The following is a 261558-nucleotide window of genomic DNA, read 5'->3' on the forward strand; positions in this document are numbered from 1 at the left end:
CAGGACACAGTGACCCAGGGATGGGACAGAAACAGTAGTTTTACAGATGCTCTGAGGTGGCTGTGTTGGCACTCTGTCACAGCAAATCCAGCTGGCTCCCCGTCTCTCCAGCAAGGAGATAGAATCTAGTAGGAAAACCTCAAGTTTAATTTCACATTTTAAACCAGTGCCAAAGAGTTTCCAGGACCAATGGGTGTAAGGTGAGGAGAGATAAACATTCGATTACGGAGCTGCGACAGTGCGCAGGCTACACAGGAGCCAGTTGAGGTGAATTCCAAGCTGAGAGGTTGGAAAGTAAAGGCGTGTTTCTGCTGTGGAATCTCTTCTGTAATATCAAGTCAAATTAAAATAATTGAACGTACATGATGTATGGATCCCCACCCCAGACATTTATAGAGGTATGTGCAGAGGAATTTGATAGCGCCGGAGCCTTGCCTAGCATTCACATACCTGCAGGTTTGCACAGCTGCGCGGCTGGCCTGCAGTCCCTGAGGGGCCGCTGACCGCAGACACAGCTGGGCTGCAGCCACCAGCTCTGATGAGTGGAGAGAGGGGAGGGAGGTGTCATTCCTGCCTGCACTGACATAAGCAAATAAGAAAATAAAACCTCATCCCGCTGTGAACTAACAGGCCATTATGTTCCCATCAAGGCTGCCCTAGAGGTGTGACACCTGCAACAAAAGAGAAACAGGACCCGGCTTCCCCCCCCCAGAAAATCTCCCTGGTGACAACCCCCCAGCAGGGCTCCACAGGAAGTGTGTGCTCTCCTGCTGCCCCCCCATGGGGAGCTGCTGCAGGGGGCTCTGGACACAGGGGCAGCGAGCTTCAAAGGGATGCAGAGAAGCAAAGGAGAGGGAGAAGTTTCTATTTGTGTTGCTCATTGTGTTTTGGATCTGCAGCACTACAAGCGTTTTCCATATCAATGCAGCACCTTTGAATCCAAATTTGAATTTGACGGAGAGCGGGAACATACTGATGTAAATGCTTCGGAGGCTTGTGCATACTTGTCATGCCAGGGAGCAAGCTGAACTCAGATGTACTGAGAAATCCAGCCTAAAGAAGCCCGAATGTGGAGTGTCTGTGAGACACCAAAGTTTCATCACTACTCTACTGCGCCCCCTGCTGGGGCCCTGGACTCTAGTGTTTAAAGTGCATGAAAGTCCATGGAAAGACATGAGATGAAGTATTATTTGCCAGCTGATCCTGATCTTTTTTTTTCTAACATCCCAGTGTGCAGTCTTTTGGAAACCTGGCTAGGGAATATGGTGGTGTTCATATTCCTGTGATGTTCTTATGGTCTAACTTTGGAGGTGCAGTTCTTTGCACCAGAAAGAGACTCATGTTTCCCTCTCTGCTATATACGCTTTGCATTTAAAACAACGATATCTGGGACTTTGACTTCATCGCCCTGTGGTGCAAGTCTTGAGAAATAGGTAAACAGGACAGCTGAGTCAGAGATGTTTCTGGAGAGAGAATGCCAAACACTAAAACTCCCGGCTGCAAACAGACACCTTTATTGTGGTCTTATCTGCTAACATATTCCAGCTAAAATTCTGAAAAGTATGAAAAACTGAATAAAATGTGAATATTTTCTGTTTCAGTATTGTATCTTTGAAGTTTCATAATGAGCGATTGTTGAGAAACCCTGCAGCACACTTCTCTCTGCTGGAATCACTCTGCACCTGCAGATTCTGACATGGAGAAGGAGGTCCTCACAGCCGTCATTCCTGTGGTGGGGGGAGGAGTGACAATGTGACGTGTCCTTCCAGGCACGAGAACCAGACACCTGCAGCCCAGCTCAGGTGCTGATTGGGCCCTTCCTGTCGTTGTTTCTGTAGCTTAATTCCCCTAATTGCAGTAACGGGGATAGCTGGCTGTGGCCTAATCCCTCGCTCCCTGTGTTGTGGTTGAGCACCAGCGATGCATGAGGATGCCTGCTGGATTGAGCACCGACCCCGGTGTCTAAACACAGAGTGACTCCTTCCACCCTGCAGCTGCTCTCCAGGGGAGACACACACCCAGCTGAAGCCGCCCTTGTTTCTGCATGACACCTGAAGCACTGATCACCGCCTTGCTGGAGACCATCCACTCCTCTGGCCCCCTTGTCTTCTCTTATCCTGCTTGCGAGAACCAGCGAACCTTAGAGTGACACCAGCCAGATGTCATGGGAGAAGCCAGATGTCATGGTCATGGTAGGGTGGTGCAGTGGGTGGCATTGCTGCCTGCTTGGAGTTTGTAGTCTCTCTGTGTTCTTGTGGGTTTCCTCCAGGTGCTCCAGTTTTCTCCTAGTCTAAAGAGATACTGGTAGGTTAAATGGCTTCTGGGAAAACTGGCCCTGGTGTGAGTGTGTGTGTCTGTGTGCTCTGTGATGGACAGGTGTCCTGTCCAGGGTCTACCTGGCCTTGCACCCCTTGCTTGCTCGGATGGGCTTCGGTTGCCCCGTGACCCTGAATTGGAAGAAGCTGTTAGAAAATGGATAAAAAGATAAAAATAAAAGTGACATAACACCTGTCAGGACAAATAGGTGTTCAGTAACCTCCAGGAGGAATCACTGTCAAATAAACATGCTTGTTTAAGCAATGATTCTCATTACATTTCTTATGCTGTGCTGCCAGTCAAGACTTCATTCATTCATAAATATATGAACACGAGCTCCAGACATCACTGTGCTCCAGGACACAAGTGTGCAAGAAGTGATTTTGATGCATCGTTTACTTCTTGCAGACAAAGCACAGAAGCAATGAAAAAGTGAAAAAGTCAAAAGAATGTTAGGATGTGTAGAATATTCCAAAGCACAGCCAGACAGAGCACTGTCTGCCGTATTGGTCATCTTGCTACAAAGAACATACTGCTGCTCAGGACTCATTTCAGAGAAAATCAACAAGACATATTCATGATCTTAAAGGACAGTCCTCTCTGACTTGCTAAAAGATCTAAATCACTTAAGTCTTCATCTGAGAAGATTACGAGGGGACCGGATTCAAGGATTAAAAATCCTCAAAGGTGGTGAAAAATTCAATGCTTCTTCAGAATCAGCAGTGAAACATCAACCACAGGACAAAAACTGGAAACTACAGAGACGTGCATTTAAAACTCAGGGCACAAAGGCTTGTGGGAGTCTGGATCAGTCTGTCCAGCCAGGTTGCTGAAGCTGATATTGCATCCTCTTTCCAGGATGAAAGAGATCCTTGCCTCCAGAATCAAATAAGTATTCTTCTGTCCTCAATAAGGAACCATTAAAGGTTAATTCCTCACTGAAAAGTAGAATGAAGAAACAACATTTTGGTTGTTGAGCCTTCTTGACACTGATAGAGGCTCAACAGCTTATCGTTGGTTCTTCTTCTAAAGTTAAACTCTACTCGTTCCTCTGCAGCCGACACGCTGACTGCAGTCTGAGGGCCAGGGCGGAGCCTGCGTCAGTGCAGCACATTCCCCTCTCTCACCTCGGGCAGGGGTCAAGGGCCAAAGGTCACAGTATAATCCTGAGCCCTCCCATCACTAAACACAGCATCCCTCTGCAGCATCAGCTTGACGTCTGGAATCTCGGGAGACGATTGCAGTGCCCTGTTCCAGGGTTTGTAACAATTCAAAATTCATCATCTGCTTTAAATATATATAACTACACAGAGAAAGGGTCTCACTTTTTTCTCCATTGCAAAAGTTGTTCCTTTTTCTAAAGTTTTCAAATCCATAATGTGAAAGAAATATAAATTTCTCTGTTCCAAACAAGTTCAAAACTTTGGGATACACCTTCAAACCTTCACAATTAATCTTCTGAAAAGAAGGAATAAACTGTAACTCAATTAACTTTGAAAATCCCCTCTCAAATCTAAACAGTAATTATCAGCAGCTTTAATGTGGTGGAATCCCGTTTTTGTTCCCATATTTAGGAAGGAAAGATGCATTTCAGCTGAGCTGGTGCTGGAGGGTGTAGAGGTGGAGCAGAGAGCCCCAGGTGAGAGGGCAGCCTGATGCAGAAGGGACGAGCACACTCACCCCAAATAACACACACCACCGGTTTATGGACCTGAGTGGAGTCTTTTGTTGAATTTCCTTTTTTCTCTCTGCAAGCATAAACAATATGGAGAAAGAGGCCTTTTAGTTTTTGTGTACATGGATGTTATAATAAAGGATAAAATTTCAATAATCTTTCCCTAAAAAAGTTTGCATTTAGAGGGAAATTGAAATTCAAATTGCTTAAGAATAGATGTGATGTGATTAACAATAGAACATTTTGCTTTCTGTCAATCAATTGTGTTCATAATTCCTCAGACAAGACAAGAGGAGTCTTTTACTGTGACTCACAAGCTGTGGTGAAATTATAAAAAAGAAAAACGTAGGAAGGAGAGAAAAAGAAGAAAAAAACAGATTTTGCCCATTGCCTCCAGTAGCGAAAGTTACAGTATGGCCTGAAGAGAAATGATAACTCTCAAAATGAAATGGTGCAAATGCAGACTGGCCCTCCTCAAAAACACAGGCAGCAGCACAGCCCTCTTCCTCTGGGCAGCCCAGCCAGTGCCAGCACACTGCAGAGAGCTGTCTGGCTTTGATCCTTCCTTAATGAAAGAATGTGCATAGAAAAGTTTTATCCATGCCGGGGTTCTTTCCTGCTAGGATAAATAAATAAGCCTGATGTACTTGTACTACAATTCAGTGTGTTTGAGAGCGATGTGAGACCGTTTATTCTGGGAAAGGCTGTTAAATACATGCGATGCACGGCCTGGCCATCAATCATTTCCTGCTCTGCTCTGTGTGATCAGGGCTACAGGACAGGACACTGCCCTCCCTGTCCCTTTGAATGGAGGCCCTGTAGAGACCAAGCCTTTCGCCCAGCTATTCTAAATCATAGTCATTCTTAATGTCGTTAGCTGTTCCGCATTTCCACCTGTGCCACTGCATCTGGGTTCACTCCTCTCTCTGAACGGGGGTCTCTGACTCCCCATCCTGTGGCCAGTGGGGTTCCCCTTAACCAAGCTGGTTAAGCCAAATGTCTCCATACTTCAATTTCACAGTAAACATCAGCTAACACATCTAATCGTTGTGTCGTTACTTCCTGGAAAATAAGCTGTGCAGCAGGAGAGATGGTCAGAGTGTCAGAAGACAGCTCTGCAAGCATGTTTCCCTGCCTCCTGCTGTGTGTCTCTCCATATTGGCTGCTCAGTTGTCCGGGGCTGCACAGGCAACACAAACTCCACTTCCCACTTCAGACATAAGCCATCTGCCAGGGTCTGTGGAGTTAGTAAAACTGGCTCTGATTATTTCCAGATAAACCCTTCAGGGCTCCATGCAGACAGTTCTCCCACCTTTACTGACTCAGTAAACACAGATCTCCAGGGCTTCAGATCAACAAAGGCCTCTCTGTATTTACCACTCCGCTGATATCACTGGATATACTTTCTCTGTTAAGAGGGTTATTGAGCAAACGTTTGTGTTCACAGTGGATCTGTACAAGACATATCTAACCCACTCTTTGCTATTGCTATCATGTTACATTCAGTGCATAATTTCTGGCTGCATGACTGATGAAAGTGCTTTTGCTTCATGGCTCCAATCTCCTGGCTCAAGAAAAACCAGGATATGTTGTGACAATGGCTTTTCTGGAGTGCTCTGTGATCAAAGCCTTTCTTTTCTGAATCAATGCAAGATTCCCAGCCACAGCTTTAAACAGTGTGATAGTGTGTCTTCCAAGCTAAAGGTCACGAACTGATGTGACTTATTAATTATTATTGCTCAGATATTTCTGTAATTATTCTGTTTACTTTGGGCAGGGATAAACAGCAAGCTACTGAAGATCTCCGTGTTAACCTCCCTCTCTTCTTACTACTGGGCCATGCTAGGCTCTAAACCTGCACAGAATGCAGTGGTGTATAATGCTTAGTGAGGCTGAGATGGACCTAACTAGGCCTGCTTTCAGCAGCAGAGTTGTCCCGGTGAATCACGTATAGTACAAATATTCAGGAATACCACACAGGTGATGTAACGTATGAAATAAGGAACACGCCTCCAACCCTGAAAACAATGATCCTTTCTGAGAATCCCTCTGCAGAATTCCCCCGGTGAGGAATGCATACTGACCTCAGTCCTGAGGAACGCTTCTCCAAGCCCTCTCCCCACCCTCTCCCCACCTCTCCTGGAACAGTCACCAGCCGTGTGGAGACACGCCGATAACAACCTGCCTCTTTGCTGCGGGGGAGCTTAATTAGTGTTTACTGACCGGCTGCAGCGAAAACCACTCTGCACCCACTATTCCACATTTTCATGGGAAAGATCTCATCAGAGACGTGGACCCTAATCCCGCTGTTTGTGTTTGAGTGCTGAGGGATGCGTTAGAACCTGGTTCTTTCTGACCCACGCCCGAGCCAGAAGGAGGGGTAGCAGATCTCACGTCTCGCTACGCAGGGGAATAAGAACACATGGAGCTCAGCTTTGCAGGAGAAATACACTGACCCCCAGCTGTCTGCAGGAGGCGAGGGGGCTGTTTCATTCCATTCCTCCCCTTCCAGTCAGGAACAGAGCACTGCTCCTGCGAGGGAGGCTGGGCTGTTTCACCTGGGGGGTCTCTATAGCACTCTCTCAGCCCAGAATCCTGCCACCTGCATATTTACACATGCTAAAGCAAATCCGAAGACAAAAAGACTCCAATTTGAAGGTAATTTTAAGTCAGTCTCCTCAAAATTATTGAACAAGGCTAACAATTTTTTTTTTATATTTAGCAGATTCCAGGACTGAGGAAATGAGCAAGACTGAAGGTAAAACTAGAGAGTCTCTCAGTTACACAGCTCTCCCACAGGATGAAACACACGTTTTATAAAAGCTCAAGGTCTCCTGCTGTTGGACACACCTGTTTGAGAAAAGACAGGTCGCTGTAAACTGTCATCATTAATAAATCTCCAAGGTTAACATGGAGCCTTCAATGTTAAAAGAATTCAGAGCAGGGCTGCAGGGGCAGTAGATTCAGAATGAATCAGTAATGGCCGTCCCACTGAATCACTTCCATTAAGGACAGCAGCGCTGATTGCTGGCTGCAAGCGTGGGATTTTGCTCACTGCAGGATAAATTCCTCCTTTTCTGGGCATCCCCTCCCATCTCTGTGGTACTCCTGCAGGCACACTGGGAGCTGCACAGGGAGATCAGGCATGCTGGATGCCGTACCTGCTGCCCAGCCTTGTCTCCGGTGAGCTCGCGGCCACACCCAGAGTCTCAGCCTGCCTGCTGATGAGCCCAGACAGAGGCACGCCGCAGAGCGCTGAAACTCCCCGAAACCCCGCAATCTGACGGGTTCCCAGTAAAAAACAACCTGCTCACCTTTCAGATCACGTTTCAGAAGCAGCCCAGGAGTGATGTCATGGAATTGTCTTTGACACTGGTCCCTCTGTTTTATGCTGCATGTGAAATTAAACCACTTTAATCTTTTAACCGCCTCACCACACTCACCCAGAACTGTCTTGGATGCATTTGACTTTCTGCCCATAAATATTAAATGAAATTCCATCTCTCCTGAAAACATGAAGGACATTCTTTCCAAATGATATGGGTGTGTACATGACTACTGTCATTTAAGACATTTATGACCAGTTCTGGTTACCTGGTTTCTATGAAATGAGCTTCCACTTCCCTAGTTAAACCATTCATGAAAAACATTTGACAAATTGTAGCATTTTAATACATTTCAAGTTACTTCTTTAAATGTTCGGTGAATTGACATTATTGGTGATCGTTAGGTGAGCTAAAACCCACATAAAGGAGAAGCAATTGAATAGTGATCCGGGACGGTTAATGAATAAGGAATGCAGAATAAGGAGCAGTAACCGGGACGTGGGAAGAATGGGGAGAAATAAAGACAATGAAGAGGCGATAAGGTAAGGGAGCAGGCCTGTGCACAGGGCTGAGGAATAAGCAATCAGCACATGGGTTCAGGATAACCAGCCTTTCTGAATCTGGCCCCAGTGAACTGTTGTGAACATCTTTGTTCTTCCAATGACACACATCTCAGACACATCTAAGACATGCCTGCTGCACAGATCTCCCCTTTACATTACACACGGTACAGTCTATACACTGTGCACACACTGTACACTACACACTGCGCACACACTACACACTGTACACTACACACCACACACACACTACACACTGTACACTACACACCACACACACACCACACACTGTACAGCACTGTAACACCGTACGCACTGTACTCTACACATTGAACACACACTACACACTGTGTACACACTACGCACTGAGCACACTACATACTGAACACACACTACACACTGAGCACTGTAACACCATACACTACACACCGTGCACACATTATGCACTGAGTACACACTACACACTGAGCACACAATACACACTGAGCACAAACTACACACTGAGCACACACTACACACTGTTAGGGGTCTGGCAGAGTCCCACTCAAGGCTGGGTTTTCGTGACTGTGAATGCTGCTGGCTGACAGAATGAGCACCTCAGCCACACACTGACAAGCCCGGCGGGCCTGCATGTGATCAGCCAGGCTTTACCTGTCACAGGTGTCTGATTCATACAGCCTCAGTGCAGAGGAAGCTGGCACACTCACCTCCTTCCAGCATCACCAGCTCCAGAGGGTCTCATGTTTCAGCGCCTAGTTGCAGACCCACACAGCTTCCGTTTCGCATTGACACAGGAGAAGATGCACACAGTGCCTGGAGCTCGTTTTTGCACCCCATTTTTTTTTCTTTCAGAAAGCAACTTGTTAAGACTCTGGATCACATAAGAACAAAAGAAAGGTTAGAAATGACAGGAGGCCATTGGGCCCACCTGGGTGTTTTGGTAGTTAGTAGTTAATAGATCTAAAGATCTCTGGTTTGACAGTTTAACTCGCAACACATGACTTTGTCAGGCTTTTGAGGATTTTAAATACTTTTATCGGGTCTTATTCAAGTTTCAACTTTGAATTGTTAGCTTCTGGGAGACTGGGGAGACTGGGGAGATTGGGGTGACTGAGGAGACTGGGAGACTGGGGAGACTAGGGGGACTGAAGAAACTGGAGGACTGGGGAGACTTGGGGCTGCATGTGGGGCAGGAGAATCTGGAGCAGGGCTGTCTGCGCTGGAGGATAGAGCTGCTCCTGTTTGGCGTCTGACACAGTGGCTCTGTCACTGATCCCGCTGAGCTCAGCTGCTGTGCGCAGGGATTCATCTCTGACCTTTGCGCTTCCTGTTTGTGTTGCTAAGGTGCCGTCTCCACCAGCCAGCTCAGTGAGGCGTTTCCACTACTATGATTCCCAATGGCTGTGTTTTCTGAGAGGCCAGGGCCCGAGCTGTTGGAGCCATTGTCAAGGAGCAGAGGCCTCTGTGCGCAGCCAGGCCTGCCAGCCGCCTGCGGGCCTCACTGACAGGCCTGTAAGCCTGGGATTAAGCGCTTTGCAAAACTCCACAATTACTGTTTTCATTTCTCTCCGGTTTCTCTGCTTTAGGCTTCATTACAGCAAAAGACATAATTCTCTAATGAGGCTCCTCTCTTCCACCCCCTCTGTCTGTCTCTCTCTCTCATCTCTGCCTTTCTGATTGTTCCTCTGCCTCTTCCTGCCCCTCTGTATCTTTGTCTCTGTGTATCTCTGTCCCTCTGTCTCCTTGTCTCTCTGTCTCTGTGATCTCTGTCCCTCTGTCTCCTTGTCTCTCTGTCTCTGTGATCTCTGTCCCTCTGTCTCCTTGTTTCTCTGTCTCTGTGATCTCTGTCCCTCTGTCTCTTGCCCTGTACCTCTCTTGCAGGAAGAGGTCTGTGCCTGAGGGGACTGAGGGGAGCTGTGGGCTCGTGGCTGCAGGCAGGCAAGGGTACACCTCAGCAGCTGGGCGTACCTCATCTGGCAGCACAACAGATAGTTCTGCAGCACCTGCCTAGGGCTGGAAATAGAGAAAATAATTACACTCCGGTGTCGAGGTGTTGGCAAGGTGTCAGCGCCAAGGTGTGAGTGCTCATTTTGGCACAGCGCATGTGAGAGATAACAGTTTTCTCTGTTACACTGGTTTCACTTGAAATGTGTTTGTGAAAACGCAGGGCCCTAACATTGAGTGTGCCTCTAAATATAACTGATTTGGTTACAGTGCAAGTGGAAAAACACATTGAATACAGTTAATATTAGGTTTGTATTGAAGAAACCAAATTTGGTACCGATGACCACCTGGAGAAGCTCCTCTTCATGAGTGGTGTGATCTGCTGGAAGGAACATGTCAGTATTCCTTCCTTTCTATTCTGGAGGCTGTAGAGGCTTGTTGTGCCGGTGCAGAGGGACAGCGGAGGGAAGTGAGCCGGGAGAGCACAGTGTGGAGCCATATCCCACAGGCTGGTCCTGCATTCCCAGCAGGATGCTGGGGCAACAGCTGGGAGAGGAGAGCCCTCCTGCTGGAGAGGAGCCCGGAAGCCACACATGACACGCACAGACATTCATGCTCAAACACTGACAGAAACACGCAGGACCGAGCAGGTCTTTCCATCGATTTCTCATGGGAAAGGGCATATGAATTAGCCCTGGCCATTTCACAACGCTAGAGAGCAGAACTGTCTGACTTCTAAGACACAGTTCGCAGCCCCAGGCCAAGTGATGCAGTAACTGACAAGTGACAAGGGGGTATATTTGCACCTTTCAGTGCACAATTCCTATTCCCATGATTCTGAGTGACTTGTATGCTTTTAAATCACTTTAATCTTGATGCTGCATGTGGTATGTGACTTGGTATTTCATTAATTTCTTTCTCTGTGTACATATTTTCTAGTATTAGAGTGAAATGAGCTTTTAACCAGTTTCTAGTTATGTACCTGCTTTCTGGTCATTGAATCTTAACTTAAAATATTTACTAGGATCTACCATATTGATTCCCTGTAAAATGTTGAATATCTTAATCAAATCCTCTCTCAGGTGTATTGTATTGAAATGAAAAGTTGAGGTTCCTTCATCTTCTCCTTGCAACATATTTCCTTAATACCTGGAGAGACCTTTGTTCTCCTGGAGTCAAAATCCTAAATCAGCTGTGGAGACATATCCATGGTGAAAAAAACAAAAGATGCCACTGTCAGCGATCCCCCCTTATTTTAAATTTGAACATAGAATAATGATTCACTGGGTGATTTAGATACGATCTTAACTATGAGCAGATGGCATCTTTGTAGATCTACAGAAATCAGTCATTTAAAGCAGGGATGCAGCTTTTAAATACTGAATATCTACACAACTTGCAAAAAGGTTTTGAAGAAAAGATGTGTTGTCACAAGGACCATCCTTCAGGGCTAAGGCTTGTTGAGAGCAAGAGGTCTCTATGAATTGTAGGAATTAATATTAATTAGCCCTTCCTTTTTCGCTACACAGGCAGACCAACAGACAAGACACACCGGGTGGCTTTGCTTCCTGATTGCAGGGTCTGACAGTGTTTAACTCACACACTTCTCCTGCTGTCATATCCTCTGCAGTCTGCCCTCTAATCGGCCCCATTGCAGCCCCTCATTTGGGGCTCAATGGAAGAGGAGAGCCTGGGCTGTAATTAGAGAGCGTAGTGGATTCCTGGGAGCTCCGGCTGTGAGCCAGGCAGCACAGAACGGTCGCAGCCTAGAGGCCAACCCATCATTTCAGAGGCATTTGCTCCGAGAGATAATGGACACCATGAACACAGGGCCTCTTTTTTTGGGTGTGGAGCATCAATTAACATTCCTGGCTGTGCTGTGTCATGGCACTATAAATCAGACGTGGAGAGTGTGCGGCTGCCCGGGATCAGACAGCAGCGAGTCATACGGCCTGGACTCTCTGACACGGAAGCCTGAACAGTCTCTCCTGGGACTGAACGTCACCCCTCAATCCAGGCCTGCGGGCGTCGCATGTCTCTTTAATCCGCCACCTGTTAACACTCAAAAGGGTTGTTAAATGCAACCAACTAAGAAACTAATGACTTAAAGTGAGAATTCACCTGGAACACACACCTGAACCTTCATGCCCTTCCATGACCAGTTCTCAGCAGGACATGCTGTAGAAGGCTTTGAACCTGCTACTTTAAACCATACAGGGCTTTCCTGTGAAATTTCAGTCTGCTGATGGATCGAGAAGAGGCCTGGAGGATTGGGAATGTGAAGAGCACAGTTACACTGAGCCGCACGGCTGCTGTATGATTCATAAAGGCACAGCCCTTTCCCCAGAACTAACAACAGTTGGCCAGTTGCTCAGCTCAACGGTGGCTTGGCTGCATCTGGGCTGACTCTGTGCCCCCTGGGACCTGCCAGGCAGCATTTGCGCTCTGCACCGGGCACTTCAGAAAACATTCAAGTGACTCCTGGGCACGACACCATCCACTGAACTCACAATCTCTCAGATCTAGCTAGAGTTATAGAGGACTGAATACTCCCGCTCCCATATGAGAGTTTATTAAAAAGAGTAGAATAGTCCTGCTACAACAGGGGCCACAGACACATCCATCTCAGAAGCACGCAGTCTGTGCAGATGTATTCGCAATACGCAGACTATGTCAGACTTAGACGCCTCTAAAATGAAATTATGTGAAAGTCAACGTCACGGTCAGAACTGCTAAATCGTGCATTTCATCCTCTCGCTGGAACTACGTTCATCATGTGGATTTAGCGGCACCGTGTGATCAAATCTAGTATTGCGTTTCTCACAGATTCTGTAATAATTCCCTCCTTTTTTATGCACATCATTCATCAGTAAAATTGCATCATAAATATTACGGCAAATCGCACCCTTCAGGTCGTGAGGGTAAAACGATGGTGAAGACTCAGTCCTGCTGACTGAAACAGCTCCAGCCAGCGCGCTTACTTCCGCCCAGAGGAGCTGTCAACTTGTGATTGGACGGTACCACGCAGCATCGTTTTAAATAAAACCGTGAAATGGACAGCCCGACAACAAAGTGATAACGTATCGGTACACGAATACCAAGTCATTTTCGACATGTTGTTTTATTATTTTCGGACCTAAATGATACTATTCTTGACATATTTTCCGACATTGTTGTTTCAGTTTACGGCACAGCCTTGGCCACGGTGGGGTTGTCCTGGCAACAGGCCCTGCTCACCGAATGGTCCCAGGCCTCTGGTTGGCTGAGACGGTGAAGGTGAAAGGTCGCCGTGTTAGCGCTGACGTCGTTCTCTCTGGGAAGATGGCTACTGTGGGAGTGTGTGGATGTGTTCGGGCTGTTGTGCCGCGGTGCAGCGGGCGAAACCGAGCCCAGAAGCTCGGTGGAGGTTTGCTGCTCTTCCTGTGCGTGGTGCTGGCCTCGCTGCAGGGGGCTGTGGCTGGCGGTAGGACGCTGGTGCTGCTGGACAACATCAATATGAGGGAGACTCATTCAGTCTTCTTCCGCAGCTTGGCCGGTAAGATCCGCGGTGTTCTGAACGAAGACCTGAGGTGCAAACGTGAACCGCACAGCTCATGTATTCTGATTTTTAAAAAGTTACAGTTTGCCCAGACTTAGGCTTCGGAGCGCTGAGCTTTCAGCACCCACAGACCACCCGTGTGATCGTCACCGGGATCGCGGAACAGTACAATGAGGTGCCGTGAAGTCGCAAGCTGACCTGAAACACCTGCGTGCTGGTCGTGGCGGAGCGAAGTGCTTCAGTATAGCTTAAAGAGAGACGAGTGTTCGGATGAACTTCGCCATGTGAAGGATTTCCAGACCTCCCTGCTGCTTGCTCGGCTCTGCTCTCTGGATGAATCCGATGCGTGACTGTTTTCATGCGCTGTGCCAGTACTTGGGATGGTCGCTTTTAAATTACGACTTGGTTTTGTTTTTTTGCAGATACCTGTTTTCGTATTGCTATTCAGTGGTTTTTTTATTTATGTTTTGAAGGAATACGTAGATTATTCTCCAGAAATACCATGGCTCATGAGGAGAAGCTACCGTTTCTGGGTCCAGTCATTAAATATGCCAGTGCTGATGCATCTTAGCCACTTTTATATATAGAAATATTTTGCCTTTTATGATTTTGTGCAGTAAGCTTTAAATCGGTTGTACTTATTGGTAATGTAGTGATGTGTCTCTTATCCAGGTTGTCATTATAACTGAGAATTTTTGCTTAATCCACTCATATCGTTAAAGAATAAAACAAGTTAAATTGAATTTTGGGACTGTACTGGGCACTAACAGTTAAATATGGACCAGGGGACACACTTGGAAACTATGTGAAAGTGCATTTTAAGATGAGAACAAGAGGCATTTATTTACACAAAGGGTTGTGGGTGTCTGGAACAAGCTGTCTAGCCATGTTGTTGAATCTGATAACGTGATTTTTTTCAGGAAATGGCAGGACCAATTAACTGTCATCTACCATGCGGGCTGGTGGGGTTGAAGGTCTTCGTGTTTGTAGTGTTCTTACCGTGACTATGTTACAGACCGAGGGTTTGACCTGGCCTTCAAGACTGCGGACGACCCCGGCCTGTCCCTCATCAAGTACGGCCAGTTCTTGTACGATCACCTCATCATTTTCTCCCCCTCAGTGGAAGGTAAGTGTGGCGCCTCAGTGTCGCAGTGCCGGCGCAGTCTGCCAGGCTCTCGGGGAGCACTGCAGACCCCTCAAAATAAGAAAGTTCATAGTTTTTCTGCTTGGTATGACTGTTGTCGAAACAGTCTGCACAACAGAAAGCGAACACTCCACTTCTGCCCGCGTAGAGACATGCGGCCTCTTCTCCAGGTTTATCCTGTGTAACAATGTGCGTCCTCGAGCTGCTCGGGTAGCAGGCTTTCTCGCGAGATGAGCCCGTGAGCTCTGCTGTGGGGGCCCTACGTGTCAGATGTGAGCCCCACTGAACAGCGGTGGGATGAGCTGGGGCAACGTGGCGTCTGGGGCCCAGGGAGACCGAGTCCAACAAGACATCATCTACAACTTTCGGGCTGTGTTGTTTCCATTGGTGGCCCCTGTTGTCAATCTGGGAAGGCGACTGTCATGTCTGTTGTATAAAATGTATATGTTAGTCCTAAAAAATGATTTTCCCAATGTTAACTTTATGGATTTGTTGGGGTTAAATGTGACAGTTTTCTTTTGGTATTCATTACATTTTTCACAGTAGCCATTCTCTTATTCTGTTCGGTGAAGACGGGTGTTACACGCTCCCTTTTTGTCATCATTCAGCCTTTGCCGAGAGTACGAAGCTCAGCAGTTCATTGTCCTGCAGGAGGCGGGATAATCTGCTAATGGCTATTTTTCCAAATCCTTCGATTCCTTAGATTTTGGAGGCAGTATCAATGTGGAAACGATCACCGCGTTCATCGACGGGGGAGGAAATGTCCTCGTTGCAGCCAGTTCTGACATTGGTAAGACTGGACTGGGTGTTTAAATGTCTCTCCTCCAATGTCCGATTCTACCTGCCTCTCTGCTGGAGCTCTGCTCTCTCCCTCCTCTCTGCCAGGTGACCCCCTGAGAGAGCTGGGGAGTGAGTGTGGCATCGAGTTTGACGAGGAGAAGACAGCCGTCATCGATCACCACAACTACGATGTTTCGGACCCAGGAGAGGTGAGGCAGCTGCGAGCCAGGCTGGTGACGGTTGTGACAGTTTCTGGCAAAGGGCAATCGAGGACCCTTTACGAATCTGTAACTCTGCTTACATCTCCTGTGAAGATGCCAGTAGGTGGAAAACATGTATCCATTTTCCCTGGTGAAAACAAAAATCCTGCTTGAGAAATGGAAAGTCCAGGGCTCGACACCAAAACATTATGTCTCTGTGCGTTTAACCACATTAGCTGTTTCTGAGGCGTGAGGTGGCTTAAAGGGTTAACAAGAGGAGTTTGTGAAGCACTTGTCTGTCGCCCTTGTGCAGCACACCCTGATAGTGGCTGACCCAGAGAACCTGCTGAAGGCTCCAACCATTGTCGGCAGGCCCACTGGAAAGCCCATCCTGTTCAAGGGCGTCGGGTGAGTCCCCTCCTTTAGAAGCACACATGGTGCGAAAATGCACATAATTACACCTCCGTTTTGCATAGTCTGCTAAAGCAAAATGCTTGAAAAGTCCAGAGGCTTGATAATTTACGTGCAGGAGCCCTCAGCTGGTGCAGTCTGACACCTGCCTTTCTGTGCAGTGCCAGTTTGATGTTGCAGGAGTGAGGGTGTAACTGAAACTAACACCTGTGGTGGTGTATTTGTCCAGGATGGTGGCTGACCCAGACAACCCCCTGGTCCTGGACATCCTGACTGGATCCTCCACATCCTACTCCTTCTTCCCAGACCGGCCCATCACTCAGGTCAGCCAGGGATGCTGTGGAGTTCTGCACTGTTGGCAGCCTTGAGTTTGACTGCTGCCTGTTTCCATGATCCCATAGAAATCTAGGACCTTGAAGTGTCCAGTGGTTTTCAGTTGGTTGTCATGCAGATCAGGTTATATCCAGTATCTTGAATACAAAAATTCAGGGTTCAGGTTTGTAATGCTTCACTCTGAAAATTAAGTCATACGAAAAGGTAGTTCAGAAGAAGGGTTTGTTTTCACAGTTTTGTAAAAGAATATTTGACATTGTGCTGTAGCTGCAGATGTATTGATGGCAGACCGATGCTTTATCTGCTCCTGTGTCTCAGTACCCCCACGCGGTGGGGAAGAACACGCTGCTGATCGCTGGCCTGCAGGCTCGGAACAACGCTCGAGTGGTTTTCAGCGGTTCCCTAGACTTCTTTAGCGATGCCTTCTTCAACTCTGCGGTGCAGAAGGCGGCACCAGGCTCTGAAAGGTGACCCTCTCTCCCTGCCCCGAGCATGACTGCACTTCTGTGCAAACACCTCCGCCCCCCCCCCCCCCCCCCCAATGATTAAAGTTGTCGTTTTGATATAAAATAGGTTTTGTGCTTGTGTAAATACTCCAGATGTGTTTGTAGCCATTCCGAGGAGCATTGTGCTGTTCGGGGTGCTGTAGGGCTCTAAGGGGGCTGTCCCGTCCGTCTGCAGGCATGCCCAGACTGGGAACCAGGAGCTGGCGCTGGCGCTGTCCCGCTGGGTGTTCAAGGAGGAGGGCGTGCTGAGGGTGGGCGCCGTCTCACACCACCGAGCTGGGGAGACTGCCCCCCCCAGTGCCTACACGATCACAGACCTCGTGGTGAGTGCGGCAGGGCCCGGGCAGTTACCGTGAAGCCATGTTTTCTTTTTCTTTTAAAAAAAAAGATCTAAAAATCTTATTTCTTGGGGAAAGGTGTATTTCTGAAGATGTCTGCCTTACTGTTATTGTATACTCATGGACTGATAATCTTAAAAGTCTTTAGTAGGTGTTTGAAAATGAACTTCTACCTGTTCTACAACATTCTTCTGGCCCGTCACCTAAAGCAAGCCTGTGTCACTGTTGCACAGCCACAGCCCAGAGCTCTGGGTCTGTGCTGCTGGCGACTCATTGAGTCTGAAAGGGCCTGTGCCGCTGTGTGTCTGCAGGAGTACAGCATCGTGCTGGAGAAGCTGTCTGATGGAAAATGGGTTCCCTTTGATGGAGATGATATCCAGCTCGAGTTTGTCAGGATCGACCCCTTTGTCAGGACATACCTGAAGAAAAACGGTAGGACTGACCAGAGAACTTCATTTCTAGCCTGTGCTCACAGGCCCTGTGTCCTGCTGTGTACTGTCCTACAGGGCAGCAGCTATTAAAAATGAATAATGAACATACCATTTCTAGGTTTGAGTTTTGTAGTGTTCTTTGGGTGTTGTAAAAACAGTTTGTTAAAATCTTTGCAGGTGGAAAGTACAGCGTGCAGTTCAAGCTTCCTGACGTCTACGGTGTTTTCCAGTTTAAAGTAGATTACAACCGGCTGGGATACACCCACCTGTACTCCTCCACCCAGGTGAGCCCACAGCACTGCTGCCACTGGCTGGGATGTGTGCCGGACTGGCGAGCTCTCAACTCCTGCCCATCCTGCTTCCATGGGTAAAGCACTGCTGCTGTGCTTGTGCAGGGAATGCGAGATTGGCAGCACAATGAAGCCATCTTGTACAAGCCTCTGCTTTTATTGCCCTGTGTGTCTTTTTAAATTGCACATTTTAAAAGTCAAACTATTCTTATTTAATATAAATTTAAAATAAGTATTTTGACCTGAATTAGATTGGAAATGAAATATGTTGGTTTGTAGTTGTGAGTGATTGACTGATTTGAGTACTTTAAATAAACCTTTTTATTTACTTGAAGCACAAACAGTCTGAACAAGGTTATGGTGCAGAAACCAGTGGATACATTGAGTAAGACATGAAGTTCTGTCTGGATATAAAAGAGAAAGTTATGGCTGTAAGTTGGTGATCTAAAAACAAATAAAGTACAGTCACCACAATATAATTACTATCTCTCATATATATATATGTGGTTTAAATTCACCATTTGCAACACAATTTGATGTCTTTTAAATTCCAATAACTCAGACGTGTGCCTAAAAAATATTAGATGGTCTCCAATCAATCACCCAAAACATAGTCAAAGGCATGTCCACAACTAGTCCAGATCCTGAAAATTGTTTTACAGATTAATAGATATTTTGCTGCCTGGGTGTATTAACCATGAAAGTTCATACAGTATTAATAAATGACTCGTTTGTCTGTTTTTTTTAATGTGTAACTATCTCTTACAACAGACTTGATTGCTGGTCACGTACGGTTCACTTAGCCTCCACCTGACCAAAAGCTGAATGAGTATCTGTCTTAATTTACATGGGTTCTTATTCTTTGGAGTGTTTTTGGAAATTGTGATGAACAGCTGTAGTTTTCTTGTGCTGAGATGAATTGTCTGTAAAGGTTAAGAAGTTTTACAGAGTGTCTCCACCTCGCTCTGTCATAGCTGTGTGTCTTCTGGTATAAAGGTAGTTGAATAATATGAAATGCAGAGGGCTTGTGCGTTGCTGCACGAGCAGCTGGATACAGGTGTGTTCAGGCTCAAATGCATCTTTCTCTCTCGACAGGTGTCAGTGCGCCCCCTGCAGCACACGCAGTACGAGCGCTTCATCCCCTCTGCCTTCCCCTACTACGCCAGCGCCTTCTCCATGATGGGCGGCCTCTTCATCTTCAGCATCGTCTTCCTGCACATGAAGGAGAAGGAGAAGGCGGAGTAGAGTGGCGTCTTGGCAGCAGGTCCGGAGTTCTGCAGCTGCTGCTACAGCTGGGCAGCTGGCAGTAGCCCCTGGCACATCTGGCAGGGCCACAGCACGTGGGCCTGGAGGGGCAGCAGCGGGGTTGGGGGTGCTGTCTGGTTTTGTTGTGCAGTTCTCTCCATCTCACTGATTACTGGGGTTAAAGCACTGTTGTTCTGGATTATTTTCTGTGTTTTGTGTTTTGCATTGTTTTCCTGCAGTGTTCTGAAGAACGATGCATTAATTCAAGAGAGATTTAAATTAAATCTCTTTATATACAAATTTTCAGTTTTTGAGGCTCTCACCTGACAGGTTTTGTTGCCATTTGAACCAGAACAAATAAAACAACATTCCACCCTCACAACTGTGCTGTTTTGCATTTGACTTGTATTTTCATTTAAGGTACCAGCCTGAATTGTTGCACAAATTATTCATTCCTAAAACTGTGAGAATGTACTGGAGCCTCAACAACACATGGAATTGTCTCTAGAAACAGTTCATTTAGGATCTGTTGATTCCAAGACAAATCCAGAATGAGACCTGAGGAGCTGGGAGTTATATAGGTGTGCTCAAATCTGAAATTGTACCAGATTGATAGGGAATGCCCTGCCATTAACATACTCCCCAATGGTGGGTTTAGAGACCTGAAAACTGCTGTAGACGGACACGTCTGTCAATCATCCTCACTATAGCAACTGCTCTGTGTAGTTCACGCTGGTTTGCTTAATGTTCAAGACCAAAGCGCGCCGGGGTCTGCAAAACTGCATGGAGTTTGACTTGTCTCAAAATAACTTGGCCCCTGTACACTGAGCAGGTCTCGGTACAGTACATTTGGCAAGGCTTTAACAGGTTGAGATTTTTTTTCTGTCTCGGATAACTTTAAGCGGAAGTACCGTACGGCGTAGGGATAAAGATAGTTATGGTTCGGTGTTTTTACTGTAATACACAAGAAGCTCCTACAGCGCCGGCGCAGCGGCCCTGCCGGCATCGCGACAGTGCGGCCGCTTGACGGCAGTGTGGCGGCGGCAGGCGCAGAGGCGCCGCCGCTTCCGGCTGCCGTCCAGGACTTCCGACACAGTGCGTGAGAGTGTGCGAGTGTGGCGGCGGGTGCTACTGCGTCGAGTGGTGAAAACAGGGCTAGCAGCCGCGGCGGCAGAGATTATTCACCGGCCCTAGGAGAGGACGCGCCCGTGTAGGCTGCGGCGAGTTTGCTTGCGAGCGACCGGCCGGGTGTGGATAGCTGCCTGTGCCGCAGGCGCGATGATGCTGACGGTGTACTGCGTGCGGAGGGACCGCTCGGAGATCACCTTCTCCCTGCAGGTCTCCGCCGAGCTGGAGCTGCGGGACTTCGTGGCTCTGTGCGAGCTGGAGTCGGGAATCCCCGCCGCGGAGATACAGGTGACGCGGACCGGCGTGGCTGTCCTCTGCTCTCACTTCTTCTTTTGTTGACGGAGAGTTTCAAGATTGTTTTGCGCTTTTTGTTTGTCCTCTGGTTAAATATATACCTACAAAGTAAAGGCTCTCGCTAAAGGGCGTTGTTGCTTTGAGCTACACCCGGTTTTCTTCTCCGTCGAAGTTTAGCGTGGTGGCTTCACTCCAGCGAGACAAAGCGAAACAAGTCGGTCCCCTGCGCGTCGCCGGCTGTGTTAAAGCCGGGATGCACAGAGTCGGGGCGGAATGCAAATGTGCATTTACAGCATCGTGAAGAGAAACGAGCCGGACAGGGATCAGAAACCGCAAGTACCCATCCCTTGGAGTCACGGGCGGTCGTTTGTCGTGGTGATCGCTGAGCTCCGTGCCCTCAGGCGGTCGCTCTAGCGTGTCTTCAGAAACCGCGGACACGCGTGGCGGTGTTGGCCAGGGCCACCGCCTGAGGCAAATTAACACCGCTGTGCGAGACTCGGGAATCAAGCTGCCGTCGCACAGCTGTATAGTTCTTGGGGTTTTTTCCCCAATTGCAGGCTTTTTAGAAGGCAGTCGATCTAGAAATATAACGTTAGCCAACGACAGGAGGGCATTCACCCCATGAAACTCGTTTGTTGAGGCTTTGGCGAACTCGCCCCTCCTTTTCTTGAATGAAGGCAGGGTGTCAGTGTCAACAGATTGGCTGGATAACTTGTTCCACTCTCCCACCACCCTTTGTGTGGCGATTACTGTATGTTCTCGGTTTTAAACACACTTCCCTAAACTATGATTGTAGTTTCTCAGGTTTCCCTGGTTTCTGTTTCGCTGCTCTGAAGAAGTCCGCTGGGTTTTCTTTGTCAATGTTTTACGATTTTGAAAACTTGAATTTGGTCTCCTTGTTCTCTTCTCTGTTGAAGATTAAAGAAGTTCAGTTATTTTATCCTGTCATAGTAGGACACTCAGTTGAGCTTGGAAACCTACCTGGCTGTTCTTCTCCAAACTGCTGCCAGAGCAGCAGTGTCTTTTCTTACACTATTAACTCAATTTTGTTTGCCTTTTTATTGCTTCTGCACATTGTACAGATGTTAACAAAACACCTCATATGAAGAGTGTGATTTGCCTACATAAGCCAGAGTTTGAATTCTGTGGAAACCCTTTTGACTTTAAAACTTCTTCAGTGTTTGCTAATGTTCTTAATGTGGCATAATTTGAAAGCCTGTGTGGTTTACTTGCCATACCAGATTTTACACTGTTCTGAGTCAGGAAGAGTGTCTAAAAGCAGATCTATATAGCCTTTGATGTGGGTTTGGGGTGACCAGCATTCTGGCAGATCCCTTTAAACTGCTACCATCCTCCCCAAATCCCTGTCTCTTCTGTCCCTTTCCACTGCTTTCCAGCTCCCTCTCGTTCCTTCATTGGAAAATAGTCTTCCTGAAATTGTAAGCCTTTGTTTTGGACTACATGTACGGTACAAATCAAGTGATCACAGTAGTTTTCTCACCTCTTCATGCTTTGAAAACGTGTCCAGTAACACCCCCTGTCATCAGGAATGTGAACTGACCTAAACAACAGACCTAAAATGTGTTTCCTATATATTACTAAACGCAGACACATGCTCACGTCTGTTCAGGGATTATTTACAGCAGCGATGAGTCCCTGAGCCCAGGCCTGATACAGTCCAGCCCCGCTGTCACTCGCCGTCTGAGAGAGTGACAGACGTACTGCATGTGACAGAGACAGCAGTGTAGGGAGGGACTGCTGATTTCCCAAACACAAACAACCCTCCACAGAGCCATCTGCTCTCTGGCTGAAGTCTGAGAGCTGTTCCTCTAAACCAATAACACACACCGGAGTAACAAGCCCTGCCCAGCAGGTGCTAAAAAGGACACAGATCTTACCTCAACTATAAAAAGAAGCTGAGCCCTTTTTCTGACCCTAAATTTAGTGTCTCTCCCGTGGTCGGGAGTACTTGCAGGCCGGAATGCTGGACTCTGGGTCTTTGCAGCCCCTGGGCTTTCGCCAGGGTGACACCCATGTGGCTCCGGAGGATGGGACTGGGTTGTCCTTGACCTCGTGTACCAAGCCGGTCGTCACACGACTGGCCACTTGCTCGTCTCGTTGCCTTCGGCGCAGGCCTGCCCTAGCAACAGCCCTCCTATTAATGGATGGTGGAAAAGACACTCTCTCCCACATGTATAACATTGTGTGTGCAAAGTTTCATACTTTCTTAATAGAGGCGGTAGAGAACACTGGGTGTCTGCTCGTCATCTTTTGTGCTTGTACGTTTTGAGGGCACTGGGTGGAAAGGGGCCTTGCCCTGGGCCGATGTCACTGCCGAGTTTCTGCCTGTGTTTATGGAGATTTGCTGGGAGGGTCTAGAGCCTTTAAGGAGGTTGGGGGTGTCTGCCTGCATGTGGCTCAGGTGGCTTCAGGACCCGTCGTTCAGCGCCCTTCTTTTCCGCCCCATGTAGATCACTCACGCGGAGCAGCCGCTGGGAGACTTGGCGCGGACGCTGGGCTCGTACGGGCTGAAGGATGGGGATGTGGTGGTTCTCCGGCAGGCAGAGAGACGGCCTCCTGTCCAGCCAGCCTTCCCAGGTAAGACTTAGCACTGCACACAAACATCTATTATTGTTATCGCTTTCAATTCTTTTTCCTTGCTTGTTTTCTTTCAAGTCTGTGTTGGAGATTTTCAGTGTTGTGTGTTCTCTGTCTCCACCTGTCCGGCTGGCTCTCTCAGGCCTGCCCAGGATCGACTTCAGCTCTATCGCGGTTCCTGGGACCTCCTCCACTCGTCAGCTCCCTGCACAGCAGCTGCGCTCTCCGCCTCCTCCCGCGCCCCCCTCCCTGCATCCTGGCGCGTCCCCGCAGGGACTGGACGACCCTGCCTTGCTGCGGGACATGTTGCTGGCCAACCCCCACGAGCTGTCGCTGCTCAAGGAGCGCAACCCGCCTCTGGCTGAGGCCCTGCTGAGTGGGGACCTGGGTGAGTGGGGTGGTCGTGTCACTGCGTCACTCTGAGCTTGCTGCAACTCCAGTCTCACTCCTGTGCATGCGGCGCTGATCCCTGTCTGTCTGCTCTCAGAGCGCTTCACTAAGGTGTTGTTGGAGCAGCAGCAGGAGAGGGCAAGGCGGGAGCAGGAGAGGATCCGGCTGCTGACTGCCGACCCCTTTGACCTGGAGGCCCAGGCCAAGATCGAGGAGGACATCAGGTGTGGTCCCGCCGGGCGCCGGAGGAACTACTCCGATCACAACAACAGGCCTGGGTGTCTTCTATGCCCCGCTGCGTGGCAGCGTTCAGGCAGTGACGTGTGCCTCTTTGCTCCCCTCAGACAGCACAACATCGAGGAGAACATGACCATCGCCATGGAGGAGGCTCCCGAGAGTTTCGGCCAGGTGGTGATGCTCTACATTAACTGCAAGGTCAACGGACACCCTGTCAAAGCCTTCGTGGATTCAGGTGAGGTTCCCTCTCCCTGCCCAACACTTTCGATAGCACTGAAGACACAGCACAGCCAGGGAAGCCCCAGCGCTGCCTGCGGTCTGCACAGTGAAGATGAAGTTTACTCTGACTCGTTGGAATATCTGCTCCAGCCAGTTGTGTCCTGTGGTTTGTGTCTCATGATGAGTGTAGGACATTCCCTGAAGCCCCAGGTTTATTAGTAATAATCCTGATGCTTGTATCCATGATGATAGACAAAGGTTGTAATGTCTCGCATGATTTATACAGTCTGGGTAAAATACCTTGATTGAGGACAGCACAGTGGTCAGCCAGTCTGGATCCCTAGAGCCAAGGCACCGTTTCAAGCTTCTGCCTGCACTTCACTGGCCACGGTGTCTGACTGATAACCTGGCGGGCAGCACCTCGCTGGCTTGGCGGTGGAGCTGCAGGACTGCAGGCTGAAAGCTGTGCCCCTGTCTCGCCCTGGCAGGAGCCCAGATGACCATCATGAGCCAGGCGTGCGCTGAGCGCTGCAACATCATGCGGCTGGTGGACAGGAGGTGGGCGGGCATCGCCAAGGGAGTGGGCACACAGAAGATCATCGGCAGGGTCCATCTAGGTAGGGGCTTGCAGTCCAGCGCGGTCCAGATTTGTTCTTCGGAGTCAGTTCGTTTCCCTGTGCTGACCATCAAAGGAAATGCCTTGTTTAATTTATACACGTACACTTACAATGAATTAACATTTTTAATTAATAGTAAGTAATAATTTCTTATATAGAACTTTTATGGACACTCCACCGAAAGCATGTGTGGAAACTCTAGATTCGACCACACTCCTGCATCCATCCATCTCTTACCCTGAGCCTGTAGAGGGCAGCATAGAAGCAGAGTCCAGGCAGGTGGGGGGCAGTGGGGTCCGGCGCAGGCTGTCCATTCGCAGCAGGCAGGAGCGGTGCCCTGGACTCTGAACCGGAAGGGTGTGGCATCGAATCCAAAGGGAGCCACAGCTGTTGTACCCCAGAGTCCCCTGGACTGCTCTGGTAAAACACCCAGCTGTGGAAAAGGGTGCAAGTGTCAGTTATTTTGCGTAAAAACATTAGACAAATAAACCATTAAGTAATAATAATTCCTTACACTTATGTAGCGCTCTTCTGGAAACTCCACTCAAAGCACTTTACAGGTAATGGGGATCTCCTCCACTACCACCAGTGTGCAGCCCCATCTAGGTGGTGTGACAGCAGCCAGAGTGCTCCAGTCCTCTCCCCACACACCAGCTCTCAGTGGGGAGGAGAGTAGAGTGATGAAGCCAGTTCAGAGATGGGGATTATTAGGAGGCCATGATTGGTAAAGACCAAGGAAATTTGGCCAGTAATGCTGGGGTAACACCCCTACTCTTTTTGAGAAACCATGGTATTTTTAATTACCACAGAGTCAGGACCTTGGTTTTAAGTCTCATCCAAAGGACAATGGCTTTTTACAGTATAGTGTCCCCATCACTATACTGGGGCATTAGAACCCACGCAGATTGCAGGATGAGCGTCCCGTACTGGTCTCACTCACACCTCTTTCAGCAGTAACCTTAGCTTTTACCAGGAGGTCTCCAATCTAGGTACTGACTAGGCTCACACCTGACTCACTGGGTTGTGGGAGTTGATGGGGCTCAGGTAAAGAGATGATTCAACCTGTTGAAAATCAAGCCTGGTGAAAATCACAAAGAAAAACACAGAAAGGAACCAATACACTCCACACATCAAGAGAGCAGCACACTTAGGGCATTTCTAGTGGTTATAGTAAGAGATTTGTTTTTGCTGATGCTCTGCATATTATTATTCCGTGTCTAGTTCAATCAGATCAATCAAAAGTTCCAGTTTTGTTGCATTTTGACAGAATTTCAGTTGGGTTGAATGGCATGGGATGATGATGATGGTGGTGTTCTGGTTCAGCTCAGGTTCAGATTGAAGGCGACTTTCTGCCCTGCTCCTTCTCCATCCTGGAGGACCAGCCCATGGACATGCTGCTGGGCCTGGACATGCTGAAACGCCACCAGGTCAGTCCTTGGCATCGCTGCTAGTTCTTGCTTTCTTCTTTTTTCTGTTGATTGTTTATTTAGTGCTTTGTGTTTCCGTACTTTCTTTGCATTTTGACATCCGAAGCACGTGTTTTGCTGACATGGTGTAAAATTAAAGGGGAAAGTATAAAAATCAACAAGTAAGCAAGATCACAAGGGCAGTGGCTACAAAGAAAAGAGCCGTTCACAAAACTTGGGCTGTGTGAATGTGCTTGCGTGTTTATTTTTACCCTTTGTTGACCAAAATGTCAGGATTATTCTCAAGAGTACAGATTTTCATACTGTACAATAATCACAGCTAATTAAGGAACAAGTAATAGGTTTATTCCATGCTGAAAAAAAGAAGAAAGAGAACACAACGTTTCGGCCGTGGAGCCTTCTTCAGGTGTGAGAGAGACAGGGCAGTAGGCAAAGGTAAAGTAGCGGGAGAACAAAGGTTGAGAGGGAGGAGGAGTGAGAGGCGGGAGCAGGGGACAGAAAGAGAGGCCAATCAAGAGGTGTGAAGTCAGAATGGGTGCAGAGAGGTGTGAAATGAAACTTCCAATGAATGGAGAAATTTAAAAAAACAGTAGTCTGTCGTTAAGAGAAGGGAGAATGTGTGATCCTAGCTGCAGAATAATTTTGGTTTCGGTGGTCTTTCTGATGTATGAGTTTGGAAAACCGTCTTTGAGAACACAGACGGAGAGATTAGAGTGGTCGTGGCCGTCAGAGGTGAAATGAGAAACAATGGGCTTGGAGAGATCTTTAAGATCTCTAAGAATCCTATACTTTCTCAAAACCTCAGGATTGCTGACCGATTGAATATTAACATTGGTGCATCGATCTCAGGTTTGATCATGTTCATGTGCTCCAAATAATCTCCAATAGTCTTCCTTTAGAACAGCACGGAGTCTGGGAACAGGTGTACAAACACTTCCACTGAAGAAGGCTCCATGGCCGAAACATTCTGTTCTCTTTCTTCTTTTTTTCAGCATGGAATAAACCTATTACTTGTTCCTTTGCAGCCTACGCATGCTGACGCAGCTACCCACCTGAACTACTACAGCTAATTAAGTAATTGTTCATAAAGCTGCCAAAATTAAAAAAACATTCGACAATAAGATGGATGATCGAGTTAGTAAGGAGTAAGTTTTCTAACTAGCCATCGGTGAAGATACAAATGACTGCTTATTGTAGTTTAAAGGGAGTGTGTTGTTGTAAAATACACACCAAAAATGCAAAATTCTGCAAATAATATTATGTATTGGTTGTATCTATCGTTTTGATCAATTCTGGTATGTGTGTCCTGCTTGCAGAGTATTTAAATGAAATCTGTCCTCTAAAGGGTTAGACACCTCTTGGCTAGAACGCAGTCATGCTGCCAATTTGTCTCGCTAGTATAAAAGCAGTTAAAGTAAACCTGAGGACTCCAGTGTCCATTGCTGTGAAATTGGTTAACAAACCCTTCAGCTGTCAAAGAGATGGGAATCTGAGATGAGCTGCAGAGGCCGGAGTGTGCACAGGCTGTGGGAGTGAAGCTGTGGTGTGTTCCTGTGTTCCAGTGCTCCATCGACCTGAAGAAGAACGTGCTGCTGATCGGGACCACGGGCTCGGAAACCCGCTTCCTGCCGGAGGCAGAGCTGCCAGAATGCGCGCGGCTGGCATACGGAGCGGGCCGGGAGGAGGTCCAGCCCCAGGAGATCGCTGACCGCGAGCTGGCCGAGGCGCTGCAGAGATCTGTGCAGGAGTCAGGTAGGAGAGGGAGCAGGCTGGGAGTGGGTGGGGCAGGACGAGGAGCTGGGACAGGCTGGAGAGACGGGTGGGGCAGGACGAGGAGGTGGGGCAGGCTGGGAGCGGGTGGGGCAGGACGAGGAGCTGGGACAGGCTGGAGAGACGGGTGGGGCAGGACGAGGAGCTGGGACAGGCTGGAGAGACGGGTGGGGCAGGACGAGGAGCTGGGACAGGCTGGAGAGATGGGTGGGGCAGGACGAGGAGCTGGGACAGGCTGGAGAGACGGGTGGGGCAGGACGAGGAGGTGGGGCAGGCTGGGAGCGGGTGGGGCAGGACGAGGAGGTGGGACAGGCTGGAGAGACGGGTGGGGCAGGACGAGGAGCTGGGACAGGCTGGAGAGACGGGTGGGGCAGGACGAGGAGCTGGGACAGGCTGGAGAGACGGGTGGGGCAGGACGAGGAGCTGGGACAGGCTGGAGAGACGGGTGGGGCAGGACAAGGAGCTGGGACAGGCTGGAGAGACGGGTGGGGCAGGACGAGGAGCTGGGACAGGCTGGGAGCGGGTGGGGCAGGACGAAGAGCTGGGACAGGCTGGAGAGATGGGTGGGGCAGGACGAGGAGCTGGGACAGGCTGGAGAGACGGGTGGGGCAGGACGAGGAGCTGGGACAGGCTGGAGAGACGGGTGGGGCAGGACGAGGAGCTGGGACAGGCTGGAGAGACGGGTGGGGCAGGACGAGGAGCTGGGACAGGCTGGAGAGATGGGTGGGGCAGGACGAGGAGCTGGGACAGGCTGGAGAGACGGGTGGGGCAGGACGAGGAGCTGGGACAGGCTGGAGAGACGAGTAACTGCAGAGGGCAGAGAAGCTGAGGGCTGGCTGGAGCTGGGGGAGACAAGTCAGGGAGTGTTGGACTGACAATAGCAAAGACAGCTGAGTGAGGAATGTGGCTAAAAAAGTTGTCAGACAAATGGAGAGACGCATGGAGAAAGTCCTAGTTTTAGTAGTATGCATGATGTGTGTATTAGCATGACACTTGCGTAACAATGTGCACGGTGTGTCTGTCCATTGCAGAGCACTTACCACTAAACCTCCAAGACAAGACCTGACAGAAACTTGGCATGAATGAGTTTTTATGTGCTGTGGAGAGTGACGCAAGGATTTGTTCTGAGGTTTTGCTCGCAGTCTTACCACTAGCTGTGTGTCTGAACACTGAAAGGACAGCTAACTGTTAACTAAACCTTATCCCGAAAGGCAGTATGTGTTGCAGTAAGTGATTTAAGAGGTGAGACATCACATGATTAACAAACCATGGGCTGAGCCTGTTGCACCTGTGTACAGCAGGCATGGGGTCAGAGCCCCTTAGCTGCAGCCAGGTGACTCCAGGGGCTGCACATTGCCAAGCTCAGTGTGATGTGCTTTGTTACATTCATGGGGGCAGTTGATTCATTCTGTGTGTGTTGCCATTCATCCTACACTGGAACCTCAGACAGCTACTGAGTGGTTTCACCAGTGAATCTTTCCCCTGAGTGGAAGTAGAGGCGTTTATTGCCATATATACATGTACACTGGAATTCTTATTCATGCCGATCTCTCAGGACATACACAGTACAGCAGACAACACCACACAATGTAGGCAGTACATTACAAACATAATATATAATTAATAACAACCAGTGTGCAAGTACCACTGAGCTCGCAGGTCCAAAGCTCTGGTCCACAATTACAACGATAATTCAGCCAGAGCTCAAGGTTACGAAAGAGTGGGTCCGTTCACACCTCTTCAACAGTTAACGCACGCCCTGTCCAGCAAGTGAATTCATAATAGTAACTAAAGACACATTGGACTGCATTGTAATAAGATTGTTAGTATCAAATTGTGAGAAGTATTGGGACTCCAGTGTCTGTAAACTGTGTTTGTCAGGTAAACAATATTCATATTTCTCTTTCCACAAACATTTTCACTTTTAGACTTGTGTGGCTGTTTTCAGAAAACAGTTGAAAAGTGAGACCCCTAGTGGCCACCTGGGGTTCCTGCAGCATGCTGTGTGAGTGCTAACATTGCCCTTGTGTGTTGTGTTGTTTTCCTGTGTCCTCTAATCCAAGCAGAGAACCAGAAACAATGATGCATGTTGTGCTGCAGCTGGAGAGGCCCACCAAGCAGGTACTTGTTTGCTTTTTGCTCTTTATATAACCAAGTGCAGGTGTGCACTACGTTTATCGAAGAAGTACCTTCTTAACAGTACAGTGCTTTAATGCCAGGTAAGAGAGGACTGTGCTGTTATGAGGGTAGGGGGGGAAATTATACTTGCCCAGGGTTTGAACTGTGCTGATCTTTTTTTGTGACACAAACTGTAGTTTCTAAAGGCAGTGCTCTATTGCAAAGTGTAGGCACAGGTATTTACTGGATACCATTCTCGCAAAATGTGCAACGAATGCCACGTTTTCAAACAGGGTCGCTTGTGTCATTGGCAGTAATCTGTCAGTCATGTTACAGCACCTTCAGGTCTCTGAGTTATATGTTGCCGTGTTTTTAGATACTGAAGATGGACGAACTACCTCACCGAAGCCCCCTCTGTACCCTGCGCCCGCTGCTAGCTGTCCCCCACATGGTCAGACCCTGGACCAGTCTGTGTCAACCCCTGACCTACTGATTCCCCTCCAGCCTGCTCAGAGGCTCAGCCCCAGTGCAGCAGAACGAAGCCAAAGTGAGCCGCAGTTTCAGGGTCTTCCTGCGCCGACCGCTGGTTTACCTGCAGACCCCCCAGTGACCGCCGTGGGCCAGGATGCATCAGGGGAGCCGATTGACACACCAAGTCCTCCAGCCCTTCAACTCGGAACTCCCGCTGCTTTGGAGGTCATACCGGGGTGGGATGCCGGTACAGGCAGCATTAATCTTGAAGAGTCGCTGTCCTCCTTCTCTGACAAATCTCCTCAGACCTCTGAAGAGATCAGTTTAGCTGATGGGGAACTTGTTCCAAATCTTCAGCCCAGCAGACGTGTTACCAGGGAGCCTGTTGACCTAGAAAGTCTACAGACAGGGTCTGTCCCAGCCACCTCTGTCACTTTAGACCCCCAATGCCAAAGTAAAATACAGCATAAAGAGGACGTTTTGTCAGAAAGACAGTCAGAAGTGGGCACTAGTGAGGACATGGTTGGTAAACTAAGACTCCTCTCCCAGAATTTAGGAAGCAGAAGCTTCACAGAGAAACCTGATTTGAAGTCAGGAGGTCCCAGTAATATACTAGAGGTAGGATTAAGGAAGGATTTTGGTGGAACACAGGGCGAGAGCATGGCATTAGAAGGCTTAAGTGATTGTAAAACACAAAGTGATAGTCTTGACATGGACTTGCAGGGCTCGAGAGGCCCTGACTTGCCAGAGGAGAGCTTGGACATGGAGCTGCAGGCTTTGAGTGGTCCTGACACTCAGAGGGAAAGTCTGGGCATGGAGCCGCAGGCCTTGAGTGGTCCTGACACTCAGCAGGAGAGTGTGGGCATGGAGCTGCAGGCCTTGAGTGGTCCTGACACTCGGAGGGAAAGTGTGGGCATGGAGCCGCAGGCCTTGAGTGGTCCTGACACTCAGCAGGAGAGTGTGGGCATGGAGCCGCAGGCCTTGAGTGGTCCTGACACTCAGCAGGAGAGTGTGGGCATGGAGCCGCAGGCCTTGAGTGGTCCTGACACTCAGAGGGAAAGTGTGGGCATGGAGCTGCAGGGCTTGAGTGGTCCTGACACTCAGCAGGAGAGTATGGGCATGGAGCCGCAGGCCTTTAGTGGTCCTGATACTCAGCAGGAGAATGTGGGTATGGAGCTGCAGGCCTTCAGTGGTCCTGACACTCAGCAGGAGAATGTGGGCATGGAGCTGCAGGCCTTCAGTGGTCCTGACACTCGGCAGGAGAGTGTGGGCATGGAGCTGCAGGCCTTTAGTGGTCCTGATACTCAGCAGGAGAATGTGGGTATGGAGCTGCAGGCCTTCAGTGGTCCTGACACTCAGCAGGAGAATGTGGGCATGGAGCTGCAGGCCTTCAGTGGTCCTGACACTCGGCAGGAGAGTGTGGGCATGGAGCTGCAGGCCTTCAGTGGTCCTGACACTCAGAGGGAAAGTGTGGGCATGGAGCTGCAGGGCTCGAGTGGTCCAGGCCCACAGGAGGACAGCATGGGCATGGAGTTGGAGGTGGCTGATGTTAAACTTGAGAGTAACAACAGGCCCACAGAAGATCCTGAGCTGATTTCCTCACAGGTGTGTCTTTCTCCTCCTGTCTTGGGAATTCCCAGGCCAGAAGACCTTACCCATGAGAATTATGATGAGACATCTGTAGGCAAGATGCAGGAGCTTTGTGGGGAAAGTCCACCAGACCCCAGCATGGTGAGCCTCTGCCCTCCACCTTTGGCGAAAAACCAGCCTCAGGGTGAGAAGCAGGGGGCAGACAACACCCACTCTCTGGCCGCAGCTCTGTTGGAGCTCCATGAGCTTCTAGTGGCTAGCAGTCGTGGTACCTCTCAGGATCTCACACCTGGAGACAGCCCAGTGTGTCAGAGACAAGATGCTGACAGCTCTGATGTTCCTGTTTCTTGGGGTCAGACATGCATGCAGGGTGGGTTTCTGGTGAATACCGAAACAAAGGCAAGTATTGCCAAACCTGAAACTGCTGCTGCTGAATGTCCTTCCCCTTCCCCCTCACCTAACCTTCTATCTGTAAAAGAACAAGATGACAGAGCCCAGCCTGCGTGGGTTCCAGAGATAGAGCAGGGTTCTTCCGAAATGCAGACAGGTCAAGGATCATCCGGAGGAGAGTCTGATGTCTTGGAGGAGAAGCAGCTTGTCTCCAAGGCCCAGGAGTGCCAGGTGCCTGGTAGTGGCCAGCTGGGGAGAGGGGTAGCTTCCAGGAGAGCCAGTGTCCCTGATGCCCTGGACTCAGAGATGGAGGTGCCATTAAACTCCAGTGCTGGTCCACTTGTTTCAGGGGTTCCCGATGGCCAAAGCTTCCCCCAGGTTCTGTTTCCTTCCTCTGGTGGAGCTCCTCTTGTATCTCCTGCTCCGCAGGGTGTGGCTGCCACTCGGCCGCTGCACTTTCCCGATGCCCACATCCAGAGGATCACCAGCGCTGGGTTCACTGACACAGAAGCTGTGGAGACTCTGGAGCAGTTCCAGGGAAACCCGGAGTTGGCTCTGTTAGTTCTGTTGGCCAGAAAGATCAAGGTCCCCACTTAACTGCTGCTGAACTCTCTGCAGCAATGTGTGGCAGGAACCTGGCTCCCTGACTGCACTGGAGGAAGGACTGGAAAGTTGTGAAAGTGTTCTGCAAGGCCGTCCTGTGCTGATTGCTGTGCTTGCTAATGTTATGCTTGACGAGCGCTTGTTGGGCAGCCAGTCCGCTGGAGGAGAGGTGTTGACCTAAGCCAGTCAGATCATCGCGGGATTGTGAGGTGCTGACAGTTCCTCTCCAAGACTCTGCAATTTATCGACTTTTATGTTTTTATCCTGGGATGTAACTGGCTTCTTCGGGGGTGGTGTTTACTTTAGGTAATAACAGTAGAGGTCCGTCCGACACAGGTATTGAAAAGGGTGTTTGATGATGGAGATTATTAATACTAATATTTTTTAAGTAAAGTCCATACAGACAGTGTGCCAGATTTCTGAAACGCCACCTCATGTCTGCACTGAGCCGAAACCCTCCCAGGAGCACGGACAGCCTTTTCTGCATGAGAAACTAAAAGATTGCATTGAAGTCTACTCTGTTATACAGAGTGCTGCCATATTTGGGCTTGTTTCAAGGAGTGGGGCATTTTAGTATGTCCCAGCTTTGTTAATTCTTGATCAGGGGCAATAAGCAGCATATTAAGCCACCACACACACAAACTGGGAGGTTCTGTGCTCTGTCAGCTGGCAGATGTGTGGCCTCAATTGTCTTGGAGATGGGCAATGTTTCGCCTCCCATGGATCTCTCTTCATTAGTAATGAGGAAAACAATTGCTTTATTGCCTGTAATCTGCAATAAAACACCCCCCCCCCCCCCCCACCCCCCACCAAAACATGACTGGGTACTCATGACATGCTCCTCAAGAGAATTAGTTTGAAATTGGAGGTGGGGAAATGAAGTACTGCTGTACCTGAGAAGAGGTCGGTTGATTGTTTTGCCAAATAGCCATGTTCTGATCCTCAGGAGTTAGAGCACTGATTTCAGGGTGAGGATGGGAGCAGATGTGCCAAGTCTGCCTGCCCCTATGGAGCTTCTCATGGTGCAGAAAAGGCCAGTGACTTCCTAAAGCCTTCTTTGTCTCTGCATTGGTCTCTGATTCTCAGTCACGGCGATTCCATCCTGTATTCTGTGTAATTATGTCCTGCTGAACCCCCAAGGGATAAAGTACATCAAGACTGTGGGTGTTGCCCGTGCCTGGGGGCCATGTGCCGGTCACAGGCAGGTTTATAAGTTTACTTTCTTTTTTAGTTTATTCACTTATGTCACATCCAGTTTTGTGTGCTGGATTCCCTGGCAGTTCCTGAGAGTGTTTCTGATGAGGTTAGCTGTTTTTGTGCTGAATGACTTTTCCTGCATTAGAACATCTCCAGAAACAAAATTTAGGAGTTTGTTTCGAAAGCTTCAAAACGCAGTGTTCAACATTCTGCAGATAATTGTATCTGCATCATAGTTTAGCAGTTCCTTCAGGGCGCTGTTGGTTTTAGTAAGTGCACCAGGGTGGGCGCAGCTGGGGGCGTGTGTGGCCTAACAGGCAGCACGATGCTCCCTCAGCGCTTGTCTTCCTCCAGGGCTCACTGTCGGTAGAGGGAAGCCAGCAGGAGAACACGCAACAGGTACTCCTGTCCTTCTCTTCCGAAGTGATGGTGAAAGATCTTAAACTTTAAAACTGGTCTTAATCTTGAAATCTTGGTTAAGGGATTATGAAACACAAATCCAGACCTTTTAATGTAGTCTAATGAAATAGTTTTTTAAGTTGCCCAGGTTCATCTTCAGTTTTGGTATGGTCTTGAAGTTAGCAGAGCTGAGGCAGAAGCCAGACGATCGAGTGAACAGCGCACAGGGCAGGGCTCCCCTGAGAGAAGAGGTGATAATCCACCACTGTCAGTGTTGATGTGGGGATGATCTCCAGGGTTGAAGACAGGATTGCGAAACATCTGCCCGGGTTCAGGACAACAGCTGTTGTTCAGCCGGAATTATACCTCAAATCAGCTCCTTGTACTTCAGCTCCCCCGTCTCACTGTCAGCAGCCCGATCCAGCTGTCCACAGATTCATCTGATTAGTTATTTTTTGATTTTTTTAGATTGGTTCTGTACCTACAGCATTCAGACCATTTTAAAATTCTCTGTTCTTGTATACATAATGAAAAATAAAATTGGTTCTTTATATTTTATTTTTTGTGTTATACTTCATTAAAGAATTTTGAAATAGTATGACCTGTTTAGAAGCACAGTATCAGTGGTGACTTCCGACTGGAAGATAACTTAAATTACAGTCTTTTAAAATGATGATTCAACAAAATTAGCTTTAGGTTAATAGATATTTAAAACAAACTGTTTTGACGTTGCTTTTCCAGGGTAAAAGTGAGTAAACCTATTCTGGAATCAAAAGGTAAAATTAGTTGACAAGCCTTTACTCTAAAACAGTTTAAAATACAAGCCTTTGACACAGTGCTTCATATTTTATACTTAATTGACAAATTGGTAAAACAAAGTGACCGGTACCAAGTCAAGCAAATACCATCAAAGCCTCCAGTAAGTAACTGAACATTCTTGCATAATAAAAAATGGTGACGAAACAAAATTGATAAACACCCAGAGGATCAGATGGGCTTCAGAGTTGTATCCTTTTGAACCGTTCTTGTAAAAGGCAGAACAAAGAGGATGCTGCTGTTAGACATGCCCGTTGCAGTTACCTTTTGTGCCAAGTTTGAGTTGAGGCAGTTTTGTGGAACAGCATCACTCTGTGTTGGGCTCATGTGTTTAGTCTTACAGAGCAGCACCTCCAGTGGCCCTGGTGAGCCTACCAGGATGGGAGAGATGTGCTGACCATTTTGTGCACTCAAGTCTTCCCCTAATACCATCCATGTATTTTCTAACTGCTTCATCTGACACAGGGTGGTGTGGCTGCAGGTGCAAGGCAGAGTACACCCTGGATAGGACACCAGTCCATTGCCAGGCAAACAAATACACTTACAGCAGGGCCAGTTTTCCCAGAAGCCAATCAACCTACCAGTATGCCTTTGGTCTGTGGGGGGGAACCACAACACTCAGAGGAAACCCACATGAATATGAGAACAACATACAAACTCCACACAAATAGCACCCCAGGAATTGAATTGAACAAATGCCAACTACTGTGCCACCCTGCCACCCAAACAGTAATACCTACACAAGAAAATTGACACCTACGTTTACTTATCAGAGTTTTGTATTTAAGAATTAAAATGTTATCTTGGCACAGTAGTGGGTGCAGACTTGGAAATACTGATGTGCGTGTTATACGTGAAATTGTCTCGGATAAGGATAATAACACGAACATTAGCGATGCTGCATGTTACCCAATCGATCTGCACATGTTTTCGTCGATTTCACAACAAGCAGGTCGAATGTCAGAGGTCAAGTCCCCCTCCGGGTGACGTTACATCCTGTCACGAGTGCGCAGCGCTGCCTGCAGTCTTGTCAACAGAGCGGCGGAGAGTTGTGTTGGTAGCGCTGTGAACAGGTGGCTGTAAGGAAAAAAATAATACATTGCCGCCCTGTCTGGCAACAGCTGCATGGGTCAGGAGCGAGAGACTGTTCTGCAAACCGTGGTATGTCTGAAATGCGTCTTCGGGACGAGTGGTACTAGAATGGAGCCGCGCAGGTACGAGGTGGAACCGGCGACAAGACGGGACCAGTTCTGAGACAAGGTTTGGCTTTGAGCTCAGTTCCCCAGCCGCAGGGTCTAAAGAAACTGTAGGAGGGAAGGGAGCTGTGATGTGCCCGGACAGTCGTGCATTGAGGAGGATAGTGATCTCTCACAGCCCTGCGCGCATCTTCCACCGATGACCAGCGTGGGGCTGACTGACGCCCGGACTCCGCGGAGGGTCACTGCTCGCCCGAAACATCCAGCTCCCCGGCGCCAGGCTCGGCTGGACCGGGCAGGTCCCGAGCAACAGCAATAACAGCTCATCGCGGTTTTCTCCCAGGCTGCAATGGTGACTGACCAGGCTGAGGTACCGGCCATTTCGTTACTGATCTGATATCGGCGCAGCTCCCTGTCCGGGAGTTGGATACAGAGCGTCCTGCGTGGTGCTCGTCTTGCCGGCGGCCATATAGACGCACAAGGGGAGAGAAAGTAAGGCGCTCCGGGGGCTGCCCGGGCTCTGGGGACAAGCTGCCCCGAGGAGAGGGACAGTCTTCAGTTCGCAGGCGGACCGAGCGAGTCCGAGTCATGGATCAGCTCAAAGTCAAAGACCGCATCCTGGAAAATATTTCCTTGTCCGTGAAGAAGGTAAGCCGGGAGCGGGGCGGGGAGAGACTGGATTCCGGGGATTCGGGGAGGGCCTGGGCTCGGGACTGTCGAGCTGTCCCGAGAGGGATCAGATCAAAGGCCGCTGGTGTGGAGACTCTACAGACAGTAACATCTACAGGAAGGTTCTAATTATTTAAATGATCATTATTTTCGTACCACATGTGTGATGGTAACCTTAAAATGACCGCGCTGAAAACAAAGCCTGTTTGACACATTAAGCCGAGCAGAGGTAGAGAGCCTCTCTGCTCGTCAAGTTTTCTGTGTCCAGGCGTAAGCAGTCGCTGCTGCTGAAGCTGTTGGTTTTGGCCGGACAGCATCGTGAATAAAATTCAATGTTCATCGAGCTGTGTTTTCTGTGGCTAAGATCTCCAGAAGGCCATTCTACCGATCTGTTGTGGGTACGAAGATGTTGTGACCCTGTTCTCTTTCAGTTTAAAGGTTCCTCAGAGTCGGTGTCGTCAGTGGCCCTTAAACCTGCTGCTGGAAGTTATTACCCTCCCGCAGAAACAGCAGTTTAACTTGTTTCATGTTTTCATGCTCAGGGGCTGTTGTGCATACCGCTGGGACAGAAAAATGGGCGCTGAGATCATGCTTAAACCATTGTTCTGTGCGGTCTGCACGCATGGGAGAAGAACGATATTGTAAACAGAAGTATCCTATGCTTGTCAGTTGCTACAGAAGAGCCTGTAGCTGCTTAATCCTAAAAGGACCCAACTGTTGTCCCAGAAATGTCCCATTTCTTTGTGCTGCATGGGATCTTTTAGATGTATAGTCTGAGATCTGTCTCTGGTCCTGGTCTTCAGCTCTCAGCGGAGGAGTGCATGTGACAGAGAGGGTGTCTCTGTCTCCCTATCTGGCAGTCTCACTGTGTGATTCAGCATGCCTCCTCCCTCTCTTCTTTCTCCATCTGTTTCCATTTTTGTTTATTTGGTATTTCCGAGCCCTGCCTGCCAGGTCACATGACTGTCAGGAGGCTGGAAGAAAGGTTGGGTCACTTGTTCACATCCAGACAGCAGTGCCCTGCACAGTGAAAGATTCCCATTGTATTGCAGTCTGATCCACTCCGGGCTTTACAGTCTGCTCACTCCAGCAGGCTCTGAACTTGTTCTTCAGACATCATCAGCAGAAAATATCTCTCCCAACGGTGCACCACAGAGTTTAAGAAACCCCTTTGATTCTTCAAATTGGCGAGTATCAGGAAGGAGCCCTGTGCTGTGTTGTTTTTCGGTGCGCCGGTGTGAGTTCATGTGCTCAAGGCTGACAGAAATCGGGAACGATTGCTCGTTAGTCAAGGCACAAGGCCACTGAGTGCTCCCTGGATTCAGCAACTAAAGACAGCAAGGATGGCTCACGTTACCTATCCAAGTGACGTTTCATTGTGATTTTCTTAAATGGGAAAGGGGTGTGCTGCAGCTGTAATTAATTTAAGTGGACATGCTTTTTGGTGGAAGTAGTAGTACTATAATGTAGATCTGCAGAAGTAGGCGTTGACCCCCTGCAGCTTAAATAATTGATCACTAGTATGTAGCTATATGTGGTATGTTTAAGTAAAATAGGTAGAATGGGTATTATTAACAAGCAAGGACAATTTAACAATGTTTTTATTCAAATGTATTTGTGAAATAACCTTGTTTCGGAGGTAGTAACACAGGGGCAACTTTTGTATTTGAAGCTGTAACAGTCAAACAAGCTCTCTTTAGGGAAGCCCTGGTGAAAGATTTGTGTATATTTGCTATAATTAATAATGAAAATGGGTGAAAAAAACATCATTTTTGCAGAAGCAATCTGCAAGGAGATGTTCTTTACCGCACAGCTGCTCAGTAATGAGGATGTGGGTTTTGAGAAGGCAACTCATTTTTTTCATGGGGTAGGAATGCAGTGTGCACAGTTTTTGTGTGGGAGCCCACAAAACGACATTCCTCCTGACCTAACGCATAAGGAAACAGTGATACATATGAAAATTCCTCTAACATTTAACTTCTTCTGGGAGGAGGATTGTAAGAATCCTTCTGGTAGGTTCTTCTTTTACCTCAAGTTTCATAAAAGACATAAAAGAGTGAAATCACTGTAGTGTCTGTTTGTGTTCTTGAAGAAAAGGCTTGTTCAGAATGAGAGCCAGCAAGTGGTTGTTCAGATCAGAACAGCCACAGTTGAGAGCAGAGGGTCTCACAGCCTCTTCAGCACCTCAGAGCGTGTCCAAGCCGCTGGTTTTCGGAAACATTTCCTCCCAAGGTGCTCTGCTTCAGTCTTGACTCTCCAGGAGCTAATATCTGCACAGCCACGGCAGTGCCTTCCCCCGTCTGACAGCTGGGTTTCTTGCCAGCTGCAGAGCTACTTCGCTGCCTGTGAGGAAGAGGCGCCTGCGATCCGGAACCATGACCGCGTCCTGCAGCGGCTGTGCGAGCACCTGGACCACGCACTGCTGTACGGGTAAGGGGAGACAGGAGGGGGCGCTGCTGAGCCCTGCTGACTCAGAGGCTGGAATGGCTGTGTCTGGTCCTGGAGAGCAGCCCCGCTGCAGGGCAGTACCCCTGTTGACGCATGCCTTGTATTTCATATTTGTTCACACCTGAGCACCTGCAGCCTGACGTGGACTCTGTTGTAACCCGACGTTGTTTCCTGTCCCTCTGTGTGCCGGTGCCAGGCTGCAGGACATCTCCTCGGGGTACTGGGTTCTGGTTTTGCACTTCACTCGGCGGGAGGCGGTCCGGCAGATCGAGGAGCTACAACATATTGCCACCAACCTGGGCCGCAGTGAGTCCCCCTTTCTAATAGTTTATTTGTTGTGGAGAGCTGACAGATTTTCACCCTTGGTAGACATTCAGGTCTTGGACCAAAGCTCATCTCCTCTGGCCCTGATGCAGCCCTCACTCGCAATGCACACAAACCCCTGCCAGGGGCTGTCAGCACAGCTGGGCTTTCTCATGCTTTCTGATATAATGCACAGGCTTCCACTATCAGGTTATTTTAATTTAGTTTCTTATAAATAGATATCTTTTGTACTTGGTTTTGGTTTATTTTCCATCTTTGCAGTAGCTTTACAGATTTGCATTGTTTTGTAAACCCTCCTTGAAGTGATGTTCCCGCTCTGCCACTCAGGTCGGGCCTGGCTCTACCTGGCCATGAGCGAGAGCTCGCTGGAGAGCTACCTGCGGCTGTTCCAGGAGAACCAGGGTCTGCTGCAGAAATACTACTTCAAGTGAGTCTTTGCCCACATCACTCTGTCTCCCCTCCTCACAAACTCAGGATCTGAGATCCTGTCTTTCAGTCATTTCTAGATGAGTGGACTGCTGCACTTTGAGCTAATATATGATTAATGTACTCATAAATGACTTGGTTGCTGTTTGTGTGTGTTACAGGAACGCTCTGGTGTGCAGCCATGACCATCTCGCACTCTTCCTCACTCTAGTTTCCGGGCTGGAGTTCATTCGCTTTGATTTGGAGCTGGTAGGTATAAGCTGATCAAGATTTATTCTGTCATCAATTGTTTCACTCTGGGAAAAAAATAAGGAAATAAGCTAAAAGAGACTAGAGCCCTGTGACCTAGCTGCGTCAGTGTACTGTGCACTGTGGGACGTGCACAGACGGTGGTCTTTCTGTGGGTCTGTTATTCATAGTTCCGAGAGGTTCCATGCTGTTGTCATCCTGGAATTTGAGGATTTGGAGTTTTAGAATACTATAGCAGAAGCGTATTTTAGAGTTGTGCTCTGGAATGGAACTTTCTATCCTATTGTAAAAGGCAAAATGCCAGGTTGCTGAACGTGAACTTGTGCTCAGTCTTGATGGGCATTGCTGAGGTTCAGCCTGTGGTGTTTCTTTCTTCCTCTTTCTCCTCTGTCGCTCTCTAAATTGTTCTTCTCCTTATATGTCAGTACTCATTGATGTTCTATCCCTTTTCTCTTTTCTCCGCATCCCTTATTGTTAATGTTGCTTATTGCTCCCCTGTGTTTTTATCCTGGTGCAGGACGTCCCGTATCTGGATGTTGCACCCTACATGCCAGATTACTACAAGCCTCAGAACCTGCTGGACTTTGAGGAGCGGCTGCCCAGCTCAGACAGCCTTTCCTTGCATTCCTTCACCTCGCTGACATCCACCAACCTGGAGTGGGACGACAGCGCCATTGCTCCCTCCAGCGAAGGTGTGCGAGTGAGGGGGGCCAGGGGGCGCGGGTGATGACACAGTGTTCCAGGGTGAGAGAAGGTGGCACCAGAGCTGCCACCTGTCCAGCCTGAAGGATTTGCCGCATCCTTTGTGCTAGTTTTGATTTGCTCTTTTCCTTTTTTTACAGGTGGTTTGTCAGAAATGCTGAAAATGTTTATTTTATTTGATTAGATCAATTTGGTGATCAATATCAAAGTTTTGGTATTGATTTGTGGTATTGATTGCCACAAATAGTTTTCTCCTTGTCTGTTTTCACTGCAAGATGTTTTGTGAAATGTCATTTTGTTTGTTTGTTTTTTTATCCCCAAATTAAGGTCAATGTCAGGACGTGAAGGGAGAGCTGGAGAGAGGCGGAGGGGGGGGCTGGAGGGGGTTACGTCAGGGTGGGGGTTGAAAGCAGCACTAGCATGTACAGCCCATTGCAATCATGGTTACGAACGTCACCATCTGGGCTCAATTCCCCTGACAGCTTCTGCAGGAGCTGTGCTGGCAGAGCTATTCATTGACCTACAGCAGTGCTCTCCCCACGGCTCCTCGGCCATCTTCATGGAGGTCGGCACTCTCCTTCATGATGCTCTGGCTGGGTGGGCCAGGATGGGCTGAGGGAGGCAGCTCTGTTGCTTGTTGCCAAATTGCCTTTTATGTAAACCCAGGCCTTATCTTGATTTGACTGTAATTGACATGATCAGAGAAAGTGCTGGGAAGCAATTCAAATTGTACAATAAGAGCACTTAGTGGTTCCCAGCTAGAAAGTGCCCCGTCTATTCTGGTTTCGGTTTCTGTTGACCTCTGAAGTGTCACGCCCTTTGTTGCTGTTTTCTGCTGCTGAGCAGGAGACGTTGTAATACAATCCAGAGGGTCAGAACCAGTGACGTAAGGAACTGCTTAGTGGGATAAATTAATAAATAATAAATTAATGGAAAATTTAAAATTGTGACCCGGTGCCCTGCCTGCCTTCAAACATTATTTTGTTTTTTTTAATACGTTTCTGCTGTCATTTTTCCATGCCTCCATTTTAATGTAGTCATGCCTGCCTTGGATGCTAACGTCGCGTTTTATCCCTCCTTTTTTTAGATTATGATTTTGGTGAGGTATTCCCTGTGATGCAGTCAATGCCCAGTGCAGACTGGGAAGGTGGGACATGGCTCTTTTTTACCTAACCCCCCCCTCCCCCCCAGTGGTTGTCAAACTAAGGGGTGCAACAGTGTAGCATGTCCTGGGGTGTAAGGAAATCAAGGGAAACAGAAATGTTTTTAGCAGCACTGCAGTTAAAACACAGCAATGAAGAGCTTCAGGTATATCTTATTACTACTGCAGGATCCCACCGAGCAGTGGTCTGCACATTTGAAAGATTCTTCTTGGTGAAGGCTATGGTGACACAAGTTCTAACCATCTATTCTTGGTGTGCATGCTGATGTGTTAAAGCCCGATATGCATGGCACTAAACTAAGCCTGTCGTTTCAAACTATATGTCAACACTGGTGAATATTATCTGTTTTCTCACCTCTGTTAACTTTCTTAGTGAACCTTGAATTTCTAGTGTAAGCTGATAACCTCTTAGTTTATTAGAATTTGTGCTGGCTTCTGACAGGGTTTTCTTGAAAATTACTATGGAGGAAAGGGCAGTTATACTGGTGATGTAAAATTTTAATGACTATTACATAGGGGGAAAAGCTATTTGACCAAACCAAATAGCAGCTCCAAAGTTTGTTACTTCAGTTACAGTGAAATGAAAGGTTCTAATTCTCATTCTTAGCTCCTTCCACAAAGGCCTTCAGTTCTCTCTTCACTATACCTGGAAGTTTACTGACTTAATGGAAACTAGTTCCCTTTATTGTGTTTGGGAACTCCCACATTTATCCCACCTGTGTTTGACTGACTCCAAGAAACTCCAGCTTTAATAACACAGGGAGTGTATGGTGGTAGCTGGGCTAGTTCTCAGTTCAGCTGTCACTGGTGTGTCACTGGTGTGTCACTGGTGTGTCACTGGTGTGTCACTGGTGTGTCACTGGTGTGTCACTGGTGTGAGTTGGAACAATCACTCAGGTATTCTGTAAGGATGTTACTGCAATTAATAATGGATATTAAAACATCTTTGATAACCTGAGTTTGCAGCAATCAGAAAGAGTTGTTCTTAATTCTAGAACCTGTTAATGGGTGTGGTGTCTTAAGTACTGTTTGTGGTTTGCACATTGTTCTTGTATTTCTGGATATGATTAGTTTTTAAAATGTTTATTGCAGTAAGTATGTTGTCAATTTGCAGTTTGAGCACGTGCTGTGAATATAGTCTAACAACTGGAAGAACTTCATTTTATAATGCACACAACACCCTGCGTAATTAGAAAAAATGATCCAGTGCCTGGTACAGAAGCACTTGAAAATTACACTCTCTGACTCTGGTGGCTCTCTGTTAAGACATCGTCACAGGTGCTGGGGAGAGGGACCTTATCAGACTAGTGGAAAATGGAAGGGTGGAGATATCCATAAAGTTTGACAACCACTGCCCAACCTCGTCCACTGGCTCTCTGCTTCCTGCATGCTCATGCTGTAGCACCATGCCTGTGGCAATGCCCTGTGCCAGAGCTTTGTCATAGGGGTGCCAGAGGACCTGTAGAGCCTTCAAGCTATTGGAGCTCTGCAGTCTCATGGCGTGTCAGGCAGCAGGGCCTCAAAGCTGGGGAATAAGAAGTAAGGAGCTGGTGACAGTGCAGCTCTAATCAAGGACTGCTGATTGATTTTCTACATTTGTGGGTGCAGAGACAGAAGCCCTCCCCATCCTGCCGCCCCTGTCTGGGGTCCTGACTGCCATCCCTGACCCTGCAGTGGACACAGCCTGGTTGTGTTAAAGATAATTGTCAGTTCAGTATGGCTTCTGTTTTATTATTTTTAGATGACAGTTGTGCGTAGAATAAAAGATAAAATTTGCTTCTATAAAGAGAAATATAATTCCATGCAGGCATACTGGGACTGTAGCCAGGTTAACTCAGGGGGCTGCTGGGGTGCAGGCTGCAGCCACTCTGGGCTTCTTTTCTGTGGGTTTCCTGTGTTTCGGAGGTATTATTTTGAGTGCACCTGTAGTGTTGCAGGTAGGCTTGATCAGGGCTGTTCCTTCTGCTGTCTTCTGTTTCCTTTTACTGCAACTCCTCTACTGCTGGTCTGGGTCTCTTCACTTTCAGACACCAACAGGCTCTGGCACCTGTCTGGAGTTACTTCAGGGTTCTGTCCTTTCCTATGTTGATATGTCACCAGCTACTGGTGTTATGCTCCAGCAGATGTGATTTGTGCTGTTCATTTCAGCATTTCTATAAGGTGAAGGTGGAGCTGAACACAAGCTTGCGATACTGTATGTGGCTGCCCTTCCTGCTTTCCAAAGCTGTTACTGTCACTCAAACTTGCTCTCCAGTTCACAAGTTCATGTGGGCTGACAGGGCTCTTGCTCTTGGGTGTTTTCTGATGTGGTCCTGGCAATTTCTCTGTGCTGTCCACTAGGTGCAGGGATGTGTATGATGTTTAGACAGTTAATCTGAACTGGACAGTATTTCTACCTCTAAATTCTTTTTTTATTCAATAATGAAATAGTTGACCTAGATACTTACTTATGACTTTTTCATTTCATTTGTAACATTTGGAATTTGACATAGATCCTGGAATGTTTTGTAGTGCCTCATACCCTCATTTCTAGAAGATTAATGCATTCCATTGTGTTTCTGAACCGTAATTAACTACAGTCATCACTCTAATGAGGTGAGATGGCATTTCCTCGTTTGTAATCACTCTAAGGAAAGCCTTATTCCTTACTCTAAGTGCAGATTTACCTCCTGGAGATCTGGATGTATTATAGATGCTACAGAGTTAAGACCTGTAGCATGCACGTTCATTTTCCTGTTCTTGTAAGCACCTGTGCAGTTACATTGAGTGGTTATTTTTCCTGCAAACGACCACACTGTAAGTAGTCTGTGACTGTGCAGAATTTCAGTTAAATTGAGTCACTTGCAAGTGTAAAGTCGACGGATGTGTTTCTCATGGCTGCAAGCTGGGAAAAGAGGACCTGCAGGCCGACTCCTTCCACCTGCCCTCTTCGGGCAGCAGGATCGCGGTCCTCCCTGACTGCTCCGCAAACCTGCGTGAGCCTGGGAGACTGCAGGGGGCGCTGTGCTGCTGGGAGCCAAGAGAGCCCTGCCTGATCAATCCCACGCCTCCCTCGATGGAGCTCAGCCTGTGGTGCCGTCCCTGGAGTAACACAATCGCAGTGGGATTGTGACGGACCCAGGCTCGAACCCTTGCATTTGAGCAAGCACCTCTGCTGCTTGAGCCACTCATGTAAAGTGCTCTAAGGGGTCTCTTTAAAACTCCTTAGAAATTTCAAGCCCTGGTTTCCCTGCCTCAAGTGAAGTAGTATTTCCTACTTCTCTGTCTGAGAAGATCGATTATTCTGTCCTGTATTTAATTTTCACATTTCTGCACTAAACATGGGCTGGCGCTAACACTGTCAGTCAGTGCGTCTGTTACTAACCCTGCTTTCATAACGTGTGATATCTGTCCCCATAACGCCCGCTGAAATGTTAAAAGAAAATTTTATTCCAGTTCTGGGACTGGGCTCTGATAAATACACAGGCAGAGTTAAAATGAAGTCAAAGTTCAGATACTTGTGATGTTATTTTTGCTATTTCTCTGATGCTTTCAAGAAGAATTACAATTAATATTATTAAAAATAAAATATTTTCTATAAGACGAGCAGTCTGTATTTTAGTTGAGGCTTCATTAGTGCAGTTTACACTTGGGATGTCAGACAGGGATGCAGCTGCAGTGCCCTCCTGTATCTGACCAGAGGCTGTCTGCTACTCCTGTCTCCACACAGAGGGAGACCTGACAGACCCAGCCAGCTGCCGGTCAGTGGCCTGTGAGCCGCTGGTCAACAGGGCGGCGACACGCAGCCCCACTCTGCGGATCAACCCTTTCAATGAGGACTCCGACACCAACCCTTCCACCGACACTACACCTGTGCACAGCGCACGCTGTGAGGCTTTCGAGGACGACGCAGAGAACACTGGCACCGATCTGGAAGTCATCAGGTAAGGAACAGTGCCCCCTATGGATACTGAGCCACACTGCACTCTGGCACAGCTAAGTGGACCTGTCAGAGGCTAGTGCCATTAAATGCTGACACTGCATAGATGAGCTTTACGTGTATTGTTTACAAATCCTAAGCTCAGTCTACCTTTTCTGTTTTTTTAAATCCTGCCTTTTCAGAGATTGGTTCCTTCTGTTTTATCTTTATAGAAAGTATTTTGTGGCTTACTGTAACATGAATGACTGAAAATATGAGTCATTCCTTTGTCCACTACATCGCTCTGAGCACACTGGAAACCTAGAAACCAAATGAAAAAACTTGCTGTTTCTGATAAAGGAGTTAAACGTCAGCTGGTAGAGAAGGTGGGGATTTGTGTATTTTCATTGCTGGTGCCTATAAATGCATTGAAATTCATCTGATGCTTCATTGAAATGAATAAGGGTTGGTGTTTAAAATGGCTGCCTTATGCTCAAGCCAAGAAATGGGGAAAGTAGTAGACCTCTCTATACCTACATCCAATCCTGCACTTGCCTCCTGTTCCTGTGAATGACGGCGCAGGGAGGCTGACAGTAACTCTCCCTGCAGGCTTGCCAAGAGGAGAAAGCCGGGCAGGAAGCGCCAAGGGAAGGGGAGGTTGTCCTCTGCGAGCACCAGCCACCTGCCTGTCGGACACAGGCCCCCAGAGCACGAAGGCCGGGGCAGTGGCGGGCCTGTGGCCGGGGCAGGTGGGCCCCAGGATGGCCCTCTGGGCTCAGGGCAGGACGGGGCCAGGGCAGAGGAGGGGCAGGAGGGAGAAGAGGAGGAAGGGGAAGATGAGGGAGAGGGCCTTCTGCGGCTTCCTGAGATGACGGACACCTCTATGGAGAGCGTAGGGCAGCCCCTGCGGGAGGTCATGGAGCAGCTGGAAGGGACTCTGGACTGCAAGACTTGGGAGCCCAGAGCGGGGGCCCAACCACCCCCGCAGCAGCCCTTTCGGAGCGACTCCGAGGGTGAGCCTCCAGACCCGCCCCCTGCCTCCTCTTTATCCTTGGCCCAGGAGCCCCACGCCCTGCAGGCCTCTCCGCCTCGCGACTTCTACCGCTTTACCCCAGAGAGTCCAGGCCCTGCTGCCACAGGTGGTGGCCACGATGACCCTGCAGGGCCTGGCCAGCCGGCGCATGTTCATGGTGGCCATGAAGCTGAGGGAGCGGGAGAGGCGCCGACAGGAAAGACACTCGGACTCCTAGGGGAGCGAGGGGAGCGAGGGGAGGAGGAGGGACGGGCGATGCCTTTGCAGAACGGCTCGGCCCTGACGCCAGAGCTGCCCCTGTCTGGCCGGGAGGAGGAGGAACAGCCACCTAGCCCCTCGGAGACCAGCCATGCCGCTGAGTTCAGGTGCAAATTCAAAGTGTTTTCACACGGCTTGATGTTAATTTGTACTTTACTTCCAGTTTTCTCTTTATTTTAGTATTTTTATGTGATTTTTTTTCCCCTTTGAAATGTTGTATGTCGACATCTTAAGATTCAAATGGACACAATGATTTTAAATGTGTTAATTGCAGTTAAGTGATGGGATAACCACGTCAATTAAATTGTTAGACCCATTTGATCCTGTATTTGACAAAATGTTGTTCTCTGTTGAACTTTGTGAAGATCTAAAGTCAAAAGCAGAACGAGTTATGTGGAAGTTACTAAAATTAGCTGCATGTTCTCCTGTCTTTCGGCCTGTGATGGGGATCATATAGTAGTTTGTCAAGTTCTTTCCCTTTCTTTTTCCCTTTCTTCCTTTTCACCTAAAAAGGTCCTGCATTCCAAGGTTGTATGTACGCATTATGATCTGTAATGTAAATACAATTTTGCTGTCTTCACATAAGGCACCATGTCTATAACAAACAACCCTACACCCTTTGGCCTCCCCTTAAATATTCTGATTCTCAGAGTGAGTATCTGCCCTCGATTGTATATGCGTTTGAGAACTGCAGGTTCGCTCGTACAAAGAGTTTAGAATTGTCTCTTACAATAGACAGAACCATATCTAACCTCACAAATAATCTTTTTAATTTTTTTTTGTTTTAAAATGCTATCTGTTGGCAACTGACATTTGAAAAGAGAGTCCCAGGCATAGTGATATGAAGATAGTTTTAAAAGGAAAATCACCCTTTTTCAGGTCCTGTTTTTAAGAGCATTTGATCCTCATGAAATTATTTTAAATTGTTCTTGATGGTATTTGCAGATAAGTCTGCCTCAGCTTGCAGTGTTGTGCATTAGCTTGATGTTTCTGATGTTCCAGAGTAAAAAAGCTGCTCTTGTTCTGTTCAGTTCTTTCAGACTCTGCAGTGAAAACGGCACTTGCCAAGGTCCCTCTCACTTTGACATGAGATTTTTACCACTTTTTAATTTGTTTTTGAACCAAGGGGTCTCCTCAGTAACAGGAGGCACTATGGTCCTGAGGGTCACTGCTAGAGAAGTCGGCTCGTGCCAGTCAAACTCGAGCATTCGCTCGGATTGCAAAAGATTATTCTAACATCTTTGGCTTACTTTGTTAAATATGGCTCATGCTAATTATATCTTAAAAATTTTGTCCTGATTAAAGAAATGGTAATGAAATATCCAGCTCATAGTGTTGAATTTTTAGACAAGAGGCTGGCTACCCTAATTCAGAGTGTAATCAATTACAGTTGGAATGTATTGGCAAGCGTGATGACGATCAGTGGTCACTGTATTAACGGACTGTTGTCTTGCAGGGTGGACAATAATCACCTGCTGCTGCTGATGATCCATGTGTTCAGAGAGAATGAGGAACAGCTCTTTAAGGTAAAGGGAAGAGATTTCGTTTAAGTGAACAGAGGCGCCTTTTACAGATCTGTAGAAACATACGGTATGAGCAATGTTTTCATTAGGAAAGTTCTCATTACTAGGGTGAATTAGGCTTAAATGTGTTTTTCTTTCATTCTGATGAATTGGGCTTTGGTAGGAAAAAAAAAAAGTCTTTCTAACCCTGGGCTTGAGTTACTGTGTTAACACGTGGAAGACAAGATAAGATCACTTTATTATATACAATTTCTTGCATTTGGAATTCATCTTTTCACATACCCCAGCTTGCTCTCCATGAGATACAGACACACAAACATGTAGAGAGAAGCTTGGGGTCAGAGCGCAGGGTCAGCCATTGTACAGCGCCCCTGGAGCAGATGGGGTTAAGGGCCTTCCTCAGGGGCTCAATGGAGTAGGATTCCTCTGCCGGCCGTGGGATTTGATATGATTTGATAGATAGTACTTGAATTTGGAGTTACAGATCTTAACGGCAATGTCAGTGCTTAGCACATGTAAAGTTCATGTGTTTCTTTGCAGATGATTCGGATGAGCACAGGGCACATGGAGGGAAATCTACAGCCACTGTACCTCCTGCTTACAGACTGCTACATCTACTTGCTGCGGAAGGGTAATGGGAACTCTCTGCACTGGCACTGACTATTGACTAAAGTATCACTTTAATGTGATGGGACCTTCACTAAGGTGGGGGTTCTTCTCCACAGTTCTCGTTAAATTCATAGACTTTGGTCAATAGAAGGGTATAGTCACATAGCTCGTTTCCTGTTGACAGGAGGTGATAGCAGGACTGGTATGATGGATTTGTGTCATACTAGTCATAAAGAAATCAGTAGTATCCCCGCAGTCAAGAGACAGCCAAGGACATCTACAATCCAATTGAAATAACCAAGAAGAAATGCTCTGAAAACTTTGGTGTTGATTAAGGAAGACAATAAACTAGAACTACCAGCATAGGCTGCGATCCCTATGTGTTAAAAAACAAACTTTTTAATGATCATATGTGGACAGAATTCTATGTTGTTTTACCAGCATTGAAGTGATGAGTGACTGCTAAACCACCACTCTGATTTGAGTTATGAGATTCTTCGGCATAGCCATTCCCAGTGGAAGTATAGTTCGGAAAATATAGGCCTTTGGTAGATCCCTTATTTTAGGTAGACAAAAGAATTTCACCTTTGGTCAATAATAGTGAATCATTCATCCAGCATTTCCTCGTGGGGGTAGCCTAAGCCTAACCTGGCAAACAGAGGGCGAGAGGTGGGAAACATCTTGAACCGGATGCCTGTCCATAGTAGGTAAAATAGAGAATCTGAGGCTTCCAATTAATGATTGAGCATGAAAGACTGGGGGTTTTTCAAGGATCCTTACCAAAGGGAGCTAGATCTAGAGACGACATATGGCAGCCTCGGGAGGATGGTGTAGACAGCTCTGATCATCATTGTGACCCTCAGGTGAATACAGATGCTGAATTCTGAGGAGACGAGATGTAATTTATATTGTATTATTGTTACTACTATTATTAATATGCTGCAGCTCTGGACTGCAACCAGAGCCCCACTACTTCTACAAAACAATTGTGTAGAATTCCAGAACTGCAGCAGTGATCATGCAACACAATAACTGAAACAAAAACAGATCACATTACAAGTTTGCATAAAAATACCACTGGTGGAATGAAGGTGTACTGCCAGTCCAAAGCACATACGGTATTCTCCACTGGCAACAGGCAGTCTCCTGCGGGGCCAGAGGTTTAAGTAAAGAGGCCTGTAGCAGCACAACTGGGCCAGGATCAGGTGACAGTGGTCACAGTCCTCCTGGGCCCAAGAGGCGAACAGTGAACCAGGAACTGTAGCAGTATCCACAAATTCCACAGTGGTGGTCCCTGTTAGCCAGGGAGCTGGTGCTGGATGCAGGACACCGTGTGGGGGCACAGTGAACCAGGGCTGCCCTCTCTGAGCCGGACAGTGAGGGAGCTCTGGAGTCGCACAGGAGGAGCAGTGAAAGGGGAGAGGCGAAGGGACCCAATTGCTGGGGAAAAGAACTGAAAACCACTGATGGAAAAAAAATGAGTAAACCACGGCAGAGAAATGGCAGCCAAGCTCTGCCAGCACCTGGCACCCTCACACCTGGCAGGATTCTTGCTCTCTGTACATCACTGTCCTCAGTGCTCACCCCTCTCCCCAGTTAGGCTCCTGCCCCAGAACCTTTTGCTTTTCAGATTTCTTTTTGTCAGCACTTGTCAGTTAATGGTTGCAAAACATAACTACAAACAGCCTGACCTTGCTGGACAGCAGCAGGGCAGCATGGTGCAATACTGATTGCTGACCGATGTTCTTACTTTCTTCGCTGGAGAACACACTTCTTATAGCCATGCCAGACATCCCATGCACTTCCTTAGGAAATAACTCTTTGTCCTGGCTGGCAAACTTCATCTGCTGAGTGACTGTCATGCTAACTCTTTGAACACATATCCCCAGTATCAGAAGGGCTAGGGGTATCCCACACTGGGTTAATAAGTGATTTTCATTTCAGGAGCAGCAGAGAAGCCTTACACAGTGGAGGAGGCTGTGTCTTACAACGAACTGGACTATATCTCTGTGAGTGGTGGGCAGAATGCACAAAGCACTTAGAAATGTTCTATGATGGGAGAGTGCCAAGACAGTCAGGGTAGCTTCTCTCTAGAAGTGACTGAGTGATCAGTATTCCCAGCTTTAATGCTGAGACTTAACCTGTGTGTTTGTGATGTGTTCATGGTTTCTCTTTTCTACAAGATCCTACCAACAACAGTTTTATATTTTTTGCATTTAGATTTGAAGCACATTTTAGCAGTGGGTCGGTTTCTGCTTGAGAGGTGCTGTCAGCCAGAAGATTTTGAAATGCCTATGTACATGATCCTTTCTGCAGTCTGCTGGCTCAAAGATCAAGGCATGTGCTCTGTGTGGTACATGACGATGTCTTTTCAAAGACTATGGCATCTCCGTCTTCTCTTCCAGGTGGGAATGGACCAGCAGACTGTCACCTTGGTTTGCACTAACAGACGCAGGCAGTTCCTCCTGGACACGGCAGACAAGTCCTTGACAGAGTGAGTCCTGCACTCCTGACTCTTATAAACTCTTCTTTCATTTGCTTCAGTGTGTGGCTTCTTGCTTTTTGTTTTTTATGCTCATTGTTCGACTGCTTTACTGGTTTCTTCCTGGAATTTGTACTTACATTTGGTTCAGTTTAACCGCGTCTAGGTTTCCTAACCCTAACGGGGTTTCTCTTTGCCGATCTCTCAGGTGGTTCCTGGCCTCCCTGAAGTCGGCCATGATCAAGGGCTGTCGGGAGCCCCCGTACCCCTCTGTGCTCACAGATGCTACTATGGAGAAGCTGGCCCTGACCAAGTTTGTGGTACAGGAGTCGCACTGTGAGGTAGGTTGGTTACTGGTACTCTCAGGTCAGTCGGACTCCTAATAGACACTGTCACACAGATTAGAAGACTCTCGTGAAATCCCCTGGAAACAGTCTGTGCTTGCTTTTTTCTTGGGATTTTCAGTTGTTTTTTCTGTGTTTGAGCACTGTAGGCATCAGAGGTGTGCATCAAGCTGTACTCGCTGGTACACTGGGAGGATCCTCTTGATACATCCGGGGATCACGATGCTGGACTGCACAACCACCCTGACAGTTCTGTGGTCAAAGAAGGGCCTCTTCTATACCGTGCTGGAACCTCCTATCTTGGCAAGGAGGTGTGGAAGAGCTGCTACCTGGTTCTGAGGTAAATATAGTAAAGCCAGCTGGTCCTCAGGTGACTCTGAGGTAAAAAATGCTCTGACTTGTTTTCATACAAATATGTGTTGTCCTTACCCAGTTGCCCATGGTGTGGAGTGCGTGTGATATCATGGCTCCCAGTGCACAGTAGTCTGATACAGGTTTTTCAGGCTCTTCAATCTGACTCCCTGTACACAGCTGTTGTCTTAGTTTGTGCAGCTTGTACATGAACCTGCAACTCAAAAACATGAAGTGGATTAAACTAATGGGCACCTTCCCTGAGCTCTGCTTACTTTGCTGTCTTGCCTTGCCAGCAATGGGATATTGTTCCAGTACCCTGAAAGGACAGACGTGACACCTCTGCTCTCTATTAATATGGGGTAAGACTGCAATGAGGCCCTCAACTACAAGCAATGTCCTCGCATAGGTCCTCCATCTTTGTGTTATGTCTCTCTCTGCATAGTCTTTTATTTCTTACTTTTTTAGGTATTGATATTCCATATTTTTGTATTGACACAGAAAATGAATTACTAAAGTAATTCTTATTGTAGAAAAGGGTAACAAACAAATACAAGTTAACTTTAATCCCAGTACTCCTCTTTCCCCCCAGTAAAATAGGAAATTTCCCACATGAAGCTTACACATCCAGACCATACCCCTACTACGTCATACAGCTGTGTTCAAGCTCCTTGTCTCAGTGTGAAACATCTGTCTTTCTGATTCTCTCTGTCTTCTCTGGCTCCAGGGGGCAGCAGTGTGGGGGGTGTCGGCGTTCCAACACCACAGAACAACTCCACTCGTTCCAGGTCATCCTGACGGAGCGCCCCCCTCTGGAGCTCAGTGCAGAGAATGAGCAGGACATGGCTGACTGGATGCTGTACCTGTGCCAGTCGGTGTCTAAAGGGGTAAGAGCTGTGGGCAGAGTGGTCGTCCAGCAGTATCCCAGGCAAAGCCCAAATCTGGCCCTGCTCCTGCCTGTCATTGTTCATGGGTGTTCCCAGATGCTTCAGGTCGAACAAGAACATTAGAATCATATTCAACATAATGTTCAGTAATTAACCATTGAAATGTTACTTTTCACACAAAAATCTTTTTTCTGAATGTATCTTCTCTGATTTTAAGCACATGTTGAAACTGTTGATCTGGAGAGGTGGTGTAGGATTGTGGGTTATGCTTGATGCCCAGAGAGGTTTTTCCATGAATAGTCTAGCAGTATGGGTGTGGAGCATTATTGACACTTTTTAATTAATCTAGATTTATTAAAGAGTATATTCAAAGTTTAAAATATTGGCAGTTCTCAGTTTAAACAACAGATCTGTTCCTGAAAGATGCGGCATAGCTCACACATGTAACTTTAAACAGAGTTTTGCTTAGTAATACATGTAAACAGTTAATCAATTTCAAAATTGTATTTTAAAATGTGAAGGGAATACTGTTGTTATGGGTGGTAATGAATGATGTGGGAAACACTGAAGTTGTGTCCACAGCACAGCTATTTTCATATCTTTTACTCCCAGTGAGCATTTTAAATGCTATTTATTTTGATGTCTTGTAACATTTTTAATTTTAAATTAGTGAATGTTAAAGTTGACTTAAAAAAATACTTTATTTTATTTTCAAATTTCTTACACTGAATTTTGTTATGTTTTTTTAATGCAGTACCTTTGATTTACGCTCTTACCGAGTTTATTTTAAATAACAATAAAAAGACAAGATGCAGACTAAGACCGTAAAGAGGTGCTGAGTAAGAGCGAGGCCATGGGAGAGCTGTGAGACGGGCTGTGCCCAGCTGTCTGTCAGCCGAGCTGCTCCTTATCTCTGTGTGCAGCTCGGTCGCTCTGCCACGTGGCTGGCTGTGCCAACGTGTGTTTAATTGAGAACTCATTTCTTCTAAATTAAGATTTATTGTATATTCTTCAGGCTTGTTGAACCAGAAAAGAGCAAATTAAGAGCTTGTAAATTGATACCTACCTGTACCTTTCTAAATTCTTTCCTTGAAAGTAATTAAAACATTTTTTTCTAAGTATCCTGCACCCTGATATGCTGATGGTCAGTTCTACTCTCTTCCTGTCAGGTTGTCCCCCAGGATGCAGCACCCACCCCATGTATCCCCTGCTGCCTTGTGCTGACAGACCGGAAGATGTTTGTGTGTCATGAGGACTGCCAGACAAGCTTCTTTCGCTCCCTGGGCAGTGCGGAGCTGGCTGATGTCAGGGCAGTGAGAGTGGAGAGTGATCGCGAGTACTGTGTCATAGTGAGTCTGTCTGGCTCTAACCTAATGCTAACCTACAGCATTTTACTCTTTGCTTTCTATAGTGATACAAAGCTCATTTTGGCAATTCTTTAGTATTGTAAAAAGGAATCCTGCTTTTGTTTGACTATATTTCTGTATATTTAAAACATTTCTGTGATGTCACTGTTACTGAGTCCCTTACCACAACAAACTACCAAATGCTCAAGAGAGAGTATTATCTGTTTAATACATTTATGATTGTATGTAAAATAAAAGTTCAATCCATTAGGATGTACATTTTCTGGCCTATGCTTTAGTTTTCCAGAAGGTGTCTGTAAAGTTCCTCATGAAAGACTTATTAATATATAGGCAGCAGGCATTCAAGAAAATGTGTGTACTTCGATAAAGAACTAGCTAATAGTCAGAAATCACACAGATCTGCAATAGGACATTGTTCTTAATCCTCCGTTCTGACACACTGGCATACACTCTGGTGTAATAATTAAACCAAAGTTTGCAAAATTTGCAGATGCAAATCGGGGATTATTACACACTGTTGAAGCTGCAAAGGAACTTCATTTAGACAGAATGCAAAAGATGTGCAGAGTAACATACAGGTGGCAGAACAAACTATAAATGCAAGATGGTGTGATGTGCTTAGGGCTGTACTAGTTCTTTTGCAATAGAGATCATATCTAGCAATGAATTATGTCATTGCCATTGAACATGGTACCATTAGCCTGTACAGGCCAAAGCCAGGGTTAAACAAATGGTTCAAGCTGACTGTTCCTGTATGTCCTAAAGTGAAAGCCTCACGCTTTGTTTTCTACCTCTCCTCCCCTTGCACTCTGTCTGGATGCAGGAGTTTGCTGAGGACAAGAAACAGTTCCTGCCACCCTGGGTACTGTACTTCAGCTGCAGTGTGGAGAGGGACCGGGTGCTGGGGGCGCTGGAGACCACCTGGAGAGAAATCTTCCAGGTGAGTGTGCTGAACAGACAGAGAAGCAATCGGTTATCGATTGATGCTTTTGTAAATAAAATTAAATTATTCAATCTGCCTTCATTTGCATATAGAATCCATTTTAAGGTCTTTATTATCCTATTTCTGATGCTCTTTGTGTTCTCTCTCTTGGCTTGTATGCTTTTCGTTCGGTTCTTTCTTGTGGCTGCATCTCGGATCCGCCTTCTGGCTCAGGTGGTGCTGCCCCGGCAGGAAGTGTTGGACCCTGCCGTGCAACAGAAGTGCGGTGATGCTCTTTCTCTGATCAGGAGCGCCTGGCAGCGCAGTGATAGCCTGAGGAGAGGACGCTCGGAGAGAGAGCCCTGGTGCTGAGAGGCACAGGAGCTGCAGGTGGAGATATCCGGCTGCCGTTTTAATGAAGAAAGAATTCAGACTTGGCAACTGAACAGCCTGTGAGAAAGGTGTCATGTTCTGGAGGAGTGAACTCTTCCAGCCCTGTGACTGAGCAGACCTCTGAGATGCAGACTTGCGGAAGCTCTTTGGACACAATGCCTGAATTCACTAATTCTGTTGACCTTTTCTGTTTGTGCCTCACCTGAAAGGCCTGGAGCAGGACACCTGACCGTTGGAGGGGCAGACCCTTCCCGAGCAAAGTCTCTGGAACATGGACACAGACTCTGCAGCTTTTAACTCCTGCTTTTATTTTGTAACTTTTACTTCATGGCAAGTGTGTTCCAGACGAATGTCTTGTTTAAGCTATTGTCTCGCGTCTCTCTCAGTTAATTTTATCTGAAGAGACCATGGGTTTGATGTCTGGTCAGTGTTTCATGTTTTTTTAAAAGTAATTCAGCTTTTATTTTAAGGTACTCTTTTGAGTTAACTCAGGCTGCATTTTTTACATATCACTGCATTGCGAGGGGAATGTCGCTGGTGGACGCAAAATATTTTGGTGTCATTCTGAAAGTGAGGCTCATTTGCAGATGGGGTCCAGCAGGAAATCTACAATATTTGTTAGACTTGCCAGCGGTGGGGTTAGGGTTAAAAAAGATAATTTGATCTGTTTGATAAATGATGTGTTGAATGTTTGATCTCAAGTGGTAGCTGCTTAATTCTAGAAACTCATCCTAGGCTTTTTTCCTTTAATAATCTCAAAAGTTATCTTTAGCATCTTTAGCCAATGGATGGATAATTGCACCAGACCTCTGTACTGTAAGTACTGATTATTAATTGGAAGATATTCAATGATTAAACCAATAGTTATTAATGTTACACACAAGATGTGACTGTCGGGCCTCAGACTGCATTGGGGTTGAAGAACTGGATGAGTTTCTTAACTAATGAAAGACTAAATGATTAAAGTTGCTCAGGATCAGGACTGACCTTCCTTTGATTATATTTTTATGGTAGTTTTAATCCCTATTTGTGCCTGAAATTTAAGAGATGTTAAAGCCAACTTCTATTTTTTTTTTCTTTTGGCTGTATGTGAAGTGCCTAAAAAGTCATCACTGTTTTTGGGCCAATTGTCTGGGGTGTACATATTTATAATGTATGTTCTGATGCTAATTTCACAGCACTTTTTTTTAAACCGAAGAACATTTTGAAGCATTTAAGCAACATCGCCCAGCTTTATCGTTCTGCTTTCCTATTATGAAAACCTGCTGAGATGTGAGATATCATGCTCTGGTGCTTGGAGTGGGGGCAGTGCAGGACAGTTGCCTGAAGCTCACACTCCAATGTCCTGGCACCCACTTGCTTGAGGGTTTATAAAACTCACTGAAACTGCATATTTATCTCGGACCTGCTCTGTTAAGAGGCATTGACAGTGGAATCACAGGTGTACATGGTAAATGATGTTGGTAATAAGATCTCTTGTTTATTGAAATCTCATGCAGCCTAGACAGCAGTGGTTAAGACTTGCAGTGAATGAAGACATGGGGTATGAAGACTTATTTCTGCGACACAATAATTGGGGGAATTAAGTTACAGTACTTATATATATTTTTTAACTTTACTGTTACTCTAAGGAGATGAAGAACCATACGTGTTTATGATTTAACTTGAAAAAAGCAGACTTATTTGTGCTGCTATGGGATACTTTCTTCATCTTACATGTTTACAATACTTAAATAAAAATGATAGGCCTAATGTAAAGAACTAGACATCAGAGTTTGACGTTTTTAATTGAAGCGTGTACTGAGGGTTCCTGGGACAGCCTTGCCACTTGGCCTTTTCTGTTCTGCTGAAGTTGTCCAAGTTGCAGTTCTGTGTTCTGGTATTTTACATGCCACTTGTCTTTGTCCTAGTGCAGAGCTGCGATTAAGCAGCTGCTGTATGTAATGTTTGAACCCCACCTAAACATGTTCACGGACAGGTAATGAAGAATTGTAAATGTTTTTGGCTTGAAATTTTGTGAACCTTTTAGCAGTCTCCTGCATTCAGACTGCTATCGCCTACGGAGTAGCAGCTTTGGCTGTTCATCGCACGGCTTTAATGTACCGACCCATGGTTAGTTGTGTGATCTTCAGATGCAGGGTCTGTGAAGTATTATCTGGTGCCAGTGGAAACTGGTGCAGGCTGGCAGACTCAGGGTCCCCCCTTGCGCCTCAGCGCGCATGTGGTCCAGGCCAGCACTGCAGGAAGCAGAGCCTCTGGGGAGCCAGGAAACTGCGGGTCCAGTACTTGGAAAGGTCATTCTGTGTGTGAGAGTATTTATCCTGGAAAGGCATTTGAAAGAAATAAAAACTGATGTGAAACAAGCTGTGGACTACTTTTGATATTTGAAACTTTTCTCACTCAATAGCCTATAAATATATATTCTTGCACATAAAATTACAGTTGCTTACATTACAGTCATGGATTCATGTTTGACTAATGTGTGTAGTTTTATAAAAAACGTTGTATTTAATGATGAAAGGGTTTACAGTACAAACAACATAACCAAAACAGGAATAAAAATTCCCTTCATCCTTTCCTTCATATGTGGCTGCTTTCTCCAGCTATTTATATAATGTCTAATTTATATCTATAAAAATCTTTTTCCAGGTTATATTGTTGTGATAGATCTTCAAAGATTTTCAGATGGTCTTTTCTCATCATAGTGCATGTTGCCGTGTTCCCTTTCGTAGCCCAAATCTTAAACTGTGTCAGATTTCCCAGAGGGGAAATCTGAATTAGAAACTATCCATTTTAATAGTTTTACCTCTCTCTCCAAGTCACAAGTTTTTATGATCTTAAACCAGATAACAGAAATTACAGCTTTATTCCAAGAGGATGGTAAATGCCCTCCACCTCTTATCCAGTGGCAAGTGGATAGGAGCAGGGGAGCCAACATGACTTTGAATGTCTTGTAAAATTCACTTGGAAAGCCATCTGTCCCTGGTTCTTTATTAGATTTAAGAAATAATATTAATTTCCATCTCATTTATTACTCTAGTTGCACCAGTGATGTAGTGGTATCATGCAAGATTCCCATTCTTGTGACCTGGGTTTGATTCCCGGCTGGTGCATAAAAAATAATGTTGTTTGGGGCGGAGCAGTGGCTCTGTGGCTATGGATCTGTGCCTGTGGCTAGAAGGTTGCCGGTTCAAATCCTGCAGCCGGCAGAGGAATCCTACTCCACTGGGCCCCTGAGCAAGGCCCTTAACCCCAACTGCTCCAGGGGCACTGTACAATGGCAGACCCTGCTCTCTCCCTGTCTGTGTGTCTCATGGAGAGCAAGCTGGGGTATGTGAAAAGATAATTCGTACTGCAAGAAATTTTAAAGGGTTAATAAAGTGATGTTAAAGTTTAAAGTTAGTTAAAACAGATGTAAAGGCGTATCGACAATTTCTACATGCAAGAACATTGAAGCATGTATGGACCTTATCAGCATCTAACTTGTTTAATCTATTTTCATAAAATGTACATGTATTATTGCATGTACCCCTGACAATACTCTTAATATGTTATATATAATCGTGTTTTTTGTTATAATTAAATATAAAAAAGACGCGAGTCGATAATGTCAAAAGGAAGTCGCCCGCAGGGGATATACATCCAAATCAAAACAAAATTTTCTCCCCTCACCAATATTTTGGAAGAAAAAGACCCCAACTTCTTCAGCACTTAAAAACACATGCGATCTGGTCGCCATTTTGCCGACCCCCCCAGGAAATCTAGTCTCTATAGTTCTCTGGGCTGCACTGTTTTGCAGATTTGATTGAACATCAGATTTTTTTTATTACAATCGCAGCGTATTTATCGTGTCATGGATTTATGTCTCTCTTACAAGACGGACTCGGCAGGAGCTTTTTCTTGCATTCGGGAGTGAAGCTGGTCTGGAAAGAGACCCGCGTTTGAACAGTTTTACAGACGGAAGAGCAGATCTTCAGACTCTTTCTAAATGGGACAATATGACAGCGGTGACGACCTGATCTTTCTTTACCCGTTGAACCTGTTTGTGTAAAGAACATAGTATTATGCACTCCTGATTGTATTTTTTTCCTTGGTAGAAGTAATGCGCTTCCAAATGGAAGAGAGTCAAATCTTAAACACATGAGGGCACGTCTCCAAACTATTACTAAATGTCACAACATGAAAGCTGTACGTACCTTATCTTTATTTGCCTGTATAATGTACCCCGGTGATCTGTAATGTACTCTTGTGTGCATTGAATGGCATTTTTATTATTGCAATATAAATGTTAAAGAAGAGAAAACACAATAAGGTCGAATTAATCAACAACGTGAGCTGACTAGCCATTAAACAAACTCTCCAGCGGCGTCTAGAGTTCGGTAATAACTACCTGCCCTGAAATACGGTTTTCCAGGAGACCGCAGTGCTTTTTAAAAAAATATGCATAACAGAATAACAAAAATTACAATACAAACAAGAGTACACATAACAGTTCAAGACAAAAAAATCGTCAGGGGTACATATTACAACATAAATTCAAGTTATTAAAAAAGATTAAACATTAAATAAAAAATTGTCCGCACCGCTTTCATATTTTTGCACTTCGAAATAGTCTGCAAATACCCCCTTACATCCATTTTAAAATGCTCAAACAAAAGGTTCTTCCCAGACCACTTCATTTTATGTATATAATAACTTTCCATTATAATAATTAAATTCATTACAAACGATATTTTAGGAGCCCACAATGCTTGACAAGCAGAGAGCGGAACCACATCGACCTCAGCGACGGACCGGCTGTGCGCCGTCGCGCTAATTATGCGTCAGATCCAGTTCCGGCGCAGCTATGAAACGTACAATAAAGGCGTGAGCAAACGGGCTGTATCCAATCAACGCAGGAGTCGCGGTGTTTATGTTTAGGCCGCGGCTTTCGCCCAATGAGCGCAAAGATCCCAGAAGTCAAGAGAGTGACGCAGGGCCTGTCCAATCACCGCCGTTGGCTGGGGGTAGGCGTGACTGTCTTGTACATTGGGTGAGTGACACGGCTTTTAACCAATCACCGTGGACTTCCGTGTTCTTCCACGGAAATACCGCCCTCAATTTGAGTGACTCGGCTCTAAACCAATCACCACGGATTTCCTTGTTCGCAGCGAAGTTACCGCCCTCATCGTGAGTGAAGCGACACTAGGCCAATCACCACGGATTTACCGGTCTCAGCTGAGCGTCGAAGCTTTTGTCCAATCGGCGCCGAGATTTCGGCAGGAGGCGGGAGAGATACGGCTCTCGTCCAATCACAATTTTAATTCCAAGACTTTACTGAATTACGGCGGGAGGTGACACTTCCGAGAAATGTCCACTGGGCGGCGACAGAGATACACGAGTCTATGGAGGTGAGTCTTAAAGCGCTCTTGTGCAGAGATTGGAAATCAATACAGATGATAACTATGACTTTTGTGACAGCAACTCTGAAAGCTAATTTAAAGAAGGAAACTAATATTAACATTACTATTAAAGAAGTTAAATAATGCTACATTTAAACGAATTGAAAGTAATATGAAAATATCGTTTGTATTTTTTTAAATATGATATTTGCACGATATAATAATTAATGAAATGGTGTGGGAGGAGAACCATGTTTGAACAGTTTCAAACAAATGTAAATGCGTCTGTACAGACAATTTGAAACATGTACGGACCTTATCTGCTTTTGTTTACTATTAAACAAGATTACGTTTAATCTGTTTTCATAATATGTACATGTATTATTGTATGTACCACTGACAATACTCTACGTTATATGTATTCTTGTTTTTATTGCATGTATTGTTGTTATAATTAAAAATAAAAAAAGACGCGAATCGATTACATCAAAAGGAAGTGGCCCAAAGGGCTTATGGGAAATGTAGTCTCTATAGTACTCTGGACTGTGCTTCCCACGTGTTTCGGGGATTTGATTGAACATCAGATATAATTATACAATTTCAGAGTATTTATCGTGTCACGGATTTCTTTGTCTTTCTTACAAGACGGACTCGGCAGGAGCTGTTTCTCTCTGGAGTGAAGCTCTCTTGGGAAGAAACGAGCAAAGTCTTCAGACTCTTTCTAATTGAGACATCATGACAGCTGTGCCAACATGATCTTCATTGACCCGTTGAACCTGTTTGTGTAAAGAGCAGGAGTACTGTGTACCCCTATTGTGTTATGTGTACTCTAATGTGTTTTTTTCTGTTTTCTATTTTTATTTCACAAGTCGGACCCGGGCAGTAGCCTGTGTCTTCAGCGCTCGTCCTGCCTAGGTGATAGACTTGGCACAGAAACAGAACCCACTGCCGTCGTGTCTGTGGGTTTCTTTGCTCCCCTGTCTTGTTTGCAAACTTTTTTCCTGTGTTTATTTTACTTTGTTAAATAATATGTTGTTGCCAGAGCAACCGTACTACAGAAATTGTTGCAGGAGCGGGTCTGACCTCCAGCACGTAAACAGCCGACGTTTTAAATCTAATCGGCGAGGAAAACAGGAGCTGTAGCTCAAAACTCGTTGTCAGGACCATCTTTGTGGATATTACATGAGTGAGGAAGAAACGTTGAGAAGCGGAGCCGGTCGTGTGTCGCAGGCTATGGGACAGGACTGTTAGGGAAACACGCAGCAGGCGGAGAAATATCAGTGCTGGACACCAGACTCACACCGCTGGGCTCACCGGAGTCTCCGGTCACAACATTATCTGCAAGTGGATGTGAAAAGGTGAGAGACGGCAGCGCAGTGCGTGGTCTGTGTGGAGTTTGCATGCTCTGCCCGTGTTCCTATGGGTCCAGTTTCCTGGGGTCTGTCTGTGTGGAGTTTGCATGCTCTGCCCGTGTTCCTATGGGTCCAGTTTCCTGGGGTCTGTCTGTGTGGAGTTTGCATGCTCTGCCCGTGTTCCTATGGGTCCAGTTTCCTGGGGTGCTATCTGTGTGGAGCCGACTAAAGCAGTGACCTCCTTTCTCTACAGATTTTTTTCTTATTTGGATGGGATCATCTACAAACTTAATTCCTTTCACACAGTCAGCAGTAGATACACAGTTGTTAGCATAGGAGGAGTACAGAAGAGGTGACAGTGCCTCCATTCTTTGTAAAATTACAGGTTTCTCTGGACTGCAGTCCTCTTGCACTCTGCTTAGGATGTGCTGTGCTGTTCTCTACAACATAAGACCCTTTGTTGGAAGGAATGGGAAGCTATAGGCAGAATCCCAATCTCTGATACATCTAATCAAAACAGTAAGTTCTTTAAAACAACTAAAAACATTGTCATCAAATTAAAACTAATTTGCAAGTCATGGTGCACCACTTAAAACTGCCAGAAAAAAAATCCCTGAGCGTATCCCAGTCGAGGAGAAAGCCAGGGCTGCAATGCCAACCACTCCGTCACTCCAGGTGTCCCGACACACGAGTAAAAACCTTTCCTGTTCATCACCTGTCAGGTTTCAAGTCAGAAGGACGGGCGTCTCCAGGCCGGTCTCTGCAGCTGAGGCTCTGAGGACCTCCTGACAGACATGAGTGGAGCTTCGCTTTCAACACCACTGTGGTCAGTAAAGGTTTAATATTCTTAAACACGAGAGCTGGAGTTTCTCTGAACGTTATCTGCATCACAGCAGCTATGTTTCATTCACACTGGATCTCACAACACACACAAACAGTGCAAGTTAACATGACCTTAAAAATACATATCGTATTGCATAATATATTTGTAAAGCAACCCGAAGGCACTGGTTTTACATGTGTCGCCGTGATGTGCTGTAGAGTGGGACTGCTAGATGATGGATGGACGAGTCATCCCTTCCTGCAGATGCAGTACTTTGACACCAGAGGGAGTCTTAATTATCCCCAAGGTGGACGTGTTTCACGCCAGCAGGCAATATGTAGAAAAGCACAGAAACTGACAATACACAGGAACGTGCCCTAGACAGTCTTCTGTTGAGACAGGGTTATGGCCGCAGGTCTAAATGAGAACTTGACCCTGTTTGTTTTCAGAGGGGGAAAGCAATTTCTGTGTTCGGAGGTCAGGGATTGGAAATCGTTAAACAAAGGGTGCAGATGGTCCTCTGGGATGGAACAGGCTTTGCTCAAACATGTGATGATAAGATGTGGGGAAGGGTTGGAAGAATAGCACCAGTGACCTTCTGACACTGTCTGGCAGCACTCCCTAACTCCTTCCCTCCTCCGATTTAGAGTCACACACTGGCAGAAGTTGCAACAGTGTCAATAAGACTGATCAAACAGAATTCACACAGGACATTTACATCCACCATCCATATCATAGAACATTATTGAGAGACAGGCTCACTGTGTGTTCCTGTCTGTTCCAGGTACTGACAGGAGATCACACACTTTGCTGCAGCTTTATTGAGTTTTCTTTCCCAGTAATAATTGCTTACAATAATAGCACTTTTCTGGACCCTCCACTCAAAGCACTTTACAGGTAATGGGGTCTCCCCTCCACCACCACCAATGTGCAGCCCCACCTGGATGATGCGACGGCAGCCATAGTGCGCCAGAACGCTCACCCCACATCAGCTATTAGTGGGGAGGAGAGCAGAGAGTAATGAAGCCAATTCATAGATGGGGATTATTAGGAGGTTAGGGCCAATGGGAAATTTGGCCAGGACGCCAGGGTTACACCCCTACTCTTTTCGAGAAACACCCTGGGATTTTTAATGGCCACAGGACCTCGGTTTTACGTCTTATCCGAAGGACGGCACCTGTTTACAGTATAGTGTTCCCATCACTATACTGGGGCATTAGGACCCACGTGGACCGCAGGGTGAGCGCCCCCTGCTGGCCCCACTAATACCTCTTCCAGCAGCAACCTTAGTTTTTCCCAGGAGGTCTCCCATCCAGGTACTGACCAGGCTCACACCTGCTTAGCTTCAGTGGGTTGCCAGTTGTGAGTTGCAGGGTGATATGGCTGCTGGCTAGGACTAGACATTGTTCTGATTCTGGTAGGTGTGGGATACATTTGGGTCTTTGTCACCTAGTTGCTATAGCCTGATTGTGGTCTCTGAACCTGTGCTTGTCAGAGTCTGTATCTCTTTGCTGTTTCTTAGCCTGGTCAAATATCCACCTAGATAAGATAAGATTTCATTGTCCACTGAGATATTTTTTTTATGGACACCCAGCAGTCCTGTACATTTAAATAGAATGCAAACAAAAAAAAGAAGAAAAGAAAAACATTGCACCTTATTCTATTACAAAAAATAAGATAAATATTGCACATCACTCTCTTGCACTTGTACAGCAACATGTAACTTTTATAACACATCAGGAAACATATCGCGCTCAAGTGGGTTGTAACAGTCATAAGTGTGTTGGATAGTGGAACAAAGAAATGTTTGTATCTGTTTGACTTATGTTTGACAACCCTAAAACGTTAACAGGAGGAAGAAGTTGATATTCAGAGTTGAGAATGTGGGAGGGATCTGATATAATTTTTCCTGCCTGTTTGATAAGGGATTTTTCCAAGATTGTCTGCAGGGAGGGATGCCGTTTCATGACATTCAAAGCTGTCTGGAAGAGGCAGGTTATTTGCGATTTTAAATGAACTGATAGATGACCAAACCACACTGTAATCCCACATCTAATAATGTTCTCAATTACAGCACGGTAAAAGAGTTTCATTAATTCCTGTCGAACCTCAAGCACTCTTAGTCTTCGCAGGAAATATAAGCGCTGCTGAACTTTGGAGCAAACACTCTCAACAGGTAGTCCAGCAACAGGTTACTGCCTATGTGTACACCTACACATTGAGGCGGAGCGGTGGCTCTGTGGCTAAGGATCTGCGCCTGTGACTGGAAGGTTGCCGGTTCAAATCCCGCGGCCGGCAGAGGAATCCTACTCCGTTGGGCCCCTGAGCAAGGCCCTTAACCCTAACTGCTCCAGGGGCGCTGTACAATGGCTGACCCTGTGCTCTGACCCCAAGCTTCTCTCCCTGTCTGTGTCTGTGTCTCCATGGAGAAAAGCTGGGGTATGTGAAAAGATGAATTCCTAATGCAAGAAATTGTATAGGGCTAATAAAGAAACATTATTATTACCTAAGTACTTATATGAATTCACCTGAGTGTTGTTTGTTGTGGATTACTACATGCTAGTGATCACCAACTGCTCTGGGATTAAAAATTATTTCTTTTGTTTTTTTAACTTTGAGAATTAGGCTATTGTTGTCACACCATTGCACAAACCTTTGGATTTCTGACATGTATACAGTTGAGCTGCTACCTCTTTGCATTAAGCCAAGAACAGCTGTATCGTCTGATAATTTGAAAATGAAGTTGGTTTGACTACTGCTTGTACAATCATTTGTATAAAGTGTGAACAGAACTCGAGAGCTCACACAGCCCTGAGGGGCACCTGTGCTCATAGACCGTGACTCGGAAAGAGCTTTGTTGCGCTTGACATACTGTGTACGATTTGTTAAAAATGAATGGTACAATCGCATAATGTTATGATTAACAGAGTTAGTGTGTATTGTGTGTATTGCCTGTTTAGGATTCTGTAGCATTTCAGTTGGGAGGATGTTTTTATAGAACTCTGTGCATGGAGTATCTACAGGCTGTTTGTCCCATTTAGTGTAATCTTGCTCAGTGAAGGGATCCCACACTTCACTGCCGTATAGGGCAAAGGGTTCGATTGCACTTTTAAATATTTAGAGCCAATTTTATTGGGGGATTGATGTTGTAGAGCCTCCTTTTACTGGCATGGAAAGCCCTGTGTGCCTTCTCTTTCAGTGACTTCACTGCAAAGAAAACTCCTAGATGAACTGATTGTCAGTCAGAGGTAGTTGGTTGTGTTCCAAATTGTTGTTGTTCAGTGTGAAGTTGTAACCGTTTTCCTGAGATCTAGATCGCTTCTGGAAAACCAAGACTCTGGTGTCTCTGGTCGCGTCATTATCTGCAGGTCTGACAGTCCTGCTCCAGCAGTGCCAGGCTCTGCTATTCTTTGTCCAGATGGGCTGGCAGTGCCCAGGTCTGACAGTGCTGCTCCAGCAGTGCCAGGCTCTGCTGTTCTTGGTCCAGATGGGCTGGCAGTGCCCAGGTCTGACAGTAATGCTCTAGCAGTTGCCAGGCTTTACTATTCTTGGTCCGGATGGGCTGGCAGTGCCCAGGTCTGACAGTGCTGCTCCAGCAGTGCCAGGCTCTGCTGTTCTGGGTCCAGATGAGCTGGAACTGCAGGGCTGCAGGCTCTGCTGCAGCCCCAGTTCTGGGTCCAGATGGGCTGTCAGTGCCCAGGTGTAAATGTGATGGGATGTGTGGTGGTTTGGTAGGAAGCCAGTCTGATTCTTATTCAGGACAATGTGCTCAGTAAGGAGAGCCGGTAATCAGATATTCAAGATACGACAGAGTTCCTTTCCCAGGTTACTGTTCACACGGAAGCCCCGGTACCTGTTGGGGTCGAGTCTGTCTCCATTCTTACAGACGGGCGTGATCAGTCCTTGATTCCAGGCCCCAGGGAAACATCGAACTGTCAAGACAAGGTTGAGGAGTTTGAGCAGGCTTTGCTGTAGGTCTGAGCTGCAGCTAAGTCAAGCGTTGTTGACTGTGTCTTGGCCACAGACCTTTTGTGGTCTGAGAGTTGTCTGTGTATGTATATTGTAACCTTCTGCTGAAACAGCCCCTGAAACGCGCTCGTTTTGTGCCGTGAACACGCTAGGATTGTAAATAACACTGAAGTTTAGCTCAACTTATCGTTTTGTCTGGTTTAAACCGTAAAACAGTTAGAAAAGAGATGGTTTAGCATGTTGAAAGTGTGTTTTGAAAATTTAGATTTTTGACCATTTATCGACAGGCGCGCGACTTATGAAAAAAGCAAAATTGGGCCAAATTTCGTTTGCGAGGAAACGGGCACAGAACACTTTTCCTGCATTTCACATGCATCCTAGAGCACGGCAAATGTATCACAAATTGTCTAGGTGGTGTTAAAACCCCAACCCTAACCCTAGCTTTGAGCCCTTGCGGAACATATCGAAAACGACACGTGCAATAAGTGTGCCCCGTGAGATGCGCCAATGACTTCCAGATGCCTAAGAAACACTGTTTTACACCTATTGTATCCATAGTGGTACGAGCCAAATCCTATTTAAAGGGTGTTGCGAGCACTGGGGTTTGTTGGGAGTGGTAAGTTAGGAGTCTCGAAATGAGAGCAAGGTGCGAGTGGATATGATAAAAAGATTGTTCCTTTATTTTGTTTCTGATACCTGGTGAAGAGACGCAGTGAGTGTTTGTGTGGCCAGCTGCGTCAACTTCAATAAAACTGGCCTTTTGGTTTGTTTGAGTGCTGACTTGCTATGGTGTATTTTTTCTCTCTGTGAACAACATGTCCTACGGCCAACACTACCCACACAGGAGGTGTGTGCGTGACAGCTCCTCAGCTGCAGCAGGAGTCCAAGTGTGCACAGATTTCTTGTTGGGGTTTGTTGTTTGAAGTTTCTGTTTGTATGAACAAACATGCAGACTCCACACAGACAGCACCCCTGGAATCAAACCCAGGGCCCCGGTGCTATGAGGCAGCGATGCTAACCACTGTGCCGCAGTGTTGCCCCCTTTGAAAATGTCTGACTTCCGTTTTAATTTGAGGTCACAAGCTTATAAATGGTCTCACAACGTTTGTCTCATCTCAGGTTTCTCTGACCAGTCCCAAGGACCTGTAGTCACTGACAGCTTCTGCAGTCTGACGGTTCATTTCAGTAGGCTGGAGGGATGGCGCAATTATCCTCAAATCAGTGAGTATTGTTTTGCTCTTGTAACATGAAACATCAAAGAGAAGTCAACAGACCATTCCGTGAAACTGTTCAGACTGGCCCATGGTGATTTTCTGGGTCCTTTAGTAAGCTGACCGGGACTGTGTCATCGACACACTTTGTGAGAAGCCAGTCTATGTGTTTGCTCTTGTGATCATTCGTGAACGAATGTAAGAGAGTGTAAGAGAGGGAGAAGATTCGGCCCTGGAGTGATCCAGTTTTCTATTTAACAACCTCAAACTGCAGGAGAGAAATGCTTCAGTTCTAAGATGGAAATATAATCAGAAAGTATAATTAGCCATTTGTGTATATCATGCCAAAAAATGTTTTATATATAAAAAGAATTTAGTAGAGACATTTGCTTAATAAGGCAGTAGAATAAATATTGTGATGCTGGTGTGATGGTGCTCTCCAACAAACTGATACAAATGGACAGAGAGACAAAGTGAGAAAGAAAATGTATACATAACAGACATATATGCAGAATACAATACAGTGCTGTAAAGTACAGTACCCTAGAGTGAAGATGGAAATCATTCATTCTGGCGCAGGAGAAGTGAATCTGCTCGCAATGGTTTTCCTGTACAAATGGAACACGTTGTGAATTCTACATAATTCACAGGAAACAAAATAAACAACTCATTCACTCCCCTGCTGTCCGTGACCCAGAGCTCAGTAATCATTTCACTACTGAAGATCATGCAGTTTTTAATGCTTTTCATTTTAACATCCTACTTGTTAATATTTCCTCTTAGATGAGAATATTCTCTTCGGCGTGTCTTTACAACTCTTCTCTTATTGCTCCTCTTGTCAGTAATCCGGTGTGAAAGCTCTCTCTGTCGGAATCAATGTCTTACCTCTCCGTCTTGTGTTTCAGGTCTCCTCTGGCTGCTGACCCTGCCGTCAGGACAGAACACATCCCGCACTGACCACACTGCTGGGTTTACTGTACGTGACAATAAAGAGCTTGAGCAACACATCTAATGTGATCTCTGCACGCTTCCCGAGGAGCAGAGATGATTAGGTCTGTGTCCGTACCCGAGTCTTTGCGAGAGGCCTGTTTAGTCCGTCACTGAGATGATTTTCGTGCCCACTGAAAAATGAAATAGTGCAGCACAATGAGACTTCAAGCAAAGATCTCATTAGCCCCTTCTGTGAATTGGTGTCTCGCAAGAGATCTTCCATCTCTTTGAAAGTTTCACAGCTTTGACCTCTAGATTAGAAATGACACCAATTGCACATGGGTCCAGCAACGTTCTATATAGTGCACATCACCATCGGGATGAAAAACAAAAATCCCCAGTGGGAGTCCACTCTTTCCCTGCTACGCAAATTGCTTTTCGTTAGGTGAGGTCGCAAGTTCTGATTGGAGAATGTTGTACAGTTTCTTAATGCAATAGGGCGAGTAAGACTGAAGTTCCCCCCGTGTTGGCCGATCAGTGGAACGAAACTGAAAAAAGCTCCTTGAAACTGTGATTCATACACTTATACACTGGCTCAGCATGGTGCTCACCTGCTGTCCTTGGGTGTCTGCTGAAATTTGATTTTTTTTCAGGAGCACTGTGACCCAGAGCTCAATAATCATTTCAGCTACTGAAGATCATTCACTTTTTAATGCTTTTCATTTTAGCATCCTACTTGTTAGTATTTCCTCTTAGGTGAGAATACTCTGGTACTTTTCTGGGTCTTAGTTGAGTGAGCTTTATTAGAATAATTGAACAATACTTTCACCTCCACATAACACTCATAGATTTTTCAAGGGTTAAATATGGGAGCCACGTTTCTTACATGTTTCCTTTTGTAAGTTGATTCACAAAGCTTTCACCGCCTCCACTCCAGTGAATCACTTTGTTTAGCAAGTGATCAGGTGGAACAGTTTAATTTCTTCCTGCAAATAATGCCTTTTCCTTTTTCATCCCATCCAAGTCTCCGTCCTAGTTAAAGTCATTGTGATGTAGAACGGCAGTGGTCCAGTTGAAAGGTTCAAGGTTTCACTGTGTTTTAGAGTGCAGATAAAGAAGGTAATAGGAGAGGAAACTGGAAAAGCTGTGACTCTGTCATTCCATTCAATTCAATTTATTTTCATATAGCGCCTTTCACAACAAGGTTGCCCCAAGGCGCTTAACAATGCAGGTAAATATACATTTTGTGAATACAGAACTGAAGACAATGGAGGAAAGGAACCAAAGACTCCTCAGTAAGGAGAATAAAATCCTCTAGGGGTCCAAGGTCAACTGGCTGCCCAACCCCTTTGGGCATGCTAACATTATATCATTAAAAAAAAAGTAAGAAATGAATGCGGGTATTAATCCATCCATCCATCACGTCGTCTGTATGTCAGTACCCCATGCAGGTCTCTGCAGACCAGCAGAATCCTCCTAAACGACAGTTGTATCCATGATGCCCCTCTTGGATCCATGGCACTGATGCAGCATTCAACTCACATGGTGCCCAGCCCAGGACAGACAGGCCTCTGAAACTATGCTGTGTACAGTATTTCTCCTCTGCAGCATCCCTGCGAGGCAGGACAGGTGCCTGACCTCTGAGAGCCTTGTAAGTAAGTAGAAGGAGTTTGAAGTCCGCCCTGTACCTGAGAGGAAGCCAATGAAGAGAGAGAAGTATGGGAGTTATGTGGTCATTCTTTCTGCTCCAAGTAACAATTCTAGCTGCTGCATTCTGTAAGTATTCAAACTCTTTGCTGTGACAAATCTAACGTACTTTAGGCAGACAAAACGACCTTAAGAAGCCACATGATTTTTAAGTAGTCTGTCTGTGTGTAGTAACAGTGGTTCACATTATTTCAGAACGTATACTCCCGTCTCTGTAACTTTCCTCAGTCAGCTAGTGAACATTCTGTATTTACACCACGAATGCACTACTTTGTCTCGCGCGCGGTCACACTGGCCGTCCACAGGCACGGGCAGGAGCAGGGAACACGAGGCCGCTCTGTAGTGCCCCTGTGGCTCTCCAGGAGAGGGGAGCACTTTGCTCAACAGCCCTGAGCCGAAGGACCCAGTGATAAAGCTGAAAATCTGGCAAGTCCCCCAGTCTCCCTGGGGCGCTGAAGAGGATTTCATCTGATGCTGAGGTTCCTGTAACTCAACACAAAATTGAACACGGCGAGTTATGAGTTTGTGAAGAAGTGACAGCGGAACAATGTCAAACAGGAAGTTAACCTACAGGAAAGAATGAACTGAATCTCTGATATTCAAGCACGCAGTGTGACGTCCACTGTCTATTCAAATCTACTCTGCAAGTCGTACAATACTTTTTCATACACCGTCTCCTGGTTATTGTTTTGTGAGTGCTTGAACTGTTTCTCAGTAGAAATAAGACCGATAACACACTGCTTCAGGATGCACACTACCGTCGATGAAACCTGTGGTGTAAGCAAGCGAAAAGAGACAGATCCTTCTAAAACACAGAGGCCATCGGGAGGGCAGAAACACTCTGCAACAGGTAGGAGCTGTGGAGCCGTGATTCCCCCGAGCCAGAGCCCTCGTCCTCCCTCGACAGCGAACTGAGCTCCAGCGACTGGAGCAGCTACCTGCCGTCGTGGGACCTCCTGCAGATTGGGAACGGGTAGGGCAATTCGACACGAGCCCACTCCTCTTCCCACTGCTTACACCCCTATAACAAATAGTTTCAGGGTATTCAAGTACAGGATAAAGAGATTACAGGTGTTCCCAATTGGCTGAGGATACAACTCTCTCTCTGAGAAAGCACACAGAGGTGGACAAAGCAATTAAATGCGTTTACAAGTCATTTCCTCTGTATCTGGTCTTTCTTTACATATCAGAAAAGTGAACTGGTGGCTGTTGGAAAGTGTCTGCTCCGTACGTAATATACATGTAAAAGATGTGATTAAATATCTTGGTATTAAGATTTTCAAAAAGGTGATTTTGTGATTTGTGATTTGATGTTCTCTACCTTAGTAAAATAAAAAAAAACTTTATTCATGGTTGTTATTTGTCAAACACGGGCAGAAGGAGGCCTAAATGCTACAGAGTTTAGAGCATCTAATACCAATACCGACAGAGTATTATTTACAAAATTAAGCAAAGTAGGTGGTGTATGTTTCCCTAATTTAATCATTCAGGAACTAGCGGGTATAGACTTTTTACTTGAATGTCATTTGGATGCTGGAAACCCCCCTGAAACTTGCCAGCTTCCATGAAGAACTTCTCCTCACGTGGTCTCTTATAGATAAACATACCTCCCATAGATACATCATCTAGAATACAGAGAAAAAATAAACCCGTGCTTTGAAAACTGGGTTTAAAATAGTATAAGCGGGGTCAACAAATTAACTGGTGTGGATGATGAAATGTAGAATCAAGCAGATTTTATGAATAGATATAATGTTTGTGATACGTCTGATAACAATCCGTCGTAACCAGAGCTACTCCTAGAGAGGTATTGATATTTTTAAGAAACTAACAGTATACCATCAGAAACTATGGAAGAATTTACAACCTTTATTAGACTACAAGGAAAACAATTTAGTTATACTTGTACTAATAAATACTTCAGATCCCTCTCGCAATCTCACAATATCTTGTCAAACTATTTTGGAGCACCTCTTTGGGGAAAGTGAGTGGAATCAAACATGACTATTGTCAAACAGATTTTGTATGAATAATAAGGTTAAGGCGTCAGTACAAAATTGTACATTGAATCGACCCGGTAAAGATACACAGTGTGCATAGATTTAAAAGTAATATAATTGATAATTGTCTTTCTCAAAGCAGCCCAGAAACCTTACGTTTGTTTTTGTTTTGTTCTGTTGTTAAAACACTCTGAACAGATCGGCAAAATGGTGTAAAGAAGGCTTCTAATTCTGACATTTCCTGTAGACAAATTGATGTTATTTTACTGCTCAATACTGCTGAACCGAATCTAAAATATAATGTATCATTGGCTTAATCATTATACTTGCTCGTTATTAGATGTATAAATAGCCTAAAGATGAGAAATAATCGAAAATTGAATAATTAGACCGTATGTCGTAGTAGCAGATTGTACTTCTCGCCTACTTGATGTGGTCGAGCAACACCACAATCGCCATACAATCCGTCCGTTCTCATGCTCTGACTTTCAGGTTGGGCAGTGGAATGGATTCCAGGGCAAACTCGTTCTTGTTTGATTATCCGTGTGAAATCTCGCCCAATATAACAGGTAAGCTCATGCACTGAAATTATGCGCTTCCAAATTGAAGCGACACGTATTTGAATAATTTAAAATACACACGAAGGAACGTCTCCAAACCATGTCTAAGTATCACAACATGAAAGCTGTGCGTACCTTATCTTTATTTGCCTGTATAATGTACTCCGGTGATCGGTAATGTAGTCTTGCGTGCATCGTAAAGGATTTATATTATTGCACGATAAAGGAAGAAGAAAACACAAGGAGGTCGAACTGATCAGCAGCGTGAGCTACGGAAAACCCGGAGTGGATCTGCCTTTCCACCGGATCCGGACTTCCGGCTACGGAAAACCCGGAGTGGATCTGCCCTTCCACCGGATCCGGACTTCCGGCTACGGAAAACCCGGAGTGGATCTGCCCTTCCACCGGATCCGGACTTCCGGCTACAGAAAACCCGGAGTGGATCTGCCCTTCAACCGGATCCGGACTTCCGGCTACGGAAAACCCGGAGTGGATCACCCTTCCACTGGATCCGGACTGCCGGCTACGGAAAACCCGGAGTGGATCGGCCCTTCACTGGATCCGGACTGCCGGCTACGGAAAACCCGGAGTGGATCGGCCTTTCACTGGATCCGGACTGCCGGCTACGGAAAACCCGGAGTGGATCGGCCTTTCACTGGATCCGGACTGCCGGCTACGGAAAACCCGGAGTGGATCGGCCCTTCACTGGATCCGGACTGCCGGCTACGGAAAACCCGGAGTGGATCGGCCTTTCACTGGATCCGGACTGCCGGCTACGGAAAACCCGGAGTGGATCGGCCTTTCACTGGATCCGGACTGCCGGCTACGGAAAACCCGGAGTGGATCGGCCTTCCACTGGATCCGGACTGTGAGCAGCTTTTGTCCAATCGGCGCTGAGATTTCAGCAGGAGGCGGGAGACAGGCTCTTGTCCAGTCACACAGCTTCAGTCCCGGGACTTTTCCGAATTCCGGCGGGCGGTGACACTTCCGAGAAATGTCCACTGGGTGGCGACAGAGATCCACGAGTCCACGGAGCTGAGTCTCAAAGCGCTATCGGAAAGACTTGAAATCGGAAAGAAATACATTTGTTACATTTTAATCCCATTGAAAGGAAGATGAAAATATCGTTTGTTTTTTAAAACATTATTATACTTGCGCAACATAATTATTAAGGGAATGGTGTGAGAGGAGACCGTGTTTGAACAGTTTAAGACGGATGTAAAGACATTTTATTTCAGAATGTCTTTCTGAAATGTGTCTGTTTCTGTGTTGTAAGAACGTTGAAGCATGGACGGGCCTTATCTGCATTTACCTTGTTGAAACTTTTTTTTTCCATAAAATGTACATGAATTATTGCATGTACCCTGACAATACGACTGCTACGTTACGTTTTCTTGTAGTTTTTGGTCTCATAAAAATACAAAAGACGCGAGTCGATGACGTCAAAATGTTGTCGCCCACAGGGCTTATGGGTAATGTAGTCTCTGTAGTTCACTGGGCTGCCCTGCCCATGTGTTTCGCTGATTTGATTGAACATTAGAATTAATTATATTAATACAATTTCAGCGTATTTATCGTGTCTTGTATTTCTTTGTCTCTCTTATGTGTTCCCTTGTGTGTATGTTTTCTTGTATTTCACGTGTCTGCATCGCTGGTTTATCGACCCGGCACATAAAGCAAACCCACTGTCCTCGTGTTTCTTAGCTCCCGTCTTGTTTGCAAACTTTTCTCCTGTGTTTATTTTACTTTGTCAATAAAACGTGGTTGCCGGGGAAACGGTGCTGCAGAAGTTGTTGCGATCTGACCTCTAGGAGGTAAACAGGCGGCTTTTGTAATCTAATCAGCAAGCAAAGCAGAAACATTAGTCTAAAAAGCGCTGGCTGGAGTATTTTGTGGACATTATGCAGAAGAAAAGGAAGAAACGGTGAGTCGCAGGCTGTCGGTAAATATCAGCGCTGGACACCAGCCTCACACCGCTGGGCTCACTGCACCATGAGCGAGTCCGTCGGCGCCTCCTCCTGCTGGGGTGTGTTACTGCAGGAGTGAGGAGTCTCCGGTCTCCGGTCGCGTCCTGATCTGCATGTGGAGGTGAAAGGCTGAGAGACGGCGCACATGCTCTGCACATGTTCTCATGTGTCTGGTTTCCTGGAGTGCTGTCTGTGTGGAGTTTGCATGCTCTGCTCATGTTCTCAAGGGTTTCCTGCCGCTTCTGCAGTCCAGTGTTGGTGAGTCTGTCAGGTCGATTGTGTTGTGGTGTGAGTGTGCCCTAAAGGGGGTTTTAATAGTATGGGGTTTGTGTGTTCACTTGTATGCAGACCACTGGAGAGACCGGTTGTTTTTTGCCAGGCAGACTAATGGCTGCATATTCAATTCCAGCTACTGATGTTGCCAAACCAGCAAGTGGGACAGTGTTTGAAAACCTTTCAATGAAAGGTTTGTAGAACAGTGTTGCTATTGTTCTTTTTAATTCGAGGTCACCAAGCTTATAAATGGTCTCACAACGTTTGTCTCTTTTCAGGTTTCTCCGACCCGGAGAGTGAACAAAGAAGTGATAAGGGCCCATAACACCTAAGCTCGGCACTCTCACACTCTTCAGCCACACAAGCTTCCTCCTGGTAAAATACTGGGCAAGCCCCTTTCTGACAGGGACAGTGGAAAACCCCCTGAGGGAGATGGGCTGAGGGGAGGAATAAAACCATCTGAGCCGGAACGGAGCGCGCTCCCGATTCCCACTAGACCCGGGAGACGACACAGGCAGCACAAGGGAAGCTGCGGAGCGCGAGTTCACAGACGCAAGGACCGATTGACGACCACGGGAGACAGTGGCATCGGAACAGAGGTACTGTACAGAGACTTTTAATACCTGAAGGCAAGGAGCGAGAAACCGGCCCGGCTAACCGCTCCAAACTGAGGGGAATGGAATACAGTTCGCGGGAGGATTTCTAGTGGAACCTGAACGGAGTCTGGGGAAATGGGACCGGCCTCTCGTTCACTGGGGCCATCAAAGACTTTACAGGTACGAAGAAGAATCGTTCGAGTGGCCACTCTTCGGTACTTGACAGAAAAGACTGCCGTCCCTCTGGATTCATTATGACCCTTTTTGTCATAATGAATCATTATGTCTATTTGTTCTGAGGGGTCCTCAGAAAGGTCAAAAGGTTGCAAACAAATAGGAGACTGGTTATATGCCTGAAGCTTAGCTAGAGGAACATAACATTGCTGGAATGCTGAGAGGGGAGGTTATCAGAGCCTAATGTTATTGCGAAAAATGGCAACTAGCTATAGAAGATCTGATGAATGTCTGTCCTGTGAATTGTTAAGGGTTTCATGTTATTGTGTGTCCAAGTAGTCCGGACTGCTGTGCTATGTGTTGTTTGTCTTGTGAATTTTCTGTTTTACACCTATTGTATCCATAGTGGTACGAGCCAAATCCTATTTAAAGGGTGTTGCGAGCACTGGGGTTTGTTGGGAGTGGTAAGTTAGGAGTCTCGAAATGAGAGCAAGGTGCGAGTGGATATGATAAAAAGATTGTTCCTTTATTTTGTTTCTGATACCTGGTGAAGAGACGCAGTGAGTGTTTGTGTGGCCAGCTGCGTCAACTTCAATAAAACTGGCCTTTTGGTTTGTTTGAGTGCTGACTTGCTATGGTGTATTTTTTCTCTCTGTGAACAACATGTCCTACGGCCAACACTACCCACACAGGAGGTGTGTGCGTGACAGCTCCTCAGCTGCAGCAGGAGTCCAAGTGTGCACAGATTTCTTGTTGGGGTTTGTTGTTTGAAGTTTCTGTTTGTATGTAGGAAGCAATTGTGCCATTGCGTGGTTCCAGTTATAGCACGGGACGAGAGCTCCCGAAGAGCGCCTGCCTCCTGCCCGATTCGACGTCTAAAATCATCACAGAATGAGAGGAGCCAACAGGAATGCAAGTCTCTTCTGGTGAGGAGCCTCCGACACGGCCCCCAGTACTGGGTGTGCAGAAAGAATCCTGTTCTACAGTTGTGGTGCGAAATGGCCTCCAGTCCTTGTCAAATGCTGGGTTTCTCTGGACTGCAGTCCCCTCCGCATTTGGATGATTGTGATTGGTGTTGCTGTAGCTGTGCTGTCCTGAGACTGACTGGTGTCAAGACCAGCTGTACTCTGGGATCAGCAGGGCCTAGTGGTGGCCTAGTGGTTAGCTGTTTTTCTCTGCGCAAGGAGGAGTTTCTACAGAGTGTACTCCTGGTCTGTGAGGGGACCCCACACTTCACTGCCGTATAGGGCAATGGGTTGGATTACACTTTCAGATATTTGGAGCCAAATTCTTGTTGGTGGGTTGACATTGAAGAGCCTCCTTCTTATTGCGTAGAAAGCCCTGAGTGCCTTCTCCCTCAGTGCCTTCACTGCCAGGTCAAAACTCCCAGAAGAGCTGATGGTGAGACCGAGATATGTGTAGCTGGATGTGTGCTCCAATGTGTTGTTGTTCAGTGTGAATTTGTACCTGTTTCCCTGCGGTCTGGCTTTCTCCTGGAAAACCATAACTCTGGTCTTGTCCAGATTGACTGGCAGTGCCCAGGTGTGACAGTCCTGCTCCAGCAGTGCCAGGCTCTGCTGTTCTGGGTCCAGATGGGCTGGCAGTGCCCAGGTCTGACAGTCCTGCTCCAGCAGTGCCAGGCTCTGCTGTTCTGGGTCCAGATGGGCTGGCAGTGTCCAGGTCTAACACTCCTGCTCCAGCGGTGCCAGGCTCTTCTGTTCTGGGTCCAGATGGGCTGGCTGTGCCCAAGTCTGACAGTCCTGCTCCAGCAGTGCCAGGCTCTGCTGTTCTGGGTCCAGATGGGCTGGCAGTGCCCAAGTCTGACAGTCCTGCCCCAGTAGTGCCAGGCTCTGCTGTTCTGGGTCCAGATGGGCTGGCAGTGCCCAGGTGTGACAGTACTACCCCAGCAGTGCCAGGCTCTGCTGTTCTGGGTCCAGATGGGCTGGCAGTGTCCAGGTCTAACACTCCTGCTCCAGCGGTGCCAGGCTCTTCTGTTCTGGGTCCAGTTTGGCTGGCAGTGCCCAGATGTGACAGTCCTGCTCCAGCAGTGCCAGGCTCTGCTGTTCTGGGTCCAGATGGGCTGGCAGTGACCAGGTGTGACAGTGCTGCTCCAGTAGTGCCAGGCTCTGCTGTTCTGGGTCCAGATGGGCTGGCAGTGCCCAAGTCTGACAGTCCTGCCCCAGTAGTGCCAGGCTCTGCTGTTCTGGGTCCAGATGGGCTGGCAGTGACCAGGTGTGACAGTGCTGCTCCAGCAGTGCCAGGCTCTGCTGTTCTGGGTCCAGATGGGCTGGCAGTGTCCAGGTCTAACACTCCTGCTCCAGCGGTGCCAGGCTCTTCTGTTCTGGGTCCAGATGGGCTGGCAGTGTCCAGGTCTAACACTCCTGCTCCAGCGGTGCCAGGCTCTTCTGTTCTGGGTCCAGATGGGCTGGCTGTGCCCAAGTCTGACAGTCCTGCTCCAGCAGTGCCAGGCTCTGCTGTTCTGGGTCCAGATGGGCTGGCAGTGTCCAGGTCTAACACTCCTGCTCCAGCGGTGCCAGGCTCTTCTGTTCTGGGTCCAGTTTGGCTGGCAGTGCCCAGATGTGACAGTCCTGCTCCAGCAGTGCCAGGCTCTGCTGTTCTGGGTCCAGATGGGCTGGCAGTGACCAGGTGTGACAGTGCTGCTCCAGTAGTGCCAGGCTCTGCTGTTCTGGGTCCAGATGGGCTGGCAGTGCCCAAGTCTGACAGTCCTGCCCCAGTAGTGCCAGGCTCTGCTGTTCTGGGTCCAGATGGGCTGGCAGTGACCAGGTGTGACAGTGCTGCTCCAGCAGTGCCAGGCTCTGCTGTTCTGGGTCCAGATGGGCTGGCAGTGTCCAGGTCTAACACTCCTGCTCCAGCGGTGCCAGGCTCTTCTGTTCTGGGTCCAGATGGGCTGGCAGTGTCCAGGTCTAACACTCCTGCTCCAGCGGTGCCAGGCTCTTCTGTTCTGGGTCCAGATGGGCTGGCTGTGCCCAAGTCTGACAGTCCTGCTCCAGCAGTGCCAGGCTCTGCTGTTCTGGGTCCAGATGGGCTGGCAGTGCCCAAGTCTGACAGTCCTGCCCCAGTAGTGCCAGGCTCTGCTGTTCTGGGTCCAGTTTGGCTGGCAGTGCCCAGATGTGACAGTCCTGCTCCAGCAGTGCCAGGCTCTGCTGTTCTGGGTCCAGATGGGCTGGCAGTGACCAGGTCTGACAGTGCTGCTCCAGTAGTGCCAGGCTCTGCTGTTCTGGGTCCAGATGGGCTGGCAGTGACCAGGTGTGACAGTGCTGCTCCAGTAGTGCCAGGCTCTGCTGTTCTGGGTCCAGATGGGCTGGCAGTGCCCAGGTGTGACAGTCCTGCTCCAGCAGTGCCAGGCTCTGCTGTTCTGGGTCCAGATGGGCTGGCAGTGTCCAGGTCTAACACTCCTGCTCCAGCGGTGCCAGGCTCTTCTGTTCTGGGTCCAGATGGGCTGGCAGTGCCCAAGTCTGACAGTGCTGCTCCAGTAGTGCCAGGCTCTGCTGTTCTGGGTCCAGATGGGCTGGCAGTGACCAGGTCTGACAGTGCTGCTCCAGCAGTGCCAGGCTCTGCTGTTCTTGGTCCAGATGGGCCATCAGAGCCCAGGTGTGAATGTGATGGGATGTGTGGCGGTTTGGTAGGAAGCCAGTCTGACTCTAATGCAGGACATTGTGCTCAGTAAGGAGGGCCGGTTATCAGATATTCAAGATACGACAGAGTTCCTTCCCCAGGTTACTGTTCACACGGAAGCCCCGGTACCTGTTGGGGTCGAGTCTGTCTCCATTCTTACAGACGGGAGTGATCAGTCCTTGATTCCAGGCCTCAGGGAAACAGCCGGCCGTCAGGTCGAGGTTGAGGAGTTTGAGCAGGCTTTGCTGCAGGTCTGAGCTGCAGTTGGGTCAAGCGTTGTTGACTGTGTCTTGGCTACAGGCCTTTTGTGGTCTGAGAGTTGTCTGTTTGTGTATGTGCTTATCTTCTTTAGGGTGTGCATGTAGTGTCTAACCATCTCACAGTATCTGAGGCGCAGGTCAGAGTGGTGTGGTGTTGTTTTAGTTCTGGTAGTTCTCTTCAGTTGTTTCTGCACTCTGTATCAAACCATTTGATATTGTTTCTGAGTGTGTTTCATATGAATGTAGTCATTTTGATTTTAAGGCTAGTTTCTCAAAAACATGGTTTAAATTTATGAACGATTTGTTGGTTTGATACAGAGCGTTTTGAAATGTAAGGGATCAAGTAATGGGTTTATTTGCTGCTGAAAAGAGAAGAAAGAAAAAAAAAGAAATGAGACAATTAGCTTGTAATGAGTTTATAACAACAGTAATTAGATTCCTGCAAGCACTCTTTTCATTGTCCAACAACTGAAAGCTTTTAGGTATAAAGGAAGGGTCCTCTAATATTTGATGTGTGAGATTGTCGTTCTATTGGAGATGTTAGTGAGTCTGAGGATTTGTGTTAATATGACAATACTGCTACTACTATTAATAATACAGCATGGCAAGACTTCTTTCAGTCATTTCCCACCCCTCCACCTCAGTGAATCACACATGTTAAACTTCCATCTCGTGTTCCAGATCAGACATGAGCAATCCTATATTACAAATACTTACCACCAGACAATTTAACCAGACAATAATTTAAGCAATTATTAATTCAACAGAAGCAGCAGGACGAGTAAAGTGCCCCTCTGATGGCCGGTCAGTGGAATTAAACTGGAAAATTTCTTAGAAATGATTATTCTTACAATAATGTGCCAATGGCGCCGCTTGGTGGTCATTCAGCAAAATTTCACCGAAAGTTTTTTTAAATTAAAATACCGTTAGTAATGTTGGTATTAATAAGTTATTTTAATTTTAAAAATATTTACGCATTTTCAACAGCAAAGAATACATTGCATTGCAAACAAGAGTAATGAATGAATGTATTGTACATGGATACAAAATACAAAATAAATGCAATAAACCAAAAATTAAAATAACATTCAAAAGGCGCGAGTCGATGACGTCAGAAGGAAGTCGCCCACAGGGCGTATGGGTAATGTAGTTTCTGTAGTTCTCTGGCCCGCACTGCCCACGTGTTTCGGTGATTTGATTGAACATCAGAATTAATTCTATTGTACCATTTCAGCGTGTTTATCGTGTCATGGATTTCTATGACTGTCTTATGGGTTCTCTTGTGTGTCATGTTTATTTTAGTGGGTGGCAGTGCTGGGGCCCTGAACTGTAATCATTCGTGTTACTCATCATCATTGTTACTGTGACCCTCCTGGGAGGAGGGGACCTTTGTAAGATTCCTGTCCTGGCAAGCAGCAGGTGAGAGTTTGCTGTCCGACTCAATTACACCTCCGCTACCTCATTTCACCTCTTTCACCAGCCTGTAAAGGGGGTTGTGATAACATGGGGTCTTTCTCTTTAACAACCTCAAACCGCAGGAAAGAAATGCTTCATTTATAAGATTGAAATATAACCAGAAAGTATAAAAATAGCTATTTGTGTGTATCATGTCAGACATATTTGTTTTTATTTTAAAAGAATTTATAAGAGAAATATGATTAATAAGGCAGTAGAATCCATTTAAACTGTCATTTTCCTGTTTAGGTTGGAAAGTTTAATTTGATCGAGTCCACTTGAGTGCCTAAGCAACTGTTTGGGTAGTTTGGCTGGTGTGGTGGTGCTCTCCAAATACCTGATCCAAACGGACAGGGAGACAAAGTGAGAAAGAAAAGGTGTAAGTAACAGACATATCATATGCAGAATACAGTAATGTGCTGTTCAGCACAGTGACCTAGAGTGAAGATGGAAATCAGTCATTCTAGTGCTCTCAACGGCTTTCCATTACAAACGGACCAGGGCTTCCTGAGACACAGGCAGTTGGAGTTATATAGAGTTAGAGGTTGTTTTCACGGCACCAGCCGACTAAAGCAGAGACCTCCTTCCACTCCAGAATTTTTTTTTATTTGGGTGGGATCATCTGGAGTCTTGATTCCTTTCACGGAGTCAGCAGTAGATACACAGCTGTTAGCATAGGAGGAGTACAGAAGAGGTGACAGCAGTGCTGGGGACCCTCTGGCACAACCAGAGGTGTGAAATTGAAAATGTTTGGAAGGAATGGGAAGCTAAAGGCAGAGTCACAATCTCTGATTCATGTCAACAAAACAGTAAGTTCTTTCCTCAGGCAGCTTCGTTAGAACATTTTAAATAGATGTAAAAGTGTATTTACAGACTATATCAGCCCTTATCTTTATTCACCTGGTTTAATCTTTTTTTCAGAAGTGTAAATATATTATACTATGTACCCCTGATGGTATTATTGATGTGCTATAAATATACTCTTGTTTGTATTGTATCTGTTTTTATTGCTACAATAAAAAGTTAAAAAGAACTGCACTTTCGAAAAATGTCCACTTGGCGGCGACAGAGATACACGAGTCTATGGCGGCGAGTCCAATAGCGCCTCCGTACAGATCCTCGTTGTGCAGAGATTGAAAATCAATACAGATGATAACTGTGACGTTTGTGACAGCAACTCTGAAAGATAACGTAAAGAAGGAAACTAATATTGACATTACTTTTAAAGAAGTTTAATAATACTACATTTTAAACCTATTGAAAGTAATATGAAAATATCTTTGTATTTAAACAAATATGATACTTCCACGATATAATAATTAACGAAATGCTGTGAGAGGAGACCCATGTTTAAACACTTTAAAACGGATGTAAATGCGTCTGTACAGACAATTTGAAACATGTACGGACCTTATCTGCTTTTGTTTACTATTAAACAAGATTACTTGTTTAATCTTTTTCCATAACATGTACACGTATTATCGTATGTGCCCCTGACTATACTCTGTGTTATATGTATTCTTGTTTTTATAGCATGTATTGTTGTTATAATTAAAAATAAAAAGACGCGACTCGATTACGTCAAAGGGAAGTCGCCACAGGCCTTGTGGGAAATGTAGTCTTTATAGTGCTCTGGACTGCGCTCCACACGTGTTCCGCAGATTTGATTGAGCATCAGAATTAATTATACAATGTCAGTGTATTTACCGTGTCGCGGATTTCTATGTCTGTCTTACAAGACGGACTCGGCAGGAGCTGTTTCTTGCTCTCCGGAGTGAAGCTGCTCTGGGAAGAGACGAGCAAATCTTCAGACTCTTTGTAAATGAGACATCATGACAGCTGTGCCGACCTGCTCTTTATTGACCTGTTGAACCTGTTTGTGTAAAAAGCGGGAGTCTTGTGTACCCCTGATTGTGTTATGTGTACTCTAGTGTGTTTGCAGCGCTCGTCCTGCCTGGTTTATCAACTCGACACAGAAACAAAACCCACTGCCGTCGTGTCTGTGGGTTTCTGAGCTCTCTTGTCTTGTTTGCAAACTTTTCTCCTGTGTTTATTTTACTTTGTTAAATAAAACGTGGTTGCCGGGGCAACGGAGCTGCAGTAGTTGTTGCCGGAGCGGGTCTGACCTCCAGCAGGTCAACAGGCGGCTTTTTTAATCTAATCTGCGAGAGAAACAGAAATTTAAGAAACTTTAGTCTAAAAAGCGCTGGCTGGAGTATTTTGTGGAAGAAACGGTGACTCGCAGGCTGTGGGACAGGACTATCAGGGACACATCAGCGCTGGACACCAGCCTCACACCGCTGGGCTCACTGCACCATGAGCGAGTCCGTCGGCGCCTCCTCCTGCTTGGGTGTGTGTTACTGCAGGAGTGAGGAGTCTCCGGTCTCCGGTCGCGTCATGATCTGCAAGTGGAGGTGAGAGACGGCGGCGCAGTGGGTGGCAGCGCTGGGAGCCTGGATTTAGTTCCTGGGCTGCTGTCTGTGTGGAGTTTGCATGCTCTGCCTGTGTTCTCATGGGTCTGGTTTCCTGGGCTGCTGTCTGTGTGGAGTCTGCATGCTCTGCCTGTGTTCTCATGGGTCCTGTTCATGGGGTGCTGTCTGTGTGGAGTCTGCATGCTCTGCCCCTGTTCTCATGGGTCTGGTTTCCTGGGGTGCTGTCTGTGTGGATACCTGGTGATGAGACCCAGTGAGTGTTTGTGTGGCCAGCTGCGTCAACTTCAATAAAACTGGCCTTTTGGTTTGTTTGAGTGCTGACTTGCTATGGTGTATTTTTTCTCCCTGTGAACAACACGTCCTACGGCCAACACTACCCACACAGGAGGTGTGTGCGTGACAGCTCCTCAGCTGCAGCAGGAGTCCAAGTGTGCACAGATTTCTTGTTGGGGTTTGTTGTTTGAAGTTTCTGTTTGTATGAACAAACATGCAGACTCCACACAGACAGCACCCCTGGAATCAAACCCAGGGCCCCGGTGCTATGAGGCAGCGATGCTAACCACTGTGCCGCAGTGTTGCCCCCTTTGAAAATGTCTGACTTCCGTTTTAATTTGAGGTCACAAGCTTATAAATGGTCTCACAACGTTTGTCTCATCTCAGGTTTCTCTGACCAGTCCCAAGGACCTGTAGTCACTGACAGCTTCTGCAGTCTGACGGTTCATTTCAGTAGGCTGGAGGGATGGCGCAATTATCCTCAAATCAGTGAGTATTGTTTTGCTCTTGTAACATGAAACATCAAAGAGAAGTCAACAGACTATTCCGTGAAACTGTTCAGACTGGCCCGTGGTGATTTTCTGGGTCCTTTAGTAAGCTGACCGGGACTGTGTCATCGACACACTTTGTGAGAAGCCAGTCTATGTGTTTGCTCTTGTGATCATTCGTGAACGAATGTAAGAGAGTGTAAGAGAGGGAGAAGATTCGGCCCTGGACTGATCCAGTTTTCTATTTAACAACCTCAAACTGCAGGAGAGAAATGCTTCAGTTCTAAGATGGAAATATAATCAGAAAGTATAATTAGCCATTTGTGTATATCATGCCAAAAAATGTTTTATATATAAAAAGAATTTAGTAGAGACATTTGCTTAATAAGGCAGTAGAATAAATGTTGTGATGCTGGTGTGATGGTGCTCTCCAACAAACTGATACAAATGGACAGAGAGACAAAGTGAGAAAGAAAATGTATACATAACAGACATATATGCAGAATACAATACAGTGCTATAAAGTACAGTACCCTAGAGTGAAGATGGAAATCATTCATTCCGGCGCAGGAGAAGTGAATCTGCTCGTATGGTTTTCCTGTACAAATGGAACACGTTGTGAATTCTACATAATTCACAGGAAACAAAATAAACAACTCATTCACTCCCCTGCTGTCCGTGACCCAGAGCTCAGTAATCATTTCACTACTGAAGATCATGCAGTTTTTAATGCTTTTCATTTTAACATCCTACTTGTTAATATTTCCTCTTAGATGAGAATATTCTCTTCGGCGTGTCTTTACAACTCTTCTCTTATTGCTCCTCTTGTCAGTAATCCGGTGTGAAAGCTCTCTCTGTCGGAATCAATGTCTTACCTCTCCGTCTTGTGTTTCAGGTCTCCTCTGGCTGCTGACCCTGCCGTCAGGACAGAACACATCCCGCACTGACCACACTGCTGGGTTTACTGTACGTGACAATAAAGAGCTTGAGCAACACATCTAATGTGATCTCTGCACGCTTCCCGAGGAGCAGAGATGATAAGGTCTATGTCCGTTCCCGAGTCTTTGCGAGAGGCCTGTTTAGTCCGTCACTGAGATGATTTTCGTGCCCACTGAAAAATGAAATAGTGCAGCACAATGAGACTTTAAGCAAAGATCTCATTAGCCCCTTCTGTGAATTGGTGTCTCGCAAGAGATCTTCCATCTCTTTGAAAGTTTCACAGCTTTGACCTCTAGATTAGAAATGACACCAATTGCACATGGGTCCAGCAACGTTCTATATAGTGCACATCACCATCGGGATGAAAAACAAAAATCCCCAGTGGGAGTCCACTCTTTCCCTGCTACGCAAATTGCTTTTCGTTAGGTGAGGTCGCAAGTTCTGATTGGAGAATGTTGTACAGTTTCTTAATGCAATAGGGCGAGTAAGACTGAAGTTCCCCCCGTGTTGGCCGATCAGTGGAACGAAACTGAAAAAAGCTCCTTGAAACTGTGATTCATACACTTATACACTGGCTCAGCATGGTGCTCACCTGCTGTCCTTGGGTGTCTGCTGAAATTTGATTTTTTTTCAGGAGCACTGTGACCCAGAGCTCAATAATCATTTCAGCTACTGAAGATCATTCACTTTTTAATGCTTTTCATTTTAGCATCCTACTTGTTAGTATTTCCTCTTAGGTGAGAATACTCTGGTACTTTTCTGGGTCTTAGTTGAGTGAGCTTTATTAGAATAATTGAACAATACTTTCACCTCCACATAACACTCATAGATTTTTCAAGGGTTAAATATGGGAGCCACGTTTCTTACATGTTTCCTTTTGTAAGTTGATTCACAAAGCTTTCACCGCCTCCACTCCAGTGAATCACTTTGTTTAGCAAGTGATCAGGTGGAACAGTTTAATTTCTTCCTGCAAATAATGCCTTTTCCTTTTTCATCCCATCCGAGTCTCCGTCCTAGTTAAAGTCATTTTGATGTAGAACGGCAGTGGTCCAGTTGAAAGGTTCAAGGTTTCACTGTGTTTTAGAGTGCAGATAAAGAAGATAATAGGAGAGGAAACTGGAAAAGCCGTGACTGTCATTCCATTCAATTCAATTTATTTTCATATAGCGCCTTTCACAACAAGGTTGCCCCAAGGCGCTTAACAATGCAGGTAAATATACATTTTGTGAATACAGAACTGAAGACAATGGAGAAAAGGAACCAAAGACTCCTCAGTAAGGAGAATAAAATCCTCTAGGGGTCCAAGGTCAACTGGCTGCCCAACCCCTTTGGGCATGCTAACATTATATCATTAAAAAAAAAGAAAGAAATGAATGCGGGTATTAATCCATCCATCCATCACGTCGTCTGTATGTCAGTACCCCATGCAGGTCTCTGCAGACCAGCAGAATCCTCCTAAACGACAGCTGTATCCATGATGCCCCTCTTGGATCCATGGCACTGATGCCGCATTCAACTCACATGGTGCCCAGCCGAGGACAGACAGGCCTCTGAAACTATGCTGTGTACAGTATTTCTCCTCTGCAGCATCCCTGCGAGGCAGGACAGGTGCCTGACCTCTGAGAGCCTTGTAAGTAAGTAGAAGGAGTTTGAAGTCCGCCCTGTACCTGAGAGGAAGCCAATGAAGAGAGAGAAGTATGGGAGTTATGTGGTCATTCTTTCTGCTCCAAGTAACAATTCTAGCTGCTGCATTCTGTAAGTATTCAAACTCTTTGCTGTGACAAACCTAACGTACTTTAGGCAGACAAAACGACCTTAAAAAGCCACATGATTTTTAAGTAGTCTGTCTGTGTGTAGTAACAGTGGTTCACATTATTTCAGAACGTATACTCCCGTCTCTGTAACTTTCCTCAGTCAGCTAGTGAACATTCTGTATTTACACCACGAATGCACTACTTTGTCTCGCGCGCGGTCACACTGGCCGTCCACAGGCACGGGCAGGAGCAGGGAACACGAGGCCGCTCTGTAGTGCCCCTGTGGCTCTCCAGCAGAGGGGAGCACTTTGCTCAACAGCCCTGAGCCAAAGGACCCAGTGATAAAGCTGAAAATCTGGCAAGTCCCCCAGTCTCCCTGGGGCGCTGAAGAGGATTTCATCTGATGCTGAGGTTCCTGTAACTCAACACAAAATTGAACACGGCGAGTTATGAGTTTGTGAAGAAGTGACAGCGGAACAATGTCAAACAGGAAGTTAACCTACAGGAAAGAATGAACTGAATCTCTGATATTCAAGCACGCAGTGTGACGTCCACTGTCTATTCAAATCTACTCTGCAAGTCGTACAATTCTTTTTCATACACCGTCTCCTGGTTATTGTTTTGTGAGTGCTTGAACTGTTTCTCAGTAGAAATAAGACCGATAACACACTGCTTCAGGATGCACACTACCGTCGATGAAACCTGTGGTGTAAGCAAGCGAAAAGAGACAGATCCTTCTAAAACACAGAGGCCATCGGGAGGGCAGAAACACTCTGCAACAGGTAGGAGCTGTGGAGCCGTGATTCCCCCGAGCCAGAGCCCTCGTCCTCCCTCGACAGCGAACTGAGCTCCAGCGACTGGAGCAGCTACCTGCCGTCGTGGGACCTCCTGCAGATTGGGAACGGGTAAGGCAATTCGACACAAGCCCACTCCTCTTCCCACTGCTTACACCCCTATAACAAATAGTTTCAGGGTATTCAAGTACAGGATAAAGAGATTACAGGTGTTCCCAATTGGCTGAGGATACAACTCTCTCTCTGAGAAAGCACACAGAGGTGGACAAAGCAATTAAATGCGTTTACAAGTCATTTCCTCTGTATCTGGTCTTTCTTTACATATCAGAAAAGTGAACTGGTGGCTGTTGGAAAGTGTCTGCTCCGTACGTAATATACATGTAAAAGATGTGATTAAATATCTTGGTATTAAGATTTTCAAAAAGGTGATTTTGTGATTTGTGATTTGATGTTCTCTACCTTAGTAAAATAAAATAAAAACTTTATTCATGGTTGTTATTTGTCAAACACGGGCAGAAGGAGGCCTAAATGCTACAGAGTTTAGAGCATCTAATACCGATACCGACAGAGTATTATTTACAAAATTAAGCAAAGTAGGTGGTGTATGTTTCCCTAATTTAATCATTCAGGAACTAGCGGGTATAGACTTTTTACTTGAATGTCATTTGGATGCTGGAAACCCCCCTGAAACTTGCCAGCTTCCATGAAGAAGTTCTCCTCACGTGGTCTCTTATAGATAAACATACCTCCCATAGATACATCATCTAGAATACAGAGAAAAAATAAACCCGTGCTTTGAAAACTGGGTTTAAAATAGTATAAGCTGGGGTCAACAAATTAACTGGTGTGGATGATGAAATGTAGAATCAAGCAGATTTTATGAATAGATATAATGTTTGTGATACGTCTGATAACAATCCGTCGTAACCAGAGCTACTCCTAGAGAGGTATTGATATTTTTAAGAAACTAACAGTATACCATCAGAAACTATGGAAGAATTTACAACCTTTATTAGACTACAAGGAAAACAATTTAGTTATACTTGTACTAATAAATACTTCAGATCCCTCTCGCAATCTCACAATATCTTGTCAAACTATTTTGGAGCACCTCTTTGGGGAAAGTGAGTGGAATCAAACATGACTATTGTCAAACAGATTTTGTATGAATAATAAGGTTAAGGCGTCAGTACAAAATTGTACATTGAATCGACCCGGTAAAGATACACAGTGTGCATAGATTTAAAAGTAATATAGATGATTATTGTCTTTCTCAAAGCAGCCCAGAAACCTTACGTTTGTTTTTGTTTTGTTCTGTTGTTAAAACACTCTGAACAGATCGGCAAAATGGTGTAAAGAAGGCTTCTAATTCTGACATTTCCTGTAGACAAATTGATGTTATTTTACTGCTCAATACTGCTGAACCGAATCTAAAATATAATGTATCATTGGCTTAATCATTATACTTGCTCGTTATTAGATGTATAAATAGCCTAAAGATGAGAAATAATCGAAAATTGAATAATTAGACCGTATGTCGTAGTAGCAGATTGTACTTCTCGCCTACTTGATGTGGTCGAGCAACACCACAATCGCCATACAATCCGTCCGTTCTCATGCTCTGACTTTCAGGTTGGGCAGTGGAATGGATTCCAGGGCAAACTCGTTCTTGTTTGATTATCCGTGTGAAATCTCGCCCAATATAACAGGTAAGCTCATGCACTGAAATTATGCGCTTCCAAATTGAAGCGACACGTATTTGAATAATTTAAAATACACACGAGGGAACGTCTCCAAACCATGTCTAAGTATCACAACATGAAAGCTGTGCGTACCTTATCTTTATTTGCCTGTATAATGTACTCCGGTGATCGGTAATGTAGTCTTGCGTGCATCGTAAAGGATTTATATTATTGCATGATAAAGGAAGAAGAAAACACAAGGAGGTCGAACTGATCAGCAGCGTGAGCTACGGAAAACCCGGAGTGGATCTGCCTTTCCACCGGATCCGGACTTCCGGCTACGGAAAACCCGGAGTGGATCTGCCCTTCCACCGGATCCGGACTTCCGGTTACGGAAAACCCGGAGTGGATCTGCCCTTCCACCGGATCCGGACTTCCGGCTACGGAAAACCCGGAGTGGATCACCCTTCCACCGGATCTGGACTTCCGGCTACGGAAAACCCGGAGTGGATCACCCTTCCACTGGATCTGGACTGCTGGCTACGGAAAACCCGGAGTGGATCGGCCTTCCACTGGATCCGGACTGCCGGCAACGGAAAACCCGGAGTGGATCGGTATTTCACTGGATCCGGACTGCCGGCTACGGAAAACCCGGAGTGGATCGGCCTTCCACTGGATCCGGACTGCCGGCTACGGAAAACCCGGAGTGGATCGGCCCTCCACTGGATCCGGACTGCCGGCAACGGAGAACCCGGAGTGGATCGGTCTTTCACTGGATCCGGACTGCCGGCTACGGAAAACCCGGAGTGGATCGGCCTTTCACTGGATCCGGACTGCCGGCTACGGAAAACCCGGAGTGGATCGGCCTTCCACTGGATCCGGACTGTGAGCAGCTTTTGTCCAATCGGCGCTGAGATTTCAGCAGGAGGCGGGAGACAGGCTCTTGTCCAGTCACACAGCTTCAGTCCCGGGACTTTTCCGAATTCCGGCGGGCGGTGACACTTCCGAGAAATGTCCACTGGGTGGCGACAGAGATCCACGAGTCCACGGAGCTGAGTCTCAAAGCGCTATCGGAAAGACTTGAAATCGGAAAGAAATACATTTGTTACATTTTAATCCCATTGAAAGGAAGATGAAAATATCGTTTGTATTTTAAAACATTATTATACTTGCGCAACATAATTATTAAGGGAATGGTGTGAGAGGAGACCGTGTTTGAACAGTTTAAGACGGATGTAAAGACATTTTATTTCAGAATGTCTTTCTGAAATGTGTCTGTTTCTGTGTTGTAAGAACGTTGAAGCATGGACGGGCCTTATCTGCATTTGCCATGTTGAACCTTTTTTTTTCCATAAAATGTACATGAATTATTGCATGTACCCTGACAATACGACTGCTACGTTACGTTTTCTTGTAGTTTTTGGTCTCATAAAAATACAAAAGACGCGAGTCGATGACGTCAAAATGTTGTCGCCCACAGGGCTTATGGGTAATGTAGTCTCTGTAGTTCACTGGGCTGCCCTGCCCATGTGTTTCGCTGATTTGATTGAACATTAGAATTAATTATATTAATACAATTTCAGCGTATTTATCGTGTCTTGTATTTCTTTGTCTCTCTTATGTGTTCCCTTGTGTGTATGTTTTCTTGTATTTCACGTGTCTGCATCGCTGGTTTATCGACCCGGCACATAAAGCAAACCCACTGTCCTCGTGTTTCTTAGCTCCCGTCTTGTTTGCAAACTTTTCTCCTGTGTTTATTTTACTTTGTCAATAAAACGTGGTTGCCGGGGAAACGGTGCTGCAGAAGTTGTTGCGATCTGACCTCTAGGAGGTAAACAGGCGGCTTTTGTAATCTAATCAGCAAGCAAAGCAGAAACATTAGTCTAAAAAGCGCTGGCTGGAGTATTTTGTGGACATTATGCAGAAGAAAAGGAAGAAACGGTGAGTCGCAGGCTGTCGGTAAATATCAGCGCTGGGCTCACTGCACCATGAGCGAGTCCGTCGGCGCCTCCGCCTGCTGGGGTGTGTTACTGCAGGAGTGAGGAGTCTCCGGTCTCCGGTCGCGTCCTGATCTGCATGTGGAGGTGAAAGGCTGAGAGACGGCGCACATGCTCTGCACATGTTCTCATGTGTCTGGTTTCCTGGAGTGCTGTCTGTGTGGAGTTTGCATGCTCTGCTCATGTTCTCAAGGGTTTCCTGCCGCTTCTGCAGTCCAGTGTTGGTGAGTCTGTCAGGTCGATTGTGTTGTGGTGTGAGTGTGCCCTAAAGGAGGTTTTAATAGTATGGGGTTTGTGTGTTCACTTGTATGCAGACCACTGGAGAGACCGGTTGTTTTTTGCCAGGCAGACTAATGGCTGCATATTCAATTCCAGCTACTGATGTTGCCAAACCAGCAAGTGGGACAGTGTTTGAAAACCCTTTCAATGAAAGGTTTGTAGAACAGTGTTGCTATTGTTCTTTTTAATTCGAGGTCACCAAGCTTATAAATGGTCTCACAACGTTTGTCTCTTTTCAGGTTTCTCCGACCCGGAGAGTGAACAAAGAAGTGATAAGGGCCCATAACACCTAAGCTCGGCACTCTCACACTCTTCAGCCACACAAGCTTCCTCCTGGTAAAATACTGGGCAAGCCCCTTTCTGACAGGGACAGTGGAAAACCCCCTGAGGGAGATGGGCTGAGGGGAGGAATAAAACCATCTGAGCCGGAACGGAGCGCGCTCCCGATTCCCACTAGACCCGGGAGGCAGCACAAGGGAAGCTGCGGAGCGCGAGTTCACAGACGCAAGGACCGATTGACGACCACGGGAGACAGTGGCATCGGAACAGAGGTACTGTACAGAGACTTTTAATACCTGAAGGCAAGGAGCGAGAAACCGGCCCGGCTAACCGCTCCAAACTGAGGGGAATGGAATACAGTTCGCGGGAGGATTTCTAGTGGAACCTGAACGGAGTCTGGGGAAATGGGACCGGCCTCTCGTTCACTGGGGCCATCAAAGACTTTACAGGTACGAAGAAGAATCGTTCGAGTGGCCACTCTTCGGTACTTGACAGAAAAGACTGCCGTCCCTCTGGATTCATTATGACCCTTGGAAGGACCTTTTGTTGCTGCTGTTTTCGTTGTGTCTTTGGCTGATGGTGAATGTGGATAGAAAATAAAAAGGTCACTTATACGATACACATGCTTGTCGCTGGTCTGTGTGGGCATTGGTGGATCTGGGAGATCAACAGAACCTGTGGTAATGGAGAGGGGCCCTGGCACCCTGTTTGCATTGCTAGGTGCCGTAGTCATATATGAGGCAGGAAATAATTCTTGTTTGAGGGGTCACCTCACTGTGACAGGAACGTGTTGGGAAGATGCGCCAGTTCTGACGTTAGTGCGACGGGTCTGTAGGCATTAAGGCAGGTTCTTGTGTCCTTTTTTGGAACAGGAACAATAACAGAAGATTTGAAGCAGTCTGGCACTGTGCACTGGGACAATGATTGCTTAAAAACGTCTGTAAAGATTGGAGCGAGTTGGCCAGCACAGGGCTGTAGTGTGGCTGGAGATACACAGTCAGGTCCTGCTGCCTTTTTACAGTTTTGCTTTTTGAATAGCCTTAACACATCCTGTTCTTTGCTTCACAGGGCATTCTCAAGACTTGTAAACGGCATCAAGTCTTTGGGAGAGATTGAGTGTGAGTGGGTGTGGCACTCCAGTTGAGTGGGGGACAATAGCTCATCCCCAGGATGTGAATTATTTGGACGAGTTGCGAGACTGCCATGGACAAGGTCGTTGGAGATCCTTTGTGTTTCAGACCTGCTGTAAAATGTGTTATCTGGTAGAGAGTGATCAAGATGTATCTGAGGGGATTTTCTTTTGTAATTGGTAACAGTTTGGAGACCTTTCCAGACAGATAAACAGTCTTTGTTAGCAAACAGTTGTTCCAGCTGTGGACAGGAGGGGAAACAAAAGGTAGAGAACACTATTTTTAGAGAAATGGCCCTAAAGGAACAAAGCATAGTGTAGGATGCCACTAGCTTAAGTCTTAACAGCACTGCATGAGAGGAGACGCCAGTGTCTATTTGTTCTGAGGGGTCCTCAGAAAGGTCAAAAGGTTGCAAACAGATAGGAGACTGGTTATATGCCTGAAGCTTAGCTAGAGGAACATAACATTGCTGGAATGCTGAGAGGGGAGGTTATCAGAGCCTAATGTTATTGCGAAAAATGGCAACTAGCTATAGAAGATCTGATGAATGTCTGTCCTGTGAATTGTTAAGGGTTTCATGTTATTGTGTGTCCAAGTAGTCCGGACTGCTGTGCTACTGTATGTGTTGTTTGTCTTGTGAATTTTCTGTTTTACACCTATTGTATCCATAGTGGTACGGGCCAAATCCTATTTAAAGGGTGTTGCGAGCACTGGGGTTTGTTGGGAGTGGTAAGTTAGGAGTCTCGAAATGAGAGCAAGGTGCGAGTGGATATGATAAAAAGATTGTTCCTTTATTTTGTTTCTGATACCTGGTGAAGAGACGCAGTGAGTGTTTGTGTGGCCAGCTGCGTCAACTTCAATAAAACTGGCCTTTTGGTTTGTTTGAGTGCTGACTTGCTATGGTGTATTTTTTCTCTCTGTGAACAACATGTCCTACGGCCAACACTACCCACACAGGAGGTGTGTGCGTGACAGCTCCTCAGCTGCAGCAGGAGTCCAAGTGTGCACAGATTTCTTGTTGGGGTTTGTTGTTTGAAGTTTCTGTTTGTATGTAGGAAGCAATTGTGCCATTGCGTGGTTCCAGTTATAGCATGGGACGAGAGCTCCCGAAGAGCGCCTGCCTCCTGCCCGATTCGACGTCTAAAATCATCACAGAATGAGAGGAGCCAACAGGAATGCAAGTCTCTTCTGGTGAGGAGCCTCCGACACAGCCCCCAGTACTGGGTGTGCAGAAAGAATCCTGTTCTACAGTTGTGGTGCGAAATGGCCTCCAGTCCTTGTCAAATGCTGGGTTTCTCTGGACTGCAGTCCCCTCCGCATTTGGATGATTGTGATTGGTGTTGCTGTAGCTGTGCTGTCCTGAGACTGACTGGTGTCAAGACCAGCTGTACTCTGGGATCAGCAGGGCCTAGTGGTGGCCTAGTGGTTAGCTGTTTTTCTCTGCGCAAGGAGGAGTTTCTACAGAGTGTACTCCTGGTCTGTGAGGGGACCCCACACTTCACTGCCGTATAGGGCAATGGGTTGGATTACACTTTCAGATATTTGGAGCCAAATTCTTGTTGGTGGGTTGACATTGAAGAGCCTCCTTCTTATTGCGTAGAAAGCCCTGAGTGCCTTCTCCCTCAGTGCCTTCACTGCCAGGTCAAAACTCCCAGAAGAGCTGATGGTGAGACCGAGATATGTGTAGCTGGATGTGTGCTCCAATGTGTTGTTGTTCAGTGTGAATTTGTACCTGTTTCCCTGCGGTCTGGCTTTCTCCTGGAAAACCATAACTCTGGTCTTGTCCAGATTGACTGGCAGTGCCCAGGTGTGACAGTCCTGCTCCAGCAGTGCCAGGCTCTGCTGTTCTGGGTCCAGATGGGCTGGCAGTGCCCAGGTCTGACAGTCCTGCTCCAGCAGTGCCAGGCTCTGCTGTTCTGGGTCCAGATGGGCTGGCAGTGTCCAGGTCTAACACTCCTGCTCCAGCGGTGCCAGGCTCTTCTGGGTCCAGATGGGCTGGCAGTGCCCAAGTCTGACAGTCCTGCCCCAGTAGTGCCAGGCTCTGCTGTTCTGGGTCCAGATGGGCTGGCAGTGCCCAGGTGTGACAGTACTACCCCAGCAGTGCCAGGCTCTGCTGTTCTGGGTCCAGATGGGCTGGCAGTGTCCAGGTCTAACACTCCTGCTCCAGCGGTGCCAGGCTCTTCTGTTCTGGGTCCAGATGGGCTGGCTGTGCCCAAGTCTGACAGTCCTGCTCCAGCAGTGCCAGGCTCTGCTGTTCTGGGTCCAGATGGGCTGGCAGTGCCCAAGTCTGACAGTCCTGCCCCAGTAGTGCCAGGCTCTGCTGTTCTGGGTCCAGTTTGGCTGGCAGTGCCCAGATGTGACAGTCCTGCTCCAGCAGTGCCAGGCTCTGCTGTTCTGGGTCCAGATGGGCTGGCAGTGACCAGGTCTGACAGTGCTGCTCCAGTAGTGCCAGGCTCTGCTGTTCTGGGTCCAGATGGGCTGGCAGTGACCAGGTGTGACAGTGCTGCTCCAGTAGTGCCAGGCTCTGCTGTTCTGGGTCCAGATGGGCTGGCAGTGCCCAGGTGTGACAGTCCTGCTCCAGCAGTGCCAGGCTCTGCTGTTCTGGGTCCAGATGGGCTGGCAGTGTCCAGGTCTAACACTCCTGCTCCAGCGGTGCCAGGCTCTTCTGTTCTGGGTCCAGATGGGCTGGCAGTGCCCAAGTCTGACAGTGCTGCTCCAGTAGTGCCAGGCTCTGCTGTTCTGGGTCCAGATGGGCTGGCAGTGACCAGGTCTGACAGTGCTGCTCCAGCAGTGCCAGGCTCTGCTGTTCTTGGTCCAGATGGGCCATCAGAGCCCAGGTGTGAATGTGATGGGATGTGTGGCGGTTTGGTAGGAAGCCAGTCTGACTCTAATGCAGGACATTGTGCTCAGTAAGGAGGGCCGGTTATCAGATATTCAAGATACGACAGAGTTCCTTCCCCAGGTTACTGTTCACACGGAAGCCCCGGTACCTGTTGGGGTCGAGTCTGTCTCCATTCTTACAGACGGGCGTGATCAGTCCTTGATTCCAGGCCTCAGGGAAACAGCCGGCCGTCAGGTCGAGGTTGAGGAGTTTGAGCAGGCTTTGCTGCAGGTCTGAGCTGCAGTTGGGTCAAGCGTTGTTGACTGTGTCTTGGCTACAGGCCTTTTGTGGTCTGAGAGTTGTCTGTTTGTGTATGTGCTTATCTTCTTTAGGGTGTGCATGTAGTGTCTAACCATCTCACAGTATCTGAGGCGCAGCTCAGAGTGGTGTGGTGTTGTTTTAGTTCTGGTAGTTCTCTTCAGTTGTTTCTGCACTCTGTATCAAACCATTTGATATTGTTTCTGAGTGTGTTTCATATGAATGTAGTCATTTTGATTTTAAGGCTAGTTTCTCAAAAACATGGTTTAAATTTATGAACGATTTGTTGGTTTGATACAGAGCGTTTTGAAATGTAAGGGATCAAGTAATGGGTTTATTTGCTGCTGAAAAGAGAAGAAAGAAAAAAAAAGAAATGAGACAATTAGCTTGTAATGAGTTTATAACAACAGTAATTAGATTCCTGCAAGCACTCTTTTCATTGTCCAACAACTGAAAGCTTTTAGGTATAAAGGAAGGGTCCTCTAATATTTGATGTGTGAGATTGTCGTTCTATTGGAGATGTTAGTGAGTCTGAGGATTTGTGTTAATATGACAATACTGCTACTACTATTAATAATACAGCATGGCAAGACTTCTTTCAGTCATTTCCCACCCCTCCACCTCAGTGAATCACACATGTTAAACTTCCATCTCGTGTTCCAGATCAGACATGAGCAATCCTATATTACAAATACTTACCACCAGACAATTTAACCAGACAATAATTTATGCAATTATTAATTCAACAGAAGCAGCAGGACGAGGAAAGTGCCCCTCTGATGGCCGGTCAGTGGAATTAAACTGGAAAATTTCTTAGAAATGATTATTCTTACAATAATGTGCCAATGGCGCCGCTTGGTGGTCATTCATCAAAATTTCACCGAAAGTTTTTTTTAATTAAAATACCGTTAGTAATGTTGGTATTAATAAGTTATTTTAATTTTAAAAATATTTACGCATTTTCAACAGCAAAGAATACATTGCATTGCAAACAAGAGTAATGAATGAATGTATTGTACATGGATACAAAATACAAAATAAATGCAATAAACCAAAAATTAAAATAACATTCAAAAGGCGCGAGTCGATGACGTCAGAAGGAAGTCGCCCACAGGGCGTATGGGTAATGTAGTTTCTGTAGTTCTCTGGCCCGCACTGCCCACGTGTTTCGGTGATTTGATTGAACATCAGAATTAATTCTATTGTACCATTTCAGCGTGTTTATCGTGTCATGGATTTCTATGACTGTCTTATGGGTTCTCTTGTGTGTCATGTTTATTTTAGTGGGTGGCAGTGCTGGGGCCCTGAACTGTAATCATTCGTGTTACTCATCATCATTGTTACTGTGACCCTCCTGGGAGGAGGGGACCTTTGTAAGATTCCTGTCCTGGCAAGCAGCAGGTGAGAGTTTGCTGTCCGACTCAATTACACCTCCGCTACCTCATTTCACCTCTTTCACCAGCCTGTAAAGGGGGTTGTGATAACATGGGGTCTTTCTCTTTAACAACCTCAAACCGCAGGAAAGAAATGCTTCATTTATAAGATTGAAATATAACCAGAAAGTATAAAAATAGCTATTTGTGTGTATCATGTCAGACATATTTGTTTTTATTTTAAAAGAATTTATAAGAGAAATATGATTAATAAGGCAGTAGAATCCATTTAAACTGTCATTTTCCTGTTTAGGTTGGAAAGTTTAATTTGATCGAGTCCACTTGAGTGCCTAAGCAACTGTTTGGGTAGTTTGGCTGGTGTGGTGGTGCTCTCCAAATACCTGATCCAAACGGACAGGGAGACAAAGTGAGAAAGAAAAGGTGTAAGTAACAGACATATCATATGCAGAATACAGTAATGTGCTGTTCAGCACAGTGACCTAGAGTGAAGATGGAAATCAGTCATTCTAGTGCTCTCAACGGCTTTCCATTACAAACGGACCAGGGCTTCCTGAGACACAGGCAGTTGGAGTTATATAGAGTTAGAGGTTGTTTTCACGGCACCAGCCGACTAAAGCAGAGACCTCCTTCCACTCCAGAATTTTTTTTTTATTTGGGTGGGATCATCTGGAGTCTTGATTCCTTTCACGGAGTCAGCAGTAGATACACAGCTGTTAGCATAGGAGGAGTACAGAAGAGGTGACAGCAGTGCTGGGGACCCTCTGGCACAACCAGAGGTGTGAAATTGAAAATGTTTGGAAGGAATGGGAAGCTAAAGGCAGAGTCACAATCTCTGATTCATGTCAACAAAACAGTAAGTTCTTTCCTCAGGCAGCTTCGTTAGAACATTTTAAATAGATGTAAAAGTGTATTTACAGACTATATCAGCCCTTATCTTTATTCACCTGGTTTAATCTTTTTTTCAGAAGTGTAAATATATTATACTATGTACCCCTGATGGTATTATTGATGTGCTATAAATATACTCTTGTTTGTATTGTATCTATTTTTATTGCTACAATAAAAAGTTAAAAAGAACTGCACTTTCGAAAAATGTCCACTTGGCGGCGACAGAGATACACGAGTCTATGGCGGCGAGTCCAATAGCGCCTCCGTACAGATCCTCGTTGTGCAGAGATTGAAAATCAATACAGATGATAACTGTGACGTTTGTGACAGCAACTCTGAAAGATAACGTAAAGAAGGAAACTAATATTGACATTACTTTTAAAGAAGTTTAATAATACTACATTTTAAACCTATTGAAAGTAATATGAAAATATCTTTGTATTTAAACAAATATGATACTTCCACGATATAATAATTAACGAAATGCTGTGAGAGGAGACCCATGTTTAAACACTTTAAAACGGATGTAAATGCGTCTGTACAGACAATTTGAAACATGTACGGACCTTATCTGCTTTTGTTTACTATTAAACAAGATTACTTGTTTAATCTTTTTCCATAACATGTACACGTATTATCGTATGTGCCCCTGACTATACTCTGTGTTATATGTATTCTTGTTTTTATAGCATGTATTGTTGTTATAATTAAAAATAAAAAGACGCGACTCGATTACGTCAAAGGGAAGTCGCCACAGGCCTTGTGGGAAATGTAGTCTTTATAGTGCTCTGGACTGCGCTCCACACGTGTTCCGCAGATTTGATTGAGCATCAGAATTAATTATACAATGTCAGTGTATTTACCGTGTCGCGGATTTCTATGTCTGTCTTACAAGACGGACTCGGCAGGAGCTGTTTCTTGCTCTCCGGAGTGAAGCTGCTCTGGGAAGAGACGAGCAAATCTTCAGACTCTTTGTAAATGAGACATCATGACAGCTGTGCCGACCTGCTCTTTATTGACCTGTTGAACCTGTTTGTGTAAAAAGCGGGAGTCTTGTGTACCCCTGATTGGGTTATGTGTACTCTAGTGTGTTTGCAGCGCTCGTCCTGCCTGGTTTATCAACTCGACACAGAAACAAAACCCACTGCCGTCGTGTCTGTGGGTTTCTGAGCTCTCTTGTCTTGTTTGCAAACTTTTCTCCTGTGTTTATTTTACTTTGTTAAATAAAACGTGGTTACCGGGGCAACGGAGCTGCAGTAGTTGTTGCCGGAGCTGGTCTGACCTCCAGCAGGTCAACAAGCGGCTTTTGTAATCTAATCTGCGAGAGAAACAGAAATTTAAGAAACTTTAGTCTAAAAAGCGCTGGCTGGAGTATTTTGTGGAAGAAACGGTGACTCGCAGGCTGTGGGACAGGACTATCAGGGACACATCAGCGCTGGACACCAGCCTCACACCGCTGGGCTCACTGCACCATGAGCGAGTCCGTCGGCGCCTCCTCCTGCTTGGGTGTGTGTTACTGCAGGAGTGAGGAGTCTCCGGTCTCCGGTCGCGTCATGATCTGCAAGTGGAGGTGAGAGACGGCGGCGCAGTGGGTGGCAGCGCTGGGAGCCTGGATTTAGTTCCTGGGCTGCTGTCTGTGTGGAGTTTGCATGCTCTGCCTGTGTTCTCATGGGTCTGGTTTCCTGGGCTGCTGTCTGTGTGGAGTCTGCATGCTCTGCCTGTGTTCTCATGGGTCCTGTTCATGGGGTGCTGTCTGTGTGGAGTCTGCATGCTCTGCCCCTGTTCTCATGGGTCTGGTTTCCTGGGGTGCTGTCTGTGTGGATACCTGGTGATGAGACCCAGTGAGTGTTTGTGTGGCCAGCTGCGTCAACTTCAATAAAACTGGCCTTTTGGTTTGTTTGAGTGCTGACTTGCTATGGTGTATTTTTTCTCCCTGTGAACAACACGTCCTACGGCCAACACTACCCACACAGGAGGTGTGTGCGTGACAGCTCCTCAGCTGCAGCAGGAGTCCAAGTGTGCACAGATTTCTTGTTGGGGTTTGTTGTTTGAAGTTTCTGTTTGTATGAACAAACATGCAGACTCCACACAGACAGCACCCCTGGAATCAAACCCAGGGCCCCGGTGCTATGAGGCAGCGATGCTAACCACTGTGCCGCAGTGTTGCCCCCTTTGAAAATGTCTGACTTCCGTTTTAATTTGAGGTCACAAGCTTATAAATGGTCTCACAACGTTTGTCTCATCTCAGGTTTCTCTGACCAGTCCCAAGGACCTGTAGTCACTGACAGCTTCTGCAGTCTGACGGTTCATTTCAGTAGGCTGGAGGGATGGCGCAATTATCCTCAAATCAGTGAGTATTGTTTTGCTCTTGTAACATGAAACATCAAAGAGAAGTCAACAGACTATTCCGTGAAACTGTTCAGACTGGCCCGTGGTGATTTTCTGGGTCCTTTAGTAAGCTGACCGGGACTGTGTCATCGACACACTTTGTGAGAAGCCAGTCTATGTGTTTGCTCTTGTGATCATTCGTGAACGAATGTAAGAGAGTGTAAGAGAGGGAGAAGATTCGGCCCTGGAGTGATCCAGTTTTCTATTTAACAACCTCAAACTGCAGGAGAGAAATGCTTCAGTTCTAAGATGGAAATATAATCAGAAAGTATAATTAGCCATTTGTGTATATCATGCCAAAAAATGTTTTATATATAAAAAGAATTTAGTAGAGACATTTGCTTAATAAGGCAGTAGAATAAATGTTGTGATGCTGGTGTGATGGTGCTCTCCAACAAACTGATACAAATGGACAGAGAGACAAAGTGAGAAAGAAAATGTATACATAACAGACATATATGCAGAATACAATACAGTGCTATAAAGTACAGTACCCTAGAGTGAAGATGGAAATCATTCATTCCGGCGCAGGAGAAGTGAATCTGCTCGTATGGTTTTCCTGTACAAATGGAACACGTTGTGAATTCTACATAATTCACAGGAAACAAAATAAACAACTCATTCACTCCCCTGCTGTCCGTGACCCAGAGCTCAGTAATCATTTCACTACTGAAGATCATGCAGTTTTTAATGCTTTTCATTTTAACATCCTACTTGTTAATATTTCCTCTTAGATGAGAATATTCTCTTCGGCGTGTCTTTACAACTCTTCTCTTATTGCTCCTCTTGTCAGTAATCCGGTGTGAAAGCTCTCTCTGTCGGAATCAATGTCTTACCTCTCCGTCTTGTGTTTCAGGTCTCCTCTGGCTGCTGACCCTGCCGTCAGGACAGAACACATCCCGCACTGACCACACTGCTGGGTTTACTGTACGTGACAATAAAGAGCTTGAGCAACACATCTAATGTGATCTCTGCACGCTTCCCGAGGAGCAGAGATGATAAGGTCTATGTCCGTTCCCGAGTCTTTGCGAGAGGCCTGTTTAGTCCGTCACTGAGATGATTTTCGTGCCCACTGAAAAATGAAATAGTGCAGCACAATGAGACTTTAAGCAAAGATCTCATTAGCCCCTTCTGTGAATTGGTGTCTCGCAAGAGATCTTCCATCTCTTTGAAAGTTTCACAGCTTTGACCTCTAGATTAGAAATGACACCAATTGCACATGGGTCCAGCAACGTTCTATATAGTGCACATCACCATCGGGATGAAAAACAAAAATCCCCAGTGGGAGTCCACTCTTTCCCTGCTACGCAAATTGCTTTTCGTTAGGTGAGGTCGCAAGTTCTGATTGGAGAATGTTGTACAGTTTCTTAATGCAATAGGGCGAGTAAGACTGAAGTTCCCCCCGTGTTGGCCGATCAGTGGAACGAAACTGAAAAAAGCTCCTTGAAACTGTGATTCATACACTTATACACTGGCTCAGCATGGTGCTCACCTGCTGTCCTTGGGTGTCTGCTGAAATTTGATTTTTTTTCAGGAGCACTGTGACCCAGAGCTCAATAATCATTTCAGCTACTGAAGATCATTCACTTTTTAATGCTTTTCATTTTAGCATCCTACTTGTTAGTATTTCCTCTTAGGTGAGAATACTCTGGTACTTTTCTGGGTCTTAGTTGAGTGAGCTTTATTAGAATAATTGAACAATACTTTCACCTCCACATAACACTCATAGATTTTTCAAGGGTTAAATATGGGAGCCACGTTTCTTACATGTTTCCTTTTGTAAGTTGATTCACAAAGCTTTCACCGCCTCCACTCCAGTGAATCACTTTGTTTAGCAAGTGATCAGGTGGAACAGTTTAATTTCTTCCTGCAAATAATGCCTTTTCCTTTTTCATCCCATCCGAGTCTCCATCCTAGTTAAAGTCATTTTGATGTAGAACGGCAGTGGTCCAGTTGAAAGGTTCAAGGTTTCACTGTGTTTTAGAGTGCAGATAAAGAAGATAATAGGAGAGGAAACTGGAAAAGCCGTGACTGTCATTCCATTCAATTCAATTTATTTTCATATAGCGCCTTTCACAACAAGGTTGCCCCAAGGCGCTTAACAATGCAGGTAAATATACATTTTGTGAATACAGAACTGAAGACAATGGAGAAAAGGAACCAAAGACTCCTCAGTAAGGAGAATAAAATCCTCTAGGGGTCCAAGGTCAACTGGCTGCCCAACCCCTTTGGGCATGCTAACATTATATCATTAAAAAAAAAGAAAGAAATGAATGCGGGTATTAATCCATCCATCCATCACGTCGTCTGTATGTCAGTACCCCATGCAGGTCTCTGCAGACCAGCAGAATCCTCCTAAACGACAGCTGTATCCATGATGCCCCTCTTGGATCCATGGCACTGATGCCGCATTCAACTCACATGGTGCCCAGCCCATGACAGACAGTATTTCTCCTCTGCAGCATCCCTGCGAGGCAGGACAGGTGCCTGACCTCTGAGAGCCTTGTAAGTAAGTAGAGTTTGAAGTCCGCCCTGTACCTGAGAGGAAGCCAATGAAGAGAGGGAAGTATGGGGGTTATGTGGTCATTCTTTCTGCTCCAAGTAACAATTCTAGCTGCTGCATTCTGTAAGTATTCAAACTCTTTGCTGTGACAAACCTAACGTACTTTAGGCAGACAAAACGACCTTAAAAAGCCACATGATTTTTAAGTAGTCTGTCTGTGTGTAGTAACAGTGGTTCACATTATTTCAGAACGTATACTCCCGTCTCTGTAACTTTCCTCAGTCAGCTAGTGAACATTCTGTATTTACACCACGAATGCACTACTTTGTCTCGCGCGCGGTCACACTGGCCGTCCACAGGCACGGGCAGGAGCAGGGAACACGAGGCCGCTCTGTAGTGCCCCTGTGGCTCTCCAGCAGAGGGGAGCACTTTGCTCAACAGCCCTGAGCCGAAGGACCCAGTGATAAAGCTGAAAATCTGGCAAGTCCCCCAGTCTCCCTGGGGCGCTGAAGAGGATTTCATCTGATGCTGAGGTTCCTGTAACTCAACACAAAATTGAACACGGCGAGTTATGAGTTTGTGAAGAAGTGACAGCGGAACAATGTCAAACAGGAAGTTAACCTACAGGAAAGAATGAACTGAATCTCTGATATTCAAGCACGCAGTGTGACGTCCACTGTCTATTCAAATCTACTCTGCAAGTCGTACAATTCTTTTTCATACACCGTCTCCTGGTTATTGTTTTGTGAGTGCTTGAACTGTTTCTCAGTAGAAATAAGACCGATAACACACTGCTTCAGGATGCACACTACCGTCGATGAAACCTGTGGTGTAAGCAAGCGAAAAGAGACAGATCCTTCTAAAACACAGAGGCCATCGGGAGGGCAGAAACACTCTGCAACAGGTAGGAGCTGTGGAGCCGTGATTCCCCCGAGCCAGAGCCCTCGTCCTCCCTCGACAGCGAACTGAGCTCCAGCGACTGGAGCAGCTACCTGCCGTCGTGGGACCTCCTGCAGATTGGGAACGGGTAAGGCAATTCGACACAAGCCCACTCCTCTTCCCACTGCTTACACCCCTATAACAAATAGTTTCAGGGTATTCAAGTACAGGATAAAGAGATTACAGGTGTTCCCAATTGGCTGAGGATACAACTCTCTCTCTGAGAAAGCACACAGAGGTGGACAAAGCAATTAAATGCGTTTACAAGTCATTTCCTCTGTATCTGGTCTTTCTTTACATATCAGAAAAGTGAACTGGTGGCTGTTGGAAAGTGTCTGCTCCGTACGTAATATACATGTAAAAGATGTGATTAAATATCTTGGTATTAAGATTTTCAAAAAGGTGATTTTGTGATTTGTGATTTGATGTTCTCTACCTTAGTAAAATAAAATAAAAACTTTATTCATGGTTGTTATTTGTCAAACACGGGCAGAAGGAGGCCTAAATGCTACAGAGTTTAGAGCATCTAATACCGATACCGACAGAGTATTATTTACAAAATTAAGCAAAGTAGGTGGTGTATGTTTCCCTAATTTAATCATTCAGGAACTAGCGGGTATAGACTTTTTACTTGAATGTCATTTGGATGCTGGAAACCCCCCTGAAACTTGCCAGCTTCCATGAAGAAGTTCTCCTCACGTGGTCTCTTATAGATAAACATACCTCCCATAGATACATCATCTAGAATACAGAGAAAAAATAAACCCGTGCTTTGAAAACTGGGTTTAAAATAGTATAAGCGGGGTCAACAAATTAACTGGTGTGGATGATGAAATGTAGAATCAAGCAGATTTTATGAATAGATATAATGTTTGTGATACGTCTGATAACAATCCGTCGTAACCAGAGCTACTCCTAGAGAGGTATTGATATTTTTAAGAAACTAACAGTATACCATCAGAAACTATGGAAGAATTTACAACCTTTATTAGACTACAAGGAAAACAATTTAGTTATACTTGTACTAATAAATACTTCAGATCCCTCTCGCAATCTCACAATATCTTGTCAAACTATTTTGGAGCACCTCTTTGGGGAAAGTGAGTGGAATCAAACATGACTATTGTCAAACAGATTTTGTATGAATAATAAGGTTAAGGCGTCAGTACAAAATTGTACATTGAATCGACCCGGTAAAGATACACAGTGTGCATAGATTTAAAAGTAATATAGATGATTATTGTCTTTCTCAAAGCAGCCCAGAAACCTTACGTTTGTTTTTGTTTTGTTCTGTTGTTAAAACACTCTGAACAGATCGGCAAAATGGTGTAAAGAAGGCTTCTAATTCTGACATTTCCTGTAGACAAATTGATGTTATTTTACTGCTCAATACTGCTGAACCGAATCTAAAATATAATGTATCATTGGCTTAATCATTATACTTGCTCGTTATTAGATGTATAAATAGCCTAAAGATGAGAAATAATCGAAAATTGAATAATTAGACCGTATGTCGTAGTAGCAGATTGTACTTCTCGCCTACTTGATGTGGTCGAGCAACACCACAATCGCCATACAATCCGTCCGTTCTCATGCTCTGACTTTCAGGTTGGGCAGTGGAATGGATTCCAGGGCAAACTCGTTCTTGTTTGATTATCCGTGTGAAATCTCGCCCAATATAACAGGTAAGCTCATGCACTGAAATGTTTCGCTTCCAAATTGAAGCGACACGTATTTGAATAATTTAAAATACACACGAGGGAACGTCTCCAAACCATGTCTAAGTATCACAACATGAAAGCTGTGCGTACCTTATCTTTATTTGCCTGTATAATGTACTCCGGTGATCGGTAATGTAGTCTTGCGTGCATCGTAAAGGATTTATATTATTGCATGATAAAGGAAGAAGAAAACACAAGGAGGTCGAACTGATCAGCAGCGTGAGCTACGGAAAACCCGGAGTGGATCTGCCTTTCCACCGGATCCGGACTTCCGGCTACGGAGAACCCGGAGTGGATCTGCCCTTCACCGGATCCGGACTTCCGGCTACGGAAAACCCGGAGTGGATCTGCCCTTCCACCGGATCTGGACTTCCGGCTACGGAAAACCCGGAGTGGATCACCCTTCCACTGGATCCGGACTGCCGGCTACGGAAAACCCGGAGTGGATCGGCCTTCCACTGGATCCGGACTGCCGGCAACGGAAAACCCGGAGTGGATCGGTCTTTCACTGGATCCGGACTGCCGGCTACGGAAAACCCGGAGTGGATCGGCCTTCCACTGGATCCGGACTGTGAGCAGCTTTTGTCCAATCGGCGCTGAGATTTCAGCAGGAGGCGGGAGACAGGCTCTTGTCCAGTCACACAGCTTCAGTCCCGGGACTTTTCCGAATTCCGGCGGGCGGTGACACTTCCGATAAATGTCCACTGGGTGGCGACAGAGATCCACGAGTCCACGGAGCTGAGTCTCAAAGCGCTATCGGAAAGACTTGAAATCGGAAAGAAATACATTTGTTACATTTTAATCCCATTGAAAGGAAGATGAAAATATCGTTTGTATTTTAAAACATTATTATACTTGCGCAACATAATTATTAAGGGAATGGTGTGAGAGGAGACCGTGTTTGAACAGTTTAAGACGGATGTAAAGACATTTTATTTCAGAATGTCTTTCTGAAATGTGTCTGTTTCTGTGTTGTAAGAACGTTGAAGCATGGACGGGCCTTATCTGCATTTACCATGTTGAAACTTTTTTTTTCCATAAAATGTACATGAATTATTGCATGTACCCTGACAATACGACTGCTACGTTACGTTTTCTTGTAGTTTTTGGTCTCATAAAAATACAAAAGACGCGAGTCGATGACGTCAAAATGTTGTCGCCCACAGGGCTTATGGGTAATGTAGTCTCTGTAGTTCACTGGGCTGCCCTGCCCATGTGTTTCGCTGATTTGATTGAACATTAGAATTAATTATATTAATACAATTTCAGCGTATTTATCGTGTCTTGTATTTCTTTGTCTCTCTTATGTGTTCCCTTGTGTGTATGTTTTCTTGTATTTCACGTGTCTGCATCGCTGGTTTATCGACCCGGCACATAAAGCAAACCCACTGTCCTCGTGTTTCTTAGCTCCCGTCTTGTTTGCAAACTTTTCTCCTGTGTTTATTTTACTTTGTCAATAAAACGTGGTTGCCGGGGAAACGGTGCTGCAGAAGTTGTTGCGATCTGACCTCTAGGAGGTAAACAGGCGGCTTTTGTAATCTAATCAGCAAGCAAAGCAGAAACATTAGTCTAAAAAGCGCTGGCTGGAGTATTTTGTGGACATTATGCAGAAGAAAAGGAAAAAACGGTGAGTCGCAGGCTGTCGGTAAATATCAGCGCTGGACACCAGCCTCACACCGCTGGGCTCACTGCACCATGAGCGAGTCCGTCGGCGCCTCCTCCTGCTGGGGTGTGTTACTGCAGGAGTGAGGAGTCTCCGGTCTCCGGTCGCGTCCTGATCTGCATGTGGAGGTGAAAGGCTGAGAGACGGCGCACATGCTCTGCACATGTTCTCATGTGTCTGGTTTCCTGGAGTGCTGTCTGTGTGGAGTTTGCATGCTCTGCTCATGTTCTCAAGGGTTTCCTGCCGCTTCTGCAGTCCAGTGTTGGTGAGTCTGTCAGGTCGATTGTGTTGTGGTGTGAGTGTGCCCTAAAGGGGGTTTTAATAGTATGGGGTTTGTGTGTTCACTTGTATGCAGACCACTGGAGAGACCGGTTGTTTTTTGCCAGGCAGACTAATGGCTGCATATTCAATTCCAGCTACTGATGTTGCCAAACCAGCAAGTGGGACAGTGTTTGAAAACCCTTTCAATGAAAGGTTTGTAGAACAGTGTTGCTATTGTTCTTTTTAATTCGAGGTCACCAAGCTTATAAATGGTCTCACAACGTTTGTCTCTTTTCAGGTTTCTCCGACCCGGAGAGTGAACAAAGAAGTGATAAGGGCCCATAACACCTAAACTCGGCACTCTCACACTCTTCAGCCACACAAGCTTCCTCCTGGTAAAATACTGGGCAAGCCCCTTTCTGACAGGGACAGTGGAAAACCCCCTGAGGGAGATGGGCTGAGGGGAGGAATAAAACCATCTGAGCCGGAACGGAGCGCGCTCCCGATTCCCACTAGACCCGGGAGACGACACAGGCAGCACAAGGGAAGCTGCGGAGCGCGAGTTCACAGACGCAAGGACCGATTGACGACCACGGGAGACAGTGGCATCGGAACAGAGGTACTGTACAGAGACTTTTAATACCTGAAGGCAAGGAGCGAGAAACCGGCCCGGCTAACCGCTCCAAACTGAGGGGAATGGAATACAGTTCGCGGGAGGATTTCTAGTGGAACCTGAACGGAGTCTGGGGAAATGGGACCGGCCTCTCGTTCACTGGGGCCATCAAAGACTTTACAGGTACGAAGAAGAATCGTTCGAGTGGCCACTCTTCGGTACTTGACAGAAAAGACTGCCGTCCCTCTGGATTCATTATGACCCTTGGAAGGACCTTTTGTTGCTGCTGTTTTCGTTGTGTCTTTGGCTGATGGTGAATGTGGATAGAAAATAAAAAGGTCACTTATACGATACACATGCTTGTCGCTGGTCTGTGTGGGCATTGGTGGATCTGGGAGATCAACAGAACCTGTGGTAATGGAGAGGGGCCCTGGCACCCTGTTTGCATTGCTAGGTGCCGTAGTCATATATGAGGCAGGAAATAATTCTTGTTTGAGGGGTCACCTCACTGTGACAGGAACGTGTTGGGAAGATGCGCCAGTTCTGACGTTAGTGCGACGGGTCTGTAGGCATTAAGGCAGGTTCTTGTGTCCTTTTTTGGAACAGGAACAATAACAGAAGATTTGAAGCAGTCTGGCACTGTGCACTGGGACAATGATTGCTTAAAAACGTCTGTAAAGATTGGAGCGAGTTGGCCAGCACAGGGCTGTAGTGTGGCTGGAGATACACAGTCAGGTCCTGCTGCCTTTTTACAGTTTTGCTTTTTGAATAGCCTTAACACATCCTGTTCTTTGCTTCACAGGGCATTCTCAAGACTTGTAAACGGCATCAAGTCTTTGGGAGAGATTGAGTGTGAGTGGGTGTGGCACTCCAGTTGAGTGGGGGACAATAGCTCATCCCCAGGATGTGAATTATTTGGACGAGTTGCGAGACTGCCATGGACAAGGTCGTTGGAGATCCTTTGTGTTTCAGACCTGCTGTAAAATGTGTTATCTGGTAGAGAGTGATCAAGATGTATCTGAGGGGATTTTCTTTTGTAATTGGTAACAGTTTGGAGACCTTTCCAGACAGATAAACAGTCTTTGTTAGCAAACAGTTGTTCCAGCTGTGGACAGGAGGGGAAACAAAAGGTAGAGAACACTATTTTTAGAGAAATGGCCCTAAAGGAACAAAGCATAGTGTAGGATGCCACTAGCTTAAGTCTTAACAGCACTGCATGAGAGGAGACGCCAGTGTCTATTTGTTCTGAGGGGTCCTCAGAAAGGTCAAAAGGTTGCAAACAGATAGGAGACTGGTTATATGCCTGAAGCTTAGCTAGAGGAACATAACATTGCTGGAATGCTGAGAGGGGAGGTTATCAGAGCCTAATGTTATTGCGAAAAATGGCAACTAGCTATAGAAGATCTGATGAATGTCTGTCCTGTGAATTGTTAAGGGTTTCATGTTATTGTGTGTCCAAGTAGTCCGGACTGCTGTGCTATGTGTTGTTTGTCTTGTGAATTTTCTGTTTTACACCTATTGTATCCATAGTGGTACGGGCCAAATCCTATTTAAAGGGTGTTGCGAGCACTGGGGTTTGTTGGGAGTGGTAAGTTAGGAGTCTCGAAATGAGAGCAAGGTGCGAGTGGATATGATAAAAAGATTGTTCCTTTATTTTGTTTCTGATACCTGGTGAAGAGACGCAGTGAGTGTTTGTGTGGCCAGCTGCGTCAACTTCAATAAAACTGGCCTTTTGGTTTGTTTGAGTGCTGACTTGCTATGGTGTATTTTTTCTCTCTGTGAACAACATGTCCTACGGCCAACACTACCCACACAGGAGGTGTGTGCGTGACAGCTCCTCAGCTGCAGCAGGAGTCCAAGTGTGCACAGATTTCTTGTTGGGGTTTGTTGTTTGAAGTTTCTGTTTGTATGTAGGAAGCAATTGTGCCATTGCGTGGTTCCAGTTATAGCACGGGACGAGAGCTCCCGAAGAGCGCCTGCCTCCTGCCCGATTCGACGTCTAAAATCATCACAGAATGAGAGGAGCCAACAGGAATGCAAGTCTCTTCTGGTGAGGAGCCTCCGACACGGCCCCCAGTACTGGGTGTGCAGAAAGAATCCTGTTCTACAGTTGTGGTGCGAAATGGCCTCCAGTCCTTGTCAAATGCTGGGTTTCTCTGGACTGCAGTCCCCTCCGCATTTGGATGATTGTGATTGGTGTTGCTGTAGCTGTGCTGTCCTGAGACTGACTGGTGTCAAGACCAGCTGTACTCTGGGATCAGCAGGGCCTAGTGGTGGCCTAGTGGTTAGCTGTTTTTCTCTGCGCAAGGAGGAGTTTCTACAGAGTGTACTCCTGGTCTGTGAGGGGACCCCACACTTCACTGCCGTATAGGGCAATGGGTTGGATTACACTTTCAGATATTTGGAGCGAAATTCTTGTTGGTGGGTTGACATTGAAGAGCCTCCTTCTTATTGCGTAGAAAGCCCTGAGTGCCTTCTCCCTCAGTGCCTTTAGTGCCAGGTCAAAACTCCCAGAAGAGCTGATGGTGAGACCGAGATATGTGTAGCTGGATGTGTGCTCCAATGTGTTGTTGTTCAGTGTGAATTTGTACCTGTTTCCCTGAGGTCTGGCTTTCTCCTGGAAAACCATAACTCTGGTCTTGTCCAGATTGACTGGCAGTGCCCAGGTGTGACAGTCCTGCTCCAGCAGTGCCAGGCTCTGCTGTTCTGGGTCCAGATGGGCTGGCAGTGCCCAGGTCTGACAGTCCTGCTCCAGCAGTGCCAGGCTCTGCTGTTCTGGGTCCAGATGGGCTGGCAGTGTCCAGGTCTAACACTCCTGCTCCAGCGGTGCCAGGCTCTTCTGTTCTGGGTCCAGATGGGCTGGCAGTGCCCACGTCTGACAGTCCTGCCCCAGTAGTGCCAGGCTCTGCTGTTCTAGGTCCAGATGGGCTGGCAGTGCCCAGGTGTGACAGTACTACCCCAGCAGTGCCAGGCTCTGCTGTTCTGGGTCCAGATGGGCTGGCAGTGTCCAGGTCTAACACTCCTGCTCCAGCGGTGCCAGGCTCTTCTGTTCTGGGTCCAGATGGGCTGGCAGTGTCCAGGTCTGACAGTCCTGCTCCAGCAGTGCCAGGCTCTTCTGTTCTGGGTCCAGATGGGCTGGCAGTGCCCAAGTCTGACAGTCCTGCTCCAGCAGTGTCAGGCTCTGCTGTTCTGGGTCCAGATGGGCTGGCAGTGTCCAGGTCTAACACTCCTGCTCCAGCGGTGCCAGGCTCTTCTGTTCTGGGTCCAGATGGGCTGGCTGTGCCCAAGTCTGACAGTCCTGCCCCAGAAGTGCCAGGCTCTGCTGTTCTGGGTCCAGATGGGCTGGCAGTGTCCAGGTCTAACACTCCTGCTCCAGCGGTGCCAGGCTCTTCTGTTCTGGGTCCAGATGGGCTGGCAGTGCCCAAGTCTGACAGTCCTGCCCCAGTAGTGCCAGGCTCTGCTGTTCTGGGTCCAGATGGACTGGCAGTGTCCAGGTCTAACAGTCCTGCCCCAGTAGTGCCAGGCTCTGCTGTTCTGGGTCCAGTTTGGCTGGCAGTGCCCAGATGTGACAGTCCTGCTCCAGCAGTGCCAGGCTCTGCTGTTCTGGGTCCAGATGGGCTGGCAGTGACCAGGTCTGACAGTGCTGCCCCAGTAGTGCCAGGCTCTGCTGTTCTGGGTCCAGATGGGCTGGCAGTGCCCAGGTCTGACAGTGCTGCTCCAGCAGTGCCAGGCTCTGCTGTTCTTGGTCCAGATGGGCCATCAGAGCCCAGGTGTGAATGTGATGGGATGTGTGGCGGTTTGGTAGGAAGCCAGTCTGACTCTAATGCAGGACATTGTGCTCAGTAAGGAGGGCCGGTTATCAGATATTCAAGATACGACAGAGTTCCTTCCCCAGGTTACTGTTCACACGGAAGCCCCGGTACCTGTTGGGGTCGAGTCTGTCTCCATTCTTACAGACGGGCGTGATCAGTCCTTGATTCCAGGCCTCAGGGAAACAGCCGGCCGTCAGGACGAGGTTGAGGAGTTTGAGCAGGCTTTGCTGCAGGTCTGAGCTGCAGTTGGGTCAAGCGTTGTTGACTGTGTCTTGGCTACAGGCCTTTTGTGGTCTGAGAGTTGTCTGTTTGTGTATGTGCTTATCTTCTTTAGGGTGTGCATGTAGTGTCTAACCATCTCACAGTATCTGAGGCGCAGCTCAGAGTGGTGTGGTGTTGTTTTAGTTCTGGTAGTTCTCTTCAGTTGTTTCTGCACTCTGTATCAAACCATTTGATATTGTTTCTGAGTGTGTTTCATATGAATGTAGTCATTTTGATTTTAAGGCTAGTTTCTCAAAAACATGGTTTAAATTTATGAACGATTTGTTGGTTTGATACAGAGCGTTTTGAAATGTAAGGGATCAAGTAATGGGTTTATTTGCTGCTGAAAAGAGAAGAAAGAAAAAAAAGAAATGAGACAATTAGCTTGTAATGAGTTTATAACAATAGTAATTAGATTCCTGCAAGCACTCTTTTCATTGTCCAACAACTGAAAGCTTTTAGGTATAAAGGAAGGGTCCTCTAATATTTGATGTGTGAGATTGTCGTTCTATTGGAGATGTTAGTGAGTCTGAGGATTCGTGTTAATATGACAATACTGCTACTACTATTAATAATACAGCATGGCAAGACTTCTTTCAGTCATTTCCCACCCCTCCACCTCAGTGAATCACACATGTTAAACTTCCATCTCGTGTTCCAGATCAGACATGAGCAATCCTATATTACAAATACTTACCACCAGACAATTTAACCAGACAATAATTTATGCAATTATTAATTCAACAGAAGCAGCAGGACGAGTAAAGTGCCCCTCTGATGGCCGGTCAGTGGAATTAAACTGGAAAATTTCTTAGAAATGATTATTCTTACAATAATGTGCCAATGGCGCCGCTTGGTGGTCATTCATCAAAATTTCACCGAAAGTTTTTTTTAATTAAAATACCGTTAGTAATGTTGGTATTAATAAGTTATTTTAATTTTAAAAATATTTACGCATTTTCAACAGCAAAGAATACATTGCATTGCAAACAAGAGTAATGAATGAATGTATTGTACATGGATACAAAATACAAAATAAATGCAATAAACCAAAAATTAAAATAACATTCAAAAGGCGCGAGTCGATGACGTCAGAAGGAAGTCGCCCACAGGGCGTATGGGTAATGTAGTTTCTGTAGTTCTCTGGCCCGCACTGCCCACGTGTTTCGGTGATTTGATTGAACATCAGAATTGATTATATTGTACCATTTCAGCGTGTTTGTCGTGTCATGGATTTCTATGACTGTCTTATGGGTTCTCTTGTGTGTCATGTTTATTTTAGTGGGTGGCAGTGCTGGGGCCCTGAACTGTAATCATTCGTGTTTAGTATTTGTTACTGTGACCCTCCTGGGAGGAGGGGACCTTTGTAAGATTCCTGTCCTGGCAAGCAGCAGGTGAGAGTTTGCTGTCCGACTCAATTACACCTCCGCTACCTCATTTCACCTCTTTCACCAGCCTGTAAAGGGGGTTGTGATAGTATGGGGTCTTTCTCTTTAACAACCTCAAACCGCAGGAAAGAAATGCTTCATTTATAAGATTGAAATATAACCAGAAAGTATAAAAATAGCTATTTGTGTGTATCATGTCAGAAATATTTGTTTTTATTTTAAAATAATTTAGAAGAGAAATATGATTAATAAGGCAGTAGAATCCATTTAAAATGTCATTTTCCTGTTTAGGTTGGAAAGTTTAATTTGATCAAGTCCACTTGAGTGCCTAAGCAACTGTTTGGGTAGTTTGGCTGGTGTGGTGGTGCTCTCCAAATACCTGATCCAAACGGACAGAGAGACAAAGTGAGAAAGAAAAGGTGTAAATAACAGACATATCATATGCAGAATACAGTAATGTGCTGTTCAGCACAGTGACCTAGAGTGAAGATGGAAATCAGTCATTCTAGTTCTCTCAATGGTTTTCCATTACAAACGGACCAGGGCTTCCTGAGACACAGGCAGTTGGAGTTATATAGAGTTAGAGGTTGTTTTCACGGCACCAGCCGACTAAAGCAGAGACCTCCTTCCACTCCAGAATTTTTTTTTTATTTGGGTGGGATCATCTGGAGTCTTGATTCCTTTCACGGAGTCAGCAGTAGATACACAGCTGTTAGCATAGGAGGAGTACAGAAGAGGTGACAGCAGTGCTGGGGACCCTCTGGCACAACCAGAGGTGTGAAATTGAAATTGTTTGGAAGGAATGGGAAGCTAAAGGCAGAGTCACAATCTCTGATTCATGTAATCAAAACAGTACGTTCTTTCCTCGGGCAGCTTCGTTAGAACATTTTAAATAGATGTAAAAGTGTATTTACAGACTATATCAGCCCTTATCTTTATTTACCTGGTTTAATCTTTTTTTCAGAAGTGTAAATATATTATACTATGTACCCCTGATGGAATTATTGATGTGCTATAAATATACTCTTGTTTGTATTGTATCTATTTTTATTGCTATAATAAAAAGTTAAAAAGAACTGCACTTTCGAGAAATGACCACCGGGCGGCGACAGAGATACACGAGTCTATGGCGGCGAGTCCAATAGCGCCTCCGTACAGATCCTCGTTGTGCAGAGATTGAAAATCAATACAGATGATAACTGTGACGTTTGTGACAGCAACTCTGAAAGATAACGTAAAGAAGGAAACTAATACTGACATTACTTTTAAAGAAGTTAAATAATACTACATTTTAAACCTATTGAAAGTAATATGAAAATATCGTTTGTATTTAAAAAAATATGATACTTCCACGATATAATAATTAACGAAATGCTGTGAGAGGAGACCCATGTTTAAACACTTTAAAACGGATGTAAATGCGTCTGTACAGACAATTTGAAACATGTACGGACCTCATCTGCTTTTGTTTACTATTAAACAAGATTACTTGTTTAATCTTTTTCCATAACATGTACATGTTTTATCGTATGTACCCCTGACTATACTCTGTGTTATATGTATTCTTGTTTTTATGGCATGTATTGTTGTTATAATTAAAAATAAAAAGACGCGACTCGATTACGTCAAAAGGAAGTCGCCACAGGGCTTGTGGGAAATGTAGTCTCTATAGTGCTCTGGACTGCGCTCCACACGTGTTCCGCAGATTTGATTGAGCATCAGAATTAATTATACAATGTCAGTGTATTTACCGTGTCGCGGATTTCTATGTCTGTCTTACAAGACGGACTCGGCAGGAGCTGTTTCTTGCTCTCCGGAGTGAAGCTGCTCTGGGAAGAGACGAGCAAATCTTTAGACTCTTTGTAAATGAGACATCATGACAGCTGTGCCGACCTGCTCTTTATTGACCTGTTGAACCTGTTTGTGTAAAGAGCAGGAGTCTTGTGTACCCCTGATTGTGTTATGTGTACTCTAGTGTGTTTGCAGCGCTCGTCCTGCCTGGTTTATCAACTCGACACAGAAACAAAACCCACTGCCGTCGTGTCTGTGGGTTTCTGAGCTCTCTTGTCTTGTTTGTCTCCTGTGTTTATTTTACTTTGTTAAATAAAACGTGGTTGCCGGGGCAACGGAGCTGCAGTAGTTGTTGCCGGAGCGGGTCTGACCTCCAGCAGGTCAACAGGCGGCTTTTTTAATCTAATCTGCGAGAAAAATAGAAACTTAAGAAACCTGAGTCTAAAAAGCGCTGGCTGGAGTATTTTGTGGAAGAAACGGTGACTCGCAGGCTGTGGGACAGGACTATCAGGGACACATCAGCGCTGGACACCAGCCTCACACCGCTGGGCTCACTGCACCATGAGCGAGTCCGTCGGCGCCTCCTCCTGCTGGGGTGTGTTACTGCAGGAGTGAGGAGTCTCCGGTCTCCGGTCGCGTCATGATCTGCAAGTGGAGGTGAGAGACGGCGGCGCAGTGGGTGGCAGCGCTGGGAGCCTGGATTTAGTTCCTGGGGTGCTGTCTGTGTGGAGTTTGCATGCTCTGCCTGTGTTCTCATGGGTCCTGTTCATGGGCTGCTGTCTGTGTGGAGTCTGCATGCTCTGCCCCGTTCTCATGGGTCCTGTTCCTGGGGTGCTGTCTGTGTGGAGTCTGCATGCTCTTCCCCTGTTCTCATGGGTTCGGTTTCCTGGGGTACCGTCTGTGTGGAGTCTGCATGCTCTGCCCCTGTTCTCATGGGTCTGGTGTCCTGGGGTGCTGTCTGTGTGGAGTCTGCATGCTCTGCCCCTGTTCTCACGGGTCTGGTGTCCTGGGGTGCTGTCTGTGTGGAGTCTGCATGCTCTGCCCCGTTCTCATGGGTTCAGTTTCCTGGGGTGCTGTCTGTGTGGAGTCTGCATTCTCTGCCTGTGTTCTCATGGGTCCTGTTCATGGGGTGCTGTCTGTGTGGAGTCTGCATGCTCTGCCCCTGTTCTCATGGGTCCTGTTCATGGGGTGCTGTCTGTGTGGAGTCTGCATGCTCTGCCCCTGTTCTCATGGGTCTGGTTTCCTGGGGTGCTGTCTGTGTGGATACCTGGTGAAGAGACCCAGTGAGTGTTTGTGTGGCCAGCTGCGTCAACTTCAATAAAACTGGCCTTTTGGTTTGTTTGAGTGCTGACTTGCTATGGTGTATTTTTTCTCTCTGTGAACAACACGTCCTACGGCCAACACTACCCACACAGGAGGTGTGTGCGTGACAGCTCCTCAGCTGCAGCAGGAGTCCAAGTGTGCACAGATTTCTTGTTGGGTTTTGTTGTTTGAAGTTTCTGTTTGTATGTAGGAAGCAATTGTGCCATCGCGTGGTCCGAGTTATAGCACGCGACCAGAGCTCCCGAAGAGCGCCTGCCTCCTGCCCGATTCGACTTCTAAAATCATCACAGAACGGTGAGGAGCCTCTGACACAGCCCCCAGTACTGGGTGTGCAGAAAGAATCCTATTGTACAGTTTTGGTGTGAAATGGCCTCCAGTTCTTGTAACATGATGGGTTTCTCTGGACTGCAGTCCCAGTGCACTCCGCTTTGGATTTGCAGTGGTGTTTTCTACAATAGAAAACCCTTTGTTTGTACAGAATGGAAATGGCAGTCTGCATATTTTAATAATCTAATGTGATCATGTACTACAGCTTAAACACTGAGCCAGGTGACGTTTGATTCTAAAAGATTTCTCTATCATTTCAGCGGCGCCTTGTCTGCGGGAGCCCGGCAGCTCCTCCTCCCTTCCAGCTGAGACTCTTCCCTCTCCAGAGGTGGGTTAGTGCTCTCAGGTCATCTTCTCTCACACAGCTGTGGGGCAGAAACGCTACTTCCACTGGGCAGAGAGCAGACGGGCAGTGGGAAGGGCAGCCCTGTGTTTGGGGATCAGGGCTGTCCCTGCTGAGGGATGCTTTCAGAGCCAAAGCAACTGGCTGGGTTATGAACTTTATGGTGTGATCCAAATAAGACATACAAAGACAGAGAATGAGAAAGAAATAGTATTGCATGTATCTGATCAAAACAGTCTCTTTCAGACAAAACAAATTTTGAACAAAAACTTAGTTGCAACACACTGCACTACACTTTCTTCTAGGCTGACATTACTGATAGTTTGTGCTGTCTTCCTTTCAGTCTGCAGGGTGTGCATCTTTTTCCTCAGCTTCCTACACGAGGAATCAGTTTCTCCTGCCCTGGTTTCACTCCTTTATATCTCACAGTCTTCTGCAGCTCCTGGAGGCTGACGACATGTTTGCTGTTTCTGAAAAATTGCTGACTGGCTCATCAGCACAATTGCTGATTCAAAATCCTTTACTCACATGTTGCCTTAGCCTCTGTATCACAGAGATGTGTGCTTTTCTGGGTTGGGTAGATCGATAGTGTGCTTTTGCTCAGTTGCTCTGCTCAATGCGTGGTCTTTTTACTCCGGCTGGGTACGAGTACCTCACTCTCCACACGGCTTTCCAAGGCTCTGTCATCGTGTGTGAGGATGTTGTGTAGCTCGTGAAACAGTTCCCCCATTTGAGCCCTGGATTTACTGGGTACTTGAATACCTGAATCTTGCCGTCAGTCCTGATCACCTTGTTTTTGTTCTGCAAGGACAAGGCACCTCCCCAGCACTGAACACAAACTGATACTGGCGGGTTGATTGTGTTGTGGTGTGAGTTTGTGTCTGTGGGGGTGAGGTGTCCCCTGCAGCGCGAACAAACATGCAGACTCCACACAGACAGCACCCCTGGAATCAAACCCAGGGCCCCGGTGCTATGAGGCAGCGATGCTAACCACTGTGCCGCAGTGTTGCCCCCTTTGAAAATGTCTGACTTCCGTTTAATTTGAGGTCACAAGCTTATAAATGGTCTCACAACGTTTGTCTCATCTCAGGTTTCTCTGACCAGGCCCAAGGACCTGTAGTCACTGACAGCTTCTGCAGTCTGACGGTTCATTTCAGTAGGCTGGAGGGATGGCACAATTATCCTCAAATCAGTGAGTATTGTTTTGCTCTTGTAACATGAAACATCAAAGAGAAGTCAACAGACCATTCCGTGAAACTGTTCAGACTGGCCCGTGGTGATTTTCTGGGTCCTTTAGTAAGCTGACCGGGACTGTGTCATTGACACACTTTGTGAGAAGCCAGTCTATGTGTTTGCTCTTGTGATCATTCGTGAACGAATGTAAGAGAGTGTAAGAGAGGGAGAAGATTCGGCCCTGGAGTGATCCAGTTTTCTATTTAACAACCTCAAACTGCAGGAGAGAAATGCTTCATTTCTAAGATGGAAATATAATCAGAAAGTATAATTAGCCATTTGTGTATATCATGTCAAAAAATGTTTTATATATAAAAAGAATTTAGTAGAGACATTTGCTTAATAAGGCAGTAGAATAAATGTTGTGATGCTGGTGTGATGGTGCTCTCCAACAAACTGATACAAATGGACAGAGAGACAAAGTGAGAAAGAAAATGTGTACATAACAGACATATATGCAGAATACAATACAGTGCTGTAAAGTACAGTACCCTAGAGTGAAGATGGAAATCATTCATTCTGGTGCAGAAGAAGTGAATCTGCTCTCAATGGTTTTCCTGTACAATTGGAACACGTTGTGAATTCTACATAATTCACAGGAAACACAATAAACAACTCATTCACTCCCCTGCTGTCCGTGACCCAGAGCTCAGTAATCATTTCACTACTGAAGATCATGCAGTTTTTAATGCTTTTCATTTTAACATCCTACTTGTTAATATTTCCTCTTAGATGAGAATATTCTCTTCGGCGTGTCTTTACAACTCTTCTCTTATTGCTCCTCTTGTCAGTAATCCGGTGTGAAAGCTCTCTCTGTCGGAATCAATGTCTTACCTCTCCGTCTTGTGTTTCAGGTCTCCTCTGGCTGCTGACCCTGCCGTCAGGACAGAACACATCCCGCACTGACCACACTGCTGGGTTTACTGTACGTGACAATAAAGAGCTTGAGCAACACATCTAATGTGATCTCTGCACGCTTCCCGAGGAGGGTCCAGCAACGTTCTATATAGTGCACATCACCATCGGGATGAAAAACAAAAATCCCCAGTGGGAGTCCAGTCTTTCCCTGCTACGCAAATTGCTTTTCGTTAGGTGAGGTCGCAAGTTCTTATTGGAGAATGTTGTACAGTTTCTTAATGCAATAGGGCGAGTAAGACTGAAGTTCCCCCCGTGTTGGCCCATCAGTGGAACGAAACTGAAAAAAGCTCCTTGAAACTGTGATTCATACACTTATACACTGGCTCAGCATGGTGCTCACCTGCTGTCCTTGGGTGTCTGCTGAAATTTGATTTTTTTTCAGGAGCACTGTGACCCAGAGCTCAATAATCATTTCAGCTACTGAAGATCATTCAGTTTTTAATGCTTTTCATTTTAACATCCTACTTGTTAGTATTTCCTCTTAGGTGAGAATACTCTGGTACTTTTCTGGGTCTTAGTTGAGTGAGCTTTATTAGAATAATTGAACAATACTTTCACCTCCACATAACACTCATAGATTTTTCAAGGGTTAAATATGGGAGCCACGTTTCTTACATGTTTCCTTTTGTAAGTTGATTCACAAAGCTTTCACCGCCTCCACTCCAGTGAATCACTTTGTTTAGCAAGTGCTCAGGTGGAACAGTTTAATTTCTTCCTGCAAATAATGCCTTTTCCTTTTTCATCCCATTCAAGTCTCCGTCCTAGTTAAAGTCATTTTGATGTAGAACGGCAGTGGTCCAGTTGAAAGGTTCAAGGATTCACTGTGTTTTAGAGTGCAGATAAAGAAGATAATAGGAGAGGAAACTGGAAAAGCCGTGACTCTGTCATTCCATTCAATTCAATTTATTTTCATATAGCACCTTTCACAACAAGGTTGCCCCAAGGCGCTTAACAATGCAGGTAAATATACATTTTGTGAATACAGAACTGAAGACAATGGAGGAAAGGAACCAAAGACTCAGTAAGGAGAATAAAATCCTCTAGGGGTCCAAGGTCAACTGGCTGCCCAACCCCTTTGGGCATGCTAACATTATATCATTAAAAAAAAAGAAAGAAATGAATGCGGGTATTAATCCATCCATCCATCACGTCGTCTGTATGTCAGTACCCCATGCAGGTCTCTGCAGACCAGCAGAATCCTCCTAAACGACAGCTGTATCCATGATGCCCCTCTTGGATCCATGGCACTGATGCCGCATTCAACTCACATGGTGCCCAGCCCATGACAGACAGTATTTCTCCTCTGCAGCATCCCTGCGAGGCAGGACAGGTGCCTGACCTCTGAGAGCCTTGTAAGTAAGTAGAGTTTGAAGTCCGCCCTGTACCTGAGAGGAAGCCAATGAAGAGAGAGAAGTATGGGGGTTATGTGGTCATTCTTTCTGCTCCAAGTAACAATTCTAGCTGCTGCATTCTGTAAGTATTCAAACTCTTTGCTGTGACAAATCTAACGTACTTTAGGCAGACAAAACGACCTTAAAAAGCCACATGATTTTTAAGTAGTCTGTCTGTGTGTAGTAACAGTGGTTCACATTATTTCAGAACGTATACTCCCGTCTCTGTAACTTTCCTCAGTCAGCTAGTGAACATTCTGTATTTACACCACGAATGCACTACTTTGTCTCGCGCGCAGTCACACTGGCTGTCCACAGGCACGGGCAGGAGCAGGGAACACGAGGCCGCTCTGTAGTGCCCCTGTGGCTCTCCAGCAGAGGGGAGCACTTTGCTCAACAGCCCTGAGCCAAAGGACCCAGTGATAAAGCTGAAAATCTGGCAAGTCCCCCAGTCTCCCTGGGGCGCTGAAGAGGATTTCATCTGATGCTGAGGTTCCTGTAACTCAACACAAAATTGAACACGGCGAGTTATGAGTTTGTGAAGAAGTGACAGCGGAACAATGTCAAACAGGAAGTTAACCTACAGGAAAGAATGAATTGAATCTCTGATATTCAAGCACGCAGTGTGACGTCCACTGTCTATTCAAATCTACTCTGCAAGTCTTACAATTCTTTTTCATACACCGTCTCCTGGTTATTGTTTTGTGAGTGCTTGAACTGTTTCTCAGTAGAAATAAGACCGATAACTCACTGCTTCAGGATGCACACTATCGTCGATGAAACCTGTGGTGTAAGCAAAAGAAAAGAGACAGATCCTTCTAAAACACAGAGGCCATCGGGAGGGCAGAAACACTCTGCAACAGGTAGGAGCTGTGGAGCCGTGATTCCCCCGAGCCAGAGCCCTCGTCCTCCCTCGACAGCGAACTGAGCTCCAGCGACTGGAGCAGCTACCTGCCGTCGTGGGACCTCCTGCAGATTGGGAACGGGTAAGGCAATTCGACACGAGCCCACTCCTCTTCCCACTGCTTACACCCCTATAACAAATAGTTTCAGGGTATTCAAGTACAGGATAAAGAGATTACAGGTGTTCCCAATTGGCTGAGGATACAACTCTCTCTCTGAGAAAGCACACAGAGGTGGACAAAGCAATTAAATGCGTTTACAAGTCATTTCCTCTGTTTCTGGTCTTTCTTTACATATCAGAAAAGTGAACTGGTGGCTGTTGGAAAGTGTCTGCTCCGTACGTAATATACATGTAAAAGATGTGATTAAATATCTTGGTATTAAGATTTTCAAAAAGGTGATTTTGTGATTTTATGTTCTCTACCTTAGTAAAATAAAAAAAAAAACTTTATTCATGGTTGCTATTTGTCAAACACGGGCAGAAGGAGGCCTAAATGCTACAGGGTTTAGAGCATCTAATACCGATACCGACAGCATTATTTACAAAATTAAGCAAAGTAGGTGATGTATGTTTCCCTAATTTAATCATTCAGGAACTAGGTATTGATGCTTTTAAGAAACTAACAGTAGCCCATCAGAAACTATGGAAGAATTTACAACCTTTATTAGACTACAAGGAAAACAATTTAGTTATACTTGTACTAATAAATACTTCAGATCCCTCTCGCAATCTCACAATATCTTGTCAAACTATTTTGGAGCACCTCTTTGGGGAAAGTGAGTGGAATCAAACATGACTATTGTCAAACAGATTTTGTATGAATAATAAGGTTAAGGCGTCAGTACAAAATTGTACATTGAATCGACCCGGTAAAGATACACAGTGTGCATAGATTTAAAAGTAATATAGATGATAATTGTCTATCTCAAAGCAGCCCAGAAACCTTACGTTTGTTTTTGTTTTGTTCTGTTGTTAAAACACTCTGAACAGATCGGCAAAATGGTGTAAAGAAGGCTTCTAATTCTGACATTTCCTGTAGACAAATTGATGTTATTTTACTGCTCAATACTGCTGAACCGAATCTAAAATATAATGTATCATTGGCTTAATCATTATACTCGCTCGTTATTAGATGTAGAAATAGCCTAAAATGAGAAATAATCGAAAATTGAATAATTAGACCGTATGTCGTAGTAGCAGAGTGTACTTTTCGCCTACTTGATGTGGTCGAGCAACTCCACAATCGCCATACAATCCGTCCGTTCTCATGCTCTGACTTTCAGGTTGGGCAGTGGAATGGATTCCAGGGCAAACTCGTTCTTGTTTGATTATCCGTGTGAAATCTCGCCCAATATAACAGGTAAGCTCATGCACTGAAATGTTTCGCTTCCAAATTAAAGCGACACGCATTTGAATAATTCAAAATACACACGAGGGAACGTCTCCAAACCATGAAAGCTGTGCGTACCTTATCTTTGTTTGACTGTATAATGTACTCCGGTGATCTGTAACGTAGTCTTGCGTGCATCGTAAAGGATCCGGACTTCCGGCTACGGAAAACCCGGAGTGGATCAGCCTTTGCACCGGACCCGGACTTCCGGCTACGGAAAACCCGGAGTGGATCGGCCTTTGCACCGGACCCGGACTTCCGGCTACGGAAAACCCGGAGTGGATCGGCCTTTCCACCGGACCCGGACTTCCGGCTACGGAAAACCCGGAGTGGATTGGCCTTTCCACCGGATCCGGACTTCCGGCTACGGAAAACCCGGAGTGGATCGGCCTTCCACTGGATCCGGACTGCCGGCTACGGAAAACCCGGAGTGGATCGGCCTTCAACTGGATCCGGACTGCCGGCTACGGAAAACCCGGAGTGGATCGGCCTTCCACTGGATCCGGACTGCCGGCTACGGAAAACCCGGAGTGGATCGGCCTTCCACTGGATCCGGACTGCCGGCTACGGAAAACCCGGAGTGGATCGGCCTTCCACTGGATCCGGACTGCCGGCTAAGGAAAACCCGGAGTGGATCAGCCTTCTACTGGATCCGGACTGTGAGCAGCTTTTGTCCAATCGGCGCTGAGATTTCAGCAGGAGGCGGGAGACAGGCTCTTGTCCAGTCACACAGCTTCAGTCCCGGGACTTTTCCGAATTCCGGCGGGCGGTGACACTTCCGAGAAACGTCCACTGGGTGGCGACAGAGATACACGGAGCTGAGTCTCAAAGCGCTATCGGAAAGACTTGAAATCGGAAAGAAATACATTTGTTACGTTTTAATCCCATTGAAAAGGAAGATGAAAATATCGTTTGTATTTTAAAACATTATTATACTTGCGCAACATAATTATTAAGGGAATGGTGTAAGAGGAGACCGTGTTTGAACAGTTTAAGACGGATGTAAAGACATTTTATTTCAGAATGTCTTTCTGAAATGTGTCTGTTTCTGTGTTGTAAGAACGTTGAAGCATGGACGGGCCTTATCTGCATTTACCTTGTTGAATCTTTTTTTCCATAAAATGTACATGAATTATTGCATGTACCCTGACAATACGACTGCTACGTTACGTTTTCTTGTAGTTTTTGGTCTCATAAAAATACAAAAGACGCGAGTCGATGACGTCAAAATGTTGTCGCCCACAGGGCTTATGGGTAATGTAGTCTCTGTAGTTCACTGGGCTGCCCTGCCCATGTGTTTCGCTGATTTGATTGAACATTAGAATTAATTATATTAATACAATTTCAGCGTATTTATCGTGTCTTGTATTTCTTTGTCTCTCTTATGTGTTCCCTTGTGTGTATGTTTTCTTGTATTTCACTTGTCTGCGGCGCTGGTTAATCGACCCGGCACATAAAGCAAACCCACTGTCCTCGTGTTTCTTAGCTCCCGTCTTGTTTGCAAACTTTTCTCCTGTGTTTATTTTACTTTGTCAATAAAACGTGGTTGCCGGGGAAACGGTGCTGCAGAAGTTGTTGCGAGCTGACCTCTAGGAGGTAAACAGTCGGCTTTTGTAATCTAATCAGCGAGCAAAGCCGAAACTTTAGTCTAAAAGGCGCTGGCTGGAGTATTTTGTGGACATTTTGCGGAAGAAAAGGAAGAAGCGGTGAGTCGCAGGCTGTGTGACAGGACTGTCGGGGAAATGTAAGCGCTGGGCTGAGCGAGTCCGTCGGCGCCTCCTCCTGCAGGAGTGAGGAGTCTCCGGTCGCGTCCTGATCTGCATGTGGAGGTGAAAGGCTGAGAGACGGCGCACATGCTCTGCACATGTTCTCATGTGTCTGGTTTCCTGGAGTGCTGTCTGTGTGGAGTTTGCATGCTCTGCTCATGTTCTCAAGGGTTTCCTGCCGCTTCTGCAGTCCAGTGTTGGTGAGTCTGTCAGGTTGATTGTGTTGTGGTGTGACTGTGCCCTAAAGGGGTTTTAATAGTATGGGGTTTGTGTGTTCACTTGTATGCAGACCACTGGAGAGACCGGTTGTTTTTTGCCAGGCAGACTAATGGCTGCATATTCAATTCCAGCTACTGATGTTGCCAAACCAGCAAGTGGGACAGTGTTTGAAAACCCTTTCAATGAAAGGTTTGTAGAACAGTGTCGCTCCCGATTCCCACCAGACCTGGGAGACGACACAGGCAGCACAAGGGAAGCTGCGGCGCGCGAGTTCACGGAGGCAAGGACCGATGGACGACCACGGGAGACAGTGGCATCGGAACAGAGGTACTGTACAGAGACTTTTAATACCTGAAGGCAAGGAGCGAGAAACCGGCCCGGCTAGCCGCTCCAAACTGAGGGGAATGGAATACAGTTTGCGGGAGGATTTCTAGTGGAACCTGAACGGAGTCTGGGGAAATGGGACCGGCCTCTCGTTCACTGGGGCCATCAAAGACTTTACAGGTACGAAGAAGAATCGTTCGAGTGGCCACTCTTCGGTACTTGACAGAAAAGACTGCCGTCCCTCTGGATTCATTATGACCCTTGGAAGGACCTTTTGTTGCTGCTGTTTTCGTTGTGTCTTTGGCTGATGGTGAATGTGGATAGAAAATAAAAAGGTCACTTATACGATACACATGCTTGTCGCTGGTCTGTGTGGGCATTGGTGGATCTGGGAGATCAACAGAACCTGTTGCATTGCTAGGTGCCGTAGTCATATATGAGGCAGGAAATAATTCTTGTTTGAGGGGTCACCTCACTCTGACACGAACGTGTTGGGAAGACGCGCCAGTTCTGACGTTAGTGCGACGGGTCTGTAGGCATTAAGGCAGGTTCTTGTGTCCTTTTTTGGAACAGGAACAATAACAGAAGATTTGAAGCAGTCTGGCACTGTGCACTGGGACAATGATTGCTTAAAAACGTCTGTAAAGATTGGAGCGAGTTGGCCAGCACAGGGCTGTAGTGTGGCTGGAGATACACAGTCAGGTCCTGCTGCCTTTTTACAGTTTTGCTTTTTGAATAGCCTTAACACATCCTGTTCTTTGCTTCACAGGGCATTCTCAAGGCTTGTAAACGGCGTCAAGTCTTCGTGAGAGATTGAGTGTGAGTGGGTGTGGCACTCCAGTTGAGTGGGGGACAATAGCTCATCCCCAGGATGTGAATTATTTGGACGAGTTGCGAGACTGCCATGGACAAGGTCGTTGGAGATCCTTTGTGTTTCTGGCCTGCTGTAAAATGTGTTATCTGGTAGAGAGTGATCAAGATGTATCTGAGGGGATTTTCTTTTGTAATTGGTAACAGTTTGGAGACCTTTCCAGACAGATAAACAGTCTTTGTTAGCAAACAGTTGTTCCAGCTGTGGACAGGAGGGGAAACAAAAGGTAGAGAACTGTTTTTAGAGAAATGGTCCTAAAGGAACAAAGCATAGTGTAGGATGCCACTAGCTTAAGTCTTAACAGCACTGCATGAGAGGAGACTCCGGTGTCTATTTGTTCCGAGGGATCCTCAGAAAGGTCAAAAGGTTGCAAACAGATAGGGACTGGTTATATGCCTGAAGCTTAGCTAGAGGAACATAACATTGCTGGAATGCTGAGAGGGGAGGTTATCAGAGCCTAATGTTATTGCGAAAAATGGCAACTAGGTATAGCCGATCTGCTGAATGTCTGTCCTGTGAATTGTTAAGGGTTTCATGTATTTGTGTGTCCAAGTAGTCCGGACTGCTGTGCTATGTGTTGTTTGTCTTTTGAATTTTCTGTTTTACACCTATTGTATCCATAGTGGTACGGGCCAAATCCAATTTAAAGGGTGTTGTGAGCACTGGGGTTTGTTGGGAGTGGTGAGTTAGGAGTCTGGAAATGAGAGCAAGGTGCGAGTGGATATGATAAAAAGATTGTTCCTTTATTTTGTTTCTGATACCTGGTGAAGAGACGCAGTGAGTGTTTGTGTGGCCAGCTGCGTCAACTTCAATAAAACTGGCCTTTTGGTTTGTTTGAGTGCTGACTTGCTATGGTGTATTTTTTCTCTCTGTGAACAACACGTCCTACGGCCAACACAACCCACACAGGAGGTGTGTGCGTGACAGCTCCTCAGCTGCAGCAGGAGTCCAAGTGTGCACAGATTTCTTGTTGGGGTTTGTTGTTTGAAGTTTCTGTTTGTATGTAGGAAGCAATTGTGCCATTGCGTGGTCCGAGTTATAGCACGGGACGAGAGCTCCCGAAGAGCGCCTGCCTCCTGCCCGATTCGACGTCTAAAATCATCACAGAATGAGAGGAGCCAACAGGAATGCAAGTCTCTTCTGGTGAGGAGCCTCCGACACGGCCCCCAGTACTGGGTGTGCAGAAAGAATCCTGTTCTACAGTTGTGGTGCGAAATGGCCTCCAGTCCTTGTCAAATGCTGGGTTTCTCTGGACTGCAGTCCCCTCCGCATTTGGATGATTGTGATTGGTGTTGCTGTAGCTGTGCTGTCCTGAGACTGACTGGTGTCAACACCAGCTGTACTCTGGGATCAGCAGGGCCTAGTGGTGGTATGAATTGTGGCCTCTGTTTCTCAGGTGTAACAAGTGTCTGATTACTCTGTTCTGTATGTTTACCAATAGTGGGTACTGGCCTAATTCAGCCCTGCACTCGCTGTTAGCTGTTTTTCTCTGCGCAAGGCGGATGTTTCTACAGATTGATTAGAGTTTCTACAGAGTGTACTCCTGGTCTGTGAGGGGACCCCACACTTCACTGCCGTATAGGGCAATGGGTTGGATTACACTTTCAGATATTTGGAGCGAAATTCTTGTTGGTGGGTTGACATTGAAGAGCCTCCTTCTTATTGCGTAGAAAGCCCTGAGTGCCTTCTCCCTCAGTGACTTCACTGTCAGGTCAAAACTCCCAGAAGAGCTGATGGTGAGACCGAGATATGTGTAGCTGGATGTGTGCTCCAATGTGTTGTTGTTCAGTGTGAATTTGTACCCGTTTCCCTGAGGTCTGGCTTTCTCCTGGAAAACCATAACTCTGGTCTTGTCCAGATTGACTGGCAGTGCCCAGGTGTGACAGTCCTGCTCCAGCAGTGCCAGGCTCTGCTGTTCTGGGTCCAGATGGGCTGGCAGTGCCAGGCTCTGCTGTTCTGGGTCCAGATTGACTGGCAGTGCCCAGGTCTGACAGTCCTGCTCCAGCAGTGCCAGGCTCTGCTGTTCTGGGTCCAGATGGGCTGGCAGTGCCCGGGTCTGACAGTGCTGCTCCAGCAGTGCCAGGCTCTGCTGTTCTGGGTCCAGATGGGCCATCAGAGCCCAGGTGTGAATGTGATGGGATGTGTGGCGGTTTGGTAGGAAGCCAGTCTGACTCTAATGCAGGACATTGTGCTCAGTAAGGAGGGCCGGTTATCAGATATTCAAGACTGAAGCCCCGGTATCTGTTGGGGTCGAGTCTGTCTCCATTCTTACAGACGGGCGTGATCAGTCCTTGATTCCAGGCCTCAGGGAAACAGCCGGCCGTCAGGTCGAGGTTGAGGAGTTTGAGCAGGCTTTGCTGCAGGTCTGAGCTGCAGTTGGGTCAAGCGTTGTTGACTGTGTCTTGGCTACAGGCCTTTTGTGGTCTGAGAGTTGTCTGTTTGTGTATGTGCCTATCTTCTTTAGGGTGTGCATTTAGTGTCTAACCATCTCACAGTATCTGAGGCGCAGCTCAGAGTGGTGTGGTGTTGTTTTAGTTCTGGTAGTTCTCTTCAGTTGTTTCTGCACTCTGTATGAAACCATTTGATATTGTTTCTGAGTGTGTTTCATATGAATGTAGTCATTTTGATTTTAAGGCTAGTTTCTCAAAAACATGGTTTAAATTTATGAACGATTTGTTGGTTTGATACAGAGCGTTTTGAAATGTAAGGGATCAAGTAATGGGTTTATTTGCTGCTGAAAAGAGAAGAAAGAAAAAAAAGAAATGAGACAATTAGCTTGTAATGAGTTTATAACAACAGTAATTAGATTCCTGCAAGCACTCTTTTCATTGTCCAACAACTGAAAGCTTTTAGGTATAAAGGAAGGGTCCTCTAATATTTGATGTGTGAGATTGTCGTTCTATTGGAGATGTTAGTGAGTCTGAGGATTTGTGTTAATATGACAATACTGCTACTACTATTAATAATACAGCATGGCAAGACTTCTTTCAGTCATTTCCCACCCCTCCACCTCAGTGAATCACACATATTAAACTTCCATCTCGTGTTCCAGATCAGACATGAGCAATCCTATATTACAAATACTTACCACCAGACAATTTAACCAGACAATAATTTAAGCAATTATTAATTCAACAGAAGCAGCAGGACGAGTAAAGTGCCCCTCTGATGGCCGGTCCGTGGAATTAAACTGGAAAATTTCTTAGAAATGATTATTCTTACAATAATGTGCCAATGGCGCCGCTTGGTGGTCATTCAGCAAAATTTCACCGAAAGTTTTTTTAATTAAAATACCGTTAGTAATGTTCGTATTAATACGTTATTTTAATTTTAAATATATTTAAGCATTTTCAACAGCAAAAAATGCAAAGAATACATTGCATTGCAAACAAGAGTAATGAATGAATGAATGAATGTATTGTACATGGATACAAAATACAAAATAAATACAAAAAACCCAAAATTAAAATAACATTCAAAAGGCGCGAGTCGATGACGTCAGAAGGAAGTCGCCCACAGGGCGTATGGGTAATGTAGTTTCTGTAGTTCTCTGGCCCGCACTGCCCACGTGTTTCGGTGATTTGATTGAACATCAGAATTAATTATATTGTACCATTTCAGCGTGTTTACCGTGTCATGGATTTCCATGACTGTCTTGTGGGTTCTCTTGTGTGTCATGTTTATTTTAGTGGGTGGCAGTGCTGGGGCCCTGAACTGTAATCATTCGTGTTACTCATCATCATTGTTACTGTGACCCTCCTGGGAGGAGTGGACCTTTGTAAGATTCCTGTCCTGGCAAGCAGCAGGTGAGAGTTTGCTGTCCGACTCAATTACACCTCCGCTACCTCATTTCACCTCTTTCACCAGCCTGTAAAGGGGGTTGTGATAGTATGGGGTCTTTCTCTTTAACAACCTCAAACCGCAGGAAAGAAATGCTTCATTTATAAGATTGAAATATAACCAGAAAGTATAAAAATAGCTATTTGTGTGTATCATGTCAGAAATATTTGTTTTTATTTTAAAAGAATTTAGAAGAGAAATATGATTAATAAGGCAGTAGAATCCATTTAAACTGTCATTTTCCTGTTTAGGTTGGAAAGTTTAATTTGATCAAGTCCACTTGAGTGCCTAAGCAACTGTTTGGGTAGTTTGGCTGGTGTGGTGGTGCTCTCCAAATACCTGATCCAAACGGACAGAGAGACAAAGTGAGAAAGAAAAGGTGTAAATAACAGACATATCATATGCAGAATACAGTAATGTGCTGTTCAGCACAGTGACCTAGAGTGAAGATGGAAATCAGTCATTCTAGTGCTCTCAATGGTTTTCCATTACAAACGGACCAGGGCTTCCTGAGACACAGGCAGTTGGAGTTATACAGAGTTAGAGGTTGTTTTCACGGCACCAGCCGACTAAAGCAGAGACCTCCTTCCACTCCAGAATTTTTCTTTTATTTGGGTGGGATCATCTGGAGTCTTGATTCCTTTCACGGAGTCAGCAGTAGATACACAGCTGTTAGCATAGGAGGAGTACAGAAGAGGTGACAGCAGTGCTGGGGACCCTGGTATCTCTTCCACTGAGGACCCTCTGGCACAACCAGAGGTGTGAAATTGAAATTGTTTGGAAGGAATGGGAAGCTAAAGGCAGAGTCACAATCTCTGATTCATGTAATCAAAACAGTAAGTTCTTTCCTCAGGCAGCTTCGTTAGAACATTTTAAATAGATGTAAAAGTGTATTTACAGACTATATCAGCCCTTATCTTTATTAACCTGGTTTAATCTTTTTTTCAGAAGTGTAAATATATTATACTATGTACCCCTGATGGTATTATTGATGTGCTATAAATATACTCTTGTTTGTATTGTATCTATTTTTATTGCTACCATAAAAAGTTAAAAAGAACTGCACTTTCGAGAAATGTCCACTGGGCGGCGACAGAGATACACGAGTCTATGGCGGCGAGTCCAATAGCGCCTCTGTACAGATCCTCGTTGTGCAGAGATTGAAAATCAATACAGATGATAACTGTGACGTTTGTGACAGCAACTCTGAAAGATAACGTAAAGAAGGAAACTAATATTGACATTACTTTTAAAGAAGTAAAATAATACTACATTTTAAACCTATTGAAAGTAATATGAAAATATCGTTTGTATTTAAAAAAATATGATACTTCATAATAATTAACGAAATGCTGTGAGAGGAGACCCATGTTTAAACACTTTAAAACGGATGTAAATGCGTCTGTACAGACAATTTGAAACATGTACGGACCTCATCTGCTTTTGTTTACTATTAAACAAGATTACTTGTTTAATCTTTTTCCATAACATGTACATGTATTATCGTATGTACCCCTGACTATACTCTGTGTTATATGTATTCTTGTTTTTATGGCATGTATTGTTGTTATAATTAAAAATAAAAAGACGCGAATCGATTACGTCAAAAGGAAGTCGCCACAGGGCTTGTGGGAAATGTAGTCTCTATAGTGCTCTGGACTGCGCTCCGCACGTGTTCCGCAGATTTGATTGAGCATCAGAATTAATTATACAATGTCAGTGTATTTACCGTGTCGCGGATTTCTATGTCTGTCTTACAAGACAGACTCGGCAGGAGCTGTTCCTTGCTCTCCGGAGTGAAGCTGCTCTGGGAAGAGACGAGCAAATCTTCAGACTCTTTGTAAATGAGACATCATGACAGCTGTGCCGACCTGCTCTTTATTGACCTGTTGAACCTGTTTGTGTAAAAAGCAGGAGTCTTGTGTACCCCTGATTGTGTTATGTGTACTCTAGTGTGTTTGCAGCGCTCGTCCTGCCTGGTTTATCAACTCGACACAGAAACAAAACCCACTGCCGTCGTGTCTGTGGGTTTCTGAGCTCTCTTGTCTTGTTTGCAAACTTTTCTCCGGTGTTTATTTTACTTTGTTAAATAAAACGTGGTTGCCGGGGCAACGGAGCTGCACTAGTTGTTGCCGGAGCGGGTCTGACCTCCAGCAGGTCAACAGGCGGCTTTTTTAATCTAATCTGCGAGAAAAACAGAAACTTAAGAAACTTTAGTCTAAAAAGCGCTGGCTGGAGTATTTTGTGGAAGAAACGGTGACTCGCAGGCTGTGGGACAGGACTATCAGGGACACATCAGCGCTGGACACCAGCCTCACACCGCTGGGCTCACTGCACCATGAGCGAGTCCGTCGGCGCCTCCTCCTGCTGGGGTGTGTTACCTGGGCTGCTGTCTGTGTGGAGTCTGCATGCTCTGCCCCTGTTCTCATGGGTCTGGTTTCCTGGGGTGCTGTCTGTGTGAAGTCTGCATGCTCTGCCCCTGTTCTCATGGGTCTGGTTTCCTGGGGTGCTGTCTGTATGGAGTCTGCATGCCCTGCCCCTGTTCTCATGGGTTCAGTTTCCTGGGGTGCTGTCTGTGTGGAGTCTGCATGCTCTGCCCCTGTTCTCATGGGTCCTGTTCCTGGGGTGCTGTCTGTCTGGAGTCTGCATGCTCTGCCCCTGTTCTCATGGGTCCTGTTCCTGGGGTGCTGTCTGTGTGGAGTCTGCATGCTCTGCCCCTGTTGTCATGGGTCCTGTTCCTGGGGTGCTGTCTGTGTGGAGTCTGCATGCTCTGCCCCTGTTGTCATGGGTCCTGTTCCTGGGGTGCTGTCTGTGTGGAGTCTGCATGCTCTGCCCCTGTTCTCATGGGTCCTGTTCCTGGGGTGCTGTCTGTGTGGAGTCTGCATGCTCTGCCCCTGTTCTCATGGGTCTGGTTTCCTGGGGTGCTGTCTGTGTGGAGTCTGCATGCTCTTCCCCTGTTCTCATGGGTTCGGTTTCCTGGGGTGCTGTCTGTGTGGAGTCTGCATGCTCTGCCCCTGTTCTCATGGGTCCTGTTCCTGGGGTGCTGTCTGTGTGGATACCTGGTGAAGAGACCCAGTGAGTGTTTGTGTGGCCAGCTGCGTCAACTTCAATAAAACTGGCCTTTTGGTTTGTTTGAGTGCTGACTTGCTATGGTGTATTTTTTCTCTCTGTGAACAACACGTCCTACGGCCAACACTACCCACACAGGAGGTGTGTGCGTGACAGCTCCTCAGCTGCAGCAGGAGTCCAAGTGTGCACAGATTTCTTGTTGGGTTTTGTTGTTTGAAGTTTCTGTTTGTATGTAGGAAGCAATTGTGCCATCGCGTGGTCCGAGTTATAGCACGGGACGAGAGCTCCCGAAGAGCGCCTGCCTCCTGCCCGATTCAACGTCTTAAATCATCACAGAACGGTGAGGAGCCTCTGACACAGCCCCCAGTACTGGGTGTGCAGAAAGAATCCTATTGTACAGTTTTGGTGTGAAATGGCCTCCAGTTCTTGTAACATGATGGGTTTCTCTGGACTGCAGTCCCAGTGCACTCCGCTTTCGATTTGCAGTGGTGTTTTCTACAATGGAAAACCCTTTGTTTGTACAGAATGGAAATGGCAGTCTGCATGTTTTAATAATATAATGTGATCATGTACTACAGCTTAATCACTGAGCCAGGTGACGTTTGATTCTAAAAGATTTCTCTATCATTTCAGCGGCGCCTTGTCTGCGGCAGCCCGGCAGCTCCTCCTCCCTTCCAGCTGAGACTCTTCCCTCTCCAGAGGTGGGTTAGTGCTCTCAGGTCATCTTCTCTCACACAGCTGCGGGGCAGAAACGCTACTTCCACTGGGCAGAGAGCAGACGGGCAGTGGGAAGTGCAGCCCTGTGTTTGGGGATCAGGGCTGTCCCTGCTGAGGGATGCTTTCAGAGCCAAAGCAACTGGCTGGGTTATGAACTTTATGGTGTGATCCAAATAAGACATAAAAAGACAGAGAATGAGAAAGAAATAGTATCGCATGTATCTAATCAAAATAGTCTCTTTCAGACAAAACAAATATTGAACAAAAACTTAGTTGCAACACACTGCACTACACTTTCTTCTAGGCTGACATTACCGATAGTTTGTGCTGTCTTCCTTTCAGTCTGCAGGGTGTGCATCGTTTTCCTCAGCTTCCTACACGAGGAATCAGTTTCTCCTGCCCTGGTTTCACTCCTTTATATCTCACAATCTTCTGCAGCTCCTGGAGGCTGACGACATGTTTGCTGTTTCTGAAAAATTGCTGACTGGCTCATCAGCACAATTGCTGATTCAAAATCCTTTACTCACATGTTGCCTTAGCCTCTGTATCACAGAGATGTGTGCTTTTCTGGGTTGGATAGATCGATAGTGTGCTTTTGCTCAGTTGCTCTGCTCAATGCGTGGTCTTTTAACTCCGGCTGGGTACGAGCACCTCACTCTCCACACGGTTTTCCAAGGCTCTGTCATCGTGTGTGAGGATATTGTGTAGCTCGTGAAACAGTTCCCCCATTTGAGCCCTGGATTTACTGGGTACTTGAATACCTGAATCTTGCCGTCAGTCCTGATCACCTTGTTTTTGTTCTGCAAGGACAAGGCACCTCCCCAGCACTGAACACAAACTGATACTGGCGGGTTGATTGTGTTGTGGAAAAATCGGGCTGTGGTGTGAGTTTGTGTCTGTGGGGGTGAGGTGTCCCCTGCAGCGCAAACAAACATGCAGACTCCACACAGACAGCACCCCTGGAATCAAACCCAGGGCCCCGGTGCTATGAGGCAGCGATGCTAACCACTGTGCCGCAGTGTTGCCCCCTTTGAAAATGTCTGACTTCCGTTTAATTTGAGGTCACAAGCTTATAAATGGTCTCACAACGTTTGTCTCATCTCAGGTTTCTCTGACCAGTCCCAAGGACCTGTAGTCACTGACAGCTTCTGCATCTGACGGTTCATTTCAGTAGGCTGGAGGGATGGCGCAATTATCCTCAAATCAGTGAGTATTGTTTTGCTCTTGTAACATGAAACATCAAAGAGAAGTCAACAGACTATTCCGTGAAACTGTTCAGACTGGCCCGTGGTGATTTTCTGGGTCCTTTAGTAAGCTGACCGGGACTGTGTCATTGACACACTTTGTGAGAAGCCAGTCTATGTGTTTGCTCTTGTGATCATTCGTGAACGAATGTAAGAGAGTGTAAGAGAGGGAGAAGATTCGGCCCTGGAGTGATCCAGTTTTCTATTTTACAACCTCAAACTGCAGGAGAGAAATGCTTCATTTCTAAGATGGAAATATAATCAGAAAGTATAATTAGCCATTTGTGTATATCATGTCAAAAAATGTTTTATATATAAAAAGAATTTAGTAGAGACATTTGCTTAATAAGGCAGTAGAATAAATGTTGTGATGCTGGTGTGATGGTGCTCTCCAACAAACTGATACAAATGGACAGAGAGACAAAGTGAGAAAGAAAATGTGTACATAACAGACATATATGCAGAATACAATACAGTGCTGTAAAGTACAGTACCCTAGAGTGAAGATGGAAATCATTCATTCTGGTGCAGAAGAAGTGAATCTGCTCTCAATGGTTTTCCTGTACAATTGGAACACGTTGTGAATTCTACATAATTCACAGGAAACACAATAAACAACTCATTCACTCCCCTGCTGTCCGTGACCCAGAGCTCAGTAATCATTTCACTACTGAAGATCATGCAGTTTTTAATGCTTTTCATTTTAACATCCTACTTGTTAATATTTCCTCTTAGATGAGAATATTCTCTTCGGCGTGTCTTTACAACTCTTCTCTTATTGCTCCTCTTGTCAGTAATCCGGTGTGAAAGCTCTCTCTGTCGGAATCAATGTCTTACCTCTCCGTCTTGTGTTTCAGGTCTCCTCTGGCTGCTGACCCTGCCGTCAGGACAGAACACATCCCGCACTGACCACACTGCTGGGTTTACTGTACGTGACAATAAAGAGCTTGAGCAACACATCTAATGTGATCTCTGCACGCTTCCCGAGGAGGGTCCAGCAACGTTCTATATAGTGCACATCACCATCGGGATGAAAAACAAAAATCCCCAGTGGGAGTCCAGTCTTTCCCTGCTACGCAAATTGCTTTTCGTTAGGTGAGGTCGCAAGTTCTTATTGGAGAATGTTGTACAGTTTCTTAATGCAATAGGGCGAGTAAGACTGAAGTTCCCCCCGTGTTGGCCCATCAGTGGAACGAAACTGAAAAAAGCTCCTTGAAACTGTGATTCATACACTTATACACTGGCTCAGCATGGTGCTCACCTGCTGTCCTTGGGTGTCTGCTGAAATTTGATTTTTTTTCAGGAGCACTGTGACCCAGAGCTCAATAATCATTTCAGCTACTGAAGATCATTCACTTTTTAATGCTTTTCATTTTAGCATCCTACTTGTTAGTATTTCCTCTTAGGTGAGAATACTCTGGTACTTTTCTGGGTCTTAGTTGAGTGAGCTTTATTAGAATAATTGAACAATACTTTCACCTCCACATAACACTCATAGATTTTTCAAGGGTTAAATATGGGAGCCACGTTTCTTACATGTTTCCTTTTGTAAGTTGATTCACAAAGCTTTCACCGCCTCCACTCCAGTGAATCACTTTGTTTAGCAAGTGATCAGGTGGAACAGTTTAATTTCTTCCTGCAAATAATGCCTTTTCCTTTTTCATCCCATTCAAGTCTCCGTCCTAGTTAGAGTCATTGTGATGTAGAACGGCAGTGGTCCAGTTGAAAGGTTCAAGGTTTCACTGTGTTTTAGAGTGCAGATAAAGAAGATAATAGGAGAGGAAACTGGAAAAGCCGTGACTCTGTCATTCCATTCAATTCAATTTATTTTCATATAGCGCCTTTCACAACAAGGTTGCCCCAAGGCGCTTAACAATGCAGGTAAATATACATTTTGTGAATACAGAACTGAAGACAATGGAGGAAAGGAACCAAAGACTCAGTAAGGAGAATAAAATCCTCTAGGGGTCCAAGGTCAACTGGCTGCCCAACCCCTTTGGGCATGCTAACATTATATCATTAAAAAAAAAGAAAGAAATGAATGCGGGTATTAATCCATCCATCCATCACGTTATCTGTATGTCAGTACCCCATGCAGGTCTCTGCAGACCAGCAGAATCCTCCTAAACGACAGCTGTATCCATGATGCCCCTCTTGGATCCATGGCACTGATGCCGCATTCAACTCACATGGTGCCCAGCCCATGACAGACAGTATTTCTCCTCTGCAGCATCCCTGCGAGGCAGGACAGGTGCCTGACCTCTGAGAGCCTTGTAAGTAAGTAGAGTTTGAAGTCCGCCCTGTACCTGAGAGGAAGCCAATGAAGAGAGAGAAGTATGGGGGTTATGTGGTCATTCTTTCTGCTCCAAGTAACAATTCTAGCTGCTGCATTCTGTAAGTATTCAAACTCTTTGCTGTGACAAATCTAACGTACTTTAGTCAGACAAAATGACCTTAAAAAGCCACATGATTTTTAAGTAGTCTGTCTGTGTGTAGTAACAGTGGTTCACATTATTTCAGAACGTATACTCCCGTCTCTGTAACTTTCCTCAGTCAGCTAGTGAACATTCTGTATTTACACCACGAATGCACTACTTTGTCTCGCGCGCGGTCACACTGGCTGTCCACAGGCACGGGCAGGAGCAGGGAACACGAGGCCGCTCTGTAGTGCCCCTGTGGCTCTCCAGCAGAGGGGAGCACTTTGCTCAACAGCCCTGAGCCGAAGGACCCAGTGATAAAGCTGAAAATCTGGCAAGTCCCCCAGTCTCCCTGGGGCGCTGAAGAGGATTTCATCTGATGCTGAGGTTCCTGTAACTCAACACAAAATTGAACACGGCGAGTTATGAGTTTGTGAAGAAGTGACAGCGGAACAATGTCAAACAGGAAGTTAACCTACAGGAAAGAATGAATTGAATCTCTGATATTCAAGCACGCAGTGTGACGTCCACTGTCTATTCAAATCTACTCTGCAAGTCTTACAATTCTTTTTCATACACCGTCTCCTGGTTATTGTTTTGTGAGTGCTTGAACTGTTTCTCAGTAGAAATAAGACCGATAACTCACTGCTTCAGGATACACACTATCGTCGATGAAACCTGTGGTGTAAGCAAGCGAAAAGAGACAGATCCTTCTAAAACACAGAGGCCATCGGGAGGGCAGAAACACTCTGCAACAGGTAGGAGCTGTGGAGCCGTGATTCCCCCGAGCCAGAGCCCTCGTCCTCCCTCGACAGCGAACTGAGCTCCAGCGACTGGAGCAGCTACCTGCCGTCGTGGGACCTCCTGCAGATTGGGAACGGGTAAGGCAATTCGACACGAGCCCACTCCTCTTCCCACTGCTTACACCCCTATAACAAATAGTTTCAGGGTATTCAAGTACAGGATAAAGAGATTACAGGTGTTCCCAATTGGCTGAGGATACAACTCTCTCTCTCTGAGAAAGCACACAGAGGTGGACAAAGCAATTAAATGCGTTTACAAGTCATTTCCTCTGTTTCTGGTCTTTCTTTACATATCAGAAAAGTGAACTGGTGGCTGTTGAAAAGTGTCTGCTCCGTACGTAATATACATGTAAAAGATGTGATTAAATATCTTGGTATTAAGATTTTCAAAAAGGTGATTTTGTGATTTTATGTTCTCTACCTTAGTAAAATAAAAAAAAAAACTTTATTCATGGTTGCTATTTGTCAAACACGGGCAGAAGGAGGCCTAAATGCTACAGGGTTTAGAGCATCTAATACCGATACCGACAGCATTATTTACAAAATTAAGCAAAGTAGGTGATGTATGTTTCCCTAATTTAATCATTCAGGAACTAGGTATTGATGCTTTTAAGAAACTAACAGTAGCCCATCAGAAACTATGGAAGAATTTACAACCTTTATTAGACTACAAGGAAAACAATTTAGTTATATTTGTACTAATAAATACTTCAGATCCCTCTCGCAATCTCACAATATCTTGTCAAACTATTTTGGAGCACCTCTTTGGGGAAAGTGAGTGGAATCAAACATGACTATTGTCAAACAGATTTTGTATGAATAATAAGGTTAAGGCGTCAGTACAAAATTGTACATTGAATCGACCCGGTAAAGATACACAGTGTGCATAGATTTAAAAGTAATATAGATGATAATTGTCTATCTCAAAGCAGCCCAGAAACCTTACGTTTGTTTTTGTTTTGTTCTGTTGTTAAAACACTCTGAACAGATCGGCAAAATGGTGTAAAGAAGGCTTCTAATTCTGACATTTCCTGTAGACAAATTGATGTTATTTTACTGCTCAATACTGCTGAACCGAATCTAAAATATAATGTATCATTGGCTTAATCATTATACTCGCTCGTTATTAGATGTAGAAATAGCCTAAAATGAGAAATAATCGAAAATTGAATAATTAGACCGTATGTCGTAGTAGCAGAGTGTACTTTTCGCCTACTTGATGTGGTCGAGCAACTCCACAATCGCCATACAATCCGTCCGTTCTCATGCTCTGGCTTTCAGGTTGGGCAGTGGAATGGATTCCAGGGCAAACTCGTTCTTGTTTGATTATCCGTGTGAAATCTCGCCCAATATAACAGGTAAGCTCATGCACTGAAATGTTTCGCTTCCAAATTAAAGCGACACGCATTTGAATAATTCAAAATACACACGAGGGAACGTCTCCAAACCATGAAAGCTGTGCGTACCTTATCTTTGTTTGACTGTATAATGTACTCCGGTGATCTGTAACGTAGTCTTGCGTGCATCGTAAAGGATCCGGACTTCCGGCTACGGAAAACCCGGAGTGGATCAGCCTTTGCACCGGACCCGGACTTCCGGCTACGGAAAACCCGGAGTGGATCGGCCTTTGCACCGGACCCGGACTTCCGGCTACGGAAAACCCGGAGTGGATCTGCCCTTCCACCGGATCCGGACTTCCGGCTACGGAAAACCCGGAGTGGATCGGCCTTTGCACCGGACCCGGACTTCCGGCTACGGAAAACCCGGAGTGGATTAGCCTTTCCACCGGATCCGGACTTCCGGCTACGGAAAACCCGGAGTGGATCGGCCTTCCACTGGATCCGGACTGCCGGCTACGGAAAACCCGGAGTGGATCGACCTTCCACTGGATCCGGACTGCCGGCTACGGAAAACCCGGAGTGGATCGGCCTTCCACTGGATCCGGACTGCCGGCTACGGAAAACCCGGAGTGGATCGACCTTCCACTGGATCCGGACTGCCGGCTACGGAAAACCCGGAGTGGATCGGCCTTCCACTGGATCCGGACTTCCGGCTACGGAAAACCCGGAGTGGATCGGCCTTCCACTGGATCCGGACTGCCGGCTACGGAAAACCCGGAGTGGATCGACCTTCCACTGGATCCGGACTGCCGGCTACGGAAAACCCGGAGTGGATCGGCCTTCCACTGGATCCGGACTGCCGGCTAAGGAAAACCCGGAGTGGATCAGCCTTCCACTGGATCCGGACTGTGAGCAGCTTTTGTCCAATCGGCGCTGAGATTTCAGCAGGAGGCGGGAGACAGGCTCTTGTCCAGTCACACAGCTTCAGTCCCGGGACTTTTCCGAATTCCGGCGGGCGGTGACACTTCCGAGAAATGTCCACTGGGTGGCGACAGAGATACACGGAGCTGAGTCTCAAAGCGCTATCGGAAAGACTTGAAATCGGAAAGAAATACATTTGTTACGTTTTAATCCCATTGAAAAGGAAGATGAAAATATCGTTTGTATTTTAAAACATTATTATACTTGCGCAACATAATTATTAAGGGAATGGTGTAAGAGGAGACCGTGTTTGAACAGTTTAAGACGGATGTAAAGACATTTTATTTCAGAATGTCTTTCTGAAATGTGTCTGTTTCTGTGTTGTAAGAACGTTGAAGCATGGACGGGCCTTATCTGCATTTACCTTGTTGAATCTTTTTTTCCATAAAATGTACATGAATTATTGCATGTACCCTGACAATACGACTGCTACGTTACGTTTTCTTGTAGTTTTTGGTCTCATAAAAATACAAAAGACGCGAGTCGATGACGTCAAAATGTTGTCGCCCACAGGGCTTATGGGTAATGTAGTCTCTGTAGTTCACTGGGCTGCCCTGCCCATGTGTTTCGCTGATTTGATTGAACATTAGAATTAATTATATTAATACAATTTCAGCGTATTTATCGTGTCTTGTATTTCTTTGTCTCTCTTATGTGTTCCCTTGTGTGTATGTTTTCTTGTATTTCACTTGTCTGCGGCGCTGGTTAATCGACCCGGCACATAAAGCAAACCCACTGTCCTCGTGTTTCTTAGCTCCCGTCTTGTTTGCAAACTTTTCTCCTGTGTTTATTTTACTTTGTCAATAAAACGTGGTTGCCGGGGAAACGGTGCTGCAGAAGTTGTTGCGAGCTGACCTCTAGGAGGTAAACAGTCGGCTTTTGTAATCTAATCAGCGAGCAAAGCCGAAACTTTAGTCTAAAAGGCGCTGGCTGGAGTATTTTGTGGACATTTTGCGGAAGAAAAGGAAGAAGCGGTGAGTCGCAGGCTGTGTGACAGGACTGTCGGGGAAATGTAAGCGCTGGGCTGAGCGAGTCCGTCGGCGCCTCCTCCTGCAGGAGTGAGGAGTCTCCGGTCGCGTCCTGATCTGCATGTGGAGGTGAAAGGCTGAGAGACGGCGCACATGCTCTGCACATGTTCTCATGTGTCTGGTTTCCTGGAGTGCTGTCTGTGTGGAGTTTGCATGCTCTGCTCATGTTCTCAAGGGTTTCCTGCCGCTTCTGCAGTCCAGTGTTGGTGAGTCTGTCAGGTTGATTGTGTTGTGGTGTGAGTGTGCCCTAAAGGGGTTTTAATAGTATGGGGTTTGTGTGTTCACTTGTATGCAGACCACTGGAGAGACCGGTTGTTTTTTGCCAGGCAGACTAATGGCTGCATATTCAATTCCAGCTACTGATGTTGCCAAACCAGCAAGTGGGACAGTGTTTGAAAACCCTTTCAATGAAAGGTTTGTAGAACAGTGTCGCTCCCGATTCCCACCAGACCTGGGAGACGACACAGGCAGCACAAGGGAAGCTGCGGCGCGCGAGTTCACGGAGGCAAGGACCGATGGACGACCACGGGAGACAGTGGCATCGGAACAGAGGTACTGTACAGAGACTTTTAATACCTGAAGGCAAGGAGCGAGAAACCGGCCCGGCTAGCCGCTCCAAACTGAGGGGAATGGAATACAGTTTGCGGGAGGATTTCTAGTGGAACCTGAACGGAGTCTGGGGAAATGGGACCGGCCTCTCGTTCACTGGGGCCATCAAAGACTTTACAGGTACGAAGAAGAATCGTTCGAGTGGCCACTCTTCGGTACTTGACAGAAAAGACTGCCGTCCCTCTGGATTCATTATGACCCTTGGAAGGACCTTTTGTTGCTGCTGTTTTCGTTGTGTCTTTGGCTGATGGTGAATGTGGATAGAAAATAAAAAGGTCACTTATACGATACACATGCTTGTCGCTGGTCTGTGTGGGCATTGGTGGATCTGGGAGATCAACAGAACCTGTTGCATTGCTAGGTGCCGTAGTCATATATGAGGCAGGAAATAATTCTTGTTTGAGGGGTCACCTCACTCTGACACGAACGTGTTGGGAAGACGCGCCAGTTCTGACGTTAGTGCGACGGGTCTGTAGGCATTAAGGCAGGTTCTTGTGTCCTTTTTTGGAACAGGAACAATAACAGAAGATTTGAAGCAGTCTGGCACTGTGCACTGGGACAATGATTGCTTAAAAACGTCTGTAAAGATTGGAGCGAGTTGGCCAGCACAGGGCTGTAGTGTGGCTGGAGATACACAGTCAGGTCCTGCTGCCTTTTTACAGTTTTGCTTTTTGAATAGCCTTAACACATCCTGTTCTTTGCTTCACAGGGCATTCTCAAGGCTTGTAAACGGCGTCAAGTCTTCGTGAGAGATTGAGTGTGAGTGGGTGTGGCACTCCAGTTGAGTGGGGGACAATAGCTCATCCCCAGGATGTGAATTATTTGGACGAGTTGCGAGACTGCCATGGACAAGGTCGTTGGAGATCCTTTGTGTTTCTGGCCTGCTGTAAAATGTGTTATCTGGTAGAGAGTGATCAAGATGTATCTGAGGGGATTTTCTTTTGTAATTGGTAACATTTTGGAGACCTTTCCAGACAGATAAACAGTCTTTGTTAGCAAACAGTTGTTCCAGCTGTGGACAGGAGGGGAAACAAAAGGTAGAGAACACTATTTTTAGAGAAATGGTCCTAAAGGAACAAAGCATAGTGTAGGATGCCACTAGCTTAAGTCTTAACAGCACTGCGTGAGAGGAGACTCCAGTGTCTATTTGTTCCGAGGGATCCTCAGAAAGGTCAAAAGGTTGCAAACAGATAGGAGACTGGTTATATGCCTGAAGCTTAGCTAGAGGAACATAACATTGCTGGAATGCTGAGAGGGGAGGTTATCAGAGCCTAATGTTATTGCGAAAAATGGCAACTAGGTATAGACGATCTGCTGAATGTCTGTCCTGTGAATTGTTAAGGGTTTCATGTATTTGTGTGTCCAAGTAGTCCGGACTGCTGTGCTATGTGTTGTTTGTCTTTTGAATTTTCTGTTTTACACCTATTGTATCCATAGTGGTACGGGCCAAATCCTATTTAAAGGGTGTTGCGAGCACTGGGGTTTGTTGGGAGTGGTGAGTTAGGAGTCTGGAAATGAGAGCAAGGTGCGAGTGGATATGATAAAAAGATTGTTCCTTTATTTTGTTTCTGATACCTGGTGAAGAGACGCAGTGAGTGTTTGAGTGGCCAGCTGCGTCAACTTCAATAAAACTGGCCTTTTGGTTTGTTTGAGTGCTGACTTGCTATGGTGTATTTTTTCTCTCTGTGAACAACATGTCCTACGGCCAACACAACCCACACAGGAGGTGTGTGCGTGACAGCTCCTCAGCTGCAGCAGGAGTCCAAGTGTGCACAGATTTCTTGTTGGGGTTTGTTGTTTGAAGTTTCTGTTTGTATGTAGGAAGCAATTGTGCCAACACGTGGTCCGAGTTATAGCACGGGACGAGAGCTCCTGAAGAGCGCCTGCCTCCTGCCCGATTCGACGTCTAAAATCATCACAGAACGAGAGGAGCCAACAGGAATGCAAGTCTCTTCTGGTGAGGAGCCTCCGACACAGCCCCCAGTACTGGGTGTGCAGAAAGAATCCTGTTCTACAGTTGTGGTGCGAAATGGCCTCCAGTCCTTGTCAAATGCTGGGTTTCTCTGGACTGCAGTCCCCTCCGCATTTGGATGATTGTGATTGGTGTTGCTGCAGCTGTGCTGTCCTGAGACTGACTGGTGTCAAGACCAGCTGTACTCTGGGATCAGCAGGGCCTAGTGGTGGTATGAATTGTGGCCTCTGTTTCTCAGGTGTAACAAGTGTTTGATTACTCTGTTCTGTATGTTTACCAATAGTGGGTACTGGCCTAATTCAGCCCTGCACTCGCTGTTAGCTGTTTTTCTCTGCGCAAGGAGGAGTTTCTACAGAGTGTACTCCTGGTCTGTGAGGGGACCCCACACTTCACTGCCGTATAGGGCAATGGGTTGGATTACACTTTCAGATATTTGGAGCCAAATTCTTGTTGGTGGGTTGACATTGAAGAGCCTCCTTCTTATTGCGTAGAAAGCCCTGAGTGCCTTCTCCCTCAGTGCCTTTAGTGCCAGGTCAAAACTCCCAGAAGAGCTGATGGTGAGACCGAGATATGTGTAGCTGGATGTGTGCTCCAATGTGTTGTTGTTCAGTGTGAATTTGTACCTGTTTCCCTGAGGTCTGGCTTTCTCCTGGAAAACCATAACTCTGGTCTTGTCCAGATTGACTGGCAGTGCCCAGGTGTGACAGTCCTGCTCCAGCAATGCCAGGCTCTGCTGTTCTGGGTCCAGATGGGCTGGCAGTGCCCAGGTGTGAATGTGATGGGATGTGTGGCGGTTTGGTAGGAAGCCAGTCTGACTCTAATGCGGGACATTGTGCTCAGTAAGGAGGGCCGGTTATCAGATATTCAAGTTACGACAGAGTTCCTTCCCCAGGTTACTGTTCACACTGAAGCTCCGGTACCTGTTGGGGTCGAGTCTGTCTCCATTCTTACAGACGGGCGTGATCAGTCCTTGATTCCCGGCCTCAGGGAAACAGCCGGCTGTCAGGACGAGGTTGAGGAGTTTGAGCAGGCTTTGCTGCAGGTCTGAGCTGCAGTTGGGTCAAGCGTTGTTGACTGTGTCTTGGCTACAGGCCTTTTGTGGTCTGAGAGTTGTGTGTTTGTGTATGTGCTTATCTTCTTTAGGGTGTGCATGTAGTGTCTAACCATCTCACAGTATCTGAGGTGCAGTTCAGAGTGGTGTGGTGTTGTTTTAGTTCTGGTAGTTCTCTTCAGTTGTTTCTGCACTCTGTATCAAACCATTTGATATTGTTTCTGAGTGTGTTTCATATGAATGTAGTCATTTTGATTTTAAGGCTAGTTTCTCAAAAACATGGTTTAAATTTATGCCCGATTTGTTGGTTTGATACAGAGCGTTTTGAAATGTAAGGGATCAAGTAATGGGTTTATTTGCTGCTGAAAAGAGAAGAAAGAAAAAAAAAGAAATGAGACAATTAGCTTGTAATGAGTTTATAACAACAGTAATTAGATTCCTGCAAGCACTCTTTTCATTGTCCAACAACTGAAAGCTTTTAGGTATAAAGGAAGGGTCCTCTAATATTTGATGTGTGAGATTGTCGTTCTATTGGAGATGTTAGTGAGTCTAAGGATTCGTGTTAATATGACAATACTGCTACTACTATTAATAATACAGCATGGCAAGACTTCTTTCAGTCATTTCCCACCCCTCCACCTCAGTGAATCACACATGTTAAACTTCCATCTCGGGTTCCAGATCAGACATGAGCAATCCTATATTACAAATACTTAGCACCAGGCAATTTAACCAGACAAAAATTTAAGCAATTATTCATTCAAGAGAAGCAGCAGGACGAGTAAAGTGCCCCTCTGATGGCCGGTCAGTGGAATTAAACTGGAAAATTTCTTAGAAATGATTATTCTTACAATGATGTGCCAATGGCGCCGCTTGGTGGTCATTCAGCAAAATTTCACCGAAAGTTTTTTTTAATTAAAATACCGTTAGTAATGTTCGTATTAATAAGTTATTTTAATTTTAAAAATATTTAAGCATTTTCAACAGCAAAGAATACATTGCATTGCAAACAAGAGTAATGAATGAATGTATTGTACATGGATACAAAATACAAAATAAATACAATAAACCAAAAATTAAAATGACGTTCAAAAGGCGCGAGTCGATGACGTCAGAAGGAAGTCGCCCACAGGGCGTATGGGTAATGTAGTTTCTGTAGTTCTCTGGCCCGCACTGCCCACGTGTTTCGGTGATTTGATTGAACATCAGAATTGATTATATTGTACCATTTCAGCGTGTTTGTCGTGTCATGGATTTCTATGACTGTCTTATGGGTTCTCTTGTGTGTCATGTTTATTTTAGTGGGTGGCAGTGCTGGGGCCCTGAACTGTAATCATTCGTGTTTAGTATTTGTTACTGTGACCCTCCTGGGAGGAGGGGACCTTTGTAAGATTCCTGTCCTGGCAAGCAGCAGGTGAGAGTTTGCTGTCCAATTACACCTCCGCTACCTCATTTCACCTCTTTCACCAGCCTGTAAAGGGGGTTGTGATAGTATGGGGTCTTTCTCTTTAACAACCTCAAACCGCAGGAAAGAAATGCTTCATTTATAAGATTGAGATATAACCAGAAAGTATAAAAATAGCTATTTGTGTGTATCATGTCAGACATATTTGTTTTTATTTTAAAAGAATTTAGAAGAGAAATATGATTAATAAGGAAGTAGAATCCATTTAAACTGTCATTTTCCTGTTTAGGTTGGAAAGTTTAATTTGATCAAGTCCACTTGAGTGCCTAAGCAACTGTTTGGGTAGTTTGGCTGGTGTGGTGGTGCTCTCCAAATACCTGATCCAAACGGACAGGGAGACAAAGTGAGAAAGAAAAGGTGTAAGTAACAGACATATCATATGCAGAATACAGTAATGTGCTGTTCAGCACAGTGACCTAGAGTGAAGATGGAAATCAGTCATTCTAGTGCTCTCAACGGCTTTCCATTACAAACGGACCAGGGCTTCCTGAGACACAGGCAGTTGGAGTTATATAGAGTTAGAGGTTGTTTTCACGGCACCAGCCGACTAAAGCAGAGACCTCCTTCCACTCCAGAATTTTTTTTTTATTTGGGTGGGATCATCTGGAGTCTTGATTCCTTTCACGGAGTCAGCAGTAGATACACAGCTGTTAGCATAGGAGGAGTACAGAAGAGGTGACAGCAGTGCTGGGGACCCTCTGGCACAACCAGAGGTGTGAAATTGAAATTGTTTGGAAGGAATGGGAAGCTAAAGGCAGAGTCACAATCTCTGATTCATGTAATCAAAACAGTACGTTCTTTCCTCGGGCAGCTTCGTTAGAACATTTTAAATAGATGTAAAAGTGTATTTACAGACTATATCAGCCCTTATCTTTATTTACCTGGTTTAATCTTTTTTTCAGAAGTGTAAATATATTATACTATGTACCCCTGATGGAATTATTGATGTGCTATAAATATACTCTTGTTTGTATTGTATCTATTTTTATTGCTATAATAAAAAGTTAAAAAGAACTGCACTTTCGAGAAATGACCACCGGGCGGCGACAGAGATACACGAGTCTATGGCGGCGAGTCCAATAGCGCCTCCGTACAGATCCTCGTTGTGCAGAGATTGAAAATCAATACAGATGATAACTGTGACGTTTGTGACAGCAACTCTGAAAGATAACGTAAAGAAGGAAACTAATACTGACATTACTTTTAAAGAAGTTAAATAATACTACATTTTAAACCTATTGAAAGTAATATGAAAATATCGTTTGTATTTAAAAAAATATGATACTTCCACGATATAATAATTAACGAAATGCTGTGAGAGGAGACCCATGTTTAAACACTTTAAAACGGATGTAAATGCGTCTGTACAGACAATTTGAAACATGTACGGACCTCATCTGCTTTTGTTTACTATTAAACAAGATTACTTGTTTAATCTTTTTCCATAACATGTACATGTTTTATCGTATGTACCCCTGACTATACTCTGTGTTATATGTATTCTTGTTTTTATGGCATGTATTGTTGTTATAATTAAAAATAAAAAGACGCGACTCGATTACGTCAAAAGGAAGTCGCCACAGGGCTTGTGGGAAATGTAGTCTCTATAGTGCTCTGGACTGCGCTCCACACGTGTTCCGCAGATTTGATTGAGCATCAGAATTAATTATACAATGTCAGTGTATTTACCGTGTCGCGGATTTCTATGTCTGTCTTACAAGACGGACTCGGCAGGAGCTGTTTCTTGCTCTCCGGAGTGAAGCTGCTCTGGGAAGAGACGAGCAAATCTTTAGACTCTTTGTAAATGAGACATCATGACAGCTGTGCCGACCTGCTCTTTATTGACCTGTTGAACCTGTTTGTGTAAAGAGCAGGAGTCTTGTGTACCCCTGATTGTGTTATGTGTACTCTAGTGTGTTTGCAGCGCTCGTCCTGCCTGGTTTATCAACTCGACACAGAAACAAAACCCACTGCCGTCGTGTCTGTGGGTTTCTGAGCTCTCTTGTCTTGTTTGTCTCCTGTGTTTATTTTACTTTGTTAAATAAAACGTGGTTGCCGGGGCAACGGAGCTGCAGTAGTTGTTGCCGGAGCGGGTCTGACCTCCAGCAGGTCAACAGGCGGCTTTTTTAATCTAATCTGCGAGAAAAATAGAAACTTAAGAAACCTGAGTCTAAAAAGCGCTGGCTGGAGTATTTTGTGGAAGAAACGGTGACTCGCAGGCTGTGGGACAGGACTATCAGGGACACATCAGCGCTGGACACCAGCCTCACACCGCTGGGCTCACTGCACCATGAGCGAGTCCGTCGGCGCCTCCTCCTGCTGGGGTGTGTTACTGCAGGAGTGAGGAGTCTCCGGTCTCCGGTTGCGTCATGATCTGCAAGTGGAGGTGAGAGACGGCGGCGCAGTGGGTGGCAGCGCTGGGAGCCTGGATTTAGTTCCTGGGGTGCTGTCTGTGTGGAGTTTGCATGCTCTGCCTGTGTTCTCATGGGTCCTGTTCATGGGGTGCTGTCTGTGTGGAGTCTGCATGCTCTGCCCCGTTCTCATGGGTCCTGTTCCAGGGGTGCTGTCTGTGTGGAGTCTGCATGCTCTGCCCCTGTTCTCATGGGTCCTGTTCCTGGGGTGCTGTCTGTGTGGAGTCTGCATGGTCTGCCCCTGTTCTCATGGGTCTGGTTTCCTGGGGTGCTGTCTGTGTGGAGTCTGCATGCTCTTCCCCTGTTCTCATGGGTTCGGTTTCCTGGGGTACCGTCTGTGTGGAGTCTGCATGCTCTGCCCCTGTTCTCATGGGTCTGGTGTCCTGGGGTGCTGTCTGTGTGGAGTCTGCATGCTCTGCCCCTGTTCTCACGGGTCTGGTGTCCTGGGGTGCTGTCTGTGTGGAGTCTGCATGCTCTGCCCCGTTCTCATGGGTTCAGTTTCCTGGGGTGCTGTCTGTGTGGAGTCTGCATTCTCTGCCTGTGTTCTCATGGGTCCTGTTCATGGGGTGCTGTCTGTGTGGAGTCTGCATGCTCTGCCCCTGTTCTCATGGGTCCTGTTCCTGGGGTGCTGTCTGTGTGGAGTCTGCATGCTCTGCCCCTGTTCTCATGGGTCTGGTTTCCTGGGGTGCTGTCTGTGTGGATACCTGGTGAAGAGACCCAGTGAGTGTTTGTGTGGCCAGCTGCGTCAACTTCAATAAAACTGGCCTTTTGGTTTGTTTGAGTGCTGACTTGCTATGGTGTATTTTTTCTCTCTGTGAACAACACGTCCTACGGCCAACACTACCCACACAGGAGGTGTGTGCGTGACAGCTCCTCAGCTGCAGCAGGAGTCCAAGTGTGCACAGATTTCTTGTTGGGTTTTGTTGTTTGAAGTTTCTGTTTGTATGTAGGAAGCAATTGTGCCATCGCGTGGTCCGAGTTATAGCACGCGACCAGAGCTCCCGAAGAGCGCCTGCCTCCTGCCCGATTCGACTTCTAAAATCATCACAGAACGGTGAGGAGCCTCTGACACAGCCCCCAGTACTGGGTGTGCAGAAAGAATCCTATTGTACAGTTTTGGTGTGAAATGGCCTCCAGTTCTTGTAACATGATGGGTTTCTCTGGACTGCAGTCCCAGTGCACTCCGCTTTGGATTTGCAGTGGTGTTTTCTACAATAGAAAACCCTTTGTTTGTACAGAATGGAAATGGCAGTCTGCATATTTTAATAATCTAATGTGATCATGTACTACAGCTTAAACACTGAGCCAGGTGACGTTTGATTCTAAAAGATTTCTCTATCATTTCAGCGGCGCCTTGTCTGCGGGAGCCCGGCAGCTCCTCCTCCCTTCCAGCTGAGACTCTTCCCTCTCCAGAGGTGGGTTAGTGCTCTCAGGTCATCTTCTCTCACACAGCTGTGGGGCAGAAACGCTACTTCCACTGGGCAGAGAGCAGACGGGCAGTGGGAAGGGCAGCCCTGTGTTTGGGGATCAGGGCTGTCCCTGCTGAGGGATGCTTTCAGAGCCAAAGCAACTGGCTGGGTTATGAACTTTATGGTGTGATCCAAATAAGACATACAAAGACAGAGAATGAGAAAGAAATAGTATTGCATGTATCTGATCAAAACAGTCTCTTTCAGACAAAACAAATTTTGAACAAAAACTTAGTTGCAACACACTGCACTACACTTTCTTCTAGGCTGACATTACTGATAGTTTGTGCTGTCTTCCTTTCAGTCTGCAGGGTGTGCATCTTTTTCCTCAGCTTCCTACACGAGGAATCAGTTTCTCCTGCCCTGGTTTCACTCCTTTATATCTCACAGTCTTCTGCAGCTCCTGGAGGCTGACGACGTTTGCTGTTTCTGAAAAATTGCTGACTGGCTCATCAGCACAATTGCTGATTCAAAATCCTTTACTCACATGTTGCCTTAGCCTCTGTATCACAGAGATGTGTGCTTTTCTGGGTTGGGTAGATCGATAGTGTGCTTTTGCTCAGTTGCTCTGCTCAATGCGTGGTCTTTTAACTCTGGCTGGGTACGAGTACCTCACTCTCCACACGGCTTTCCAAGGCTCTGTCATCGTGTGTGAGGATGTTGTGTAGCTCGTGAAACAGTTCCCCCATTTGAGCCCTGGATTTACTGGGTACTTGAATACCTGAATCTTGCCGTCAGTCCTGATCACCTTGTTTTTGTTCTGCAAGGACAAGGCACCTCCCCAGCACTGAACACAAACTGATACTGGCGGGTTGATTGTGTTGTGGTGTGAGTTTGTGTCTGTGGGGGTGAGGTGTCCCCTGCAGCGCGAACAAACATGCAGACTCCACACAGACAGCACCCCTGGAATCAAACCCAGGGCCCCGGTGCTATGAGGCAGCGATGCTAACCACTGTGCCGCAGTGTTGCCCCCTTTGAAAATGTCTGACTTCCGTTTAATTTGAGGTCACAAGCTTATAAATGGTCTCACAACGTTTGTCTCATCTCAGGTTTCTCTGACCAGGCCCAAGGACCTGTAGTCACTGACAGCTTCTGCAGTCTGACGGTTCATTTCAGTAGGCTGGAGGGATGGCGCAATTATCCTCAAATCAGTGAGTATTGTTTTACTCTTGTAACATGAAACATCAAAGAGAAGTCAACAGACCATTCCGTGAAACTGTTCAGACTGGCCCGTGGTGATTTTCTGGGTCCTTTAGTAAGCTGACCGGGACTGTGTCATTGACACACTTTGTGAGAAGCCAGTCTATGTGTTTGCTCTTGTGATCATTCGTGAACGAATGTAAGAGAGTGTAAGAGAGGGAGAAGATTCGGCCCTGGAGTGATCCAGTTTTCTATTTAACAACCTCAAACTGCAGGAGAGAAATGCTTCATTTCTAAGATGGAAATATAATCAGAAAGTATAATTAGCCATTTGTGTATATCATGTCAAAAAATGTTTTATATATAAAAAGAATTTAGTAGAGACATTTGCTTAATAAGGCAGTAGAATAAATGTTGTGATGCTGGTGTGATGGTGCTCTCCAACAAACTGATACAAATGGACAGAGAGACAAAGTGAGAAAGAAAATGTGTACATAACAGACATATATGCAGAATACAATACAGTGCTGTAAAGTACAGTACCCTAGAGTGAAGATGGAAATCATTCATTCTGGTGCAGAAGAAGTGAATCTGCTCTCAATGGTTTTCCTGTACAATTGGAACACGTTGTGAATTCTACATAATTCACAGGAAACACAATAAACAACTCATTCACTCCCCTGCTGTCCGTGACCCAGAGCTCAGTAATCATTTCACTACTAAAGATCATGCAGTTTTTAATGCTTTTCATTTTAACATCCTACTTGTTAATATTTCCTCTTAGATGAGAATATTCTCTTCGGCGTGTCTTTACAACTCTTCTCTTATTGCTCCTCTTGTCAGTAATCCGGTGTGAAAGCTCTCTCTGTCGGAATCAATGTCTTACCTCTCCGTCTTGTGTTTCAGGTCTCCTCTGGCTGCTGACCCTGCCGTCAGGACAGAACACATCCCGCACTGACCACACTGCTGGGTTTACTGTACGTGACAATAAAGAGCTTGAGCAACACATCTAATGTGATCTCTGCACGCTTCCCGAGGAGGGTCCAGCAACGTTCTATATAGTGCACATCACCATCGGGATGAAAAACAAAAATCCCCAGTGGGAGTCCAGTCTTTCCCTGCTACGCAAATTGCTTTTCGTTAGGTGAGGTCGCAAGTTCTTATTGGAGAATGTTGTACAGTTTCTTAATGCAATAGGGCGAGTAAGACTGAAGTTCCCCCCATGTTGGCCCATCAGTGGAACGAAACTGAAAAAAGCTCCTTGAAACTGTGATTCATACACTTATACACTGGCTCAGCATGGTGCTCACCTGCTGTCCTTGGGTGTCTGCTGAAATTTGATTTTTTTTCAGGAGCACTGTGACCCAGAGCTCAATAATCATTTCAGCTACTGAAGATCATTCAGTTTTTAATGCTTTTCATTTTAACATCCTACTTGTTAGTATTTCCTCTTAGGTGAGAATACTCTGGTACTTTTCTGGGTCTTAGTTGAGTGAGCTTTATTAGAATAATTGAACAATACTTTCACCTCCACATAACACTCATAGATTTTTCAAGGGTTAAATATGGGAGCCACGTTTCTTACATGTTTCCTTTTGTAAGTTGATTCACAAAGCTTTCACCGCCTCCACTCCAGTGAATCACTTTGTTTAGCAAGTGATCAGGTGGAACAGTTTAATTTCTTCCTGCAAATAATGCCTTTTCCTTTTTCATCCCATTCAAGTCTCCGTCCTAGTTAGAGTCATTGTGATGTAGAACGGCAGTGGTCCAGTTGAAAGGTTCAAGGTTTCACTGTGTTTTAGAGTACAGATAAAGAAGATAATAGGAGAGGAAACTGGAAAAGCCGTGACTCTGTCATTCCATTCAATTCAATTTATTTTCATATAGCACCTTTCACAACAAGGTTGCCCCAAGGCGCTTAACAATGCAGGTAAATATACATTTTGTGAATACAGAACTGAAGACAATGGAGGAAAGGAACCAAAGACTCAGTAAGGAGAATAAAATCCTCTAGGGGTCCAAGGTCAACTGGCTGCCCAACCCCTTTGGGCATGCTAACATTATATCATTAAAAAAAAAGAAAGAAATGAATGCGGGTATTAATCCATCCATCCATCACGTTATCTGTATGTCAGTACCCCATGCAGGTCTCTGCAGACCAGCAGAATCCTCCTAAACGACAGCTGTATCCATGATGCCCCTCTTGGATCCATGGCACTGATGCAGCATTCAACTCACATGGTGCCCAGCCCATGACAGACAGTATTTCTCCTCTGCAGCATCCCTGCGAGGCAGGACAGGTGCCTGACCTCTGAGAGCCTTGTAAGTAAGTAGAAGGAGTTTGAAGTCCGCCCTGTACCTGAGAGGAAGCCAATGAAGAGAGAGAAGTATGGGGGTTATGTGGTCATTCTTTCTGCTCCAAGTAACAATTCTAGCTGCTGCATTCTGTAAGTATTCAAACTCTGCTGTGACAAATCTAACGTACTTTAGGCAGACAAAACGACCTTAAAAAGCCACATGATTTTTAAGTAGTCTGTCTGTGTGTAGTAACAGTGGTTCACATTATTTCAGAACGTATACTCCCGTCTCTGTAACTTTCCTCAGTCAGCTAGTGAACATTCTGTATTTGCACCACGAATGCACTACTTTGTCTCGCGCGCGGTCACACTGGCCGTCCACAGGCACGGGCAGGAGCAGGGAACACGAGGCCGCTCTGTAGTGCCCCTGTGGCTCTCCAGCAGAGGGGAGCACTTTGCTCAACAGCCCTGAGCCAAAGGACCCAGTGATAAAGCTGAAAATCTGGCAAGTCCCCCAGTCTCCCTGGGGCGCTGAAGAGGATTTCATCTGATGCTGAGGTTCCTGTAACTCAACACAAAATTGAACACGGCGAGTTATGAGTTTGTGAAGAAGTGACAGCGGAACAATGTCAAACAGGAAGTTAACCTACAGGAAAGAATGAATTGAATCTCTGATATTCAAGCACGCAGTGTGACGTCCACTGTCTATTCAAATCTACTCTGCAAGTCTTACAATTCTTTTTCATACACCGTCTCCTGGTTATTGTTTTGTGAGTGCTTGAACTGTTTCTCAGTAGAAATAAGACCGATAACTCACTGCTTCAGGATGCACACTACCGTCGATGAAACCTGTGGTGTAAGCAAGCGAAAAGAGACAGATCCTTCTAAAACACAGAGGCCATCGGGAGGGCAGAAACACTCTGCAACAGGTAGGAGCTGTGGAGCCGTGATTCCCCCGAGCCAGAGCCCTCGTCCTCCCTCGACAGCGAACTGAGCTCCAGCGACTGGAGCAGCTACCTGCCGTCGTGGGACCTCCTGCAGATTGGGAACGGGTAAGGCAATTCGACACGAGCCCACTCCTCTTCCCACTGCTTACACCCCTATAACAAATAGTTTCAGGGTATTATTCAAGTACAGGATAAAGAGATGACAGGTGTTCCCAATTGGCTGAGGATACAACTCTCTCTCTCTGAGAAAGCACACAGAGGTGGACAAAGCAATTAAATGCGTTTACAAGTCATTTCCTCTGTTTCTGGTCTTTCTTTACATATCAGAAAAGTGAACTGGTGGCTGTTGGAAAGTGTCTGCTCCATACGTAATATACATGTAAAAGATGTGATTAAATATCTTGGTATTAAGATTTTCAAAAAGGTGATTTTGTGATTTGATGTTCTCTACCTTAGTAAAATAAAAAAAAAACTTTCTTCATGGTTGCTATTTGTCAAACACGGGCAGAAGGAGGCCTAAATGCTACAGGGTTTAGAGCATCTAATACCGATACCGACAGCATTATTTACAAAATTAAGCAAAGTAGGTGATGTATGTTTCCCTAATTTAATCATTCAGGAACTAGGTATTGATGCTTTTAAGAAACTAACAGTAGCCCATCAGAAACTATGGAAGAATTTACAACCTTTATTAGACTACAAGGAAAACAATTTAGTTATACTTGTACTAATAAATACTTCAGATCCCTCTCGCAATCTCACAATATCTTGTCAAACTATTTTGGAGCACCTCTTTGGGGAAAGTGAGTGGAATCAAACATGACTATTGTCAAACAGATTTTGTATGAATAATAAGGTTAAGGCGTCAGTACAAAATTGTACATTGAATCGACCCGGTAAAGATACACAGTGTGCATAGATTTAAAAGTAATATAGATGATAATTGTCTATCTCAAAGCAGCCCAGAAACCTTACGTTTGTTTTTGTTTTGTTCTGTTGTTAAAACACTCTGAACAGATCGGCAAAATGGTGTAAAGAAGGCTTCTAATTCTGACATTTCCTGTAGACAAATTGATGTTATTTTACTGCTCAATACTGCTGAACCGAATCTAAAATATAATGTATCATTGGCTTAATCATTATACTCGCTCGTTATTAGATGTAGAAATAGCCTAAAATGAGAAATAATCGAAAATTGAATAATTAGACCGTATGTCGTAGTAGCAGAGTGTACTTTTCGCCTACTTGATGTGGTCGAGCAACTCCACAATCGCCATACAATCCGTCCGTTCTCATGCTCTGACTTTCAGGTTGGGCAGTGGAATGGATTCCAGGGCAAACTCGTTCTTGTTTGATTATCCGTGTGAAATCTCGCCCAATATAACAGGTAAGCTCATGCACTGAAATGTTTCGCTTCCAAATTAAAGCGACACGCATTTGAATAATTCAAAATACACACGAGGGAACGTCTCCAAACCATGAAAGCTGTGCGTACCTTATCTTTGTTTGACTGTATAATGTACTCCGGTGATCTGTAACGTAGTCTTGCGTGCATCGTAAAGGATCCGGACTTCCGGCTACGGAAAACCCGGAGTGGATCAGCCTTTGCACCGGACCCGGACTTCCGGCTACGGAAAACCCGGAGTGGATCGGCCTTTGCACCGGACCCGGACTTCCGGCTACGGAAAACCCGGAGTGGATCGGCCTTTCCACCGGACCCGGACTTCCGGCTACGGAAAACCCGGAGTGGATTGGCCTTTCCACCGGATCCGGACTTCCGGCTACGGAAAACCCGGAGTGGATCGGCCTTCCACTGGATCCGGACTGCCGGCTACGGAAAACCCGGAGTGGATCGGCCTTCAACTGGATCCGGACTGCCGGCTACGGAAAACCCGGAGTGGATCGGCCTTCCACTGGATCCGGACTGCCGGCTACGGAAAACCCGGAGTGGATCAGCCTTCCACTGGATCCGGACTGCCGGCTACGGAAAACCCGGAGTGGATCGGCCTTCCACTGGATCCGGACTGCCGGCTACGGAAAACCCGGAGTGGATCGGCCTTCCACTGGATCCGGACTGCCGGCTAAGGAAAACCCGGAGTGGATCAGCCTTCTACTGGATCCGGACTGTGAGCAGCTTTTGTCCAATCGGCGCTGAGATTTCAGCAGGAGGCGGGAGACAGGCTCTTGTCCAGTCACACAGCTTCAGTCCCGGGACTTTTCCGAATTCCGGCGGGCGGTGACACTTCCGAGAAACGTCCACTGGGTGGCGACAGAGATACACGGAGCTGAGTCTCAAAGCGCTATCGGAAAGACTTGAAATCGGAAAGAAATACATTTGTTACGTTTTAATCCCATTGAAAAGGAAGATGAAAATATCGTTTGTATTTTAAAACATTATTATACTTGCGCAACATAATTATTAAGGGAATGGTGTAAGAGGAGACCGTGTTTGAACAGTTTAAGACGGATGTAAAGACATTTTATTTCAGAATGTCTTTCTGAAATGTGTCTGTTTCTGTGTTGTAAGAACGTTGAAGCATGGACGGGCCTTATCTGCATTTACCTTGTTGAATCTTTTTTTCCATAAAATGTACATGAATTATTGCATGTACCCTGACAATACGACTGCTACGTTACGTTTTCTTGTAGTTTTTGGTCTCATAAAAATACAAAAGACGCGAGTCGATGACGTCAAAATGTTGTCGCCCACAAGGCTTATGGGTAATGTAGTCTCTGTAGTTCACTGGGCTGCCCTGCCCATGTGTTTCGCTGATTTGATTGAACATTAGAATTAATTATATTAATACAATTTCAGCGTATTTATCGTGTCTTGTATTTCTTTGTCTCTCTTATGTGTTCCCTTGTGTGTATGTTTTCTTGTATTTCACTTGTCTGCGGCGCTGGTTAATCGACCCGGCACATAAAGCAAACCCACTGTCCTCGTGTTTCTTAGCTCCCGTCTTGTTTGCAAACTTTTCTCCTGTGTTTATTTTACTTTGTCAATAAAACGTGGTTGCCGGGGAAACGGTGCTGCAGAAGTTGTTGCGAGCTGACCTCTAGGAGGTAAACAGTCGGCTTTTGTAATCTAATCAGCGAGCAAAGCCGAAACTTTAGTCTAAAAGGCGCTGGCTGGAGTATTTTGTGGACATTTTGCGGAAGAAAAGGAAGAAGCGGTGAGTCGCAGGCTGTGTGACAGGACTGTCGGGGAAATGTAAGCGCTGGGCTGAGCGAGTCCGTCGGCGCCTCCTCCTGCAGGAGTGAGGAGTCTCCGGTCTCCGGTCGCGTCCTGATCTGCATGTGGAGGTGAAAGGCTGAGAGACGGCGCACATGCTCTGCACATGTTCTCATGTGTCTGGTTTCCTGGAGTGCTGTCTGTGTGGAGTTTGCATGCTCTGCTCATGTTCTCAAGGGTTTCCTGCCGCTTCTGCAGTCCAGTGTTGGTGAGTCTGTCAGGTTGATTGTGTTGTGGTGTGACTGTGCCCTAAAGGGGTTTTAATAGTATGGGGTTTGTGTGTTCACTTGTATGCAGACCACTGGAGAGACCGGTTGTTTTTTGCCAGGCAGACTAATGGCTGCATATTCAATTCCAGCTACTGATGTTGCCAAACCAGCAAGTGGGACAGTGTTTGAAAACCCTTTCAATGAAAGGTTTGTAGAACAGTGTCGCTCCCGATTCCCACCAGACCTGGGAGACGACACAGGCAGCACAAGGGAAGCTGCGGCGCGCGAGTTCACGGAGGCAAGGACCGATGGACGACCACGGGAGACAGTGGCATCGGAACAGAGGTACTGTACAGAGACTTTTAATACCTGAAGGCAAGGAGCGAGAAACCGGCCCGGCTAGCCGCTCCAAACTGAGGGGAATGGAATACAGTTTGCGGGAGGATTTCTAGTGGAACCTGAACGGAGTCTGGGGAAATGGGACCGGCCTCTCGTTCACTGGGGCCATCAAAGACTTTACAGGTACGAAGAAGAATCGTTCGAGTGGCCACTCTTCGGTACTTGACAGAAAAGACTGCCGTCCCTCTGGATTCATTATGACCCTTGGAAGGACCTTTTGTTGCTGCTGTTTTCGTTGTGTCTTTGGCTGATGGTGAATGTGGATAGAAAATAAAAAGGTCACTTATACGATACACATGCTTGTCGCTGGTCTGTGTGGGCATTGGTGGATCTGGGAGATCAACAGAACCTGTTGCATTGCTAGGTGCCGTAGTCATATATGAGGCAGGAAATAATTCTTGTTTGAGGGGTCACCTCACTCTGACACGAACGTGTTGGGAAGACGCGCCAGTTCTGACGTTAGTGCGACGGGTCTGTAGGCATTAAGGCAGGTTCTTGTGTCCTTTTTTGGAACAGGAACAATAACAGAAGATTTGAAGCAGTCTGGCACTGTGCACTGGGACAATGATTGCTTAAAAACGTCTATAAAGATTGGAGCGAGTTGGCCAGCACAGGGCTGTAGTGTGGCTGGAGATACACAGTCAGGTCCTGCTGCCTTTTTACAGTTTTGCTTTTTGAATAGCCTTAACACATCCTGTTCTTTGCTTCACAGGGCATTCTCAAGGCTTGTAAACGGCGTCAAGTCTTCGTGAGAGATTGAGTGTGAGTGGGTGTGGCACTCCAGTTGAGTGGGGGACAATAGCTCATCCCCAGGATGTGAATTATTTGGACGAGTTGCGAGACTGCCATGGACAAGGTCGTTGGAGATCCTTTGTGTTTCTGGCCTGCTGTAAAATGTGTTATCTGGTAGAGAGTGATCAAGATGTATCTGAGGGGATTTTCTTTTGTAATTGGTAACAGTTTGGAGACCTTTCCAGACAGATAAACAGTCTTTGTTAGCAAACAGTTGTTCCAGCTGTGGACAGGAGGGGAAACAAAAGGTAGAGAACTATTTTTAGAGAAATGGTCCTAAAGGAACAAAGCATAGTGTAGGATGCCACTAGCTTAAGTCTTAACAGCACTGCATGAGAGGAGACTCCGGTGTCTATTTGTTCCGAGGGATCCTCAGAAAGGTCAAAAGGTTGCAAACAGATAGGGACTGGTTATATGCCTGAAGCTTAGCTAGAGGAACATAACATTGCTGGAATGCTGAGAGGGGAGGTTATCAGAGCCTAATGTTATTGCGAAAAATGGCAACTAGGTATAGCCGATCTGCTGAATGTCTGTCCTGTGAATTGTTAAGGGTTTCATGTATTTGTGTGTCCAAGTAGTCCGGACTGCTGTGCTATGTGTTGTTTGTCTTTTGAATTTTCTGTTTTACACCTATTGTATCCATAGTGGTACGGGCCAAATCCAATTTAAAGGGTGTTGTGAGCACTGGGGTTTGTTGGGAGTGGTGAGTTAGGAGTCTGGAAATGAGAGCAAGGTGCGAGTGGATATGATAAAAAGATTGTTCCTTTATTTTGTTTCTGATACCTGGTGAAGAGACGCAGTGAGTGTTTGTGTGGCCAGCTGCGTCAACTTCAATAAAACTGGCCTTTTGGTTTGTTTGAGTGCTGACTTGCTATGGTGTATTTTTTCTCTCTGTGAACAACACGTCCTACGGCCAACACAACCCACACAGGAGGTGTGTGCGTGACAGCTCCTCAGCTGCAGCAGGAGTCCAAGTGTGCACAGATTTCTTGTTGGGGTTTGTTGTTTGAAGTTTCTGTTTGTATGTAGGAAGCAATTGTGCCATTGCGTGGTCCGAGTTATAGCACGGGACGAGAGCTCCCGAAGAGCGCCTGCCTCCTGCCCGATTCGACGTCTAAAATCATCACAGAATGAGAGGAGCCAACAGGAATGCAAGTCTCTTCTGGTGAGGAGCCTCCGACACGGCCCCCAGTACTGGGTGTGCAGAAAGAATCCTGTTCTACAGTTGTGGTGCGAAATGGCCTCCAGTCCTTGTCAAATGCTGGGTTTCTCTGGACTGCAGTCCCCTCCGCATTTGGATGATTGTGATTGGTGTTGCTGTAGCTGTGCTGTCCTGAGACTGACTGGTGTCAACACCAGCTGTACTCTGGGATCAGCAGGGCCTAGTGGTGGTATGAATTGTGGCCTCTGTTTCTCAGGTGTAACAAGTGTCTGATTACTCTGTTCTGTATGTTTACCAATAGTGGGTACTGGCCTAATTCAGCCCTGCACTCGCTGTTAGCTGTTTTTCTCTGCGCAAGGCGGATGTTTCTACAGATTGATTAGAGTTTCTACAGAGTGTACTCCTGGTCTGTGAGGGGACCCCACACTTCACTGCCGTATAGGGCAATGGGTTGGATTACACTTTCAGATATTTGGAGCGAAATTCTTGTTGGTGGGTTGACATTGAAGAGCCTCCTTCTTATTGCGTAGAAAGCCCTGAGTGCCTTCTCCCTCAGTGCCTTCACTGCCAGGTCAAAACTCCCAGAAGAGCTGATGGTGAGACCGAGATATGTGTAGCTGGATGTGTGCTCCAATGTGTTGTTGTTCAGTGTGAATTTGTACCCGTTTCCCTGAGGTCTGGCTTTCTCCTGGAAAACCATAACTCTGGTCTTGTCCAGATTGACTGGCAGTGCCCAGGTGTGACAGTCCTGCTCCAGCAGTGCCAGGCTCTGCTGTTCTGGGTCCAGATGGGCTGGCAGTGCCAGGCTCTGCTGTTCTGGGTCCAGATTGACTGGCAGTGCCCAGGTCTGACAGTCCTGCTCCAGCAGTGCCAGGCTCTGCTGTTCTGGGTCCAGATGGGCTGGCAGTGCCCAGGTGTGACAGTACTGCCCCAGCAGTGCCAGGCTCTGCTGTTCTGGGTCCAGTTTGGCTGGCAGTGCCCAGATGTGACAGTCCTGCTCCAGCAGTGCCAGGCTCTGCTGTTCTGGGTCCAGATGGGCTGGCAATGACCAGGTCTGACAGTGCTGCTCCAGTAGTGCCAGGCTCTGCTGTTCTGGGTCCAGATGGGCTGGCAGTGCCCGGGTCTGACAGTGCTGCTCCAGCAGTGCCAGGCTCTGCTGTTCTGGGTCCAGATGGGCCATCAGAGCCCAGGTGTGAATGTGATGGGATGTGTGGCGGTTTGGTAGGAAGCCAGTCTGACTCTAATGCAGGACATTGTGCTCAGTAAGGAGGGCCGGTTATCAGATATTCAAGACTGAAGCCCCGGTATCTGTTGGGGTCGAGTCTGTCTCCATTCTTACAGACGGGCGTGATCAGTCCTTGATTCCAGGCCTCAGGGAAACAGCCGGCCGTCAGGTCGAGGTTGAGGAGTTTGAGCAGGCTTTGCTGCAGGTCTGAGCTGCAGTTGGGTCAAGCGTTGTTGACTGTGTCTTGGCTACAGGCCTTTTGTGGTCTGAGAGTTGTCTGTTTGTGTATGTGCCTATCTTCTTTAGGGTGTGCATTTAGTGTCTAACCATCTCACAGTATCTGAGGCGCAGCTCAGAGTGGTGTGGTGTTGTTTTAGTTCTGGTAGTTCTCTTCAGTTGTTTCTGCACTCTGTATGAAACCATTTGATATTGTTTCTGAGTGTGTTTCATATGAATGTAGTCATTTTGATTTTAAGGCTAGTTTCTCAAAAACATGGTTTAAATTTATGAACGATTTGTTGGTTTGATACAGAGCGTTTTGAAATGTAAGGGATCAAGTAATGGGTTTATTTGCTGCTGAAAAGAGAAGAAAGAAAAAAAAGAAATGAGACAATTAGCTTGTAATGAGTTTATAACAACAGTAATTAGATTTCTGCAAGCACTCTTTTCATTGTCCAACAACTGAAAGCTTTTAGGTATAAAGGAAGGGTCCTCTAATATTTGATGTGTGAGATTGTCGTTCTATTGGAGATGTTAGTGAGTCTGAGGATTTGTGTTAATATGATAATACTGCTACTACTATTAATAATACAGCATGGCAAGACTTCTTTCAGTCATTTCCCACCCCTCCACCTCAGTGAATCACACATATTAAACTTCCATCTCGTGTTCCAGATCAGACATGAGCAATCCTATATTACAAATACTTACCACCAGACAATTTAACCAGACAATAATTTAAGCAATTATTAATTCAACAGAAGCAGCAGGACGAGTAAAGTGCCCCTCTGATGGCCGGTCCGTGGAATTAAACTGGAAAATTTCTTAGAAATGATTATTCTTACAATAATGTGCCAATGGCGCCGCTTGGTGGTCATTCAGCAAAATTTCACCGAAAGTTTTTTTAATTAAAATACCGTTAGTAATGTTCGTATTAATACGTTATTTTAATTTTAAATATATTTAAGCATTTTCAACAGCAAAGAATGCAAAGAATACATTGCATTGCAAACAAGAGTAATGAATGAATGAATGAATGTATTGTACATGGATACAAAATACAAAATAAATACAATAAACCCAAAATTAAAATAACATTCAAAAGGCGCGAGTCGATGACGTCAGAAGGAAGTCGCCCACAGGGCGTATGGGTAATGTAGTTTCTGTAGTTCTCTGGCCCGCACTGCCCACGTGTTTCGGTGATTTGATTGAACATCAGAATTAATTATATTGTACCATTTCAGCGTGTTTACCGTGTCATGGATTTCCATGACTGTCTTGTGGGTTCTCTTGTGTGTCATGTTTATTTTAGTGGGTGGCAGTGCTGGGGCCCTGAACTGTAATCATTCGTGTTACTCATCATCATTGTTACTGTGACCCTCCTGGGAGGAGTGGACCTTTGTAAGATTCCTGTCCTGGCAAGCAGCAGGTGAGAGTTTGCTGTCCGACTCAATTACACCTCCGCTACCTCATTTCACCTCTTTCACCAGCCTGTAAAGGGGGTTGTGATAGTATGGGGTCTTTCTCTTTAACAACCTCAAACCGCAGGAAAGAAATGCTTCATTTATAAGATTGAAATATAACCAGAAAGTATAAAAATAGCTATTTGTGTGTATCATGTCAGAAATATTTGTTTTTATTTTAAAAGAATTTAGAAGAGAAATATGATTAATAAGGCAGTAGAATCCATTTAAACTGTCATTTTCCTGTTTAGGTTGGAAAGTTTAATTTGATCAAGTCCACTTGAGTGCCTAAGCAACTGTTTGGGTAGTTTGGCTGGTGTGGTGGTGCTCTCCAAATACCTGATCCAAACGGACAGAGAGACAAAGTGAGAAAGAAAAGGTGTAAATAACAGACATATCATATGCAGAATACAGTAATGTGCTGTTCAGCACAGTGACCTAGAGTGAAGATGGAAATCAGTCATTCTAGTGCTCTCAATGGTTTTCCATTACAAACGGACCAGGGCTTCCTGAGACACAGGCAGTTGGAGTTATACAGAGTTAGAGGTTGTTTTCACGGCACCAGCCGACTAAAGCAGAGACCTCCTTCCACTCCAGAATTTTTCTTTTATTTGGGTGGGATCATCTGGAGTCTTGATTCCTTTCACGGAGTCAGCAGTAGATACACAGCTGTTAGCATAGGAGGAGTACAGAAGAGGTGACAGCAGTGCTGGGGACCCTGGTATCTCTTCCACTGAGGACCCTCTGGCACAACCAGAGGTGTGAAATTGAAATTGTTTGGAAGGAATGGGAAGCTAAAGGCAGAGTCACAATCTCTGATTCATGTAATCAAAACAGTAAGTTCTTTCCTCAGGCAGCTTCGTTAGAACATTTTAAATAGATGTAAAAGTGTATTTACAGACTATATCAGCCCTTATCTTTATTAACCTGGTTTAATCTTTTTTTCAGAAGTGTAAATATATTATACTATGTACCCCTGATGGTATTATTGATGTGCTATAAATATACTCTTGTTTGTATTGTATCTATTTTTATTGCTACCATAAAAAGTTAAAAAGAACTGCACTTTCGAGAAATGTCCACTGGGCGGCGACAGAGATACACGAGTCTATGGCGGCGAGTCCAATAGCGCCTCTGTACAGATCCTCGTTGTGCAGAGATTGAAAATCAATACAGATGATAACTGTGACGTTTGTGACAGCAACTCTGAAAGATAACGTAAAGAAGGAAACTAATATTGACATTACTTTTAAAGAAGTAAAATAATACTACATTTTAAACCTATTGAAAGTAATATGAAAATATCGTTTGTATTTAAAAAAATATGATACTTCATAATAATTAACGAAATGCTGTGAGAGGAGACCCATGTTTAAACACTTTAAAACGGATGTAAATGCGTCTGTACAGACAATTTGAAACATGTACGGACCTCATCTGCTTTTGTTTACTATTAAACAAGATTACTTGTTTAATCTTTTTCCATAACATGTACATGTATTATCGTATGTACCCCTGACTATACTCTGTGTTATATGTATTCTTGTTTTTATGGCATGTATTGTTGTTATAATTAAAAATAAAAAGACGCGACTCGATTACGTCAAAAGGAAGTCGCCACAGGGCTTGTGGGAAATGTAGTCTCTATAGTGCTCTGGACTGCGCTCCGCACGTGTTCCGCAGATTTGATTGAGCATCAGAATTAATTATACAATGTCAGTGTATTTACCGTGTCGCGGATTTCTATGTCTGTCTTACAAGACGGACTCGGCAGGAGCTGTTCCTTGCTCTCCGGAGTGAAGCTGCTCTGGGAAGAGACGAGCAAATCTTCAGACTCTTTGTAAATGAGACATCATGACAGCTGTGCCGACCTGCTCTTTATTGACCTGTTGAACCTGTTTGTGTAAAAAGCAGGAGTCTTGTGTACCCCTGATTGTGTTATGTGTACTCTAGTGTGTTTGCAGCGCTCGTCCTGCCTGGTTTATCAACTCGACACAGAAACAAAACCCACTGCCGTCGTGTCTGTGGGTTTCTGAGCTCTCTTGTCTTGTTTGCAAACTTTTCTCCGGTGTTTATTTTACTTTGTTAAATAAAACGTGGTTGCCGGGGCAACGGAGCTGCACTAGTTGTTGCCGGAGCGGGTCTGACCTCCAGCAGGTCAACAGGCGGCTTTTTTAATCTAATCTGCGAGAAAAACAGAAACTTAAGAAACTTTAGTCTAAAAAGCGCTGGCTGGAGTATTTTGTGGAAGAAACGGTGACTCGCAGGCTGTGGGACAGGACTATCAGGGACACATCAGCGCTGGACACCAGCCTCACACCGCTGGGCTCACTGCACCATGAGCGAGTCCGTCGGCGCCTCCTCCTGCTGGGGTGTGTTACCTGGGCTGCTGTCTGTGTGGAGTCTGCATGCTCTGCCCCTGTTCTCATGGGTCTGGTGTCCTGGGGTGCAGTGTGTGTGGAGTCTGCATGCTCTGCCCCTGTTCTCATGGGTCTGGTTTCCTGGGGTGCTGTCTGTATGGAGTCTGCATACTCTGCCCCTGTTCTCATGGGTCTGGTTCCTGGGGTGCTGTCTGTGTGGAGTCTGCATGCTCTGCCCCTGTTCTCATGGGTCCTGTTCCTGGGGTGCTGTCTGTGTGGAGTCTGCATGCTCTGCCCCTGTTCTCATGGGTCTGGTTTCCTGGGGTGCTGTCTGTGTGAAGTCTGCATGCTCTGCCCCTGTTCTCATGGGTCTGGTTTCCTGGGGTGCTGTCTGTATGGAGTCTGCATGCCCTGCCCCTGTTCTCATGGGTTCAGTTTCCTGGGGTGCTGTCTGTGTGGAGTCTGCATGCTCTGCCCCTGTTCTCATGGGTCCTGTTCCTGGGGTGCTGTCTGTCTGGAGTCTGCATGCTCTGCCCCTGTTCTCATGGGTCCTGTTCCTGGGGTGCTGTCTGTGTGGAGTCTGCATGCTCTGCCCCTGTTGTCATGGGTCCTGTTCCTGGGGTGCTGTCTGTGTGGAGTCTGCATGCTCTGCCCCTGTTGTCATGGGTCCTGTTCCTGGGGTGCTGTCTGTGTGGAGTCTGCATGCTCTGCCCCTGTTCTCATGGGTCCTGTTCCTGGGGTGCTGTCTGTGTGGAGTCTGCATGCTCTGCCCCTGTTCTCATGGGTCTGGTTTCCTGGGGGTGCTGTCTGTGTGGAGTCTGCATGCTCTTCCCCTGTTCTCATGGGTTCGGTTTCCTGGGGTACTGTCTGTGTGGAGTCTGCATGCTCTGCCCCTGTTCTCATGGGTCTGGTGTCCTGGGGTGCTGTCTGTGTGGAGTCTGCATGCTCTGCCCCTGTTCTCACGGGTCTGGTGTCCTGGGGTGCTGTCTGTGTGGAGTCTGCATGCTCTGCCCCGTTCTCATGGGTTCAGTTTCCTGGGGTGCTGTCTGTGTGGAGTCTGCATGCTCTGCCTGTGTTCTCATGGGTCCTGTTCATGGGGTGCTGTCTGTGTGGAGTCTGCATGCTCTGCCCCTGTTCTCATGGGTCCTGTTCCTGGGGTGCTGTCTGTGTGGAGTCTGCATGCTCTGCCCCTGTTCTCATGGGTCTGGTGTCCTGGGGTGCTGTCTGTGTGGAGTCTGCATGCTCTGCCCCTGTTCTCACGGGTCTGGTGTCCTGGGGTGCTGTCTGTGTGGAGTCTGCATGCTCTGCCCCGTTCTCATGGGTTCAGTTTCCTGGGGTGCTGTCTGTGTGGAGTCTGCATGCTCTGCCTGTGTTCTCATGGGTCCTGTTCATGGGGTGCTGTCTGTGTGGAGTCTGCATGCTCTGCCCCTGTTCTCATGGGTCCTGTTCCTGGGGTGCTGTCTGTGTGGAGTCTGCATGCTCTGCCCCTGTTCTCATGGGTCCTGTTCCTGGGGTGCTGTCTGTGTGGATACCTGGTGAAGAGACCCAGTGAGTGTTTGTGTGGCCAGCTGCGTCAACTTCAATAAAACTGGCCTTTTGGTTTGTTTGAGTGCTGACTTGCTATGGTGTATTTTTTCTCTCTGTGAACAACACGTCCTACGGCCAACACTACCCACACAGGAGGTGTGTGCGTGACAGCTCCTCAGCTGCAGCAGGAGTCCAAGTGTGCACAGATTTCTTGTTGGGTTTTGTTGTTTGAAGTTTCTGTTTGTATGTAGGAAGCAATTGTGCCATCGCGTGGTCCGAGTTATAGCACGGGACGAGAGCTCCAGAAGAGCACCTGCCTCCTGCCCGATTCAACGTCTAAAATCATCACAGAACGGTGAGGAGCCTCTGACACAGCCCCCAGTACTGGGTGTGCAGAAAGAATCCTATTGTACAGTTTTGGTGTGAAATGGCCTCCAGTTCTTGTAACATGATGGGTTTCTCTGGACTGCAGTCCCAGTGCACTCCGCTTTCGATTTGCAGTGGTGTTTTCTACAATGGAAAACCCTTTGTTTGTACAGAATGGAAATGGCAGTCTGCATGTTTTAATAATATAATGTGATCATGTACTACAGCTTAATCACTGAGCCAGGTGACGTTTGATTCTAAAAGATTTCTCTATCATTTCAGCGGCGCCTTGTCTGCGGCAGCCCGGCAGCTCCTCCTCCCTTCCAGCTGAGACTCTTCCCTCTCCAGAGGTGGGTTAGTGCTCTCAGGTCATCTTCTCTCACACAGCTGCGGGGCAGAAACGCTACTTCCACTGGGCAGAGAGCAGACGGGCAGTGGGAAGGGCAGCCCTGTGTTTGGGGATCAGGGCTGTCCCTGCTGAGGGATGCTTTCAGAGCCAAAGCAACTGGCTGGGTTATGAACTTTATGGTGTGATCCAAATAAGACATAAAAAGACAGAGAATGAGAAAGAAATAGTATCGCATGTATCTAATCAAAATAGTCTCTTTCAGACAAAACAAATATTGAACAAAAACTTAGTTGCAACACACTGCACTACACTTTCTTCTAGGCTGACATTACCGATAGTTTGTGCTGTCTTCCTTTCAGTCTGCAGGGTGTGCATCGTTTTCCTCAGCTTCCTACACGAGGAATCAGTTTCTCCTGCCCTGGTTTCACTCCTTTATATCTCACAATCTTCTGCAGCTCCTGGAGGCTGACGACATGTTTGCTGTTTCTGAAAAATTGCTGACTGGCTCATCAGCACAATTGCTGATTCAAAATCCTTTACTCACATGTTGCCTTAGCCTCTGTATCACAGAGATGTGTGCTTTTCTGGGTTGGATAGATCGATAGTGTGCTTTTGCTCAGTTGCTCTGCTCAATGCGTGGTCTTTTAACTCCGGCTGGGTACGAGCACCTCACTCTCCACACGGTTTTCCAAGGCTCTGTCATCGTGTGTGAGGATATTGTGTAGCTCGTGAAACAGTTCCCCCATTTGAGCCCTGGATTTACTGGGTACTTGAATACCTGAATCTTGCCGTCAGTCCTGATCACCTTGTTTTTGTTCTGCAAGGACAAGGCACCTCCCCAGCACTGAACACAAACTGATACTGGCGGGTTGATTGTGTTGTGGAAAAATCGGGCTGTGGTGTGAGTTTGTGTCTGTGGGGGTGAGGTGTCCCCTGCAGCGCAAACAAACATGCAGACTCCACACAGACAGCACCCCTGGAATCAAACCCAGGGCCCCGGTGCTATGAGGCAGCGATGCTAACCACTGTGCCGCAGTGTTGCCCCCTTTGAAAATGTCTGACTTCCGTTTAATTTGAGGTCACAAGCTTATAAATGGTCTCACAACGTTTGTCTCATCTCAGGTTTCTCTGACCAGTCCCAAGGACCTGTAGTCACTGACAGCTTCTGCATCTGACGGTTCATTTCAGTAGGCTGGAGGGATGGCGCAATTATCCTCAAATCAGTGAGTATTGTTTTGCTCTTGTAACATGAAACATCAAAGAGAAGTCAACAGACCATTCCGTGAAACTGTTCAGACTGGCCCGTGGTGATTTTCTGGGTCCTTTAGTAAGCTGACCGGGACTGTGTCATCGACACACTTTGTGAGAAGCCAGTCTATGTGTTTGCTCTTGTGATCATTCGTGAACGAATGTAAGAGAGTGTAAGAGAGGGAGAAGATTCGGCCCTGGAGTGATCCAGTTTTCTATTTTACAACCTCAAACTGCAGGAGAGAAATGCTTCATTTCTAAGATGGAAATATAATCAGAAAGTATAATTAGCCATTTGTGTATATCATGTCAAAAAATGTTTTATATATAAAAAGAATTTAGTAGAGACATTTGCTTAATAAGGCAGTAGAATAAATGTTGTGATGCTGGTGTGATGGTGCTCTCCAACAAACTGATACAAATGGACAGAGAGACAAAGTGAGAAAGAAAATGTGTACATAACAGACATATATGCAGAATACAATACAGTGCTGTAAAGTACAGTACCCTAGAGTGAAGATGGAAATCATTCATTCTGGTGCAGAAGAAGTGAATCTGCTCTCAATGGTTTTCCTGTACAATTGGAACACGTTGTGAATTCTACATAATTCACAGGAAACACAATAAACAACTCATTCACTCCCCTGCTGTCCGTGACCCAGAGCTCAGTAATCATTTCACTACTGAAGATCATGCAGTTTTTAATGCTTTTCATTTTAACATCCTACTTGTTAATATTTCCTCTTAGATGAGAATATTCTCTTCGGCGTGTCTTTACAACTCTTCTCTTATTGCTCCTCTTGTCAGTAATCCGGTGTGAAAGCTCTCTCTGTCGGAATCAATGTCTTACCTCTCCGTCTTGTGTTTCAGGTCTCCTCTGGCTGCTGACCCTGCCGTCAGGACAGAACACATCCCGCACTGACCACACTGCTGGGTTTACTGTACGTGACAATAAAGAGCTTGAGCAACACATCTAATGTGATCTCTGCACGCTTCCCGAGGAGGGTCCAGCAACGTTCTATATAGTGCACATCACCATCGGGATGAAAAACAAAAATCCCCAGTGGGAGTCCAGTCTTTCCCTGCTACGCAAATTGCTTTTCGTTAGGTGAGGTCGCAAGTTCTTATTGGAGAATGTTGTACAGTTTCTTAATGCAATAGGGCGAGTAAGACTGAAGTTCCCCCCGTGTTGGCCCATCAGTGGAACGAAACTGAAAAAAGCTCCTTGAAACTGTGATTCATACACTTATACACTGGCTCAGCATGGTGCTCACCTGCTGTCCTTGGGTGTCTGCTGAAATTTGATTTTTTTTCAGGAGCACTGTGACCCAGAGCTCAATAATCATTTCAGCTACTGAAGATCATTCAGTTTTTAATGCTTTTCATTTGAACATCCTACTTGTAAGTATTTCCTCTTAGGTGAGAATACTCTGGTACTTTTCTGGGTCTTAGTTGAGTGAGCTTTATTAGAATAATTGAACAATACTTTCACCTCCACATAACACTCATAGATTTTTCAAGGGTTAAATATGGGAGCCACGTTTCTTACATGTTTCCTTTTGTAAGTTGATTCACAAAGCTTTCACCGCCTCCACTCCAGTGAATCACTTTGTTTAGCAAGTGATCAGGTGGAACAGTTTAATTTCTTCCTGCAAATAATGCCTTTTCCTTTTTCATCCCATTCAAGTCTCCGTCCTAGTTAGAGTCATTGTGATGTAGAACGGCAGTGGTCCAGTTGAAAGGTTCAAGGTTTCACTGTGTTTTAGAGTGCAGATAAAGAAGATAATAGGAGAGGAAACTGGAAAAGCCGTGACTCTGTCATTCCATTCAATTCAATTTATTTTCATATAGCACCTTTCACAACAAGGTTGCCCCAAGGCGCTTAACAATGCAGGTAAATATACATTTTGTGAATACAGAACTGAAGACAATGGAGGAAAGGAACCAAAGACTCAGTAAGGAGAATAAAATCCTCTAGGGGTCCAAGGTCAACTGGCTGCCCAACCCCTTTGGGCATGCTAACATTATATCATTAAAAAAAAAGAAAGAAATGAATGCGGGTATTAATCCATCCATCCATCACGTTATCTGTATGTCAGTACCCCATGCAGGTCTCTGCAGACCAGCAGAATCCTCCTAAACGACAGCTGTATCCATGATGCCCCTCTTGGATCCATGGCACTGATGCCGCATTCAACTCACATGGTGCCCAGCCCATGACAGACAGTATTTCTCCTCTGCAGCATCCCTGCGAGGCAGGACAGGTGCCTGACCTCTGAGAGCCTTGTAAGTAAGTAGAAGGAGTTTGAAGTCCGCCCTGTACCTGAGAGGAAGCCAATGAAGAGAGAGAAGTATGGGGGTTATGTGGTCATTCTTTCTGCTCCAAGTAACAATTCTAGCTGCTGCATTCTGTAAGTATTCAAACTCTTTGCTGTGACAAATCTAACGTACTTTAGGCAGACAAAACGACCTTAAAAAGCCACATGATTTTTAAGTAGTCTGTCTGTGTGTAGTAACAGTGGTTCACATTATTTCAGAACGTATACTCCCGTCTCTGTAACTTTCCTCAGTCAGCTAGTGAACATTCTGTATTTACACCACGAATGCACTACTTTGTCTCGCGCGCGGTCACACTGGCCGTCCACAGGCACGGGCAGGAGCAGGGAACACGAGGCCGCTCTGTAGTGCCCCTGTGGCTCTCCAGCAGAGGGGAGCACTTTGCTCAACAGCCCTGAGCCGAAGGACCCAGTGATAAAGCTGAAAATCTGGCAAGTCCCCCAGTCTCCCTGGGGCGCTGAAGAGGATTTCATCTGATGCTGAGGTTCCTGTAACTCAACACAAAATTGAACACGGCGAGTTATGAGTTTGTGAAGAAGTGACAGCGGAACAATGTCAAACAGGAAGTTAACCTACAGGAAAGAATGAATCGAATCTCTGATATTCAAGCACGCAGTGTGACATCTACTGTCTATTCAAATCTACTCTGCAAGTCTTACAATTCTTTTTCATACACCGTCTCCTGGTTATTGTTTTGTGAGTGCTTGAACTGTTTCTCAGTAGAAATAAGACCGATAACTCACTGCTTCAGGATGCACACTATCGTCGATGAAACCTGTGGTGTAAGCAAGCGAAAAGAGACAGATCCTTCTAAAACACAGAGGCCATCGGCAGGGCAGAAACACTCTGCAACAGGTAGGAGCTGTGGAGCCGTGATTCCCCCGAGCCAGAGCCCTCGTCCTCCCTCGACAGCGAACTGAGCTCCAGCGACTGGAGCAGCTACCTGCCGTCGTGGGACCTCCTGCAGATTGGGAACGGGTAAGGCAATTCGACACGAGCCCACTCCTCTTCCCACTGCTTACACCCCTATAACAAATAGTTTCAGGGTATTCAAGTACAGGATAAAGAGATTACAGGTGTTCCCAATTGGCTGAGGATACAACTCTCTCTCTGAGAAAGCACACAGAGGTGGACAAAGCAATTAAATGCGTTTACAAGTCATTTCCTCTGTATCTGGTCTTTCTTTACATATCAGAAAAGTGAACTGGTGGCTGTTGAAAAGTGTCTGCTCCGTACGTAATATACATGTAAAAGATGTGATTAAATATCTTGGTATTAAGATTTTCAAAAAGGTGATTTTGTGATTTGATGTTCTCTACCTTAGTAAAATAAAAAAAAAACTTTATTCATGGTTGTTATTTGTCAAACACGGGCAGAAGGAGGCCTAAATGCTACAGGGTTTAGAGCATCTAATACCGATACCGACAGAGTACTATTTACAAAATTAAGCAAAGTAGGTGGTGTATGTTTCCCTAATTTAATCATTCAGGAACTAGCGGGTATAGACTTTTTACTTGAATGTCATTTGGATGCTGGAAACCCCCCTGAAACTTGCCAGCTTCCATGAAGACGTTCTCCTCACGTGGTCTCTTATAGATAAACATACCTCCCATAGATACATCATCTAGAATACAGAGAAAAAATAAACCTGTGCTTTGAAAACTGGGTTTAAAATAGTATAAGCGGGGTCAACAAATTAACTGGTGTGGATGATGAAATGTAGAATCAAGCAGATTTTATGAATAGATATAATGTTTGTGATACGTCTGATAACAATCCGTCGTAACCAGAGCTACTCCTAGAGAGGTATTGATGCTTTTAAGAAACTAACAGTATACCATCAGAAACTATGGAAGAATTTACAACCTTTATTAGACTACAAGGAAAACAATTTAGTTATACTTGTACTAATAAATACTTCAGATCCTTCTCGCAATCTCACAATATCTTGTCAAACTATTTTGGAGCACCTCTTTGGGGAAAGTGAGTGGAATCAAACATGACTATTGTCAAACAGATTTTGTATGAATAATAAGGTTAAGGCGTCAGTACAAAATTGTACATTGAATCGACCCGGTAAAGATACACAGTGTGCATAGATTTAAAAGTAATATAGATGATAATTGTCTTTCTCAAAGCAGCCCAGAAACCTTACGTTTGTTTTTGTTTTGTTCTGTTGTTAAAACACTCTGAACAGATCGGCAAAATGGTGTAAAGAAGGCTTCTAATTCTGACATTTCCTGTAGACAAATTGATGTTATTTTACTGCTCAATACTGCTGAACCGAATCTAAGATATAATGTATCATTGGCTTAATCATTATACTTGCTCGTTATTAGATGTATGAATAGCCTAAAGATGAGAAATAATCGAAAATTGAATAATTAGACCGTATGTCGTAGTAGCAGATTGTACTTCTCGCCTAATTGATGTGGTCGAGCAACACCACAATCGCCATACAATCCGTCCGTTCTCATGCTCTGACTTTCAGGTTGGGCAGTGGAATGGATTCCAGGGCAAACTCGTTCTTGTTTGATTATCCGTGTGAAATCTCGCCCAATATAACGGGTAAGCTCATGCACTGAAATTATGCGCTTCCAAATTGAAGCGACACGCATTTGAATAATTCAAAATACACACGAGGGAACGTCTCCAAACCATGTCTAAGTATCACAACATGAAAGCTGTGCGTACCTTATCTTTATTTGCCTGTGTAATGTACTCCGGTGATCTGTAACGTAGTCTTGCGTGCATCGTAAAGGATCCGGACTTCCGGCTACGGAAAACCCGGAGTGGATCAGCCTTTCCACCGGACCCGGACTTCCGGCTACGGAAAACCCGGAGTGGATCGGCCTTCCACCGGATCCGGACTTCCGGTTACGGAAAACCCGGAGTGGATCGGCCTTCAACTGGATCCGGACTTCCGGCTACGGAAAACCCGGAGTGGATCGGCCTTCCACTGGATCCGGACTGCCGGCTACGGAAAACCCGGAGTGGATCGGCCTTCCACTGGATCCGGACTGCCGGCTACGGAAAACCCGGAGTGGATCGGCCTTCCACTGGATCCGGACTGCCGGCTACGGAAAACTCGGAGTGGATCGGCCTTCTACTGGATCCGGACTGCCGGCTACGGAAAACCCGGAGTGGATCGGCCTTCCACTGGATCCGGACTGCCGGCTACGGAAAACCCGGAGTGGATCGGCCTTCCACTGGATCCGGACTGTGAGCAGCTTTTGTCCAATCGGCGCTGAGATTTCAGCAGGAGGCGGGAGACAGGCTCTTGTCCAGTCACACAGCTTCAGTCCCGGGACTTTTCCGAATTCCGGCGGGCGGTGACACTTCCGAGAAATGTCCACTGGGTGGCGACAGAGATACACGGAGCTGAGTCTCAAAGCGCTATCGGAAAGACTTGAAATCGGAAAGAAATAAATTTGTTACATTTTAATCCCATTGAAAAGGAAGATGAAAATATCGTTTGTATTTTTAAACATTATTATACTTGCGCAACATAATTATTAAGGGAATGGTGTGAGAGGAGACCGTGTTTGAACAGTTTAAGACGGATGTAAAGACATTTTATTTCAGAATGTCTTTCTGAAATGTGTCTGTTTCTGTGTTGTAAGAACGTTTAAGCATGGACGGGCCTTATCTGCATTTACCTTGTTGAATCTTTTTTTCCATAAAATGTACATGTATTATTGCATGTATCCTGACAATACGACTGCTACGTTACGTTTTCTTGTAGTTTTTGGTCTCAGAAAAAATACAAAAGTATGAGTCGATGACGTCAAAATGGTGTCGCCCACAGGGCTTATGGGTAATGTAGTCTCTATAGTTCACTGGGCTGCCCTGCCCATGTGTTTCGCTGATTTCATTGAACATTAGAATGAATTATATTAATACAATTTCAGCGTATTTATCGTGTCTTGTATTTCTTTGTCTCTCTTATGTGTTCCCTTGTGTGTATGTTTTCTTGTATTTCACGTGTCTGCAGCGCTGGTTAATCGACCCGGCACATAAAGCAAACCCACTGTCCTCGTGTTTCTTAGCTCCCGTCTTGTTTGCAAACTTTTCTCCTGTGTTTATTTTACTTTGTCAATAAAACGTGGTTGCCGGGGAAACGGTGCTGCAGAAGTTGGTGCGAGCTGACCTCTAGGAGGTAAACAGTCGGCTTTTGTAATCTAATCAGCGAGCAAAGCAGAAACGTTAGTCTAAAAAGCGCTGGCTGGAGTATTTTGTGGACATTTCGCAGAAGAAAAGGAAGAAGCGGTGAGTCGCAGGCTGTAGGACAGGACTGTCGGGGAAATGTAAGCGCTGGGCTGAGCGAGTCCGTCGGCGCCTCCTCCTGCAGGAGTGAGGAGTCTCCGGTCTCCGGTCGCGTCCTGATCTGCATGTGGAGGTGAAAGGCTGAGAGACGGCGCACATGCTCTGCACATGTTCTCATGTGTCTGGTTTCCTGGAGTGCTGTCTGTGTGGAGTTTGCATGCTCTGCTCATGTTCTCAAGGGTTTCCTGCCACTTCTGCAGTCCAGTGTTGGTGAGTCTGTCGGGTTGATTGTGTTGTGGTGTGAGTGTGCCCTAAAGGGGGTTTTAATAGTATGGGGTTTGTGTGTTCACTTGTATGCAGACCACTGGAGAGACCGGTTGTTTTTTGCCAGGCAGACTAATGGCTGCATATTCAATTCCAGCTACTGATGTTGCCAAACCAGCAAGTGGGACAGTGTTTGAAAACCCTTTCAATGAAAGGTTTGTAGAACAGTGTTGCTATTGTTCTGTTTAATTCGAGGTCACCAAGCTTATAAATGGTCTCACAACGTTTGTCTCTTTTCAGGTTTCTCCGACCCGGAGAGTGAACAAAGAAGTGATAAGGGCCCATAACACCTAAGCTCGGCACTCTCACACTCTTCAGCCACACGAGCTTCCTCCTGTTAAAATACTGGGCATGCCCCTTTCTGACAGGGACAGTGGAAAACCCCCTGAGGGAGATGGGCTGAGGGGAGGAATAAAACCATCTGAGCCGGAACGGAGCGGGCTCCCGATTCCCACCAGACCTGGGAGACGACACAGGCAGCACAAGGGAAGCTGCGGAGCGCGAGTTCGCGGAGGCAAGGACCGATTGACGACCACGGGAGACAGTGGCATCGGAACAGAGGTACTGTACAGAGACTTTTAATACCTGAAGGCAAGGAGCGAGAAACCGGCCCGGCTAGCCGCTCCAAACTGAGGGGAATGGAATACAGTTCGCGGGAGGATTTCTAGTGGAACCTGAACGGAGTCTGGGGAAATGGGACCGGCCTCTCGTTCACTGGGGCCATCAAAGACTTTACAGGTACGAAGAAGAATCGTTCGAGTGGCCACTCTTCGGTACTTGACAGAAAAGACTGCCGTCCCTCTGGATTCATTATGACCCTTGGAAGGACCTTTTGTTGCTGCTGTTTTCGTTGTGTCTTTGGCTGATGGTGAATGTGGATAGAAATTAAAAAGGTCACTTATACGATACACATTCTTGTCGCTGGTCTGTGTGGGCATTGGTGGATCTGGGAGATCAACAGAACCTGTGGTAATGGAGAGGGGCCCTGGCACCCTGTTTGCATTGCTAGGTGCCGTAGTCATATATGAGGCAGGAAATAATTCTTGTTTGAGGGGTCACCTCACTGTGACACGAACGTGTTGGGAAGACGCGCCAGTTCTGACGTTAGTGCGACGGGTCTGTAGGCATTAAGGCAGGTTCTTGTGTCCTTTTTTGAAACAGGAACAATAACAGAAGATTTGAAGCAGTCTGGCACTGTGCACTGGGACAATGATTGCTTAAAAACGTCTGTAAAGATTGGAGCGAGTTGGCCAGCACAGGGCTGTAGTGTGGCTGGAGATACACAGTCAGGTCCTGCTGCCTTTTTACAGTTTTGCTTTTTGAATAGCCTTAACACATCCTGTTCTTTGCTTCACAGGGCATTCTCAAGACTTGTAAACGGCGTCAAGTCTTCGTGAGAGATTGAGTGTGAGTGGGTGTGGCACTCCAGTTGAGTGGGGGACAATAGCTCATCCCCAGGATGTGAATTATTTGGAGGAGTTGCGAGGCTGCCATGGACAAGGTCGTTGGAGATCCTTTGTGTTTCAGACCTGCTGTAAAATGTGTTATCTGGTAGAGAGTGATCAAGATGTATCTGAGGGGATTTTCTTTTGGAATTGGTAACAGTTTGGAGACCTTTCCAGACAGATAAACAGTCTTTGTTAGCAAACAGTTGTTCTAGCTGTGGACAGGAGGGGAATCAAAAGGTAGAGAACACTATTTTTAGAGAAATGGCCCTAAAGGAACAAAGCATAGTGTAGGATGCCACTAGCTTAAGTCTTAACAGCACTGCATGAGAGGACACGCCAGTGTCTATTTGTTCTGAGGGGTCCTCAGAAAGGTCAAAAGGTTGCAAACAGATAGGAGACTGGTTATATGCCTGAAGCTTAGCTAGAGGAACATAACATTGCTGGAATGCTGAGAGGGGAGGTTATCAGAGCCTAATGTTATTGCGAAAAATGGCAACTAGGTATAGAAGATCTGATGAATGTCTGTCCTGTGAATTGTTAAGGGTTTCATGTAATTGTGTGTCCAAGTAGTCCGGACTGCTGTGCTATGTGTTGTTTGTCTTGTGAATTTTCTGTTTTACACCTATTGTATCCATAGTGGTACGGGCCAAATCCTATTTAAAGGGTGTTGCGAGCACTGGGGTTTGTTGGGAGTGGTAAGTTAGGAGTCTGGAAATGAGAGCAAGGTGCGAGTGGATATGATAAAAAGATTGTTCCTTTATTTTGTTTCTGATACCTGGTGAAGAGACGCAGTGAGTGTTTGTGTGGCCAGCTGCGTCAACTTCAATAAAACTGGCCTTTTGGTTTGTTTGAGTGCTGACTTGCTATGGTGTATTTTTTCTCTCTGTGAACAACACGTCCTACGGCCAACACTACCCACACAGGAGGTGTGTGCGTGACAGCTCCTCACCTGCAGCAGGAGTCCAAGTGTGCACAGATTTCTTGTTGGGGTTTGTTGTTTGAAGTTTCTGTTTGTATGTAGGAAGCAATTGTGCCAACACGTGGTCCGAGTTATAGCACGGGACGAGAGCTCCCGAAGAGCGCCTGCCTCCTGCCCGATTCGACGTCTAAAATCATCACAGAACGAGAGGAGCCAACAGGAATGCAAGTCTCTTCTGGTGAGGAGCCTCCGACACAGCCCCCAGTACTGGGTGTGCAGAAAGAATCCTGTTCTACAGTTGTGGTGCGAAATGGCCTCCAGTCCTTGTCAAATGCTGGGTTTCTCTGGACTGCAGTCCCCTCCGCATTTGGATGATTGTGATTGGTGTTGCTGCAGCTGTGCTGTCCTGAGACTGACTGGTGTCAAGACCAGCTGTACTCTGGGATCAGCAGGGCCTAGTGGTGGTATGAATTGTGGCCTCTGTTTCTCAGGTGTAACAAGTGTTTGATTACTCTGTTCTGTATGTTTACCAATAGTGGGTACTGGCCTAATTCAGCCCTGCACTCGCTGTTAGCTGTTTTTCTCTGCGCAAGGAGGAGTTTCTACAGAGTGTACTCCTGGTCTGTGAGGGGACCCCACACTTCACTGCCGTATAGGGCAATGGGTTGGATTACACTTTCAGATATTTGGAGCCAAATTCTTGTTGGTGGGTTGACATTGAAGAGCCTCCTTCTTATTGCGTAGAAAGCCCTGAGTGCCTTCTCCCTCAGTGCCTTCACTGCCAGGTCAAAACTCCCAGAAGAGCTGATGGTGAGACCGAGATATGTGTAGCTGGATGTGTGCTCCAATGTGTTGTTGTTCAGTGTGAATTTGTACCCGTTTCCCTGAGGTCTGGCTTTCTCCTGGAAAACCATAACTCTGGTCTTGTCCAGATTGACTGGCAGTGCCCAGGTGTGACAGTCCTGCTCCAGCAGTGCCAGGCTCTGCTGTTCTGGGTCCAGATGGGCTGGCAGTGCCAGGCTCTGCTGTTCTGGGTCCAGATTGACTGGCAGTGCCCGGGTCTGACAGTCCTGCTCCAGCAGTGCCAGGCTCTGCTGTTCTGGGTCCAGATGGGCTGGCAGTGCCCAGGTGTGACAGTACTGCCCCAGCAGTGCCAGGCTCTGCTGTTCTGGGTCCAGTTTGGCTGGCAGTGCCCAGATGTGACAGTCCTGCTCCAGCAGTGCCAGGCTCTGCTGTTCTGGGTCCAGATGGGCTGGCAGTGACCAGGTCTGACAGAGCTGCTCCAGTAGTGCCAGGCTCTGCTGTTCTGGGTCCAGATGGGCTGGCAGTGCCCGGGTCTGACAGTGCTGCTCCAGCAGTGCCAGGCTCTGCTGTTCTGGGTCCAGATGGGCCATCAGAGCCCAGGTGTGAATGTGATGGGATGTGTGGCGGTTTGGTAGGAAGCCAGTCTGACTCTAATGCAGGACATTGTGCTCAGTAGGAGGGCCGGTTATCAGATATTCAAGACTGAAGCCCCGGTACCTGTTGGGGTCGAGTCTGTCTCCATTCTTACAGACGGGCGTGATCAGTCCTTGATTCCAGGCCTCAGGGAAACAGCCGGCCGTCAGGACGAGGTTGAGGAGTTTGAGCAGGCTTTGCTGCAGGTCTGAGCTCCAGTTGGGTCAAGCGTTGTTGACTGTGTCTTGCCTACAGGCCTTTTGTGGTCTGAGAGTTGTCTGTTTGTGTATGTGCCTATCTTCTTTAGAGTGTGCATGTAGTGTCTAACCATCTCACAGTATCTGAGGCGCAGCTCAGAGTGGTGTGGTGTTGTTTTAGTTCTGGTAGTTCTCTTCAGTTGTTTCTGCACTCTGTATCAAACCATTTGATATTGTTTCTGAGTGTGTTTCATATGAATGTAGTCATTTTGATTTTAAGGCTAGTTTCTCAAAAACATGGTTTAAATTTATGCCCGATTTGTTGGTTTGATACAGAGCGTTTTGAAATGTAAGGGATCAAGTAATGGGTTTATTCCCTGCTATAAAGAGACGAAAGAAAACAATGTTTTGGCTGTGGAGCCTTCTTTGAGTTTTGAAATGTAGTTTATTTTGTTTGAAGTTTGTCTTTAGGGCTCTTTGGCATTCGTGGCTGTTTGGAGTCCATCTACGCCTGGTGCAGGTCATGCAGCTGGCTGGGCTGTGTCAGTGTGTCCCTGTGCTGCTGTGTTCTCTTGATCCGAGTGGGGCCTGACAGTGAAGGCACTCTTACAGCACAGTCCACCACACTGATGCCCAGAGCTGAGCTGAGCTGACAGTGAACTTACTTGGAGTAGTTTTGTTTGCACCAGGTGGCAAAATCTTCTCTAGTTGGCCCATGACCCTACACATCTGCCTGCAAGAAACTAATAGCAGTTGTCTGCAAATGTGTCTTACTTGAATGGTAATAACGTACAAATTGTATACTGAACAAAGAGAAAGGAAGACAATATAGTGTCTAACCATCTCACGGTATCTGAGGCGCAGCTCAGAGTGGTGTGGTGTTGTTTTAGTTCTGGTAGTTCTCTTCAGTTGTTTCTGCACTCTGTATCAAACCATTTGATATTGTTTCTGAGTGTGTTTCATATGAATGTAGTCATTTTGATTTTAAGGCTAGTTTCTCAAAAACATGGTTTAAATTTATGAACGATTTGTTGGTTTGATACAGAGCGTTTTGAAATGTAAGGGATCAAGTAATGGGTTTATTTACTGCTGAAAAGAGAAGAAAGAAAAAAAAGAAATGAGACAATTAGCTTGTAATGAGTTTATAACAACAGTAATTAGATTCCTGCAAGCACTCTTTTCATTGTCCAACAACTGAAAGCTTTTAGGTATAAAGGAAGGGTCCTCTAATATTTGATGTGTGAGATTGTCGTTCTATTGGAGATGTTAGTGAGTCTGAGGATTTGTGTTAATATGACAATATGACAATACAATACAATGCTACTACTATTAATAATACAGCATGGCAAGACTTCTTTCAGTCATTTCCCACCCCTCCACCTCAGTGAATCACACATGTTAAACTTCCATCTCGTGTTCCAGATCAGACATGAGCAATCCTATATTACAAATACTTACCACCAGACAATTTAACCAGACAATAATTTAAGCAATTATTAATTCAACAGAAGCAGCAGGACGAGTAAAGTGCCCCTCTGATGGCCGGTCCGTGGAATTAAACTGGAAAATTTCTTAGAAATGATTATTCTTACAATAATGTGCCAATGGCGCCGCTTGGTGGTCATTCAGCAAAATTTCACCGAAAGTTTTTTTAATTAAAATACCGTTAGTAATGTTCGTATTAATACGTTATTTTAATTTTAAATATATTTAAGCATTTTCAACAGCAAAGAATGCAAAGAATACATTGTATTGCAAACAAGAGTAATGAATGAATGAATGAATGAATGTATTGTACATGGATACAAAATACAAAATAAATACAATAAACCCAAAATTAAAATAACATTCAAAAGGCGCGAGTCGATGACGTCAGAAGGAAGTCGCCCACAGGGCGTATGGGTAATGTAGTTTCTGTAGTTCTCTGGCCCGCACTGCCCACGTGTTTCGGTGATTTGATTGAACATCAGAATTAATTATATTGTACCATTTCAGCGTGTTTATCGTGTCATGGATTTCCATGACTGTCTTGTGGGTTCTCTTGTGTGTCATGTTTATTTTAGTGGGTGGCAGTGCTGGGGCCCTGAACTGTAATCATTCGTGTTACTCATCATCATTGTTACTGTGACCCTCCTGGGAGGAGTGGACCTTTGTAAGATTCCTGTCCTGGCAAGCAGCAGGTGACAGTTTGCTGTCCGACTCAATTACACCTCCGCTACCTCATTTCACCTCTTTCACCAGCCTGTAAAGGGGGTTGTGATAGTATGGGGTCTTTCTCTTTAACAACCTCAAACCGCAGGAAAGAAATGCTTCATTTATATTGATTGAAATATAACCAGAAAGTATAAAAATAGCTATTTGTGTGTATCATGTCAGAAATATTTGTTTTTATTTTAAAAGAATTTAGAAGAGAAATATGATTAATAAGGCAGTAGAATCCATTTAAACTGTCATTTTCCTGTTTAGGTTGGAAAGTTTAATTTGATCAAGTCCACTTGAGTGCCTAAGCAACTGTTTGGGTAGTTTGGCTGGTGTGGTGGTTCTCTCCAAATACCTGATCCAAATGGACAGAGAGACAAAGTGAGAAAGAAAAGGTGTAAATAACAGACATATCATATGCAGAATACAGTCATGTGCTGTTCAGCACAGTGACCTAGAGTGAAGATGGAAATCAGTCATTCTAGTGCTCTCAATGGTTTTCCATTACAAACGGACCAGGGCTTCCTGAGACACAGGCAGTTGGAGTTATACAGAGTTAGAGGTTGTTTTCACGGCACCAGCCGACTAAAGCAGAGACCTCCTTCCACTCCAGAATTTTTCTTTTATTTGGGTGGGATCATCTGGAGTCTTGATTCCTTTCACGGAGTCAGCAGTAGATACACAGCTGTTAGCATAGGAGGAGTACAGAAGAGGTGACAGCAGTGCTGGGGACCCTGGTATCTCTTCCACTGAGGACCCTCTGGCACAACCAGAGGTGTGAAATTGAAATTGTTTGGAAGGAATGGGAAGCTAAAGGCAGAGTCACAATCTCTGATTCATGTAATCAAAACAGTAAGTTCTTTCCTCAGGCAGCTTCGTTAGAACATTTTAAATAGATGTAAAAGTGTATTTACAGACTATATCAGCCCTTATCTTTATTAACCTGGTTTAATCTTTTTTTCAGAAGTGTAAATATATTATACTATGTACCCCTGATGGTATTATTGATGTGCTATAAATATACTCTTGTTTGTATTGTATCTATTTTTATTGCTACCATAAAAAGTTAAAAAGAACTGCACTTTCGAGAAATGTCCACTGGGCGGCGACAGAGATACACGAGTCTATGGCGGCGAGTCCAATAGCGCCTCTGTACAGATCCTCGTTGTGCAGAGATTGAAAATCAATACAGATGATAACTGTGACGTTTGTGACAGCAACTCTGAAAGATAACGTAAAGAAGGAAACTAATATTGACATTACTTTTAAAGAAGTAAAATAATACTACATTTTAAACCTATTGAAAGTAATATGAAAATATCGTTTGTATTTAAAAAAATATGATACTTCATAATAATTAACGAAATGCTGTGAGAGGAGACCCATGTTTAAACACTTTAAAACGGATGTAAATGCGTCTGTACAGACAATTTGAAACATGTACGGACCTCATCTGCTTTTGTTTACTATTAAACAAGATTACTTGTTTAATCTTTTTCCATAACATGTACATGTATTATCGTATGTACCCCTGACTATACTCTGTGTTATATGTATTCTTGTTTTTATGGCATGTATTGTTGTTATAATTAAAAATAAAAAGACGCGACTCGATTACGTCAAAAGGAAGTCGCCACAGGGCTTGTGGGAAATGTAGTCTCTATAGTGCTCTGGACTGCGCTCCGCACGTGTTCCGCAGATTTGATTGAGCATCAGAATTAATTATACAATGTCAGTGTATTTACCGTGTCGCGGATTTCTATGTCTGTCTTACAAGACGGACTCGGCAGGAGCTGTTCCTTGCTCTCCGGAGTGAAGCTGCTCTGGGAAGAGACGAGCAAATCTTCAGACTCTTTGTAAATGAGACATCATGACAGCTGTGCCGACCTGCTCTTTATTGACCTGTTGAACCTGTTTGTGTAAAAAGCAGGAGTCTTGTGTACCCCTGATTGTGTTATGTGTACTCTAGTGTGTTTGCAGCGCTCGTCCTGCCTGGTTTATCAACTCGACACAGAAACAAAACCCACTGCCGTCGTGTCTGTGGGTTTCTGAGCTCTCTTGTCTTGTTTGCAAACTTTTCTCCGGTGTTTATTTTACTTTGTTAAATAAAACGTGGTTGCCGGGGCAACGGAGCTGCACTAGTTGTTGCCGGAGCGGGTCTGACCTCCAGCAGGTCAACAGGCGGCTTTTTTAATCTAATCTGCGAGAAAAACAGAAACTTAAGAAACTTTAGTCTAAAAAGCGCTGGCTGGAGTATTTTGTGGAAGAAACGGTGACTCGCAGGCTGTGGGACAGGACTATCAGGGACACATCAGCGCTGGACACCAGCCTCACACCGCTGGGCTCACTGCACCATGAGCGAGTCCGTCGGCGCCTCCTCCTGCTGGGGTGTGTTACCTGGGCTGCTGTCTGTGTGGAGTCTGCATGCTCTGCCCCTGTTCTCATGGGTCTGGTGTCCTGGGGTGCAGTGTGTGTGGAGTCTGCATGCTCTGCCCCTGTTCTCATGGGTCTGGTTTCCTGGGGTGCTGTCTGTATGGAGTCTGCATACTCTGCCCCTGTTCTCATGGGTCTGGTTCCTGGGGTGCTGTCTGTGTGGAGTCTGCATGCTCTGCCCCTGTTCTCATGGGTCCTGTTCCTGGGGTGCTGTCTGTGTGGAGTCTGCATGCTCTGCCCCTGTTCTCATGGGTCTGGTTTCCTGGGGTGCTGTCTGTGTGAAGTCTGCATGCTCTGCCCCTGTTCTCATGGGTCTGGTTTCCTGGGGTGCTGTCTGTATGGAGTCTGCATGCCCTGCCCCTGTTCTCATGGGTTCAGTTTCCTGGGGTGCTGTCTGTGTGGAGTCTGCATGCTCTGCCCCTGTTGTCATGGGTCCTGTTCCTGGGGTGCTGTCTGTGTGGAGTCTGCATGCTCTGCCCCTGTTCTCATGGGTCCTGTTCCTGGGGTGCTGTCTGTGTGGAGTCTGCATGCTCTGCCCCTGTTCTCATGGGTCTGGTTTCCTGGGGTGCTGTCTGTGTGGAGTCTGCATGCTCTTCCCCTGTTCTCATGGGTTCGGTTTCCTGGGGTACTGTCTGTGTGGAGTCTGCATGCTCTGCCCCTGTTCTCATGGGTCTGGTGTCCTGGGGTGCTGTCTGTGTGGAGTCTGCATGCTCTGCCCCTGTTCTCACGGGTCTGGTGTCCTGGGGTGCTGTCTGTGTGGAGTCTGCATGCTCTGCCCCGTTCTCATGGGTTCAGTTTCCTGGGGTGCTGTCTGTGTGGAGTCTGCATGCTCTGCCTGTGTTCTCATGGGTCCTGTTCATGGGGTGCTGTCTGTGTGGAGTCTGCATGCTCTGCCCCTGTTCTCATGGGTCCTGTTCCTGGGGTGCTGTCTGTGTGGAGTCTGCATGCTCTGCCCCTGTTCTCATGGGTCTGGTGTCCTGGGGTGCTGTCTGTGTGGAGTCTGCATGCTCTGCCCCTGTTCTCACGGGTCTGGTGTCCTGGGGTGCTGTCTGTGTGGAGTCTGCATGCTCTGCCCCGTTCTCATGGGTTCAGTTTCCTGGGGTGCTGTCTGTGTGGAGTCTGCATGCTCTGCCTGTGTTCTCATGGGTCCTGTTCATGGGGTGCTGTCTGTGTGGAGTCTGCATGCTCTGCCCCTGTTCTCATGGGTCCTGTTCCTGGGGTGCTGTCTGTGTGGAGTCTGCATGCTCTGCCCCTGTTCTCATGGGTCTGGTTTCCTGGGGTGCTGTCTGTGTGGATACCTGGTGAAGAGACGCAGTGAGTGTTTGTGTGGCCAGCTGCGTCAACTTCAATAAAACTGGCCTTTTGGTTTGTTTGAGTGCTGACTTGCTATGGTGTATTTTTTCTCTCTGTGAACAACACGTCCTACGGCCAACACTACCCACACAGGAGGTGTGTGCGTGACAGCTCCTCAGCTGCAGCAGGAGTCCAAGTGTGCACAGATTTCTTGTTGGGTTTTGTTGTTTGAAGTTTCTGTTTGTATGTAGGAAGCAATTGTGCCATCGCGTGGTCCGAGTTATAGCACGCGACCAGAGCTCCCGAAGAGCGCCTGCCTCCTGCCCGATTCGACGTCTAAAATCATCACAGAACGGTGAGGAGCCTCTGACACAGCCCCCAGTACTGGGTGTGCAGAAAGAATCCTATTGTACAGTTTTGGTGTGAAATGGCCTCCAGTTCTTGTAACATGATGGGTTTCTCTGGACTGCAGTCCCAGTGCACTCCGCTTTGGATTTGCAGTAGTGTTTTCTACAATGGAAAACCCTTTGTTTGTACAGAATGGAAATGGCAGTCTGCATGTTTTAATAATCTAATGTGATCATGTACTACAGCTTAAACACTGAGCCACGTGACGTTTGATTCTAAAAGATTTCTCCATCATTTCAGCGGCGCCTTGTCTGCGGCAGCCCGGCAGCTCCTCCTCCCTTCCAGCTGAGACTCTTCCCTCTCCAGAGGTGGGTTAGTGCTCTCAGGTCATCTTCTCTCACACAGCTGTGGGGCAGAAACGCTACTTCCACTGGGCAGAGAGCAGACGGGCAGTGGGAAGGGCAGCCCTGTGTTTGGGGATCAGGGCTGTCCCTGCTGAGGGATGCTTTCAGAGCCAAGGCAACTGGCTGGGTTATGAACTTTATGGTGTGATCCAAATAAGACATACAAAGACAGAGAATGAGAAAGAAATAGTATTGCATGTATCTGATCAAAACAGTCTCTTTCAGACAAAACAAATATTGAACAAAAACTTAGTTGCAACACACTGCACTACACTTTCTTCTAGGCTGACATTACTGATAGTTTGTGCTGTCTTCCAGTCTGCAGGGTGTGCATCTTTTTCCTCAGCTTCCTACACGAGGAATCAGTTTCTCCTGCCCTGGTTTCACTCCTTTATATCTCACAATCTTCTGCAGCTCCTGGAGGCTGACGACATGTTTGCTGTTTCTGAAAAATTGCTGACTGGCTCATCAGCACAATTGCTGATTCAAAATCCTTTACTCACATGTTGCCTTAGCCTCTGTATCACAGAGATGTGTGCTTTTCTGGGTTGGGTAGATCGATAGTGTGCTTTTGCTCAGTTGCTCTGCTCAATGCGTGGTCTTTTAACTCCGGCTGGGTACGAGCACCTCACTCTCCACACGGCTTTCCAAGGCTCTGTCATCGTGTGTGAGGATGTTGTGTAGCTCGTGAAACAGTTCCCCCATTTGAGCCCTGGATTTACTGGGTACTTGAATACCTGAATCTTGCCGTCAGTCCTGATCACCTTGTTTTTGTTCTGCAAGGACAAGGCACCTCCCCAGCACTGAACACAAACTGATACTGGCGGGTTGATTGTGTTGTGGAAAAATCGGGCTGTGGTGTGAGTTTGTGTCTGTGGGGGTGAGGTGTCCCCTGCAGCGCGAACAAACATGCAGACTCCACACAGACAGCACCCCTGGAATCAAACCCAGGGCCCCGGTGCTATGAGGCAGCGATGCTAACCACTGTGCCGCAGTGTTGCCCCCTTTGAAAATGTCTGACTTCCGTTTAATTTGAGGTCACAAGCTTATAAATGGTCTCACAACGTTTGTCTCATCTCAGGTTTCTCTGACCAGTCCCAAGGACCTGTAGTCACTGACAGCTTCTGCAGTCTGACGGTTCATTTCAGTAGGCTGGAGGGATGGCGCAATTATCCTCAAATCAGTGAGTATTGTTTTGCTCTTGTAACAAGAGAAGTCAACAGACTATTCCGTGAAACTGTTCAGACTGGCCCGTGGTGATTTTCTGGGTCCTTTAGTAAGCTGACCGGGACTGTGTCATCGACACACTTTGTGAGAAGCCAGTCTATGTGTTTGCTCTTGTGATCATTCGTGAACGAATGTAAGAGAGTGTAAGAGAGGGAGAAGATTCGGCCCTGGAGTGATCCAGTTTTCTATTTAACAACCTCAAACTGCAGGAGAGAAATGCTTCATTTCTAAGATGGAAATATAATCAGAAAGTATAATTAGCCATTTGTGTATATCATGTCAAAAAATGTTTTATATATAAAAAGAATTTAGTAGAGACATTTGCTTAATAAGGCAGTAGAATAAATGTTGTGATGCTGGTGTGATGGTGCTCTCCAACAAACTGATACAAATGGACAGAGAGACAAAGTGAGAAAGAAAATGTGTACATAACAGACATATATGCAGAATACAATACAGTGCTGTAAAGTACAGTACCCTAGAGTGAAGATGGAAATCATTCATTCTGGTGCAGAAGAAGTGAATCTGCTCTCAATGGTTTTCCTGTACAATTGGATCACGTTGTGAATTCTACATAATTCACAGGAAACAAAATAAACAACTCATTCACTCCCCTGCTGTCCGTGACCCAGAGCTCAGTAATCATTTCACTACTGAAGATCATGCAGTTTTTAATGCTTTTCATTTTAACATCCTACTTGTTAATATTTCCTCTTAGATGAGAATATTCTCTTCGGCGTGTCTTTACAACTCTTCTCTTATTGCTCCTCTTGTCAGTAATCCGGTGTGAAAGCTCTCTCTGTCGGAATCAATGTCTTACCTCTCCGTCTTGTGTTTCAGGTCTCCTCTGGCTGCTGACCCTGCCGTCAGGACAGAACACATCCCGCACTGACCACACTGCTGGGTTTACTGTACGTGACAATAAAGAGCTTGAGCAACACATCTAATGTGATCTCTGCACGCTTCCCGAGGAGCAGAGATGATAAGGTCTATGTCCGTTCCCGAGTCTTTGCGAGAGGCCTGTTTAGTCCGTCACTGAGATGATTTTCGTGCCCACTGAAAAATGAAATAGTGCAGCACAATGAGACTTTAAGCAAAGATCTCATTAGCCCCTTCTGTGAATTGGTGTCTCGCAAGAGATCTTCCATCTCTTTGAAAGTTTCACAGCTTTGACCTCTAGATTAGAAATGACACCAATTGCACATGGGTCCAGCAACGTTCTATATAGTGCACATCACCATCGGGATGAAAAACAAAAATCCCCAGTGGGAGTCCACTCTTTCCCTGCTACGCAAATTGCTTTTCGTTAGGTGAGGTCGCAAGTTCTGATTGGAGAATGTTGTACAGTTTCTTAATGCAATAGGGCGAGTAAGACTGAAGTTCCCCCCGTGTTGGCCGATCAGTGGAACGAAACTGAAAAAAGCTCCTTGAAACTGTGATTCATACACTTATACACTGGCTCAGCATGGTGCTCACCTGCTGTCCTTGGGTGTCTGCTGAAATTTGATTTTTTTTCAGGAGCACTGTGACCCAGAGCTCAATAATCATTTCAGCTACTGAAGATCATTCAGTTTTTAATGCTTTTCATTTTAACATCCTACTTGTTAGTATTTCCTCTTAGGTGAGAATACTCTGGTACTTTTCTGGGTCTTAGTTGAGTGAGCTTTATTAGAATAATTGAACAATACTTTCACCTCCACATAACACTCATAGATTTTTCAAGGGTTAAATATGGGAGCCACGTTTCTTACATGTTTCCTTTTGTAAGTTGATTCACAAAGCTTTCACCGCCTCCACTCCAGTGAATCACTTTGTTTAGCAAGTGATCAGGTGGAACAGTTTAATTTCTTCCTGCAAATAATGCCTTTTCCTTTTTCATCCCATTCAAGTCTCCGTCCTAGTTAGAGTCATTGTGATGTAGAACGGCAGTGGTCCAGTTGAAAGGTTCAAGGTTTCACTGTGTTTTAGAGTGCAGATAAAGAAGATAATAGGAGAGGAAACTGGAAAAGCCGTGACTCTGTCATTCCATTCAATTCAATTTATTTTCATATAGCACCTTTCACAACAAGGTTGCCCCAAGGCGCTTAACAATGCAGGTAAATATACATTTTGTGAATACAGAACTGAAGACAATGGAGGAAAGGAACCAAAGACTCAGTAAGGAGAATAAAATCCTCTAGGGGTCCAAGGTCAACTGGCTGCCCAACCCCTTTGGGCATGCTAACATTATATCATTAAAAAAAAAGAAAGAAATGAATGCGGGTATTAATCCATCCATCCATCACGTTATCTGTATGTCAGTACCCCATGCAGGTCTCTGCAGACCAGCAGAATCCTCCTAAACGACAGCTGTATCCATGATGCCCCTCTTGGATCCATGGCACTGATGCAGCATTCAACTCACATGGTGCCCAGCCCATGACAGACAGTATTTCTCCTCTGCAGCATCCCTGCGAGGCAGGACAGGTGCCTGACCTCTGAGAGCCTTGTAAGTAAGTAGAAGGAGTTTGAAGTCCGCCCTGTACCTGAGAGGAAGCCAATGAAGAGAGAGAAGTATGGGGGTTATGTGGTCATTCTTTCTGCTCCAAGTAACAATTCTAGCTGCTGCATTCTGTAAGTATTCAAACTCTTTGCTGTGACAAATCTAACGTACTTTAGGCAGACAAAACGACCTTAAAAAGCCACATGATTTTTAAGTAGTCTGTCTGTGTGTAGTAACAGTGGTTCACATTATTTCAGAACGTATACTCCCGTCTCTGTAACTTTCCTCAGTCAGCTAGTGAACATTCTGTATTTACACCACGAATGCACTACTTTGTCTCGCGCGCGGTCACACTGGCCGTCCACAGGCACGGGCAGGAGCAGGGAACACGAGGCCGCTCTGTAGTGCCCCTGTGGCTCTCCAGCAGAGGGGAGCACTTTGCTCAACAGCCCTGAGCCAAAGGACCCAGTGATAAAGCTGAAAATCTGGCAAGTCCCCCAGTCTCCCTGGGGCGCTGAAGAGGATTTCATCTGATGCTGAGGTTCCTGTAACTCAACACAAAATTGAACACGGCGAGTTATGAGTTTGTGAAGAAGTGACAGCGGAACAATGTCAAACAGGAAGTTAACCTACAGGAAAGAATGAATTGAATCTCTGATATTCAAGCACGCAGTGTGACGTCCACTGTCTATTCAAATCTACTCTGCAAGTCTTACAATTCTTTTTCATACACCGTCTCCTGGTTATTGTTTTGTGAGTGCTTGAACTGTTTCTCAGTAGAAATAAGACCGATAACTCACTGCTTCAGGATGCACACTATCGTCGATGAAACCTGTGGTGTAAGCAAGCGAAAAGAGACAGATCCTTCTAAAACACAGAGGCCATCGGGAGGGCAGAAACACTCTGCAACAGGTAGGAGCTGTGGAGCCGTGATTCCCCCGAGCCAGAGCCCTCGTCCTCCCTCGACAGCGAACTGAGCTCCAGCGACTGGAGCAGCTACCTGCCGTCGTGGGACCTCCTGCAGATTGGGAACGGGTAAGGCAATTCGACACGAGCCCACTCCTCTTCCCACTGCTTACACCCCTATAACAAATAGTTTCAGGGTATTATTCAAGTACAGGATAAAGAGATGACAGGTGTTCCCAATTGGCTGAGGATACAACTCTCTCTCTCTGAGAAAGCACACAGAGGTGGACAAAGCAATTAAATGCGTTTACAAGTCATTTCCTCTGTTTCTGGTCTTTCTTTACATATCAGAAAAGTGAACTGGTGGCTGTTGGAAAGTGTCTGCTCCGTACGTAATATACATGTAAAAGATGTGATTAAATATCTTGGTATTAAGATTTTCAAAAAGGTGATTTTGTGATTTGATGTTCTCTACCTTAGTAAAATAAAAAAAAAACTTTATTCATGGTTGCTATTTGTCAAACACGGGCAGAAGGAGGCCTTAATGCTACAGGACTTAGAGCATCTAATACCGATACCGACAATATTATTTACAAAATTAAGCAAAGTAGGTGATGTATGTTTCCCTAATTTAATCATTCAGGAACTAGGTATTGATGCTTTTAAGAAACTAACAGTAGCCCATCAGAAACTATGGAAGAATTTACAACCTTTATTAGACTAAAAGGAAAACAATTTAGTTATACTTGTACTAATAAATACTTCAGATCCCTCTCGCAATCTCACAATATCTTGTCAAACTATTTTGGAGCACCTCTTTGGGGAAAGTGAGTGGAATCAAACATGACTATTGTCAAACAGATTTTGTATGAATAATAAGGTTAAGGCGTCAGTACAAAATTGTACATTGAATCGACCCGGTAAAGATACACAGTGTGCATAGATTTAAAAGTAATATAGATGATAATTGTCTATCTCAAAGCAGCCCAGAAACCTTACGTTTGTTTTTGTTTTGTTCTGTTGTTAAAACACTCTGAACAGATCGGCAAAATGGTGTAAAGAAGGCTTCTAATTCTGACATTTCCTGTAGACAAATTGATGTTATTTTACTGCTCAATACTGCTGGACCGAATCTAAAATATAATTTATCATTGGCTTAATCATTATACCCGCTCGTTATTAGATGTAGAAATAGCCTAAAATGAGAAATAATCGAAAATTGAATAATTAGACCGTATGTCGTAGTAGCAGAGTGTACTTCTCGCCTACTTGATGTGGTCGAGCAACTCCACAATCGCCATACAATCCGTCCGTTCTCATGCTCTGACTTTCAGGTTGGGCAGTGGACTGGATTCCAGGGCAAACTCGTTCTTGTTTGATTATCCGTGTGAAATCTCGCCCAATATAACAGGTAAACTCATGCACTGAAATGATGCGCTTCCAAATTAAAGCGACACGCATTTGAATAATTCAAAATACACACGAGGGAACGTCTCCAAACCATGTCTAAGTATCACAACATGAAAGCTGTGCGTACCTTATCTTTATTTGACTGTATAATGTACTCCGGTGATCTGTAACGTAGTCTTGCGTGCATCGTAAAGGATCCGGACTTCCGGCTACGGAAAAGCCGGAGTGGATCAGCCTTTGCACCGGACCCGGACTTCCGGCTACGGAAACCCCGCAGTGGATCGGCCTTTGCACCGGACCCGGACTTCCGGCTACGGAAAACCCGGAGTGGATCGGCCTTTCCACCGGACCCGGACTTCCGGCTACGGAAAACCCGGAGTGGATCGGCCTTCCACTGGATCCGGACTGCCGGCTACGGAAAACCCGGAGTGGATCGGCCTTCCACTGGATCCGGACTGCCGGCTACGGAAAACCCGGAGTGGATCGGCCTTCCACTGGATCCGGACTGCCGGCTACGGAAAACCCGGAGTGGATCGGCCTTCCACTGGATCCGGACTGCCGAGCAGCTTTTGTCCAATCGGCGCTGAGATTTCAGCAGGAGGCGGGAGACAGGCTCTTGTCCAGTCACACAGCTTCAGTCCCGGGACTTTTCCGAATTCCGGCGGGCGGTGACACTTCCGAGAAATGTCCACCAAATCGGAAAGAAATACATTTGTTACGTTTTAATCCCATTGAAAAGGAAGATGAAAATATCGTTTGTATTTTAAAACATTATTATACTTGCGCAACATAATTATTAAGGGAATGGTGTGAGAGGAGACCGTGTTTGAACAGTTTAAGACGGATGTAAAGACATTTTATTTCAGAATGTCTTTCTGAAATGTGTCTGTTTCTGTGTTGTAAGAACGTTGAAGCATGGACGGGCCTTATCTGCATTTACCTTGTTGAATCTTTTTTTCCATAAAATGTACATGTATTATTGCATGTACCCTGACAATACGACTGCTACGTTACGTTTTCTTGTAGTTTTTGGTCTCATAAAAAATACAAAAGTATGAGTCGATGACGTCAAAATGGTGTCGCCCACAGGGCTTATGGGTAATGTAGTCTCTGTAGTTCACTGGGCTGCCCTGCCCATGTGTTTCGCTGATTTCATTGAACATTAGAATGAATTATATTAATACAATTTCAGCGTATTTATCGTGTCTTGTATTTCTTTGTCTCTCTTATGTGTTCCCTTGTGTGTATGTTTTCTTGTATTTCACTTGTCTGCGGCGCTGGTTAATCGACCTGGCACATAAAGCAAACCCACTGTCCTCGTGTTTCTTAGCTCCCGTCTTGTTTGCAAACTTTTCTCCTGTGTTTATTTTACTTTGTCAATAAAACGTGGTTGCCGGGGAAACGGTGCTGCAGAAGTTGTTGCGAGCTGACCTCTAGGAGGTAAACAGTCGGCTTTTGTAATCTAATCAGCGAGCAAAGCAGAAACGTTAGTCTAAAAAGCGCTGGCTGAGTATTTTGTGGACATTATGCAGAAGAAAAGGAAGAAACGGTGAGTCGCAGGCTGTCGGTAAATATCAGCGCTGGACACCAGCCTCACACCGCTGGGCTCACTGCACCATGAGCGAGTCCGTCGGCGCCTCCGCCTGCTGGGGTGTGTTACTGCAGGAGTGAGGAGTCTCCGGTCTCCGGTCGCGTCATGATCTGCAAGTGGAGGTGAGAGACGGCGGCGCAGTGGGTGGCAGCGCTGGGAGCCTGGATTTAGTTCCTGGGGTGCTGTCTGTGTGGAGTTTGCATGCTCTGCTTATGTTCTCGTGGCTCCAGTTTCCTTGGGTGCTGTGTGTGGAGTTTGCATGCTCTCCTTATGTTCTCGTGGCTCCAGTTTTCTGGGGTGCTGTGTGTGTGGAGTTTGCATGCTCTGCTCATGTTCTCGTGGCTCCAGTTTTCTGGGGTGCAAAATTCTGTTTATTTCACAAGACGGACCCGGGCAGCAGCATGTGTCTGCAGCGCTCATCCTGCCTGCATGTTTGCAAACTTTTCTCCTGTGTTTATTTTACTTTGTTAAATAAAACGTGGTTGCTGGGGAAACGGTGCTGCAGAAGTTGTTGCGATCTGACCTCCGGGAGGGAGACAGCTGGCAAAGCCGAAACTTTAGTCTAAAAGGCGCTGGCTGGAGTATTTTGTGGACATTTTGCGGAAGAAAAGGAAGAAGCGGTGAGTCGCAGGCTGTAGGACAGGACTGTCGGGGAAATGTAAGCGCTGGGCTGAGCGAGTCCGTCGGCGCCTCCTCCTGCAGGAGTGAGGAGTCTCCGGTCTCCGGTCGCGTCCTGATCTGCATGTGGAGGTGAAAGGCTGAGAGACGGCGCACATGCTCTGCACATGTTCTCATGTGTCTGGTTTCCTGGAGTGCTGTCTGTGTGGAGTTTGCATGCTCTGCTCATGTTCTCAAGGGTTTCCTGCCGCTTCTGCAGTCCAGTGTTGGTGAGTCTGTCAGGTTGATTGTGTTGTGGTGTGAGTGTGCCCTAAAGGGGTTTTAATAGTATGGGGTTTGTGTGTTCACTTGTATGCAGACCACTGGAGAGACCGGTTGTTTTTTGCCAGGCAGACTAATGGCTGCATATTCAATTCCAGCTACTGATGTTGCCAAACCAGCAAGTGGGACAGTGTTTGAAAACCCTTTCAATGAAAAGTTTGTAGAACAGTGTTGCTATTGTTCTGTTTAATTCGAGGTCACCAAGCTTATAAATGGTCTCACAACGTTTGTCTCTTTTCAGGTTTCTCCAACCCGGAGAGTGAACAAAGAAGTGATAAGGGCCCATAACACCTAAGCTCGGCACTCTCACACTCTTCAGCCACACGAGCTTCCTCCTGGTAAAATACTGGGCAAGCCCCTTTCTGACAGGGACAGTGGAAAACCCCCTGAGGGAGATGGGCTGAGGGGAGGAATAAAACCATCTGAGCCGGAACGGAGCACGCTCCCGATTCCCACCAGACCTGGGAGACGACACAGGCAGCACAATGGAAGCTGCGGCGCGCGAGTTCACGGAGGCAAGGACCGATTGACGACCACGGGGGACAGTGGCATCGGAACAGAGGTACTGTACAGAGACTTTTAATACCTGAAGGCAAGGAGCGAGAAACCGGCCCGGCTAGCCGCTCCAAACTGAGGGGAATGGAATACAGTTCGCGGGAGGATTTCTAGTGGAACCTGAACGGAGTCTGGGGAAATGGGACCGGCCTCTCGTTCACTGGGGCCATCAAAGACTTTACAGGTACGAAGAAGAATCGTTCGAGTGGCCACTCTTCGGTACTTGACAGAAAAGACTGCCGTCCCTCTGGATTCATTATGACCCTTGGAAGGACCTTTTGTTGCTGCTGTTTTCGTTGTGTCTTTGGCTGATGGTGAATGTGGATAGAAAATAAAAAGGTCACTTATACGATACACATGCTTGTCGCTGGTCTGTGTGGGCATTGGTGGATCTGGGAGATCAACAGAACCTGTTGCATTGCTAGGTGCCGTAGTCATATATGAGGCAGGAAATAATTCTTGTTTGAGGGGTCACCTCACTCTGACACGAACGTGTTGGGAAGACGCGCCAGTTCTGACATTAGTGCGACGGGTCTGTAGGCATTAAGGCAGGTTCTTGTGTCCTTTTTTGGAACAGGAACAATAACAGAAGATTTGAAGCAGTCTGGCACTGTGCACTGGGACAATGATTGCTTAAAAACGTCTGTAAAGATTGGAGCGAGTTGGCCAGCACAGGGCTGTAGTGTGGCTGGAGATACACAGTCAGGTCCTGCTGCCTTTTTACAGTTTTGCTTTTTGAATAGCCTTAACACATCCTGTTCTTTGCTTCACAGGGCATTCTCAAGACTTGTTAACGGCGTCAAGTCTTCGTGAGAGATTGAGTGTGAGTGGGTGTGGCACTCCAGTTGAGTGGGGGACAATAGCTCATCCCCAGGATGTGAATTATTTGGACGAGTTGCGAGACTGCCATGGACAAGGTCGTTGGAGATCCTTTGTGTTTCTGGCCTGCTGTAAAATGTGTTATCTGGTAGAGAGTGATCAAGATGTATCTGAGGGGATTTTTTTTTTGTAATTGGTAACAGTTTGGAGACCTTTCCAGACAGATAAACAGTCTTTGTTAGCAAACAGTTGTTCCAGCTGTGGACAGGAGGGGAAACAAAAGGTAGAGAACTATTTTTAGAGAAATGGTCCTAAAGGAACAAAGCATAGTGTAGGATGCCACTAGCTTAAGTCTTAACAGCACTGTATGAGAGGAGACTCCGGTGTCTATTTGTTCCGAGGGATCCTCAGAAAGGTCAAAAGGTTGCAAACAGATAGGAGACTGGTTATATGCCTGAAGCTTAGCTAGAGGAACATAACATTGCTGGAATGCTGAGAGGGGAGGTTATCAGAGCCTAATGTTATTGCGAAAAATGGCAACTAGGTATAGACGATCTGCTGAATGTCTGTCCTGTGAATTGTTAAGGGTTTCATGTATTTGTGTGTCCAAGTAGTCCGAACTGCTGTGCTATGTGTTGTTTGTCTTTTGAATTTTCTGTTTTACACCTATTGTATCCATAGTGGTACGGGCCAAATCCAATTTAAAGGGTGTTGTGAGCACTGGGGTTTGTTGGGAGTGGTGAGTTAGGAGTCTGGAAATGAGAGCAAGGTGCGAGTGGATATGATAAAAAGATTGTTCCTTTATTTTGTTTCTGATACCTGGTGAAGAGACGCAGTGAGTGTTTGAGTGGCCAGCTGCGTCAACTTCAATAAAACTGGCCTTTTGGTTTGTTTGAGTGCTGACTTGCTATGGTGTATTTTTTCTCTCTGTGAACAACAGGTCCTACGGCCAACACTACCCACACAGGAGGTGTGTGCGTGACAGCTCCTCAGCTGAAGCAGGAGTCCAAGTGTGCACAGATTTCTTGTTGGGTTTTGTTGTTTGAAGTTTCTGTTTGTATGTAGGAAGCAATTGTGCCATCGCGTGGTCCGAGTTATAGCACGCGACCAGAGCTCCCGAAGAGCGCCTGCCTCCTGCCCGATTCGACGTCTAAAATCATCACAGAATGAGAGGAGCCAACAGGAATGCAAGTCTCTTCTGGTGAGGAGCCTCCGACACAGCCCCCAGTACTGGGTGTGCAGAAAGAATCCTGTTCTACAGTTGTGGTGCGAAATGGCCTCCAGTCCTTGTCAAATGCTGGGTTTCTCTGGACTGCAGTCCCCTCCGCATTTGGATGATTGTGATTGGTGTTGCTGTAGCTGTGCTGTCCTGAGACTGACTGGTGTCAACACCAGCTGTACTCTGGGATCAGCAGGGCCTAGTGGTGGTATGAATTGTGGCCTCTGTTTCTCAGGTGTAACAAGTGTTTGATTACTCTGTTCTGTATGTTTATCAATAGTGGGTACTGGCCTATTCAGCCCTGCACTCGCTGTTGGCTGTTTTTCTCTGCGCAAGGCGGATGTTTCTACAGATTGATTAGAGTTTCTACAGAGTGTACTCCTGGTCTGTGAGGGGACCCCACACTTCACTGCCGTATAGGGCAATGGGTTGGATTACACTTTCAGATATTTGGAGCGAAATTCTTGTTGGTGGGTTGACATTGAAGAGCCTCCTTCTTATTGCGTAGAAAGCCCTGAGTGCCTTCTCCCTCAGTGCCTTTAGTGCCAGGTCAAAACTCCCAGAAGAGCTGATGGTGAGACCGAGATATGTGTAGCTGGATGTGTGCTCCAATGTGTTGTTGTTCAGTGTGAATTTGTACCTGTTTCCCTGAGGTCTGGCTTTCTCCTGGAAAACCATAACTCTGGTCTTGTCCAGATTGACTGGCAGTGCCCAGGTGTGACAGTCCTGCTCCAGCAATGCCAGGCTCTGCTGTTCTGGGTCCAGATGGGCTGGCAGTGCCCAGGTGTGAATGTGATGGGATGTGTGGCGGTTTGGTAGGAAGCCAGTCTGACTCTAATGCGGGACATTGTGCTCAGTAAGGAGGGCCGGTTATCAGATATTCAAGTTACGACAGAGTTCCTTCCCCAGGTTACTGTTCACACTGAAGCTCCGGTACCTGTTGGGGTCGAGTCTGTCTCCATTCTTACAGACGGACGTGATCAGTCCTTGATTCCAGGCCTTAGGGAAACAGCCGGCCGTCAGGACGAGGTTGGGGAGTTTGAGCAGGCTTTGCTGCAGGTCTGAGCTGCAGTTGGGTCAAGCGTTGTTGACTGTGTCTTGGCTACAGGCCTTTTGTGGTCTGAGAGTTGTCTGTTTGTGTATGTGCTTATCTTCTTTAGGGTGTGCATGTAGTGTCTAACCATCTCACAGTATCTGAGGCGCAGTTCAGAGTGGTGTGGTGTTGTTTTAGTTCTGGTAGTTCTCTTCAGTTGTTTCTGCACTCTGTATCAAACCATTTGATATTGTTACTGAGTGTGTTTCATATGAATGTAGTCATTTTGATTTTAAGGCTAGTTTCTCAAAAACATGGTTTAAATTTATGCCCGATTTGTTGGTTTGATTCAGAGCATTTTGAAATGTAAGGGATCAAGTAATGGGTTTATTTGCTGCTGAAAAGAGAAGAAAGAAAAAAAAAAGAAATGAGACAATTAGCTTGTAATGAGTTTATAACAACAGTAATTAGATTCCTGCAAGCACTCTTTTCATTGTCCAACAACTGAAAGCTTTTAGGTATAAAGGAAGGGTCCTCTAATATTTGATGTGTGAGATTGTCGTTCTATTGGAGATGTTAGTGAGTCTGAGGATTCGTGTTAATATGACAATACTGCTACTACTATTAATAATGCAGCATGGCAAGACTTCTTTCAGTCATTTCCCACCCCTCCACCTCAGTGAATCACACATGTTAAACTTCCATCTCGGGTTCCAGATCAGACATGAGCAATCCTATATTACAAATACTTAGCACCAGGCAATTTAACCAGACAATAATTTAAGCAATTATTCATTCAAGAGAAGCAGCAGGGCGAGTAAAGTGCCCCTCTGATGGCCGGTCAGTGGAATTAAAATGGAAAATTTCTTAGAAATGATTATTCTTACAATAATGTGCCAATGGCGCCGCTTGGTGGTCATTCAGCAAAATTTCACCGAAAGTTTTTTTTAATTAAAATACCGTTAGTAATGTTCGTATTAATAAGTTATTTTAATTTTAAAAATATTTAAGCATTTTCAACAGCAAAGAATACATTGCATTGCAAACAAGAGTAATGAATGAATGTATTGTACATGGATACAAAATACAAAATAAATACAATAAACCAAAAATTAAAATGACGTTCAAAAGGCGCGAGTCGATGACGTCAGAAGGAAGTCGCCCACGGGGCGTATGGGTAATGTAGTTTCTGTAGTTCTCTGGCCCGCACTGCCCACGTGTTTCGGTGATTTGATTGAACATCAGAATTAATTATATTGTACCATTTCAGCGTGTTTGTCGTGTCATGGATTTCTACGACTGTCTTATGGGTTCTCTTGTGTGTCATGTTTATTTTAGTGGGTGGCAGTGCTGGGGCCCTGAACTGTAATCATTCGTGTTTAGTATTTGTTACTGTGACCCTCCTGGGAGGAGGGGACCTTTGTAAGATTCCTGTCCTGGCAAGCAGCAGGTGAGAGTTTGCTGTCCGACTCAATTACACCTCCGCTACCTCATTTCACCTCTTTCACCAGCCTGTAAAGGGGGTTGTGATAGTATGGGGTCTTTCTCTTTAACAACCTCAAACCGCAGGAAAGAAATGCTTCATTTATAAGATTGAAATATAACCAGAAAGTATAAAAATAGCTATTTGTGTGTATCATGTCAGAAATATTTGTTTTTATTTTAAAAGAATTTAGAAGAGAAATATGATTAATAAGGCAGTAGAATCCATTTAAACTGTCATTTTCCTGTTTAGGTTGATCAAGTCCACTTGAGTGCCTAAGCAACTGTTTGGGTAGTTTGGCTGGTGTGGTGGTGCTCTCCAAATACCTGATCCAAACGGACAGAGAGACAAAGTGAGAAAGAAAAGGTGTAAATAACAGACATATCATATGCAGAATACAGTAATGTGCTGTTCAGCACAGTGACCTAGAGTGAAGATGGAAATCAGTCATTCTAGTGCTCTCAATGGTTTTCCATTACAAACGGACCAGGGCTTCCTGAGACACAGGCAGTTGGAGTTATATAGAGTTAGAGGTTGTTTTCACGGCACCAGCCGACTAAAGCAGAGACCTCCTTCCACTCCAGAATTTTTTTTTTATTTGGGTGGGATCATCTGGAGTCTTGATTCCTTTCACGGAGTCAGCAGTAGATACACAGCTGTTAGCATAGGAGGAGTACAGAAGAGGTGACAGCAGTGCTGGGGACCCTCTGGCACAACCAGAGGTGTGAAATTGAAATTGTTTGGAAGGAATGGGAAGCTAAAGGCAGAGTCACAATCTCTGATTCATGTAATCAAAACAGTAAGTTCTTTCCTCGGGCAGCTTCGTTAGAACATTTTAAATAGATGTAAAAGTGTATTTACAGACTATATCAGCCCTTATCTTTATTTACCTGGTTTAATCTTTTTTTCAGAAGTGTAAATATATTATACTATGTACCCCTGATGGAATTATTGATGTGCTATAAATATACTCTTGTTTGTATTGTATCTATTTTTATTGCTACAATAAAAAGTTAAAAAGAACTGCACTTTCGAGAAATGTCCACTGGGCGGCGACAGAGATACACGAGTCTATGGCGGCGAGTCCAATAGCGCCTCCGTACAGATCCTCGTTGTGCAGAGATTGAAAATCAATACAGATGATAACTGTGACGTTTGTGACAGCAACTCTGAAAGATAACGTAAAGAAGGAAACTAATATTGACATTACTTTTAAAGAAGTTAAATAATACTACATTTTAAACCTATTGAAAGTAATATGAAAATATCGTTTGTATTTAAAAAAATATGATACTTCCACGATATAATAATTAACGAAATGCTGTGAGAGGAGACCCATGTTTAAACACTTTAAAACGGATGTAAATGCGTCTGTACAGACAATTTGAAACATGGATGGACCTCATCTGCTTTTGTTTACTATTAAACAAGATTACTTGTTTAATCTTTTTCCATAACATGTACATGTATTATCGTATGTACCCCTGACTATACTCTGTGTTATATGTATTCTTGTTTTTATGGCATGTATTGTTGTTATAATTAAAAATAAAAAGACGCGACTCGATTACGTCAAAAGGAAGTCGCCACAGGGCTTGTGGGAAATGTAGTCTCTATAGTGCTCTGGACTGCGCTCCACACGTGTTCCGCAGATTTGATTGAGCATCAGAATTAATTATACAATGTCAGTGTATTTACCGTGTCGCGGATTTCTATGTCTGTCTTACAAGACGGACTCGGCAGGAGCTGTTTCTTGCTCTCCGGAGTGAAGCTGCTCTGGGAAGAGACGAGCAAATCTTTAGACTCTTTGTAAATGAGACATCATCATGACAGCTGTGCCGACCTGCTCTTTATTGACCTGTTGAACCTGTTTGTGTAAAGAGCAGGAGTCTTGTGTACCCCTGATTGTGTTATGTGTACTCTAGTGTGTTTGCAGCGCTCGTCCTGCCTGGTTTAACAACTCAGACACAGAAACAAAACCCACTGCCGTCGTGTCTGTGGGTTTCTGAGCTCTCTTGTCTTGTTTGTCTCCTGTGTTTATTTTACTTTGTTAAATAATACGTGGTTGCCGGGGCAACGGAGCTGCAGTAGTTGTTGCCGGAGCGGGTCTGACCTCCAGCAGGTCAACAGGCGGCTTTTTTAATCTAATCTGCGAGAAAAACAGAAACTTAAGAAACTGGAGTCTAAAAAGCGCTGGCTGGAGTATTTTGTGGAAGAAACGGTGACTCGCAGGCTGTGGGACAGGACTATCAGGGACACATCAGCGCTGGACACCAGCCTCACACCGTTGGGCTCACTGCGCCATGAGCGAGTCCGTCGGCGCCTCCTCCTGCTGGGGTGTGTTACTGCAGGAGTGAGGAGTCTCCGGTCTCCGGTCGCGTCATGATCTGCAAGTGGAGGTGAGAGACGGCGGCGCAGTGGGTGGCAGCGCTGGGAGCCTGGATTTAGTTCCTGGGGTGCTGTCTGTGTGGAGTCTGCATGCTCTGCCCCTGTTCTCATGGGTCTGGTTTCCTGGGGTGCTGTCTGTGTGGAGTCTGCATGCTCTGCCCCGTTGTCATGGGTCTGGTTTCCTGGGCTGCTGTCTGTGTGGAGTCTGCATGCTCTGCCCCAGTTCTCATGGGTCTGGTTTCCTGGGGTGCTGTCTGTGTGGAGTCTGCATGCTCTGCCCCTGTAATCATGGTTCTGGTGTCCTGGGGTGCTGTCTTTGTGGAGTCTGCATTCTCTGCCCCTGTTCTCATGGGTTCAGTTTCCTGGGATACTGTCTGTGTGGAGTCTGCATGCTCTGCCCCTGTTCTCATGGGTTCAGTTTCCTGGGGTGTTGTCTGTGTGGAGTCTGCATGCTCTGCCCCTGTAATCATGGGTCTGGTGTCCTGGGGTGCTGTCTGTGTGGAGTCTGCATGCTCTGCCCCTGTTCTCATGGGTCTGGTTTCCTGGGGTGCTGTGTGTGTGGAGTTTGCATGCTCTGCCCCTGTTCTCATGGGTCTGGTTTCCTGGGGTGCTGTCTGTGTGGAGTCTGCATGCTCTGCCCCTGTTCTCATGGGTTCAGTTTCCTGGGGTGCTGTCAGTGTGGAGCCTGCATGCTCTGCCCCCTGTTCTCATGGGTCTGGTTTCCTGGGGTGGAGTCTGCATGCTCTGCCCCTGTTCTCAGGGGTCTGGTTTCCTGGGGTGCTGTCTGTGTGGAGTCTGCATGCTCTGCACCTTTTCGCATGGGACTGGTTCCTGGGGTGCTGTCTGTGTGGAGTCTGCATGCTCTGCCCCTGTTCTCATGGGTCTGGTGTCCTGGGGTGCTGTCTGTGTGGAGTCTGCATGCTCTGCCCCTGTTTTCATGGGTCTGGTTTCCTGGGGTGCTGTCTGTATGGAGTCTGCATACTCTGCCCCTGTTCTCATGGGTCTGGTTCCTGGGGTTCTGTCTGTGTGAAGTCTGCATGCTCTGCCCCTGTTCTCATGGGTCTGGTTTCCTGGGGTGCTGTCTGTGTGAAGTCTGCATGCTCTGCCCCTGTTCTCATGGGTCTGGTTCCTGGGGTTCTGTCTGTGTGAAGTCTGCATGCTCTGCCCCTGTTCTCATGGGTCTGGTTTCCTGGGGTGCTGTCTGTGTGAAGTCTGCATGCTCTGCCCCTGTTCTCATGGGTCTGGTTCCTGGGGTGCTGTGTGTGTGGAGTTTGCAGGCTCTGCCTGTGTTCTCATGGGTCTGGTTCCTGGGGTGCTGTCTGTGTGGAGCTGATTAAAACAGTGACCTCCTTCCTCTACAGATTTTGTTTTTATTTCGGTGGGATCATCTGCAGACTTGATTCCTTTCACAGCAGTAGATACACAGTTGTTAGCATAGGAGGAGTAAAGAAGAGGTGACAGCAGTGCTGGGGACCCTGGTATCTCTTCCACTGAGGACCCTCTGGCACAACCAGAGGTGTGAAATTGCCTCCATTCTTTGTAAATTTAAAGGTTTCTCTGGACTGCAGTCCCCTCCCGCTTCGCTTTGGATATGCTGTGCTGTTCTCTACAACAGAAGACCCTTTGTTTGGAAGGAATGGGAAGCTAAAAGCAGAGTCACAATCTCTGATGCATCTAATCAAAACAGTAAGTTCTTTAAAACAACTAAAAAAAACTGTCATAAAGTAAAAACGAATTTGCAAGTCAAGGTGCACCACTTAAACCCCCAGGAAAACAAAATCCCCACCTGATCGTATCCCTGTTGAGGAGAAAGCCAGGGCTGCAATGCCAACCAGTCCGTCACTCCAGGTGTCCCGACACACGAGTAAAAACCTTTCCTGTTCATCACCTGTCAGGTTTCAAGTCAGAAGGATGGGCGTCTCCAGGCCGGTCTCTGCAGCTGAGGCTCTGAGGAGCTCCTGACAGACATTAGTGGAGCTTCGCTTTCAACACCACTGTGGTCAGTAAAGGTTTAATATTCTTAAACACCGAGAGCTGGAGTTTCTCTGAATGTTATCTGATCACAGCAGCCATGTTTCATTCACACCAGAACTCACAACTCACACTAACAGTGCAAGTTAACGTGACTGTAAAAATACGCATTGTATTACATAATATATTTGTAAAGCAGCCCGAAGGTGCTGATTTCACAGGCATCTGTCTAATGTGCTGTAGAGTGGGCCTGCTGGACAATGGGTGGACGAGTCGCCCCTTCCTGCAGATGCAGTACTTTGACACCAGAGGAGTGCAAACATTTGTAGAAAAGTCATTTTCAGATGCGTTGTGTTTTCTTGAGAGAGGGAGTCTTCATTATCCCCGAGGTGGACGTGTTTCACGGCAGCAGGCAATATATAGAAAAGCACACAAACTAACAACACACAGGCACATGCCCAAGAGTCATCTGTTGAGATCACACACTGTATTATTATTATTGAGAGACAGACTCACTGTTCCTCAGGCTGGGACAGGAGATCACACACTGTATTATTATTGAGAGATGGGCTCACTCTCTGTTCCTCAGGCTGGGACAGGAGATCACACACTGTATTATTATTAGTGAGAGACAGGCTCACTGTTCCTTAGGCTGGGACAGGAGATCACACACTGTATTATTATTATTGAGAGACAGGCTCACTGTCTGTTCCTCAGGCTGGGACAGGAGATCACACACTGTATTATTATTATTATTGAGAGACAGGCTCACTGTCTGTTCCTCAGGCTGGGACAGGAGATCACACACTGTATTATTATTATTATTGAGAGACAGGCTCACTGTCTGTTCCTCAGGCTGAGACAGGAGATCACACACTGTATTATTATTATTGAGAGACAGGCTCACTGTCTCTTCCTCAGGCTGGGACAGGAGATCACACACTGTATTATTATTATTGAGAGACAGGCTCACTGTCTGTTCCTCAGGCTGGGACAGGAGATCACACACTGTATTATTATTATTGAGAGACAGGCTCACTGTTCCTCAGGCTGGGACAGGAGATCACACACTGTATTATTTCTCTCCCAGCAGGACTCGACATTGTTCTGATTCTGACAGGTTTGCGATATGATCTGTTTTATTGGTGAATAATGTTCGTCTTGTTCCAGAATATTTCTCACCGTGCGGCAGAAAGTGTATCTCTCTTTCCTTTTTTTCTTTCGGCAATGGGAGCACAGCCTGTCCTCTCTGGACATTCGGGTCTTTGTCAGCCAGTTGCTCTGGCCTGATTGTGTCTCTGAACCTGTACTTGACAGGGTCTGTATCTCTTTGCTGTTTCTTAGCCTGGTCAAATATCCAGCTAGTGTTTATTGTGTGGATTGGCTGTTTAGGATTCTGTAGCATTCCAGTTTGGAGGATGTTTTTTTCTTTTGGATGGAGCATCTACAGGCTGTTTGTCCCATTTAGTGTAATCTTGCTCACTGAGGGGATCCCACACTTCACTGCAGTATAGGGTAAAGGGTTCGATTGCACTTTTGAATATTCAGAGCCAATTGTATTTGGGGGACTGATGTTGTAGAGCCTCTTTTTACTGCCATGGAAAGCCCTGTGTGCCTTCTCCTTCAGTGACTTCACTGCCAGGAACACTCCCAGATGAACTGATTGTCCGTTAGAAGTATGTGTAGTAGGTTGTGTTTCAAAGTGTTGTTGTTCACTGTGAAGTTGTAACTGTTTTCCTGAGATCTGGATCTGTTCTGGGAACCAATGAGTCTGGTCTCACGCAGAAGGGCTATCAGTGTCCAGGTCTGACAGTCCTGCTCCAGCAGTGCCAGGCTCTGCTGTTCTGGGTCCAGATGGGCTGGCAGTGCCCAGGTGTGACAGTCCTGCTCCAGCAGTGCCAGGCTCTGCTGTTCTGGGTCCAGATTGACTGGCAGTGCCCAGGTGTGACAGTCCTGCTCCAGCAGTGCCAGGCTCTGCTGTTCTGGGTCCAGATGGGCTGGCAGTGCCCAGGTGTGACAGTGCTGCTCCAGCGGTGCCAGGCTCTGCTGTTCTGGGTCCAGATGGGCTGGCAGTGCCCAGGTGTGACAGTGCTGCTCCAGTAGTGCCAGGCTCTGCTGTTCTGGGTCCAGATGGGCTGGCAGTGCCCAGGTCTGACAGTGCTGCTCCAGTAGTGCCAGGCTCTGCTGTTCTGGGTCCAGATGGGCTGGCAGTGCCCAGGTCTGACAGTGCTGCTCCAGTAGTGCCAGGCTCTGCTGTTCTGTGTCCAGATGGGCCATAAGAGCCCAGGTGTGAATGTTATGGGATGTGTGGCGGTTTGGTAGGAAGCCAGTCTGACTCTAATGCAGGACATTGTGCTCAGTAAGGAGGGCCGGTTATCAGTTATTCAAGATACGACAGAGTTCCTTCCCCAGGTTACTGTTCACACTGAAGCCCCGGTACCTGTTGGGGTCGAGTCTGTCTCCATTCTTACAGACAGGCGTGATCAGTCCTTGATTCCCGGCCTCAGGGAAACAGCCGGCCGTCAGGACAAGGTTGAGGAGTTTGAGCAGGCTTTGCTGCAGGTCTGAACTGCAGTTGGGTCAGGCGTTGTTGACTGTGTCTTGGCCACAGTTCTTTCATGGTCTGAGAGTTGTCTGTTTGTGTATGTGCTTATCTTCTTTAGGGTGTGCATGTAGTGTCTAACCATCTCACAGTATCTGAGGCGCAGTTCAGAGTGGTGTGGTGTTGTTTTAGTTCTGGTAGTTCTCTTCAGTTGTTTCTGCACTCTGTATCAAACCATTTGATATTGTTTCTGAGTGTGTTTCATATGAATTTAGTCATTTTGATTTTAAGGCTAGTTTCTCAAAAACATGGTTTAAATTTATGAACGATTTGTTGGTTTGATACAGAGCGTTTTGAAATGTAAGGGATCAAGTAATGGGTTTATTCCCTGCTATAAAGAGACGAAAGAAAACAATGTTTTGGCTGTGGAGCCTTCTTTGAGTTTTGAAATGTAGTTTATTTTGTTTGAAGTTTGTCTTTAGGGCTCTTTGGCATTCGTGGCTGTTTGGAGTCCATCTACGCCTGGTGCAGGTCATGCAGCTGGCTGGGCTGTGTCAGTGTGTCCCTGTGCTGCTGTGTTCTCTTGATCCGAGTGGGGCCTGACAGTGAAGGCAGTCTTACAGCACAGTCCACCACACTGATGCCCAGAGCTGAGCTGACAGTGAACTTACTTGGAGTAGTTTTGTTTGCACCAGGTGGCAAAATCTTCTCTAGTTGGCCCATGACCCTACACATCTGCCTGCAAGAAACTAATAACAGTTGTCTGCAAATTTGTCTTACTTGACTGGTAATAACGTACAAATTGTATACTGAACAAAGAGAAAGAAAGACAATATAGATCCTTGGGAAGCATTTGTGCAAGAATGCAGCTTGAGACGAAGTATGGTTGACTCTTAGGCCCTGAGTTCTGTCTGTAAGGAAATCAGCAACCCAACTGACAAGATTAAGAGCAGCACCAAAATTAGACAGTGTGGTTGCCAGTAAATATGGTTGCAATACTATGATTTAATTATCTACTTTATAATTTAATTCATCTTTAGTGTCCTGAAGCTAATTTGTTGTTTTCATCAAAACCTTAAACATAAAACATACATGACAATAATAAAATACAACAACGGTACATTACCATAATGCATAATATCATAAGATTAAAATTAAATCAGACAATTAGCTTGTAAAAAGTTCATAACAGTAATTGGATTCCTGCAAGCAATATTTTAATTGTTCAACATCTGAAAGCTTTTATGTATAAAAGAAGGATCTTCTAATATTTGTTGTGTGAGATTATTAAGATGTCGCTCTGTTGTATATTTTGAGAATATTGCAAATACCACCAGACAATGTAACATTTTCTCATAATTCATCCATCATGAAACTTAAAATAGTTTTCAAATCCACAGTGCACAGGCTTCATTTTCCATAATTCATCACATCTTCCCGTAAAGAAAAGCGCGATATAAGTGAAAGCAATTATTATGAATTCAATAGAAGCAGTAGGAGAAGTGCCCCCTCTGTTGGCCGATCCGTGGAATTAAACTGGAAAAATACATTTTGATTCTTACAGAAATAGTGCAATGGCGCCACCTTGTGGCCATTAAGCAAAATTTCACCTTCAAAACTTTTTAAATTGAAAATACCGTTAACAGAATGTAAGTTTAATAGTTTTTAGTTCTTAAATTTTATTTATTAATAGTTCATTTTAAAAAATATGTAAGCATTATCGAACACAATACAAACAAGAGTACAGATAACATTTCAAGACAAAAGCATCACAGGGGTACATATTATAAAATAAATACAAATTATAAAAAGGTGAAACAAATTGAAGTCTGCACCGCTTTCATATTTTTACAATTTGAAACAGTCTGCAGATTCTCCTTTACATCCATATTAAAATGCTCAAACATAGGATTTTTCCCAGACTATTTCATTTTGTGTACATGATAATGTGCCATTCTAATAAAGTTACAAACGATATTTTTGTATCGTTTTCGATGGGGCTGAGATTGAACATGCCATCTATTTCTTCAAAGCAAATATAAATATTGGTCTATTTTTTAATATAATTTGCAACTTAGTCCAGAAAGGTTTTACCATGGGACATAACCAAAATAAATATAGAAAAGTTACTAATGTCACAATAAAACACATTTATCACTTATCTCAATTTTAAATCGCTGGACAACAAGGGTCTCATCTGGGTAAGTATGATTAATTATTTTGTATGAAACCTCCTTAACCTTATTAGTTATACAATATTTATTCGGGAGCATCCACATTTGCTTTTCCAATCAACCCATTTTACAAATGAGGAATTCCAATATACTGTAACAGCGAGGATATTGTCATCTTGCAACAGAGATCTTAATTTATTACATCCACAAATATTCATAGAATTGTTTAGTCTCCAAGTAACGCTCCTAGATTTTTTTCAAGACTAACTATGAGCTGGACTTTAGTTTGTAAAAATACTCTTCACCTAATTGTTAGAATTGAGGAGAAGCTTACGGGGATCTTTAAAACTTATAAACATGTAGCCCGTTAACTATGTTGAATTACAAAGTGTCTATTTCTGCTCATCATAAGCGTCTGCAATTTAATTTTCAGCAGAGTGTATTTGATGAAAAATGTAATCAAACAAAAACTGATTTGCAGCTCACAGTGCAGCTCTTAAAACACTCTTCACACTTTAAAAGCGTCAGAATCGAGGAGAAGCTCACAGGTGTACTTAAAACTTATACACATGTAGCCTGTCAACTATATTGAATTAACAGGATCTCTGGAACATCAGCATGTCATGCGATTGAGTTTATCTGGGAGAAGGATCTGGCTGAACAGCGGAATAGGGTCTGGAAAGATGTACTGTACACAGTGTCTATTTCTGTACATCATCAACTTAAGCAATTTAATTTTCTGCACAGAGTGCATTTGATGTGCGGAAAACAGTCTAATGCAGCCATCTGTAACAGACTTGTGCTTGTGTTGGAAAGAGGGGAGCTGTCTGTTTTTCATGTAGGATTTGGAAATGCTCCCGGTTAGTGCAATATCGGTTTATGGTATTAAAAACTTTCAAGTTTAAATGCAGTGGTCACCTCTTAGGATCCCAAGAGCTTTTGATCTCTTTAACTAGTTTCCAGGAAATTCAAGAAAAGATAATTACCTGAATTTGTGCAAAAAGTGGAAAAATATAAGGAAGAAGGAATATGGGATAAATTAAACTTTAACATCCACTTAGTGATTCATTGTCTCGTGTGGCTGGTATAAGAGACGCACTGAAATTGATTGCAAAAAGGATTTGTAAGTTGGTGATGAAACAGTACCAATTATTTTTCAAGTACATACATTTCTGAATTATGTGTAGTAAGATGCTACATATGTTCTATCAGTCGGTGGTAGCGAGTGCCATTTTCTACGCAGTGGTGTGCTGGGGCTCTGGGATTAGAGCAGTGGATTCTAAAAGGCTGAACAAGCTCATCAGAAGAGCAAGCTCTGTCATTGGGTCTGACCTGGACCCCTTGGAGGTAGTGGCTGAGAGGAGAACGATGTCCAAAATGGAGGCCATCATGGACAACTTCTCCCATCCCCTCTATGACAGGCTTGCAGAAATGAAGAGCACGTTCAGCAATAGACTGATTCATCCACGGTGCAACAGGGAGCGCTACAGGAGGTCGTTCTTGCCTTCTGCCATAAGACTGTACAACACATCCACCTTGCGTCTGGCCAGAGGCAACATTGACAGTGATCTGTTCTCTTTCTTTTTCCCCGTTTACAACCGTTTTTTGTGCAATATATGCCAGGGACCTGTGCATTACATCTATATTTATATTCATATGTGTGATACGATTTTTCTGTGTCCGGACTGTGAGTAACTCTTGTATTGTATGTATTGTACTATTATTATGTAATTCGTTACACTGTGTCTGTGTTAAGCTGCTGTTGCACTGCAATTTCCCTCACGGGATCAATAAAGTATCTATCTATCAAAAGCCATCTGAGGTTCTTCTGAGGAACACGATTGTGCTGTTCCATTACTGTCCACAGTGTCATATTTATTTTTTTATTGTTCTTCTACACACTTCAGGACTAATTCTGGTTGTACATAGTGCATGATTTAAAGTCCAGAACTTTGTTCATTGGTTGTGCTCTTTTGCATGTGAAACCTGCCTACTTGTGTCCATCTTTAATGAAACAAGAAGGCACAGCCAGGTCTTGACTGAGTTTTTATTGTGCTGATTTGTAGCCTCAGTCCTGCAGAACTAAGTAGAACAGTACAGGGGGAGAGCTGCTCCTTTCGGAATAACCTTCCCAGGATTTTACAGTGGCACAAGTAGGCAAACTTGTTTGAACAGGAAAAATTGTCTTTTTGGGTGGTGCAGGCAGGCCATGATGGTGATTATCCAAGTTACTCTTGGAAATACTATGATGCCTTTTTTCAGACCCTTTGAATGCCTGTTTGTGCCAAAATGCTTTCCCACTGGTGTGTAGTCCTGATGGTCCCAGGAGGTCAGTGAGCATAGTACCTTCTGTTCCAGAGATGATACCTTCAAGTTTAAAGACAAAACTGCAGTTAAAACTCTTATCTAACTTTCACACTCTTGATAATTCAATTGGACTTGTAAACATATTGTTCTTGTAACCTTGTATAACACACCTTAAGACTGAGTACCACCTACAGTGGTAGCATGTTTATTGGTTTTAAACATGTCTAGGGGATCAAGGCTGAGGAGAAGGAAGAGTTGAGGGGTGGATAAACACCAGATAAACTGGGAGTGTTTGTTACAGATTTCACAGGAATTTTACTGCATTATCTCCAAACAACAAGGCAAAAATGTCCTACAATATTCTGTCATCTTACTAGTTATAGATCCTTCAGCATGAGCTAATGCCTTCTGGTTTTACCATGGTATAGCAGGATGTGTGAATGAAGCATCCAGCTGTATTTTCATGGCTTTGCTCTAAAACCACAGCTACTGCCCAGGGTTCTCAGTAAAGTCTCAACCCAGTCACTTTGAGCAGAAGTGAAGCCTCTGGAACCTCAAATTTTGGACAATCACTTCAATTTTTTTAAATCAGTTTCTGCATAGTCCAAGTCTAGCAATTATAATTTGGACCTTATTAACAACAGTAATTTCTTTAGCCAGTCCTAGTGCTCATTAAGAGATTTGTCTTATGGTTGAGTAGGCAGTGAGGATCATGATAGCTCACTCAATACTCTTCTTCCACTGTTCATTCTGGTTTACTTGTGAGTCTGTTGGTTGAGACCTGCTAATTTTATTGGATGGTTTACATTGACGTAAGAATGAAATGTGCCTGCACTAGAGGAGCCCTGGGGTCCTAGAGGATGAAGGCTGCCTCCCAACGTAGATTGGAAACTCAGGCAAGAGAACCAGCAGAAAATAGGCCAGAGCTCCAGGGCGAAGGCCAGGAACCACAGTGCAGACTGGAGTGCAGGTTTGGAACTGGGAGCTGTAGTGCAGAGTGAAGGCCTGGAGAAAGAGCAAACTGGAACAGGAGATGCAGTGTAGAGTGATATTGCCAAGTTAAAATTGAACCCAGGCTTGAATACGTGAGGAACTCTGTTGTACCTTAATTTTTACAGTCATCCACTTTTGTATATTTTGTTTGCTTTTTACATAAGCTATCGCACATAATATTTTTAATTAAGCTTTAATGCAAACACACTCTTTAATTGTATGTTTAAAATTCACAATATGTATAAATACATTACTTCTCTCTGAAAAAAGGTAACCTACTTACATCTAGCATTTTCAAATTTCATGGTGCAAAACCTACCGCTATCAGAAAACAACTTAAACTTGATAGGTTAGTCTAGTCATGAACATTCTGAGCAAAACCATTTCTCCTGTATTTTAAGGAAGGTTGTGTGGGACTGGGCAAAAGAGAACAGTGGAAGAAGGTACATTTTAATATGTAAGTGGAGTTGAGTATTTTTTCCCCCAACTGCTTTCTCATACTTTTTTGTACTCTGAAGACAAACATTTGAGGTAAAGCAGTTGCCACATTGTCAACGATTGGTTGAGCTCTGTGGGCTTTGCCCTAGCTTTTGAAATCACTTCCACAAAAAAAATCACTTTTCTTCCACCCAATAGGTACAGGAGATCTAAATTAAACTGCAGTAATTAAACTGGGTCTCAATTCCTCCTTACTGATGTCAGCCTTCATTGAGGTGCACATGTGAAGCTGCTACAGATCCAGAAGACGATATTGATCTTGGCCACCTTGTGGATTTTGTAAAGAGTAGTGAGATTCTGCTAAGGTCAGACTGGAAAGGCAACGGAAAAGCTTCATTTCTAAAACAGTTAACTATATAAACAAAACAAACATTTAACCAATGATAGTTACCATTTTAAAGGACTGATGGCTTGTTTCAGCATAGGCAGGCAGTTAAACTCCAGATTATATCCTGGAAAGACATGGGTGTGAACTTGTACTTGTGACATTTTATATCTCATCTGGCAATGCCACCACATGCTGGTTGTAGTTGCAGGTAGTAGGTATGTATTACTAGTACCACAGCAGCTAAAAAATCATGTTTTAAACTAGTAAGTGCTTGAGGAGGAAGCTGTCCACATTTGTTGGTTGTATAGGAACAAGAAAGTTAATTGCAAAGTGAACAATAGATTGGTTTCCACTGCTGAGCCTTAAAACTGGAAGATAATTTTAATATTGCCTATAGAGCACTATTCCAGTAGGAATGTGTCCAGCGTTCACCTCCACTTCCCCCCCAGTTTAATTGCAGTACTGTGCCCATGGATTAACACTTGCAGTGTTACATGTTGCACCCAAGTAACATGGTAAGATTTATAACTAGAATAGTACACTTGCCTATGGAAAAAAAGACAATAGTAACAGATTAAAAAACTACACCATTGATGAATCAATCACTTAAAATGCCATTATAGTTCAAAACTTGGCACAAACTAGTATGTGTTGTAAACCGTATGACACAGTTATAACCTGTGCAGTTCAATCTGTGATTCAGGGAAACTAGTACATTTACTCACCTTTTCCATGCTCTACACGAGATGCAAGTGTTACTAAAGAACAGTTTGCACCAGGAAGAAAGCTCTGCATCACGTTTTGCAAAAATGACAGGTAGAAGCACTGAAGATGAACCACCTCCCAGGGTTTGATGCTGTACATGAGGTAAGGAAAATGGATACTATTGATAGGCCATTTGAAGTTTAGTATTCAAAGCCATAGTCCATCCTTCTCAAGGGTAGAGGTACACCTATATCTGTATTTTATGGTTGTTTACACAATCTAATTAAGGAAAATAACATCAGTTATTTTGGTTATATAGCTTTTGAGCTGTAAGTAGTTAATCACATAAGCATATTACCCAGCCCTTTATTGAGAGAATCCAGGGCGTCTGCCTCCGTGACATGGCTAAGCACTGTTTGAGACTCCCACAATGGCAGGAGTACAGCACCTCCTGTTCTCCAGAGCACGCTTCACAGGGGTCCTCCTTCCCAAATCCAGGTTCATTGCAGCTGGGAAATGAAGGACAAGGGTTTTAAACAGCTCTGGTTAACACTGCTCATGAGGTGCCAATTCTTTAAAAACATGGGAAACCTGAAGAGTAAGTTTGTCGGGTCAAGATTGGGTATCTATGCTCTAGAGCAGCAGTTCCAAGTCTTGGTGACCTGCACACCAGTCAGTTTACTACAACTACAAGTTACTACAAGTGAACTAATCCAAGAGCCCCCACTCACAGTCAACTACAGTAATACAGCTGAAATGTGTTTTTTTCTTCTCTTTTCAGCATGGAATATGCCTATTACTTGTTCCTTTGCAGACTGCGCATGCTGATGCAGGTACCCACCTACAATATCAATTAGTCCACCATAAATGGCTTCATGCAGCTTAGCTGCTTTCTACCAGGTAATCAAGAAAAGTAAACTAGTTATATTTTACCTATGAAATATAATTATACTATTATACGAATGCAAACTAAATGGTCATAATCAAGGGTTTGATGAAACACCCTTGTAAAAACTCATTTAAATCAATATTTAGCAACAATACAAACAGTTGCTGCTCCAGTCCAGGAGTGGTCGTCCCCTTTAACCCCAGAGAGTGAAAAGCCAACTGGTTTAGCCCTGTAAACTTAAAGCAAATCTCAAGAACATATTCTACCCCCCAGAGCAGCCTGTACTTACCCCTGTTCTGAACCACTGAATGGAAACAGGAGCAAAGGGAGTCCTCTGTTTTATACCCTGAGCCAGGCTGGCACCTCCCCCATGGAATGTAGCAAAAACAGAGAATGGTAAAGCATCCACAGGTGACAGTCGTAGTGGCTGTGAAACAGGTTTAACCCACAGTTAAAAGGGGTGTTCCTTAATGTCTTTTTATAGGACCATACATGTGAATAAGGATTTAATTGCACTTGTGTATATAAGAAATAAACTGTCTTGAATAAAAAACAGCCTTGTAAACACACACATATGTAGGAGAGATGAGTTTCTAGGCATCTGCAGATATAAATGTGACATTTAAGAGCCCAACCATTACTTATTGTACTTCCACCATGTTCATTTGTCATATAAATTAACTGTTTTTATTTTTTCAGGAGTGTAGGAGTGTCATTTTTTGTGATTTTGTATTTTTTTTCTTGTGATTAATGATTGTTTTGACCGAATAAAAGTTAATGACAAGGTTGCAGTTATGTTTGGTTACACAATAAACTGTGTTGTGTTTATATATGTGACATACAGTATGGATATATATATATACACTTTGAACATTTTGAATTATGTTAAGGACACTTTAAGGATCTTGAATAATTTGCAGTTTGGCTTCAAGTCACCTTTTACTATTTATGAATGGAATTGCAGGGCTAAAAAAGGTGGTTTAATCACTAAGAAACTGCAACTAATTGAATAACAGGAGCAGGGTGCTATTTAACGAGTGTTCTTGGTAGTAATTTGGAAATTAATTTGGCTTTGGGATGAAGAGATCAATAGGTTAGCTGGCTAATGCTTGTTTGGTCGTTGGAAGCAGGTGTGTATTGTATTAGAAGCGGTGGGGGTTTGGTAGTGGCCCTTTGAGGAGCCGTTGGGATTGGCCCCTGGTGAATTAGCTACAGCCGTGAGGTCATCATGAGGCTTATAACAAGGCAGTCCAGGAGGGTTGGTGTCTGGGCTCTCTTTGTCTCTTACTATAGTAGGTAAAAGAGAAGCTTTATGTTATTAGAGTGGTGGTTATTAGTTTTTAGTGTTATTACTGTATAAGGTAAGTGATTTTGCTATGCTTTTTTTAATCAAGAGTTGTAGAATTGTAATGCTTTTCATAGATGTGTTTTTAAGAACTTCATGAAATGTAAATGCTTGAGAGTATGGGGGGGAAGTCCCTATCTGCTTTTGGTTTAGACATACTCTTAGTTTTCCCAACATTTGTCTGATTTTAGTGTATGAAACTCTTGTTGGTAAATACTATAATCTCTTCTCTAGAGCTCATACCAGCAATAAGAAAGAGGCTTTATATCCTGACTTGGCACTTTCACTGAAACATCAGTGAAGACCCTACTCTGTTCAACATGCTTGTGTTCCAGTCTCTGCTGGACTGTAGAAAACTGTGCTGCTGCTGCTTGTGGTCTTGAGGCTTCCCTCAGTGAACATGGTGAGCTTTTAAGGCTGGGAGAAGTTTGCATGGCACTTGCTCTGGTCCTCTTAATGTGGGAGTGGAGTGGTCATCACTGTTTTGCTACCCTTGTCTCTTTCAGGTGCCATTCTAAAAGGCAGATGGCGACAATGAGCACATTCACTTGAGAGAGGATGCTGGTGGAGTTTCCAGCTGAGATTTTGTTGGAACAGTGTATGTAAACCTTAGGCTTCTTGCACAGAATGGCTTTTTATAAGGCTGGTCAGCAGTGGTTCTGATTGTTTCTGTGAATTAAACTACACTGCAATGCTCAGAGCTTCTCATTCCCTGGCTATCTGAATGCACAGTGTGGAGTGAGGGCTTGGAGAATTGTTCAGAGGAAGCTCACTGGCTGGCTAAAAGGATACTGACTGTGTGACCTGTTGATGCCCACCTGTAAGTATTGAAGTCTTGTGGTTTTAACAGTGGAAGGTGAAGATGTGCTGCAAGCAGTCCTTGAATATTATGGATGCCCATAAATCTTAAGCAGTTGCAAAGGTAGTGTCTAGAAGGAGGTGAGTTTTACTCTTTTATCCTGTTTATGTAGAGTAGGTTAAAGATTAATTTTCTGTGTACATGTGGCTTTTTAAAACCAGTATGTGAGTATTAATGAAGTGATTCCTTTTTCCCTTAAGAATTGGCCTACTGTTAGTTTTGGAAGCCTTCTGTTGATTTTCTATCATGTTTAATTTGAGGTGTAGGTTTTTTTTTCCCCTCAACTTCTGTGCGCTGCACTATATACTGATTATGTATAGTATGGAACCGAGAGTAAAAATTCTTACAGTTTCCAAGTGCAGAGGATCATATCTAAATCTCCACTTCAGGTTCTGCTGTCGGAAGGGTTGACCAGGCCTTTGCTCCCAAAGGGATGACCTTTATTTGCCTTGAATGTGCAGATGTGGCAAACTATAGACTGGGTGCTTTCTCTTCTGTCAAGATCTGCTGGAGGAGTTAAGTGTTTCTAAACTCCCAACAGGAGTGTTGGGGTACCCAGTCAGAGCTGCTCATTGAGTTTTCTGCCACCCAGGAGTACAGACTAGGGGAGATTGTGTTGGGGCAGCTCTGGGCTTGACATTACTTGAGCCTCTTTCAAAGGTAGGAGTGGCTTTCTGTTCAGACTGCCACTCTGCACACCAGCCTTGACATGGCTATTTCTAGGAGCACTTGAGCCACCTTGCTGGTTGAGCCATAGCTGACTGTTGCCTACAGGCAGGAGGGGACCCTGATTTTTAAAGCCTTTGTTTAGTTGTAGCTGCTGGGCTTCATTGGTTTTCTAGCTTAAAGGATAAAGTGGTAAATCAATACTGAATGATTTCCATAAATTATTTTGCTTATGGTACCACAGGAAAATAGAGACTTGGCAGTATGTAAGATTTATTTCATGGGTGCACACGTGTAACTAAATCTTACATTGACTGAAATTTTGAACTGAATTAAAGTTAAAAATGCAAAAACCTATGCTCCATTTAGTGTAAGGTGGACTTCATGATTTAGCCCAGTGAGGCTCTGTTTCCAATTTCCTACACTAAAAGCAATGTTGCGAGGTTAAGTACAGAAAGCGGAGGGAGTGGAAGTGGTATGTATTCTCTTGTGAGAAGGGAGAGAGCAGTATGGAAACCTAGGAAGTAGTAAGCCAGTTTAAACAGGAGCACATTTTTCCCTTGGCTCCTGCGTATTGACCTGTGACCATACAGGATACTATGGTAGTAAACTATTCCTATTTTTACACCTTTTAGAACATTTGATTCCCTTGATTAGGGAATGTGAAGCTTAGCTTTACCAATGGCTTGTTCTGTATATGTACAAGCTGTAATCTCCCTAATGGTAGAGAGCATGCTGTGGCTGGAAGCCTGAAATCAATTTGAAGTGATAAAGCTCAAACCTTTCCCCTCTTATGGAGCTCCAATCAAGGCTGCTGCTGTTGGTACTGAAGATGGTTAGTGTGTTTGGTCTTGTACTGCTGTGGGACTTTTTTTTTTTTTTTTTTTTTGGAGGGAGCGGGGCATTTTTATACAAAACTTACCGCACCTCTTGGGGTGTGTTGATGCTTGCTTTTTTTTTTAAAAAAAAAAAGCATTGTCCACCACTATTTGATGGGGTATACAACTTTGCCAAATTTCTTTGTACTGTAAGCTTGGTACTGGTTTTCTGTAGATGTGCTGGTACTTTTTATTTAGGTGTACATTGTGCTTATATACCCTATGCCCACATTGGGGGGGGGGGGGAGGGAGTCAATGGAATTGAGTATTTTTTTTTCCCATTGCTTTAGGAATGTTAAACTTCTGTAAACTGACTTGAAGATCTGAGTATTTGTGGGGAGGGGGAAGCTAAGGTGAAGAATTCTAGTCTCTTGCCTCAGAAGCTTGCAAGCTAATGTCAAGGAAGAGAAGCAAGGGTATCTATTTTCTGGGTGAGCAGGGTAAGGATTTGTTGTTTTTTCCTTTTTCAACCAGTAAGGAGCCAGCAGTGAAGGTTAGGATCAGTGATCCATCAGGACTGGGGTGGAGTTGAATCCATCTGTATGTTTTGAGATGGATGCACTGAATTTGAAACTGGACTTTTTGGATTCATTGTTTTTGTTTGGTTCTGCATGTTAATTCCAGTGAGCCGCTGACAACCATTAATGGATATTGCAAAAGGATCCAATTTCCCTGGATGTCTGCTGTGTTAAAGGAAGAATGTTGAGGAAGCAGAAGGCCGTGCCTATTTCAGCTATTGTCTGAATCTCTGACCTTGGCTGCTCTGTGATGGGCAGTTTGCAGGAAACGCTGGTCAGTAATCCAATCAGCCCAGCCCAGCATCTTCAATGCTGATCCAATTATTGCTCTTAACTCAAGTGCACTCTTGTGGCCAAGGTAAAGGGGAGTTTGAAGGTAAGTAGAAGGGAGGTGCAGGTCAAGATCTCTGTGAGGTTGGTCAACACTGGTGCTGATTGTTTAATTGGTTTTAATACAATGATTGGTGTTCCCCAATCCCTGGCAAGATGTTTCTACAGTGTGAAGAAACAAGGTTGGTGAATCCTGTTCAGAGGGAGCTCACTGGCTGACTAAAAGGATACCAGCTTTGTGACTTGTTGTCCATTTGTGAGTATGGAAGTCCTGTGCTTTGAACAGTGGGGAAAGTGAAGAGGTGTTGCAAGCTGTCCTTAGGCTTCCTGGATGCCCATGGATGTTGGAGCAGGTGGAAGGGTAGTGTCCACTGTCCCTGGAGCTGATGTGGGTTTCACTCCCCAACCCCCCCCCCCCCCCTTCAATTTTTCCTTAACCTACTCCAGATCTGTGACCCCTTAATTTTGTATATGCGTTATCCTTTCTTCTGAAGGATGAAAAGTCCCTTTTGGCATAGTCCAAGTTAAGCTCTTGGATATCTTTGTCTGCAAATGTCATGGTTTTTAATGTGTTAAACCTTTTTGGCTTTCTTCCTGGGTTTGTTCCCTGCTTGGTTGGAGCTCTCCCACACTGTCATGCACTTGACTGGCTGTCATTCTGACTCAAAGACTGAATTACTGCATTGTATGCGATTTATTTCATGGGTGCACACATGTAAGTAAATTGCTTTTGATACACTGCAGTACAACAGTGACCCTGCTTACCAGCAGCCTCCTCCACTGCAGACATCTCTTGATGGGTGTAAGCACAGGAACTGCTCTCTTTATAGGAGAGGAACTGCACTGGATCCTTTCCCTGTGGAAAGAGACCTGGACTGGGGTTTTTCTCTGCTCTCTACACTGTTTCCTTGTTGGGTTTGTCCTGGTTTGGTGCTACATTGAATATTTTGGAAGCTCATTACAAACCTGGATCTGGGGTCGAGCTTCCTTATTGTTTCTAACAAGTGCAGAGAATGGTCTGAATCTTTTCTCCATTTCAGGCTCTCTGCTGTCAGAAGGGTTGACCAGGGCTTGGGTCCAGAAGGAAGACCTTTCATCACCAGGCATGTAGCACAGGTGGAGCTGGTACCTGGCATCTTTCTGTGAAGATCTGCTGGAGGTGTGGGGTACTTGTTTCAAGACTGGAAGTCATATTTGGGGGTGAAGACAGTCAGGTGAGAGGATGAGATGAGTTTCCATCCAGGAGGAGAGACTTCATACATAAGGGTTTATTTGGTTACTTTCAAGTACATTGGTGCATACTATGTTCAATTGAGTACTGTGGGTACATTTTGATTAATCTGTTACATTGTATATTTGAGTCTGATACATTTGGGTTCATTCTGGTGCATATGGTAATTGGATACATATTTGTTAAAATGAGTGTTCTAGCTTGGCTTCAAGTTGTATTACACTGCTGTGGGAGATGAATTTTCCCTTTTTCTTTTCACAAACAACAAGTAATTCTTGGCATGTCCATGGGAGTTGGAACATTCTGTGCGGTACATCAAGAAACTCAACATTTTTTCTCTTGGCTACTTTTACTTTTGAGAGTGTGACAACATGCAGTAGTCTGTTGTACTTATCTGTGATGGAGTCTGTTAGCAGAACCTGTATGTTGCTCTGTACCCATATAGTGGTAGGAGATGGGAGCTCTCAAGGTGAATGGATACCTCAGGCTTGAATCTCTTGGTTATATATGCATTTTATCATTTTAAAACTGTTTTGGATCAAGTGTACTGTGCTCCCTCCAAATAAGGACGTTTTCAGACATAAGACCTCTATCTTAAAGTCTCTTGCTCACCAGTTTCCATGCAAATTCTTGTGACCAGAAAGTGCTTTTGTATTTAAGTTGTATATGCAAATGAATCATTGTCTGTACTGGTTAATATTTCTGTTTTACTTCAAGTATGTTTCAGATATCATACCTTTCTCTAGTCTTCCCAAACTGAACACATGGTTATTTGTTCCTCCACCCTTTTTAAAAAGTTACTTTCTTTTGTTTGAGATAACCAATTGATACCTAATGGATAAGTAGTGGTGGGATAGTTCTCTATGGCTGATTGTAATGTCTTCTGATTAACAGATGAAGTGGTAAATGCTTGTTTAGTCATTGGAAGCAGTTGTGTTGAATTGGAAACAGTGGGGGTGTGGAGGTGGGACCTGATCACAAGTTGGGATTGGCTCCTGTTGATCTCCCTGAGGAGTTTTATAAGGCATCCCTGGAGCCAGTGTGTTCCCAGCTGCAGCAGATGAAGGAGCTCCTGTGATTTGTGGTAGTTTTTGACTTTTAAAATGTTGGTAGTACTGTGGTAGGTAAGTGTACTGGCTTCTTTTGAGTTTTTAATCTAAATATTTCTAGGTTTGTTTGTAAGCCAGTGTAATCACATTTACTGCAGCCCTGAGCTTTTATTAGATGAAAATCAAGTGTTTTGTTTTAGTGATCTGTTAATCCTTTTACAGTGGTATATTAATAGGTTTGGAGTTTTGTGGTTTTGTTTCATTCAGTTTATTAGTATCCTGTACAACAGTCAATATACAGGAGCTGTGGTGGTAAAGGTGTTAACTTGGGTAAGTGGTTGTTGAATTTTCAGAGGTGTTTCTAGTCATTGTGGACGTGAGACTTGCTTTTATGAAGGGTTTGATCTGTATGTGTACAGGCTGTAATCTCTCTGTTCATAGAATGCATGGAGTGGCTGAAAGGTTTCATTGGTTGTGGCCTATCACTAGGTTGAGTGGTATTTGTGCTTTTGAGTTGCAAGTATTCTGAATGTTTAAGCTCTAAAACCTTTTCAGTCTGGGCTGCAACTGTTTGGTGCTGAACATGATTAGTGCTTTGGTCTTTCTTACTACTGTGGATCTCGATCTTTTAGAACACATTTGTAGGCGTGTCTAGTCACTTTGCAATGTGGAGTTTAGTTTTATAAGTGGTTTGATTTGGATTTTATACAAGCTGTAATCTTCCTGGTCTGACGGAAGCCTTTAATCCTTTTACAGTGGTCTATAGGAAAAATAGCTGGTTCTGCAGTAAATGTAGTGGATGACATTTAGTGTTTTAATGAGACTTTTTTTTTTTAAATGTACTTTAGATGTATATTCAATCACATGAAAAAGCACTGTAAATGGAATTGTCAACAGCTTCTTTCTGGGTTATAGGGGAATGGAATAAGCGAAGCTAGAGAATGTTGGCTTTGTTTTACAAATGTTCTTGCTTTTGATACATGTTTTAACCTGTTTCAGTCAGTATCCTGTCATCTGCTTGTAGCAAGAGCATCTGTATCTTGGATGAACAGTGCAAGGAATTTGGGTTTCCTTTATTCGGGCCAGTAAGAGGCCAATGTTTTAAGAATAGGCTCTGATCAGTCAAGGTTCAAGGTGGACTTGAGTCAATTTGTTTTGAGATGGATGCACTGAACTTTGTAAATTAAACTTTGCTGGTGACAACCATGGCGTATTACAACAAGATCTTCCCTGGAAGTCTGCTGTGTCAATGGAGGAACTATAGCTGAAAGGTGAGTTCAGTAATTGCATGACTGTCCATCACAGAGCTACCAAGGTCAGTTTGTAGGAGTGGCTATTGATCACTGCATGTGCTCCAGGTCTAAGAAGAGGTAACGAATTGGATGGATAAAGCTGAGGTGATGCATCTGCTCACTTTTTTTCCCCCCCATCAGCTGAAATTGTCAGGACTCTGCATACTGTAGACTGTAAACCAGTCATCCCACTACCTGAAATTCCTGACCCTAACCTATAACCTGCAACTTCAATGCTGATCTGATTGAGCCTAACCCAAACAGTGCACCCATGTGGCCAAGGTAATAGTGAGTTTGAAGGCAAGTAGAGGGGAGGTGCAAGTCAAACTTTGTGCATTTGGTCAGCAGTGATTTGCTTCTCAGTCCCTGGCCAGCTGTATGCAGAGTGTGGAGTGACGGGCCCAGAGAATCCTGTTTGAGGAAGCTCATGGACTGGCCGAAAGGATGCCAGCTGCGTGACCTGTTGATGCCTTACTGTGAGTATTGAAGTTCTGCACTTTAAATGGGAGAGCTAAGACGTGCTGCAAGCTGTCCTTAAATTTCCTGGATGCATGCATCTTGGAGCAGTTGCAGTTATTGTCTAGGAGGACACTGTACCAACTCTTCTCCTGTCTAACCTAATCCAAACCAAACTTTAAATCTCTCTAACCATTTGGTATCGGTGTGCATGTCATTTGCAAAAATGTTATAATGGAGGAAAAGGTACTTGTTGTAGGCTTAGTGTTAAACTCTTGGACCTCATTGCTAACATGCTATCCATTTAGAAATTAGGTGTAACTTTGATTTGTCTAGTCTGTCTTTTGGGTTTGCTCCTTGATTGGGTGAGGCACTGACGTGTACTTGACTGGCTGTCATTCTGGCTCTCAAAGACTAAATTAGTGCTTTTGTAGGTGATTTATTTCATGGGTGCACACATGTAAATGAATCGCTTTGGATATACTTTAGTTCAATTGTGACCTGATGAATCGGACTCCTGGCTGGTTACAGCTCTTAGGAGACAGTGTGTCAGCCAGGTTCTCTTGATGGGTGTTTGCACAGGAACTGCACTTGCTCCCCTGTGGCACGACAGTGGACTGGGGGGTTTTCTTTGCTCTCTGCAGGGTGTTGTCCTGTTGGTTTGACTTGGACTTTGTTGGTAGTGAAAATGCAGGGTTGACTGTTTCTAAGAAAGGTAGAGGACTTGGGTTAAATCCTTCTCTCCATTTCAGGCTTTCTGCTGCCAGTAGGGATGAGAAGGCTTGTGCTCCTGAGGGAGGACCTTTCATCTCCAGGAGTGGAGCGCAGATGGGGCCGGTCTCTTTCTGTGAAGGTCTACTGGAGGAGTAGGGAGCTTGTTCCAAGTCTGAATGTCATTGACATCAGACGATCCAGGTTGTACTACAATGTGTACACTAGCTACATGGGTAAAGTTTTCATTGGGTGCAGTACATACACCCGGATACTCTGGGTTCACGTACAATTGTGTAGACTGTTGTATGGTGTATATTGGGCAGCTGACTTTTGGCATGTGCATGGGACATGTAGCATAGTGTGTAAACTGCTGTTACTCTTGGCTATTTTTTTGGACTTGAAAGACGGTTATCAGGTTAGAGATGCAGGACAATCTGAAAGCTATGCCTTATCTTTAGTTTACTGCATGGAGAACTGAGTCTTTGATTTTGAAACCAATTTTAACTTGCAGTCTGTTAGTTGTCATCTTCAGTATTCAAGCCAGTGTTTTGATACAAGAATTTCTGGAGTAAGCAAGCCAGAACAATTGTTTGGGTCAGGGAGAGACCAGTATTTAAGGTTGGGGTTATGTTGAAGTGTATGCATTTGAGATGGCTCCACCAGGAATTTAAGGATCTGTGTAGTGATTAAATACTTTTTACACTGTATTCCAATGAGCAGGTGACAGCTGTCAGACTAGGGAGTAGGGAGCATTACTGCTGGTGAACTTGGGCTGTGCTGAGTGAACAATGTGAGCTGAAGGTAAGAAAAGGGGAGATTCAGGTCAGTGTGAGGAGAGCTTTTAAAGTTGGGAGCAGTCTGCACAGCACATTCTGGTCCCCTCTGGGTGGAGGATGGGAGTGGTTAGTCTTGCTTCTTTTACAGTGGTTGAAGATGAGGATGGTCACTGGAGAAAGGATGTTATTGAGGTTTCTAGCTCCTGGTCTCAAGAGAAGAGTGGTATCCTGGTTATTTGTTCACAGAACAGCCTCTCAATGTGGCTAGACCACAGTGGTGCTGAGGGGTACGAGTGACTCTAGAATGTTTTTTTATTTAGAGTGGAATGCTCTGATTGGCGCTCCCCAGTCCCTGCCCACCTGAATGCAAACAGTGCTGATGGACATCTTGCTTGGAGATGAGAATCCATCGAACAGTATTGGCCGTCTGAATGGATATCGGGAATGTTCTGTGAATATTGAACACGTGGGGAGGTTGTGGAGACCATTGTCCACTCATTGAGTTTTGGCACTTTGCATCTTGGGACTGTGGTTCTCTACCCTTTCCCAAATCAAAGACAATGGAAATATCAAACTATAGTGTTTGATTAAAAGTGTCTTTTCTAGCAAATTCCAAATGCAATGCCTTTTTCAGTTTTATACTAGGCTTAGTTTTGGGATTCACTGGGCAAGTTTTAGCTTCCTGTTGAACTGTAGGCTTTTTTACGGTAGGCGTTTGTTTTGGTGATGTTTCTTGCTTAAGCAATTGTAGCACCAGCAGCCTCCTCCTCTTGAGACTCCTTGGAGATGGGTTCAAACAGTGAAATACCATGTCGGGAGACCCAGTCAGATCGGCAAGTTCCTTACCACTCAAGAGTAGACACTGCAGAGGTTGTGTGCGGCAGCTGTGGGCTTGAACCACCTTCAAAAGTAGGAGAGGCTTTCTTTTCCGACTGCTGCTCTGCACACCAGCCTTTTGATGGCTGTTCCCAGGAGCACCTGAGCCACCTGGCTGGTTGAGCCAAAGTTGACTTTGGTCCAGGTAAGAGGAGACTCTGATTATGTAGCCTGCAGCTGCTGGGGTGCTTTGTTGGTTTTTTAGCCTTAATGGTAAAGTGTCATTGTAGCATAAGTACTGGTTAATCAGGGGATGGAAGTCAAATACTGAAAGTGTTGTGCAAGCACTGGGGAGGATTTGGCAAAATTGTTTATGGTATGACTGGAAAATTAGAGAATTCAGTATGTAAGATTTATTTCATGGGTGCACACATGTATCTAAATCTTACATTGGAAATTTTAAAGTGAATTGAGTAAACTAAAGGGGGAACTAAGCTGAGTATGGTGTCTTCCTGATTACCCACTGAGACTGTTCTGTGAATGTCCACCACAATCAATCCTGTCAGAGGTTTAGTGCACAAAGGAGTGAGTTTCCAGCTGATTTGGAAGTGGTTGTGTACTGTGCCTTGTGAGGGAGAGAGCTGCATGAAGACTGTCTGAGGACTTTCTTATACTGGATGTGTACTTTTACCAATGAGCACAAACTGTTATTGGTGTAAAACTGGCTGTGAAGCTTGGTTAAGTGGTTCTGTTGATCTTTCAGAAAGCCTTTTTAAAGGTGCTTCTAGTCATTGGGGAACGCGAGTCTTAGTTTGACCATGGGTTCATCGGTATGTGTTCAAAGTGTTATCTCCATGATAGTCGAGTGCATAATGCAGCTCGAAGACTTCAGTCCACTTGGTGCCCTATCAATCAGTTTCGAGTACTGCGTGCTTTTGTTTCAGTTTAAAGTGTTTAAGCTCTAAAGCCTTCTCACCTCCGTTAAGGCTGTAGCTGTTTGGTACTGAAGATGGAGAGTGTTATGATTTCATACTGCTGTGGATCCTTGGTGTTTTGGATTTTTTTTTGCAAAACCAGAAGCGGCTTGGCTCAAACGAAGCTTAAGGCAAAGGTTCTGCTGCACTAGGTATACACTTTTAGGGTCTCTTTAAAAAGACTGAATTTCAAGTACTATTTTATTTGGATATGCAACTTTGTATGCATAATCAATTTTGTTTTTTGGTAGTGGTGGTTGAATTTTAAGGATGGGTTGTGCTTGAATGTGCAATATGTCTACATGAACTACTGTAAATAGGTTTGGTAACGTATCTTGGTCAGTTGGTTAAGCTAAAGGTTTTTAGTTTTGGTTCTCAAATTTCCTACCTTTTGTCTTTTGACAGATTTGAATAGTTTTCATTTCTGGTTTCAGTCAGTATCCAGGCTAATCTCAAGTGAGGCAACAGCATCTAAGTCCAGCGTGAGAACTGGCCTGGGGTATTGCAACAAGATCCATGATGGTCCACCTCAGAAGAGAGGAGGCTAGCTTGGTCCTGAGTAAGGTGAGGTGATCCACCTGCTTCAAGTTCTCATCTACAGAAAGTCCCGAGCCTCTGAATAAGGTGGAAAGAGTGGTGGGTAAACCAATCATCCTACTGGCTGATGTTCTTGGGCCGTAACCCTCATCTTCAGTGTGGATATGTTATTTGCTCTCACTCTAATCGGTGCACTCTTGAGGCCTAGGTATAGGTGGGTTTGAAGGTAAGTAGAGGAGGTGGAAGTTTAGCTGTTTTTCCTGAGATGGGTCAGCAGTGATGCAGATCTGTGCATTTGATTATAGTTCAATCAGTGCTCCGCAGTTCCTGGCCAGCTGAATGCACAGTGCAGTGACAGGCTTGGAGAACCCTGCTCAGAGGAAGCTCACTGGATACCAGCTGTGTGACCGGTTGATGCCCATTGGTAAGTAATGAAGTCTGTGGTTTGAACAGTAGAAAGTGAAGAGGTGCTGCAAGCAGTCCTTGAAATTCCTGGATGCACATGGATCTTGGAGCAGGTGCAAGGGTGGTGTAATAGAGGACATGTCCCTGGAGCAGAGGTGAGTTTCACTTTCCCGTCTAACCTTATCCATAGCAAACTTGATGCTATATAACCATTTAGTGTTTAGTTTTTGGACCAATTCTGGTGGATAATGTCAGACTTTAACATGCTGAATACTTACACTACGTTTCTAGAGGTGAAGCTTTTTTCTGGGTAATTTTTCCTCCCTGCTTGGTGGGGGCATTTCTATACTAATGTGCACTTGACTGGCTGTCCATTCTGGCTTTGTAAGACAATTACTGTTTTGCATCTGATTTATTTCATGGGTGCACACATGTAAATAAATCAGTTTAGATGCACAGTAGTACAATGTTGTGGCACACCAACAGCCTCCTCTACTGTAGACTCCTTGCTGGTTACGACCAGGTACTCGTGATGGGTGTTGCCACAGGAACTGCTCTCCTCACAGGGGAGGAACCGCACTGGATCCCTCCCCTGTGGCAAGAGCCCTTGGCTGGGGGGTTTTCTCTTGGCTCTCTGCAGGGTGTCTTCCTGTTTTATCCTGGACAGATGCTGCACCATAAACACTTTACAAGTTTAGTACAAAACTGGAACTGGGAGTAAATGTTCTTGTGGTTTTCCAAGTGCAGAGGATCATGCCAAAACTGTCTACTAGGTTTTATGCTGCCGGAAGGGTTGACCAGACCTTTGCTCCCAGACGGATGACCTTTCATCACCAGGAGTGGAGTACAGATGGGGCTGGTCTCTGGGATCTTTGCAAGATCTGTTGGAGGAATGGGGTGCTTGTTCAAAGGCTGAAAGCCAATGGTAACATCAGAGGATCTAGTCAGGTGAGTGGGTGTAGCGAGTCTTTCTACCCAGTAAGAGAGATGGTTCATCTTGAGAATACTGGTTACAAGGGGTACTTCATTTTTCATTGGGTACATTTGGGTACTCTGGCGATGTTGGTTCATTTGGCTACATAGAGTATATTGGGCAGACAACCTTTGGCATGTGCATAGGAGTTGCAGCAATGGTGTAGTACATGGTAGATTCAACTTTTTCTTTTGCCTACTTAGTTTTGCACTTACAATGGACTTGAAAGACCCTAATATCTGGGTTGGAGGAATGTGGGACAATATGAAAGCCTCGTCTTTAGTTCATTTCATGGAGAACTGAGTATTTGATAGTCTGTAATTTTAACTGATCTTGGAAGAGAAGCAAGAACAATTTGGGTTTTGTATCTTTGGGTCAGTGAGATGAGTCTTTGAGGTTGGGGTCAGTTGTGATCAGTCACAGTTAAAGGAAGGATTAAGCTGATGAATAAATTTTTTACACTACATGCATATTCCAGTGACCTGGCGACACCTGTCGGATGTAGTAATTCAAAAGGGTCACGAGCTTCCCTGGAAGTTGGCTGTCGGTAGTATAAAGGGAGATGAAGGCTGCCTTCTTACTGAACTTGATTTGTTTTCATTGGTTTCATTGTTTGCAGATGTATCGGTCCCTCACCTCATGTGAGTGTGATGCCAACCTACAAGATTGCCCAGCTCTGGGACAAGGAGCCTGCATTTTGTCAGCTGAAGTTAAGGTGATACTTCTGCAAGAACCTGTGACTCTACATGCGCATTCCAGCAGAATGGAAAAGTGTAAATACTGGTGATGAATAAACTTTTTATCCCACTGCCTGATTAGTTTACTCCTAACTCATCTTGCATTTTTAGTATAGGTTTTCAAATAGTTGTTTAAGATGTTATCCTTGTTTGATCTTTTTGGCATCAATGTCAAAAATGATTGAATGGGGGGGGGGTTCTGATTTTTCTTTGTTTTCCCAGATCTGTCTCCGTGGGGAGCAAGGAGTGCTACTGGTTGGGAAGTGGACTTGGGCTTCCCTCAGTGAACAAGGTGAGTTGAAGGTAAGTAGAGGAGAGATGCAGGTCAGTGTGAGGAGAGCTTTTAATGTTGTGTGGAGGAGGGAAATGGACATTTTGTGTTTTGTCCTTACAGTTGGTGCACTGAGAGGCAGCTGTCAGAGTTGGGATGGTTTTCAGCCCCTGGTCTCAAGAGAAGAGTGTCAGTATCTTGGTCAATTGTTTACAGAACAGCCTCTCTCAATAAGGCTAGACCATGGTGGTGCTGAGTGGTATGAATGACTTGTTTTGTTTTTAGAGTGGAATGCCATGATGGGTGCTCCCCAGTCCCTTCCCACCTGAATGCAGACATGGAACAGTTTGGCTGTCTGAAAGGCATCAGGAGTGTGATCCAATTCCTTTCTGTGAGTATTGAAGTCCTGCAGATGGAACACCAGAAAGCAAGGAGGGGTTTGAAGCTGCCCTTGCTGAATCTGCTGGGTAGCTGTGGATGTAGGAACACATGCAAAGGTAGTCATGCAGGGCATTGGTGAGTTGTGTCCTTTTTAGTTTCTGTTCTTTGATTTGGGAAAGTGTAGAGATGTTCAAGTTGGTCATTTATACTCATATAGAGGTATATGGTGTAAAATGCTATATAACTATCCTCGGATGGTAAGTAGTACAAAAAAGAAGCAATGTGCAAAATCATGCATCAACTATGGATCTAAAGTTATGGGGAGTGAGGTTGAGGTAGATTTCAATGTGTGTTTGAGCTTTAAGAGAAGGTACAGTGAGGGTTCAGATCATGGGTGAGAGGCTGGCAGTTTAATAGTGTGGGGGTAAAAACCGAGTTTGGTAATCTGGGCCTGAGTGCTCCAGTACCAATTTCTGGCTGGTAGAAGGTCAAACGCTCTTCTTGCTTGGGTGTGTGGAGTCTTTGCTTGGAGCTTTCCTCAAGCACAGTCTGTCATAGATGGACTGGGCAGTTTTCACCACCTGCTGTAGGGCTTTGTGGTCGGCAACACTGCAGATGCAACCTGTTAGTGTACTGTCTGTTGTGCATCTGTGTAAGTTGGTGAGGTTCTGGGGACATCTTGGCCTTCTTCAACTGTCTTTGGAAATACAGGCTCTGTTGTGCTTTCTTAATCAGATAAGTGGACAATGGACTTGGCACACACCCCTGGGGAACCCCAGTGTTCTGAGTTTGTGTGGTTTCCAAGCCTGACAGCCTGTGGTCTGCCTGTCAAAGTCCCAAATCCCATTGCAGAGGATGGTATTGAGACCCAGTGTACCGAGTTTCTTTTTTCTGGAATGATGTTAAAAGCGGAGCTGAAGTTGGTGAATGTTTTTCTTTTTTTTTTTTTAATCCAGATGGGATAGGGCAGTGTGTATGGCAATGAAGACTGTCATCTGTGGATCTGTTGGTATAGGTCTAGTGTCAGAATTGTTTCCTTAATGTGCCCCATGACTAGCCCTTGAAGCACTTTACCATGATGGTTGTCGGTGCCACCGTGTGGTAGTCATTAAGGCATGTTACTGTGGTTTTCTTTGGTATTGGGATGATGGTGGTTGTCTTGAAGCAGGTTGGGACTACAGCTTGGCCCCAAGACATGCTGAAAATGTCTGAATAAACTCGGCAGTTGATTGGTTTAGGTTCTGAGCATGGAACTGGGAATGATATTGGGCCTTGTGCACGTTCACTTTTAGCAGAGATCTCCTCCACATTTGCAGACAGTGAGAGCACCTGGTCGGTCGCGGAGGGTGCAGTTCTGTTGAGTGGATTTGAACCGAGTGTAAAAAGTGTTGAGCTTGTTGTGCAGGGAGGCATCATGGGCAGGTGCACAGATGTTCTTTCTTTCGTAGTCTATACCGTCCCACGTGTGTTGGGTCATGAGTGCTGAAGTGTTCCTCTAATTTGTTTAAGTGTTTTTTGCATGTTTAATACCTTTCTTTAGATTGATCCCGGCTGACTTGAGTTTTGATTTATTGCCTAATTTGAATGTTTCATACCTTGCTTTGATTAGGTTGTGAACCTCTATGGTTTCGGTTTAAAAAAAGTTCACTTCTTTTGAGTGTTCCACTTCCAGCACGTCTTGATGATGTAGCTAGTAACTAATGCATTTTCCTGTATGTCTGTGTGTGATCCCTGTGTGGCTGCCATTCTGACTGCTAGTTTTGCTTGCCTGCACAGTTTACTGTATGTGGGGAGGAGAGACTGATGTGAGCAGTGTATAGTACTTATAGTGCTTCCTTGTCATTTGAGCTGGGGTGGGGAATGTAGATGGTGATTAAATTGTAAATGCCCTCAGCAGATTATTGAAACTCTAGAGTGGCTGAGCAGTGTTTTGTGATGGTAGATGTGTTGTTGCACCACACGTTAATAAAAATGCATACGTCCTCGCCTCTGGTTTTACCGGACTCTGCAGTTCTGTCCATGTGGAAGGCAGAAAACCTGTCTAGGTGCATCGCCTAATTCTGTCAGTCGTTTTGGTGAATACATGAGTCCAGAGTCACAGCTGAAATTGACAACTAGTGTAAAGCTACTGGCTCTTTTATAATTCGGAAACAAGTTTATACAAAATGTTTAAATGCCTTTTCAATTTTGGATGTGGCTCATGTTTGTGACTTTGTGGCCAATTTAAGCTTCCTTAAGTTCAACAGACTAAAAGTGCAAAATGTAACTGTTGGTCTATTTTTCTTGGTAATAGTTGTCTTTCTTGGTGATTCATTGTTTCACTTCACTGGCTGTCTTTCTGGCTTTGAAAGATTTATTTCATGGGTGCGTATCGAAGTAAATCACTGCAATATAAGAGACTTGGCACACCAGCAGACTCCTTGTCATGTCAGCCAGGTTCTGTTGATGGGTGGTGGCACAGGCACTGCACCTGAGCCCTGGACTAGCGGTTATCCTGTTGGCTTGTCTTGAATGAACAAAGTTGGCTGTGGAAATGTTGTCTTGAATGTTTCTAAAACGTGCAGAGGATCAAGTCTAAATCTCCACCTGAGTAACTTGCAGATGTGGTACACTCTAGACTAGGATTGCAGCTGGGGTTCATTGTAAGATTAAGTTGCCCTAAAACCAAAATGTTTTCATTAAAAGTAAGGTTGTCTGTTTTAGTGCAGAAAGGGGAGGGATGAGTTTCCACCTGTCTGGAAGTGGATGTGTGCTGTGCTTTGTGAAAAAGAAGGGCTGCTTGAAAACTAATGCTTTTGTTAGAGGACTCTCGTTTTTCTTTTAAACAACTGCAACTGCTACAGTTTTTTTTTTGTTCCATGTACAAGTTTGGTACTGATGTATAATATACAAAATGGTGTGTAGTTTTGCCCTGAGTATCCTGTACAGCAGTCAAGACAGGAGATGTGGCTGTAAAAGTGTGTACTCGGGGAAAGTGGTTGTTGAACCTTTGTTTTCAGAGGAGTTTCTAGTCACTGGGGAATGTGAGGTTTGGTTTTATGAAGGGTTTGATCTGTATGTGTACAGGCTGTAATCTCCCTGCAGTTAGAATGCATGTAGTGGCTCGAAGGTTTAAATCCATTGGTTGTGGCCCATCACTAGGTTTTGAGTTATTTTTGCTTTGGAGTTTCAGTTTTGAATGTTTAAGCTTGAAAACCTTTTCAGTCCAGGCTGCAGTTCTTTGGTACTGAATATGGTCAGTGTTTTCTCGTTCTACTGTGGATCTCAAGAGTATTGGGGCACCTTGAATTGTTCTTTATGTAAAACCAAAATTTTAATTTGGTCTTTAAAAGGCACATTAGTGCATCTCTAGGTCTGCGTTAAGAGAGCCCGAATTTCAACCTCTACCTGATTGGATGTACGACTGAGAATTTGACTTAATACCAGGGTAATTTTATTTAAAAGAGGGATTTGTTTGACTGTCTTGTCTACATGGAATACAACAATAAATGGATTTGGTCATCCCTGTTTACCTGGGTTTTCGGACAGTAGAATCTAAGCTAGAAGCTTTTAGCTTAATTTTGAGGGAGGAGTTGAGCTGGTCGCTTATGTTTGCAGATGGATGCACCTGGGATCTGAAGTACTTGAATGCTTTGTTTTGTACTGTATGCGAGTTGGTGACAATTAAGATGGAGTTTTGAACTGAATCCAGAGATTCTTTGGATATCTTCTATTGAAAGAGCAGAACTACAAAGAAGCTGATAGTTGTCTTTTTGGTTACTGCCTGAATTGCTGAACTTGTTTGCTGTGTGATGGAGAGTTTGCAGGAGTCACTGTCTTTTAACACATGGGTACATGACACCATGCTGTTGATGGGGAGCTCAGTGGCTGGCTAAAAGGATGCATTTGGCTTGATTTGATGCAAGTATTGAAGTCCTGCGCTTTTAACAATGGAGAGTGAAGAGATGTTTTGCAGGTTATCCTTAAATTTCCTGGATGCCTATGGATCTTGGAGCAGTTGTGAAGCAAGTATCTAGGAGGATTGTGTTCCTGGAGCAGTGGTGAGTTTCACTTGTTTCTCTAATGTCCAAAACATTATGCATTTTTAATTTGTCCTTTGTGTGTAAGAAGTGTTTTTGAAGGTTGACAAGCTGCTTTTGGGTTAGGCCTAGCTTTGAGCTCTTGATGTGATGCTTTAATGTGCTAAACATTGAGTCATAGTGGTTTTTTTTCTGGCTTATTTTTCCTCCCTGTTTGGTTGAGCTATCTGTATACTCATGTGCATTTGACTGGCTGTCATTCTGGCTCTGGAAGATGGAATTAGGGCTCTGGGATGTTTGTGAAGATCTGCCAGAGGAGTGGGGTGCAAGTTAAAAGCAGCATCAGAGGATCGAGACGGGTGAGTTTCTTCCCCCTCCTAGGAGGCGTGATGGAGCATTTTGGGTATACTCTGGGTGTATGTTGGTTTGAGGTACATTTGTGCACTGCATATTGTTATATAAAGTCCAGTGAGTTTATTGGTTAGACAGCTGTTGGCATGGGAGTTGTGTAGTACATTTAGGATACTTTTCTTATGGTTTTTGCTCTTTTAATGGACATGAAAGATACTGTTATCAGAGAAATGTAAGAGAATATGAAACCCTTGCATTTTTAATGATTGAGATTTGGTTTTGTAACCTACATTAACTGCTTCAATTTCTTGTCTTTTGTGTCAAGCTGAAGACCTAGGCGGACAAGCAAATGGATCTATGTCCTTGGTAAGCAGGCAAAGAAAAAATGGGTTGAGGGAAGGGATAAGTTGGTAACTCTGTTTTGGGATGGAATTTGTGAACTTGTGTGCAGATGTTGAAATGCTTTAATGCAGATATTGGAGATGGACTTTTCCCCTGTGGTAGGAGCCCTGTACTGTGGGTTTTTGCTTTTACACATTTCTGGGTGGTTTTCTGTTGGGTTTGTTCTGGAATTGTGTAGCACTGAACATTGATCATTGAGGTCAAAATGGGTGTTGGGGGTGGGAATGTAGACTGGACTATTTCTGACTAGTGCAGAGGACTGTCTAGTTTTTTTTTTTTCTTTAGGTTCTCTGCTGTCCGGGGGGCTGACCAGGCCTTTGCTGCTGAGAGAGGACCTTTTAACAGGATGGGAGCCCAGATGCAGCGGACTGAGATCTGTCTGTGAAGATTTGCCAGAAGACTCGTGGGCCCGTTTTTGATTTCAGAAGACAACGGCCACAGAGGAGCATTGAAAATGCTGTACAAGTTCCTAATGACAAGTGAAGAATGAGGGGGAGGCCTTTTGTAGGGTGGAAAGAGGTCCAGGTGGTACATGAACCTATAAATGAATCTCTGCATGCTGGTCTTGTAATTGCTGTTTGGCTCTTGGATTGTAACTTTAGCACCTGAGCCACCTGGCAAGGAGGAGACAAAGTGACTTCCGGTGTGGGAATGGAGAAAGTATATTTTGTTACTTGGTAACCATTTTTGTAAATTATGGGCCATTTGAAAAGCAGAGTTTGAGAGTCTAAGGTCATGCAATGATTTATTTGCATGGGTGCACACATGTACATAAATCTTGCATTGGCTTTAGAGTAAAACTGAATTGAGACCCTAAAGTAGAAATGAATAAAAGGAGTAGTTATGCTATCCACTCGTTTGGGGAAAAGAGGCATTGGTTTAGCTGAGTTGCTCTTTTCATACCTGCACAGAAAGCACTTTTGTCATGGGGGGGGGGGATTGTGTTCTGTTTTGTGGATTTGTAAGTACTTTGCTAGACAATGTTCTCCTGTATTGAATGTATTTTTGTTTGTATGGCATCATAATAAAACTTACTAAATGTACCAAATCTGTTCTTGTGTTTCTTGCATGTTGATTGTGGCTGTAGGTGCTGTTCATTATATTGAATACACACTGGCACTGGATCTGCTTTTCCCTGCATTGCTGTGCCATGACATTTTACACCCTAAATGAGTTTTTGGTTTCAGTTTTTTACTACTCGGGATTTAGGTTACACTCTGTGTACATTTGGTGTAGGTAGTGGAGGTTTTATGGTTCCAAGTATTGGTTTACTTTCACATAATTAAACTGTTTTTTGAGAATCTAGGTGAGTTTTAAAGTATATATTTAGGCATTGATGGTGTAAAGCACAGAACTGAAATACTGCTTTGGGTTTATGAAGAGTTTTAAATTTTGCCACTGGGTGTTTTTTTTTTAACTAGTTGTGTAAATATGAATATGCACATATATATGATGGTGTCCAGTGTGGAGGAAGAGTCCTTGTGAAGGGTGACCTCTTAGCTTCCAGCTCATGAGCCCCAGTTGGATGGGTCCTATAAAGGTAGTGTTTTGACCCTGTGTGGTTTGTTTTGACAAGTTCCATACTCCCTCCCCATTGGTTCATCAATTCATCCATCTTTGCCATTTTGACATCAATGAAACTTGACCAATCTGATCTCGGCTTATTCAGTATTTAACTCGGTGGTCTTCAGAATGTAGGGGTATTTATTGTGCTTTGGTTCTCTGTTTTTGTTTTGCTTTGTGTGCTTTTTCGTATAGCTTTGGCTTTGTGGAGATGTTTTGTACTTTGTTTATCCTTTATTTTGCAGTTTCCCTAATGTGTTATCAACCTCTGTGTTCTTTTGTGCTGTTTTTTGCTTATTTTTGTTTGTAGTTTACTTATGAATTTGTGTAAAGGGTTAGTTATGTTTATGGGGTATGTTTTGCAGATGTAGTTGGTTGTATGAGAGACTAGTGTAGTATAGGTGAGTGCCTTGTTGTATGGGTTTGGGTAGATGGTGAAGGGTAGCTGGGGTGTTGGATGCTGAAGACCTGAGTTTTGTTTTGGTAGAATGGTCACTTTCCCTCACTTTATTATCCAGCTTTTTGTTATCTTTGGCACTGCTCTTGTCTTTTTCTACATACCAGTCTTTGTATTTAAACTTTTTTTAGACTAAAACTTGTCATGCTTCCTGAGTCCTTAACCAGAATCCTAAAAGTTACACCCCGAGACACTTGGGGTTGTAACAGGCACACTGGACACCCCCTGCTATGACTTGCAGTGCCACCTCTGATGGGGGGGGGGGGGGGGAGTTTTTACACCTACACGCTGGGGGGGTGTGCTTGTCTGGTTTGATTTCATTTCACAAGGGTAGGCACACTTTTGTAGTAAGTTTGTTTTACCTTTATTTTACGTACCCTGTTGACTAGGTAGTACCCTGCTAAACAGCATTAGTCTAGCGTGGAGGTAATGTTGACAAAGTGGTTTATCTTTTTACTCTTGTCTTTGGTTGTTGCTAATGGTCCTCTTCACAGCACCTCCCATGAGTCATACTGGAGACACTTTCATATTTTACAAGGCATGTTTAATTTTAGTTTTACTTTATGTATTTGTCTTTTAGTCTTCCATTCCCTTCCTGGTGAAAATGTCCAAGAAGCAGTTTAAGTTGTCCAGTATACAAGGTTTGTGTAATGAATTTGGGTGCTGCTATTAGTATTTTTGGCTTGAGGTACTTGTTGATGCCTTTAAGTGAAGTAATAACTTCACTTTATTAGCCCTTTACAAGTTCTTGCATTGGGAATTTCTATTCACATACCCCAGCTTGCTCTCAATGAAACACAGACACAGGTAAGAAGAGCATGGGGTCAGAGCACAGCGTCAGCCATTGTACAGCACCCCTGGAGCTGTTGGGGTTAAGGGCCTCGCTCAGGGGCCCAATGGAGGAGGATTCCTCTGCCAGCTGCAGGATTTGAATCGGCAACCTTTCAGCCACAGATCCTTAGCCACAGAGCCACCACTGCACCCAAATAAAAAGTGTATTGGATGTAGTGCTACAGATTAAGCAATTTTGTAGTGTAGGGAGTGAGATTGCAATGTGCCCTTTTTATTAACCTTGTCAAATGGTTATAGCTGCAGTAGTTGTAGATTAAAGGGGTTGTTATACTTGGATGGAGTTTGAGAGGTTGCAGTTTAGGGAAGCCAACTGCTAGCAGTAAAATAAATTAATTTTTTACTTTAGGTTTAGTGTAAGAACACATTTACAATTTTCATCCTTTTAAAGTCATTAGATTATTTAGTTTGTGAGGTATTGGTTTTATAGAGGGTTGGATTTTCAGTGGTTTAACTTTACAGGTCACTGCATTGCTGAAGACGGGATGGGATGCCAGTCCATTTCGCCTGTCTCATTGTTCCAGAATGCAATTAATCTACCTTTGTGTCTTGAAGTTGTGCAGGAAACACAACTTGGAAGAAACGCACAAACTGGGGAGAAAATGACATGAGTAGTCCAAAGCTCAATCAGAGGCACTTGTTCTATAAAGCGTAATGTGTAGAAAAATAAACTGGTGACACAAGTACCATGTGTAAGGAGTGTTTATTTTCATGAGCTCTGCATGAAGGCGTCCTTTGGAACCATGGTGATGGCTTGGAGAGAAGCAAGAATGTGCACATTGACATTTAATACACAATGGTATGTATCATTCATAGGGTGAATAAAAATACTGTTTAACATGAGTTATCATGTAATAAACTTGAGTTGGTAACTCACTTCATTTTTAAAAGAACCCAAAAAAGTGTGTATAGGTCAGGTTGTCCAGATCCTGCATCTTAAAGTTCAACTGCTTGTAGACATGTAATTAAATGTCATTTATTAAAAACACAATGATGACATACTGAGTTTAAAAAAAAAATGCCACTCCAGTATTCATATATCAAGGTTTTGTTGATTTATTACTTTTCTATTTTTGGTACAGTAGCTTAACTGCTCAGTTTATTCTACTAGAGCTCAGGGGTCTTTTTCTCCAATCCCAGAAGTTAATGTGATTTGGGTCAGTCCAGTACAGAATGTAATGACCTTTAAAATTAGAATCTATTTCATTAATTATATCCCGGTTTTTCCAAGTACCATGTTAATCATAAAAATGCCAACTTTGTAGGATTTAAATTGTAAGTGCATCGTTTAGCTAAAGAGACACCTTCATTTGTGGTTTTGTTTTTAACACTTTTTTTCTTAAAACCTTTAATTTATCACATTATGAAATAAATCCTCTTAATTTATATGGACATGGACATGTTTGGAAGTTTCCACCAATTAAGTCAGTAGAAACTTTAACGTGTGAGTAGGTTATTGCAAAAAAGGTAGTAGATTTGGTTAATAAATATAAAATAAATAACATACTTTTCTCAACAAAAGGTTTGAAGTAGGAGCCAAGTGTATTTAATCTAAGTACCCCTTTTCTAAAATAAACTTTGTAAGAAACATGGGACTAACCAGCAAACAAAAGATTGGTCCCAACACAAGGAAGGAAATAGTACTCACCACTCACCACGCTCCTCAGCTCCTGGACTCTTGAATGAAAACAGAGGCACAGGAAGTCTGCTCTTTTATCCTCTGAGCTGGGCTGGCTCCTCCCCCTCAGAATGTACCAAGTCCAGTGAGGGGTGAAACCTTCACAACTGACTGCTATAGTGGCTGGCTGAATTAAATCAACAAACTCAATATAATACATCTATTCATTTGAAGATGGATAATGAATTTCTCATTTTTGGGGTTAAATAAAGTGCGACTGATTGAATCATATGTGGGAAGCTATTCATTGATGATTATTGTTTGCACTTTTGAGCCTCTTTGTGTTTTTTGATCAAGAGATTTATACAGATGTAGGCATTCAAAGTGCATGTTTAAACCTGGTTAATATGGAATCTTTATATCGAATTTTAAAACCAAAGGGTAATTTTGGTAGCTGAGCATAAAAATAACAGGAGCATAAATTTTTGAACATCATATCATCATAAATTATATTGATTTAGAAATATAAACATTATACTTAATGTCTAAGACTGATAGAGGTAGCTTAAATAAAAAGTACACAGAAGGATTGCACTTTACAAACATTTTATGCATCAAAGACTCACTTTATGTGGTTAAGTTTTGATGTGCTCTTTCTGACTATGTTAAATTTAAAACATTATTAAGATTAAAATATTATGGATTCTTTTAAAAAGCATATAAATCTTCTCTATGAATCCTTGCATTATTCCAGTAAAATACATGTACTTTTTAGAATGCACCGAATGAGGTAAGGTAGCCATATACAATTATAAAAGGATTTGTCTTTTTCACATAACCCAAACTTGCTGTCCATGAGATACAGAGAGGTCTGGGGCCATTATACATGGAGCAATTGGCCTTGCTTAGGGGCCCCAATGGAGAAAAAGCCCTCTGATAGCTGTGGGATTTGAACCAGCAACCTTCCAGCCATAGGTGCAGATCCTTAGCCACAGAGCCACCACACTTTCCTCTTGGGATTATGAAATAGAAATATGTAGTAAAAGAAATTAGTAATCACATTAATGGATCAAAATATTAAAGATTTCTGTAACTGATTGTATAACTTTAGTCTGTTTTCTTTGTAAATGTTTATTTTGTGACTCATTCAGTCCTGATTACTTTTGGAACAGTTTGACCTGTCTGTTTCAGCAGAGGTTCCAAGTGCTCTGTTGGTGCAGTGGGTTTAGCTGAGTGGTCCTCTCACCCCCCTGGGAGATCTGGGTTCAATTCCTGCTTAGGGCTGAAGTTTTTTTTTCTAATAAACAAAGTCTACTTTTTAAAAACATGAAATAGTAAATATGTATAGTATATTAAGATTTTTATATAACTAGATAGTAAAAAAAATCTTTAGGCTTGAATAACAGGTAGAGCTCCCTACATTATGAGGTGGGCTGTTGGGTGCTGGATAGCTCAATGGGTTAGAGTATGGTATTAATGAGCTCAAAGTTGTGGGTTCAATTCCTGCATGGGCCATGAAATCCCATTTTCCATGGGGTGGTGTGGTGACTCTATGGCTAAGGATCTGAGAGTGGCTGGTAGGTTGCTGGTTTGTATCCCACAGCTGGCACAGGAATCCTACTTCATTGGGCTCCTGAGTGAGGCCCTTTACCCCAAATGCTCCAGGGGTGCTGTACAAATGGCTGACCCTGCAGTCTGACCCCAAGCTCTCTCCCTGTATGTGTCTCATACACGGGGTATGTGGAAAGACAAATTCCTAAAAATATATATGGCCAATAAAGTGTTATTATCTATTGTCCTTTACCTCTATAGGGACACAAAAAGTTTTAAAAGTTAAAAGTCCAAAACATCAATTTGTGATATTTTTGGCTGCTTAGTTACGTGATTCCATATTAATATAATTAAGTGGTATTAATTCAATGCCATTATTTATAACAGCAAGTGGCATTTACTATGTATTCTTTGAAAAGGATAAAAATAATTTCACATGTATATAAACTATAGTGTTAGAAGCAGCATGTTTAAACTTTTGTATATCCCACTGTAATTTACCAATTTAAAGATTTTGATGCCTAAAAAGATGTATGAAGAAGGTGGAATACTGTTGTGTACATTATTTATATATTATGTTTTATTTTTACTTTCTGCTATAAAATTATATATTTGGATTTTCTCTTTGTCGATGTAAACCTGAAAGAGGCACATTATGTTCACACCCTACAGTATAATAATAAACTATTTGTATATATCCAACTAAGCAATCTTGTTTTTATTCTATCTACTTACTTTTAAGTACTTTGATATTTAACATGCTGTCATACACAGTATACAATTCAATTTCTATAACTGGCAAAGATTTGTTCCTTACCTTTGACTTGGATTTAAACTCTGGCGTTTTCTGGTGACTGTCCAAATATTCCACAAAGTGCAGTCCCACAACTGAGTGTTTGTAAAAAGTTGCAGCACCCAGCAGATGCTGAACCTTTTAAGTACTCCTGCATTATCACCTGTGTCTTCTGAATGGCTGGATCTGTAGATGGGCTGGCTAATACTTGTTTAGTCATCGGAATCAGGTGTGTCGCATTATGAACAATAGGGTTTTGCTAATTGACCATTTTGAGGGCATGTGGGGATAGGTTCTTGATGAATTAGCCACACCTCTGAGTTAATGATGAGGGGTTTAATAACACAGCCTTGGAGACTAGTAGTCAGTCTGCTTCTGGCTCCTGGATGGGTAGGAGCTCCTGGCTTGCAGCTGTGTTAGCCCAAAGACTGCTATGGAAGGTGAGTGGTTTTGATGTTTGTTGGGTTTGGGTGGTAATTTGAAGAAGGTTGTAGGTTGAAGTTGTTGACAGTTGAAGTTTTTGAAGGTGTTTAGAATATTTTTGTACTGTGAGTTTGGGAAGGGTTTTTGTATGTGATGGGTGGAAAGGTAACATATTTAGTTGAAACTTGACTGTCTTCTAAAGACTGTCCAAATGTTCCACAAAGTAGTGCAGTCCCACAACTAAGTGTTTGTAAAAAAAAAAAAAAAAAAAAAAAAAACTGTTACCCAGCAGATCCTGAACCTCTAAGTAGCCCCCACATTATCACCGGTGCATTTTGAATGGCTGGATCTGTAGATGGGCTGGCTAATACTTGTTTAGTCATTGGAAACAGGTGTGTGTCACATTATGAACAATAGGGCTTTGAAAATTGACTATTTTGAGGACATGTTGTGGTAGGTTCCTGGTGAATTAGCCACACCTCTGAGTTAATGATGAGGGTTTTAAAAACGCAGCCTTGGGTCTAGTAGTCAGTCTGTTTCTGGTTCCTGTAAGGGTAGGAGGTCTTGGCTTGCAGCTGTGTTAGCCGAAAGACTGAGAAAGGTGGGTGTTTTTTATGCTTTTTGGGGGGGGGATAATTTAAAGTAGGTTGAAGGGTTTTAGAATATTTGTGCAATGTGGGTTTGGGAAGGTTTGTGGTACTTGTTGAGTTCAATGGTACTATAATCAGTTGAAACTAGAGTTTTTTTTCTGGAGATATGGAAGAAAAGTTACTTTAGTTTATTTTAATGTGTTCTGAAATCTGATGTTTATACTTGTGAGGGTTATGTTCTTTGAATTGAAATGTTTTCAGCCATGGGTTGTGTTCTATAAGGTTCTTTGTAAATGGGTTTTCCAAAGGGTGGTAGGATTTCAAAGGATTTAAACCTGTTTGGACCTGAATTTGTTAATTTTCATTGGTTTTTGTAAGCAGTCAAGGCTATAGGACATTACAGTCTTGGATGATTGTTTTCAAAAAGGTGGCAGGTAAGAGAATGTAAATTGAGTTGGCAAATAGGTAGTATTTTAGATCCGGTTCAGTGTTTAGGCAAGCGTTGAGTTGGGGAAATTGAGATGTGTTTGTGGTGTGTAACTCCTTTTTGTTGTATGCCTAAACTGTTTTGATGGGAAGTTGACATTTGGAATAATTACACAATGGTTTTTCCTTTTTAGATGGGAGAAGGAGTTAAAGGGTTAGGGACTAATTTGGTCAAGTGTTTTATGTGTGGTATTTAAAGCTTATTGAATTGTGAAGGTTGTACTGGAGGTTCAGTATGTTGCTGCTGGTGTATTTTGTGGGTCTAATGTTTAAGTGACTGGAATATTGAACGAGAGTCAATTTTGACTTTGTGGCTTTTGGAATGGTGATGGAAATAACCTGGGTGCCAATGTGAAGTTTGTGCGTTACACACGATGCTCTACTTGGGCAACTTAAAAAGATAGTATGAATAATATTGATGTGAAAGTGAGGAGGGGCTTCAGGTTGGCTGCACTGAGCTTTTTGGATAATGATGAATGTGGTGTTTTTTTTTTTTAAAGGTTAGGAGTTATCCTTTTTTATGCTTAAATATGAGCATTTTGAAACATGCTTAGATGTTTATGGTTGTTTTGAGCTTTCAGTTTTGTCATTTTAGCTGATGTGGAAATTAGTCTATTTTGCTTTTTTTAATATGAATGTTTTTGGTAACATTGTTTAGATTAGTACTCTGAATTTGTGGAGTAAGGTATGCTGATTTACAGTGATGGTGGTTGTGAATGATGAGGCCATGTTGGATTCAGAGAAGAGTTGGAGCTTCACTTATTTTCAATGGCTATAATGTTATTGGTTCTAGTGGACATTGAAGATGTTCTGTTATGATTTGGCTGAATGATATCTGAAGTAACTTTGTTTTGAACAATTGTTTTCCTGGTGGTAAGCTCTTTGGCTAATTGCACCATTCACACCTTTTTGAGTCATTGAATGTAAAGCCCTGTATATATTTGGATGTTTAATGATACCCTTATTACACTAACAATTTATGTTGATGGTTGTTATGGTTTGTTATTAGGTGAATGTGCTGGTTATGTTCTTTTTGACTTTTGGAATTAAGTCAAAGTTTTAATTTTCAATGTGAATAGCCTGTTTTGGCTACGTGTTTTGGTTGTGTGTTATGTTGGAACTTTGCAATTTTCATATTTTGGAATTTCTATTGCTTTGTATTGTATTTTTTTGAGAGTCATGCAATACAATGTAGAACTGAAATTGGAGCATTTATTTGCTCTATGATTGTGGAGGTAGTTTTTTTTCTTGATGGAAGTGTGCACAATTACATTAGTTTAGCAAGGGGTATTGTGCAGGAAGGGAGGTGTTAGTTTTGGGGGTCGGTTTGTTTCGATTTGTACAGATGCAGCCATTCAAAACGAGCTGGGTACGCTGTGGTACAACGCGCAATTTCGTGTCATACTGCAATTGACTGTATGCAAATTAGATTGTTAATAGTACCCGGAATCACCTTGTAAAACCACCAGGTGGAGCTCATAAAGCTTAACCTTGCATGTCCAGCATTTGAGCTGTCACCAGAAATTGCCAGTTTTGAATCCCGATCACTGCTGAGGGACAATCTTTATTCAATTAAGAATTTAAGTTGTATATTCTTTAGACTTTAAACTGTGTATTATGGCATGTTAATCATCCAACATTAAAAAGGGTATATTTGATGAAAGCAAGATTGCTCAGTTGGACAAAAGCACACAACCTACCTTTATCATAAATATTTTATGCATCAGTATTTACTGAAGATATTACTAATAGTATTAATGAATGTAGTTTTTTTTTTCAGTTCTGATATTCTATTCGTGGGATGCTACTCTTGACTTCCGAGCCTGTGAGCGGGTCAGTCTGTGTCATGCCATCCCGACATACACTTCTGAATACTTGGCTTTCTTCGGGTTCTCTCCTGGCTTCCGTGATTGAATGTTGAGCTGGCTTTCCTATTCTTAGTGCCGGATATCACTCTGGACAACCGTGTCTGTGAGCGGTTTTCTTGCCTGGCTCTCCTTGGGTTGTTCATTCCGATATCAGTGATAGAATGTTGAACATGTTTTGCCCAGTCTGTGTTTTTTTTTTCTTGTTTTTTGCTTGGTGTTGATTTTTCACTTCCCGGTTTCCCCTTCTTTATGGTCTCCCAGGTTTAATTATGTTGTGGTTTGTGCTTGTTGTCTTTTTTTTTTTTTTTTTGGCAAGTCTCCGGAGCTCTACCTGACCCCCCCCCTTCCTTTACCCAATAAAGTTTTAATACCCTGGAGGAGGGGGCAGCTCTCAGCCGTGGACTCCTGGAGGTTTCCCTTCTGTTAAATGAGGTTTTTCCTCCCCCAAGTGCTATGCAGCTCACTTATTTGTATGGACGTTAGGAGCCACCCATTAAGGGGGGGGGGGGCGTACTGTCACGCCCTCTGCAGGATGCTCCTACTGTCTTGTCCCTAGTTTCCTGTGCTTTGCTCTCCTTCTGGTGTCTCTCTCTCCCAGGGGCTATATATTTCTGGGTAACTTTGCTCAGCATTGATGTTTGGATATCTTGAGACCCGCCTAGCACCAGGTCGCTACTCCGTCCGTGGCCTGAGGGCATAGGTGTCACGCCCACAACACCTAGAGGGCTCTCCTCCTGTTCCTAGTTCCATGTGATTTATTCTTGTCTTTTTGTGTAGCCTATTTATTTCCTGCTTCTGCTCTGCTACTCACTCAGCATTGACGTTTGGATGTCCTGAAATCCGCCTAGCACCAGGTTGCCCCACCTGTTGCATGTTTTAACTTTGTCCTGGGCTCCCATGCACTCTGGTCTCCCTGGCTCCGAGCTCCCACCACCTCTGGTCTGGGTTTCCATGCCCCTATGTGTTAATTGTTCCCCCTGTTCCATTAGGGTTTATTTTTCTTGTTTGATTTTGTCTGTTCTGCCTTTTTTTGTGTTGCTCCTCCGGAGCCCAGTCCAGCCCCCCCTTCCTCTACTCAATAAAGGTTTTTTTTTTTTTTTTTTTTTTACCTGAAGGAGGGGGCAGTTCTCAGCCGTGGACTCCTGGAGGTTTCCTTTCAGTTAAATGAGGTTTTTCCTCTCCCCAGTGCTGTGCAGCTCACTTATTTGTATGGACGTTAGGAGCTACCCATGAAGGGGGGGGGGTGTACTGTCACGCCCTCTGCAGGATGCTCCTACTGTCTTGTCCCTAGTTTCCTGTGCTTTGCTCTCCTTCTGGTGTCTCTCTCTCCCAGGGGCTATATATTTCTGGGTAACTTCGCTCAGCATTGATGTTCGGATATCTTGAGACCCGCCTAGCACCAGGTCGCTGCTCCGTCCGTGGCCTGAGGGCATAGGTGTCACGCCCAGTACACCTAGAGGGCGCTCTACTTTCCTCCTGTTCCTAGTTCCCTGTAATTATTCTTGTCTTGTTGTGTAGCCTATTTATTTCCTGCTTCTGCTCTGCTACTCACTCAGCATTGACATTTGGATGTCCTGAAATCTGCCTAGCACCAGGTCGCCCCACATCTGCTAACTGAGGGCATAGGTTTCTATACGGCATTTCCTGAACAGCTGAGCCCAGGCTAACCCCCGTCTTGCTCCTACGCATGGGGTCTTTTTGCTCTCCTGCCATTCCATGGTTCGTCCTTTCCGACATCCGTGACAAAAGGTTTCTATATGCCAATCCAGAACTCTTTGCACTGCTGAGCCCGGGCTAACTCCCTGTTCGGCCTCTTTGCATGGGGTCTTTTTCTGCTCTCCTGCTATTTTATGGTTCTAAAAAACTTTTCTAAAAGTTATTAAAAAAATGATTACATTGGCATGCCTGTAGCTTTTTCACGAAACCTCCTTGAGTTACGAAAACACTGGCTGTGTGTACAAAGTACATTGTGACTGTTTTCACAGCCTTCACTGTCATTTTTAAGCCATTTTTTTTACCATGCTGGATTATTCTTCTGTCCATATCTTTGGAAGGGAAGTGCAGAAAGCCTTCAAACAAATGCATTTTAAAGACCACGACTTGTGAAAGTGTTCACAGCCTCCAGGTAAAACATCAGTGAGCTAATTCTTTTTTTAAAACCTCTGGTTTTTCATTAATGCCTAATTATGCACTAACTGGAACCTGGGGGGGGCCGCTGTGTACACACATTCACAATGTGAGAAATACTGCTCAATACGGCTTTGTGAAAAACTCCTATATCACCATAGGAAGCAGAACAGCGCAGCCTCCAATTACCAAGACTGTAAGCACGGGAATTAAGCTTTGTTTGATTTCTGAAACCCTTTATTTATGTCCTGTTTTCATTCAGGTAAGGGTCAACTATATACACAATACTGCTGACAGCAGGAAAATTCAAATTGTTACTCGGCAGCTTATTAGCAGCTGCACAATGCTGCAAGTAGTGTTTTATACTTCCCAAGTCATGCTTTGTTGTGAAACTTTTTTTTTTTTGAAGATGACACTACAGGTAATACTGGAATAGGGGGTCTTCTTCATGACTCAATAGCATTTACACACCAGACAGCCCCCCTCACCTTATACAACCTTGCTTTGGGTTGAGAAACTGTTTTTTTTTTTTTTTTTTTTTTTTAAGAGAACACTGCAGGTAATACACTGGGATGGGGAGTGCTTCCAGTAATTTCTGGGTTTCCTGTGTCTTATTTCAGTTTCACATTGGTTCTGAAAGTTAACAGTTTTGTAAGACACTGCGTTTTGGGAGTATTGAAACTGTTAATTGGCTTTCTTTGTGAGGGGAGTTATCCTGAGAAAAGATATACTTTTCATTACTGTTTTCAAATATAGCTATTATGCTGTGCAGTGTGGGGTAGCGGTTTACTTATCAATAGTGCCTGGAATCTAAAACTATTAAAAGGGTTATGAACAACAGGAGGCCATTCACTCAATCTAGCTAATGTAATACTTAATTTTAATCTGAGGACCCTTTTCTGTTTTTTTTTTTTTTTTTTTAAAGAAGCTCAAGTTAAATGATCAAAAACAGTTGGACAGATGTTGAAGTTGACCCATAACTGGCTAAATGTCACTGAAGTCACTAGGGACTTGTGTGGGGGGGGGGGGGAGATTTTAGGACCTTATGCGGTGCTTAGAGAATAGGTGTCCAGAAATCCATAGGATGAAAGACAGAATACGAGGTCGAATGGGCAGGCTAGGTCGGGTTTCCAGTAGTTAGGTCGGTACGGTGTCCAAATCAAAAAGCTGCGAAACAGAAACGAAGACAAAGCCGGGGACAGAGCAATCGGATATCCAGTAGTCAGGTCTGTGAGGTATCCAAATCCAAAAGCTGTGAGACAAAAATGAAGACGTTGCTGAAGACAAAACGGGGTCGGTATCCAGAAGTCAGTTCAGTAAGGTAAGCGCACAAGAGAAAGGCTAAGACATCTCAACAGTGAGCGAGGGTTTAAATGGGAAAGAGGGTGTGAGCAGTGTTAATTGCTTAACTAGGGTGCACGTGTTGATGCGGAGAGGTGCACGCGGGAGTGCGGTTCGTGACGGTACCCCCCCCCCCCGCTCACGGGCGGCTCGGGATGCCGTAGACTGACGGAAGATCCTGATGAGGGACTTATCCAGGATGTCCCGTTCTGGAATCCACGATCTGTCCTCGGGACTGTATCCTTCCCAGTCTATTAGGTACTGGCACTGCCCCCTGTGCCAGCGAGAATCCAGAATCTTATTCACGGTAAAGGTGGAAGTGCCATCGATGAGATGGCCGAGGTTGGGGTCTAGAGAGGGGAGACGGTGATAAGGCTTAAAAAGAGAAACGTGGAAGGTTGGGTGGATTCAAAGGGTAGGGGGGAGAGCAAGACAAAAGCTAACCGGGGTGATCCTGGAAACAACCCAGAAAGGGCCGACAAAATGGGGTCCCAACTTGACAGAGGGTTCGCGTAATGGAATGTTCTTGGTTGATAACCAGACAAGTTGTCCCCTTTGGAGCCTGGGAAAGGGTCTTCTGTGCTTGTTTTCCAGAGTTTTAAGAGAAGACGTATATTGACAGATGGAGGGAATATCCGAGTCAGTCGGGGCTGCTATTCAGGAGGAGTGAGGGTTGATACCCCAAGGAGCAGAGGAAGGGTGAGACGCCGGTGGAGGAGGAGTAGAGGGAGTTATGGGCGTATTCGACCCAAGGTAGCAGAGAGTTCCAGACATCCTGGGATGGGGAAACGTAAGCTCGCAGGTAGGTTAAAAGCTCCTGGCTCAGATGCTCGGTCTGGCCGTTAGCGTCGGGATGATAGCCGGTGGCGAGGGAGTCGGAGGTTCCTAGAGCCTTGCAGAAAGCTTTCCAAAAGTGGAACGTAAACTGAGGGCCTCTGCCAGAGACTATATCAGTCAGTATGCCGTGGAGTCTGAAGACCTGATGAACGAAAACGTCCGCCATCTTCTGGGCAGTGGGTAACGAGGTAAGGGGAACAAACTGGGCGGCTTTGGAAAATCTATCAACAACGACAAGAATGACAGACTTGCCTTTACTTAACAGGAGATCAGCAAGGAAATCCACGGCGACGTGAGACCAGGGATGCTTGGGGATAGGGAGAGGTTGAAGGAGACCAGCTCTTCTGAGACAAGGTGTCTTGATCCTGGCACAAGTGGAACAAGCCTTAACAGTCGGTGACATCGGTCTCGAGGGAGGACCACCAGAAGTGAGAGGAGATGGTGCGTCGAACCCCCAGATGACCGGCAACGCAAGAGTCATGGCCCCAGCGGAGAATGTCGGAGCAGACCTGGTCAGCAATGAAAAGCTTATCCGGAGGGCACTGGGGGGGAGTACGGACTGGTTGGACAGTGAGCGTCGTACGAGGTTCTCAATATTGCAGCGGATGGCGTCAATCTTACGGGGAGGGATAATGGTTTTAAGGGGTTACTCAGTCGGAAGGATCATGCAGGCAGGAAAAGGTGTCAGCCTGGACATTCCTAGCGCCAGCAGTGTAAGTGATGAGAGAGTCAAATCGGGTGAAGAACAGGGACCACCAGGCTTGTCGGGAATTGAGTCGCCTTGCCAACTGGAGGTAGGTCAGATTCTTGTGATGGGTGAGGATGGTGAAGGGATACAGGGCCCCCTCCAGCCAGTGTCTCCACTCTTCGAGAGCGAGTTTAATGGAGAGTAGCTCCCTGTCACCCAGAGAATTCCTCTCGGTGGGAGACAATCTTCGGGAGAAAGGCACAGTGGTGAAGAGTGCCCCTGTCCCCATGATGCTGGGACAGGATAGCTCCGACTCTGTGAGAGGAGGCATCAACTTCCAGGACAAAAGGCAGACAGGGGTCAGGGTGGTGGAGGAGTGGAGCAGAGGTGAAAAGGTGATGAAAGGTGCTTCAAGAGTCCATTTGCCTTGCTTGGAGGCCTTGCGGTCAAGGAGGTAATGGAGGCTGCGACAGAACTGAAGTGGCGTTAAAAATTGGCAAAACCCAGGAAGTGCTGAATCTGCTTCAAGTTCTTGGGGGTGGGCCAGTCCCTTATGGTTTCCATCTTGGCAGGGTCCATCTTAACACCAAGTGGAGAAATGTCACCTAGGAATTGCACCCTAGACGCATGAAAAAGGCAGTTCTCCAACTTGGCATATAGCTTGTCCTCAATGAGGCAACCAAGGACCTCCTGGACATGGGTTGTGTGTTCGTGACGGGTGCTGGAGAAGACCAAGATATTGTCCAGGTAGACCAGGACGTACCGATTTAATAATATCCCAAAAATGTCAGTCATGAAATTCTGAAAAACAGCTGAAGCGTTGGTGTGATGGAAAGGCATGATCTGGTTTTCGTAGTGGCCGTGAGTGGTAATGAAAGCCGTCTTGCATTCGTTGCCCTTGCAGATGCGGATGAAAGTTGTAGGTACTGCGTAGGTCAAATTTTGAGAAGATGGTGGCGGCCCGGACAGATTCTTTGGCGGCGGGGATAAGAGGCAGATGGTAATGGTTCTGTACGGTAATTGCATTAAGCCTGTGGTAATCTACACATGGTCTTAAGGAGCCATCCTTTTTACCAACAAAAAACTTGCACAGGCAGGGGAGGCGGAGGGGTGACTAAATTCTGATTTCAGAGAGTCCTGGATGTAGGTTTCTAAGACCTTGGATTCCTGTACAGAGAGAGGGTAGATGCATCCACTGGGAAGTAAGGTACCTGGATTTTGATCGACTGGGCAGTTGTAAAGGTGATGTGGGGTGAGAGACAGTGCTTTCTGTTTACAAACTGCCAGATGAAGATTGGCGTAAGCAGGGGGTATAGTGGATGGGATATCTTGAGAGATGAGGGTGATTGGGAGTTTCTGGGGAAGTTGACAACAATGGGTTGTCACGCCCCACACTGTACCTCAAACGCCGTTCTGTCCCTGTCACACCCCACACTTTCCCTCGCAAATGACGTTACATTCTGGGAAAATCTGCTTCACAATCTCATCCCTGATTGAACCCATCACATTCTCACATGCATCAGATTCCTCAAATTCTCACTCCCTAAGCAATCATCCAATCACACCCCTTTCCTTTCAGTATTTAAACTCCCCTCACACACCTTCCCATGCTCACTACTGAGAAGCCTCTCGCAGTATTCTCCAGTGTGTTTCCTAGCCTTTTGACTGATCTCCCGTTAGAATCTTCTGCTTCCGCCTCTTGACCTCGCCTTCTGGATTTTGACTTTTGGATTGTTTTTGGATATCTCTCGTTACCAAACCCTTTGCCTCCCTAATCGACCCAGCCTTTGGATTTCGTCTTTCGGATCGTCCCTTTGCTACTGTGTTCTGTGGAATTCCGGTCATGCATAAGGATCGTCCTATACTACCTATAGGTTCCCTGACATGGGTAATGCAGCGAGGGCTCCAGGCAGTGATATCACGGCAAGCCAGGAAATATGAGGATTGTGTACTTGCAACCAGGGAAAACCAAGATTAAGTGGAAGAGATGGGGAATGGATGAGGAGGAGCTGGATCTGTTCTTGGTGAGTAATACCAATATGCAGAGAGAGGGGGATCGTATGCCATTCCACCAATCCCGGAGAGAGGGAGGAGCTGTCGATGGACTGTATGTGGATGAGAGGGGAGACTGACAGCAGGGGAATCCTTAGAGAAGTGGCGAGACCGGAGTCTAGAAAGTTGCCCACAGCACCTGAATCAACAAAAGCCAAGATGGGTTCCTGAGAACTGCCCCGGGAAAGAGTAGCACGGAGGGAGAGCCCGGATGTGGAAGGACTGAGAGACTTGATACTGACCTTAGCAGGGGGATGGGTGGTGCGAAGGGGTTGGACTAGAGAGGAGGCTCTGAGGTGATTGGGGCCCCACAATAAAGACAGCATCCCTCAGAGTCGGCGGCTCTGTTCTTCAGGAATAAGACCGAAGGGGGAGTAGCCAGAGTAGGAATGGGAGGGGTTTGGCTAGAGCCCTACGTTGCTGCAGGTGGACGTCTAACTCTATGACCAGCGAAACAAAGCTCTCCAGCGTGGGTCAGACCCTGGCGGAATTGATGAATGAGGGCCTCCTGATTCCAAGCAAGCTGGGAGGCCAGAACCCGAAAGTCTGTGATGTATTTCTGGAGAGGCTTTGCATCTTGCGATAGGACTGAAAGGTGAGAGGTGGCGAAATAGGATTGGGACTGTCTGAAGTTGGTCAACAGTGCTTGAAACTGTGAGATCTTGGCTTCCGGAGCATTCCTGGTGAGGAGACCCCCAGCCCTTTCCAGGGCCCGGCCAGAGAGGTAGGCTACCATAAAATCGATCCTTTCTTTATCCGTAGGAAAGCAGTTTGGACGGAGATTATAAGCCACCCAGCACTGCATCAGGTAAACCTGGCACGTTCGGATTGCCATCGAATCGGTCCAGGGTGGGAGGAGGCATGGGGTTCCGGGGTGGGTGGGAAATGACAGGCTGGGGGGCAGACCCCGAGACAAAGTTAACTAATTGTTGAACGTTAGAGCTGAGCTGGTCCAGTGCCTGAGTACTTTGCCAGCAGCGCCGAAGGAAAATTAGAGCCTGCGGGGTCCATCTTAAGGCTCACTGTTCTGTCACTGAAGTCACTAGGGACTTGCTGTAAAAAGGTGTTAGGACCTTATGCGGTGCTGAGAGAATAGGTGTCCAGAAATCCAAAGGGCAAAAGACGGAATACGAGGTGAAGACCTGAAGGACGAAGATGTCAGCCATTTCCTGAGCAGTAGGTAACGAGGTAAGGTGCACAAAGTGGGCTGCTTTGGAGAATCTATTGACGATTACCATAATGACAGACTTGCCTTGACTTGGGGGAAGGTCAGTAATGAAGTCCATGGAGACGTGTGACCTGGGACTAGGGAGGGGTTGAAGGAGACTGGCTCTCTTGAGGTGAGGAGTCTTGGTGATGGCGCAGGTCGGACAAGCTTTAATATAGTCGGCCACGTCGGTCTTGAGAGAGAGGTGTGATGAGATGTCCGGTGAATCGAGAGTCATGAAAAAAAAGTTTATCGGGGGCACTGGGGTGGTACAGGCTGGCTGGAGAGAGAGTGGTGCACAAGGTCCTCAATGTCGCAGCGGATAGCGGAAATGATCTTATTGGAGGGAACAATGGGTTCAGGGGAATTCTCAGAATCAGGGGGGTCGTGCAGGCAGGATAGGGCGTCTCCCTCGATATTCTTAGAGCCGGGTATATAGGTAATGAAGAAGTCAAATCGGGTGAAGAATAGAGACCATCAAGCTTGATGGGGGGTTAAGTCGCCTTGCTGACTGGAGGTAAGCCAGGTTCTTGTGGTCAGTAAGGATGGTGAAGGGGTGCAGAGCCCCCTCCAGCCAGTGTCTCCACTCTTCTAGAGCGAGTTTGATGGAGAGTGGTTCCCTGTCACCCAAGTTGTAATTCATTTTGGCAGGAGACAGTCTCTGAGAGAAAAAGGCACAGGGATGCAGAATGCCCCTGTCCCCATGGCACTGGGAGAGGATGATGCCAAATCTGTGTGCTGAGGCATCCACTTGCAAGACAAAAGGTTTAGAGGGTCAGGGTGGTGGAGAAGTGGAGCAGAGGAAAAAAGGTACTTCAAGCGGAGAAAAGCACGGTCAGCTTCAGGAGTCCACTTACCCTGACTGGGACCCTTGTGAATCAAGGAGGTAATGGGCTCAGTGACAGAACTGAAGTCCCTGATGAAGCGATGATAAAAGTTGGTGAATCCCTGGAACTGTTGAATCTGCTTCAAGTTCCTAGGGGTGGGCCAGTCCTTGATGGCTTCTGTCTTGGCAGGGTCCATCTTGATACCAAGTGGAGAAATAATGTAGCCTAGAAATTGTACCTTGGAGACATGAAAAAGGCATTTCTCTGCGTTGGCAAACAGTTTGTCGATGAGGCGATGGAGGACCTCCTGGACGTGAGTGATGTGTTCCTGAAGAGAGCTGGAGAAGATCAAGATGTAGACCAGAACAAACTGATTGATAATGTCCCTGAAGATGTAGTTCATAAAATTCTGGAAGACCGCAGGAGCATTCGCGAGGCCGAACAGCATGACTTGATATTCATAGTGACTGTGGGTGGTAATGAAAACAGTTTTCCATGTGTTGCCCTTGTAGATGCGAATGAGGTTGTAGGCACCACGTAGATGGAGTTTAGAGAAGATGGTGGCACCCCTGATGGCTTCTATGGCTGCAGGGATAAGGGGCAGAGGGTAGTGATTCTTGATTGTAATGGCATTAAGGCTGCGGTAATCAATGCATGGTCTTAAAGAGCTGTCTTTCCTTCCGACGAATAAAAAAAAAAACTTGCACATGCAGGGGATGAGGAGGGGCGACTTGAGCGAGTCCTGTATGTAGCTTTTTAAAAACAAATTTTAAAAATTAAAAAACAAAAACAAAAAAAACCTGCAATGGTGGCTGTAGGTGTTACACTCTCCTCCACTTAATTCAATGTCCTCAGCGTAGGGCTATCCCATCCTGCAATGTTGTGCTCTCGGACTCCTGTGGGTTTGCGCCCTACACCCTGTGGTACTGCTGTGTTCATACAGTGTGAACATGTGATATTTAAAAATGTAAAAGATGTCAATATAATGCTATTAAGATTTGCTCTTTTAGTTTTGAAAATAAATGTTTATTTGTTTAAAAACACTCATAGCAATTGCACCCAATCTCACACTTATTTAAATCAGTTAAGACCTCACACTACAGATGGTGACAGCACAGTGGTGAAACAGTTGTACACATCAATAGAAAGTCTTTTAGTACTGTTTGTGCTACAGTACTTGAACTTTATTATTGTTATTTTTTTTATATGTTTCCATATTATATTCCCTATTAATTCAATTCTAAAAGTATGCTTTTCTGTTTGTTTCTGTTTTTATGTGTGATTTCTACATTTGTAATGGCATATGATTTTGTGCATGTAGAAGAGGCCTCATTAAGAGTAAATTTAGAAGTTTTTTGTCAGTGTTTCAACTTTTGAATGTGTCTTGATGGAATGGAGGAGTGTTTAAAGTTGGAGTTTAAAAGCAGTTAAATTTGTGGTAGATCAAATAAATGTGATCTTTTATTGTTTTGAGTAAGTTTGTGGGAAATTACTTTGTCTCCTTTTTTAACTTTAAAGAACTTGAATATGTTTGAAAAATTGTAAGTTGTTTTGTAGTGTGATGGACAGTGTTCTCAATTGTAAATTGTATTTTCAAAACTTTGTAATGCAAGATTTTTTGAAGTTGTTTAATGCTCAATGTCTGGTGTATTGTCACTTTGTGTTGTAGTTTGAGCATTGTAATTTGAGCACAATAAAGTTGCTGGGTGTGCTCTTTCAGGGTATTAGTGATTGAAAAGATGTGGGTATGTTTTGTTGTACAATATTGTATTAAGTTGTAGTGTTTGGTGATGTGGTTTCATGTTGTTAAATGATATGGGATGTTTATCCAAGGTTGTTTAATTGAAGAAGTTTGATAAATGGCAATGTTTAACATCCTTTCAGGGATTGAAGAGGCAGGTGGTAAGTAGCTGTTTGTAAATTCACAGTTTTGTTTGAATGGAAACCTGAAAGAGGTTCTTTGTTCACAAGCTACAGTATAATAATTAACTATTTTATATATCCAATGGAGTAATGTTTTTATCTACCTTTTAAGCACTTTAATATTTAATGCTGTCATACAATATGAAGTTTATTTATTTTTTTTACTGGTAAAATGTGCAGATGTGAGGTGGTGTCTGTCTTCCAAGAGGGATGTTTTTGGTCATTGCTGTGGACTGTAAAATTGGAATGGAATTTGCTATTTGTGTGCATGTTGATGAGGTGATGGTAGTTCTTTGAGGGGATCTTTTTTGTGTGCTAGAGGTTTAATTTTGAGTTGGTTGAAACTGAAGCTGTAAATTGTGGTAGATTAAAAAAGTTGATTGTTTTGAGTAAGTTTGTGAAACACTGTTAAAATGTGTTGGATTGGAAAGAACTTTATTTTTCCAAAAGTGTTTTGTAGTGTAATGGACCATGTTTTTCATTGTATATATTTGTAGTACAAGAAATCTGACATGGTTGGAAACTCATCAACTGTCCATTTCAAGGCCCATCTACCTTTCTGGGATTGAAGAGGAATTGGGTAAGTTTTTTGTGGGCGTTTTTGTAGTTGAGGTGTGGATTCATTTGCAGATTGCAGGTGTGTGTTTCTTGTTTCACTATTTAAGTTTGGGTAGTTGTTTGGAGTAATTGTAAGTAGAGCCTTGCATGTATTTGGCTATGTTTAAGTGTGAATAGTCTGGTTAGGTTTTGTATTGCAATGTTACTTTGGAAATTTGTTTTTCTAATGCTTTGAAGGTAGGGTTAGGGTTAGTTTTGTGTGGTTTTGGGGGAGGGATTTTTTGAAATGTTGTATTTTATTTGGATGTTTAATGTAAATGAATCTGAAAGTTGTTTCTTTTGTTTTTCTACTTGGGTCATTTTGTTGGAGGTGGTGGGCAGATGTTTGTTTCATTGGGTACCTGTATATGTGCATGGAGTGTGGTGCAGATGAGGGAGGTGGTGTCTGTTTTCCAGGTGTGATGTATTTTTATTTCCTGACTATTGGAACTGAAGATGAAAATGGAGTACATCTTGAAGAGGCCTCATCAGGAGTAGTGTTTGAGTGGATATTTTTCTGTTGCAAGTGTTTCAACTTGAGAGTTTCTACAAGCAAGTCAAGTTTCTGGATGGAGTTGAGGAGCCTGTCTGAGGTAGTGATGGACTTTTAAAAGTTGTGGTATGTTAAGTGAATATGTTCTGTGTATTGTTTGGAGTAAGTGAATGGTCTGTTTTTGGACTGTAAAGAGCTTAATTGTGATGGAAACAAATGGATGGTAGATTGTTTTGTATTGTGAAGGATGTTCACTGCATGTTATGTTGTCAATTTTCATGATGTGGTTTAGTATTGTAATTTGAGCACAATAAAGTTTCTGGGAGTGCTCTTTGAGGATTTGTATGATGACTGAAAAAAATTGGATATGTTTGTTATAAAATCTTGTTTTAAGCTGTGTTGTATTTTTAGTGATTTGGGAAGGTATCCTTTGTGTGTGGTTTTTTTTCCAAATGAGCTAGAATGCAAGTTGTTTTAAAGAACAGTGTGTGATTGTTTTTTTAACATGATGTAAATTGTAATGTCTAATACTTTCATAGTTTGAAGAGGCAGGTGGTAAGTACCTATTTTTGTGTGGGGGGGTAGGGATAGGTTTTATCTCAGTAGATCTGGCTTGTTAGTTTGTTATGGCTTGTAACCTTAGAACAATATGGCCATGTTCTGTCTTGTTTTGAGTAAGTGAATGTGGGATCATTTAGCATGTAATGTGGTGTTTTCTATGGTTGTAAGGAATTTGATTATGATGGTGAAAAGGTTTGTCAATCTTTTTGTATTAAGATTAACTAAACTTGTTTTTAAGGTATTTTAAATTGTTTAGGGCTCAATGTTATGTTGCCAATTTTTATGAAGTTTAGTATTGTAATGAGCACAAAGTTTGTGTGCTCTGAAATTTGTAATGATGACTGTTATTCATTCATTGTTTTAAGCTGGCTGTATGGTTTTGTGAGAATTTGTTTTTTCAAATGAGCTAATGTGAGAATTCAGAATTGCAAAGTTTTTAAATTTGTAATGCTATGTATTTGAAGTGGTTTAATTTGCACTGTTTGTAATGTTATAAATATTTGTTGTTAGTATTGTAATTAGAGCACAATAAAGTTTTGGGTGTGCTCTTTTAGGATTTATTGTTAAGTTTTGTAATATTTGTACAATGTTCTTTGGACTGTATGTTCAGTTATTTGAGTTTTGTGTTTGCAAAATGAATTGAAGTGTAAGTTATAC

The 261558-nt window shown here is 45.1% G+C and overlaps 4 protein-coding genes, 15 long non-coding RNA genes and 1 other non-coding gene across 28 annotated transcripts; 13 read left to right on the forward strand and 7 right to left on the reverse strand.

The window, feature by feature from the left end:
* Positions 1 to 13046: 13046 nt before the first annotated feature.
* On the forward strand, positions 13047 to 19419 carry ddost (dolichyl-diphosphooligosaccharide--protein glycosyltransferase subunit (non-catalytic)). Its single transcript, XM_088617622.1, has 11 exons — positions 13047 to 13356; positions 14375 to 14485; positions 15207 to 15293; positions 15389 to 15492; positions 15797 to 15891; positions 16124 to 16217; positions 16546 to 16694; positions 16909 to 17056; positions 17383 to 17503; positions 17680 to 17786; positions 18888 to 19419. The coding sequence occupies exons 1-11, from the start codon at positions 13062 to 13064 to the stop codon at positions 19035 to 19037; spliced, it is 1461 nt and encodes a 486-aa protein (XP_088473748.1). The 5' UTR covers positions 13047 to 13061; the 3' UTR covers positions 19038 to 19419.
* A 683-nt stretch (positions 19420 to 20102) lies between these two features.
* Positions 20103 to 35043, forward strand: LOC148642287 (uncharacterized). The gene is made up of 9 exons (XM_088617621.1): positions 20103 to 20453; positions 22931 to 23057; positions 23200 to 23445; positions 23545 to 23671; positions 23792 to 23919; positions 24392 to 24520; positions 25844 to 25947; positions 27510 to 27699; positions 30212 to 35043. The coding sequence occupies exons 1-9, from the start codon at positions 20316 to 20318 to the stop codon at positions 32881 to 32883; spliced, it is 3861 nt and encodes a 1286-aa protein (XP_088473747.1). The 5' UTR covers positions 20103 to 20315; the 3' UTR covers positions 32884 to 35043.
* A 1253-nt stretch (positions 35044 to 36296) lies between these two features.
* plekhm2 (pleckstrin homology and RUN domain containing M2) lies at positions 36297 to 58907 on the forward strand. Of its 2 annotated transcripts, XM_088617246.1 has the most exons (20): positions 36297 to 37145; positions 39490 to 39596; positions 39811 to 39920; positions 40266 to 40365; positions 40526 to 40613; positions 41131 to 41305; positions 42403 to 42462; positions 46187 to 46400; positions 46985 to 47773; positions 49123 to 49192; positions 49730 to 49820; positions 51743 to 51807; positions 52204 to 52292; positions 52489 to 52621; positions 52774 to 52964; positions 53272 to 53337; positions 53703 to 53862; positions 55032 to 55211; positions 56053 to 56169; positions 56386 to 58907. In XM_088617246.1, the coding sequence occupies exons 1-20, from the start codon at positions 37086 to 37088 to the stop codon at positions 56521 to 56523; spliced, it is 3003 nt and encodes a 1000-aa protein (XP_088473372.1). In that variant the 5' UTR covers positions 36297 to 37085; the 3' UTR covers positions 56524 to 58907. The 2 variants fall into 2 exon arrangements, with proteins under 2 accessions (XP_088473372.1, XP_088473373.1); XM_088617247.1 differs by lacking the exon at positions 42403 to 42462.
* Positions 58908 to 59586: 679 nt separating this feature from the next.
* Positions 59587 to 59657, forward strand: trnag-ccc (transfer RNA glycine (anticodon CCC)). The gene has a single exon. It is a non-coding gene; the product is annotated as a tRNA-Gly (tRNA).
* An 11711-nt stretch (positions 59658 to 71368) lies between these two features.
* LOC148642290 (uncharacterized) lies at positions 71369 to 74751 on the reverse strand. Its single transcript, XR_015929618.1, has 2 exons — positions 74613 to 74751; positions 71369 to 71898 (listed from the first exon to the last, which is right to left on the reverse strand). It is a non-coding gene; the product is annotated as an uncharacterized LOC148642290 (long non-coding RNA).
* On the forward strand, positions 71897 to 223644 carry LOC148642291 (uncharacterized). 5 transcript variants are annotated; one of them, XR_015929615.1, is made up of 6 exons: positions 201778 to 205674; positions 207215 to 207349; positions 207559 to 207662; positions 217963 to 218014; positions 219650 to 219818; positions 219922 to 223644. XR_015929615.1 is itself a non-coding variant. In XM_088617249.1 (3 exons), the coding sequence occupies exons 2-3, from the start codon at positions 74423 to 74425 to the stop codon at positions 75372 to 75374; spliced, it is 735 nt and encodes a 244-aa protein (XP_088473375.1). In that variant the 5' UTR covers positions 71897 to 72890; positions 74410 to 74422; the 3' UTR covers positions 75375 to 76051. The 5 variants fall into 5 exon arrangements, 2 of the variants coding, with proteins under 2 accessions (XP_088473375.1, XP_088473374.1); XR_015929617.1 differs by lacking the exon at positions 219650 to 219818; XR_015929616.1 differs by lacking the exons at positions 217963 to 218014; positions 219650 to 219818; positions 219922 to 223644 and adding an exon at positions 213772 to 216446.
* Positions 88108 to 91492, reverse strand: LOC148642292 (uncharacterized). 3 transcript variants are annotated; one of them, XR_015929523.1, is made up of 3 exons: positions 91354 to 91456; positions 89395 to 89677; positions 88108 to 89139 (listed from the first exon to the last, which is right to left on the reverse strand). It is a non-coding gene; the product is annotated as an uncharacterized LOC148642292 (long non-coding RNA). The 3 variants fall into 3 exon arrangements; XR_015929524.1 differs by having other exon boundaries at positions 89395 to 89612; positions 91354 to 91447; XR_015929522.1 differs by lacking the exon at positions 89395 to 89677 and having other exon boundaries at positions 88108 to 88637; positions 91354 to 91492.
* LOC148642293 (uncharacterized) lies at positions 90350 to 91228 on the forward strand. The gene is made up of 2 exons (XR_015929525.1): positions 90350 to 90491; positions 90535 to 91228. It is a non-coding gene; the product is annotated as an uncharacterized LOC148642293 (long non-coding RNA).
* On the forward strand, positions 92546 to 103652 carry LOC148642294 (uncharacterized). The gene is made up of 4 exons (XR_015929550.1): positions 92546 to 93284; positions 93573 to 93630; positions 102555 to 102656; positions 103551 to 103652. It is a non-coding gene; the product is annotated as an uncharacterized LOC148642294 (long non-coding RNA).
* LOC148642295 (uncharacterized) lies at positions 104732 to 106128 on the reverse strand. Its single transcript, XR_015929551.1, has 2 exons — positions 105990 to 106128; positions 104732 to 105232 (listed from the first exon to the last, which is right to left on the reverse strand). It is a non-coding gene; the product is annotated as an uncharacterized LOC148642295 (long non-coding RNA).
* LOC148642296 (uncharacterized) lies at positions 107719 to 110747 on the forward strand. The gene is made up of 2 exons (XR_015929552.1): positions 107719 to 107821; positions 108039 to 110747. It is a non-coding gene; the product is annotated as an uncharacterized LOC148642296 (long non-coding RNA).
* On the reverse strand, positions 122678 to 142199 carry LOC148642297 (uncharacterized). Its single transcript, XR_015929526.1, has 2 exons — positions 140621 to 142199; positions 122678 to 123964 (listed from the first exon to the last, which is right to left on the reverse strand). It is a non-coding gene; the product is annotated as an uncharacterized LOC148642297 (long non-coding RNA).
* LOC148642298 (uncharacterized) lies at positions 127484 to 138484 on the forward strand. The gene is made up of 3 exons (XR_015929527.1): positions 127484 to 127649; positions 137387 to 137487; positions 138383 to 138484. It is a non-coding gene; the product is annotated as an uncharacterized LOC148642298 (long non-coding RNA).
* On the reverse strand, positions 173828 to 177464 carry LOC148642299 (uncharacterized). The gene is made up of 2 exons (XR_015929547.1): positions 175087 to 177464; positions 173828 to 174329 (listed from the first exon to the last, which is right to left on the reverse strand). It is a non-coding gene; the product is annotated as an uncharacterized LOC148642299 (long non-coding RNA).
* LOC148642300 (uncharacterized) lies at positions 177985 to 191780 on the forward strand. The gene is made up of 3 exons (XR_015929548.1): positions 177985 to 179088; positions 190693 to 190794; positions 191679 to 191780. It is a non-coding gene; the product is annotated as an uncharacterized LOC148642300 (long non-coding RNA).
* Positions 186795 to 189564, forward strand: LOC148642301 (uncharacterized). Its single transcript, XR_015929610.1, has 2 exons — positions 186795 to 189214; positions 189508 to 189564. It is a non-coding gene; the product is annotated as an uncharacterized LOC148642301 (long non-coding RNA).
* LOC148642302 (uncharacterized) lies at positions 192862 to 195917 on the reverse strand. Of its 2 annotated transcripts, none has more exons than XR_015929546.1 (2): positions 195764 to 195917; positions 192862 to 193363 (listed from the first exon to the last, which is right to left on the reverse strand). It is a non-coding gene; the product is annotated as an uncharacterized LOC148642302 (long non-coding RNA). The 2 variants fall into 2 exon arrangements; XR_015929544.1 differs by lacking the exon at positions 195764 to 195917 and adding an exon at positions 194121 to 195489.
* On the reverse strand, positions 214601 to 217653 carry LOC148642303 (uncharacterized). Its single transcript, XR_015929619.1, has 4 exons — positions 217540 to 217653; positions 217202 to 217332; positions 216540 to 216600; positions 214601 to 214717 (listed from the first exon to the last, which is right to left on the reverse strand). It is a non-coding gene; the product is annotated as an uncharacterized LOC148642303 (long non-coding RNA).
* Positions 223645 to 226489: 2845 nt separating the features above from the next.
* LOC148642304 (uncharacterized) lies at positions 226490 to 237582 on the forward strand. Its single transcript, XR_015929621.1, has 5 exons — positions 226490 to 231864; positions 232509 to 232662; positions 232849 to 232929; positions 233021 to 233086; positions 233183 to 237582. It is a non-coding gene; the product is annotated as an uncharacterized LOC148642304 (long non-coding RNA).
* Positions 237583 to 237586: 4 nt separating this feature from the next.
* LOC148642305 (uncharacterized) lies at positions 237587 to 239087 on the forward strand. Its single transcript, XR_015929620.1, has 3 exons — positions 237587 to 237656; positions 237974 to 238014; positions 238336 to 239087. It is a non-coding gene; the product is annotated as an uncharacterized LOC148642305 (long non-coding RNA).
* Positions 239088 to 261558: the final 22471 nt, after the last annotated feature.

This window comes from Lepisosteus platostomus, chromosome 23, assembly GCF_059453375.1.
Source record: "Lepisosteus platostomus isolate fLepPlt1 chromosome 23, fLepPlt1.hap1, whole genome shotgun sequence".
Taxonomy (NCBI): Eukaryota; Metazoa; Chordata; class Actinopteri; order Semionotiformes; family Lepisosteidae; genus Lepisosteus; species Lepisosteus platostomus.

Bases quoted from the DNA above. Each gene is read 5' to 3' on its own strand.
- ddost (XM_088617622.1), top strand. From the start codon at position 13,062: ATGGTCCCAGGCCTCTGGTTGGCTGAGACGGTGAAGGTGAAAGGTCGC. The intron at 15,294-15,388 runs GTAAGACTGGAC...CCTCTCTGCCAG, and splicing joins TGCAGCCAGTTCTGACATTG to GTGACCCCCTGAGAGAGCTG. The intron at 16,218-16,545 runs GTCAGCCAGGGA...CCTGTGTCTCAG, and splicing joins CAGACCGGCCCATCACTCAG to TACCCCCACGCGGTGGGGAA.
- LOC148642287 (XM_088617621.1), top strand. From the start codon at position 20,316: ATGATGCTGACGGTGTACTGCGTGCGGAGGGACCGCTCGGAGATCACC. The intron at 23,058-23,199 runs GTAAGACTTAGC...TGGCTCTCTCAG, and splicing joins TGTCCAGCCAGCCTTCCCAG to GCCTGCCCAGGATCGACTTC. The intron at 25,948-27,509 runs GTCAGTCCTTGG...CCTGTGTTCCAG, and splicing joins ACATGCTGAAACGCCACCAG to TGCTCCATCGACCTGAAGAA.
- plekhm2 (XM_088617246.1), top strand. From the start codon at position 37,086: ATGGATCAGCTCAAAGTCAAAGACCGCATCCTGGAAAATATTTCCTTG. The intron at 37,146-39,489 runs GTAAGCCGGGAG...GTTTCTTGCCAG, and splicing joins TTTCCTTGTCCGTGAAGAAG to CTGCAGAGCTACTTCGCTGC. The intron at 51,808-52,203 runs GTGAGTGGTGGG...CTTCTCTTCCAG, and splicing joins ACGAACTGGACTATATCTCT to GTGGGAATGGACCAGCAGAC.
- LOC148642291 (XM_088617248.1), top strand. From the start codon at position 74,348: ATGTGGTCGAGCAACACCACAATCGCCATACAATCCGTCCGTTCTCAT. The intron at 74,487-74,703 runs GTAAGCTCATGC...TGCACGATAAAG, and splicing joins AATCTCGCCCAATATAACAG to GAAGAAGAAAACACAAGGAG.